Source organism: Bidens hawaiensis, unplaced genomic scaffold, assembly GCF_021521415.1.
Source record: "Bidens hawaiensis isolate Kalapana, Puna unplaced genomic scaffold, B.hawaiensis_p1.1 tig00022027_1, whole genome shotgun sequence".
Classification (NCBI taxonomy): domain Eukaryota; kingdom Viridiplantae; phylum Streptophyta; class Magnoliopsida; order Asterales; family Asteraceae; genus Bidens; species Bidens hawaiensis.
In genome coordinates, this window is record NW_027493418.1 from 166,034 (window position 1) to 454,391 (window position 288,358).

The following is a 288,358-nucleotide window of genomic DNA, read 5'->3' on the forward strand; positions in this document are numbered from 1 at the left end:
TATTGAAGCATGTATTCGTATAAGCGGATCTTGATGCAATTATTGGGTTTTAACAAGATTAACAAAGTCATATAAAGCCATTTATAAGAAAAATGCAGCGGATAAATACGTTTTAAATATTGTTAATTAGATGAATATAAAACCAATTTTATATGCAAAGCCCAAGCCCCGGATCCTTATATAAATTCACATGCTTACCAATATAAAAAACCATAAGGTGTTCTTAGCATACTACCTTCAAGAGCTCAAGAGAAATGAAGGAGATGATGATATGAAAGGCGAGTCTTCAAGATAAAAGGACCTCAAGCATGTATACCCTTCAAGCTTCCAACAAACAACTTGATTTGCTAGGATTTACACTTGAAAACTCCTTATTGTTGTTCCTTCCCTTAGCCGAAGTTAGAGAGAGGAAGAAGAGAGTTTACTTGCAACTTGTGTGTGTGTGTGTGTGTGAGAGAGAGAGAGAGAGAGAGAGAGAGAGAGAGAGAGTTGTGAGTTACCAATGCACCACACAAATCTACCAACCAACTCTTGTGCATGTCTTGGAATAAATAAAACAATTAAGTGAGGAGAGAAAGGGTGGGGGGGTGGGGGGGGGGGGGAGGGACGCCTCACATGGTTCCCACCCGTTTTCAACTCAAGTATTCTATTTTTATTATTATTATTTACTAATGTTATAACATAACATAACATAACATGCAAAATCCAGCATGCATTGCATATTGTTATTTAACTAACTTAAATAACATGGTATATGCAAAATGCAAAATCTCTCATAACATAAATTATCCATATAATTTATCTATTACACAAGTGCAAATATTTAGAAACCCAATTTCCAAATATTCTAAGTGTTGATATTTATTTGTTAGATAATATCTTAAATAAATATCGTGGTGTTTTCTAGCTTGTTATTGGGTATGACCTGACTTTGATCATAACGTACTAGCCACATCAACTCTAATGTTTGTCTTGGGAAGACCGATTCCAACATTACAATGTTGTACCCCCTCCTGAGAACGAGAATTACACTAGTCATCCTCTTACCAAAGAGCCGGAATAAAGGGTAAAAACCATGCAATATGGTAAAATAAATGAAAATGGCAAAAATGCTCTTGGTTCAGTAAAAGCTACTAAATCAACCTCATAGGTGAATGATACAAATGAGTTTATTTCAAGTGCAGATGAAGTAATTGTCGAGGATTGGATTGATGAGGATGATGATTTGCTTCTTTCGAATAATAAAGACATTAATTCTCATATTACTTTAAATTTACCTGCTTTGAATTCTATGACTTCAAATGTTTGTGTGGGCTCTATTTTTAAGAGCAAAGACAAGTGTGTGGTTGATTCCTCTAAAACTTTGAAATCTGGTGGTGTGTCTTTGAATAAATTTGATAAATATCAGAATCCTCATAAATACACTTCACCTAAGTTTGTCAAAGAAGGAAGTTTAAATGGTCAAATTGTGATAAACCAAGAAATAAGTTAGGTGTTAAACGCCAAATAAAGAAAACTAGCTCACACAACAGGTCCAGACTTGGAGTAGACCACATGAATTCCACATAAAACGTCAAACATGTTTTAATTGTGGCATTCCTGGTCATATTGGTAGAAACCGTCCACATCGTCCGTATGTCCCATATTATGGTTATTTTCAGAGGTATATGCCTCAAAATCCCCCTCAAAGAGAATCAAAGTATTATAAGGAAAATCCTTTGACGGTGACCGGAAAAGAAACAAAGTTGTTAGGTTTAGTCCTCATCCGACCAATCCTAACACGTTTCGAAAATGTGATAGAAACTGTGCTTCGGTCTCAAGAACCAACTCAGTTTCTAGACCGAAAAAAGTTTGGAAGGCAATGTCATCTGTGTCTCCCACTTACAAACTGGAGACTAAGTTTTCCATTCATACAAAGAACAATAAATCTTCTAAAACAAGATATGAATGGTTGCCTAAATCTTCGATAATCAAGCTATCAAATTCTATCTTAGATAATCGGGAATACATGTCATATCAACCCGTGACAAGTTTAGATAAATTAGGTTCACCCAGTGTTACTATGGAATGGGTACCAAAAACTAACTGACCTCGCACATCGTGTAGGAACAACTATGGAAGAATATCTTCAGACCTTGGTATGTTGATAGTGGCTGTTCCAGGAACATGACACGAGACATCTCCCAATTACACGACATTCAAATCTTTAACAATGGGTATGTTTCCTTTGTGGGAGGAGAGAAAAGGAAGATTACCCAGAAGGGTACTGTAAGTAATGGTGTGCTCAAATTTGAAAATGTTAATTTCGTTCCGGAGTTGAAACACAATATGCTCAGCGTCTCGCAGATTTGTGATAAGGGTTTTTCAACTCATTTTACTAAAAAAGAATGCTTTATTTTAAAACCTGGTATCATCATACCAGAAGATTGGGTTCTTGTTTGATCACAGAGAAAATATAATGCCTATGTGATCGATATGAGCAAAAAGGTTTTCCTAATGAAATCACCTGTTTGTTTTCAAAAGTGTCAGAACATAATGCCATGCTTTGGCATGGTCGCCTTGGTCATGCAAACATTAAAAATGTGTGGCTTGTGTCTAAAACTGACTTGGTGCGTGTATTACCTATCAAAGATTTTATCACTATTGAAAAATGTGTGGCTGGTGCCTTGGGTAAACACAATCCTAAATTCCACAAGCCAAAACTTGTTAGTACCATTTCACCAGTATTTCAATTGCTGCATATGAATCTATTCTGTCCTGTTCACGTTTTGAGTCTTTCTCGCAGCTCTTATTGTCTTGTTATTAAGGATGATTACTCACATTTCACTTTGGTGTTTTTCTTGTCAAATAAGAGTGAGACTGCAGAATTGATAAAAGGCTTCGTGGTGCTTATAGAGAATCAATTCAACTTAAAGCTGAATGGTATTCATTATGACAAAGGCACAGGATTCAAGAACTCCGCACTGAATTATTTTTGTGCCGAAAAGGGGGTGCTTCGATAGTACATTTCATCTTAGACACCACAACAAAATGGAGTTGCTGAAAGAAGTAACATGACTCTTATCAAGGAGGCAAGAACTATGTTGTTTGATTCAGAGTTTCCTTTGTTCTTCTGGGCAGAGGCTGTTAACACATCATGTTATGTCCAAAATCGATGCTGATCAACAAATCTCAGATGAAGACTCTATATGAGATTGTTTACAGTCACAAGGCCATGGTTGCACATGTACTCTGCTGAACCTTGAAACGACTCCAAAGTTTGGTGCCAAGGCTTATTATTGTTACTTTGTTGGATATGCTGGTCGTACTGCCTACAGAATTTACAATAGACAACTAAGCAGATAGTGGAATCGTATGAAGTGCGCTGGCTAGAAGAGAATTAGACTGATGCTCGTTTTGTTGACTCAAAGCATCCAAATCATGTTTATAAGTTAGACAAAGCCCTTTACGGTCTTCACCAAGTGCCTCTGCTTGTTATGAAACTTTGAAGGCTCACCTTCTATGGCATGGTTACAAGAGATGAACAATCAATCAGACTCTGTTCCTTAAAACTGTTGGGAAAGATCTCATCTTGGTTCAGATATATGTGGATGACATCATCTTCAAGTCTACCAGTACTGCACTATGTTCTAAATTTGAAGAAGTCATGAAGAAGAGATTTGAAATGAGCTTGTTGGGAGAGATGACAACTTTTATGGGATTGCAAGTTTGTTAGAGTTCCACGGGAATTTTGCTGCATCAAGGAAAATATGTCAACGATTTATTGCAAAGTTCGAATTTCAAGATTCTAAGAGCACAACAACTCCTATGGCGGAAAGACCTCTTCTTTCTTTCGATCCTGAAGGGAATCACGTAGATCAAACTTACTATCGGTCAATGATCGGATCCCCGATGTATCTCCCCGCCAGTTGCCCTAACATCATGTTTGTTGTCTGTCAATGCGCCCGGTTCCAGGATAATCCTAAACTCTCTCATTTAGTTGCTGTTAAATGTATTTTTAGATATCTGAAAGGGCAACCGAAGCTAGGTCTTAGGTATCCCCAAAACTTATATTTTGACTTTGATGCTTTTGCTGATAGCAATCACGGTGGAGATGATATTGACAGGAAATCTACATCTCCTGGATGTCAATTCTTGGGTGATCGACTCATTTCATGGCAGTGCAAGAAACAGCAAACGATGTCTACGTCCACTACCGGGCTGGGTATGTTGCCGCGTCAGCTTGCTTTTCACAGGTTATCTGGATGTGACATCAATTGCTGGATTATGGTTTGAAATTTCTTAACACCCCAATCATTTGTGATAATGATGCTGCTATTGCTATTGTTAAAAATCCTGTTTAACATTCAAAAACCAAGCACATTGACAATGAAATTCATATTATTCGTGGCTGTTACGACCGGGAAATAGATTCATCTCGAGAAAGTTCACACTGATAATAATGTGGCGGACTTATTTACAAAGAGGGTCGGAACAGCCAGATTTAATGTGCTTGTGGAGTTTCTTAAAATGCTTTGTTTCGTTGATTGAGTCCTTTTGAGTTTAAATTTATACTATAAATGTTTTATTTTCTTTAAAAATTTTGCACAGATGTGGGGGGGGGGGGGGGAATTAAAAATATTCAAAAAGAGTGTGTGTGTTTTATTTTTAGGGGGGGGGGGGGGAGAAACTTAAAAAAAATTTAAAAAACAGTGTGTGTGTTTTAAAAAAATATTTTTACACTTTCGCTTAAAATTATGTCGGTTGCTAAATTTTAAAGACATATACCTGTATATGTTTGGTCCTGTTATCTACTTGTAGACATACGTGATAGCCATTCACCTAAAGACTGAAAGTAACTGGGGCGATTGTTGTGTGTTTTTGTTTTAAATCTTTCGCTGCAAATTAGTATTGGTGCAATGTGCCAGTAGTTCATTAGTCTTTAGTTTATCATGTCTGTAATCAGTATATTGTTTGTTACATTTTGGTGAACTTGATGTTTAGTGTTTGGTAATAGGCGATTTTAAGCCAGCGGCAAAGTTAGGGACAACTTCGCCAAGCATGTTTGGCGAAGTTGTCGTAGGGTATATAAACCTAACTTCAGCCGTATGTTTTGCAAGGGTTTTTAGTCATAACTTCTAGACGCGGTCTTGATTATTGGTTACGAGCACTGCGTTGCTAATAACAATTAAGTATTTGGTTTACGCGTTTGTTCTTGTTACGTGTTCGATTTGTTCTTTCATATAAACACTCGTAATCGTATACATAGAGGATTCCGCACCCTTTGTGTATGAGATACTCCTGTGTAGATCCGGCTATGAACCTACAATTGGTATTAGAGCTTTTGCTCTTGATTGTGTGGTTCTAGATTATCACACGAGTGTTAAAACTCTTTCGCAAGAAATTTTGCGGATTGTTTCACGTAAAAAACGGCCATTCAGTCCACCCTTATACCCTACACTCAATTTCGTCCACCCTACCACCTTCTAACCAAACCATAATCGAATGAACTGTGCTCGAAATCAGATCCAAAATTCCAGATTCACTTGGCGAAGTTGCCCTCTGTGTTGTTAGGGTTTACGTAAAGATATAAACATCGAAATTGAGAGAGACTTTAATCTTAACTAACTTCACCATTAGCGAGGTTAACTTTTAGGCGGAGTTAATACTAACTTCGCCCTTCAAAGTTCACAGAACAAAAGTTGAAAGAGTTTCAGTTCTATTTTCGGTTGAACATGACTTCGATAAACATCTTTTATCAGGTAAATATGGAGGTCGGGGCTGGTTCAGCGACTAAGACTCCCAAGTTACTTAAAGGCACTGACTTTGTAGCTTGGAAAGGCAGATTTGAGCAATACGTGAAGTACCAGGATGCAAAGATGTGGGTATGTATTCAGGATGGTTATATTCTTCCGACAACATAACTTGAAGGACGTGAACAACTAAATAAGTATAATAAGATGGAGGATGATGAGAAGAAGATGTATGAAGTAGAAAGTAAAGCCTTAGCAGATATAACTATAGCATTGCCTCAAGAGATCTTACATACATTCAGAAAGTATAAGTCTGCTCAAGAGTTATGGGATGCATTAGAAAATCTTTTTGAAGGAAATGTGGGCATTCGAAACTCAAAGACAAAGTTGCTGAAAACTCAATTCTCTGTATTCAAGCACTTTCAAAACGAATCGCTTGATGAAATTATCACAAGGTACTACCATTTGATGACCGAGTTGACTGACTACTCCATAAAGTATATTGAGATTGAAATTGTAGAAAAGCTTCTAGATGCTCTTCAAACCAAATGGGAGATGTGTACTGTGTTGATGAAAAAAGACAAAGAGTATGAAAGCTTTGACCTAGAAACGGTAGTCAGCAAGTTACGTATCAATGAACTGAATATGAGAAGAAAGGAGACATTTACTGATCAGGTTCAGGATCCGAGAATGTATGGTGCAAAGAGTTCTCCAAGTTCAGGTTCTAAAGTAGGCTCCAATGCCTACTACTCTAGTGGAGAAACTAACTCAACTCAAGATGGTCAAGTGATAATGAACATGGATGGATACTTATGATTTGTTGCTAGTGGTAGCACTTCTTCAAAACCTCAATTTGCAGCTGGCAGCTCTACTGCAAATTCTCCAGGTATGAATTATTCAATGATGCCTATGAGTGTGAAGTCTTCTTAACAACAATTTTCCCTCTATGCGTCGTTCATTGCCTCATATTAGAACTACATAAAAGGGAAGATAGTATACCTGACCACTTTAGATGAGGACTACGATCAAATTGATGCTGATGATATGGAAGAGACGGATCTTCAGCGGCAAATGGCCATGATCGTGAGAAGGGTGAAAAGGTTCATGACGAAGACAGGAAGAAAGTTCATGGGGGAGATATCAGAATTTGACAAGTCCAAAGTCTGATGTTACAATTGCCAACAAAATGGACACTTTGCAAGAGAATGTACTAATGAAAGGGTTGAAAGGAATCAGAACATATTGACTTCTCAGAATGGAAATAGAGCTGAGACTTGGTGAACATGAAGGTGGATATAATTGCAACATTCAGGTAGAAGAGGTCAGTGAACAAGCTAACTTGGTGAACATTATGTCAGGAAGATATGAAAAAGACGCAGTGGAGTCTGATCAAGCCATAAGGGGGGTTCCACCAATAAAGAGGGAATTGGATTCTCTGAGGTTCCACCACCTTATAATAATAACTATACATATAATCCTAGTAATCAGCCACCTGTCTGTGTTCAGTCTGATCAAGCCATACCAGGTACTATAAAAATGGACATAGCACCGAATAAGGTTTAGTTAAGCAAAACCTCCATTTATCATGTCAACCTTGAAGAGGTAGACAAGACTGTTAACGAACCGGTTCAGACAAATTTCTTAGTTACCGATCAAGAGTCCCTGTCTTGTAAGTCTGTCAACACTGATAAAGTGAATGATGAAGTTGTATTACTGAAAAGGGGATCGAATGTCACCTTTGGTGAAAAGAAATCATCTTTAAACCCATTCGTTCCCCTTATGTGAAACTAAATTTCAGTAAACCAACCTCATCCTTTGAAGTTACTCCTGAAAAGGGTGTTCATATGAACAAAGGTATATTGAATAAGAGTTGCTTTAGATGTCATAACAAGGGACACGTTGCCAGTACCTGTCCATTGAGAAGAGAGAAAACTAAGATTATGAGACCAAACAAGACTAAGAATAAAACGAAACCTAAAACTGGTATTAGAACTAGAGCTAATTCTACTAACACCAAACCTTGGATAAATCCAAGATTTCAAAGAAATAAACCTCGTTTTTTTTCAGTTAACCATAAAATCCGTAACTTTGAGTCATCCAAAACTTTTAATACTAGAAACTCAGGGCTTTTTTGGTTGGTCTCATAATCGTTTCTCTAGAACTCTTCCTTTTAGACCAAATGGCAGTTTTCCCTAACAGAACGTTAGACAACCAGCTAGTTGGATGTCGTTTAACATGTTTGAACAACCGAAGAAAGTAATGTCTTGGGTCCTTTGCTTTTAATTGTTTTATTTAAATGTGCAGGAACAATTGAAAGGACTGTAAACAACATGTGGGTTGTCGACAGTGGCTGTTCCCGTCAAATGATAGGTAACAAGAAATTGTTACTTTACTAGAAGGTTGTACAATGAAGAAGAGTAAGTTTTGCAGGAGAAAGTGGAGGAAGAATTTCAGGCATTGGTACGGTTATTAACGGAAGGATCAGATTGGAAAAGTAAATTTTATGGAAGAAATGATGCAAAATTTTCTAAGTGTTTCTCAGATTTGTGACAAAGAATACACCGTGCACTTTGCAAATGATGAAGCCTTAGTGCTTTATCCTAGTTTCAAGATCCCAGAAAGTCAGATTGTCATGAAAGCTCCAAGAGAGAAGGATACCTATGTGATGGACATGAGGTTCACCATGATAGCAACATAAGAATTATGTCTTTTTTCCGAGGTTTCAAAAGTCGTTAGGCGGACCCTAGGCGGCCGACTGGGGACTTGGGTGTACTCGGAGTACTCGGACACGGTAAATATAAAGAAAATTAGTTTTTGGATATTATATATATGTCTAATATCACAAATAAACTAATATTTATAACAAAATAGGTAAAGATCAATATAAATAGGAGAAATACACTTTTAAATAATAAATTATTCTAAAAATTGTTAGTCATTAAGTAAAAAAAATGATATCTATTCTTTAATTTTAAAGAAATACGAGTTATGTTTTATTTTTTTAAGCCAAAATCGGCTCAAGTTCATCGACTAGTTGCGATTCTGACTAAGGTTGACCACCTTTAGTCAATTCTTAGTAACTAGGCGGAATTAAAAAAACTCGCCTCGGCAACATACCTTGTAGCAAGTACTTGGGGAGTACTCGGTCTTGGAAACCTACTTTTACAACTTTGTTTTTTTCCAAAGCAACGGAATCTGAATCTGAATTGTGGCACCGAAGAATGGGACACATCCATCAACGTAAAATGAATTACATTGTCAAGAATGGGTTGGTACTGGGGGTTCCATTGACAAATTTCAACTTTGAAGATAAATGTCTGTCATGCAAGAAAGAAAAACAGTACAAGAAGCCACATCGCTCCAAGCTGATTAATTCGATTGTCACTATTATTACGCCAACTGATGTTGCTGATGATGTGATGGAGGTTGCAGTTGTTAAGTCAACTGATGATGATGGTTTGACTTGTTTGTTAAATGCATATGAAAGTGATGATGAGGACAGTGGTCCAAGATCAATGCAGGAGGATGAATATGAAGCTGATATGTCTGAGATAGAGGATCAAAATTGTGATGTCAATAATGAAGTGATGAATGTTGTAAACGGAGATAGTAAAGATGATGAAGTGAGAAGAGAAGAAGGGACATAGAATGAAGTTGAAAAGATAAACCCTCGATGAACCATTTCTTCGGACAGAAGAAGATTATGGAAACACTTACTCGAAATCTCACTTATCAGATTCCATTGTGGAAGACGTAATTTTTTCTGAAGAATTCGCCATGATATATCTGATCCATGCATAATATCATGAAAAATGGATACAAATTTTTGGCTGCTACTTAGTATCGGCAATAGGTCTGAAAAAGTATCTAAAAATAAAAACTTTAGATATCTGTACCCTGTCGAAGTAAGGAACTATGGCATATATGTTTGGAATAGATTCCATTTTAATAGAGTTGAATAAGTACTATATCGTACCACTGATGTTGCCACTGATATACAAACTGATGTGATAGGTGAAGATGCTGCAGGCGAGGAACCAGCGGTTACTGAAACTATTGAAGAAGGTTCCAAGAATGCTGAGCATGATGCTGAGATGGAACAACTGGATAAAGAAATTGATAATTTTGAATATGAAACTGAATGTGATAAGAAAAGAAGGCTAGCCAAGGCAAAGCCATCGCTGAAAAAGAAAATGAGCCTGTTAGGGCAGATGCTGAGTCAAAGGGAGAAATGGGAGCTTACCCAACATGAAAGAACCAGAAGAATAACCCGAATGAAGAAGATAAGGGATGCAGAACATGCTTATTTCTCAAAACTCAGACAAGCCAATCCCTTGTCTACCTTGAATACCTGTATCAGCATGAGAAGAAGGATGGTCAGACCCAACTATGAGGTCCAAAAGAATAGTCGAATAGCTATGATTGAATACAAGGAAAATGAAGGCCATTACCTGTTACGAAACTCAGATGGACTCATCTTGGGCATCATCAAAGCTGACAATGATCTGACCTTTCAGCATGAAGAATATTTGAGGGATATTGTTGAACTGACAATTCCAGAAAACCACCCTCATTATCGAATTTTGTCAATTTTAGCAAAGAGCAGGAACGGTCTGAGTGGAGAGAAGACAAGCTGCCTATGATGCAAGAAGAATATAATCTTTAGAATAGGCTTTACTTTGTAATGTCTACAAAAAAAATTTTGAATATGTAATATTTTAACTTTTGATATGTAAAAGTTTGACTTTGATTTGAATATGTATTTTTAACTAAGTGTATGTAATCTTAAAGATGTTTTGGGACAACTCAGGTGTTCCAATCTAGGGGGAGATTGTTGAGTCAAGATTTGACCTATGAGAAGTATAAGGAACATTGGAATCTTCTCAACCTCCTCAGTAATCGCTAAGTATGGAATCCGAGAACACTTGGATCCCCGGTCAAGGTTTTCTTATCCTAGCAAGGTATTTTGTCCATCGGGCAAGTTTATCTTCTAGAAGTCTTCTTTAGTGTATACTAGAGAAAGGTTCACTATGTCTAGCAAGATTGTTCTTCATAGCCTAGCAGGGTTTGCATCCGAGTAAGCTCTTGGCTATCCAAGCTCTTGAAGCCAAGTGATTGGAAGATCGAGCAAGATATTCATCAATAAAATAGTGGTCCGAGGAAGCTTGATGTGTGTAATGAAATATCTTAAGTAACATCGGGCAGGGTTCAACTCAAGCAGGCTACAGTGTTACCAAACACACTTTGCTTTGCTAATAAGCTATTCCCTAGCAATGAGTTGAAAGGATCATTGAAGAACAAGGTTGCTCGTAAGATCATGCCGGGCAAAGTCTGATATGATCAAGAAGATTGAAGTCTGCTAGGTGAGTATTTTCTCAGGAAAATATTCCAAGTAAAGTCTACCCGGAGAACTGTTACCGAGCACATTTCAGGGTCACCAGGTCTACCCGTGGAAGACAAAAGGCACAAAGCCTACTCGGTGAAGACAACTTATGCAAAGTCTACCCGGAAGACCTGTTTATACACTTAGTATAGTTTTGAATATGTAATTTGAATACATATTATTTATTTAGGGTTTCTAGAAGGAATGACAGCTGTCCGGAGGTGTCATGCCTATAAAAGGAATATTTTAGGGCACACCTCCTGACGGACAAGCCAATTAATTCAGAGAGAATATTCGTGAGTGTGACGGTTGACATAGACTAGTACGGATATAACTTTCCAACCAAAAACCCTAAATCGGTTAAAATTTGTATGATTCGTTTATATAAATGGAAATATTTTGAGTGATTCTTGTGTGTTAGTTACTTTTAATTAATCCTTTAGCAACTACACTGTTTGTTTCTGATTCCGCCTTTAACAAACGGTTTTCTTTCCCAAAATAGCAAATGTCATTAACTCTCTTGTCGACACATTTATTGTGTGAGTTATGACTTGATTGTGATTGTGATTGATTATTCGGGACTGACAAGTGGTATCAGAGCTTGTTCGTTGCTGATTTGGGTAAAGAATTTGTTGCTAATTGAAGATCTGAAGAAGAACAATGACGTAAGAAGAACACTATTTCATTGAAGAGTGATGTCAGCTGCTATGTTCTTCATTTCCGTCCAGATCTACATATTACCAGTGTCTTATTTTACTTATTTTGTTTAAATTTCTCATCTTTATTACTTAATCTTGCTCTAATCAACCAGATACATCAGAGCTGAAGATACGGTTCTCAGATCTGATTATTTTCAAAATATGTGTTTATCGATTAACTGATTCTGCTTTTCAAAAAAAAAAATGTCTGGTTATGAAGAACAAGAGGTTTTTTCTAATAAGATTCACAGACTTAATGGACAGGAAAATTTCACGAAATGGAAGGTCTTATTTGAAGCAGCAGTTTGCTATAACGATGTGGATATGTGGAATTCGATTAAAAATGGTCCACAAGATACTACTAATGGTGCAAATGCTACTGAAGCTGTGCGTGAAAGAATGAGAAAAGTGGATGACAGGGCCTTAGCTATGATCAAGCTAGGACTGTCTTGTGAGATTTTAACCAAGGTTGCTCATCACACAACTGCTACGTCAATGTATGATGCAATCCTTGAGATGTTTGAGGGTAACACTGAACTGAAGAACATAAAGAAACAAAGGCTCAAGCAACAGCTAGAAAGATTCAAGTACAAGGATGGAGAAAGACTAAAGTCAATTCTAGAGAGATTTCTAGCAATTGTGAATGATTTTGAGAACAACTGAATATGTGATGACCGATTTTGATTTAAACATCAAGTTGCTAAATTCAATGCCGAAGGAATGATATACTGCCTACAAGTTCATCCTTCAAAACCCCAACTTTGAACAATTAAAGGTGGATGATGTAGTCTACTTCCTTCTGGCATCTGAAATTGAGATGATTGAGAACGAAATGATCAAAGAAGAGAAGCCATGTTTCCAGGTGACCAGTGCTCTCATTGCACCTATGGGAAACTTGTCAACCAAAAACCAACAACAGATTCCCATCATAGAGGAACCAATTGAACATGGTGTTGATACACCTAAAGCTTTTGTTGGTGGTAGCTCAAGCAACCTAGGAAACCAATAAAGGTTCAATGTCCAAATTTTAGAAGACAGTGATGTTAGTGCACGGTTTTGCGTCTCGAGTCTTTGTATTTGTCGTTAATGTATTTGTCGTTTAATTTATGTAATAAACAATTAATTTATCTTTGTAATTCGTTAATGTATTGTCTAGTTCGCTAAGGATGTTTAGCGAACTAGATCTAAGTTAATATCTCTCCTGATTCGTTAATGATGTTTAACGAATCAGGAGGTGATTCGTTAAGTTTATTTCATTAAAATGTATGTAACGAAGTGAACTCTAGTGCGTTATGGAATGTTAACGAACTAGATACATCTTCTATATATAGTGGCCTTGGCCCACTGTTAATTTAAGTTTTGAGTGTTAATTATTGAACCCCTGCCCATTTCCTCTCTCTCAAGCTTCATTCTAATATTATTACATATATACAATTAATATATCCATACATATAACGTATTAACTGACGATCAATGGCAATTACGAGCTAGATCTGAGTTAGGTTAATTAAACACAGATCAGATCTGTGTTATAGGTTAACGAGTTCAAACAAGTGGTATCAGAGCTTTCGGTGCTCTTTTGCTCTTTATTTTAATAGTTAATTTGTTTATTATGAGTTTATTAATTGTTATTTTGGTTTCAATCGATAATCGGTTTAAGTTTGATCTAATTGAGTTTGATTTACACTTGTTTTGGATTGATTGGATTAGATTTGAGTACATTTAGGTATTGGGAATTGTTGAGTCAAGATTTGACCCAAAACTGATCAGATTGAAGATTGGAATCTTCTCAACCTCCTCAGAAATGACTAAGTATGGAACCGGGCACACCTTAGACTTCCGAGCAAGCTTTTTCTTAGTCGGGCATGATATCATGCCTTCCGGGCAAGGTTATCTTCTAGAAGTCTTCTTTAGTGGATATCTGGGCAGAGTTCACTCTTTTGTGTAAAGCTGAGCAAGGTTCACTATATCAAGTAGGTTTGTTCTTTATAGCCGAGTAAGATTTACTTCAGAGTAAACTCTTGGCTAACCAAGCTCATGAAGCCAAGTGATTGGAAGACCGGGCAAGGTATTCATTAATAATACAGTGGTCCAAGTATGCTTTGATGTATAATGAATTATCTTAAGTATCATCGGGAAAGGTTCAACTCAAGCAGGGTACAATGCTACCAAGCGCACTTTGCTAATAAGCTATTTCCAAGCAAAGAGTTGAAGGGATCATTGAAGAACAAGGTTGCTAGTAAGGTTGTGTCGGGCAAAATCTGATACAATCAGGAAGACTGAAGTCTACCCGGTGAGTATTTTCTCTTGGAAAATACTCTAAGTAAAGCATACCCGAAAAACTGTTCCCGGGCACACTTCATGGTTACCAAGTCGAACAAGGCAGGCAGAGCACAAAGTGTACTCGGAAAAGTTTACTTCAACAAAGCCTACCCGGAAGACTTGTTTTACACTTAGGATTATTTTGAATATGTAATTTGGATATGTATGATATATTTAGGGTTTCTAGAGGGAATGACAACTGTCCTTGGGTGTCATGCCTATAAAAGGAATATTTAGGGGTCACTTAAGGAGAGCGGCTGAATACGATAATAGAAAGAATATTTGTTAAGTGACAGCCGTTCTTAAGATTGTACGGACAAAACTTTCCCATCAAGAAACCCTAGATTGATTATCATTTGTATGATTGATATTATATAAATGGAAATCTTTTGAGTGAATCTTGTGTGTTAGTTAACTTTGTTTAAATCCTCAGCAACAAAATCGTTTGTTATTGATTCTGCCTTTATCAACCGATTTCTTTCTAAGTAGAGCAACCCGTTATTAACTCTCTTGTCAACACGTAATTGTATGAGTTATGACTTGATTTGTGTAAGATCTACCTAGAATCGGGGACTTGACAAGTGGTATCAGAGCTCAGTCACTGCTATTTTAGTAAGAAATTGTTGCTGATTGAAGATTTGAAGAACAATGACGTAAGCAAAGCACTATTACATTGAAGAGTGACGTCAGCTACTTTGTTCTTCAATTTTAGTCCGGATCTGCATATTAACGGTGTTTTCTTTCACTTATTTTAGTTAAAGTTTACACCTTTATTACTTAATCTTGCTCTATTCTAACCAGATTCATCAGATCTGAAGATCCGGTCTCAGATTTGATTATTTTCAAAAACATTTTTTTTACTAATTAACTCTTTTTGAACTTCAAAACTGTCTGGTTACGAAGAACAATAAGTGTCTACTAATAAGATTCCTAGACTCTATGGACAGGAAAATTTCACAAAATGGAAGGTCTTATTTAAGGCAGCAGTCTGCTATAATGATGTGGATATGTGGAATTCAATCAAGAATGGACCACAAGACAACAATGAAGGTGCAAATGCAAAAGCAACTATTGCTGTGCGTGAAAGATTGAGAAAGATAGATGACAGGGCCTTAGCTATGATTAAGCTAGGGCTGTCTTGGGATATTTTAACCAAGGTGGCACATCATACAACTGCCAAGACAATGTATGATGCCATCCTTGAGATGTATGAAGGGAATACTGAGTTGAAGAACATGAAGAAACAAAAATTGAAGCAACAGTTGGAGAGGTTCAAATACAAGGATGGAGATAGATTGACGTCAATCCGTGAAATATTCTTAGCTATTATGAACGAGCTAAGAACAACTGATTATGTCATGACTGAGTTTGACCTGAATACCAAGCTGCTCAACTTAATGCCTAAGGAATGGTACACTGCCTGCAAATTCATCCTTCAAAAGCCCAATTTCAATTATTTGAAGGTGGATGACGTGGTATGATTCCTTCAGGCTGCAGAAATAGAAATGATTGAAAATGAAATGATCAAAGAAGAGAAGCCATGTTTTCAAGTAAACAATGCTCTCATTGCACCTATGGGGAACTTGTCAACCAAAAACCAACTACAGATTCCTATCATTGAAGAACCAAATGAGCATGGTGTTGATACACCGAAGGCTTTTGTTGGTGGAAGTTCAAGCAACTCACAAAGCAAAACAAGGTTCAATGTCCAACTTTTAGAAGACAATGATTCAACCTCAATGGCTAGTGGACATACACCTTTTGTTGGTGGCAATGGAAGTCATGGATCTGATTATCATGGATTGCTCTCAATGTTCAACGAGACTTATAATGCTTTTGTTGCAAAGAACATGGTTCATACAAGCATTGTTCAAGATGATTTGGAGCAAATTGATGCAGATGATTTGGAAGACATGGATTTGAAATGGCAAGCTGCCATGTTAGCTTTGAGAAGTAAAAGGTTGTATAACAGAACTAGTAGGTCTCTGGTTTCGGGTCCTGATGACAGGATTGGTTTTGACAAGTCAAAAGCAATTTGCTACAATTGTCAACAGCCTGGAGATTTTGCAAGAGAATGCAATCAGCCAAGGAACTTTCAGATGAATTAGTTCCAGAATCAACAGCCAAGAAGTCAGCAGCAATACCAACAAAATCAGCAAAGATTCAATAACAACTTCAATAACTACAATCCCAACTTCACAACTTTCAGCCTTAAATGAACAATCAACATCAAGGTATGCAACATAATCAATGCTTTCAAAGGAACAACAATCAAAACATTCAAACTGTTCAAAACAACTCTGTCCCAGCCAACCACAATCAACCCAGAAATCAAGGAAATGTGGCTGTGACTACACAACATAAAGGGAATTTTAATTGAAGCAATCATGAAGAAGATATTGCTGATGATATCAAGAGGGAAAATGTGGCATTCATGGCCTTGATTGAAAAGGAAGTTGGATCATCATCTCAGGAACAGTCCACGTCACTGAATGACATTTGGTATATGGATAGTGGATGTTCTAGGCACATGACTTGTGACAGGAGGTCACTTGTTAATTATGAAGAAAAGTTTGAAGGTCCTGTAGCATTTGGAAGTGATGAAAATGGTGGAAAGATTGTTGGGAAAGGAATTTTGACAAATGGAAAGGTTTCATTTGACAATGTGTTTCATGTTGAAGGACTGCAGTACAATTTGCTCAGCATATCACAAATGTGTGATAAAGGTTACAAAGTTGGTTTTGATGACTCACGCCATTTCATCCTGAAACCTGAATTTGTAATCCCACCTGAAATGATTATGATGATGGCACCTAGAAATGGCAACCTATATGAGCTCAACATGAAGGAAGCTGTTTCAAGAGGTGGTGCATGCTTTGTTTCCAAAGCCACTGAAAATGAGTCAAAATTGTGGCACAGGAAACTATGTTATGTGAATCTGAAGAATATGAACAGACTTGTTAAAGGTGAGCATGTCATTGGCTTACCTACAAGAGATTTCAAGTTGGAAGATCATTGCAATTCATGCCAAAAGGGCAAGCAACACAAATCTGCTCATAAGACAAAACTCATCAACTCAATTGATCAAGTACTTGAATTACTTCACATGGATCTCTTTGGTCCTGTGAGTGTGCCAAATATAGGGAAGAAAAGATATTGTCTTGTGATCATTAATGATTATTAAAGATATACTTGGGTTTATTTCCTAAGTACAAAGGATGAGACTCCGGAGTTGATTAAGGGCTGTGTGACAATGATTGAAAAAAAAACTGAATAAGAAAGTTAAAATGATGAGAAGTGATAATGGCACTGAGTTCAAGAATGGAGCCATGGAAGAATTTTGCACATAATAGGGAATATTCCAGCAATTCTCAACTCCAAGAACTCCTGAACAAAATGGTGTTGCAGAAAGAAGATACAGAACACTTATTGAAGCTGCAAGAACAATGTTAGCATATGCAAATCTACCAGTTACAATTTGGGCTAAAGCCATCAATACAGCCTGCTATATTCGGAACATGGTACTTGTTAACAAAAGGCATAACAAGACACCATATGAAATTTTCAACAATAGAAAGCCCTATATCAAGTTTTTCAAGCCCTTTGGATGCAAATGTTTTCTTTTGAACACCAGGGATTACTTGAACAAGTTTCAAACTAAATCCGTGGATTGCTTCTTTGTTGGACATTCAACACACTCAAAAGCCTACAGAGTATATGTGAAAGACCATTTGAGTGTTATTGAATCATCTGACATCTTCTTTAGTGAGAATCAGTTCAACACAGTTGATGGTGCAACATGGCTGTTTGATCATGAAAAATTGATAAGGTCTTTCAAGATTTATCCTGAAGACTTTGATCACTCATTCTACAAGCCCAATTTATTTGAAGAGAAAAAGGAGAAAAGATTGGACTTAGAAGGGTTATGGAAGAAGGTTGCTATCAAAGAAAAGGAGTATACATTTGTTAAGGGTATCTCAAGTGACATTGTTGACCAAGAACAAGATAGTGAGAACAACCACAGTCGAGAACAAGATCATACAGATATCAATTTAGACAATCAAGAAGTGAATAATGATCAAGTTCAGAATGAGGAGAACCCAAGCAACCAAACCATTGAAGAAGAAGCTGTATCAACAGCAAGATTTCAACATTTGTTTGAAAGAATGAATATAGGAAACAATAGTTCATCTACCTCAAGACAGTACAATGAAGAAGCACCAGAGTTTCATGATGCTGAAACATAATTGATCATTGAAGAACTAGATTGCAATGAATCAAATCTTAATACAACTGTGTTTGTTGATACGATAGTTCAAACTCCGTATGTAGAAAAGAATCATCCATCTGAAAACATCATTGGAGATATAAATGAAAGAGTTACAAGAAGCCACTCTGAAATTGCAAACATCTGTTTATACTCCTGCTTTCTATCCCAAATAGAACAAAAGAACAATGTTCAAGCACTAAAGGACAACAGTTGAGTGGAGGCAATGCAGGAGGAACTGGCACAGTTCAGAGATCTACATGTTTGGGATCTTGTTGATAGGCCAAGAAACAGGGGCACAAAATGGGTTTTCAGAAACAAAAGGGATGAGAGGGGTTTGGTGATTAAGAACAAAGCTAGACTTGTGGCACTAGGATGCCTTCAATAAGAAGGAATAGACTTTGAGGAAGTCTTTGCACCTGTTGCAAGACTTGAGGCTATGAAGATTTTTCTTGCATATGTTGCCTCAAAGAACATTAAGGTGTTCCAGCTTGATGTAAAGTCTGCATTCCTAAATGGAAAGATTGATGAAGAGGTGTATGTTGCTCAACCTCCAGGTTTTGAGGATCCAATGTATCCAAACAGGGTGTATAAGTTAAATAAAGCCCTTTATGGATTGCATCAGGCTCTTAGAGCATGGTATGATGAGCTGTCAAGTCATCTTCTTGAAAATGGTTTCCATATGGGAGCCATTGACAAGACTCTATCCTACAAAAGAAAGGGATCAAATTTGCTGCTATTGCAAGTCTATGTGGATGATATCATCTTTGGTTCAACAAATGAACAAATGTGTATGGAGTTTGAAGGGGTAATTAAGTCCAAATACAGCATGAGTTCAATGGGAGAAATGAACATCTTCTTAGGACTGCAAGTTCAACAGAAAGCTGAGGGAATCTTCATTCACCAAACTAAATATATGTAGGGCATTTTGAACAAGTTCAAATGTCATGAATACAAGACAGCTTCAACTCCAATGGACACCAAAGAAAAGATGATTACTGATGAAAAGGGGGAGCCTGTGGATGAACATGAATATAGAGCCAAAATTGGATCCCTGATTTACCTAACTGCTACAAGACCTGACATTATGTATGCTGTGTGTGTCTGTGCAAGATTCCAAGCAAGTCCAAAAGTCTCCCACATGAATGCTGTCAAAAGAATGTTTAGATATTTGAATGGAAGACCAGACTTAGGAATCTGGTATCCAAAGAATCAATCTTTTGACTTGATTGCCTACATAGAGAGTGATTATGATGGCTGCAACATGAGCAGGAAGTCAACTTCAGGTGGATGTTAATTTTTGGGAGAAAGGCTAGTGTTATGGCAATGCAAGAAGCAAACAACTGTTTCAATATCAACTGCAGAAGCTGAATATGTTGCTGCATCTGCTTGCTGTGCCCAAGTTCTTTGGATTCAAAACTAAATGTTGGATTATGGTTTGAATTTTCTGAACACTCCTATTTTCATTGATAATACTGCTGCATATTTTACTTCTAAATCTAGTGCAACATTCTAAGACTAAGCACATTGAAATCAGACATCACTTCATAAGAGATTGTAGTGAAAAAGGTTTGATTGAAATGCAAAGATTTGATACAAGTGACAACTTGGCTGACCTATTCACCAAACAAAACAGAAGCAAAACAGTCGTTCACCACATACGGATCGCTGCGGGACTGGCCCGACCCAATGACGAAAGCTCTACCTTTACCACTGCTTCCGCCACCGCTGCTGCCCCCATTGTTCTCATTCTGCTTTAGTTTGGGGCAAGCCTTCTTGAAATGACCCTCTTGACCACACTCGAAACACCCTTTAGTCGTCATAGGTGGTTTAGGAGCACCCTTTGCCGCTAGGTCTCCCCTACATTCTTTAGCCTGATGACCCATTTTTCCGCATCTCAGACATTTGATACGGTCGCATGGCCCAGCATGGTGATAGTTGCACTTGTTGCATTTCGGGTGTTTCCCAGCATAGCCGCTCGAACCCTGCCCGCCACCGTTGTTGTTATTGTTGGGACCCTAATTATTGAAGCTCCGAGTGAGTTCGGGCTTACGGTATTGTTGTTGCTGTGGGAGGTTCGAGGATGAGGACCTGGTGTTGTCAAATTTTCTCTTTCCATTGCTCGGGTTGTTGTTGTTGTTAGTGCTCGAGTTATCACGGGTTTTAGAGGCTGAACCTCTAGGTGGTAATGCACCTTGGGTCACTGCCTGATCCGTCAGTTTGTGAGCTAACCGGATTTCTTGTTGAATTGTAGCCGGTTTAGAAGACGTCACCATACCCTGAATTTGTGGTACCAACCCATCGATATACATCTCGATCCTCTAACTCGGCGGGTCTACCATCCGTGGACACATTACTGCTAGCTCGTGAGAACGGGTGGTGTAGGCTTCAATCTCGGAACCCACCATTTTCAACGACCAAAACTCAGATTCCAACTTCGCGATTTCCTCTCTAGGATAATACTCTTCCCGCATCATATTCTTGAACTCTTCCCAGTTCATAGCGTTAGCCAATTCCAATCCAAGAATTTGCACATTGGAGTTCCACCAAGTGAGAGCAGAATCTTCCAGTGTTCCAGCAGCAAATTTGACCCTACTGGCGGGTGGACAGTTACACATCTCAATAGCTGACTCTGCCTTCTCAGCCCAACGCCGGAAACCTATGGCTCCCTTAGTTCCCTTAAACGAATTGGGCTTGCAATCCACATAGTTCTTGAAAGTACACGTTCTAGTTGGACCTCCGGCTTGATTCTGAACATGTGCGGCTAGAGCTGCCGCCACATGGTCATTCAACAGGGTTTGGAGTTCTGCTGCGGTTAAGTTGATGTTACCGCGACCGTGCCCGGCATTTCTTCCAGCCATTTCCTAGAATCACAGCATAGGATGTTAGACATGAATTCTCGGTTTCATATGCAACACACCATACATGTAATAAAAAGATAGGTAAGAAAGAAAATAAAGAAGCAACATCACATCACAACCATATAATAATCCAAATAATAATTCATGATTAAAACCATTGTATTCGCTACAAAGTATTTAAAACCAATCCTTAAAATCATAGAAAATAATAGTTTGGATGGAGACAACCCCTCCATCTAGGTGTTATCATCCTTAGATGTCATCGTCTGAGGACACTTCTGAGTGTGCCTCCGGCTCAGCCGGTTCTTCCTCCGGTTCCTCTTCGGGTTCCTCCTCGGGATCTTCCTCGGGTTCTTCCTCAGGTTCTGCAGCGTTCTGAGCAATTTGCGTCTGTAAGACATCGCAACGCTCCAGAGCTATCTCTGTCCGGGATTTCGCCACAAGGAGTTGTTCTTGCAAGTCTATCATCTCTGCTTGCATTTTTCTCATAATCTTCGTCTGCTGATCATTAGCATCTTGCATTTCCTTCATAGCCGCTGTCAGGCGGGAAATTTCCTCCCTAGCCTCGGTTCCATCTCTTATCAATCCGAAAACGTTCGCCCTCGCCGAGCGCATAAAACCCACGTCACACTCTAAACAAGAAACAACAGCTGCGAGAACACGCTCCATAGGTTCGGTTATGGGTGGTAGGGTGTTGGGGTAAGCAGGACGACTCGGGTGAGGTAGTGGGGTAACTTGTTCGCGATAAACCATACGTCTGATCTGACTCGGGTACCAATCCCAGCTAACGTCGTCGTCGTACATGCCTCCAGACAGGCGATACCTCTTCAGTGCAGGGGCTTCTTGTTCCGGGACTACTCGGGGTGGCGATGAGGTAGGTAGCTGCGGTTCCTTTCCATGAGCATGAGTCATGTGGTCAGATGATGATGATGGTGGCGTCGACATCCCTACAAATAATTCGTGTATGCGCGCGTATGAGTGAATGAGGTAAAGAGATAAGATAACCAGAGACTAAGCAAAATATATATGCAGTGCGTATAATTATAACTAATGGGTTGTTGCGGTTATAGTCTAGTATGCATGCAATTTCTAGTTTGTTATAACCAATGGCCCTGATACCAATCTGTCACACCCTCAAAATCCACTAACGGAGTTTTACCGTCAGAGGGTGTGAACTAACAGGATCAGAATCATTAGTTATAATCAAACCATATATAAAGTTTTCAAAACATGAAAACAATTTAAGTGTAAATAAGTGCGGAAGCGTAAAACCATAAACCAAGTGTTGCGTCACGCTGGACGACTTAAAAACCCAATTAATAACAGTTTAAAAACAAGTTTGCATAAACAATAGCGTTCAAAGTAATGCATGATCCTATACCGCGCACCCGCCTCGGCTACCTGAGAATAACATACTAAAAGTGTCAACACGGGGTTGGTGAGTTCACAAGTTTACATAAAATAAAGTGTTTGCGTTTACGTTTTGCGTTTTGCGTTTTACGTTTGCGTTACCAGATAGTGTTAAATCAATTATATATCTATAGGTAGCTAGGCTATAAAGCAAGTATTACTAAGTGTTCGACACCGAAGCTGACTGTTTATCATTTGCCTTGCCACCAGGTCTATCCCGACCACGGTAATGTGTTAGCTGAAATGATTGGTCACAACGACTGCTGTGTAATGAAAATCAAGCAAATTTGGCTATGTTTGGGCTAACTAAAGACTTTCAAGATGCAAATGGAAGTGAGCTGTCCTTTGACAATGATTCTTATGACAAGTCTCCAACTGTTTTTGCTTGTATGGCCAAGATCAATGAGGTTAGTCATTCTATCTCTGCTACTTCATCTGTTAAAGTAACATGTGTTGAATGTGAAACTAACAAACCTAAGTTAGAGTCTTTAAAGAATCATAATGATAATTTAGTGAGAGAAATTGCTTCACTAAAAGATACTTATCGACAATCTCTTGAATCTCAAATGAGATCTCGTAAGAAAATTGTTGGAACCCGGTGTATCAATCCAATAACAATAACAATAACAATAACAGATCTCAAATATTTATGTAATAGATTAATACTTTAAGATAGATCTAGCTCATAATTACATATGATTAAGTGTTATATGTGTATTATATATTATCAGTTTATATATTAGTAGTTGTATATAATAGGATGAAGATCGAGAGAGAGTTTGGACAGAGTTTCGTTAAATATCTCCCAAAACTTAAATTAAACGTGAATTGAGGTTCACTATAAATAGAAGACGAACCTAAACGAAATAATCAAAGTGTCTGGAAAGCAAAAAGATTTAAAGAAAGGTATAGGTTTTGTTGAAATTCCACCACCTTTTAACAACGATTATAAAGTAAATCCTTTTGCTAAAAGAGAAGAAGAGGTGATTGTGAAAGAACCTGTGATTTCAGAAAATGCTAAACCTGTTAAAATTGAAACTGTTAAAACTCAATTTGCACCTCAAAAACCTCACGTGGAAAGCAACAAAGTCTTTGTTGAAAATGTTGACAAAGTAATTATTGAGGATGTGTTTGAACCAGAGGTAATACACAAAAACAAGAACATTCCAAGTTCTAATCATATTCTCTGGGAACCTCATGAATTTGAGGAAGCCGTGTATGGTTCAAACAAGTCTCATGTGAAAAAGGAAGAAAAAGTGAAAGTCAAACCTGTGAAGGCAAAGAAGTCAGAAAAACCGAAAATTTCTGATGAGGACTTGATACGTTTCATTATTCCTCCAAGTTCTAAGTCATCATCTGCTAGAGTTTTTAAGTTAAAAGAAATGAACACAATGTTCACTAAAAAATTATCCCGGTTAGTATCATTAAACCTGAACTAATTGAGAGCGTCTTTTACAATGAAACTGACAAGTTGAAAGAGTTGGAACGTCAATATGTTTGTGCCAAAACATTGAACTCATCACACCCGTTAACTAAAGCAAGACAATTGTTAAAACATGCTAAAGAGGTTCAATTTGTAAAATCTACTAGAACAGATACATTGAAAAGTTTTTCCAATTGTTCTAACCTTGACTTTTATATGAAAAAGAAGTCTGTAAGTTCTGATGATTTGGCCAAACGTTTCACTGAAAATGTAAGTTATCAACCCTCTGTTGCATATGTTTCTGCCAAATCTCAACATGGTCATGTTGACATGCGAAGTTGCTTTTTGTGTGGTCAACAAGGTCATGTGGTGAGAAATTGTGGTCAACAGAAATCTCAGAATCTCCATCCTTTTGTCAAGGAACATTCAAAACCGGTTCCTATGATAAAGGAGATTTTAAAACGACCTGTGTCGTGTGAGGATGATACACACATTATGTTTTCAAATGTGAATCCTCGAAAGGTAATTCATGTGAATGAAACCCATGGCCAAGTGAAGCCAAAATTTGTTCCAACTGCGCCCATATGTAAGAACACAAATTCAAATATTGTTCAAGCTGCTTATTTAAGACGAAAGTATAAGAAGCCAGTAACTTATACTCAAGTGGCTGAACAACAGTTGAAATCTGTTCAAATTTGTAGGTTTCCAGCCGGATCTACACGAGATATCACGTACTACGCAGGTGCAGAATCCCTACGTAAGACGTTACGAGTATAGAAAACAATACGATTAAAACACGATAATCAAACACGTTGTATACCAACCTTAAACACGTGATACGAAGATCACTTGTTTACAGACTCTCTCTGACTCGAATACACGAAAACTGTAAAACTGAATTAATGATTAATAAGCCGTAACAGATGGCTTATATAATCACGACAACTTCGCCTGGCTTGTTCAGGCGAAGTTGTCACTAACTTCGCTTGTCTAACAAGTTCGCCCATATCAGCGAACTTGTTAGCAACTTCGCTTATACAAAACATAAAATATTACAAACGCAATTACAGATACTAGACACTGAACTACTGACATTATGCACCAACAGACTCCCCCTCGGCAGTAGCTTCGTCTCTTTAGCTTCAATCACGTGTCTTGTAATCTTCAACCTTGTATCTTCACGCATGCACTCCTTCTCGAACACAAACCGACACAACTCTTTGATATTTCCTCGCTTCGTCTTTCCAAGCAGGAATATAAAAGATTTTCTTCTCATTGAGCACCTGCAGATCAGCTTGCGATAAGTTTACCAAATGCATCGGATCGTAAACTCTTAGCACCTCTTGTTCATCCTCGTCTTCCATCACCGCCTCAGCTGTCTCACAATCTACAAACCACCACTTTAGGTCTTTAAGCACATCCTTGGGCATAAGCTTCATCGGAACTTTTTTCAAACACCGGATCGGTTTATACTTCATAATCATCCAAGGCTTTCCATCAGCTCTCAAACCTCTATCCTTGTCTTCAACAAGTTTTCCCTTTTGTGGTTTTAACAGCTCAAATTTCTTCTCTTTTATACTTTCTTTCCATACAATTTTCCCAATAACTCTAGCCATATTATCATCACTTCGATTGATTAACCCCAATCTGGCTAAGTCTTTCACTTCACATTCCGGCAGTGTATTCAACGATCTTAACATTCTTTTAAAATACTAAACACCGTCATACCTTTTAATCACGAAGAGCCTCAACTGCTCATCATAGATCCAGCATATAATCCCTTTCTTCGCTTCAGCATAGCCTTTAATGTTGTAACTCTTCTTAAACATTGTGGGGACCGCCGGTTTCTTCGTTTTGACGAACCACTGAGCATAGCCTTCCTTCCACCTAGGCTGCTCTTCCCATTCAGACTCATCGCTTCCAATCTGTTCACTCATATCGGCTTTCTCAACATCTGGAATGTCATGCTCCACATTCTCTTCTACTATCTCTCCCTCTTCAATCTCTGTATCCATCACAATCTCTTCACCAATTTTCTCTATCACATCACTTGGTAGTACATCATCATCCCCAACCAAAACATCATCCATCTCCTCTACGTCCACTACCACCACATCATCACCAGCTGCAGATGTCGACTCCCTCTGAGTTGTGGAAGTTCCAAGAGCTTGAGTAGTTCTTGGTAGCTCACCACCTACATCTTTCGACGCATTGGGATCATCGTCTCTATCATTTCTTCTCTTCGTCCTCAACTCGTCGCCTTTACAGCTCGTCTCCCCCTGAGATGCCAAGAACTCCTTGAAAGCATCTATGATTTTTCCATGTTGTACCAGGAGGGACGACTGCATCTGATTCTCTGTAACTAGGCGCTGAATAGCCTGGGTCTGGATAAGATTAATCTTTGACTGCTCTGCCACGACCCGTTCCAGTGCTGCTATTCGTTCTGAGTCTGATAGGGTTGCATCAAAATCGAACCTCATATGCGATAAATCGTGAGTGTACTGAGGAGGGATTTCCGATGTCACCGGGACCTCAGAAGTAGAAATAGATGTCACCGCAGGCGGTATCCTCACCAATAGCCCTGCAGTGGCCACAACAGTCGACTCAATAAAGCGTGCCACGACCTCCGATGGAGTAACAGTCGGAGGCGGCAACGAAACGAACACGGGAGCCGAAAGTTGGAAAGTAGTGGGTGGAAGGCCAAATGTAGATGAGGTAGCCACCACGGGAACACCCGTAGCGCTTGGCCTTGTAACCTGTAGTGACGAGGGAACCATTGTCATACCGGATAGTGCTGGTGGAGTGAAACGTACCACCCTAGAGCTCTCACCGGCTCCTGATCCTGCACCTATCCGTTCTCTTCTTGACCTTCTTATCAGTTGTTGTACCTCTTCCTCATAATCAGACTCGTCATCATCATCTGTTCTCTTTCTTTTCCCATGTAGTCTTTCTCGAGTCACCATAATCCTTCTGGCCTCTGCCACTTCATCATCAGAATCTGAGCCAGCCACCGTTGTAGCTGCCCTAGTAACATGCACAGTCGAAGCACGTTCAACCTGGACCTGAAAGTTCTCCTCTGGATCCACCCGATCCATATCAAAGAAGCCTTGACCACCAAATTCTGCATCAAGGTCCACGTTCTCCTCCGGTGACACAACAGGAGCAGCAGGTATAGCTTGAGGTGCTCCTGCCTGTTGTGGTGCCGGGTCCCTAAACTCATCCCCACGAGCAGGCACATACTCCGGGTTGATTAAGTACCCAATGAGTGGAGTATGGCGAGGACGAAGCTCAGGTTTGCTCCTCGCACTGGAGGATCGACACTGGGCGAAGATCCGTTTGTTCACACTCTCTACATGTCGGATCGGACGACGCTGAGGAAGTGTTGGAGCAACATGATTCAAGAACATTTGTAGGAATCTTGGATACATGATGAATCGCTCACGCGCCATCGCTCTTCGTTGACGATCAATCTCATAAAAGACCATCTGACTAAAGCTGAGTCGCTTGTTGTATGTCAGAGCAGTCATCGCTGACTGCATGGTCGCGCCCATGCCATCAGTGCCCGCCTTTCTCCCTGACGTGCATACTATCATAACATGCATGAGAAAGTGCCACTGGTCAAGTAGAAAACCCTTCCTTCTCTGCGAATCCCCCAAGGGACCTGAATAACCCATCCTCAAAAATGCTCCATCGCGAAAAGGAGCTACAAACTCTGTCGGGTCATCCCTTGTCTCGTTTCCAAACCGCAGAGCCTCCCGGATATGTTCAGAAGAGAACTAAACTATCTGACCGTTGACTGTTGCGCGCATCACCGGGGGTTCGACTCTACAGTCGTATTCCACGGTCTGCCAGAAATCCTCAATGTTGGGTAAGGATATCGGCAGAGTTGTTGTAATGGCGTGGAATATCCTCGAGCGTAAAAGGAATGTGATGATTTCGCGGAAATCATCAACTCCGCTCGCTTCCGGGTCTAATGTTATGTACATGTTGTGACCCGGGAAGAACTGTCTTTGTTGATCATCTCCGTCATCACCGCCTGCACCACCTGCTCCAGCAACAGCAGCCATATCTGCAACAAACAGGTTAAGTTAGATAAACGTCAAAGCGAATCACAAGTTCGCCTGTTACCATGAGCGAAGTTGTGATCAATTCTGTATAGGCGAAGTTAAAGGTGAGGCGAAGTTGGAAAACAACTTCGCTTCAACTTGAACTTCGTCTAAAAATAGTTAAGTAAAATGGTCCAGGCGAAGTTACGGATAACTTCGCCTAATCACAACATCGCCTCATAAACTGTTTCAAAATCAATAATCAGGCGAAGTTAATCCTCAAGCGAAGTTACGGATAACTTCGCCTAAACTGTAACTTCGCCGAATTTGAATCGGCAACAGTTAGGATTTTGAAAGACGTGTAGATGATGATTTCGGAGATCAAGGACTCCGAAATATATGATTTTATGAAGTTTAATACGTTCAAGTGGTTTACTATCACGTAAAAACAAGTTTGAAAATCGGGTTTTTAGGTTTCAAATAATCGAGGTCACGAAACGGGTCGTATCGACCTGTGATAATCATTAACGACAATGATTATACGAATATGGAACCCTACACACCTTTAATCGACAATGAAATCGAGAAAGAAACACATAATGATTGATGATAATAGAATCGATAAGTTCGCCGAGGTTTCTGTGAGTATAAGTTCGCTGGGTTTTGAAATAAATGAACAGTTTGACCTTTAAAGTCATTTATATAGGGTCACAGATGTATGATCAAAGAGAAACTCAAAAGGTGCCCAAGACTGAGGCATGGGCTACCTTTTTGAACTAATCACTTTTATTTTGTGTGTAGGGTACATCCAAGACCATTTCTGGTGAAAACTAGATAATGGATAGCGGATGTTCTCGTCATATCACTGGAAATCTCAACCTATTAACCAATGTGAGAAATATTCAAGGGGGTTTTGTAGCGTTTGCTGGAAATTCTGGGGGCATGATCACACAGGAAGGTGAAGTTTTGAATGGTCAAATTACTTTTGAAAAGGTCAATTACTGTGACAAGGTGGATCATAATTTGTTGAGTGTGTCGCAAATCTGCGATAAGAAGTACACCACGATATTTACTAATAAAGAGTGTCTTATCTTGAAACAGGGATACGTTATTCCCGAGGACATTCTTGTTATGCGATCACCACAATCAAGTGATATTTATGTCTTAAATATGAGTTCTTAAGTATCAACGTCTATCGAAACATGTTTTGTCTCCAAAGCAACCTAGAAGGAATCTATTCTATGGCATCGTAGAATGGATCACCTACATGTTCGTATGATGAATTATTTAATGGCTAATGACTTAGTTGAGGGTGTCTCACTGAAGAACTTTAAATTATCTGATCACTGCGTTGCATGCAAGAAAGGCAAGCAAAAGAAAAAGTCTCATCCTTCTAAATTATTGAATTCCATTGATACTCCTCTTGAACGACTTCATATGTATTTGTTTGGTCCTGTGAATTGTGAGAGTATCTCTGGGGATTGGTAATGTCTTGTTTTCACTGATGATTATTCAAGATACTTATGGGTGTTATTTATGAGTTCGAAAGATCAAACGCCTGTTTTGGTACAAAACCTTATCACTAAGATCGAATCACTATACAAACACAAGGTGAGGAGAATTCGAAGTGATAATGGTACTGAATTCAAGAACATTGTGTTGGATTTCTTTTGCATTCAAAAAGGAATTCACCGAGAATACAGTGCACCCTATGTACCACAACAAAACGGTGTTGCTGAATGAAAGAATAGAACTTTGATTGAAGCTCCAAGAACTATGCTTGCTGATTCTAAGCTCCCCATTCAATTCTAGAATGAGGCGTTGAATACAGCTTGCTATACGCTTAATCGGGTTTTAGCTGTTAAATGACTCAAGAAGACAAGTTACGAGCTTTTAAACAATCGAAAGCCTAACTTAAAGTATTTGGAGCCTTTTGGGTGTCCTTGTACAACGCTGAAAAAGGATGCAAGTAAATTTGAAGAAAAAGCCATTGAAGTTCTTCGGATATGCATCTCCAAAGAAACAAGTATTTAATTTCACTTCTGGTTGTGTTGAGGAATGGTATCACGTGGACTGTCAAAAGTACACCACTCCTCCTCAAGGGAAAGGTCCCGACTAGATGTTTGACTATGATGGCTTATTTAATTCATTTACTCCATCAACTGAGAACATAGATGAAGATCTGGTTCGAGCATACTTTGAAGATCATTTGGCTATTCCAAGATTTTTAGGTTCTAATGATGTTCAAGCTCCAACTTCTGCTAAAACTGAAGATCCATGTGATGCTACTCAGGCTGATAATGTATCTATGTCTTCATCAGATGACAATCAAGCTAATGAACCGGTTATTGAACTTGACAGTGATAATGTTTCATCTCTTGAACTTGGTGAATATTACACTAACTTATTTGATAATGTTGTTGTTCCTGAGAATCCCACTCTTCGGATTCATGGATATCATCCACAGGAAAACATCATTGGAGAATTTGATGTGGGCATACAAACACGTCATCAAGTTGCTTCGTCAAGTGAGAATAACGTATTGTGTGCATATGCTGATTTACATTCATCGGGAATTGTAAATCTTGCAAAATTCACTTGCTTTCTATCTGAAGTAGAACCGATAACAGCTCATAAGGCACTTGAAGATCCTTCTTGGGTAGAAGCTATGCAAGAAGAATTACAGCAATTTGCACGTTTGGGTGTTTGGGATTTAATCGACAAACCTGCTAGAGTTAAGAAAGCTATTCCGACTTCGTGGGTATTTAAGTGTGAGAATAACGATCGAGGGGTGATAGTCAGAAAAAAAGCACGTTTAGTTGTGCAAGGTTTTCATCAGCAAGAGGGTATTGATTACACAGAAGTATATGCTCCAGTTGCAAGATTAGAGTCGATTCGAATCTTTCTGGCATATGCTGCTTATAAAAATATCAAAGTCTATCAAATGGAGGTTAAAAGTGCTTTTCTCAATGGTGAACTACATGAGGAGGTGTTTGTTTTACAGCCTCCTGGTTTTGAAGATCCTGATTATCCGGACCTCGTTTACCGATTAAACAAGGCCCTGTATGGTCTCCATCAAGCACCGAGAGCTTGGTATGGCACGCTCGCCGACCATCTAACTGATAACGGCTTCAAACGAGGGACTGTCGACTGCACTTTATTTCTTAAGACTGTTGGTAATGATCTTCTTCTAGTCCAGATTTATCTCGATGACATTATCTTTGGGTCTACAAACGACACGTTGTGTAAGGAGTTCGAGAAGTCCATGTAAACGAAGTTCGAGATGAGCTCGATGGGAGAGATGAATTTCTTTTTAGGGTTGCAAGTTCACCAGTCTGCAAAAAGAATCTTTATTAACCAGACCAAGTATGTGAACGATGTCTTGAGCCGATTCAAGATATATGCCGTAAAAATCCCTTCAACTCCTCTTCCCGTGGGTCATAATTTATCACCGGATGAATTGGAGGATACCGTTGATCCTACCCTCTATCGTGCCATGATCTGATCTTTAATGTATATAACGGCTTCTCGCCCCGACATTATGTTTGCTGTTTGTCTTTGTGCTAGGTTTCAAGCAAGTCCCCGGGTGACTCACCTAGCTGCGGTTAAGCGAATTCTTCAGTATCTGAGGGGAAATCCAGACATCGGGTTGTGGTACCCCAAGGACGATAACTTTGAGCTTATTGCCTTTTCATACTCGAACTATGGAGGTTGCAAGATCAACTTCAAATCAATGACGGAAGGGTGTCAGTTTTTAGGAATCCGGCTTGTTTCCTAGTAGTGTAAGAAGTAGACAACGGTCTCCACTTCAACCGCTGAAGCTGAGTATGTTGCAGCCTCGAGTTGCTGTTCCCAGGTTTTGTGGATACAACAACATCTTCCCGACTACGGTTTGAAGTTTCTTACTACTCCTATTTTGATTGATAATTTTGCTGCTATATCTATCACAAAGAATCCCGTACAACATTCAAAGACAAAACATATCGAAATTCGATATCATTTTATACGGGATTGCTCTGAGAAAAAATTAATTGACCTTGAGAAAGTACATACTGACTTTCAAAAAGCTGATCTATTTACCAAAGCTTTTGACAAAACGCGTTTTAAATTTTTGCTTGGTTAAAATGATTTGAAGACCCTCGCTGATATCCTGAAACAAGGATGACTATCTTTATTTTCTGTTACATTTTGTTTTAAAATTTATTTTGGTTTTAGGTTTTAGGGGGTGAAAATTTAGAAAATAAAAAAATAATGTGTTTTTTGTTTGTATAGATAAAACCCAAAAACATTAAAAATTTTAAATCCAAAAGCATTAGAAAATTCAGAAAAATCAAAAATATTGTGATTTCTTTTCTTTACTGTTTTATCTTAAAATATTTTGAAACCCAAAAATATAAAAAAAATTTTAAATCCAAAAACATTAGAAAATTCAGAAAAATCAAAAATATTGTGATTTCTTTTCTTTAATGTTTTATCTTAAAATATTTTGAAAATCCAAAAACATTTGAAAACTTTGAAAAGTCAAAAGATTGTGTTTTTCAGATTGTACAGAAAAATCCGAAAATCCAAAAAGATTGTAAAATTTATTTTGTTTATAAGAAAAGTAAAAAAGACAAAAAAGATTGTGTTTTAATGTATGTATAGAAAAACCAAAAAGATTTTTGCATATGTTCGCTGAAAAGTATGTCAATTACCCAAATTTGAAGGTTATGTAGTTGTATATGTTTGGTCCTGATATTTACTTGTAATTGTTCGGGTTAGCCATTCACCTGATAATGGAAAGTAGTTGGGGTGTTCGTTATGCATTTTAGATTATTTTCTCGCTGAAAATTATGTCGGTTAATTAAGTTTGTGAATCATGCTTGCATGTCTTGGTCCTATTATTCACTTGTTGAGTTAATAGGTTAGCCATTTATTTATAGACTTAAGTTAACTGGGGCGATTAAATTTATCTTTATTTTGTTTTTTTAATGCTCCTCATAATTTTGAGATTTTGAAGCAAAAAGATAAAAAGATAGTACATTGATTATCTTGACCCCAAATCCAGCAACAAATAAGCTTAAAGACTGTGTACTTAATTGCATTGGTAGGTCTTAAAACAAACAAGTAGAGTAAAGTATGTGATATAAACATAAAGAGATGCCAAATTAAAAGAGCTGTGAGTCTCTAGCAAAAGTCTCGGTGAGGATGGCAGAAATGTAATAACCTGTCATACTCAAGCCTTATAATTGTTTGATCAACCAAAAATAAAATAAAGCAAATAACATGTTTTGAGGTTCTGGATACTGTGAGTCTTTATGCGGCTTAATCATCTGGGTATTCATATGCAAGGATATTTCACTCACTTTTAGAGCAAACCCAAAGTTATTAAACTTGTTCACTGCTGTACTTCGTACAAATCCAAACTACTGACTTGACAAAATCCGCTGTTAGTCATACTTTGTTCCTCTTTTGCGTGCGTCTCAATACCATTAAGAAACGGACCCCAGGGGATACAATGCATGTAAGCCGATAGATGGACTTGTGCATATTCACTCGTAGTAACAGAAACTCAATGCATTGCTCATAAATCTTTATAAAATTCAAATTTTGATCTGCAATATAACTATTTAAGTCAAGTTGGGGTGATATGGCAAAAATCAAATTAAGCTTGAACCGAGATTAGAGGCTGATAGTTTCTGAAATTCTGTGCTTTAGTTGAACCGTTAACCATATCACAAAAACGCTTGAAAGGTTGTTATTAGATTTAAGTGTACAACAATACCAATGACTATTGGGCCTAGTTTTATGGTTTGAGCTTAGTTAGTATGTAGTTTGGATTATTTTGGGCTTGGGCTTGGTATGTATGTTAATCGAGAACACCTTTGTGTTCTCGGTGGGCTTTTGTTGGTTTTGGCAGGCCAATTGGTGATGTCCCTATATATAGATGTTGTCATGTGGAGAGTTTAGGTTGTTCATTCTTAGTCTTGTGATCAAGTATTGTAAGTGTTAAGCACCCGACGTATTCAATAATATACGTGTGTTTTGAAGCAATTCCGTGTTACTTTTCATTACTATATCGTGTTCTTGAATCACCGAGTATAGGTATTCCGCACCTATATTTGTATATTGATATCATAATTGTAGTGATCCAGATTCGGGACTTACAATTGGTATCAGAGCCTTGGACGAATTCAGGCTCGTTATTGTGTTATCAACAGATTCAAGATTTCAGTTTGTTTGGTGGCTGGGTGATTTTTCCGGCGAATTGTTCATCGGAGGAGAAGAGACTCACTTCTGGTTATAGATTTGATTGATTTGGAAAATATTTGAATTCCATAATTCACGGAAGGTAGTTGGTTGCAAATCTGAATCAGTCAACTTTATTTTCGGGCAATCTTGTTTGATTTTGGGGATTTCGGTCAAAGATTTCAATTAGCTGATCAAACAGTCATCATTTTCGGCCAATCAGGACAGAAAACCCATTGTTCTCGGCGATTTTTAAGGGTTCTCAGTTTTGATTCCATATTTCTCGGTCAACCTTAGTGGTTTTCGGTCAACGTTTGAGTTCTCGGCTGATTTTTTGAGTTCTCAGTCAAAGTTTTGTTCTCGGTCAACTAAGTTCTCGGTTAGAGGTTCTCGGTCAAAGGTTCTCAGTTGATTTTTGAGGTTCTCGGTCAAGAGAAAGAGTATTTTTGCGGGAAAAATTTTCTTGAACAAAATTTTTCCAGAATACTCCTAATAAGTAAAAACTCATTTTTGAAAAGTTTGGCGAAAACAATTTTTTTCCGAGTGATTTTCGGTGAAATTTTGGCGGGAAATTCAAAAAATTTGTCTTCAACGAAATTTTTCCTAGACACTTCTCTTGACTGGGACATTCTTCTTGAGAATTTTAGCGATCATTTTTTTTTCTTTCGAAAAATTTGGCGGGAAAATGAGTTCATCTGAGATAAGGTTTCAACCATGCTCTTTCAATTGTGGTGAGAAAATAGAAATGTATAAGCTTCATAATAACAGTCTAAGTAGGGATATGTAGAGAATAAAATCAGAAAATTTTAAACTTAAGAAAAATGAAAAGGGCTTTCTAGAAAAAATAGAAGCTCAGGACAAGGACATTAAAAAGCTTAAGTCTGATTTTAGCATAAAAAGTTGTCACCATCTAGATGCCAAACAAGAAATTGCTGAGTTAACTGCTAAACTGAAAGCCTCCAAGTTAGAAATCTTGAATCTAACTAGCAAGTTTGAAAAGGCTGAACTTGATTTTAAAAAATTTGATGATTCCAGTAAAGTAGTTGACTCAATGATTGAAAACCAATTGTGGTGGAAGGAAAATGAAGGTGATGGAATAGGATACAGTCAAGTTCCCCCACCTTACAACCACAATTGTGTCCCTAACCTTGTTACCAAAGAGCAGGAAGAGAAAATAAAAGACATGAAGTATGGTAAACATGTTCAATATGAAACTGTTGGATCAGGATCCCTAGAAGAAATCAAGCCTGTTTTTAAATGTGTGAACAATTTTGATGCTTCTACTTCATGTGCAGATATAGTAAATGACGTTGCTTCTGATAATAAAGGGTTTCAGGCAAGTGAAAATGAATCTCACTCTAACATGTCATCAAACTCAGATGACACCACAACTCAAAATTGTACTAATAATAATACACAGAGTTGTGGCAACAAAGGGAAGACACGTAAGAAATCAGCACAACAAGGACAGTCTCGTCTTCATAGATCTTGCGTCACGCCATGCGTTGATAAATCTTTGGGTGCTTTTTATATCAAGAGGCAAACATGTAACCACTGTGGCACGCCAGGATATATAGCCAAAAATTGTGTTCATCGTCTATATGTTCGCTATTAAAAGCAAAATCAGAAGGTTGTGCCAAGGGGCAAGAAGAATGGAAAAACCTTTCTTAAGAAGGAATTCCAACATGACGCAAGTGCTTCCGTTGACAATAGAAGAAGGATGAAGGCGTGTTTCGTCTGCGGGAACGGCGGGCATTTGGCAAAGGAGTGCCACTACCGTGCTGTTAATAGACAAGCTCCTCAGGTGAAAGGTAATAGGTCTCAACCGATCCAGTGGTTAAACAAAATGCTTGTTTTTCAAAACCACGTGTATCTGTACAACGGGTCACAGATACTCAAGGATTCAAAGTTAATATGACATGTTTGCACTAAAATGATTTAGAAACTTTTAAAAGAAAATTAAATTTTCAGAAATCAAAGAGTGTTGAGAGTTCTATGAATTCCAATTCGAATTGCTCCACTCCAAAGTCTGTTCCTTCAAGTTTCACTAAACCAAGACAGACTTGGAAACTTAAAACTCCGCAAACAGAATCTGTATTAACAAATGATTCTGTTAAAGATGGGAAAGATATGAGTTGGCAAGAGGTAACATATGTTGATGCTCAAGGTAACCCCAAGACATTTATGACTTGGGTTCCTATGTCCAACTAATCCCACTATGCATGTAGGAACAACCATAAATTCATTGTTTATTAAATGGGTTGTTCCAGGCACATGACATGGCAAATATCCATTGTTTTTAAATCTTTAAACCATGAAATGGATTATTTGTTGCCTGGACGGGATGATTTTAGGGTGATAGAACGTTTTTAATCTGCTCTTTAAGTGTGTAGGAACAAATCAGGGAATACATTGCATATTAAAAAGATTGTTCCAGATATTAAACTCGCAAGGATGCAGAATCTCAAAACAAGCTTAATCCTAGTGGGAGATTCTCACAAATGAAAATGATGTCTTGAAGATAAAAGGTAACCGTATCACTTTGGTATGAAAGGTTGATCAGTCAAAAAGTTTTTAAAATTTTAAATTCTTATAAAAATACAAAAATATGTTCACGTATAGTTTTTCAAATACAGTTTTTCATTTTGTTTTATTTAAAAGACTTGAACGTGCATGAGAAATGATAGTACATCTGTTGGCTGACTATCACAATTTTTCATAAATTTTTTTATTAAATACCACGTTTCGACGATTGAGTTTTTTTGAGGTTAAATTTGTACATAAAAGTTTTCCTTTCTGTCAAAATTTTTGCACAAATTTAGGGGGAGAAAATTAAAAAAAATTCAAAAAGAGTGTATGTGAGTTTAATAAATAATTTTATCTATGTCTTTCAAACTTCACTATCGCTTAAAATTATGTCAGCTGCTCAAGTTTGAAGAACATATACTTGTATATGTTTGGTTCGGTGATCTACTCGTAGATTTACAGGATAGCCATTTATCTAAAGACTAAAAGCATCTGGGGCGATTGTGATGTGTTTTTGTGTTTTGAATTCTTTCACTTAAAATTATGTCGGTCATTCCAAGTTGGAGGGACACGTATTTTCATATGTGTTTTGGTCCTGATAGCCACTAGTGGTCATACGGGATAGCCATTTACCTGAAAACTGAAGAGTGACTGGGGTGAGTGAGTTCTTAACATGTGTGTCTTCTGTAACTTTCTGGGAAGTGATATATTTATTCAGTTAACAGCTTTTCAGAAGCTTCAAAACATTTTCAAGTGAAAATTGATCCAACCTTTGGAAAGTGATATATAAATTGTTCATGTGTGCCTAACGGGTGAAGTTATTAAGCTTAAAAGGCTTTAGACAGTCATTGATTTGGATGGTAGATTTCCATGATGCGTAAAAGTTGAAGTGATATAAACTAAATTTGCTAAACTTACTGTGGAGAGTCATTTTGAAGAAATGTGCATGTCTCTATATACATCTCTCCGAATGATAGGCAGAAAAGCAATTACCCAGTCATACACGAGCCCGTTAATGTTTTGATCACTAAAAATATTATGTTTCTAAGTTCTTGCAAAAACAAAGAGAGAGAAAAATATATAATATATAATAAAAAAGGATATTATTGTGAAGCAAAAAAAATTAGAAAATAAAAAATAAAAAAATTCGTATTTCAAAAGCTTAAAGGGTCAAACTAGAACTACAGAGATGGGGGCACAAAAGTAAGTCCTGTCATGTCTCGAATGAAAGGCCTGTAAGTCCGGATGGCTTGCAAGTCCAACGTTCAACCTTAAAGCTTAAAAATTATTGTTTGATTATCCATAAAAATCTTTTGATCAAGCACTAGGGGGTTGGAGTCAAATTGGGATGATCTGGGGAAAGCCAAATATGCTTTAAGAAGATATAGGAGGCATCACAAGTCCATGAGTGATGTCCATCTAAGCTTTATGCCGAACTGAACCTAATTCATATCACTGATGCAATGAAAATCATGCTAAGTTCGTTATACCTACTATCAACCTGTTTTTTTATCTCATAATAACGCTGAACATGAATCCTTGTGAGAGTACCTTAATCAATAAGATTCCATGTTCGGATCTTTTCATAAACGCGGCAGTATTATCAAAAACTGAAATTTGATCCCAAAGTTTTGCTAAATTACAAGAAGACCGGGTTATTAAATTTGTTTTATTTGTTGTTTTTGGTCTTATCTTATTTCATTTATTTATTTTTTTTCTTCTTGATTACTCTTGTCGAAACAAAATGGGTTAATAAATCGTTTTAAAATTTGTCTTCTACTAATGCAATCTGATGTAGGTTACTGTGTTATAGTTGGTTTAGCTGGTATGATCTCATTTCAAGTTTTTTATGAAATTAAAAAAAAAACAGTAAAATAAAAATTACAAAAATATGTTTGTCTTATTTTGTTTTATTTAATTATTTTCAAAATATTTTGGTTGATCTTTCTATCAAAGTTGATTGTTCTTTCAAGACTGATTTCTTGCAACGGAAGCACATGAAGTATCTGAGATTCAAATTGGATGATGTTGTCAACAAAGGGGAGATGGTAGAGTATTGGATGCAGATGCTGAAGTTGTTGATCATGTTCAAGTAAAGATTCTGAAGGTTTTAAAAGCATCAGTCTAAGGGGGAGATTGTTGGGCCATAATTTGGTTTGACGCATATCAAAAGGCCATGACATGATCAAGACTAAAGTGACATAAACAAAGACAAGTTGAAGAATTGCATTATGGTTGTGATTGTGTATTACCGAAATCCCTATGGATTTCGGTTTGTCTAGTAACACCAATAGACTTAGTTGGGCTTGGTCTTTGTATGTAAACCGAGAACACCTTTGTGTTCTCGGTGGGCTTTTGTTGGTTTGGGCCGGCCAGTTGGTGATGTCCCTATATATAGATGTTGTCATGTGTAGGGTTATGGTTGTTCATTCTTAGTCTTGTGATCAAGTATTGTAAGTGCTTAAGCACCCGACGTATTCAATAATATACGTGTGTTTTGAAACAATTATGTGTTACTTTTCATTGCTATATCGTGTTCTTGAATCACCGAGTATAGGTATTCCGCACCTATATTTGTATATTGGTATCATAATTGTAGTGATCCAGATTCGGGACTTTCAATGACCGACTTAACGCCAGCCACAATATCGCTGAAATATAAGATGGAAGGGCAATTTGGTCAATATGATTTTCTGCTCAAACTCGACAAAAAATCCAAAAATATGTACTGCTTTTGAAAAATAATACAAAAACACAAAAATATATTTCTTGTTTTTAAATTTTCGGATAATTTTCTGGTAAATATTTCTTTTTCTAATAAAATTTCAAAAATATCAAAAAGATTTTATGGTTTTATTCTTTTTACATATTATTTAAATATTTTATTTTACCTTAATCGAGGCATCGAGAGCAGCTCCTGCATTAAATTTTAAGTTATCGTTTTCAAAACGTGAAACGGTTTTAAAGTATTCAAATTATCGAGATATGGGATCTCGGTAATTCTTCTAATTTAATTGAGTTGTTTATTAAATAACCTATTTATTAATTTTTTATTCATTTAATTTCTTTATTTATTAAATAAAACATAAGTCGTTAATTATGAATGACGAATTAGGTTGTTTTAACGAACTACATCCTAGTTCGTTCCCCTAATTCGCTTCCGCACTCTGTAACGAAACACATCCAATTCGTTATGCATATTTAACGAACTAGCCACGACTTAAATCTACTTCGTTATGACACGTATTTAATGAATTTAACGAATCAGGTGATTCGTTAGTTCAAAATTTAAATGAATCATCTGATTCATTACCTTGGAAAGCGTGTTATGTCACACTATACAGAGAATTCTGAAGGTGATTCGTCACACTATTCACCTTCATCTTCCTTACCTTGGAAAGCGTGTTATGTCACACTATATAGGGAATTCTGGAATACAATTTTTTTTCAGAATCATTGATTTTCATTGTTCTGTGTTTTGATTATATCTCAGTGCTCGTAAGGTAATCCTGATTACAACGTAATCATTTTCGTCAAATCTTATAAGAGTTTGATGGGTTATTTATAGGGTTTTGTTATCGGATGTTTGAGTTATCTTTGAACTTTAATGTATAGGTTGTAATGGACCATGAATCTGTTACTATAATCATCGGAATTTATTTCCGAGATAAATGGTGTTTTAATCACATGTTTATTACTGATTGATGGGTTGATTGTGTATGGTTTTATCGGGTTTTTATACTTTGTTTAAACCCTAACTTAATAATTGTATTCCATGTTTTGAACCCTCAAATCGTTACCATTTGAATCGCTGTGGGTTTCCGACTCCTTTATGGTTGTTTGTTTGGATACTCATCATTAATTATGGAGTAATCGATTTCTAAATTGCTTGTTTGACTTCTGGTGTTCTTGGTGAATTTTGACCTTGACCACAAAAGTCAAAGATTAAGCCATTTTTGGCCATTCGTTATACTTAGCGAATTGGAACTCATTTGTGTCCAATTCGGTAAGTAAATCAGACGAACTAGAATAGCGAATCATTTTCTTAACGAATCAGATGTGTACTCGTTAAATTATAACGAATCAGATGTTTATTCGTTAAATTAGAACGAATTAGATGTTAAATTAGAACGAACTAGTTCTTGATTCGTCAACTTTAAATAGTAATTCACTATTTCTTCTTCGTTAATAATTTACTTGATAGAGAATTAGCTGATTCGTTATAAACTCTGTAACGAATCAGACTAATTCTTTAACGAATGACATTTTAAAATTTACTTTTAAATTTTCTTATTAACTTTTAAGTGATAAATTTAAAATTTTTACTTTTATGATTATTGAATTTTTACTGATTCTCGATGTTTTTATTTTAGACTTATGGCTGAGAACATGGAACAAGATCCACCAGTTGCTGACCAACAACAACAGCAACAACAGCAGAATCTACCAGTACTTCCTTATGATACTCGGCATAACGTATGTGCCTTTGTTGGTACAAATTTTGCAGACGAAAATCTTTTTGGAGGATTATTGGAGTTTCTTCGTCGTTCTTGCATTAACTACTCTATCACTGCTAATCCTGAAGTCCGTCTAATTATCATTCGTCAATTTCGAAATACGGCGAGATACATTGAAGTTGAGAACTACATTACAGCAACAATCAACCAAACGCCTATCACCGTTGATATTGATGTGATTCGACGTGTACTTCAATTTGGAGATAACATTGACAATCCTTGTGAATTTACAAGGATTTGATCAAGGGCTTGTTTCGTCGTGTAATCTACGGACGTGATCTTGGTGATTCTATGTACAACAAGAATGGGTTGTGTCCTACGTACAAGTATCTTCTACATGTATTGATCCATTGCTTGGGAGGTCGTAGAGGAGACTTTGATGAATATCGTGTCATGTTTCAGTCAGTTTTTGTAGCACTTGTTCTCAACAAGGAGTTTAACTTCTCAGAGATGACTTTCTATCATCTTAAAGAAAAGTGTCTGCAAACGGTCCAGAAGAAGAAATTCCTGATGTATCCAAGGTTCCTTCAGCTGATTATTCAAGACCTGATTCCAAATTTGGTCATCGATCAATCACTGGTAGACGATGTGTTGGATTTAGATCACATGTCGGCAGATACTATTCGAAGAATGAAGCTCTATCGAAAGGAGACACCTAGGACCAAGCGTTTGATTGGTCATTTGGTTAATCCATGTTAGTGCACGACATTGCGTCTCGAGTCTTTGTATTTATCTTTAACGTATTTGTCGTTTTTGATTAATGTAATAAACTATTATTGTTTAAGTTAGTTCGTTATGTGTAAGGTCTAGTTCGCTAAGGATGTTTAGCGAACTATAATTAAGTTAAGATCTCCCTGATTCGTTAAGGATGTTTAACGAATCAGGAGATGATTCATTAGTTTATTTATCTGTTTGTGTATGTAACGAAGTAGTGTATAGTTCTCTAGGGGATGTTAGCGAACTAGACCTATCTTCTATTTATAGGTGAACTCTGTTTACATTTAATCTAAGTTTTGAGAGTTAATTAACGAAAGGCTGTCCAATCTCTCTCTCGATCTTCATCTTAATATTATACATACATACATATATATATATATATATATAACAAATACTAAGAATAATAACATATAACATATAATCAAGAGTAATCATGAACTAGATCCGTGTTAGATTAATTAAATATCAGATATGTGATCTGTGTGAGATTAACGAGATCAAACAAGTTGTATCAGAGCTTTCGGTGCTCTTTTACTCTTGAATTTGATAGTTAATTTGTTATTATTGACGTTCAATTGTTATTGTGGTGTTTTCGGTTTGATTTAGAACAATTAAGTGTTAATTGGACTGGTTATGGATTGAATTGGATTCGATCTGGTTTCGGTAAGGTATTGGTGAGGTATTATGGATTGGAATTGTGTTTTGATTTGTGTTTGGATTGGTATTGGTGTGGATCTGGTGTTAGACAAAAAAGGGGATTAGTTTTGGTATAATTGGATTCACGAGATGTGTTAATTGGTTACGAGGATTGGCGATTTGGTATCGTGTGGTGATAACGAGTAATTTGATCGTTGATTTGTGTTATTTGGTTGAGAATTGAACGTGTATTACGAATCTGGATTTCTTGGTTTGTATTATTCATTTCCAGATTTCTGGAAATCTTCGTTGAAGATTTGAAGATTTGAATACGGGATTGATTCGTTACCATATTTTCATTGATTCGTTACCATATTTCACACAGTTCGCTATGAGTTCTAGTTGATTAATTATCCATTCGCTATGAACTGTAGTTGATTCTTGTATTCAGTTCGTTAATCTATTTGATTCGTGTTCACAAATTCGTGTGACAAGTGGTCATCTTGGAATTTGTGTTATAACAACCTTTGCCACGTGGCATTAGGTGTCTGAGTTTGTTACAAACGGTTGTAACTACCTGATTCGCTATAGGTTGATTCACTATCAACTGTAGCTGGTTCGTCATCTTATTCACTACGTTTGTCTTAGTGATTCGTTACATAATACTGTGACACCCGGTAATTTCCCAATCCCATAAACCAAGTAATCAACCTAATTATTAGGTAATTATGTTATATGCGCCCTGCGCGAGCGCGCCATGTTAGAATCAGCGCGTGCATATGTTATATGCGCCCTGCGCGAGCGCGCCATGTTAGAATCAGCGCGTGCATATGTTATATGCGCCCTGCGCGAGCGCGCCATGTTAGAATCAGCGCGGGCATATGTTATATGCGCCATGCGCGGATGTTTTGGCTTTATGTTTTCATATAACTTAGCTTTATGTCGTTTGTCTAATGGGTGGACGCCCCGCCTGATGCTAAGGCGGGTGCATCCCAAATCATTTACGCGCGTGCGGAAAGGGGGCTAACCTCCCCGCATGGCGGGGACATTGAGAGCTAGTTAGTCTGAAGCTCCAGGATGGAATTGACTTCAACATAACTGATCACTATGTTGAAATACCAAAACCTCATGGAAAATCTACAAATGAAACTCAACGTCCCTGACTGCGAGAAGATTACGCACCTACCCGCAGCAAAGAAACAGCTTACACGCAGAAAGCTATACGCGCAAGGCTACACGCACAAAACACTTAAGTCTATTTCTCAAATGTAAGGGGATTTCCCCCGCCCAGAAGGGACCAGTAGCGTGTTTCAGATATTTTTTTACCTTTTGACTACACACTGACAACAGTACCAGGAAAAGTATACTGTAACACGAAATGTCAGCTGTCAGCCGTACCTACTTCCACCAACCACAGTCCTGCATGTCCTGTCAAAATCAATCAGAATCTTTTTAACCACTCCCTAGGACTATCACCCCCATCCCTGAATAAATAATAATAAATTCCATACTTTGTCATCATTACACCTAGATATGATAAGATTTTAATCCCCTAAATCAAGGGATTGTGTTCCCTTGAATCTGCCTATAAATATGTATCAATCCTTGAATAAAACATCACACAAACACACCCCAAACTCTCTTAAATCTGTAATTCTCTCCCAAGCATCCATTTCCGTTTCCATCACTAGGTAAGCCGAAACCTTAGTCTTGAGATTACTTTTCTAACCAGCCCTTATATTCTTCGATTTCTTGATCTTAATATACATATTTCTTGTTATTTAATCATATTTTAGACTTCCAATTTCGAGGCTAAACACCAAGGAACCCGAATCTCGTTTAATCTAAACCACTACTTAACAAGAATCACAGGTGAGTCTCACAGCCCCTATTTTCACTATTTTCACTGTTTTAAACTGTTTTCGGGGCGAGGGACACGTACTTAAATTATGCTTTATCATGGTACTCTTACAAGTAATGCAAGCGATTATGTGTTTAAATTATGTTTCTTTATGGAATATTTTCGAGCAATGCAAACGGTTATCTATGGTTTTCAATGTGAGTGCGCAAGATACGAGTAAGTGATCACTTTACCATTGGAACTCTAAGGGTAGGGACTACTGTGTTTGATCAACCCACTCGTAGGGGTCGCACCCCTTGCATAGACGAGTGCCTAGTATGTCACGGGGTAGTACTATGGGATTGAGCCCGCTCGTAGAGGTCGCACCTCTTACAAAGACGAGCGCCTTGTTTTCCGGCACAACGTCCGCGCGTAACCCGCGGGACGGTATAACTAAATTGTTGTAGTGGCAGCGCCACGGTTTTCAGAAATGTCTGCGCGTGACCCGCGGGACGATTTTATCAAGCATATGTTTAAACAATGTTATCAGAAATATGTTTCAATATGGCTTTATCAAGATTATGTTGCAATACGATTTATCAAGTCACCAAAACTTGTGAACTCACTCAGTTTATACTGATTCAAATATTTTTACGTGTCTTTCAGGTGATAGGTAAGTAGCGCAAGGAGTCACACATAGAGCACTTCACGCAGAACATCTATAAAATTAGCGTTTTGGAAGATTTTAGTTCTATCCCTTCCACACGCGCGGTTGTTCCCGCCGTGTGAAGGGATATGGCGCGGAAATCTTCAATGATTTTCATACTTGGATGTTTTTTTTATGTAATTCTAAACAATGTAATGTATTTTGTACTAGACATTTCATGCGCAATGGAAATTTTATTTTTCTTGAATGTTGGCAATGACCCGTGCTTGACTATCAATCCCCACTCGCGCGCGCACGGCTGTTTCCGCCGTTTAGGGCCGGGTGTGACAGATTGGTATCAAAGCTCTGGTTATAGCGAACTAGGAAAGAAGTTTTAACCTAGACTATAACCGTAGGGGAATCGCATGAAATATTTTTCAAAGAATATTTTCGAAAGAAAAACTACACGCACACCTAGGAACACGGGTCACACAGTGTCTAGTGAATAAGGATAAGAACATTATGTGCTCAGGGTACATGCGCTAAGTTTGATATATTTTCACTCTTTTAAAGCGAGAATGCCTCCAACCAGAGCCAAGGGAATTACCATGACACCCGAGGAACTCGCAGAAATAATCGCGCAGGCGATCGCGACACATGAGGCCAGCAAGGCCGAATCAAGTCAGGGTCGTCAGGAGACCGAAACCCCAGAACCCGAATCAGGAGCTTTGGACAAAGGATGCTCCTATAAGACATTCATGGCCTGTAAGCCTTGGCCATTCAAGGGCACCGAAGGGGCCATTGGGCTCTACAACTGGATCGACAAGATGGAGACATTTCTCTCCATTAGCGGATGTAGTGAAAATCAAAAGGTCCTCTACGCGACCTGCATGTTTCAAGAAGCAGCCTCGTCTTGGTGGAAGCTTCAAACGAAAACATTGGGGCGAGAAGTTGCTCTCCACAAGACCTGGGAGGAGCTTAAGGACATGATGATGAGAAAGTTCTGCTCTCGCGCCGAAATTCAGAGTCTGCAGCAGGAGTTTTGGAACCACACCATGGTAGGAACCGATATCGACGCCTATAACAACCGGTTCAACGAACTTTGCCAGATGGTGCCAGATATGGCGAACACGGAGGAGAAGAAGATCGAGAGGTATATCTTTGGGTTACCTCATGTCATTAGAGTTCCGCTCAATGCCGCAGCGCCTCCGACCTTTGATGAGGCAGTAGCGCGGGCCATCACTCTTACAAGAGATACGGTCCGTGCGGGCACGTTAACTGCGCGCGGGAACGAGCAGCGAACCTCTGACCCCAAGAGAAAATGGAATTCTCACCACCGAGGGTCCGACTCCAAGCAACCACCATTCAAGAGACAGGAGAGCGTAAGGGCTTACGCGATACAAGCCGCGGAGCCATCACGAAAAGTGTACAACGGGCCTCACCCATGGTGCAGCAGATGCAAGTACCACCACGAGGGTGAATGCGCAAGCCTTGTATGCGCCAAATGTAACAAGCCAGGGCACAAGACGATGAATTGCCGTACCCAAGAAACTGGGGGAAGCGACAACTGCTATGCATGCGGGAAGCCAGGTCATTTCAGTCGGGATTGCCCGCAGAAGAGAAACCAAGCTCGAGGGAGAGCCTTTGTGATCGGCGCGGGCGAAGCCAAAGAAGAACCGAATGTAGTAACCGGTACGTTTCTACTTAACGACCATTTTGCATCTGTCTTATTTGATACTGGCGCTGACCTAAGTTTCATATCCACTGAGTTTAAAAACTCCCTAGGCCTAGCAGCCAGTAGGCTAGACACGCCTTATACTATAGAACTAGCCAATGGTAGACAGATACGCGCGAACGAGAGGACTGAGCAATGTGTATTGGTCATGGGAGGTCACGGATTCACTATTAACTTATTGCCAATAGACTTGGGAAGTTTTGACATTGTGGTAGGCATGGATTGGTTAGTCGAGAACCACGCGGAAGTTATTTGCCATGAGAAGCAGGTTCGGATCCCACTGATGAGCGGAGAAACCTTGGTAATTCAAGGGGAAAGAAGAGGAGTTGCGACAAAACTCATTTCGTGTCTAAAGGCGCGCAAGTGCCTGAGGAAAGGATGCTACGCCTTCCTGGCGCACGTAGTAGAAAAGAAAGGAGATGAGCGAAAGATTGAAAACTTACCAGTGGTGCGCGAATTTCCAGAAGTTTTCCCTGAAGATCTGCCCGGGTTACCGCCGCCGCGACAAGTCGAGTTTCGAATCGACTTGGTCCTAGGAGCTGCGCCAGTAGCTCGAGCACCCTATCGACTAGCTCCATCTGAGATGCAAGAGCTATCCAATCAGTTGCAGGAACTATTGGATAAGGGTTTCATACGCCCAAGCTTTTCACCTTGGGGAGCTCCGGTGCTTTTTGTGAAGAAGAAGGATGGTTCGTTCAGAATGTGTATTGACTACAGGGAACTGAACAAACTGACGGTCAAGAATCGGTACCCCTTACCGAGGATTGATGACTTATTTGATCAGTTGCAGGGATTCAGTTATTATTCGAAGATAGATCTACGGTCAGGATACCACCAACTTAGGGTCCATGAGGAAGACGTGCCGAAGACAACCTTCCAAACTAGATACGGCCATTATGAGTTCTTAGTGATGCCCTTCGGGCTAACTAATGCGTCGGCCGTATTCATGGATCTGATGAACCGTGTGTGCAAACCATACTTGGATAAGTTTGTGATTGTGTTTATAGATGATATTCTGATTTACTCCCGAACCAAAGCTGAGCATGAACAACACCTGAGATTAATTTTGGAGTTACTGAAGAAAGAAAAGTTGTATGCCAAGTTTTCTAAGTGTGAGTTTTGGCTTAGAGAAGTTCACTTTCTCGGTCACATTGTAAACGAGAAAGGAATACACGTCGATCCTTCCAAGGTCAAAGCCATCGAGAATTGGGAGGCGCCAAAAACCCCAATTGAGGTGAGGCAATTCCTAGGACTAGCTGGCTACTATCGACGTTTCATTGAGAACTTCTCCAAGATAGCTTTACCCCTGACCGCGCTAACCCAGAAAGATAGGAAGTTTGTTTGGGGCGAAAACCAGGAAGCAGCGTTTCAAATGTTAAAGCAGAAGCTATGTAGTGCGCCAATTTTGTCTCTGCCCGAGGGGACGGATGATATCGTCGTCTACTGCGACGCTTCACATCAAGGACTCGGATGTGTCCTTATGCAGAGAAACAAAGTCATAGCGTATGCCTCGCGTCAACTCAAGGTCAATGAAAGGAACTACACAACGCATGATCTGGAACTTGGAGCAGTTGTTTTCGCGCTAAAGATTTGGCGCCATTATCTTTATGGTACAAAGTGTTTGATTTTTACGGATCACAAGAGCCTTCAACACATATTTGATCAGAAGGATTTAAACATGAGGCAACGAAGATGGGTTGAATTATTGAATGATTATGATTGTGAAATCAAGTATCATCCTGGAAAGGCGAATGTGGTAGCAGACGCTCTAAGTAGGAAAGGGCGAGCAAGGACGCTACGAGTTAAGGCTCTAAGATTGACCATTCGCGCAGATCTCACTACCCGCATCCGAGAAGCTCAACAAGAAGCCTTGAAATCAGAGTTTGTCAAAAACGAATCCCTTGGGGGTATGGTTAAGGATTTGGAACCCAAAGAGAATGACACTCGATATTTTGCTAACCGCTTATGGGTCCCTCTCAAGGGAGGATTGCGCGAGCAAGTGTTAAACGAAGCTCACAAAACGCGGTATTCAGTACATCCTGGCGCAGACAAGATGTATCAAGATGTTAAAGCACTGTACTGGTGGCCCAATCTTAAGGGCGCCATCGCGACGTATGTCAGTAAGTGCCTTACGTGTTCAAAGGTGAAGGCTGAGTACCAGAAACCGTCGGGGTTGCTTCAACAGCCAGAAATTCCCATGTGGAAGTGGGAACAAATCTCTATGGACTTCATTACCAAACTGCCAAGGACACCTGGGGGTTACAACACGATTTGGGTTATAGTAGACCGGCTAACTAAGTCAGCACACTTCCTGCCGATCAAGGAAACCGATAAGATGGAAAAGTTAGCCCGATTGTATATTCGAGAAGTAGTTTCAAAACATGGAGTCCCGGTGTCCATCATTTCTGATAGAGATAGTCGGTTCACCTCAAGATTTTGGAGATCGTTACAAGGGGCTTTAGGTACTCGTCTTGACATGAGTACGGCTTATCATCCCCAAACGGATGGACAAAGCGAGCGAACGATTCAGACATTAGAAGATATGTTGCGCGCGTGCGCAATCGATTTCGGAGGTAGCTGGGATACTCATCTCCCATTGGTTGAATTTTTGTACAATAACAGTTATCACACAAGCCTCAAGGCTGCGCCGTTTGAAGCCCTGTATGGGCGCAAGTGTAGGTCCCCGCTGTGTTGGGCTGAAGTAGGTGACAAGCAAATGACTGGTCCAGAATTGATCAAAGAAACAACGGACAAAATTTTCCAGATACGAGATCGCCTTAAGGCAGCGCGCGACAGACAGAAAAGCTATGCTGATGTGAGAAGAAAACCATTGGAATTTCAAGTAGGGGATAAAGTGCTTTTGAAAGTCTCTCCATGGAAAGGAGTCCCCCGTTTCGGCAAGCGAGGAAAGTTGAATCCGTGATACATCGGACCATTTGAGATCCTGGAAAGGATCGGTCCAGTTGCTTATAAGCTCCGATTACCCGCCGAACTTAGTGGAGTTCATGACACGTTTCATGTATCCAACCTCAAGAAGTGCTTATCTGATGAAACGTTAATTCTACCATTGGACGAGATTCATATCGACAAACAACTACACTTCGTAGAAGAGCCTATAGCAGTAACCGATTGGAAAGAACAAAAGTTGCGAAGAAGCCGAATCAAGTTAGTAAAGGTTCAATGGAACTCAAAGCGTGGGCCTGAATTCACTTGGGAAAGAGAAGACCAAATGCGCAAGAAATACCCACACCTCTTTCAAAGCATAGCTCCCGCTAGCAACGCCTCCTAAATTTCGGGACGAAATTCTCTTAATAGGGGGAGAATGTGACACCCGGTAATTTCCCAATCCCATAAACCAAGTAATCAACCTAATTATTAGGTAATTATGTTATATGCGCCCTGAGCGAGCGCGCCATGTTAGAATCAGCGCGTGCATATGTTATATGCGCCCTGCGCGAGCGCGCCATGTTAGAATCAGCGCGTGCATATGTTATATGCGCCCTGCGCGAGCGCGCCATGTTAGAATCAGCGCGGGCATATGTTATATGCGCCATGCGCGGATGTTTTGGCTTTATGTTTTCATATAACTTAGCTTTATGTCGTTTGTCTAATGGGTGGACGCCCCGCCTGATGCTAAGGCGGGTGCATCCTAAATCATTTACGCGCGTGCGGAAAGGGGGCTAATCTCCCCGCATGGCGGGGACATTGAGAGCTAGTTTGTCTGAAGCTCCAGGATGGAATTGACTTCAACATAACTGATCACTATGTTGAAATACCAAGACCTCATGGAAAATCTACAAATGAAACTCAACGTCCCTGACTGCGAGAAGATTACGCACCTACCCGCAGCAAAGAAACAGCTTACACGCAGAAAGCTATACGCGCAAGGCTACATGCACAAAACACTTAAGTCTATTTCTCAAATGTAAGGGGATTTCCCCCGCCCAGAAGGGACCAGTAGCGTGTTTCAGATATTTTTTTTACCTTTTGACTACACACTGACAACAGTACCAGGAAAAGTATACTGTAACACGAAATGTCAGCTGTCAGCCGTACCTACTTCCACCAACCACAGTCCTGCATGTCCTGTCAAAATCAATCAGAATCTTTTTAACCACTCCCTAGGACTATCACCCCCATCCCTGAATAAATAATAATAAATTCCATACTTTGTCATCATTACACCTAGATATGATAAGATTTTAATCCCCTAAATCAAGGGATTGTGTTCCCTTGAATCTGCCTATAAATATGTATCAATCCTTGAATAAAACATCACACAAACACACCCCAAACTCTCTTAAATCTGTAATTCTCTCCCAAGCATCCATTTCCGTTTCCATCACTAGGTAAGCCGAAACCTTAGTCTTGAGATTACTTTTCTAACCAGCCCTTATATTCTTCGATTTCTTGATCTTAATATACATATTTCTTGTTATTTAATCATATTTTAGACTTCCAATTTCGAGGCTAAACACCAAGGATCCCGAATCTCGTTTAATCTAAACCACTACTTAACAAGAATCACAGGTGAGTCTCACAGCCCCTATTTTCATTATTTTCACTGTTTTAAACTGTTTTCGGGGCGAGGGACACGTACTTAAATTATGCTTTATCATGGTACTCTTACAACTAATGCAAGCGATTATGTGTTTAAATTATGTTTCTTTATGGAATATTTTCGAGCAATGCAAACGGTTATCTATGGTTTTCAATGTGAGTGCGCAAGATACGAGTAAGTGATCACTTTACCATTGGAACTCTAAGGGTAGGGACTACTGTGTTTGTTCAACCCACTCGTAGGGGTCGCACCCCTTGCATAGACGAGTGCCTAGTATGTCACGGGGTAGTACTATGGGATTGAGCCCGCTCGTAGAGGTCGCACCTCTTACAAAGACGAGCGCCTTGTTTTCCGGCACAACGTCCACGCGTAACCCGCGGGACGGTATAACTAAATTGTTGTAGTGGCAGCGCCACGGTTTTCAGGAATGTCTGCGCGTGACCAGCGAGACGATTTTATCAAGCATATGTTTAAACAATGTTATCAGAAATATGTTTCAATATGGCTTTATCAAGATTATGTTGCAATACGATTTATCAAGTCACCAAAACTTGTGAACTCACTCAGTTTATACTGATTCAAATGCTTTTACGTGTCTTTCAGGTGATAGGTAAGTAGCGCAAGGAGTCACACATAGAGCACTTCACGCAGAACATCTATAAAATTAGCTTTTTGGAAGATTTTAGTTCTATCCCTTCCACACGCGCGGTTGTTCCCGCCGTGTGAAGGGATATGGCGCGGAAATCTTCAATGATTTTCATACTTGGATGTTTTTTTTATGTAATTCTAAACAATGTAATGTATTTTGTACTAGACATTTCATGCGCAATGGAAATTTTATTTTTCTTGAATGTTGGCAATGACCCGTGCTTGACTATCAATCCCCACTCGCGCGCGCCCGGCTGTTTTCGCCGTTTAGGGCCGGGTGTGACAAATACTCTTTAATTCGCTAAGCTTGTACTTCGTACTTTGCTTAGTCAATTCATTAGTTTGACTGATTCCTTAACTGATTCGTTGATTAATTCGTTGGCAGATTCGTTGACTGATTCGTTGACTCATTCGTTGACCATCTGATTGGTTAACCATCATATTCGTTATATTAATTCGTTAAATTTTAATTCTGATTCGTTACCTGATAAACCTGAACTTCGTTAAGGTTAATTCGTTACAACTGTTCACAGTTCATTATGATGTTTACAATTCGTTAAAATCTTTTAATTTTAATCCTTAAAGTTTCAAATTTTACAAAAATGGCTGGTATGTATGCACTAGCTTCACAAAACATGTTGTTGCAACTTGATACCGAGATAGGTTCACATTCGAAATGTCCTAGGTTGATGAAATTTAGCGATTTTTCTAAATGGGAACCTCGTTTTCGTGCTCATTTGGGTTCCGTTCACCCTGACTATTCGTATTGCCTAGATGAGGTATATATGGCACCAATGATTGGTGATGACACTACTGGTTTTACTCCCAAAGCTATTTCTCAATATTCACAAGAAGAGAAGAAAGCATTAGAGATCGAGATAAAGGCTTATTCTACTCTTACTATGGCTTTACCCGAATATATCTTTCATCAAGTGGGTAGCATAAAGAGATGTGCTTTTTTATTTCAACATCTTCGTATGAGAAGTATGGGAAATACAGCTGAAAGTAAGAAAGTGATGCTTAAGTTTCAATTTCGGAACTTTAATTTGTTGAAAGGAGAAACAGTTGAAGAAATGACTGCAAGGTTCAATCACTTAATTGCTGAGATGGACAAAATGAAACTGGAAATTTCTGAGACTGATAAAATTGACACTATTAAAAGTGTGCTACCAAGTTCTTACTCAATATTTTTAATGGTTTTGAAAGAGAATGGTTATTTCTTAAATGAAGACTTGACTGCTATGGAATTCTTACAAAAGATTGAGGCAAGAGAATACGATCTTAAATTTCAAAAATCTTCCAAGGAATGTCAAGATCCTGCTTTCTATGCTGGTAGTATGCCTCTAAGTTCAATAACTGCATTTCTTACCCAATCTGCAAGTGAAAAAGAATCAACTATCTTTAATGATCCAAAAGCATGTTTTTATACTGGTGGTAATTCTGGATCATCTGGTGGTTCTGGAATTTCTACTAATACTAATCCATTTGCTTCATCACCTAGTGTCAATATGAAGGAAGCAGAACAAAATTTTGCTTTTCTAACAGCCTTTATGTCTTCATATGAAAACTTGGTTAGTAGTAAGATTGCCAAAAGTGATCTAACTGATGAGGATTATGATCATATTGATCCAGATGATTTGGAAATCAGGGATTTAAAGTGGAACATGGCTATGATCGTTCGTAAAGTTAAAAGGTTTATGAAGAGGATTGGAAAAGATCTTCCAGCCTTAAACAAGAAATTGGGATTTGACAAGTTGAAAGTGAAGTGCTACAATTGTCAAGAATTTGGACATTTTGTAAAGGAGTGTGACAAACCAAAGAAAGAGTATACTGGTCCTCGTGGTCAACATCAAAATTCTTCTACACCATGAGGTAGTGATGCTGAAAAGAAACCATCTACTTCTGGGTCACAGGCGATGTTAGTTGATGGAAATGATTGGTCACAACGACCGTTGTGTAATGATACTCAAGCTAATTTGGCTATGTTTGGGCTAACAAAAGATTTTAAAGATGCAAGTGGTGGTGAGATGTCTTCTGACAACGATTCTGGATCTGATTCTGACGACTCTTGTGACAAGCCTCCAATGGTGTTTGCTTGCATGGCTAAGATCAATGAGGTTTGTCATTCTATCTCTGCTACTTCATCTGTTAAATATCATGTGTTGACTGTAATTTTAACAAACCTAAGTTAGAAGCTTTGAAAATTCATAATGAAAATCTAGTAAGAGAAATTGCTTCTCTGAAGAATACTTATCGACAATCTCTTGAATCTCAAATGCGATCTCGAGAAAAGATTGAAGCATTGTCGACAAGTAACCACGATCTCAAGGCTGAGTTATCTGTGAAAATGACAATCAATGACCAAAAGTTTCAAGAAATTTTGAAACATAGATAAAAATAACCGAGCTTTAGAGTGAGGTTCTTGAGTTGAAGAACAAATTGGGTAAATTCAGAAATTCTTCTTTTCTGTTGAATGAAATTATTGAAGTGTCTGGAAAACAAAAGGATTCAAAGAAAGTCATCGGTTTTGTTGAAATTCCGCCACCTTTTCACAATGATTATAAAATTAATCCTTTTGCTAGAAAAGAAGAGGATTTGATTGAAAAAGAATCTTTTTATTTCTAGAAAATCCAAACCGGTTAAAACATAAATTGTTAAAACCCAAGTTGCTCCTCAAAAACCTCATGTTCAAAGCAACAAAGTTTTTGTTGAGAATGTTGACAAAGTGATTATCGAGGACGTGTTTGAACCTGAGGTAATACACAAGAATAAGAATATCCCAAGTTCTAATCATATTCTTTGCGAGTCTCAAGAATTTGAGGAAGCTGTGTATTGTTCATTCAAGTATAAAGTGAAAAAGGAAGAAACTGTGAAACCTAAACCAATGAAGGCAAAGAAGTCAAATAAACCTAAGATTTCTGATGCGGATTTAATGTGTTTTATTAATCTTCCTAGTTCTAAGCCATCATCTGTTAGAATTTTCAAGTTGAAAGGAATTGACATAATGTTTACTGAGAAAGATATTCCAATTAGTATCATTAAACCAGAACTGATTGAGAGTGTATTTCACAATGAAACATCACAGGTTCAAGAACTTGAACGTCTTTATGCTCAAGCAAAAACATCAGTTTCTTCTGATCCATTGACTAAAGCCAAGCAAGTGTTAACACATGCTAAAAGGATTAACTTTGTAAAGTCAACTGGAACAGATACTCTGAAAAGTTTTTCAAATAGCTCTAATTTAGATTTTTACTTGAAAAAGAAATGTGAGTTATCTAATGAGTTTGCTAAGAGCATGACCAAAATTGTGAGCCATCATCACTCTTCTGCATCATTTGCTCCAACTAATTCTCAACATCATCGTGTGGACATGCGAAGTTGTTTTCTTTGTGGTCAGCATGGTCATGTTGTGAGAAATTATAGTCAGAAGAGCTATCAGAATATTCATCATTTTATCAAAGACCATTCCAAACCGGTTCCTTTGGTAAAAGAGATTCTGAAATGACCTGTGTCGTATGCTGATGATACTCATATTATGTTCTCTAATGTGAATCCTCGAAAGGTGATTCATGTTAATGAGACTCATGGTCAAGTGAAACCAAAGTTCATTCCAACTGCACCGTTATGCAAGAATGAAAATTCAAATGTGGTTTAAGCAGCTTACTTAAGACGAAAGTATAAGAAGCCGGTAACTTATTCCCAAGTGGCTGAACAACAGGTGAAGTCTGTTAAATTTAATGATCAAAGAGAAAACCAAAAGGTGCCCAAGACTGAGGCCTGTGCTGCCTTTTTGAACTAATCATCTTTACTTTGTGTGTAGGGTTGTAGGTTCCCAGCCGGATCTACACGAGATATCGCGTTCTACGTAGGTGCGGAATCCCTACGTAAGACGTTACGAGTATAGAAAACGATACGAGCTAACACACGATACGATAATCAAACACACGTTGTATTCCAACCGTAAACACGTGATGCTATGATCACTGAATACAAACTCTCTGACTCGAATACACGAATAACAAAACTGAATTCACTTCCTCAGCCGTAACCTAGCTAAATATATAGGCGACAACTTAGCCTGGTAAGTTCAGGCGAAGTTGTTCCTAACTTCGCTTGTTCCACAAGTTCGCCTATAACTAGCGAACTTGTGATAAATTCGCTTACATACAAAACTCAAATCTAACTAACACGATTACAGACACTCGACACTGAACTACTGACATCATGCACCAACAGACTCCCCCTTGGCAGTAGCTTCATCTCTTTAGCTTCAAACACGTGTCTTGTAATCTTCAACAATCCTGCATCTTCATCTTCAAGCATGAACTCCTTCGCGTACACAAACTGATACAATTCTTTGATATTTCTTCGCTTCGTCTTTCCAAGCAGGAATATAAAATATTTTCTTCTCATGCAACACCTGCAAATCAGCTTGTGACAAGTTCACTAGATGCATCGGATCATAAACTCTTAGCAGCTCTTGTTCATCTTCGTCTTCCATCACTGCTTCAGCTGTTTCACAATCAACATACCACCACTTTAGATCTTTGAGCACATCCTTGGGCATCTGTTTCATCGGCACTTCTTTAAGGCATCGGATCGGCTTATACTTCATAATCATCCAAGGCTTTCCATCTGCTCTCAAACCTCTATCCTTGTCTTCAACAAGTTTTCCCTTTTGTGGTTTCAACAGCTCAAATTTCTTCTCTTTTATACTCTCTTTCCACACAATTTTCCCAATAACTCTAGCCATATTATCATCACTTCGGTTAATCAACCCCAATCTGGCTAAGTCTTTCACTTCACATTCTGGCAGTGTATTCAACGATCTTAACAGTCTTTTGAAATACTGAACACCGTCATATCTCTTAATCACGAAGAGCCTCAACTGCTCATCATATATCCAGCAAATAATCCCTTTCTTCGCTTCAGCATAACCTTTAATGTTGTTACTCTTCTTAAACATTGTAGGAACCGCTGGTTTCTTCGTTTTGACGAACCACTGAGCATAGCCTTCTTTCCATCTAGGCGGCTCTTCCCATTCAGATTCATCACTTGCCATCTATTTACTCATATCTGCTTTCTCAACATCTGGAATGTCATGCTCAATATTTTCCTCAACTATCTCTCCCTCTTCTATCTCTGTATCAATCACAATCTCTTCACCAATCTTCTCTATCTCTTCACTCGGTAATACATCATCATCACCAACCAACTCATCATCCATCTCCTCAACTTCCACTACCACCACATCATCACCACCAGCTGCAGTTGTCGACTCCCCCTGAGTTGTGGAAGTTCCAAGAGCTTGATCAGTTCTTGGCAACTCACCACCTGCACCTTTCGATGCATCGGGATCATCGTCTCTATCATTTCGTCTCTTGGTCCTCAACTCATCGCCTTTACAGCTCGTCTCCCCCTGAGATGCCAAGAACTCCTTGAAAGCATCTATGATTTTTCCATGTTCTACCAGCAGGGACGACTGCATCTGATTCTCTGCAACTAGGCATTGAATAGCCTGGGTCTGGATAAGATTAATCCTTGACTGCTCTGCCACGACCCGTTCAAGTGCTGCTATTCGTTCAGAGTCTGATAGGGTTGCATCGAAATCGAACCTCATATGTGATATATCTTGAGTGTACTGAGGAGGGATTTCCGATGTCACCGGGACCTCAGAAGTAGAAATAGACGTAACCGCAGGTGGTATCGTCACCGATAACCCTGCAGTGGCCACAACAGTCGACTCGATAAATTGTGCCATGACCTCCGTTGGAGTAACAGTCGGAGGCGGCAACGAAACGATCTCAGGAGTCGAAAGTTGGAAAGTAGTGGGTTCGAGGCCAAATGTAGATGAGGTAGCCACCACGGGAACAACCGTAGCGCTTGGCCTTGTAACCTGTAATGATGAGGGAACCATTGTCATACCGGATAGTGCTGGTGGAGTGAAACGTACCACCCTAGAGCTCTCACCGGCTCCCGATCCTGCACCTATCCGTTCCCTTCTTGACCTCCGGATCAACTGTTGTACCTCTTCCTCATAGTCTGACTCGCTGTCATCATCAGTTCTCTTTCTCTTCCCATGAGTCCGTTCATGTGTAACCAAAATCCTTATTGCCTCATTAGAACCAGCCACCGTAGCAGCTGTCCTAGTAACATTCACAGTCGAAGCACGTTCAACCGGGACCTATACATTCTCCTCTGGATCAACCCTTTCCATGTCAAAAAATCCTTGACCGCCAAACGCTGCGTCAAGGTCAACGGTCTCCTCCGGTGACACAACAGGAGCAGCAGGTATAGCTTGAGGTGCTCCTGCCTGTTGTGGTGCCGGGTCCCTAAACTCGTCCCCACGAGCAGGCACATACCCCGGGTTGATCAAGTACCCAAAAAGTGGAGTATGGCGAGGACGGAGCTCAGGTTTGCTCCTCGCACTCGAAGATCTGCATTGGGCGAAGATTCTTTTGTTCACATTCTCTACATATCTGATTGGACGGCGCTGAGGTAGCGTAGGAGCAACATGATTCAAGATCATTTGTAGGAATCTTGGATACATGATGAATCTCTCACGTGCCATCGCCCTTCTCTGACGATCAATCTCATAGAAGACCATCTGACTAAAGCTGTATCGCTTGTTGTAAGTCAGAGCAGTCATCGCCGACTGCATGGTCGCACCCATGCCATCAGTGCCCTCCTTTCTCCCTGACATGCATACAATCATGACATGCATGAGAAAGCGCCACTGGTCAAGCAAAAACCCTTTCCTTCTCTGCGTATCCCCCAAGGGACCAGAGTATCCCATCCTCAAAAACGCTCCATCACGGAAAGGAGCCACAAACTCTGTCGGGTCATCCCTTGTCTCATTTCCAAACCGTAAAGCCGCCCGGATTTGTTCAGAAGAGAACTGAACAATCTGATTGTTTACTGTTGCGCGCATCACCGGGGGTTCGACTCTACAGTCATATTCCACGGTCTGCCAAAAATCCTCAATGTTGGGCAAGGATATCGGCAGAGTTGTTGTAATCGCGTGGAATATCCGCGAGCGTAAAAGAAATGTGATGATTTCGCGGAAATCATCAACTCCGCTCGCCTCCGGGTCTAATGTTATGTACATGTTATGACCCGGGAAGAACTGTCTCTGGTTATCACCTCCGTCATCACCGCCTGCACCACCTGCTCCAGCAACAGCAGCCATATCTGTAAAAAACAGGTTAAGTTAGATAAACGTCAAAGCAAATCACAAGTTCGCCTGTTACCATGTGCGAAGTTGTGATCTATTCTGTATAGGCGAAGTTAAAGGTGGGCGAAGTTGGGAACAACTTCGCCTCAACTTGAACTTCGTATGATAACTGTTAAGTAAAAAGGTCCAGGCGAAGTTAATGATAACTTCGCCTAACCACAACATCGCCTCATAAACTGTTTCAAAAACTATTATCAGGCGAAGTTAAACCTCAGGCGAAGTTACGGATAACTTCGCCTAAACTGTAACTTCGCCGAATTCGAATCGGCAACAGTTAGGATAATCGAACGACGTGTAGATGATGAAATTGGAGATCGAGGACTCCGTAACACATGATTTTATGAAGTTTTAGACGTTCAGGTAAATTACTATCACGTAATAACAAGTTTGAAATCGGGTGTTTAATGTTCGAAAGAACGAGGTCGAGAATCGAGTTGAAACAACCGATGATTAACCTCAAAAGACATTGATTATACGATGAAAGAACCCTACACACCTTGAAATCGGATTGAATCGAAAGAAAGTTAACACAGATTGAAGAACGATAAGTTCGCTTAGGTTATACGGAGATAAGTTCGCTGAGATTTGGAAAATAATAAATCGTCTGACCTTAAAACTTCTTTATATAGGGTCAAAGTTAGTACATGCGAAGTTATCGATAACTTCGCCTATTCCAGGCGAAGTTATGAACAAGTTCGCCGGTATTTACAAAACAAACCCCTATACTTTGAACAATTTTCAATAAAGTTTTAAAACTTCCTTTAAAGCGTTAAATGATACGATCAAGACCAAGTAACCACGTATAAAATAATACAACTACATAAGTAGAAAAACTTTTAAAATAAAAGTACACGGGATCAAATTTCAGTCTCGACAGGGACTACCATGTTTTAGAAAAGATCTAAACAGGAATCATACTTTTTACGTGACTGTCACACAGATCCGTGTTCAGCTGTATTATGACATAAAGAAACAGGTTGTAAGCAGGTAATATACTTAAAATGGTTTTCATCGTTTCTGTGATACGAGTTAGGTTCAATTAAGCTCAAAACTTAAGTGGGCAACAACTCAGAGATTATGATGTCTCCTATCTATTCTCAAAGCGTATTCGACTTTCCCCAAGTCACCCCGAATTGACCTCGACCCGTAGTGTCTGATTAAGTAGTAATTACTCTTCGATTTTAGACTCTGCTTCCCGTTCACCTTCTTGCGTCTTGATTGAGAATCATTAACATTATGAACTCTAGAATACACATTTTTTTTTTAACATTTATATACACAACTTCAAGTAGAAAACAACTGCAAGTCCCGAATCTGGATCACTGCAGTGTCTTGACACGTTATCTTCACGAGAATCAGAACACTCACGGGCTCGTGTATCACTGGGTAATCGCTTTTCTGCCTATCATTCGGAAATATATGTATGAAGACATGCACAACTCTAAAGGAGTTTCCACATAAAATCGAGTAGATTTAGTTAGTATCACTTCTACTTTTACGCACCATAAAAAGCTACCATGACATAATATGACTGTTCTAAAGTCTTTTAGGCCTAATAACTTCACTAGTTAAGCACACAGAATCAGTATATCTATCACTTTCCATGGTTGGATCAATTTTCTATTAAACATAGTAAATGAACTTCTTACGAAGTAGTGGACTTGAAAAATAATTTCGTCTCCCGCAAAGAAAATTTTAACTTCAATCGCCCCGATCAAATTGAAGTTTTCAGGTAAACGTCTATCCCGAAGATCCAATGGATCAGCTGGACCGACCACATACAAGTATGTGTCCTTCTAACTAAGTATGATCGATTAATTTTCAGCGAAAGAATAAAAACACATCATAAACCGCCCCGATCAGTTTCAGTCATCTGGTTAATGGCTATCCTTATATTCTACAAATAGAAATGAGGACCAAACATATCCGAAGACATGTCCTTCAAACTGAGGCAACCGACATAATTCTAAGCGATAGTGACGTTTTTTTTTTTCTTTTCTTTTTTTTTAAACAAAAACACACGACATGGTTACTCGGGATTGATCATCCCATTCAGCTCAACAAGGTCTTGAAATCTAGTTTTGTCAAACGCTTTCGTGAACAAGTCAGCGAAATTATCTAACGTGTCAACCTTTTCGAGCACAATCAGTTTCTTCTCAGCACAATCCCGTATAAAATGATGACGAATGTCAATATGTTTAGTTTTACTGTGCTTTACGGGATTGTTAGTTACTGAGATAGCAGCAGTGTTATCAATGCAAATAGGAGTAAGTGAGAAATTCAGACCATAATCGCGCAACTGTTGTTGAATCCAAAGAACCTGGGAGCAGCAGTTGGATGCTGCCATGTATTCTGCTTCACAGGTTGAAATGGCGACTGAGGTCTGCTTCTTGCATTGCCATGACACTAATCTGCCACCAAGAAACTGACATCCACCTGTCGTTGACTTCCGACTCTGATTGCACCCTCCATAATCAGAATCTGTGTACGCGACTAGCTCCAAGTCTCCTCCTCTCGAGTACCACAACCCCAGCTTCGGCTTGCCTTTGAGATACCACAGTATCCTCTTCGCACCCATCAAATGAGATTCTTTGGGGTTTGCCTGAAAGAGTGCACAAAGACAAACAGCAAACATTATATCAGGCCTAGAAACAGTTAAGTACATTAAAGAACCTATAATTGCCCGATATTGGGTTGGGTCCACGTCTGCATCATTGTCTGAATCAGCACCCAATTTGTGATTGACGCAGACTGGAGTATCATATGGAGTGCTGTCCTCCATCTTGAAACTTTGAGAACATCATGGACATACTTCGTCTGATGAATGAACATCCCATCTTTCTTCTGATCAACCTGCAATCCTAAAAAGAAGGTTAGTTCACCCATAGCACTCATTTCAAATCTCTTCTTCATGACGGCCTCAAACTCCTGACACATGGCGACCTTTGATGCAGCAAAGATAATGTCGTCCACGTAGACTTGCACCAGTAGAAAGTCGCTCCCTTTTCTCTTGAAGAACAATGTGCTGTCAATCTTACCTCTTTCAAACTCATTCTCAAGAAAGTAATCGGATATCGTTGAGTACCAGGCACGAGGTGCCTGATGTAGTCCATACAGCGCTTTACTTAGCTTGTACACGTGATCGGGAAAGTCAGGGTCAGGAAAACCCGGAGGTTGCTCAACATACACAACCTCATCGACTTTACCATTTAGGAATGCACTCTTCACATCCAACTGAAAGACCTTCATCTCCTTATGAGCAGCAAATGCCAAAAACAGTCGAATTGCTTCCAATCTTGCCACAGGAGCAAACATCTCATTGTAATCAATCCCCTCTTGCTGATTAAAGCCTTTAACAACCAGCCTCGCCTTGTTCCTGATAACAATCCCTTTCTCATCTCTCTTGCATTTGAAGACCCATTTTGTGCCAATCGCATGCACATTCCTTGGTTTTGCAACCAAGTTCCATACCTCCATCTTCTTAAACTGGGCTAATTCTTCTTGCATGGCTTCGACCCACGAGGTGTCCTTGAGAGCCATTTGATAGTTCTTTGGTTCAATCTGGCTGATAAAGTAGGTGTACATGCATTCATTGATTATGCCTGATTCTTTAATGCTTGTGTAAACACAGGTGTGCTCATTCAAGCTTTGTCTTGTTTGTACACCATCGGACAGATCACCTATCACATTTTCCAAAGAATGATCTTTGTGAATTCTCGTAGTCGGAACCGAACTGACATTCAGATTATCTTCCAAGTTCGAAGATAGCTCATCAATGTGTGATTGATGTTGAGAGTGAAACGGATTAATGAATTCCTCTTCAGTAGAGGCAGCAGGGGTATTGACAGCATTTGACGAGGAAGGCTGACATTCATCATACTGTGGTCGTTGCACCAAAGTGTCTTCCTCATCGCATATCATCTTCGTAGCAATTCTTTCCTCAACTTCTGCAAAATCCAGATAAGGTATGTTAAAAGATTTAAAAAGTCTATCATAGTCGAAAACCCCAGCGGGTCCCGTGCTTGGTTTTGGTGATTTGTAACTTGTGATATCAGTGTTACACACCACCTCAACCTTGCTGGTCGATGTATTAAAGACCCGTCTGTTGGGAGTCCCAACAACGTATCCGACTAAGATTCCTTCGTCGGCTACTTTAGCAAATTTAGAATTGGTCTTTAATATCGAACACGGGGACCCGAATGGTTCAAGACCACTCAAGTTGGGCTTTCTCCCATGCATAAGTTCATAACAGGTTATATTTAATCTTTTAACAGTTAACACTCTATTAAGGATATAACAGGCTGTTGCAACAGCTTCAGCCCAGAACACCACTGGAAGTTTCGAATCAGCCAGCATGGTTCTGGCTCCTTCAATTAAGGTTCTGTTCTTCCTCTCAGCCACTCCATTTTGTTGCGGTGTATACGGTGCGCTGTATTGGTGTTCTATCCCCTTCTGTAAGCAGAAGATCTCCATCTCATAGTTCTTGAACTCAGTTCCATTGTCACTCCTGATGAATTTAACCCGTTTCCCCATGATATTTGCAATCTTGGTAATCAAATTCTTTACCATCTGCACTGTTTCATCCTTTGACTTCAGGAAATATACCCAGGAATATCGAGAGAAATCATCAGTGATCACCAAGCAGTAAGATGTTCCTCCTAGACTTTTTACATTCACGGGACCGAAGAGATCCATGTGAAGTAATTCTAGGGTACTGACAATTGAATTGACCTTCTTGGTGAGATGGGATTTCTTGTGTTGCTTTCCCTTTTTGCATGATAAGCATTTGTCTTCAAAGTTGAAATTCTTCAAGGGAACACCCAGCACAAGCCCATTCTTGACAATGTAGTTAATCTTCCGAAGATGAATATGCCCCATTCTCCTGTGCCATAATTCGGACTCCGATTTAGTCGCTTTCGACAAAAGACACGATTCTTCTGTGGCCATCTCAGTCGACCTCATATCCATGATATACGTATTCTTCACTCTTGGAGCCTTCATAACAATCCAATTCTCTGGTATCTTGAAACCAGGATATAGCACGATCGCCTCATTCTTTGTAAAGTGTACGGTGTACTCTTTGTCACAGATCTGCGAAACACTCAGCAGATTGTGCTTCAGTTCTTCAACAAAATTTACTTTCTCCAAAGTCATCTTTCCATTCGACACCGTCCCTATTCCTGTAATCCTTCCACCGCTCTCTTCTGCGAAACTCACTCTTCCTCCTTGAACAGGTTTCCAGTCGTGTAACACTTTCTTGTTACCTGTCATGTGCCGGGAACAGCCGCTATCCACAACCCATTGATTGTTGGCAGCCCTTTTCAACTGTTCCTGCACGATTAAAGCAGTTGATTAAAATCTGGGGACCCAAGACCGATTGGTCTTGGGTCGATACATCCCGTACCTTGGCTGTCCAAAGTGAGTATCATAATAATTTCTGTGAGTCCTAACAGGATACCTTCGTGTGGATTGTCTATGAAGCCATTCAAACCTTCGTGAATTAAAAGAATTATTACTTATGGTTTGGTTGTTAGCAGTGAAAAACTGAGATCTTTTTCTTTGAAAACCTGAATTAGACCAATTTCTGAATTTTGATGGGTTTTCAGTTTTAACATTTCCGTTAGTTCTATTCCCAGTTCTCGAAGGCCTCACATCTCTGAATCTTTGCTTCAGAGGGCAATCAGCAACAAGGTGTCCTAATTGATTACATCTGAAACAACTCCTGTGTTCAACTTTCTTTTCCATAGTTGTTTTAGATGTTGAGGCTGTATTACCGCCCGTTTGTCTCACATAAGGTGGGACATACGGGTTTAGTGGAGACTTCTTTTCAGGTGTTTTCTTTTTCTCTCCACTTTTTGGTAACACTTCCTCTTGTTTTGTCTCACTCGACTCAGATGACTTGTTCGATTTTGATGAGATAGGACTCGGAGCAGAAATCTTAACACAAGTAACAGGCTTACTTGTTTCGCCTTTACTAACTTCTGGTTCTCTAATCGTTACCTTAACCGGAAATGTCTGACCATAGTCAACATCGACAGATTTCTGATTACTAGGTTCATAAGTGTAATTATGATTGAAAGGTGGTGGAACTTCATGATAACCAATTCCTCCCCTTTTTGGGGAACCTTGATCACTAACTAGGTGATCAAGTATAGCGGAGGAATTTCTGAATTGCTCAAGTTTCCTGTTAAGTTCCACCACTTTCACCTGGTGATCAGCTATCTGTTTATCCCTTTCAGCTATTAGTTTGGTTTTCTCTTCTAGTACTTCATAGCTAAGATCAATCACTTGAATTTTTTCAGCAAGCTTTGCCTTAAGACTTTTAATATCTTTCTCACTAGCTTTAATTTTTACTTTGTAACTATTTTCTCTAGCTTTAGTGAAATGATGATCTTCTTTTAAAGTTTTAAATTGCGCATCCAAACTAACAAACTGATCAGTTATAGTTGTCAGTTGTTCAGACAGATGTTCACACTTAGTACAAAGGAGTTCGTTACTTACCTCGGAGAGCTGGTCTGCCACATCTACCATGTAAGCTTCATTTTTGCCAGTTCCCTTCTCACTATCTGCAGTTTCGATGTTTGCTAAATTGGCCTATTCAAATACTTCTTCAACATGCAGATTCCAGTTGTACTCCTCATTCTGTCTGGAAATCATGGCTCTATAGTCATTACCACTACCACTCTACTGTGTAGATCTGTTTTGACTGCGTTCTACACGTTCATTTTTGCACTTTTTGCAAAGTGGCCATTCTGCTGACAGTTGTAACAGCAAACATTCGACTTATCAAACCCTGGCCTTTCACCGACAAACTTCCTGCCAGTCTTCTTCATGAACCTTTTAACCCTTCTCACAATCATAGCCATCTGCCACTGCAGATCCATCTCCTCCAGATCATCAGCATCGATCTGATCATAGTCTTCATCCAAAATTGCAGGATCAACAATCTTACCCTCAATGTAATTCTCATACGAAGCAATAAAAGATGCATAGAGAGCAAACTGCTGTTCAGCAGATTTAACACTCATGGGCATCTTCGAGTAGTTGTTGTTTGAAACACTTGGTGAAAAACTACTCTTGGTCGCTTGAGGTTGAGAAGCATTTGATCCTCCAGCTACAAAGCACACATCACCGTTCATGTTGAGAGATACATGTCCTTCATGTGTTGAGCTAGCGCCTGACTCTCCCTTAGAGTAATAAGCAGATGATTCAGTTTTCGAACTTGATCCTGAGTTAACCTTTGCACCATACATACCCGGATCTTGAACCTGATCGGTAGGTGTCTCCTTTCGTACCGTGTTCAGTTCAAACGTTCTTAGCATGTTAACTGCTGTCTCCAGGTCATAGTCAGCAAAGTCTTTGTCTTCTCTCATCAACACAGTATACATCTCCCATTTCGGTAGGAGAGCATCAAGAAGCTTTTCAACAATCTCATCTTCTTTGTAAACAATTGAATAGTTGCTGAGTTCAGTCATCAGATGATAATATCTAGTGATGATATCATCAAGTGATTCATTCTTCAGATACTTGAAGACCGAGAATTGGGTTTTTAGAAGTTTAATCTTCGATGCACGAATGCCCACATTGCCCTCAAACCGGTTTTCAAGCGCTTCCCAAAGCTCTCTGGCAGTTTTATACTTTCTGAAAGTGTGCAGAATCTCTTGTGGAAGAGCCATTGTAATTGCTGCATGAGCTTTGCTTTCGGCCTCATACATTTTCTTCTCTTCTTCTTCCATCTCTTTGTATTTCTTGATCTGATCACGACCCTCATACTCAGCAGTAGGTGGAATGTAACCATCTTGTATGCACACCCACATCTTAGCATCTTGGTACTTGACATATTGTTCAAAACGATCTTTCTACGCTACATAATCGGTTTTCTTAAGCATCTTCGGTGCCTTTGTAGCCGAACCCGCTTCCACTTCCATCTTAACTAGTTCCGTAATGTTTATTGAAGACATCTTTCACAAAACCCAAAGAAACTCGAAAAATAAAAAATTTTTATTTTAAACAGTACTGTAGGCGAAGTTGTGGATAACTTCGCTTAAGTCTGAACTTCGCTGATTCTGAACTTCGCTTCCTTTTTAAATTCGCCTGATTCGGCGAAGTTGTGAATAACTTCTCTTGAGGTAAGAGAACTTGAGAGGTAGGCGAAGTTATGGGTAACTTCGCTTTAGATAAGCGAACTTGAGAAGGTAGGCGAAGTTGTGGATAACTTCGCTTAACCTTAAATCTTCGCTGAAACCCTACGAACAGTGACGGCAACTTCGCCTGATGAACACGATGAATATGCAGGTTTGATTTCTGGATTTTACGAGGTTTGTGAAGGTGTTATGGGTTGTTTATGATTGTAGGAGATGAGTATGACACAAAAACTCAGAAAACTCGTCCCGCGAATAGTCGAACGGAACGATTTCTACACCCGCGTGATAATCCCGAACCACACAATCGAGCAAAAGCTACCAATTGTAGGTTCCCAGCCGGATCTACACGAGATATCGCGTTCTACGTAGGTGCGGAATCCCTACGTAAGACGTTACGAGTATAGAAAACGATACGAGCTAACACACGATACAATAATCAAACACACATTGTATTCCAACCGTAAACACGTGATACTATGATCACTGAATACAAACTCTCTGACTCGAATACACGAATAACAAAACTGAATTCACTTCCTCAGCCGTAACCTAGCTAAAATCATAGGCGACAACTTCGCCTGGTAAGTTCAGGCGAAGTTGTTCCTAACTTCGCTTGTTCCACAAGTTCGCCTATAACTAGCGAACTTGTGATAACTTCGCTTACATACAAAACTCAAATCTAACTAACACGATTACAGACACTCGACACTGAACTACTGACATCATGCACCAACAAGGGTTCATCCAAGACTGTGTCCGGGGAAAACAGGATAATGGATAGTGGATGTTCTCGTGGGAATCTGACCTATTAACTAACTTGAGAAATATTCAAGGGGGTTATGTAGCGTTTGCTGGGAATTATAGGGGCATGATCACACAAGAAGGTGAAGTTTCAAATGGTCTCATTACTTTTGAAAAAGTAAATTATTGTGACAAGGTGGATCATAACTTATTAAGTGTATCAAAAATTTGTGATAAGAAGTACACCACGATATTTACTGACAAAGAATGTCTGATCTTGAAACCGAGTTATGTGATTCCCGAGGACATGGTTGTCATGCGATCACCACGATCAAATGATATTTATGTCTTAAACATGAGTTCTAAAGTATCCACATCGATCGAAACATGTTTTGTCTCGAAAGAAACGAGAAAGATTCGATTCTATGGCATCGTAGAATGGGTCACATACATGTTAGAAAGATGAAGTATTTAATGGCTAATTATTTAGTGGAAGGTGTCTCATTGAAGAATTTTAAATTATTTGATCACTGCATTGCATGCAAAAAGGGCAAGCAGAAGAAGAAGACACATCCCTCTAAGTTATTAAACTCCATTAATACTCCTCTTGAACGACTTCATATGGATTTGTTTGGTCCTGTGAATCGTGCGAGTATTTCTGGGGATTGGTATTGTCTTGTGGTGACTGATGATTATTCAAGATACTCATGGGTGTTATTTATGAGTTCGAAAGATCAAACACCGGTTTTGGTACAAAACCTTAACACCAAGATCGAATCACTATACAAACAAAAGGTGAGGAGAATCCGAAGTGATAATGGTACTGAATTCAAAAACACTGTGTTAGATTTCTTTTGTGTTCAAAAAGGAATTCATCGAGAATACAGTGCACCTTATGTACCTCAACAAAATGGTGTTGCTTTCCAAGTTCGAAGTACCAATTGTACAAATAAGAATCCACTTCATTACATGATTTCTTTTTCATATAGATAGATATAGGATCTATGGAACAATTACTTAAAAGTACATTTTGTGCTACAGCCCTTCCTATCTGATAGAAAAGGATCCCATGGTCCTGGACCAATCTTACCTGGGATCGCAAATCCCAAATTTGTCTATGAAGTGCGGATCTAATTGTATTAATATCTATAATTGATTTCTTCTGTGTAATACTAATCGATAGGGCCTCATTGGTAAGTGCTACAAGATCTCGTGCATTGGAACCCATGGTTATGGACCCGAATCCAAGAATCGAACCTTGATTGAAGCTGCACGAACTATGCTCGCTGATTCTAAGCTTCCCGTCCAATTCTGGAATGAGGCAGTGAATACGGCTTGCTATACGTTTAATCAGGTTCTAACTGTTAAACGACTCAAGAAGACAAGTTATAAGTTGTTGAATAATCAAAAACCTAACTTAAAGTACCTGGAACCGTTTGGGTGTCCATATACAATGTTGAAGAAGGATGCGGGTAAATTTGAAGAAAAAGCTATCGAAGGGTATTTCTTGGGATATGCATCTCCAAAGAAAAGGGTATTTAACTTCACATTTGGTTGTGTTGAGGAATGGTACCATGTGGACTGTCAAAAGTACACAACTCCTCCTCAAGGAAAAGGTCCCGACTGGATGTTTGACTATGATAGTTTATTTAATTCATTTACTCCATCGACTAAACACATAGACGAAGATCTGGTTCGAGCATACTTTGATGATCAATTGGCCATTCCAAGATTTTCAAGTTCTAATGATGTTGAAGCTCCAACTGAGGAACCTCATGTTGCTTCTCCAGCTGCCTTTGATAATGTATCTACTTCTTCTGATGATGAGCTAGTTAATGATCAAGTTATTGAACTTGATAGTGATAATGTTTCATCTCCCGAGCTTGGTGAACATTATACTAATTTATTTAATAATGTTGTTGTTCCTGAGAATCCTACACTTCAGATTCATGGTTATCATCCACAGGAAAACATCATTGGAGAACTTGATGTGGGAGTTCGTACACGTCATCAAGTTGCTTCGTCAAGTGATAATAATGTATTGTTTGCATATGCTGATTTACATTCATCGGGAATTGTAAATCTTGCAAAATTCACTTGTTTTCTGTCTCAAGTTGAGCCAAAGACGGCTCGTAAAGCACTTGAAGATTCTTCTTGGGTAGAAGCTATGCAAGAAGAATTACAACAATTTGCACGTTTGGGTGTTTGGGACTTAATCGACAAACCAGCTAGAGTCATGAAAGCTATTCCGACTAAATGGGTATTTAAGTGTAAGAAAGACAATCAAGGGGTGATTGTCAGAAACAAAGCATGTTTGGTTGTGCAATGTTTTCATCAGCAAGAGGGTGTTGATTACATAGAAGTATATGCTCTAGTTGCAAGATTAGTGTCGATTCGAATCTTCCTAGCATATGCTGCTTACAAGAATATCAAGGTCTATCAAATGGATGTTAAAAGTGCTTTTCTCAATGGTGAACTACACGAGGAAGTGTTTGTTTTACAACCTGCTGGTTTTGAAGATCCTGATTATCCTACCGATTTACCGATTAAACAAGGACCTCTATGGTCTACATCAAGCCCCGAGAGCTTGGTATGGCATGCTTGCCGACCATCTGACTGATAACGGCTTAAAACGAGGGACTGTCGACTGCACTTTATTTCATAAAACTGTTGGTGATGATCTTCTCCTAGTTCAGATTTCGACGATATTATTTTTGTGTCTTCAAACGACATGTTGTGTAAGGAGTTCGAGAAGTCCATGCAAACAAAGTTCGAGATGAGTTCGAAGGAGAGATGAATTTCTTCTTAGGGTTGCAAGTTCACCAGTCTGCTGACGGAATCTTTATTCATCAGACAAAGTATGTGAACGATGTCTTGAGCCGATTCATGATATCTGCTGGAAAAATCCCTTCTACTCCTCTCCCCGTGGGTCAAAATTTATCACCAGATTAATTGGAGGATACCATTGATCCTACCCTCTATCGTGCCATGAACGGTTCTTTAATGTATCTAACGGCTTCTCGCCCTGACATTATGTTTGCTGTTTGTCTTTGTGCTAGGTTTCAAGCAAGTCCACGAGTGACTCACCTAGCTGCGGTTAAGAGAATACTTCAGTATTTGAGGGGAAATCCAGACATCGGGTTGTGGTACCCCAAGGATGATACTTTTGTTCTTACTGCTTATTCAGACTCGGACTATGGAGATTGCAAGATCAACTTCAAATCAATGACTGCAGGATGTCAATTTTTAGGAAACCGGCTTGTTTCCAGGCAGTGTAAGAAGCAGACAACGGTCTCCACTTCAACCGCCGAAGCTTAGTATGTTGCAACCTCGAGTTGTTGTTCCCAGGTTTTGTGGATAAAACAACATCTTCGCGACTACGATTTGAAGTTTCTTACTACTCCTATTTTGATTGATAATTATGTTGCAATTTATATAACAAAGAATCCAGTACAACATTCGAAAACAAAACTTAACGAAATTCGATATCACTTTATACGGGATTGCTTTGTGAAAAAGTTGATTGACCTTGAGAAAGTACATACTGACTTTCAGAAAGCCGATCTGTTTACCAAAGCTTTTGACAAAACGCGTTTTCAATTTTCTCTTGGTTTAAATGGATTGAAGACCATCGCTGATATCCTTAAACAAGGATGACTATCTTTATTTTCTGTTATTTTCTATTATTTTTTATTAAAATTTATTTTGGTTTTATGGGGTGAAAATCTAGAAAATACAAAAAGATTGTGTTTTTCGTTTTGTATAGATAAAATTCAAAAACATTAAAAAATCTTAAAATCCAAAAATATTGTGATTTCTTTTCTTTAATGTTTTTCCTTTAAAATATTTTTTTTTAATAAAAAACAAAAAACATTTTAAAAAATTTGAAAATCCAAAAAGATTGTACTTTATGTTTATACAAGAAAATTTTAAAAATCCAAAAATATTGTAATTTCAAGTTGTACAGAAAAATCCGAAAATCCAAAAAGACTGTGAAGTTTATTTTGTTTATAAGAAAATTGAAAAAGAAAAAAATATTGTGTTTTTATAGTATGTATAGAGAAAAACCAAAAAGATTTTTGCATACGTTCGCTGAAATTATGTCAATTATCTACATTTTAAGGGCATGTATGTGTATATGTTTGGTCCTGACATTTACTTGTAAATGATTGGGTTAGCCATTCACCTGATAATGGAAAATAGTTGGGGCGTTCGTTATGTGTTTTTAAATTGTTTTCTCGCTGAAAATTATGTCGGTTATTTAAGTTTGTAAAGCATGCTTGCATGTCTTGGTCCTATTATTCATTTGCTAAATTGATAGAACAACCATTTATTTATAGACTTAGGTTAACTGGGGCGATAAAATTTATCTTTATTTTATTTTATGCTCCTCAAAATTTTGAGTTTTTGAAGTAAAAAGAGAAAATGATAGTACATTGACTATTTTGACTCAAAATCCAGCAATAAGTAAGCTTAAAGGACTGTGTGCTTAATTGCATTGGTGCACTGGTAGGTCTTAAAACAAATAAGTAGAGTAAAGTATGTGATATAAACATAAAGAAACGCCAAATTGAAAGGGGTGTTAGTCTCTAGAAAAAATCTCGGTGAGGATGGCAGAAATGTAATAACCTGTCATACTCAAGCCTTATACTTGTTTGATCAACCAAAATTAAAATAAAGCAAATAACAAGCTATGAGTTTCTTGACACTGTGAGTCTTTATGCGGCTTAAACGTCTGGGTATTCATATGCATGAATATTTCATTCACTTTTAGAGAAAACCCAAAGTCATTAAACTTGATCAATGCTGTACTTCGTACAAATTTCCAAATTACTGACTTGATCAAAATCCGCTGTTAGTCATACATTGTTCCTCCTTTGCGCGCGTCTTAATACCATTAAGAAACGGACCCCAGGGGATACAATGTATGTAAGCCGACAGATGGACTCGTGCATATTCACTCATTGTAACAGAAAATCAATGCATTGCTCATAAATTTCTATAAAAACAATTTTTGATCAACAATATAATGGTTTAATTCAAGTTAGGATGATATGGCAAAAATCAAATTAAGCTTGAACCGTGATTAGAGGCTGATAGTTTCTGATATTCTGTGCTCTAATTGAACCAATTAATCATATCACAGAAACACTTGAAAGTTTGTTGTTAGATTTAAGTGGATAACAATAACAATGACCGACTTAACGTCAGTCATAATATCGCTGAAATATAAAACTGTGATGGAATGACAATTTAGTCAATATGATTTTCTGCTTAAACTCAACAAAATACCAAAAATATGTTTTGATTTTGAAATACATATAAAACACAAAAAGATTTTATACTTTTTATTTCGGATTCTTTTCATGAAAATACATTCTTTATATATTACAAAATCTCAAAAATATTTTTCATTGTTTTTTCCATCATATTTAGATGTTTTATTTATCGCTTTCAAAAGGTGAAACGTTTTTTATTAAAGTATGATTTATAGGGATAAAAGTCCTCGGTAAATCCTTATTAAGGTATTTAATTTATTTTATTTATTTATTCTTTTAAAATTAAATAATCTTTTATTCTTTATTTATGGATAACGAATTAGGGTATCTTTTAACGAACTACAGCCTAGTTCGTGCCTCTAATTCACTTCCGCACTCTGTAACGAAATACATCTAATTCGTTATGCATATCTAATGAATCAAGACACGATTTGAATTTTAATTTGTTATACATGTTTAACGAATCAAGACACGATTTGAATTTTGATTCGATTTGAATATTGATTCGTTATGCCACGTATTCAAATAAGGTTAACGAATCAGATGATTCGTTTATTTAAATCTCTAACGAATCTTTTCGATTCGTACATAAGGTACATTGGGAAGCGTGTAATAGTACAAAAGACAGCTTACACGAACCGTCCTTCACTATTCATTTTCTTCCTTATACCTAAAGAAACCCTTTTCAAAGTTTTCTCTGATTTTTCAACCTTTGAATTTTGAACATTTGACATCAGTGTGTTACTAAGGTATAGATGATCACTTCTATGTGATTTTCGTCAAAAATGACACTGTCTTGAGAGGCTAATTATGCAAGTTTTGTTATAACGGTTTTATGAGTTTTAAAACTCTGATTTATATATGCTATACTGTGTTGATATGGTTTATGTATAGTTTATTGTAATCGGAATGCAATTCTGAGACCCTTGGTAGACTTTAATCAATGTTTTGATTCTTGTTTGCTGGGTCGATTGAATGTTTATGTTTTCGGGGGTTTATGCTCTGTTAAAACTCCGAGTACACTTAATTTATTTCGTGGTGTTGAGCCTCAATTTCAACATCGTGTGCTTCGTAATGTATTTACGAGATCGCTACGCCTGTTGATTCGGTTATCCAACGAGGATTATGGATTAATTGATACTGGGTTCATGGTGTAGACGTTCAGTGTTCTTAATCTAATTTTTGACTTTGACTTTGAAGAGTCAAAGATTAAGTCTAATCAGTGACCATTCGTTCTACTTAGCGCATTGGAACTTCTTCGTGTCCAATTCATTAAGGATTTACATGAACAAGTTTAGTGAATGAATTATTTAACGAATCAGAGTTTGATTCGTTTACTTTTGACGACCTAAAGGTTAGGTCGCTATTTTGAATAGTAAATCGCTAAGTCTATCTCGTTAACATATTTACCTAATAGCGAATCAATTGATTCGTTAGATATTTGTAACGAATCAGATTGATAATCAAACAAATGACATTTCCATTTAATTATTTAATTAAATTTACTAATCATAGTAATTAATAAATTATTCCAACGGTTTAAACGTGTTGATACATCGATTACACACAAAATTAAATACACCATCTATAATATGATACATCAACACAAAATTGAAATGGCTGATCAAATGGATACTACACAAGGACGTTGCTCCTCAAGGAAAAGAACAACCCCAAGGACAAGAACAACCTCAAGAACAAGCACAACCCGAAGATCAAGAACAACCTCAGGAACAAGAAGAAGTCCAATTGCTGTCCTTTGACAAGAAGCACAACATCTGTGCCTATGTTGATTCAGACGTTGCTGATGAAGCTTTGTTTGAAGCTATGTTAGCATTTCTACGTCGTTCGGTGATACATTATACTATAACTGCCAAACTTATGGTTTATCTGAGTATTATTAGGCAGTTTTGGGATATTGCTGAGTTCGTTGACACTGAGAATCATATTCGAGGAACAATCAATCAAACTCCTATAACTGTGGATGTTGATGTGATTAGGAAGGTGCTTCGGTTTGGGGATAATGATGATAACCCAAGTGAGTTTGATAAGAGGTTAATCAAGGGCCTATTTACAAGGTTATATTTATGGATGATAAGGGGCTGATTAGGAGCATGGTGAATGCTGATGAGATAGCAGTGGGTCAGTTTGTTGACAAGTCGCTGACACGAGAGCAGATTGCGATCTTGCTTGGTCTGAATGAAGAAGAGATGACCGTGTTAGAGACTGAGCCTGATGCTGAGGTAATAAATGATGATGAAATCTTGAATGATCCTATGGTGGAGTTTAGGACAGATTTTATTTTTGACGATGAGGAAATTTAGGTGGAAGATGTGACAACTGAGGAATATCCTGACTTGTTTCAACACACAAATGTTAATCAAGGTGCTCCTATATTTAATGAATAGATTGTAAAAGAAGCAGAAGATCATCTCTAGAAGACATCTAAGGGTAAACAAGTTGCTAACTTTGTTGACAGAAGATTCGACCCGAAAATTGATCCATCCTGGGCTGACATTCATAGCTGGTTTGCTCATCAAGACAACAGGATTGGTAAGATTATCAATGCACACAGGTACGTTGATAAAGAATCACGAGAAGCCATAGCACGCGCCAAAGCCAATCAAAAGACTACTTTTAAGGCCAAGTACAAGGTGACATCGTTTCTTGGCTTTATGATTCTGAATTAAAGGTAAGCATTGTGAAATGGGAGAAGGGTGTCCAGTATTATGAAAGGATGTCTGACCTTCTCTCAATACCGAGATGGGATGTGTGCACTTTGGCGTATCGTCCTTTCATTAATCGGGGCAGGAATATACAGGCAAGTTGGTTCCACCAACACCTGCTGTTTGAAGTAAATCACGGGTTCAAATTTTTCCAACCACAGATTCAATTCCGCAAGCGTCTAAATGAGATTGACCCAAAGACAGGTTGGAAGAAGTTGGTGCTTAAGGTATAACCGCCGCAGACATTGAAGCGTGTGCCGGTGAAGATGATGAACCAACACATGTGGTTATCTTTCAACCGCTGGTACTATGACAACAAAACCGGAGAGGCCTTTATTGTGTTGGAAAATGTTTTGAAGACTGAGCTGATAAATATCATTGACCCGATGTGGTTGGTGAATTTAACCGAGACCGACAATGATGTGCTACACAAGAACAGGATTCTGTTTGAGCATAATGAAGACTTTGACCTAGCTATGCAATTCCAATGCATTGTGCGTGTTTGTTATGAAAACGGAATTCATAGTTGCAGAGACTGGCAATCCAAGCGCTTCAAGTAATTTAAAGACAAAGAGCTCAAGACGAGGGGGTGTCTGTTAGTGCACGGTTTTGCGTCTCGAGTCTTTGTATTTATCTTTAACGTATTTGTCGTTTTTGATTAATGTAATAAACTATTATTGTTTAAGTTAGTTCATTATATGTAAGGTCTAGTTCGCTAAGGATGTTTAGCGAACTAGAATTAAGTTAAGATCTCCCTGATTCGTTAAGGATGTTTAACTAATCAGGAGATGATTCGTTAGTTTATTTATCTGTTTGTGTATGTAACGAAGTAGTGTCTAGTTCTCTAGGGGATGTTAGCGAACTAGACCTATCTTCTATTTATAGGTGAACTCTGTTCACATTTAATCTAAGTTTTGAGAGTTAATTAACGAAAGGCTGTCCAATCTCTCTCTCAATCTTCATCTTAATATTATACATACACATATATATATAACTAATACTAATAATAATAACATATAACATATAATCAAGAGTAATCATGAACTAGATCCGTGTTAGATTAATTACATATCAGATCTGTGATCTGTGTGAGATTAACGAGATCAAACAATCCAGAATATGTATGTCCTGACGATGATCGCTGGATCCATGATGATTCGGATTCTGAGTGTGAGAAGGGACCAGGTGGGAACGAGGGTAATGATGGTGATGATGATGCAGGTGGCAATGATGGTGGTAATGGTGGTGCTGGTAATGTTATGGGTGTTGCTCCTGCTTTACAACCTGCTGAGGTTGATGCGGCTTTAGCTGGTGCTAAGCTGCTCATCATAAAAGGGAAGGAAAGGGGTTGGTGAAAGAAGGTTCATCAAAGCGTCGAGTAATCAAAAAAATATCAAAAATATGTACTGTGATAGTTTCAGCTTGGTATGATTCCTCACTCAGTATTATATACTATACCAAGGCCGACAACTGCTACTTTTGTGATTCCTTTTACACCAACGATGATGCCTCCACCGATATTTCATTTCTGAGGCTTAGTCGTCCTATGGGTCCAGTTCAACAAGTTCCTCCTTCTTTTGCTGCATCACCTCACGATCTGCTGATGAGCATGGTATTGAGTCTCCTACATTTGTATGAAAATCAAATGTCTGCTGATCGTATGAATCAAGAACGTATGATGGAGAATCAGAAGAAGCTGCTCAGCTATGTTTCTTACTACCAAAAAGAAACAAAGGCCCTTCGTGAGATTGCTGAGTCTCAGGGGGTGAAAATCAAAGAACAAGAGGAGCTTATTTTGAAACTTACGTGCAAAGATGACACGTTGAAAAAGCTCAAGAATGATGATGAGGATCCGGACGAGTCTAATGCTGGTGGTGAGACTAAACAAACTTAAGACCCAGCCTCTGGTGCAGGTACGAGTTCTGTTGATGATTCAGGCAAGCGGGTTATTGTTTATCATGATTATTCGGTTGCAAAACCGATTGTGATGATCGAGGCCGATACAGTTATTTTGATGGTGAGGCGTGATTAGAAGCATGGTTAATGCTGATGAGATAGCTGTTGGGCAGTTTGTTGAAAAGTCGCTGACACAAGAGCAGATTGCTATCTTGCTTGGTCTAAATTAAGATGAATTGACCGTGTTAGAAGCTGAGCCCGATATTGAGGTAATTAATGTTGATGAGATCTTAAATGATACAAATGTTGAGATGAGTACGGGTTTTATTTATGAGAATGAGGAGGTTGAGGTTGAGGATGTGACTGCTGAGGAATACCATGATCTGTTTCAACATACCAATGTTGATCAGGGTGCTCCTGTATTTAATGAAGAAATTGTCAATGAAGTAGAAGATCATCTTGAGAAGACATCCAAAGGAAAGAAGTTCGTTGATACAAGATTTGACTCACTTGCAAACCCAACTGATGATGACATTCTTCGATGGTTCAAACACAAGAAAGTCGGTAAGATCATCGAGGCATTTCGGTATGTGGATCAGGAACAGAAAGAAAAAGTTGTTGCATGTGCCAAAGCCAACCAGAAGACTACATTCAAGGCCGTGTCGAAAGTACAAGGTGATATTGTTTCTTGGTTTTTTGATTCTGATCTAAAAGTGTGTATTATCAAATGGGAGAAGGGCGTCCTGTAATACAAAAGGATGTTTGATGTTCTCTCATTACCGAGATGGGACGTACGTACTCTGGCATATCGTCCATTTATTAATCATGGCGGGAATCATCATCCAAGTTGGTTTCACGAACATTTATTGTTTGAGGTAAACCACGGTTTTAAATTTTATAAGCCACAGATTCTAATCCGTAAGCGTCTCGATGAGATAGACCCAAGGACAGGTTGGAGGAAGCTGATCCTTACAGTAAAGCCGCCAAAGACGATGAAGCGTGTGCCGGTGAAGCCGATGAATCAACATATTTATTTATCTTTCAACCGTTGGTTTTAAGACAATCGTACTGGAGAGGCCGTCATTATCCTTGGTAAAGGTTTAAAGACTGAGCTAATCATGATCATCGATCCGATGTGGTTAGTTAATTTAACTGAGACCGACAACGACGTGCTACACAAGAATAAGATATTGATCGAGCGCAATGAAGACTATGATCTGGCTATGCAGTTCCAACGTGTGGTGCATGTATGTTATGAGAACGGGATTCATAGTTGCAGAGATTGGCAGTCCAAACGCTTCAAGTAAAGTAAAGACAAAGAGCTCAAGATGAGGGGGTGTCTGTTAGTGCACGGTTTTGCGTCTCGAGTCTTTGTATTTATCGTTAGCGTATTTGTCGTTTAATTTACGTAATAAACAATTAATTTATCTTTGTAATTCGGTAATGTATTGTCTAGTTCGCTAAGGATGTTTAGCGAACTAGATCTAAGTTAATATCTCTCCTAATTCATTAAGGATGTTTAACGAATCAGGAGGTGATTCGTTAAGTTTATTTCATTAAAATGTATGTAACGAACTGAACTCTAGTTCGTTATGGAATGTTAACGAACTAGTATCATCTTCTATATATAGTGGCCTTTTTCCATTGTCAATTTAAGTTTTGAGTGTTAATTATCGAACCTCTGCCCATTTCCTCTCTCTCAAGCTTCATACTAATATTAATACATATATACAATTAATATATACATACATATAACGTATTAACTGACGATCAATGGCAATTACTAGCTAGATTCGAGTTAGGTTAATTAGACACAGATCAGATCTGTGTTATAGGTTAATGAGTTCAAACAAGTGATTCAGCCTCAATGAAAAATGGACATACACCTTTTGTTGGTGGAAATGGAAGTCATGGATCTGATTACCAAGCATTGCTCTCAATGTTCACTGAATCATATAATGCTTTTGTAGCAAAGAATATGATTCATACCAGCATTGTTCAAGATGATTTAGAGCAGATAGATGCTGATGATCTTGAGGATATGGACTTAAAATGGCAAGCGGCCATGTTGGCTCTTAGAAGCAAGAGGTTATACAACAGGACTGGTAGATCACTTCTATCAGGGCCAAATGAGAGAATTGGTTTTGACAAGTCTGGTCATTTTGCTAACAGCCTGGTCATAATTGCCAACAGCCTGGTCATTTTGCCAGAGAATACAACATGCCAAGAAACTTTCAAATGAATCACTTCCAGAACCAGTCAAGAAATCAACGACAACAGTATCAACAGAACCAGCAGAGAACCAACAATCCCAATAATTTCACAACTATAATCCCAACTTCATCAACATTCAACAGCCTCAAATGAACAATCAACAAGTTGTACCTCAGAATAAAAGTTTTCAAAGAAACAACAACCAAAACCTTCAAACTGCTCCAGCCAACTCAAATAGAATCAACCAAAATCAACCAAGGAATCAGGGAAATGTAGCTTTAGCTGCAAAGCAAGATGGTGATTTTGATTGGAGTAATTATGAATAGGACATCTCAAGAGAAAATGTTGCTTTGATGGCTATTACTGAAAAGCAGGCTGGAACATCATCTCAGGTACACTCTACTCCTGTAGTTGATTTACATGAAATTATCAATCAATTAACTATAAAAGTAGGCAAGCTAGAGGGTGAGTGTTTTAGGAAACAAAGTATCATCAATGGGGTATGAGGCAAGTGATTTGATTAATGAAGAGAAAATAAAGTGTTTGGAAGATGATTGTATGATTAGTTATAGATCTGAAAAGTGGTATATCACTAAGATAGATGGACTGAAGAAGATGATTGTTGAGGAGAAAGTTTAGAACACAAAACTACAAATTGAGATTGATTTTCTGAAGAATTTGGTTTCCACAAGAAACATATGTGGTATCTTAAACCAAGTGAAAGAATAAGACAAGTACAAAGCAGTTCCACCACCTTTCAACAACTTTGTACCTAAAGTTGATAAAGAAAAGATAGATGCATATCTACAACAATTCAGAGATGTCTTTCAAGACAAAAAGGAATTTGTTGATCTCTATAAAAATGTTGAGGTGAGTGAAAAAGGAGAGTTTGTGGTCAAAGAAGAAGTTAGAGACGACAAGTCAATTGGAGTATGAGTCTCTGAAGATGATTTTGATTCTAATGATCTGAATGTAGATGATTTAATTGCCTCAAGTGATCAGATCACAGATGAAGAAATTAGAGCTGCTGAAAGGGGAAGAAGATTGAAGAAACCATAATCAATTGACAAACTTCCATTGTACCCACCTGTAACACCAAGAATGAAGAAACAAAATGAAAGAATGAAGAGAGAGCATGTGTCTTTTGACATATGTGAGAAGAAGAAGGTGAGCTACAATGCAGTTAGGCCACCAAGCAAGGCTGTATTGGAAAGGATAAAAAGTAACAACAAGAAAAGGGTGACTGAAACAGTTGAGGTTGAAAACTTTATCCTAGTTTACCCAGTGTTCTCTAGTCATGAGGTGTTTGATATTGGGGAAGTAGAAACTATGGAAGAATATGAGAAGAGGCAGTCAAGGCACAAGGAAAGCCTAGATGAAGAACCTTTGGTGATGAAGAAAATTGTTTTTGTTAAAAGCAAGATTGAAAGACAAGACATCAAGATTGAGGAATTTGTTTCTTTCTCAATTGATTTTGATGGTCTAGGGAATCATAAGACACTTGGAGTCAAAGCACCTAGACCTAGTGAAAGGTTCAAGAAAGGAAGTGATCATGAAAAATACAAAGGAAAAGTTTGGTGCAAGAAATGTGATGAGTATGATCACCACACTGATTCTTGTAATGAGAGATTCAACTTCAAGCCTTTTCATGTCCCAGATGAGACAAAGTATGGATAAGACTTTGTTCTGTATAAGCAAAACTATGATGCATACCTGGGAAAAGGAAAGGTGTGTGGAAAAGAGACCATGAGTGAAGAGAGTTTGAAAGTAGCAGTAGAGACTAAGAAAGAAAAGAAAGTTGAAGAGAAGACAAAGAAACATGTGACTGAATCAGATAGAAGAAGCAAGTCTCCTAAGAAGTTTGAGAAAGCTGTCAAAAATAATTTTCAACCCTTGAGAATTGTCTCTAAACATGACACAAAATCAGTCAAGTCTGATGACTCTCAAGGTTCACCAAGTTGTAAAAAGGAAAGAATCAAAGGTGTCTTTACAATAAAGAAACCAACTTAACTAACTGGTGATGAAAAGTTTCTGTTAAAGCATGGTTATGAACCTCAAGGATTCCTTTGGAAACCTAAGGTTTAAGTTAAGGAGGAGAAGAACTCTGAGTGAAAGTTTATTCAAGACCAATTGATTATGCTGTACAAGATTGTGTTACTGTATTGGATGATTGCCCATGTCCAACATCATTTGTGAAAACTCCAAGAGAATGTGGTTATGAAATTGACAATTCAGACAATCTTGAGTTAACACATGAAGATCCTGAACCCATAACACTCACACCCAATGCTGCTATTAAAAATGAATCTGATGATTTACAAGTTGAGATAGCTTGCAAATCATCACTTAACTAATCAACTTCTTTGATTTGTGCAGGAACATTCCACTCCACTAAATGAAGTGTACTATATGGACAGTGGATTTTCTAGGCACATGACTTGTGACAAGAGGTCACTTGTTAACTATGAAGAGAAGTTTGAAGGCCCAGTGGCATTTGGCAGTGATGAGAATGGAGGAAAGATAGTTGGAAAGGGAATTTTAACAAATGGAAAAGTCTCATTTGACAATGTGTTCTATGTTGAAGTACTACAATATAACCTTATGAGCATATCCCAGATGTGTGATAAGGGGTATAAAGTTGGTTTTGATGACTCATATTGTTTCATTTTAAGACCTTAATTTGTGATCCCACCTGACATGATTATGATGATGGCACCAATAAATGGCAACTTATATGAGCTCAACATTAAAGAAGCTGTTTCAAGAGGTGGTACATGTTTTGTTTCCAAAGCCACTGAAAATGAATCAAAATTGTGGCATAGGAAATTGTGTCATGTGAATCTGAAGAACAAGAACAAGCTTGTGAAGGGTAAGCATGTATTTGAGTTACCTACAAGGGAGTTCAGATTGGATGACACGTGTATTTCATGTCAAAAAGGTAAGCAACACAAGTCTTCTCATAAGACAAAACTCATCAAATCATTTGATCAAGTGCTTGAATTACTTCACATGGATCTTTTTGGTTCTGTGAGTGTCCCAAGCATAGGAAAGAAAAGATATTGTTTAGTGATTATTGATGATTATTCTAGGTATACATGGATTTATTTCCTGAGTACAAAATATGAAACTGCTGAGTTGATTAAGGGTTGTGTGACAAGGATTGAGAACTAACTAGATAAGAGGGTTAAAGTGATGAGAAGTGAAAATGGTACTGAGTTAAAAAATGGAGTGATTGAAGAATTTTATGCAGAAAAGGGTATACTACAGCAATTCTCAACTCCTAGAACATCTGAACAGAATGGTGTTGCAGAGAGAAGAAACAGGACACTTATTAAGGCTGCAAGAACCATGTTGGCTGATGCTTTTTTGCCTGTCACTTTCTGGGCAGAAGCTGTTAACACAGGATGCTATGTTCAGAACAGAGTACTTCTCAACAAAAGACACAACAAGACTCCATATGAAATTTTCTTTAATAGAAAACCCTATATCAAGGTTCTCAAGCCTTTTGGATGCAAATGTTCACTCTTGAACACCAAGGACTGTTTAAACAAGTTTCAAGCTAAACCCTTGGATTGTTTCTTTGTTGGATATTCTACTCACTCAAAAGCCTATAGGGTATATGTGAAATACCATTTGACTGTCATTGAATCATCTGACATAATCTTTAATGGGAATCAGTTCAACACCGTTGATGGTGCAGCATGGCTGTTTGATCTTGAAAAATTGATAAAGTCATTCAAGATTTATCCTGAAGACTTTGATGACTCATTCTACAAGACCAGTGTAACAGAAGAGAAGAGTAAGAAAACACTAGACTTGGAGAAGTTGTGGAAGAAGGTTTCAAGTAAAGAAACTGAATATTCTTTTACAAAAGATCCCTCAAGTGCAAATGTTGAGCAAATTCAAGACAATAATCAAGAAAACAATCAAAGTCCAGAACAAGATCATGCAGATAACAATCAAGACAATCAAGAGGTGCATAATGATCAAGTTCAAAATGAGGGAAACCCAAGCAACCAAACAAGTGAAGAGGAAACAATCTCAACAACAAGGTTTCAAGATCTGTTTGAAAGATTGAATATGAAAAAACAATGGTGCATCCACTTCAAGATAGAATAATGAAGAAGCACCAGAGTTTCATGATGCTGAAACTGAATTGATCATTGAGGAACCATATCTCAATGAATGAAATCTTTACACTAATGTGTCTGCTGATGTGATAGTTCAAACCCCTTATGTTGAAAAGAATCGTCCTTCTGAAAACATCATTGGAGATATATATGAAAGGGTTACAAGAAGTTATTCTGAATCTAAAAACATCTGTTTGTATTCCTGTTTTTTATCCCAGATATAACCTAAGAACATTGTTCAAGCACTAAAGGACAACAACTGGGTAGAAGCAATGCAAGAGGAGTTGGCTCAGTTCAGCGATCTACATGTTTGGGAGCTTGTGGACAGGCCAAGAAACAGATCTGCAATTGGAACAAATTGGGTTTTCAGAAATAAAATGGATGAGAGGGGTATTGTGATTTAGAATAAAGCCAGACTTGTTGCACTTGGATGCCTACAAGAAGAAGGGATTGACTTTGAGGAAGTCGTTGCACCTATTGCAAGACTAGAAGCCATAAGAATTTTTCTTGCTTATGTTGCCTCAAAGAATATCAAGGTATTCCAACTTGATGTCAAATCTGCACTCCTAAATGAAGAGATTGATGAAGAAGTGTATGTATCTCAACCAACAGGTTTTGAGGGTCATGTGTATCTTAACAGGGTGTATACGTTAAACAAAGCCTTGTATGGATTGCATCAAGCTCCTAGAGCATGGTATGATGAGTTGTCAAACCATCTGCTTGAAAATGGTTTCCAAATGGGAGCTATTGACAAGACACTCTTCTACAAAAAGAGAGGATCAGATTTTCTATTGTTACAAATCTATGTGGATGATATCATCTTTGGATCAACGAATGAACAAATGTGTATGGAGTTTGAAGTGGTGATGAAATCCAAATATAGTATGAGCTCTATGGGAGAAATGAACTTCTTTCTGGGACTGCAAGTTCAACAGAAAACTGATGGGATTTTCATTTACCAAACTAAATATGTGCAGGACATTTTGAATAAGTTCAAATGACATGAATTCAAAACTGCTTCAACTCCAATGGACACAAAAGAAAAGATGATAGCTGATGAAAAGGGGGAGCCTGTGGATGAGCTTGAATATAGAGTCAAAATTGGATCCCTGATGTACGTAACTACTACAAGACCTGACATTATGTATGTTGTGTTTGTTTGTGCAAGATTCCAGTCAAGTACAAAAGTTTCTCACATGAATGCAGTCAAGAGAATTTTTAGATATTTGAAGGGAAGACCAGACTCGGCGATTTAGTATCTAATGAACCAGTCTTTTGATTTGATTGCCTACACAGATAGTGATTATGATGGCTGCAACATGAGCAGGAAGTCAACCTCAGGTGGCTGTCAATTCTTGGGAGACAGGCTAGTGTCATGGCAATGCAAGAAGCAGACCACTGTGTCAATATCAACAGCAGAAGTTGAATACATTGCTGCATCTGCTTGCTGTGCACAAGTTCTCTGGATTCAGAACCAAATTCTGGACTATGGTTTGAATTTTCTGAACACCCCTATTTTTATTGAGAATACTGATGCATACTCTATTGTTAAGAATCTAGTACAACATTCTAAGACTTAGCACATTGAGATCAAAAATCACTCAATAAGAGATGGTAGTGAAAAAAGTTTGATTGAAATGAAAAGAGTTGATACAAGTGACAACTTGGCTGACCTATTCACCAAACCACTTGATAGAACCAGGTTCAACTTTCTCCTGAAAGCCCTGGGGATGATCAACTCTTATGAAGTCTTATTGAGGAAGTGTGCTTGTCTATGTAAACTGACTATTTTATAATGCTATTTTAAATGTTGTGTGAATATGTTTGATTATGATACTTTTTAATGTTGACTGATATGTGCTTAAGTGATTATCTGTGCAAATTAGGTATCATTGATGCTTGTGATTGTTTGTCAGTTAACTATTTTGATGTCAAGATAAGTAGTTTTTGAATTGTCAAAATTGAATTTGCTTGTCTGATGTCATAATTAAATGTTTAATTATGTGTGTAATCTGATCTGATGATGTTGTTAGGATAAATTAGACTATGCATAATGTGAAGTCTACTTGTTTTAATGATATCATTAATGATCATGATTTGATTATGTTATGCTTGTATTTGTGTCAAAATGTGTTTTCATGTCAAAGTGTTATGCTAAATTGAAACTGCAAAGAAAAACGTTTGATCTAAACTATTTTTGTTAGCACAGAGCAAGTTGTTAATGGTGTTGAAAGCTTTGAAGAAGCTTGAAAGAAAATTTTCAATGAAAAGTCTCAGAGAGTTACTTTTACTGAAAATTATGTCATTTGCTCAAGTTGGAAAGGCATATACTTGTATATTTTTGTGTCACACCCCGACTAGGTAGTTGCGGAAGCGTAACACGGTAATGTAACAGATAACACTGGTATCAACCACATTGCTTATAAAGAAATTCAACAAATTAATTTACATCATATTATATTGGTAGGTACTAAGTTTACAAACTAGATGAAAATCACATAACCAGATCACGAGCTTCTTATACATTACTATGTATTTGCATCTATTCACAGCTATTCAACTTTGCTTCTAACACCAAGCACGTAAGCAATTCATTCCAACTTCGGCTTACCTGAAAAGCATGTTAAAACGAGTCAACTATGTCTAGTTGGTGAGTTTCAAATTTCACGAGTTCGCAAAGTTCATAGTACGTATGTATATAAGTATGTGTATGATGTATTATACTAAGCCACTAGTGAAACCGAAACAAGCTAAAACGCATGGCCACCCTTGTTCATGTACTCCCGTTGGCATTTAACAGCCACTTTGCCCCAAGTATGTACTATGTCTAACACGACATAGCAGAGTGTAATAAGAATAAATGACAATATGCAACTGGGTTAACATGTTCTGGCATACCCCTTCGGCCCTGTCAGTTGGGTTTGTCAAACCGATAGTACTATCCACTCGTAAACGGCACGAAGTTAATCACTCGTATTTGTGGGGACTTTCAAGTGTTAGTACTTAGATAATTCACATTATCACAGGTTTTCAAGTATAAACGTATATGTAAACATGCTTTCCACCCCAAAAGTTCGTAAAACAGTTTAGAAAGTGGGGTCATGAAACTCACCTTATCGTAGTTTGAGCGGGTAATACGTGTCAGTAAGTAATATGTGTCGATTATAGCTTGAATCCTATTATCGGTATCGTACTGTTAATACTAGTACAATGTTTGAGCTAAATCGGGTTGTATAACTAGTCTGGGTCTAACTGTTAAGCCCAGAACATGACGATAGTCTTAGATTGTGACGTTGTACACTATGAAATGTTCAAAATCAGACTTGGCTTATTTTCACCGTTTTCCGACCCTAGCCAAGGTGATAGTTTATGCGTTTCAGGATTAGGTAAGTTCACACAAAGTTAAGTAAATATATTGATTGAATAAACGATTTGATTTACGAAAGAATTTTGAAGTTTCGGTATCTGGTTTGATCGCAGGGTTCGTTTTCATTTTCAGACAGGTTTGATTATACAAAACACGTACAATCCACCCGTTCTTATCAAATTCATCCAAAAATACGATATTTGACCACTTTTGACATTTTGATATACTAGTCAGTCCGTTAAACACAAAACTGCCGGTTTCTTTAAAAAAATTATAGTTTAAATCTTTGATTAATCATAACTAATTATTTACTTATATATAAATTATAGAAACTTTTGTAAAAATAAATTAAAATATGGAGAATTTAAAAAAAAATATTTTTAGAAATTGTAAGATTAATTATCTATTTATAAAAATTCGTTTAATGTGTTATAATTAAGTAATAAATAGTTCGTTTATACCAAACGGCATCCGAAAAATCCAATAATTTTTAAAAGTGGTCTAAATATCATCACATTGCACCTGCAAAATCTCCAGAATCTAACTTTTTGGCCAAAATGTCTTTTTGCGCGTTTTTCTGCTATTAAAACTCTATTAAAACACAATTGCACAAAAAATACTTAGACGTCTTTAAATTTTCTCAACTTTTTCCACTGTTCAGCATTTCAGGGTTCCAAACCAAATTTCATAATTTTTCATGTATTTGACCTGTTTTTCCCGAATAAACGCCAATAAAAGGTAATAAATTTGCCAAATATTCTCCGTTTATCGAAAAATTACCAAATTTTAACAGGGACTCACTTATGTGATCTCTAATGTCCCTGAAAATTTTCATAACCTAAACACAAGTACGTCACAATCGAAGAACAAACAGCCCCTAAACGAGTAATACGGTATTACCTTGTCGGTTTTCGGTGATTTTTGATAGTTTAAACGACTCTCTGGGTCTTGGGTTGCAAACTCAGTGTATCTACATATCATATAACATCAAACCAAGCATAAATCATCCATTGAACAACCTTGATAAGTAGGGTTTCGATTTGGTTTCAAACCGAACTTTCAAACCATAAAAACGTTGTATTCATGTTTTAATCCGTGTTTTTGACCAAAAATCTATATGATACTGCTTTTTAGACATGTTTAACATCAAAACATGATTTTACTTGATATTTATGGTTTTTGAATGGTTAAACATGATTAAAACTAATCAAGACTTAATTTTTCAAGCTTAATTCATGTAAATCAAGTATAAAATCAATGAGAAATTAAGAATTACCTCTAAGGTTTTGCTAAAGAATGAAGGACAGCAGAGGATAAATTTTCTCGATTTTTTTTCAAAATATCTATTTTAATTTACTATATACAAGGTGCTAGAAAAGGGTGGGGTATCCCACCCCTTGCGGCCGCAACATATAAAGGCCCATTTGGCCTACTTTTTGGCCCAATAGTGCCTTGGTATTCGTGCCACGCGTAAGTGTCGGTCAAAAATTTAATTTGGGTTAGGTTTTTCGCAAGAAATCTAGTTCGAGTGCGAAAAATAGCGCGAAAACGAGTGTTTTTCTGCTCATTTTTGTAAAATAAGAAAAACGTACGGACTCGTTGTAAAAATCAAAAATATTTTCACGGATTGCTTATAACATGTCATATAAGTTTTTTATAAATCGTTTTCGGCTTAACGGATGCTACAATGCTCGTTTTGATGTTAATGATTGCGTTTAAACTTATAGCGGAACAATAAACGAGAACTTTTTCGTTTAAATGGTTTTAAACGTACTGGGGCCCAAATATCAAAATTTTAACCACTATAATATATATATAACTCGTGTATGACCCATCAGTATTGGTTATAAAGAAATAGGATGTCTTTAAAAAGATACCTAAAATATAACCAGTAGCTCAAGTATTATAAGATCTGAATATCAACTAATAATTTATAGTGACGAGATCTGGATGAACTTGGATGGACAAGTGAGTTATTATGGTCTGAAACATAATAACAGACTTGTCTGCACGAGGGAATTCAGGGGAAGTCACGGGGGACTTTAATAGGTAAAATTGGTAACATATGTGTAAATATATGATAATATTGTTATGTGGTAAAGTTGTATAAGTAAGTGTATATTAATTTGATTATGGTTTACACTATGGAAAGAACTATATGTTTGATTAACTTGTGTGCAGGTAAGAATGTCGAGAACTCATAGTTTATCGGTGGAGGAGGACCCGGAGGAAGTCAGCTCCGGGAACTCTGGGAGTCTACGTATATCATCCAGCTTTGAGCCTAGCGAGGCTAGTCGTAGGAGCTCTAGCCAGTCCTCCCCAGTCAGGATTGTCAGATCCCCCACCCCACCCGCACCACAGGCCACCCCTATCCCTCCCGGATTCGGACCCCGCCTCACGGCGCGGATCAGTGTCCTGCATGTCCCACCTACCTCTCCCCCACCCAGACCTGCTACCCGCAGGGGCGAGTCCTCCCGCTCCCAGCCCGAGCCTGTGACTCCACCTGTGTGGGGTCTCCCTAGGCAGGAAAGGGACGCGGCGGCATGGCTTCGAGTGCTCACCGAGCAGGTGAATGAGCACTCCGCCGCCTTGACAGTGGGAGTGCAGAGGCGGATGTATCTGGGGGACTGCATACTGGACCACCTGTATGCGATTACGCAGCTAAGGAGGGAGTGCTCACACTCCCAATTGATGATTGATCGGTTAGAGGCGCGGGTCCGGGGTGTGTTGGCAGTGATGGTGGTGTTGGTGGCAGTGATGGTGTGGTGGGTATACCACCGTGTTTAGTGATGATAGGATGGTAGAAGTCATGGACCGCTTTTTGATACTCTGTGTAAGCAGTTAGTGGTGATGCTAACATAGAGTGAATCTTGGGTAGTTATAATACAACCACTGGCCCTTACGGGGGTCTCTTTTGGGGTATATCATTATAGATACTTTTGGGTATCATTCAAGCACTGACCCATTGCGGGTTATGTTGAGATGATGCCGACATAGGCCCTATGTATGAAAACTTAACCTATGTAATGATGACAGGAAAGTATGTGAACTGACGTTGATGTAATATGTACTGATGTTTATTAATGAATGGAATGTGGGTTGTGTGTTATGATTGGAACTTGTATTAATTATATCTATTTTCTTAATGTTGTGTAGAATGGCACCAAAACGATCAGCTCAAATGTCAGAAGTAACTGTGAGCCGTTTGATTGCTCAACAGCTAGAGGCGGCGATACCGGATATAGTATCGCGCATCGCCGCCAGTATTAACAATTCGACCAATCCAACCCCTCCGAGCAATCAAACGACCACCAATAATGACGGGGAACAAAATGCTAATCCTTCACAGAATGATAACCCGATTCCGGGAAATGACGCACCACCTAGGGTGGTCGTTACAGACAGTAATGGCCCTATACCTACTGTAGAGACGAATCGTACTGAACCGATTCCTGCATCCAGGGGATGTTCGATCAAAGACTTTATGTTGTGCAAACCCTTAGAGTTTAGCGGGTCTGAAGGACCAAATGGGTTGGTTAAGTGGATCGAGAAAATAGAATCCGTTGTGAATATCAGCAACTGCCCCGAGGATTGTGTTGTTAAGTAAGCTACCAGCACATTCACGGACCATGCCTTGACATGGTGGAACACGATAGTGCAGACTCACGGTCAGGCGGCGACAAACCGCATGACCTGGACAGAGCTCAAGGCTCTTGTACTGGGACATTTCTGCCCGAAAAATTAATTGCATAAATTAGAAAACGAATTGTGGAACCTGGAGATGCGGGGGGCAGACCACTTGGGTTATACAAACCGGTTTAATGAGTTGTCGCGATTGGTACCATGGTTGGTCACCACAGAGTCGAAGAGGGTTGAGCGTTATATTTGGGGACTAACTCCAGTAGTGAGGAGTATAGTCAACGCTGGGGGACACCAGACGATTGAGGGTGTGGTGACGCAAGCTGGTATCGTCACCTACGATTTCGTGAGGAGTGGGTCACTGAAGGTGGCAGGAGAGTCTGCTGGGGGAAAACGGGGTACGTATGACCATAGGATCCAGGAGAAGCAGCAAGGTAAACGTGCTAGGCCCGCTGCCCAGAACTACGCCATGACTAGTTCAGACGGAAGGCAGGGACCGCAGACAAGGACGTTTCCTAGGTGTGGGAAATGCGGTAACCAGCATGGTGGCGAATGCATGGGGGTAGTGTGCCATCGGTGTGGCAGGGAAGGGCACTACGCACCGAGATGTAGGACAGACCTGAACAATCTGAACCGAGAACCTCAACCTATCCGTGCGCAACCAGTTAGGACCCAACCAGCCCGACAACAAAACCCACAAGGAAATCAAGTGATGACCACCAGCCGTGCTTGCTTTGAATGCGGCAGCACAGATCACTTCAAGAGAAACTGTCCGAAACTAAACCAGGGAGGAAATGGGAGGCAAACCGCGGGTCAGGCATCGTCGTCCAACCCGGCAAGAGGCCGAGCATTCGTGATGGGGGCGAGCGAGGCACGCCAAGACCCCAGCGTAGTGACAGGTACCTTCCTCGTCTCTAATCATTACGCTTCTGTATTATTTGATACGGGCGCCGATAGAAGTTTTGTCTCCGTTAAGTTCCTATCGATAGCAAACCTTCCAATTGGTGAAACCATAGAACCTTATACCGTAGAAGTCGCTAACGGTAAAACAATGATAGTTAATCGAATAGTTCGGAATTGCCCTTTTATTCTGAACGATCAATCCCTTCCGATTGACTTGTTACCGGTAGAATTGGGTAGTTTTGACGTGATAGTGGGAATGGATTGGTTAGCACGTAACAAAGTAGAAATAAACTGTGAAAAGAAAATCGTCAAGATCCGGGTGTCGGATGACGAAGAGGTATTAGTGCAAGGAGAAAAGTCAGGCACCATGATACCATTTATATCCCACCTCAAGGTGTTAAAATATATACGCCAGGGATGTGTGGCGTATCTAGCGAGCTTGACTGCCACAGATTCTGAGGAGAAACGAGTGGATGATATTCCAGTGGTGCGCGAATTTCCACAAGTTTACCAGAAGAACTTCCTGGATTACCGCCAACCCGACAGGTCGAATTCAGAATCGACTTATTACCTCAAGCTGGCCCTGTTGCTAAGGTGCCCTACCGACTTGCACCATCCGAGATGCAAGAATTATCCAACCAGTTGCAAGAATTGTTGGATAAAGGATTTATACGTCCCAGTTATTCCCCGTGGGGTGCACCTGTACTATTCGTGAAAAAGAAGGACGGGAGCCTTAGAATGTGCATTGATTACAGGGAATTGAACAAGTTAACAATCAAAAATAGGTACCCTCTTCCCCGAATTGATGACTTGTTCGACCAACTACAAGGTGCGAGCTACTTCTCAAAAATAGATCTTAGATCGGGATACCATCAGGTTAGAATTCAGGAGGAGGATTCCCAAAAACCGCATTCCGGACTCGTTACGGCCATTATGAGTTCTTAGTTATGCCTTTTGGGCTAACAAATGCACCAGCAGTGTTCATGGATCTCATGAATCGAGTCTGTAAACCCTACCTCGATAAATTTGTCATCGTGTTTATTGACGATATTTTGATATACTCGAAGAGTAAAGAAGGGCACGAGCAACACTTAAGATTAATTTTAGAGCTTCTAAATCAGGAGAAGTTGTATGCAAAATTCTCTAAGTGTAACTTCTGGTTACAGGAAGTGCAATTCCTTAGTCACGTTATAAACCATCAAGGAATACACGTTGATCCAAGTAAGGTTGAAGCAGTTAAGAATTGGCAAGCGCCTAAATCGCCAAAGGAAATCCGCCAATTCTTAGGCTTAGCTGGATACTATCGTCGATTTATAGAGAACTTTTCCAGCATCGCCCAACCTTTAACCCTTCTGACTCAAAAGGATCGAAAGTATGAATGGGGTGAAGAGCAGGAAACGGCGTTTCAAACGCTAAAACAAAGATTGTGCCAAGCGCCGATCTTAAGTCTCCCTGACGGAGACGATGGTTTTGTCGTGTATTGTGACGCATCCCGTAGAGGGTTAGGGTGCGTGTTGATGCAGAATAATAAGGTTATAGCCTATGCTTCTCGACAGTTAAAAGTACACGAGAAAAATTACACTACTCATGACTTAGAACTGGGAGCAGTTATCTTCGCACTTAAAATCTGGAGACATTATCTCTACGGTACAAAGTGCACCATCTTCACCGATCATAAAAGTTTGCAACACATATTCGATCAGAAAGAACTGAATATGAGGCAACGAAGATGGGTCGAGTTATTAAGCGACTATGACTGTGACATCCGTTATCACCCCGGCAAGGCTAACGTCGTAGCCGATGCCTTGAGTAGGAAGGATCGGGTTATGCCATTGCGAGTGCGAGCGCTGGGGATGATAGTCCAGTCGAACCTTTCGGACCTGGTTCGAGTCGCTCAACGCGAGGCGTTGAAAGAGGAGCAATTGGAAAAAGAGGGACTTTACGGTAACGAGAAGAATTTCGAACAGCGCGTGGACGAAATTCTCTATTTCAAAAATCGGATTTGGATCCCGACCCTCCATGAGCTTCGTGAATTAATCATGGACGAAGCGCATAAATCGAAATATTCCATACATCCGGGATCGGATAAGATGTACAAGGATGTGAAAGAGTTCTACTGGTGGCCGGGCATGAAAAAGGACATAGCCACATACGTCGGCAAGTGTACGACGTGTGCGAGGGTTAAGGCGGAGCACCAGAAACCCTCGGGGATGTTACAACAACCGGAAATTCCCGAATGGAAATGGGAGCAAATCACGATGGATTTTGTGACACATCTCCCTAAGACGTCCCGTGGACACGATACAATTTGGGTAATCGTGGATCGATTAACCAAGTCAGCACATTTTATTCCGATTAGAAATAATTATAACACCGAGAGACTTGCGCAGATTTATATAAATGAAATTGTGTCTCGTCATGGGATACCCATCTCAATCATCTCCTATCGAGATAGCCATTTCACCTCCAATCTTTGGCAAGCTGTACAAGAAGCGCTGGGAACGCGTATTGATCTAAGCACAGCTTACCACCCTCAGACCGAAGGTCAGTCTGAGAGGACCATCCAAACACTAGAGGATTTGCTTCGTGCATGCGTACTGGATTTTAAGGGAAATTGGGATCAACATCTCCCACTCGTTGAATTTTCCTATAATAACAGTTACCATAGCAGTATAAAGGCGGCACCTTACGAAGCATTGTATGGACGGAAGTGCCGATCACCACTCTGCTGGACTGAAGTGGGCGACACACAGGTTATTAGATCAGATCTGGTCCAGGAAACGACCAGCAAAATCCTTGAAATTAAGAACAATCTGAAGGCCGCACGGGATCGGCAGAAGAGTTATGCCGATACCCGTAGAAAACTGTTATCATTTGAGAAAGGTGATAAAGTGTATTTGAAAGTATCACCTTGGAAAGGAGTAGTCAGATTTGGAAAGGCGGGGAAGTTAGCCCCTAGATACAATGGACCATTCGACATTACTGCAAAAATCGGTCCTGTAGCATACCGATTAGAACTGCCTGATGAACTGAATGCAGTTCACAATGTGTTTCACGTGTCGAACTTGAAAAGGTGTCTGTCGGATGAGACATCGGTGTTACCCTTAGAGGGTGTCCAAATAAGTGATAAGCTTAATTTCGTAGAGGAACCCATAGAAATAGTGGACGGGAAAATCAAACAACTTAGACACAATAAGATCTCATTGGTCAAAGTTAGATGGAACTCGCAACGAGGCCCAGAATATACATGGGAACGAAAGGACGAATTTCGGAAGAAATACCCCCACATATTTCCTCAAAAGGAAGTAGTTGACGCGTAAAATTTCGAGGAAGAAATTTTTGTAACGGGGGGAGAATGTAACGATTCCGGCAAATTCAGGTATACCCTAGCCGGTATATACTATTTACGTGTCATTTAATACTGAATATATGAATTTATACGAGTATGTATGATTCACGGTACGAATTATACTCGATTATACAGTTAATCGTATTGGAAGTACGATTAACCGATTGACGGTTATTGAAACCCGAATGAATCGGGGATTACATTATAGACGAAATATATAATGTTTAGTGATGTTTACGAAGTATTAAAGCTTCGGGATAAGTGAAATAAAGCACAGAAAAGAATTTCGATTTAATGGTACGTTGGTACGTTAAACGAAATCTTTTATACCAAACGAAGCAAGAGGTGATCGATCAAGCCGAAAATGATGCACAATTATTAATAATATGATGTTTCAAGTAAATAAATGTCATGGTTTAAGTTTTTAAAGTTTTAAATCGGTTTTATATAAATTTTATTTTTAAGCCGAAAAACGACAGTTTTGGCCTCGTTTTGAGCGGAATTAAACGTTTAACCGAAAAACGAACTGAACCAGATTATCCACAACATTATTCAGATTGCGTAAGCTGAGCTTGTGGCCAAGATTAGAGGTGTGGGCCCCACCCCACCCTCCTTATGGAGACCGATCGGATGAGGGGAACACCCTCATCCCTTTCATTTTCTTTTTTCTAACATCCCAACTCCACAATTCTCTCAACCCTTCAAACATTCATCCAACTTCCCTTTGATTTATACCAAGAAACCGAGGTAAAGATCGTATTATAGTCGTGTTCATCTTCTTTTCTCGAGTCATTTACAAGAAAATGAGGTTTCAAATGAAAAATGGGTGAGAACCTGAGATGAAACCGATTCTTGCATGATCAAGTGATGTATACAAGTTATAGAAGGGATCTTGGTCCAAGAAAGGAGTTAAAAGAGTCAAAAACGAATTTTTACGGTTAAAATCTTTGTTTTGATGTCTTAACCGAAACCATGAAAGAAATGGCTTGATTTTGGGTGTAACTTGCTTGGTGTGGTGTTATTGTGCTTGTAGGTGTTATATCTAGTTGCTAGCAAAGGCTAGAAAGCAAGATCTTTGCGATCTAAAGCTAGAAACACAAGGTAGTTCAGTTTTTCGTATGATTTGTATGATTTGGACAGATTGTGATAGACTTAGATTTGGGTCATGAAATTTCACAGAGTTGATCTACACATGAAAGTAAGAGATCTGTGAAAATTTGGTAATTTTTGGACAAAGGATGAATATTTGGTGAATTTAATGCTCGGTTTTGGCTAAAAATGATGAAAAATAGTTAAACATCATGAAAAATTCTGGAAAATTCCAGATAAGCTTTTTATAACATATAAAAGTCACACACAAATTTCAGATCCGTTGGAGAAGTCTAAGTAGACTTTTCGGTAAAACGAGTTCTAGGATTTTCTAGCTCGGTTTTGGTGAAAATGGCATGAAAAATGAGCTTTTGGTTCTAGAAAAATTACAGGGAACTATGTGGATGGCAGGGGTCATCCCAGAAAAATTTGGGATTTTTCTAAGGTCGTTTGGTATTTTCGACATATTTGGTGTTTAAATGACGTTTAAAAATAGATAAATAAATGTTAAATATAAAAAATTAATTCTGGAAATATTTTTATAAAATTCCTTACTGTCAAAAAGTGATTTGTGCAAAATTTCAAGATCCGAGACTAAACGGATAATTGTTTGTGCTAAAAAGAACATAAGAACAAACTTTTTAAGCTTAAAACGCGTAAACCGGCAAAGTTCGCCTAAGCGAGCTGACTGGTGTATAAAAACCCTAAAAATGGACTATTTTCATGAAACTAAGTTAATCAAGTAAAAATTAATCATCCGAAAATAATTCGGATGATTTGGGTAATTTTACCCGATTTAGCAGTTTCCGGCGTATTAAAGATGGAAACGGACCCCGCGGCCAAACGGGGTGTCTAAACCGAGCTCTAATTTCACCACTTTAATTAAAATATCAGTAACAACTATTTTCGGGTCGTGTGTGACAAAACTCATTTTTTTGAAAACATAAAAAAAGACGGATAACCGTGCTAGGCACGCAAAACGGGAAAACAAACTAAAGGTAGTTTTGACTAAAGAACTCTAAGTGATATCACAATCTAAGTCCTGAGAAGTGTTTCGGGGTTAACATTGTCCCCGGATCGTGTACGGTACTGGGTTAACAGTGTCCCCAGACGTACCGGTTAACACGAATTTATGTTATATTAATAGAAATTGTATAGTAACGACTTAGGGATCGTATTACAGATCCGGACCGGTAGTCGTGCATAGTGTTACATATTTTCTCACGAAAAGGTGAGTTTCACGAGCCCCTTTTTACTGAACTGTTTCAAATATTTTCCCGGGCGGAAAGCATGTTATTATTTAAATGTTTAAGTACATGCTGATCGCATGGAAATGAATGTATTTATATAATGTTTATTGCACGGGAATCGTACGGTAATGTATTAAGATGGTAATTGTCTGAGTTGCTAACATTGTAAGGCCCGAAACAGTGTTCTGGGTTAACAGTGTCCCCAGAGATTATTAAATGTGTTTCTGGGTTAACAGTGTCCCCGGAGGTTATTGGATGTGTTTCTGGGTTAACATTGTCCCCGGAGTGAGTACAGTACTGGGTTAACAGTGTCCCCAGATAATATTATATTTTGATATTGATATATCATGGTTTACTCGAATTAGTGAAACTCACCAACTATTCGTAGTTGACCCGTTTTCTTTACATGCTTTCTAGGTACCCCCAAATTGGAATGAGTGATACGTGCTTGATGATGTGTGCTATTTTGTGGAAGCTTAAGGATCTTTATTTTGTATTAAATATGTTAATGTACTATCGGTAAAACTTATGTGTTAACGCCTAGACGGTAACGAAACTCGGAACAATGTAATACGTTGTAAATTAATGTAGTGGTGTTTTCTTTATAAGCAATGCTGTTGATATCAGACGTGTCTGTTGCATCCCGTTTACGTTTCCGCTGCGGTTACGGGGTGTTACAATATATACGGGCCATAATCAGTATTAGTCGGTTTCTCGTTTAAGCACTACGGATTAACCGATTTATCGTTTACTCGCTACGTAGTGTATACAGTATACGTCGTTTTGTCACGGGCCATAATCAGTATTGATTGGTTACTCATTTAAGCATTACGAATTAACATGTATGGTTTCTTTCTCATGATGTGTAAAATTTAAGGTGATATAAATATAAAGAAACTGCTATATCTTATGTGGAGTTACATTGTTGTCTATGTATGTGTCTAGATAAATCTTTCCAAATGATAGCCAAAAAAGTGATTATCCAGTCTTACACAAGCCTGTTGGTATTTGGTCACTAAAAAGAATTATCTGATTTAAGAATGACAAAGAACAATTATTAACTACATGATTTCAAATATTTTATCAACCACAAGTTGATCTACGTTCACAAATTTTATTTTTAAAGAAAATGAAAACATGAGGGTTAATTCAAAAACTACGGGGGTGGAGGCAATCATATAAGTCCTTTAAATATTCCAAGTGAAAGGCCTGTATGTCTGACTTGCCTGACAGGTAAGTCCAACATTCAACCTCACATATGTATGTAAATTTTGAAAAGAAAAATCCAACAATTTTTAAAATATGTCATGTCATTAAAAATTTTGATCAAATCCAGGGGGTCAAAGTCAAATTGGGGTGATATGGAGAAAGTCAAATAAGCCTTGAGAATAGATATGAAGCATCAGAAACACAACATGTGTTATCCATTGAGCAATAAGCATAGTAATTGAAACTTAATAATATCACCAAAGAGATGAAATTCATGCTAAGTCTAGACCTACTGTTGACCTGTCTATGTTGTCATAATATGCTGAGAATGAAATATTGAGAAAGCTACTTAGTCAATATGATCCCATTTTTGAGATCTTTTAGCAAATGAATGATATTGTTTTGAAATGAAGCATAACTGAAATTTGATCTCTAAATGCACCATTTGCTCTTAAACAATGAGTTTTCAATGATAAATATAACTGATACTGTGCTTAAGTCAAAAAGTGTTGCATTTTACCTACAAAAGGTTGATTATGTAATTTCGGGTAAGGTTTGATGATTTATAACCTTTCGGGGCATACTTAGATGGTTTTATCTATGTTTATTAATTTCGGGCATGCTTTGAAGTACTTAACACGTTTCTGGTTGAGTACACTATTCTACTTACTTTCCTAGCAAGCTTGATATTTGTGTATGTTTGAATATGATGCTTTCTAGCAGGCTTTTATATAGTTAGGACTTTCGAGCATACTCTAGTGATATGTTTGAAAGTACATCTATTTCTAGCAAACTAGTTGATATGATTAATTGCACTGTTCCCCCGCTAGCTTTGATTGATTCTAAACCTTCTAGTAGACTTAACTGTTCTATAGGATGTTTTAAGTTAATATAGCAAGCTTTGTGATTTGGTGTAATAATCTAGCAAGCTTTTTTATTTAGTATGATACTCTAGAAAGCTTTAGTGATTTTGAACTTTCTAGCACACTTAGGTGTTTGTTTCACTGTTTAAATTCATTTCTAGCAAGCTTTGTGTTTTAGTGATTATGATTCTTTGAAATTATGAGTGTTTTCGGGAAGACCTAGTTTCTCGGGCACACTTTATATTTCGGGCACACATTGAATTTTCGAATGTTCCCTTAATATACTTGGTAATTTTCAAATTGACCTTCCGAGTACACTTTGTGTTAGGACTCCACTCCTAGCACACTTTGTATTTCTTGAAAGGTTTGACTTTCCGAGTACACTTTGTGTTAGGAATCGACTCCTAGCACACTTTGTATTTCTTAAGGTTTTCCGAGTACACTTTGTGTTAGGAATCCACTCCTAGCACACTTTGTATTTCTTGAAAGTTTTCGGGCATACTTTGCATCAAAGTATACGTGACTGAATATTGTGAACTATTTTCGGGTAAGGTATGTCCTAGACTAAGTTATTCGGGTAAGGTTAGCAATTGAAAGTATGTTTAATCTATTCAGGCATCTTAACTGATTCCTAGCAAGGTTGCCTACTTGATATTTTTTACTTGATTATTCGTCTTGTGATTTAGTTCTCAAGGAATCCTGTATTTCAAGTAATCTTTCTTTATTTAACTTAAATTTAATTTTAATAATTCTTAATTGATAAAATCGAGCAAGCTTTGAGAAAGTGGAACATCTCTAGCAAACCTTTATTACATTGAACCTCTCCAAGCAAGTTTTGTTAGATGAACTTTTCCGAGTAAGGTATCATAAATGGCCTTAAATGAATGTCGTTTTAAATGAAAATTTGTAAAAGAATAAGGTTATTGTATGACAGCTATTAACTCACTAAATGACAAAAAGAATTTAAAACCAATTTTCAAAAGGTATATACGAGGGAAAGAGAGATTTTTCAACATTATTTTCCCTCTCTCTCTCTCCTTCCACTGATTGCTCTCGAAAGAAACCTAACCGACTTATCGCATTCATCATAATCCTAACCCTAATTTATCAGCCCTCACAATCCGACTCGGTTATAAACTTGTCGAAGATCAGGTTCTTAATGACATTTCTCTCTTTATTATTCAAATTTATAACTTGTAATTAGTTTAAGTTGTGAACTTTAGGACTAATTTCTACTTTGAATGAGTTTGATTATGTTTTTCAGATATGGCGGTTAATAACCCACCAAGATATGTCTTTTAGTAGAAGCACAACATGTGTGCCTTGTTGCAAGTCATTCCGACTAACGAGGAAGTTGTAGTGATTATACGATGGCTTCAACGGTCCAACATCAATTTTGCTTTGATAGAATGCCCTACAATCTACAGAAATCATTCACTTTATTTTGGCATTCATGGAGACTATTTGATGATGTTAACAAAAGGAGAATAGAAGCCACTGTTGCAAACCAAGAAATTCAAATAGATGAAAGGGTGATTAGAAGGTGTTTGCAGTTGAATGACGGTAACCAAGAATCGCTTCACTTAACAACTGCCCAACTTTTCAGAATATTCAGTCAGATGATGGGTTATCAGGGGACAGTACATGAAGGACAATTCCAGAAGGGAATGTCCCCAACTTATATCGATTCTTAATTCATCACATCATTCAGGGTTTTGGCCCTCGAAAAGGCTCATGGACCTTTATGAATAGGGATCTGGCAAATGCCACAGTTGCTGTACTATTCAGATATCCTTTCAATTTTTTAAAGATGATCTTTGAAGGACTTGTGAGCAACTTAAAGAAGGAACACAAAGATAGATTCTTGGCATATCCCAGATTTTTTCAAATCATTTTCAATCATGAGTTAGGGGATTTACCTGTTAATGGGATCACTCATTCATTACAAAATCCAAATACATACAAAAGGATTGCAACATTGAGTAGTACAAGCAGATTCGATCAGGATGTAGTGTATGAAGATTTAACATGGCTGATGGTTGATGATATTCAAATTCCTCATGTAAATGAGATTTTTTCAGAGGAGGTACAAGAAGAGGAGAATGAGGATGATGAAGAGGATGAGGAGACTAATGATAATGAAAATGATGGTGATGATGGAGATAATGATGGAGATGATGGAGATGATGGTAATAATAATGAAAGAAATGATGGGAATGATGATGGGAGAGATGATTTTGATGCTGAAAATGATGATGGTATGGCAGAATGGGGAGATGCAAATTTTGATGATTGTGTACAACATCAGGGGGGGTTTCAAATTACACCAACACTACCAACCACACCCTTTGACACCACCCTATCCACCATCACCAATTGATTAAACCACCCAATCACCACCTCACTCACCACCACCAACCCTAACCCAATCTCCACCAACAGTCCTAATCCAAGACTCACAGATAAACTTAAACCAAACTCCACCACAAACACCACATTCCTCTCCACCATTAAATGACCAAATTACTCAATCTCCACCCACTCACATACCCATCCTAACCCAGACACAAACGCAACCGAGACATAAACCCAACCCTAGACACAAACCTCAAATCCATTACCAGAACCATTTAACATCTCACATTCCACTACATCTCCCAACATTACCAACATTTACAAAAGAAATTTTGATCTAATAATTGAAGCAGTAAGACTGAGAGGTGAAAATGCATAATTGAAGAATGAGAATGAAGAGCTGAAAGCTCAGTTGGCCCTCGCCAAATCAAGAATTCAAACCCTAGATCAAGAGGTTGAGAAGACCTCAGCTGCCCCAAAACAGGGGGAGAATATTATTACGCCAACTATTGCTGCTGATGATGTGATGGAGGTTGCAGTTGTTAAGTCAACTGATGATTATTGTTTGACTTGTTTGTTAAATGCATATGAAAGTGAAGACGAGGACAGTGGCCCAAGATCAATGTTGGGGGATGAGTAAGAAGCTGATGTGTCTAAGATAGAAGAACAAAATTATGATGTCAATAATGAAGTGATGAATGTTGTAAACAGAGATAGTAATAATGATGAAGTGAGAAGAGAAGAAGGGATAGAGAATGAAGTTGAAAAAGATAAACCTTGATGAAAATGTGGCTACCAATGATGTTGCCACTGATATACAAACAGAGGTGATAGGTGAAGATGTTGCAGCTGAGGAACCAGTGGTTACTGAAACTATTGAAGAAGGTTCCAAGAATGCTAAGCATGATGCTGAGATGGAACAACTGGATAAAGAAATTGATGATTTTGAATCTTAAACTGAAAGTGATAAGCAAAGAAGGCTAGCCAAGGGCAACACCATCGCTGAAACACCACAAACACCACCCTATCCACCATCACCAATTGATCAAACCACCCAATCACCACCTCACTCGCCACCACCAACCCTAACCCAATCTCCACCAACAGTCCTAATCCAAGACTCACAGATAAACTTAAACCAAACTCCACCACATTCCTCCCCTCCATTAAATGACCAAATTACTCAATCTCCATCCACTCACATACCCATCCTAACCCAGACTCAAACCCAACGCCAGACACAAACTCAACCCAGACACAAACCCAACCCTAGACACAAACCTCAAATACTTTACCAGAACCATTTAACATCTCACATTCCACTACATCTCCCAACATTACCAACATTTACAAAAGAAATTTTGATCTAATAATTGAAGTCGTAAGACTGAGAGGTGAAAATGCATAATTGAAGAATGAGAATGAGGAGCTGAAAGCTCAGTTGGCCCTAGCCAAATCAAGAATTCAAACCCTAGATCAGGAGGTTGAGAAGACCTCAGCTGCCTCAAAAATGGGGGAGAATATTATTACGCCAACTGATGCTACTGATGATATGATGGAGGTTGTAGTTGTTAAGTCAACTGATGATGATTGTTTGACTTGTTTGTTAAATGCATATGAAAGTGATGATGAGGACAGTGGTCCAAGATGAATGTTGGAGGATGAATACGAAGCTGATGTGTCTAAGATAGAAGAACAAAATTATGATATCAATAATGAAGTGATGAATGTTGTAAACAGAGATAGTAATGATGATGAAGTGAGAAGAGAAGAAGGGACAGAGAATGAAGTTGAAAAGATAAACCTTGATGAAAATGTGGCTACCAATGATGTTGCCACTGATATACAAACTGAGGTGATAGGTGAAGATGTTGCAGCCGAGGAACCAGTGGTTACTGAAACTATTGAACAGGTTCCAAGAATGCTAAGCATGATGCGAGATGGAACAACTGGATAAAGAAATTGATGATGTTGAATCTGAAACTGAAAGTGATAAGAAAAGAAGGCTAGCCAAGGGCAAAGCCATCGCTGAAAAAGAAAATGAGCCTATTAGGGTAGATACTAAGTCAAAGGAAGAAAAGGGAGCTTACCTAGCATGAAAGAACCAGAAGAATAACCTGAATGAGGAAGATAAGGGATGCAGAACATGCTTATTTCTCAAAATTCAGACAAGCCAATCCCTTGTCTAACTTGAATACCTGTATCAGCATGAGAAGAAAGATGGTCAGACCCAACTAAGAGGTCCAAAAGAATGGTCGAATAGCTATGATAGAATACAAGGAAAATAAAGGCCATTACATGTTACGAAAATCAGATAGACTCATCTTGGGCACCATCAAAACTGACAATGATCTGACCTTTCTGCATGAAGAAGATTTGAGGGATATTGTTGAACTGACAATTCCAGAAAACCATCCTCATTATCAAATTTTGTCAGTATTTCAGTAAAGAGCGGGAACGGCAGAGTGGAGAGAAGACAAGCTTCCTATGATGCAAGAAGAAGATGATCTTTGGAATAGGCTTTACTTTGTAATGTCTACGGATAAAATTCTGAATATGAAATATTTTAACTTTTGATATGTAAAAGTTTGACTTTGATTTGAATATGTATTCTTAACTAAGTGTATGTAATCTTAGAGATGTTTTGGGACCGCTGAGGTGTTACAATATAGGGGGACCCCGGTGCGGAAGCGTGAATAACAAGTATTAACAGTTGAGCTCGGTTCCGGGGCTTAGGATCGAATCTGTACTCGATATTCACTCTTGAACGATAATAATGGACGGATGAGGTGTATTGGGAGAGAGCCTGAATTGATTAACAATCAATAATAGGAAGAACAATTATAATCAAAACACAAACAAGATAAAAATGGTAGTATGATAATATTAGTCGAATGATTCTCATAAAGATGAATCACTCAAACATACATTCGATTAAGAAATATCAGCCGCCACCAGGAGAGCTCATCCTGGAGGCGGAGACTCTCTCAACGGGATTAAACCCTAGATCTCACTCAATACACAATACACTCACTCATACTAGACAAATGAATAAAAACATCTATTTATGCTAGTCTAGCATGACTTGGTCTTCAAGCCATCCACCCTTGGTTGAGACCAAACAATATATTTTTCGCCCACCAAATAATTCGATGCGTCGGTCTAAAACGTAAGTTCCAACAATAAATGTGTTGACAAGATTGTTAATGACGGTTTCGATTTTGGGAAAGAAAACCGTTTGTTAAAGGCTGAATCAGAAACAAACAGTGTAGTTGCTAAAGGATTAATGAAAAGTAACTAACACACAATAATCACTCTAAAGATTTCCATTTATATAAACGAATCATACAAATGTTAATCGATTTAGGGTTTCTTGGTAGGAAAGTTATATCCGTACTATTCTATGACAGACGTCACACTCACGAATATTCTCTCTGAATTAATTGGCTTGTCCGTCAGGAGGCGTGCCCTAAAATATTTCTTTTATAGGCCTGACACCTTTAGACAGCTGTCATTCCTTCTAGAAAGCCTAAATAAATAATACATATTCAAATTACATATTCAAAACTATACTAAGTGTAAAATAGGTCTTCCGGGTAGACTTTGCATAAGTTGTCTTCACCGAGTAGGCTTTGTGCTCGGGAACAGTTCTCCGGGTAGACTTTACTTGGAGTATTTTTCTAATACTCACCTAGCAGACTTCAATCTTCTTGATCTTATCAGACTTTACCAGACATGATCTTACGAGCAACCTTGTTCTTCAATGATCCTTTCAACTCCTTGCTAGGGAATAGCTTATTAGCAAAGCCATGTGTGCTTGGTAACACTGTAGCCTGCTTGAGTTGAACCCTGCCTGATGTTACTTGAGATATTTCATTACTCTCATCAAGCTTGCTCAGACCACTGTTTTATTGATGAATATCACTTGGCTTCAAGAGCTTGGATTGCCAAGAGCTTACTCGGAGGCAAACCCTACAAGGCTATGAAGAACAATCTTGCTGGACATAGTGAACCCTGCTCGAGTATACACTAAAGATGACTTCTAGAAGATAACCTTGCCCGATGGACAAAATACCTTGCTAGGATAAGAAAACCTTGCCCGGGGATCCAAGTGTGCTCGGATTCCATACATAGTGATTTCTGAGGAGGTTGAGAAGGTTCCAATATTCCTTATACTTCTCTTAGGTCAAATCTTGACTCAACAGTCACACCTCTAGACCTGCTCCACATGGATATCTTTAGTCCCATAAATGTTAGAAGTTTAGGTGGGACATCTTATTGCTTATTAGTGATTGATGACTACTCACAATACTCGTGGGTGTATTTTCTGAAGGCTAAGGATGAGACAGTGCATTTGGTGATTAACTTGATTACCAAAGTGGAGAACATCATTGGAGGAAAAGTCACATTCATCAAAAGCGATAATGGCACAGAGTTCAAGAATTAACAAATGGAGATGTTTTGTCTGCAAAAAGGGATGGAGCATCAGTTCAGTTCACCATACACCCCACAACAGAATGGAGTAGCTGAGAGAAAGAATAGGACGCTAATCGAAGGAGCCATGACTATGCTGGCAGATGCTAAGCTTCCAGTGGTGTTTTGGGCTGAGGCTGTCACTAAATCCTGCTAAATCCTTAATCGTGTTTTGATTGTTAAAAGATTAAACAAAACTTGTTATGAATTAATGCATGGTCGAAATCCTAATCTGTCTGGTCTCGAACCTTTTGGGTCCCCTTGTTCGATATTAAAGACTAATTCTAAATTTGGTGAGAAAGCTGACGAAGGTGTTCTCGTTGGTTATGTTGTTGGTTCTCCCAATAGAAGAGTCTTTAATATATCCAGCAACAAGGTTGAGGTGGTCTGTAACACTGACATTACCAGTTACAAGTCTCCAAAGCCTAGCATGGGACCAGATGAGGTTTTTTATTATGACAAACTAATCTGTCTGGTCTCGAACCTTTTGGGTCCCCTTGTTCGATATTAAAGACTAATTCTAAATTTGGTGAGAAAGCTGACGAAGGTGTTCTCGTTGGTTATGTGGTTGGTTCTCCCAATAGAAGAGTCTTTAATATATCGAGTAACAAGGTTGAGGTGGTCTGTAACACTGACATTACCAGTTACAATTCTCCAAAGCCTAGCATGGGACCAGATGAGGTATTTATTATGACAAACAACTTAAGTCTTTTAATTTGACTTTTTATGAATCTACAGATATGGAAGAAAGTATGACCAGTCAGATGTTAATTGATGAAGAAGAGAGTTTCATGCATAACTCACAGGTTGAAGATAAAAGACAAACCGTGAACAGTGTTGAAGAAAGACCCACTGTCTCAGATGAAGAAGACTTCATAAATTCGTTTCATAATCATCATAATACCGATGAACTCACTCCTAATCTGGGTGAAGACTTGGTAGTTGCTCCTATCCAAACCACAAGAATCCACAAGGATCTCCCTTTGGAGAATGTGATTGGTAATCCTTTTGATGGAGTGCGAACCAGAAGCATCCACGAAGAAAACACATGTGTGTATGTGAGCATCAAAGATACTGGTATTATGAACGAATGGCAGTATGCATGCTATATCAGTCAAATAGAACCGAAAAACTATCAGATTGCGTTTTAAGGATAGCTCATGGGTTGAAGCCATACAGGAAGAATTGGCTCAGTTTAATAAAATGAAGGTATGGCGTTTGGTTGAGAAGCCACATGATGTGCATAAAATCGGTACTAAGTGGGTATTTAAGTGCAAAAGAGATGAGAAAGGAGTAATCTTCCGAAACAAGGCTTAACTGGTAGTTAAGGGATTTAATCAACAAGAAGGAATCGACTACAATAACGTGTTTGCTCCTGTGACAAGACATGAGGCAATTCGACTTTTCTTGGCATTTGCCGCTCATAAAGAAATGAAAGTGTTTCAATTAGATGTAAAGAGTGCATTTCCAAATGGAAAGGTAGACGAAGTGGTATATGTCGAGCAACCTCCAGGTTTTCCAGATCCAGACTTTCCAGATCATGAGTACAGACTCAGCAAAGCATTATATGGTCTGCATAAAGTTCCATGGGCTTGGTATGGAACCTTATCTGATTATTTACTAGAAAATGGTTTGGGAGAGGGAAGATAGACAGCACGCTGTTTGTGAAGTGGAGTGGAAAGGATTTTCTTCTTGTCCATGTCTATGTGGATGATATTATCTTCGGGGCCTCTAAGATTTCTATGTGTTAGGAATTTGAAGCGGTCATAAAGAAAATATTTGAGATGAGTGCCATGGGTGAACTAACCTTTTGTTTGCTTTACAGGTAGATCAGAAGAAGGACGAGATATTTATTCATCAAACTAAATATGTTCACAACTTACTCAAACGATTCAAGATGGAAGAAAGTACTCCGTATGATACTTTAATATGTGTCAACAACAAACTGGGTGCTGACTCTGACAATGATGAAGATGTGGATCCCACTCAATATCGCGCAATAATAGGTTCTTTAATGTATCTAACTACTTCTAGACCTCACACTATGTTTGAAGTTTGTGTTTGTGCGCGTTTTCAGGCTAATCCATTGGAGTCACGCATGAAAGGCGTAAAGAGGATACTGCGATATCTCAAAGGAAAACCTAAGTTGGGTCTCTGGTATCCAAAGGGAGGTGAACTGGATTTAGTGGCATACACTGATTCTGACTATGGAGGTTGTAACCAGAATAAGAAGTCGACTACCAGTGGCTATCAGTTTCTTGGTGGGAGATTGGTGTCTTGGCAATGCAAGAAGCAGACCTCGGTTGCAATATCCACATGTGAAGAAGAGTATATGGCAGCATCAAATTGTTGTTCCTAGGTTTTATGGATACAACAACAATGCGAGATTATGGTCAGAATTTCACTCATACTCCTATTTGCATTGATAATACTGCTCCTATCTCAGTTACTAACAATCTCGTAAAGCATAGTAAAACTAAACATACAGACATTCGTCATCTTTTTATACAAGATTGTGTTGAGAAGAAATTAATCATGATTGAAAAGGTTGATTCTTTGGATAATTTTGCCGATCTTTCTATAAAAGCTTTTGACCGATCTCGTTTTCAAAACCTTATTGAGTTAAATGGGATGATCAATCCCGAGTAACCTTGTCTTGTATTTGGTTAAAAAAAAACTTCACTCTCGCTTAAATTATGTCGGTTGCTCAAATTTGAAGGACATATACTTGTATATGTTTAGTCCTCTTATCTACTTATAGATTCAAAGGATAGCCATTCACCTAAAAACTGAAAGCATCTGGGGTGATTGTGATGTGTTTAGTTTTAATTCCTTCGCTGGAAAGTATGTTAGTAGCTCTAAGTTTGGGGGCACATATTTATATGTGTTTGGTCACATTAACCAACTGCACATACAGGATGACCATTTACCTAAGAACTAAGAAGTGACTGGGGCGATTATTTTAAACTGTTTTTCTGTTTTCTCTGGGAAGTGATATAATCATTCAGTCTATAGTTTTTTAGAAGCATCAGTGTGTTTTTTAAAATGAAAATTGATTCAACCTTTGGAAAATGATAGGTAAATTGATTTTGTGTGCCTAAGGGGTGAAGTTATTAAGCTTAAAAGGCCCTAGAATAGTCATTATTGGCATGATAGCTTTCCATGATGCATTAAAGATGAAGTGATACAAACTAAATATGATAGATTTACTGTGGAGAGTCATTTTCAAGAAATGTGCATGTCTCCACATATATCTCTCTGAATGTTAGGCAGAAAAGTGATTACCCAGTCATATACGAGCCCATTTAAAAAAAATACGCTTTGAGAAGATCTAGGAGGCATCACAGGTCCATAAGTGATGTCCATCTAAATTCTATGCCTAATTGAACCTAACTCGTATCACGGACGCAATGATAATCATGCCAAGTTTCATATACATGCTTTCAACCTGTTTCTCTATATCATAATAAAGCTGAACATAAATCTTTGTGACAACATCTTAATCAATATGATTCCATGTTCGGATCTTTTCATAAATGCGAAGGTTTTTCTCAAAGACTGAAATTTGATCCAGCATTCTTTTTAAATACTTCTTTTTAATCAGTTTTCCTTTAAATCATGGGTTACTCGTTATAGGTTATGTTCTAAATTTCTAATCCTTAACTTACTTTAACTTCTTCGTGGCGAAGTTGTTTTTTGGGCGAAGTTACCAACATTGCCTCTAGGGTTTCCTAAAGGTATATAAACGTGTACTTGGTAAAAATAGGTCAAACCTTATTCCTTAAACCCTCGGCGAACTTATCCTAAGAATCAACCTAGTGCAACTCAGTTTTTGTTCACTTATTAAGGTTCACTATCTCATAATGATTCATAATTTATTACTAGTTATTTTTAATTCTTCCTATACAGTTTGTTTTTAATGATTTTCTCGGATAGTAACTAAAGGTCATTAATACTCCTTCATCGTTAATGTTTGTGTGTATCGAGTATTTGCTGACCTTAATCGGACCTTATATGACATGCGATGGCCTTTTGATTGTTTTTTTTTTTTTTTGCAACGGAAAAAGAGTTGTAATTCTGATATGTTCTTGGAGTGAAGTTACCATAATGGCGAAGTTATTCTCAACTTCACCTGGACACTAACTTTGCAGGCTACCCTGTTTTAAGTTTAACTTTGCTAGAACTCTAACTTCACCGTTAACATGTTAGGCGAAGTTAGAAGCTTAGTATGCATTTTCTAACTTAGCTCGTTTACACTGCAGATATGGCTGAGGTTGTGGGTGCTGGTGGCACAGGTGGTGATGTAGGTGACAGAGAGAAAAGGCAATTTTTCTCGTCTCACAATGTCGCAAAGGGTTCCTACTTGATCAATGGCGTTTCTTTATGCATGTGTTGATTGTTTGCATGTCTGGTCGTAAAGCTGGTTCTGATGGTATGGGTGCAACTATGCAATCTGCAATGACCACGTTGACATACAATAAACCATTCAGCTTTGGTTAGATGGTATTTTATGAGATTTATCGTCAACGAATGGTGGTGGCTAGGGAACGGTTCTTGATGTGTCCCAGATTTCTAAAGATGATCCTTAATCATGTGGCTCCGAATCTTCCACAACGTCATCCTATTTCGTTTGTGGACAATGTGAACAAGAGAATTTTTGCTCAGTGTCGGACATCGAGCGCATGAAGCAATGTTGAGCGTCGCCCAAGACACACTGCTTTATTTGGTTATCCTGTGAATCTAGCTTATGTTGCTCCACCAGATGATGGGTTTGTTGATCCGGTTGTGGCACCAGCTGATATTCCACAATCACCTCCTGTGGCTCAAGACGCTTCAGTTAATGATGCTCTAGTAGATGCTCCTATAATGTCTACTGCTGAAGAGGTAGATCTTGATGCTGCTTTTGGAGTACAAGGGATATTTAGTATGTCCTCGGTTGATGCTTTTAAGGTTCATGTTTCATTTGTTGACGTGACTGAGGTTCATGGTTCCTCGGTTGCTACTACGGTAGGTCCATCAATTCCTTTGGTTGATGATTATGAGGAGACTTTATCTGATTCATCCTTAGATGAGGTTGATGAGACTCGGAGAGTTCTGGTACTTCAAGAAAATATACAGGGTAAACGTAAGAAGAATTCCGATGATGACATTGAATCGGATTTCTAGGGTGAGTTGTTTGAGTTGGTTCGTAGATACAAGAAAGCTAGGGGTGGTGAAAGCTCGAGAGTAGTTCACTTTGCTCCCTTACAGCTATTTGGTACGTCCACTCTTGTACCGTCCGCTACTACCTCTATGCCAGTGACCTCTAGCTTGTCTACGGTGGCTTTGTCAGCACCGTACATTGTGCCTCCTACAGTGGTATTATCAGACCCAGATATTGTTTCCATACCGCCTCAATCTGTTACTCCATCTGAGGTGGTTGCTGTGTTTGTTGAGTGTACTTTGGTGGTTACTGTTGGATCCTCAGTTACAGTTCCACCTCCTGAGATTCCTGTAACTTTGGGTATTCAACCACCATATGCTCAGGATATTTCTCATATGTCGTTTGCATATGATAGTTTTCTGACGGATTCCGAGCGGATTGTGGCTCTGGAACGTGTTGTTGCAGAGCAATCAAGGATCAATGTTGTTTTGACATAGGCCATCCAATGCATGGTGGGCAAATCAACTACAGTCGGCTCTCCTAATTGAACATGGTAAACATTTTGATGCTTTAAAGAAGTTCTTAGCATCTCCGGGGGAGAGCAGTTGCAAGGGAGATGAGTTGAGAATAAAGAGAAGGGAGGACAGAGATGATGATCCCAATGCATCGAAAGATGCAGGTGGTGAGCCGCCAAGAACTTCACAATGTCTTGGCGCTTCCACATCTTAGGGGGAGTCGGCTGCTTTGTCAGCCAGTGCAGGTGGTGAGACTATAGTTGTGGATGATGAGGTTGATATTGTTGAAGATGTGTTATCGTATAGTGAGATCGAAAAGCTTGTGAACAGATTGATAAAGATAGTGGTTTGGAGGAAGGGGAGATACCGGAAGATGGGGTTGAACATGATATTCCTGGTAGTGTTCAAGAACATGTGATTCAAGATGGTAGTGTAAGTGGTAATTCTTAATGAGGAGAAAAACCTAGGTGTAAGGAGGAATGTGTTCATTGGTTTGTTAAAACAAAGAAACCAGAGGTGCCACCGATGGTCAAAAGGATATATAACATCAAAGGATATAATGAATCAAAGAAAGGTATCATATGTTAGCTATATGATGATAAGCTCAAGGTGTTTGTGATTAAAAGATATGATGGGATTCAGTATTTTGCAAAGAAGTTGAGATCGTTCAACACATTGCCCGAGTGTGTGGTAAAATATTTAGCTCGTTTGAAGTTGATTAACAGGAGTGGTGATATGTATGCTTGTTGGATTGAAAGATAGTGTGGAATGAATTGGTCAAGGAGAAGAAGTTTGAGTTGTTAAAACCTTAGAAGGGTATGTTGATTGAGGATGCTGAAAGAGGGATGCGAGCTGATGGTAAACCGAGGATGATTATGAAGTACAAGCCCATTCTATGTCTGACAGAGATTCCAATGAAGATTATGCCTCAAGATGTGATGAAAGAGTTGAAATGGTGGTATGTTGATTTTGAGACTGCTGAAGCTGTGATGGAAGATCAAGATGAACAAGAGATCTTGAGGGTGTATGATCCTATGAACCTGGTTAACTTGTCCCGAGCTCATTTGCGGGTACTGAATGAAAAGAAGATCTTTTATATTCCAGCGTGGAAAGATGAAGGGAAGAAGTATTATAGAGTGGTCTCGGTGTGTGTGAGACAAGGTGCACGTGCATGAAGATTGTTGGTACAACTTTTTGGATTACGAGACCAGACGAAGCTATAAGAGAAATGAAGCTACTGCCAAGGGGGAGTCTGTTGGTCCAGTGTGCTAGTATTTCATTAGTCTTTAGTTTATCATGTATGTAATTAGTATATTGTTAGTTACGTTTTGGTGAACTTGATGTTTAGTTTCTGGTAATAGGCGATGTTAAGCTAGCGGCGAAGTTAGGGAAAACTTGCCAAGCATGTTTGGCGAATTTGTCGTAGGTTATATAAACATAACTTCAGCCGTATGTTTTTTGCAATGGTTTTCAGTCATAACTTCGAGACGTGGTCTTGCTTATTGGTTACGAGCATTGAGTTGCTAATAACAATTAAGTATTTGGTTTACGAGTTTGTTCTTGTTACGTGTTCGATTTGTTCTTTAATATAAACACTCGTAATTGTATACATAGGGGATTCCACACCCTCTGTGTATGAGATACTTCGGTGTAGATCCGGCTAGGAACCTACAATTATGCCGGTTACTCAAAGATTGAGGGACATGTATTTCTATATATGTTTGGTCCTGTTATCTACATGTAGACATATGGGATTGCCATTTACCTAAAAACTAAAAGTGTCTAGGGCGACTGAGTTTCAAATTGTTTTCTGTAACAAAAATTGTCACACCCCGAAAATCTTAATTTAATCAGCGGAAGACTTTGACTAAGTCATTCAGGTGGTGGTAGACGCCGTTTTCAGCCAATCACATTTAATAATATATTTCAAATGAAAGTTGAACTTTATTTAACCATCAGAGTCAGTACACGATTGATATTCAAATTACAAGTTCAACATAAAGTCAACATTTTTTGTTCAAACACACGTCATTACTTTTCCTGCGCTCTTCATGAAGCTTCATACTTCATTCAATTACCTGAAAAGAATATTAAAAATCGTTTGTCAACACATTGTGTTGGTGAATTTCCCTTTTTAATCAAAATCGTCTATATGTATGTACATATATATATATATATATATATATATATATATATATATATATATATATATATATATATATATGTATATGTATATATATATATATAAATCAATATCCATATAATGATCTCTCGTCATTATATAATAGTATCATTCCCGTGTGTAATGATCTATCGTCATTACATCACACCAAAATCATATAAAAACCCGTGTATAATGATCTATCACCATTTTATCACTAACCCATGTATAATAATCTATCGCCATTATATGACAAAACAATTGCATTTTACCTTTTAAACAAATTGTGCTGTTGTAGACGAGCAAAGAATACAACTTGCGTATGACTATCATAGTTGATAACTCGATACGTACCAGACTCAAAATATACCTACTTTTAACCCAACGTTATTGGAAGTGGGGGGGGCGTCATCCCAATAGATCTACCAATATTTTTGTGCCGCTTTCAAGGTTAACAGTTACTTAGCCAAATAGACTTATCCCGTATTTGACACGGTTTGTAAAATAAAATACCTTAAAAAGAAATCTAGATGAAAAGAATATGTCCCCCCCCCCCCCCACAAAAAAAAAATAAATAAATAAATACATTTACAAGAACAATTAAACAATTCCATTTAAAATGAGGGGGATTTCTTAGAGAAAATCACCATCGGTAGGTACAACATCATATATATCCAAAACTCTGTGTCTTGTTATTATAGTACATGTGTTTAATTATATATATATATATATATATATATATGTATATATATATATATATGTATATATATATATGTATCTTAAGTTGTTTGCTCAACTTAGAATATTTCACACAAACTTTTAGTTTTCTTTCAACGTTTATTGTTATCTTTTTATTAGTTCAAGTTCGAACGATCCGTTGGCGACTTTTAATTTGTTTAAGTCCAAGTTACGTTTTTAAACAAACACGCAAGACCCTAACTTATATAAACTTATCTTAATTAGCAACTAGCAAATATATATGTATACAAGTAAACACCAAATATTAACAAATATCATACTTTATATTATTTTAGAAAACTATTAAATTCTTTAAAAATATATACAGATTTATATAAATATGTTTTAGTTGCTGGAATATTATGAAATTATAAGTTCTATTCTTCTTATGATTATGGTGTTGTTTTTTCGGTTTTGCTGGTTTCGCGTTTTAAGAACGAACATGTTATCTTTTCGTAAAAACATGGAGTTTTGAATCATTAAAAACACTTTTGATATGATTTTAACTAAGTTTTACTAGTTTTCCAATAAGAATGTTACGATTTTAGTTTAGTTATATTTTTCTTAAAAACGCCAATTTTAACGTTTTCATGTCGATTTTCGCGACACGAACCGTGTAGGTTCCAGCTTTGCTATCTTGAACTTTTTCTATACTTTAAATTATGTTAAATATAAGAATTTTATGACTTTAGGAGATGTTATAAATAGTTCCGAAAACTAATGTCGGTTCGCGTTAAAATTCGAACTTTTCGACTGTTAATGTTACAGACAAGCTATTAAATCATAATATCAAAACTAAATCATTTTATACAGAAAATATACACATAATATCAAATAATTCACCATCAATTGCAAGTTTGATCATATATCACCAAATATGTGCACTAAACCAATTTTCAACTAAACACGCTCAAGTCTTAACTTCTAATTTATAACAACACATGAGCGGGTTATTTCTATAATGTCAATATAGTGTTTATGCATCAATTTTTCCAGATCATAACAACTTTTAACATGGTTCTATTTTATCCTATCATCATCATCTACCATAGGATTCTTAACACTTCAAACAACAAAGTTTCTATAATTAGCAAACTACACTTAAGTTAATCATATATCTAATAACAATTCAAATTAAAGGTAAGGTATCATTTCTATTTATCTCATTAAATCACTTTGACAATAAATTTATAATATTTCCTTATGCATAATGTAACTAATCATTCATTCAACTAACAAAAAGTTTCCACTTTTAGTAAGTGTGAAATTATCTATAATTCATCAATTACTAGCATTGTGTCTTCTAACAAAAATCTAACCAATTTTCAACAATTTATCATGTATAAGAATGCTATATATCAAAGTCAAAACAAGAGTCAACTATGATAAAGTCACAAAGTTTCCATTATTAGAATGAATCAACAATTCTCAACAAGTTAGAACTAACAAGTTATGAAATTTCTAACATGTATCCTATCATCAATATCAATTTCAAGTTTCATTAACCATTAATAATCATCAATTCATCCAAGTTCAATTAAGTCCATAAATTGCAAATTCAACCTATGAACAATCTCTTATCAATCTTCATCTAATTCCATTTTAACATCAAAACCCACTTTATCTAAATAATCTATGAACTTCTAAGTCTTCAATTCAAGTAACATTATTATCAATCCAAGTGTTATAATCCATTTCAACGTTACAAAAAGCTTATTGATATGGGCTAAATTATATATAAATATTATAACTTTTCCTTAAACTTTTGAGTAGCCTTGGGGGAGTTTTTATTAAATTATATTCCGTGATGGCTCATATTTATATATTATAAGTTGCAATGGACAACGAGTTAATATGGAGCATTTATACTACCTAAATGACAATTAACAAATAAATAGACTCTATATATTAATATTGCCTTTATTAATATTACTGTTTGTTTATAATCTGAACCATATTTAATAATAATTAATTTTTATTGGTATGTTATATATTTTATGTTAAACTGATAGAAAATTATAATAATATAAGAAATGCGAATTTGTTTGTGCACTAGAATCATACGAAAATTAAATTGATGGCTAAAGTTATGCGGGCCATCATCATTATGTGGAGCCCGTCAATTATAAACTTGTTAACCTAGTGTCACAAGATAAAAGAATAATCAAGCATTAGCCAGAAAAGAGGGAGCCATCAGGAGGAGAACAAAACGATAGAGGGGAGCCGCCTCTGTGGAGCTATGTTTGAAAACAAGAAATAGAATTAAAGAAGTTGGCACATAGGTCAATAAATTTAAGCTAGCAGGCTAGTAGCTCAACTATATTTATTTCTTTTACGATGAACCGCAATATATATTATCTTTGTTTCAATTGTAGATATGATCGGCTAAATTGTTATACTGTCTGGGTTTGGGTGAATACTTTTTAGACTCGTTTTATTTTTGGTTTTGGATTATTATTGATTGGTTCATGCTTTGGTAAAGTTTTTATTGTTCTTTGGTTGTGATGCATATTCGTATTTGGTATTAATTTATAATCAATTTTTGTTCCATATGCGTCTTTGTGAACTTCTGTCATGTATGGATGCATATTAGGTTGTTTATTGTGTGTTTACAACTAGTTTATGGTTTATTGTTAACGTATTCCAAAGGAATGGTAATTGAGAGTTTAGAGATACCTAGTATTCTACCACTTGAGAAACCGAGAGGTAATTAAATGTCGTTTGCTTTGGTCTTTTGTGGGTGTGGGTAGTGATTGCACGGAAATGAGTTACCCTAGACTTCTTTATAATCGAATTCAATAGAATACCCCTTTATGCCATAGGGTGTTTTGTGATTAGAGAGACCGGGAGGTAATTTAGTCTTTGGGTAGCTTAGCATAGTTAGGTATGGTGAGACCGGGAGGTGATCCAAACCATTAAACTGTTGAGCTTACATGACATTTAGGGTTCTTAGGTATTGTTGGTGAGACCGGGAGGTGATCTAACATACTTTAGTTATTCCTTATGTTTCATATTTTTAGAATACGGTAACAATCATAAACCCAATTCCGAGAGTTCACAAGTTGACTAGTAGGATTCCTTGCCTAGGTAGTTTGTTTCCCCTATATAAGGTAAAACCCGATCTGTTTGTGTCTAGTTTTTGTGTCAGTTTTAGTTTATATTTAGTAATTAAAAATCACAAAAATCAATTAAATCAATTTATTTAAGTTATTAGTGAATGTTTAGTTTTGGTGTCGCTAGTGTCCTTTGGGTTCGATATCGGACTTCATTATGCTTTACGACAGTCGATAGGTACACTTGCCTGTCTAGTGGTCTAGCATTAGGAGAGTCTAGGTTTTTAAATTTTAAACTAGAGTGTCTAGGCTAGGTTAAGTTTTAAATAGACTGTTTCGCACATCACATATTAACATGAGTGTATGCATGTATGTGAGTGTTCGACACTCCTCACACACACACACAAGCATTCATTATTTTTTGTTTATAAGGTTGATTCTAACCCATTTTTATGAAACATTACATAGTCAAACTAGATTAATAAAAAATCAATTATGCATATTACCTTGGATTTTGAAGAAACAAGTAATTTGATGAAAGAAAGATCTTGTGTGTGGGTGCTTTCCTAACTTCTTAGCTAGATTCTTGCTTCCTATAATGCTTAATCTTCCATTGTAGTGCGTGTTTCTGATCAAGTATGATTGTGATTGAGTTGATGATGATGTAAGGGAGTGGTGGCGGTGGTGCCGTGAATATGTGGAGAGGGAGAGGGAGAGGGAGAGGGAGAGTAGATTAGTGAGTTGTATACTAGGATGATTATGGTAGGTGTTACGACACACCATATTTATAGGCTTATGAAGACATAGTTTTACAAGTAAATAAATGGGGTGGAGGCCATTGGATTTAAGATAAACTATAGGATAAATCAATGGGTGGTGGCAAATGGGTTTGGGTTGAGATCTTGTAGATAATTTAATCAATGTTTTAAACTTCCTAGTATACGTATTATGATATTTAGCTAATCAGTCGAACTCCGTTTCAAATGATATTTAGCAGGTTTGATATGATATTGAATTCCTATTAATACGAGCGAAAGAAACTTAATTTGGTGGTAGTTGTTTTCGAGTTCATACGGTATCCTACACTGGCTTTTGTTTTCTTATTTTCTAAATTTCGCAATTCAAATCTTCTAAAAATAAATTTATATACTATCTCTAATATTCGAATATAACTTTTAATTTTTCGAGGCCATTTAGACCGTTTAGGATTTTAGCCGTTTATAAGTTGTCACCCAAGGTCATTTGCGCAGTGTTCGCTATGTGACAAAATTGGACTTTTTCAAACTTAATTAAATATATCTTAAATATTTTTGGAGTTTTTGGACTAAAATAATATCACTTATTTATTATATTATTTTATATGCATAAGTACGGTTATATTTGTCACGGAATTAGGCTAATTTTAAATCGGGTGTCACATTCTCCCATCCTTTAAGAATTTTCGTCCTGAAAATTAAGGAAATGACACTGGTTTCGGACAATACAAGGGTATTTATGTTTCATCTGGTCTTAATATTCCCAGATGAACTCGGATTCCAAGTCTTGAATTCCACCTGACTTTGACTAACTTGATTCAGTTTCGCCTAAGCTTATGAATGTTCTTATTCATAACGTATCCAGGTTATTTTATGAATAGAAAAACAGATTCTTGTTAATAGGAATGATTAGCAAATTGTTAGATAGGAATTTCCTTAGATTAAATACATGGAACGTGTCATTTATTCTACTAACTTTCGGAGGTAATTCGAGCCTACACACAATTGGACTAGCTCGATTGGCGATTTCGAAAGAGTCCAATGTAATGAAGACTCAATTTCCCTCTAGCATAGATTAATAATGTGATGATTGACGAATTTTATTTTCGTATAAGACTCCCAATGGTGGGATTGTAACATTGGAAGATAATTTCTTAAAGAAGATAAGCCAATGGTAGGCGGGTATTTCATAGATTCATGGAGAGTTAACCCAATCCTTGACATAGAAAACCATATTAGAGTTCAAATGCTCCTATAAATTCACAATTATGTTCTAGAACCATAACTGTCAATTTACCTTAAAAGATTTCTCTAGCATTCTTTCCGTCAGGATTCAATTATTTTTTCCATCTTATCTTTTTCCAAATGGGTAGAGAATGAACGACTTGATTTACAATTACCCAGAGAGTGTCGTGCTTACTTAGGTGTTTGTGGGAATTCATTTGTGAAATCTATGAGGAATTGAGCATTTAGACTTATGCGTTCGTCTAACACAAATTCACCTAAATTTTTCATATCGAGGCATCTAAACTATATTCCATCATCTTAGATATCTTTCTTCAATGCCTTGAACATTTTCTAAACCAAGTTCTAAGGCATGTTTGTAATGTTAATCCCAACGTACATATATGTGAAGGCTTTTCTTTTCTACTCAATCATCAGATACAATATTCATTTTACCAACATGGTAACAAATATCGCAATTGTAATTATTGAGTAGTTCTACTTAAATGGGTTGCCCCATTTTGAGTTCCATTTGATCTACAATACATAGAAAACCCTTATAGTTGGTGTAGTTCGTATACTTTGTTCTATAAAGGGGGTTTCTTCAAGTCTTAAGAGTAAAAACGATAACTCCGAGTTCTAAAATATGAGTTGTATAGTTCTTGTGCACATTGAGTTATCAAGATGCATAGACTATCATCTTTTGTCTTTCTGCATAAGCATGCATACAAGACCTAAGTGTCAACATCACAATCACTACAAATCTATGTTCTCCTTCTGGGAGGGGAAATATAGATGCACTACACAATCCTTTCTAAGTGGTTGAGAAGCTTCCTCTTATCTTATTTTTTCAGGCATATTTCTTATCCTTTTGGGTTAATGTTGTCAAAGGTTAAGAAAATATTAACTATGCATCTTCAATAATTCCCAGTAAGGCCTAAAAATTGTCACACTTTGGTAGGAGACCTTGGTGTTTCCCAATCCTCAATTGCTTCATCATTAATACACTTACATGTATACCTTTCTTACTAATTATGTGTCCATGACATTGAATTTCCCAAATAAAAATCATATTTAGAGAATTTCTACATTTAACTATTCTCAGTTCTGTTTAAAGTGTTGTTCATGAATTTTATTGGTTCATGAATAAATATGCTTATATCATCTAGGTAGGATTTGCATATCCTTCAAGAACATTGTGACTCATATGTCTATTCGACCGGCATGACTTATAAACTTATGATAGCCCTATCGTGTTTCTAAAATGTTTATAGAAAGTATTCTTCTATCGATATTCATTTGATAAATCGATCCTTGGGTATAGATCAAGTCCTTGTAATTGATCATATAAATCATCAATTCACTATATTGGACACTGAATTTTAATGGCCACTTTGTTCAGTTCCAGTTTATGGAGTTGTTTGAATAGATTTTGTTTTTCTAATGACTCCAATTTGTACGGATATCTAGATATCGGTGCGTCATCTTGTACAAGATATAGTCTAAACTTAATATGTCTTGACGGGAATTATCTAGGAAAATCTATGGGGAAAACTTCTACATAATCTAGAGTTGTAGGCTAATCTCAAGGTATAAGGTATTCTTCATTCAATAGAGCGCGTGTCTTGGTATCACACTGATCACCACGGATTGCTAGAGTTTCACCACTAGCGAGTGGTAGACGTAGTAGCCTTTCCGAACCCACGATCTCAGCGTGATTTATAGATAATTAGCCTATGTCTATATCAGGGTTGTCTAATTCGATGAATATAGCTCATTACCAAGGTTATGGGTTTCTATCGAATGATTACAGTCACATATTACTATAGCGGTTTTCCATAAATAAACTAAATTAATACCTTCTATCTAAATTTATTTTTCTTTTGGCAAGGTATAACCCTAATCGTTTAGAAACTTAACTCGGCTCTAGTATAGATAAATACAAGAACATAATGGTTATTTACTGGTAACTAAGTGAATCCTTACGAGTTTCCATGGATCTTCCTCTAGCATTCTAATTTTTTAATCAAAACAACACTGGGTTTGCTAGCTACCGAATTTCTTGTTCAGCATTGGTTTTGCTTAACACTATCTACCGAATTTCTTGTTTATATAATGTTCAACTCAATGTACACTATCGGGTTATAATAATTCTTGGAATCATCACATACACTTTCAATCTTATTCTTCCGATTGAATTTCAAATAGTAGCTCCATTGCTAGTCTCTTTATTGCACTACGTCCTTGATTGTTGCTTCAATGTAGCGTTAATGTTTTGTGTGACTTATTGAACTAATTTTTTTAAAGAAAGTTGATAACTTAGATCTTCTAATGGAAGGTGTTTGTCTTAATTTGGGAGGTTTATTCTCATTTCTATTATTTTTGAATAGCAGAAATTGATAGAGGTCATTATTAATTATTGAAGGCGTGTGAATAAATACAGGAAATATTCACAATAGCACAATAATCAATAAATCAACCCAAAAGATCACTGATAATGGAAAATTATCGTACTTGTTTAGAGCTACTAAATATCTACTAAATAGGTGTGAATACGTATCAGCACCAATCACAAGTTTTCAAGTTTAACTTACCAATATATTTAAGCTATAGGATATCTAACTAGAGTAATAAGATGGGGTTACTACAAGTCCAAGTATTCCACAAATAGCTTCTAACAATTAAAACAACAACAATATCAATAACGGAGTTACACATCATGAGAATCTGGAGAGATAGGTTCGCATCCTCATCCTCTATTTGGCAACGATTCAAACGGATCTAGCGTATGAAGAGAAATATGGCTTAAGTTTAGTGGGAACTAGGCTCTACGATTGTGTGTGAATAAAAAAAAAGAATATTAAGATTCACAGAAAAGGCACTGCGTGGTGCACGTTTAATGGTACAACAGAGGTCGTTGGGGGCAGTCCTTCGAACTATTGTTGATGTTGCGAATCTTGATAATAGTGTGTGAGCTAAGCTTTTGTGACATGTAACATAATATGTACTAAGTAATCGCTAGTAAATATATATTGCTAAACCTTAAACTTTAAACTTTGCAATTATATTTATTTTCTTATTATTTATTTATTTATTTATTTATTTTATTTTTTATTTATTTAAAAAAATAATCATTTAATTGCTTATACCTTTGCTTCGCAAGGAGGGAAAATCGTGTGTTTGAATATACAGGTTATAGTTTAATCAGCGGAAGACTTTGACTAAGCCATTCGGGTGGTGACAGACGTCGTTTTCAGCCAATCACATTTAAGAATATATTTCAAACGAAAGTTGAACTTTAATTAACCATAAGAGTCATTACATATGTCATATTACACGATTGATATTCAAATTACAAGTTCAACATAAAGTGAACATTTTTCATTCATACACACGTCACTATTTTCCCGTGCTCTTCACGAAGCTTCATTACTTCATTCAAATAACTGAAAAGAATATTAGAAATCGTTTGTAAACATATTGCGTTGGTGAGTTTCCCTTTTTAATCAAAATAGTCTGTATGTATATACATATATATATATATATAAATGAAAATCCATATAATGATCTCTCCTCATTATATAATAGTATCAATCTCGTATGTAATGATCTATCGTTATTACATCACACCAAAATCATATAAAAACCCGTGTATAATGATCGATCGCGATTATATCACAAAAAATAGCATTTTATCTTTTAGCCAACTAGACTCATCCCGTATTTGACACGGTTTGTAAATAAAATACCTTAAAAAGAAATCTCTATATAAAGAACATGCTTTTCCCCCAAAAACATTTATAAAAACAATTAAACAATTCCATTCAAAAGCGAGGGGGGGGGGGGGTCTTCGAGAAACTCACCTTCGGTAGGTATAACATCAGATATATCCAAAACTCCGTGTACTATTATTAGAGTACATGTGCTTAATTATATATATATTGTTGTAAAACAACAACCCATGAACTCCATCAAATATGTATGTAATCATAGGATAGAAACAAAATGAGAAGTAGAGAAAGGGAAAAAATTCTTATTAATTGAGATGTGTCAAACAACAAATACAAGAATAGGGCTAGACCATTAATAAAACATAATTAAGGATGTAAGTTATGTATGTGAAAAGTCACCACATTATGGATAATTCATAACACTCCCCTTTGACTATCCACATAATGCTATACGCTTATTGATGTTGCCTCATTGAAAACCTTGTTAGGAAAACCCAATTTTGGACAAAACCATAACTATGGGAAAACGAGTGCAACACGTATAATACTCCCCCTCATTTATACATCCACAAGTCATGGGTTTCGATTTTCTTGGAAAGTTTTTTTGAGACTTTTATAGGTAACAATCTGCCGCTTGATCTTGTAGCGTACACTTCATTATTTGGAGAAATTACGTATTATCTTCGTGTATGAGTAATAGTACATCATCTTGTAAATTAGTGACTTGTAAGGCGTCTTCTTGTAATTAAGTACAAAAACATCCATAACTTTATTATATTACATTCCCTGCATTAATACGACTAACCAAATATTTTGACGGGTTAGCAAAACATAAATTATATATTACATACCTTACATGTATCAAAATCTTTGTTCGGATCATTTCGGTGTCTCTTCACTTGAAATAAGTTATATCTTATCAATAAATATAAACAAATAATATATCTAGTTGTGTATAACTAGCAAGAAGTATTGCACCAATTGCAATAAACTATAGTACTTCTTGACCAAGAGATTGGATTTAGAATTAGAGTAATTTCTTTTATATGAGATGAACTTCATTCATATTAAAATGCTCCAACCTTTTATATATGAAGTTTGATTGGTAAATATATCATTATAGAAATGCTCTACATGCATAACATCATTTTATAAGATACAATGCAATCATCAACATGAAATTATTGATTTAAAATTAAAATATTTCGTATGTGGATCAAATATATCATATTCATTCTCTTTTCCAAGAGATAATCACCGAGTTGATTATATCATTTCTGACTCGGCTTTTATAGTTTACCTACATAACTTGTTAATTTCATATAATAATTATTGAGCATTTAGCTTAAATGCTTCATGCACGTTTAATTTGTCACGACTCAAAAGATTTTGCAATCATGCACGCTTTTATAGTTTACGTACATAACTTGATTATATCATTTCTGACCAATCATGTATACAATATACGACTCAAAAGGTTTTGCAATCCTTCATGGATTTCCTTCCATGTTAACCAATCATGTATACAATTTTACTCTTCAAGAGTTTGGCACATAAACTTCATCTGGTTAGCACTTTCTTTTCTATGTCATATTTAAAGATGTCAACAAGAATTATTTTAATTTCATTCCATATTGTACCATTCTTGTACATAGTTTATTCAATATCACCATATGTATATTAATGAATAGGAATTACATTCTTAAAATGTTTACTTTTAACCAATAAATCGTTTTACGAAACTCACCATGAGTTTCATATATATTCCATTCATCAAAGTATACAATAATAATAGGTACTCGGATCCAAAGTTATATAATAAAATCATATCATTCTCAAGAACTTATTATATACGATTTTGGCAATTTAAATCCTTCAAGGATAAATTTCATTATCATAATAATTATTAGATGCATATCATTTCTCTCTTGTATTACCAGATTAAATTTTGTTGCATCCACCACTAGAGAATATATCTCCTCATCGTTGTGCCATTAATTATGCATTACCTTGCATAATTTTATTTTTCTTATCACACTTTCACAGAAAAGACTCTTTTATATCTAATATATATTACAACAATTAGTTGCGTGTACAACTTGTCCAAAAACTAGCAGATTCATGAGAGAATTTAGTTACGCATCATTTGCATCTGCTCATTTTGGACTATAGTTTAAATATCTCATTTATAGGTAGAATTTAGTTCTTGATCCTTAACGTTTTCATTATTTCAAGCGCTATACAAATTATCAACGATGTCTATTTTTTTTCGATTCCATAGATATCTAGACATGATATAGTTTTGTTGAGATATTTTTTATTTTCTGGTACCTGAGGTTCTTTAGGAACCATCATGTCTATCGTCTCTTAAAGAGAATATTTCATTATACCTCGACTTGACCATTTTCATTACTTGCTCCATTTTCGAGGATTTTTATTCTTTGAACCAAATAATCTATCACGCTTCAGGCGTGCCATAGACTCATCACCAATGTATGGTTGTCCTTTCAATAACATTAATTAGAGCATTAGCAGTTGTTATATGTGACTTAGCTTGTCGCTCTATTTAGGTCAGTGAATGTATCTGGTAGTTAATTCGCTAATTCTTGTAAATGAATTATCTTTTAAGCTTCGTGTTTGCACTTTACAACTTGAGGATCAACATAATGATAATTCATTACAACCTTTTAATTTTCCAACTGCTTCTTATTTCCCCCTCTTGTTGGAAATATTATTTTGTTTAAGTAAAAATCAATATTGAGTCGTAAACGAATCCCACGTTGATGTCTCTAGATACATAATTATAATACTTTTCCATATCCAACATATATTCCCAACCTTCCTTGAAGTCTCATACTTGTGCACTGTGGTGGAGTAATTGCAATGTGTTATGCACTTTCAAAACCTATAAATGGAAAATATTTGGTTCCAGATCGAAAACCAATAGAATTGGGGATGAAGTATTATAACGTATTGGCCTTATGTGATTTAATATTACCTTGTGTAAAAACAAATGTTCCAACACAAACAAATATGAACTTTTGTTCTCATGATTATTGGATTTGTGATTAATCATAGAGGTTTGTTTATCGTCTTCGACAAAAACAATTTTTTGTAACATTCATCACATGTTGTTTAACACTTATTCCAATAATCATTAGTAATATGGGAATTACAATCAACTCATTATTCGAAATAGTCTAAAATAATGTGCTTGCTATTAGCTAAGTCACAAGTCACTCAAACTTCAGGTTGCGAATTTGATTACCATTTAGACGATGCATCGATTTAAAACCACTAAATGGTTTCATGTCGGGATATACATATCCTTTATTCATTTTCATAGTATATTAGAAATTTACACCCAACTTAGTTGGTTAATAATTAACTTCACATTGAGAGCACACATTGTATGATTAATTACCATGAAAAATTTTCTGGTTCTTCAATATTTTCACATCATCAATGACTCGGAATGGTTTAACAGGTCAAGCCAATATAATAAACAATCATAATCCATAATTTTCCAGCTTGTGATCATATTGTTTTAGTTTAACTCGTGTTTGTTTAATACACAACAGAAAATTGAGAGAATACTTTATCATCATTTTAAACATTCATGTTAAAAACACATTTCTCGTGTTTTATTCTCGTATAATCACTCACTAGTGTGCCACGTCTTGTGGTCAATAGTAACATGGTTCATCTCCTTATCAACGCGAGGGTCATTATAATTTCCTCATTTACTATGATCATGACTTTAACACCAATTGTCATATTAACCTCAAGAATGTATTATTAACCACACAACTTTCGTGATGACATAAATACAATTTCCTTAATTATATATATGATCGCAGCCTTTACACTGATCATTCTATTATCACATTCACTTCACGGAATGGATTAGCTCCACACAACTTTCATGGTGGTCGTTTCATACGTTGTATATTCTTTAAAAATCCTTCTACTTAAAGAGCATATTTATGGTTTGACAATGGAAATTGTTATGTTAAACTTGTATTAATAATCTTCTTATCAGATAACATGTAATTGTGATGGAGTAATGCTCATTTATCTTTTCAAGTTCTTACAAAAATCCAAGTAATTTGATAATGAGCTTTAGGGAGTCATGCCTTTACCTTTATTGTTATTTATTTCCAAATAAGTGGGCATTTTAAGCATGCGCACTTATAAGATTTCATGATAACTAACACATTCAATAAAATCAAGGCGCCGATTTAAAATTAGTTGCCATATCACAATGTCTCGAAAACATGAACCACTAAGCATAACAAGTATGGATTGAAATTAAAGTGTGTCACATATGTATGTTACTCACTAAACTCTTTCGTCATTTATGGTTCCCACAAAACGAACAAGAAATTGTCATAATTGAAAACCATCAAATTCATATCCATTTTTCACATTCTAAGTGTAATAAAATCACAAAATTCCCTTTACATAAAACCAAGTTCGATAAATCTAAATTTCTCATGTGACAAATTCTCTTTAAAAGAACACTTACCATGAACTTTCCTTAAATTGTACATAGCTCCATATTATATTGACAAAATTGATGGAATAAGATTTTTTATCAGTTACATGCATGAGTAAATAATTATAATTTCTTAGAATAACATGATCATCATAATCTTTAAAGCAAAAAAGTAAGGGTTTTATTAACAATTTATGATGATCATAATAAGAGTATATGAACAACTATGATGATTTATAGAAAACTCAAGAACATAAGAACAAACAAGAAGAAACTCATAATAGAAAGAAAAAATGTATAATGAACAACAACGAAAACAAAATAATTATAAAAACTTACTTGTTTATACATAGAGGAAAAAGAGTGAATGAGATTTGGTGTGAAAAATAATAAGAATGAGAGACTCTATTTATAGTGGAGAGTAGGAGATTTAAATACAATAGACATAGAAATAAATGTTGTTTAAAGATTAAATTATAAAGCTTAATGATATAAAAAAAATAAAGAAATAAAACATGCATGCACACATGAATGTGAACGGAAATTTTTTTCAAACTTTATTTTTTTCTTTTTTTTTTCAAATTAAATGATTTAGATAAACTTACTTGTGGAATAAGGTTAAGATAGAAAGTTCTAGAATTTTCTATTTTTTTAATCACATTGTTTATTTAAATACTTAGGATAAAATACTATTAGTAATAATAACAAAATATTTTGTTACATGTTATAAAATATTAATCTAGGCATTGCGGTTCAACGTGTCATACTAACGATTAAGCACGTTTATGATGAAATGCGTATAGGATCATTAATTTTTTTTTAAATTAAATGGTTTATATAAATACTTAGGATAAAAATACTATTAGTACTAATAACAAAATATCTTGTTACATGTTATAAAATATTAATCTAGGCATTTCAGTTCAACGTGTCATATAAATGATTAAGCATGCTTACAATGAAATGAGTATATGATCATATAATTACGCATACTAAGTTAACGTTATTCAATAAATAACATATAATTCAATACTAATAAATGTAGACAATGAAATGAATACGAGAACTTTATTAAATGAGTAAAAAAGACTGGCATTTATAAGCAAGAAAAATCCATAGATGTTACACTATCTATAGCGGTTCAGTCTCACTTTTAGCACCGAGCACATAAGCAAATTATTCCAACTTTGGTGCACCTGAAACGCATCTTAAAACGGGTCAAATAAAAAGAGTTTGTGAGTTTCATAAGTTTTACAAGTTCAATATCTATAATCATAGTACTCAGTATGTATGTATGAGTGTAAGTATGTATACGATGTAATTATACTAAGCCATAAGTGAGTCATTGACACCTTATCCTACGTGGCCTCCACCGCCCATGTGTCTTCCTGTGGCCTCAATTGCCATATGCCCCAGTGGTATTATACCTAACACTACATAGCATGTTACAAAGGTTCGTATGGTCATGTCCAATTGTAAAACATGTTATGTCATACCCCACCGGGCAGGCCAGTTGGGTTTGTCAAACCAATTGTACTTTTCAAACGCCATGGGCTCGAAATTAATCACTTGTTTGTGTGTGTGTGGGGGGGGGGGGAGGGGGCTTTCAAGTGTTTGCACTTACATAATTTCACATCTTAAAATGTTTCCAAGTAAATAAGTATATATAAACATGCTTTCCACTCCAAAGTTCGTAAAACAATTTAAAAAGTGGGGTCGTGAACCTCACCTTATTGTAGTATCGATCAATTACACATGTAGTATGTATAATGCCTCGATTATAGTATGAATCCTATAATCGGTATAGTACTATTAACACTAGTACAATCATTAAACTAAATCGGGCTATATATCTAGTCTGGGTATGGCTGTTATGCCCAAAACATGTCAGTAGTCGTAGATTGTGAAGTTGTACCTTAGGAAATGTTCAAAACCAGACTTGGCTCAGTTTCACTGTTTTTCGTGCCTGGCAAAGTTTGTCGTTTACGCGTTTCGAAAATACTTAAGATCACACAAAGTTAAGTAAACATACTTCATACTTCTTGATAAAATGATTTGATTTATATAAGAAATTTAAGGTTTCGGTATCTGGATTGGTTGTTGGGTTCATTTCCGTTTTCATACGGGCTTGATTATACAAAACGCATACAATCAACCCGAACTGTCTGGATATCTCGTAAAAAGTTTGTTTTTATCAGATTCATTCAAAACTATGATATTTGACAACTTTTGACGTTTTGACATTCCAGTCAATTCGTTAAACATAATGCTGCCGGTTTTGTCAAAACATATATAATTTAAATCTTTAAATTCTCATAACTATTTATAGAATTATATATAAATTTTGAGAATTTTTTAACAAATAAATAAATATCTTTATAATTTTGTAAAAATATTTTCAGAAGTTTTACACTTATCTATTTATTTATAAAAATTCCTTTTATGTGTTATAACTAACCGAAAAATAACCCGTTTATACCAAACGATTTCAAAAAAATCCGATAATTTTTCTGAGTGATCAAAATACCATAATATACCCCTTGTAAAATTTCCAGAACCTAATTGTTTTGCTAATATACCTTTTTTGTGCATTTTTAGCTGTTAAAACTTGATTAAACGCAAACGCACAAACTATATTTAGACATCTCCAAATGATTACAATTTTTACCTATGATACTACCATAACATTTCTGAGTTATAAACAAAATTTCATAATTGTTCAAGAAGTTTAACTATTTAACATAAATAAACGCCAATAAATAGTAATTAATTCGCCAAATATTCTCCGTTTATCGAAAATTTACCAGATTTGAACAGGGATTTACTTATATGATCCCCAATGTTTGTTTAAACACACAGACGAGCTTCAACAGATTGCATTATAACTATTGAACCGGTGATCTAGTTATCTGAAATATGTTTATGATTAATAGAACTTAATAATATTAGTAGAAGTGTTGGGAGAATAATTGGGCATAGTAACAACACACCAAAAATAACTTTAAAACACTTAAATTATCATTTGGCTTAACAACCTATATATAGATGACGAATGTCATTCGTTACGCAATCTGTAACGAATGGCCTTCATTCGTCTTCACTACATAAGTAAACAAAATGGTATAGAAAATGACTCATTCGATATACCCCATACGTCAATATTCCATGACGAATGAATACATTAAATAATGACTAAGGTCCATTCGTTAAACATCCTTAACGAATGGACATATAATAATAACGATAAAGGTTCATTCGTTAAACATCCTTAATGAATGAACCATAATAAACAATGAATGACCTCATTCGTTAAACATCTTTAATGAATGAACCATATTATAACATATGGGACTTAATTACATAAATTCCCCTTTACATTAAAATAATAATCAATTACGAATACGATTACAGAGACTTGAGACGACAAAACCATGCACTAACAAACACCCCCTCGTCTTGAGCTCTTTGTCTTTACTTTACTTGAATATTTTAGTGTTCCAATCTCGACAAATATGAATCCCGAACGCATGACGCACACGCACAACACGTTGGAATTGCATAGCTCGATCGTAATAGTCATGTCTTTCAAACAAAATCTTGTTCTCGAATAACACATCGGTGTCGGTTTCTAATAAATTAACGAGCCACATAGGGTCTATGACTTGTATAAAATTAGTCTTCAACCCTTTCCCAACACGATGATCACCTCGCTAGTTCAATTGTCGTAGTACCATTGATTGAACGATAGATGAAGATTTTGCGGAAAAGTCTTCACTGGTACCCGTTTCATAGTCTTTGGCAGCTTAACCTTTAGAAAAAGTTTCCTCCAAGCCATACGAGGATCAATTTCATCAACATACTTACGGGTTGGAATCTGCAGTTTAAAGAATTTAAACCCATGGTTAACTTCAAAGAGCAGATGTTGATGGAACCATCCTGCTAATCGATTTTCACCACGATTAATAAACGGCCGATTGGCGAGCGTCCGCCGGTCTCACCTCGGTAATGAGAGAACGTCAGTAATGTATTGAAAATACTGGACGCTGTTCTCCGACTTAATAATACAAACTCTTAACTCAAAATCATAAAGTCGAGAGACAATGTCACCTTTAATTGTTTGCACGACCTTGAATGTAGTTTTCTGGTTGGCTTTGGCTCGTGCAGCGACATCCGATTGGTGTTCTCGATCAACATACCTATATGCTTCATTTATCTTTGAAGCTCTAGTATTTTTGTCGCGGTTCTTGAACCAGCTTTTAATATCATAATCAGATGAGCTTGACTCTTTCTCCGATATCTTCTCTTTCTTCTTCTTTGTTTTCTCAAGATGATCTTCAGCAGCTTTGAAATAATCTTCAGTGAATGTTGGAACACCCTGATCAATGTTTGAACGATGATAAAGATTGGGGTATTCCTCTGCTGTGGCATCTTCCATCTCAATCTTCTCATCTTCATAAATAAACGATGTATTCCCATGTGGAATACTCGTATCAAACAATACCTCATCATCATTAACAACTTCCACGTCCTCGTCAGTCTCCAACACATCTAATTCTTCATCGTTCAGCCCTAATAATAATGAAATTTGACCGCGAGTCAGTGCGTGGTCGACAAATTCACCTTCTGCAATCTTATCCACATTTTCAGTACTCATCACCACCCTTTTCTCAAAATCCACAAATAACACGGTGTTGGCTTTGATCGACTTGATAGGCTGAACATTTATCGAGTCTTGAAAAACGACTATCTGTCGATCATCGCCCTCACCACCACCACCACTCGTACCTGCAACAGAGGAGCCGTGAGCTTGTTTTGTTTCATTTCCACTGGCACCAAGAGCATCAGGATCCTTATCTTGTTCATCATTCTTCAATTTCTTTAACGTGTCCTCTTTACAAGTTAATTGAAGAATAAGGTCCTCCTACTCCTTCATCTTCACCCACTGAGCCACTACAATCTTACGCAGCTCCTTGGTTTCCTTCTGGCAATACGATACATACCCCATCTGTCACTCCCCGACTTGGTAGTTGCGGAAGCATAATACAGGAATGTAACAGAGAGCTCTGGTATCAACCACATTCCTTATAAAAAAATTCAACAAACTAATTTACATCATACTACGTTGGTTGGTACTAAGTTTACCAACTAGGTGAAAAGCACAAAACCATTTCTCGGCTTGTTATTAATTACTATGTACTTGCATTTATTTATAGCGACTCAACTTTAGATTCTAACACCAAGCATGTAGAAATCATTCCAACCTTGGCTCACCAAAAAAGCATGTTAAAACGGGTCAACTACATCTAGTTGGTGAGTTTCAAGTTTCATGAGTACGAACGAAAATCAGTATACGAGTTCATAAAGTTCACAGTATGTATGTATGTATGTATGTATGTATGTATGTATGTATGTATGTATGTATGTATGTATGTGTATGTTGTTTTAATACTAAGCCACAAGTGAAACTGAAACGACCTAAAACACATGACCACCCTTGCCCATGTACTCCCGTTGGCATTCAACAACCACTTTGCCCCAAGTATGTACTATGTCTAACACCACATAGCAGAATGTAATAAGATTAAATGACAATGTACAACCGGGTTAACATGTTCCAGCATATCCTTCCAACCCTGTCAGTTGGGTGTGCCAAACCAATAGTACTATCCATATGTCACCGGTGGGAATTTAATCACTTGTGTTTGTGGGGACTTTTAAGTGTTAGTAGTTAGATAATTCACATCATCACAAGTTTTCAAGTGTATGCGTATATGTAAACACGCTTTCACTACAAAAGTTCATAAAACAGTTTAATAGTGGGGTCATGAAACTCACCTTATCGTAGTAGTGATCAATTACACGCGTACTAGGTATAATGCCTCGACTATAGCCCGTATCCTATAATCGGTATAGTATGCTTAACACTAGTACAGTCTTTAAACTAAATCGGGCTGTATAAGTAGTATGGGTATAGCCGTTACGCCTAGAACATGCTAGTAGTCTTAGATTGTGAGGTTGTACGTTATGAAATGTTTATAACTAGATTTGGCTCAGTTCATCATTTTTCGTGCCTATCCAAGTTGTTCGTTATACGTTTCGGAAATAGGTATGATCACACAAACTTAAGTAAACATACTGTTTGATAAAATTATTTAATTTATTGAAGAATTATAAAGTTTCGATATCTGGATTGATCGCAGGGTTCGTTTCCGTTTACATTCGGGTTTGATTGTACAAAACACGTACAATTCACTCGAAATGTCCGGAAATCTCGTAAAAAGTTTGTTTTTATCAAACACATCCAAAAAAATGATATTTGACCACTTCTGATGTTTTGACATACCAATCTGTTCATTAAACACAAACTTGGCGGTTTCATTAAAACATATATAATTTAAATCTTCAAATAATCATAACTAATTATGTAATTACCTATATATTATGAGAAATTTTTTAAAAGTAAAGTAACATATGTAGAATTTTATAAAAATGTTTTCAGAATTTTTATACTTAACTATTTATTTATAAAAATTCATTTTATATGTTATAATTAACCTATAAATACCCCATTTATTCCAAAAAATTCCCAAAAAATATGATAATTTTTCTAAGTGGTTATAATATCATAACACAACTCCTGTAAAATTTCCAGAACCAAATTTTTTGGACAAAATACCCTTTTGTGCATATTTTGGCTGTTAAAACTTGGTAAAGACGCAAATGCACAAACTACACTTAGACAACTCCAAATAATCCCAAAGTTTTCTAGTGATCTTAACATAACATTTCCATGTCTCAAACAAAGTTTCATAATTTCTCATGAAGATTAACTACTTTTTCCAAATAAACGCTAATAAATGGTAATAAATTCGCTAAATATTCTCCATCTAACGTGTAAGGCCCCGTCAATGGTGCCCTACTTTGGACGTTAGATTTACCCATAAACACAGTTCTAATCATCATAGTTAATTAAAACATTCACAGAATATTAAACTTCAACCAGAATATATTACATAGCTTTCAAATCTTATAATAATAAACATTCAAAGTAGTTTAAACATAAAACATTGTCTTTAAAATAACGTAACACTTCCTTGAGATGCCAGTATCTTCAATTCCATGCCATGTGTTCCCCTCAAGCGAGGTGCCTCATCCTACTCACTTGCGTACATACTAAAAGTCAGCTACGCTGAGTGAGTTCTAGTTAATCATACGACATGCAACACATTCATGATTCCATACTTTCATACATACTTCTTACTTTCGTACTTTCGGTTATAACATACTTACTTACCTTTATACTTTCTTCCTTTCCTATTCATGCATTACGTTTTAAAGAGCATTACGCCCTATAACCTTCACATATATTATTAGGGTATGCAACCCTTTAACCTTCGTATATATTATTAGGGTATGCAACCCTTTAACCTTCACAGAGTTTGGAAGAGTCTACAACCCTTTAACCTTCGTAGAGTTTGGAAGAGTCTACAACCCTTTAACCTTCGTAGAGTTTGGAAGAGTCTGCAATCCTTTAACCTTCTCAGAGTTTGGAAGAGTCTGCAACCCTTTAACCTTCGCAGAGTTTCGAAGAGTCTGCAACCCTTTAACCTTCGCAGAGTTTAGAAGAGTCTGCAACCCTTTAACCTTCGCAGAGTTTGGAAGAGTCTGCAACCCTTTAACCTTCGCAGAGTTTAGAAGAGTCTGCAACCCTTTAACCTTCACAGAGTTTTGAAGGGTCTGCAACCCTTTAACCTTCGCATATATTATTAGGGTATGCAACCCTTTAACCTTCGCATATATTATTAGGGTATGCAACCCTTTAACCTTTCCTTACCTTTCATTATCATCTCTATTATCACATACATACATTTAATATCATACATATCATTGTCGTACATACTTCCTTATACACATACACATATCATACATACTACATTATACTTTCCTTAACAATACGTGCAATGCCCGAAGGTCGTTCACGTACTGTCAAGCATTCGTTCATAACTATCAATATCATGCATACTACATTATACGTTTCTTAACTATACGTGCAATACCCGAAGGTCATTCACGTATTGTCAAGCATACATTCATAACTATCACATTCGTCGTTAAGGCATACACTTACCATTTAAGGTAATTAACATTCACATTGAGTATGCACACAACCCCGAAAACATAACAAGGAAATGGGGCTAGAAACTCACCTGGATCCTATTGCGTTCATCGTTAATCGTTATCCCCTTCTTTAACTGAGCTCGGCTAACTGTATATAACTTATTCGTATAAAAACTCATCCTATCACATCAGATTACTTTAACTTAGTGTTAAGCGAACTTAGTGTTAAGCGAACATAGTATTAAACGAACTTAGTGTTAAGCGAACTTAACATTAAACGAACTTAACATTAAGCGAACATATTATCTAAGCGAACTTATCATTTAATCGAACCTATCTTTTAAGCGAACTTATCTACAGTAGCAAACTTATACGGCGAAGTTGATTTGTAGGCGAACTTGCTTGCAGGCGAAGTTGTACAGTAGCAGTTTCGGGTTTGGTTTTGAACCCATAAACATCTCAGTTTTTAACGTGAAATCCTTTGATACGATGATAATAATTCCTGTGAACATTCCCATGGTCATTTTCGGATAAGACTCGGCCCGAAAACGCATAAAGTTTGGATCTTTAAGCTTAAAACGTTTAAAACTAGATCTAGGGTCTATTTTAAACGAGCTGTTCATAACCATGAGTTTGTTAAGTGCATTTTAATCTTCAAGTTTGCAACTTTACGATTTATCTAGACCCGATCTATCATCGTACCAATTTTCATATAAATCCGTTCATGAAAAGTAAGTCTTTTTAACAAAAACGTACCTTTGAAGTTTTTGTATGAAATCACTCGAGATGCTCAAAACCATAACAAACGAACTCCGATTTGAGTGATTCAAGCGGCCACGGAACCGTCTTGTCCCGATCTACAAACCCGTTAGCTCATCTTCGCCAGAAACTGTGACATTCGTGACAAAACGAGGTATATTATTTTCACTATGTAGCAAGTAAACGATAAATCGGTTAATTCGTAGTGCTTAAACGAGTAACCGACCGATACTAATTATGACCCGTATACATACTGAGGGGTCATATACGAGTTATAGATATATTATTGAGGTTAACATATTGATATTTAGGCCCTAGTACGTTTAAAACTCTTTAAACGAAAAAGGTTTCGTTTATTGATACGCTATAAGTTTAAACACAATCGTTAACATCAAAACGAGCATTGTAGCATCCGTTAAGCCGAAAAAGATTTATAAAACACTTATATGACATATTCTAGGCAATCCGTGAAAATATTTTGGATTTTTACAACGAGTCAGTACGTTTTTCTTATTTTACAAAAAGAAGCTGAAAAACACTCGTTTTCGCGCTGGTTTTCGCACTCGAACTAGTTTTCTTGCGAAAAACCAAACCCGAACTAAATTTTGGACCGAAGTTTGTGTATGGCACGAATACCGAGGAACCATTGGGCCAAATAGGAGGCCCAATGGGACCTTAATGTTTCCAGTCGCAACTTGGGAGGGTGACCCCTTTTTATTAGTTTGTTAAATAAGCTAAGGAAAAAGATATTTTCTCATTCCAAACACCAACCAACTCAATATCCAGCTGATCATCTTCATTTCTTGTCCAAAACCCTAAAGGTAAACATTAAATTCATGAAGATTTCAAGCTTGTTTAGTAAGATTTAAACATAGAAAATTAGTTCTTGATTAGTATTAAACATGTTTAACAATCCAAAAACCATAAAAATCAAGTAAAATCATGTTTTGATGTTAAACATGTTTAAAAACTAGGAACATATGCTTTTTTGATCAAAAACGCGGATTAGAACATGAATACAACGTTTTTACGGTTTGAAAGTTTGGTTTGAACCCAAAACCGAAACCCTAATTATCAAGGCTGTTACATGTATGATTTATGCTTGGTTTGATGTTATATGATATGTAGATACACTGAGTTTACAACCCGAGACCCGGAAAGTCGTTTAAGCTAGCAAAACTCATCGAAAACCGACAAGGTAAACCCGTAACACTCGTTTAAGGGCTATTTAGTATTAGGTTGTGACGTGCTTGTTTTTAGCTTGTGAAGATTTGCAGGGACATTAGGGATCATATAAATGAGTCCCTGTTCAAATTTGGTAATTTTTCGATAAACGGAGAATATTTGGTGAATTATTTCCGTTTATGAGCGTTTATTTGGGAAAAATAGCTAAAAATATTGAAAATTATGACATTTTGGTTTGGAGATTAATATGTGATGGTAAGATCACTGGTAATTTTTGGGGATAATTGGAAATGCCTAACTATGGTTTATGAAATTATGATTTAATCGAATTTTAACAACCGAAAAACGCACAAAAAGGCATTTTGTCAAAAGATTTAGGTTCTGGAGATTTTGCAGGGGCTATGTAATAACATTTAGGCCATTTTTAAAAATTATCGGATTTTTCAGAGGTCGTTTGATATAAACGGGCCATTTATTACATGATTATAACCTATTAAATGAATTTTTATAAATAAATAATTAATCATAAAATTTCTAAAAATATTTTTATTAAATTCTCCATATTTTAATGTATTTCTAAAAAAATTAAAATAATTTATATATAAGTACATATTTAGTTATGATTAATCAAAGATTTAAATTATTATTGTTTTAACGAAACTGGCAGTTTGATGTTAACGGACTGACTGGTACGTCAAAATATCAAAAGTGGTCAAATATTGTACTTTTGGATGAAATTGATAAAAACAAACTTTTTACGAGAATTCCGGACAATTCGGGTGGATTGTACGCGTCTTGTATAATCAAACCCGTGTGAAAACGGAAACGAACCCTGCGATTAATCCAAGTACCGAAACCTTAAAATTCTTTTATAAATTAAATCATTTTATCAATCAATATGTTTACTTAAGTTTTTATGATCTTACCTATTCCCGAAACGCGTAAACGATCAACTTGGCTAGTCTCGGAAAACGGTGAAACTGAGCCAAATCTGATTTTAAGTATTTCACAGTATACAACGTCACAATCTAAGACTATGGTCATGTTTTGGGCCTAACAGCTATAACCAGACTAGTTATACAGCCCAATTTGGTTTAAACACTGTACTAGTATTAACAGTACGATACCGATTATAGGATACGAGTTATAATCGAGGCATAACACTTATTGACGTATATTACCTGCTCGAACTACAATAAGGTGAGTTTCACGACCCCACTTTCTAAACTGTTTTACGAAATTTTGGGTGGAAAGCATGTTTACATATACTTATATACTTGAAAACGTGTGATGATGTGAATTATCTAAGTACTAACACTTGAAAGTCCCCACAAACACAAGTGATTAACTTCGTGTCGGTGACTTGTGGATAGTACTATCGGTTTGACAAACCCAAGTGACAGAGCCGGTGGGGTATGCCGGAACATGTTAACCCAGTTGCACATTGTCATTTAAACTTATTACATAATGCTATGTGGTGTTAGACATAGTACGTACTTGGGGCAAAGTGGCTGTTAAATGCCAACGGGAGTGCATGGGCAGGGGTGGCCATGTGTTTTAGCTCGTTTCGGTTTCACTTGTGGGTTAGTATAATACGTCATACACATACATGTATACATACACATTGTAAACTTTACGAACTCGTATACTGATTTCGTTGATACTCGTGAAACATGAAACTCACCAACTAGACGTAGTTGACCCGTTTTAACATGCTTTTCAGGTAAAGCAAAGGTGGAATGATTTGCTTACGTTCTTGGTGTTAGGAATGAAGTTGAATAGCTGTGAATAGACGCAGATATATAATATTGAATAAGAAGCTCGTAAACCGGTTATGTGATTCTCATCTAGTTTGTAAACATAGTACCAACCCATGTAATATGATGTAAATTAGTTTGTGAATTTCTTTATAAACAATGTTGTTGATACCAGTATTATCTGTAATCAAAACCTAACTTTCTATGTTTAAAGCATGTTAATCAAGTTAAAATCTCAAGAAAGTAGTTGTTACATTTAGGGTTTTTGGGCAGCAAGCTGAAGAACCCAGCAGAATTTTGATCTAGTTTGATATTGATATTAAAATATCTAAGGGGAGAAAGCTTGTTTAACAAGCTTATACAAAGGGGTCCCACCCCTAAATTGTGGCCGGCCCAAAGGAGGGCCCATTGAGCCTCTAATTTGGCTTATTGATGCCTCAGTTTTCGTGCCACATGTTAATCTCAGTTAAAAATTTAATTCAGTTCGGTTTTTTGCAAGAAAACTACTTCGGATGCGAAAAACAGTGCGAAAACGAGTGTTTTTCAACCTATTTTTGAAAAATAAGAAAAACGTACTGACACGTTGTAAAAATCCAAAATATTTTCGTGGATTGCTTAAAACATATTATATAAGTGTTCCATAAGTCTTTTTCGGCTTGACGTACGCTACAATGCTCGTTTTGATTAACGATTGCGTTTAAAGTCCTAATGTATTGTTAAACGAAACCTTTTTCGTTTAAATGATTTTAAACATACTAGGGCCTAATTTTCAATATGTTAGCCACTATAATATATATACAAATCATATATGACCCCTCAGTTTATATGCGGGTCATAAGCAGTATCGGTCGGTTACTCGTTTAATCGCTACGAATTAACTGATGTCTTGTCCGATTCGGATCGGATCTTAATCAAACATGTCATAACTCACACAAAATTAATCGTGTTGACAAGAGAATTAATGACGGGTTACTATGTTTAGAAAGATGACCGTTTGTTAGAGGCGGAATCAATAACAAACATACGGTTGCAATGAATATTCAAAATACGAAGACACACACGGAGGTTTCACTCAAAAGATTTCCATTTATATAACGTTAATCATACAAAAGGATAATCGATTAGGGTTTAGGAGGAATCCTTGGACAGCCGTCACACACATAATATTCTCTTAATTAATGTGTCGGTCTTATCCGTATTGTCTCGTATTTTTCGTGTGTGTGTGTATTTGGCGGCGTGCCCTAATTATTCTATTTATAGGCCTGCCAACCTAGGACAGGCTGTCATTCCTTCTAGAAACCCTATCCGATAGTACATATTCAATTTACATATTCAAAAATTATACTAAGTGTAAAACAAGTCTTCCGGGTAGGCTTTTCATTAAACTTCAGTCTCCGAGTACGCAGCGTACTCGGCCTTCCTTCAGACTTGGTAAACATAGAAGTGTACTCGGAATCAGTTTCCGGGTAGACTTTACTTAACAAATATTTTACTAAGTAAAATATTCACCGAGTAGACTTCAATCTTCTTGAATTTATCAAACTTTGCTCGACAAATCCTTACGAGCAACCTTGTTCTTCTATGATCCTGTTCGGCTCATTGTTAGTTAAACAACTTGTTGATAAGGCGTACTCGGGAGTACATACCTTACTCGAGCCGAACCTTACTCGATATAACTTAGAGATATTCCATCAACTCATCAAGTATACTTGGACCATAATTATTAAAGAATACCTTGCCCGGTCATCCAATTACTTGGCTTCTTGGACTTGGTTGACCAAACCTTACTCGGAAGAGTAAAATACTTGGTCTTGAAGAACAATCCTGCTTGACAAAGTGAACCTTACTCGGATATGCCAAATAGATGAACCTTACTCGGAAATCACCAAAAAGCATACCTTGCTCGGATATCCACTTAAGAAGATTATTTGAAGTAAACCGTGCCCGGAAGGCAAATCTCGTACTCGGCTAAGTAAAAGCTTGCTCGAAGGTCCAAGGTATACCCGGGTTCAATACTTAGCAGTTTCTGAGGAGGTTGAGAAGATTCCGATCTTCAATATTCTTCATTTAGGTCAAATCTCTTCATTTGGGTCAAACTCTTGACCCAACAATCTCCCCCTAGATTGGAACACCTCAGCTGACCCAAAACATTCTATGGTTACTTACACTTAGCAAAATACACATCAAATTTCATAATTGAATTACATATGTAAAATTTACATAACTAAAAGTTTGTCCGAAGACATTACAAAGCAAGGCCTATTTTCATCTATTCTATCTCTTCCTTTCATTGTAGGCTGCTTGTCTTCTCATTTGTATCACAGATGCAGCTCTTTCTCTGAAGATATTGAGAACTTGGTAGTGAGTGTGTCCTTCTGGTATCACCAAGTCTCTGATATCAGCTAAATCTTCATTGTGCAAACAAGTAAGATCTGCATCTCTCTTGATCACAGCCAGCACCTTTCCATCAGAATTCATCAATGCATACTGTCCATTTTCTGTGTATTCTACTTTAGCAATGATGCCATTCTTTTGTACAGTGTAGTTCGGCCTCCTCATTCTTCTTCCCATACTCACACAAGTATTCATGTTGGACAGTGGGTTTTCATCTCGGACATACCTCTGATAGTCTCTTTCTGCAATGTCCATCTTCTTCACTTTAGCTGATCTTCTAGCTTTGTGCATTTTTGCCACACCCCAGCTTATGTGATCTCTTAAGAATCTAAACCCATTTCCAGCTTGTTCATAGAGGTATTTAGATAGGTCATTCATTTGTCTCCCTGCAGATCTGCTTCTGTCCCTGAAATCATATAAGTGAAGTGACTCCATTCTTCTTAGTTGTTCTTCGTTGTATTCTCTGAAGTCACTTCTTACAACAATCTCCCGTAACTGCCTACTTTCCATTATGACTTTCAAAGAATCAATAACTGAGTCATAGTAAAGCTCTCTTGGTAGATCCACACCAGACTGTGGTCTATATGATCTTTGTTGTGCAGAGCTGCTTGACTCACCTCTTCCACCATGACCTCTTCCTCTAGGGAATCTCTGATGAAATGGAGGTCTAATAGGAATGGACTTTCTTGGCTTTTCAGAACCCAAATTAAAGAATTTTCTGTATGTGGCCTCCACCATTTCAGTTGGTAAATTTTCAAGCTCTCTCACATTCACCCCATGCTTGTGATGCTCATTCAACATCTTTGCCATTCCCACTGTATTTGCTGATCTTGCTGGTACAAACCTGCCATCTGCATAATACCTAGGGTTTTCACCCTCCCTTAAGGCCTTTTCCCATTCTGCCTTCTGGATATAAAATAAGTCTTTCAGATCAACCTTTTCCAGGGAATTGAAATCAGCTTCAGTCATGCCTCTTTGATGTATCATTATGTTCCTGAGGATGTTTATCATTTCCTCATTCTCCCATAGCAAGAACTTCTCTTCATCAGACTCAGGCTCAAGCTGTTCTGGCTGAGGGATAGGAGTTTCATCAATTTTCTCTATTTCCTTCTCTTTCTCCCTCGCAGTCCTGATTCTTCTTCTTTTCACAGGTGGCTCACCATCAGTTTCTTTCATAATTGAGCTCTCAGTTTGGACCCTTTTCATCTCTTTCTTTTTCATTTTGGAATATTGGTCAAATACTGCCTCTTTGCTCAAGTTTCTCACAACCTCAAACTTTATCCCTTTCTCAATCAGATAACCACACATTCCATCATACTTTTTCTTTAATTCTTCTAATTCAATCTTATCATCTTGTTTCACAAACTTTTCTGCAACTATCTCTTTCTCACTGTCATAAAGATCTTGAATTTGTTCAGCAGTGTATTTTTCTAAAGCAGCTTCAGGATAGCCTCTAACCTTCAAAAAAATTTATAGTGCTCAGTATTTTTCTTTCTTTTCTCAACCTTCTTTAGGACTTCCTCTACATTTATTTCAATTATGCCCCTTTGAATATAAGTCATTTCAGCTTGAGGGGTCTCAGCAGTAGAGCTTGTGTCAACTTTCTCACCTCCTTGATCAGGGTGATCATCACCCTTTCCATCAGACTCCTCAGAGTCATCCTCCCCATCATCTGATAGATCATTCATGGCATCTATTTTTGGTTCATCAGAGGCAGGATGCTCTGGTTCAGTAACATTCACATCAGGAACCTCAACTTCAGGGACATCAACATCAGGTACCCCTGGTAATTTTTCTCCTGGTTTCAGTGTTTTCAAGGGGATTGCCCTGATTGGTTCATCATCAGTCTGTTCAGTAGATTTCCTTCTTCTTTGATAACTCTTTTCAAATCTTCTTTCTCCCCAGTTACTAGTAGGGTTCTTTTTCATGTCTTCTTTTACTTGTTCAACCCATTTCTTAGTAGCTTCAGATGCCATTGACTCCCCAATCTCTTCAGGTATAATCATGTCAGTGTTAAGATTGGTTGATGGTTCAACAGTCTCCTCTTGTTGCTCCTGAAACTTGTTAACCACCTTTCTCAAAGAGTCATCAAACTCTTGAGTTTTGTTCATATTCACCAGAATTTCAATAACCTCTTGATCTGCCACATCTTGAAATATTTCTTTTGCTACATTGGCTTCATTGATCAATAGGTTCAGCTGTGCCAACTCTTCTTCAGTCAAGGAATGGGCAATTGCTTCCCTTTCCATTGATTCTTTAATAAGTCTTTCTCTCTCAGCAAGAGCAGCAGCAGCAGTATCAACAAAGGATACATCCTTCTCAACATATACAACAGGTTCTTCATCTGTGGCTATCTCTTTACCCTTTTCTTTTCTTCTCATCACCTGTTCTTCATCCTCTTGTTCATCACTTTCAAACTCATCAATCTCTCTAAATAAGTCTTGCAATTCAGAGTCATGCTCTACCCTCTTGGAACTAGCTTCTTGATCATCAATTGGCTCAGTATGTTCTAGTTCCTCAGTAGTAGCATTCACATTCACATTCTTCACACTCATTTCTTCATTTACAATCTCAGTCAACTCTTCTGTCAGCACATTCTCAACATCATCATTCACATTCATTACAGATTCATCACTTTCATCATATTCATTCATGATCCTCATCAAACCATCAATATTTTCTGCACTTTCAGCATCAGTCACATCATTTTGATCCATATTCTCCCCCTGTTTTGGGGCAGCTGAGGTCTTCTCAACCTCCTGCACCAGGGTTCGAATTAACAATTCAGCATCAGCTAACTTTTTCAATAACAGTTCATTTTCATTTGTTAGCTCTTCATTCTTTCTACATAACTCAACATTTTCATCCCTAACCTCCTCGACTCTCCTCTTCAACTCATCATTCTCCAACATTAGTTCAATATTTCTTTGAAGTGTATTATTTTGTTGGCTTGAGGGTGGGGTTGTAGGGAATGGTTCATAAGTAGGTTGTTCTGTGATGGATGGGGATTGTGTGTGTTGTGTGGTGGTTTCTGGTTGGTCTAAGTTGAAAGATTGAGGTGGTGTTTGATGTGGTGAGGTTTGTGGTGGTGATTGTGGTAGTGTAGGGATAGGTTGTTCAAGTTCTTCATGTTGCTACCCCTGTACTGGTGGCATAATCTCCATATCCAGACCATCTCCCCCATCATTGCCATCTACATCATCATCAGAGTTTCCTTCAGCACTCTCATCATCACTCCCTTCTTCCTCCTCTGAGCTCAGCTCAGGCACAGGCATAACAGCCAAATCATGGTTTAATAACCATGGCAGAATTTCAAAATTGTTAGAGACACTAGGATTCTTTATTCTCTTGTAGGCATCGGGATCTTGCAGTTTATGGGTGGTTCCAATTGTTGGTAAATCTTGTAGTGTGCTATTGAATATGATCTGCAGGAATCTCGGGTACTGTAAAAATCTCTTTCTTTCCGGTTTCTTTAGATTCCCCACTAGCCCATCAAATATCATCTTGGAAAAATTAAATGGCAGATCATAGATTATTCCAACGGTGGCATTTGCTAGATCAAGACTCATCAGAGTCCACGATCCCTTTCTAGGAGCAAATCCATGTATGATGTGATGAATCAGAAATCTGTACAACATTGGAAATAAGCCCTTCTGAAACTGTCCCTCATGGACATTTCCTTGATACCCCATAGTTTCTCTGAAAATCTTCAACAGATGCTTTGTATCGAAGATGATGTGATTGTGATCATCGTCATTTAGTCTTAAACATCTTCTGATCAATCTTTCAGTGATCTGTATTTCCTGTCTGGCCACGATCGCCTCGATTCGTCTTTCATTACCGTCTTCAATAAGCTCTGTTGATCTCCAGAAATCCAAAGAGTGATTTCTTTAGATAATCGGGCATTCAGTGAGTGCAAAGCTAATGTTTGACCGTGCCATCCATACGATCATCCGAGCCATCGGTTCATTTTCTGGTGTTACTTGTAGTAGTGCGCACATATTGTGCGTTGGCTCAAACACATACTTCGGCTCGTTGTCTGCCATATCTGTTCTTCGACAAATTAATAACCGAGTCGGAAATTAGTGGCTGATAAAAATTAGGGTTTGGATTGATCTTGAATTCGATAAGTCGGTTATTTTTCTTAGTAAGAGAGAGTTACAGTGGAAGGAGAGTGATAGAGGGAAATAATGTAGAAGAAATTTGCCTAAGTCCCTCTTTTATACATTTTGAAAGTGGGTTTTAAATGCTTTTTGTCTTCTTGTGAATTACTAGCTGTCAACCAGTAACGTTATCAACTTGATATATTAAAAACATTTAACCTCATTTAAAATCATAAGACCTTAATCGAAAAATTAATTAATCCAAAGTCTACTCGATCTTCTTCCACTGACAAACCTTATTCGGTCAAACTTTACTCGAAAAGATTTTCATTTTGAATATAAAGTTTGCTCGAATACTTCTCTTTTCAAACCTTGCTCGATCAAGTAAATTAATTTAAAGTTAAGATATAATGAAGAAAGCTTATCCGAAATACTTGATTTCTTGAGAAATAAATCACAAGACAAATAATCAAATATAGTTATCAAATAAACATTCTTACTAAGAATCAATTAAGATCCTCCAAAAATTTCTCAAATTCAAATTAAAACTTATCTAGCATGAACCCTAAAAATCATAATCACTAACATATTCAAACAACGTATTCATTCAAGTATGAATCACTTAAACAATTTCATTATACCAACTTACATAATCAATCAACGCATTCATTCAAGTATGCTTGTATGAAGATTGTGCTCGAGCACTCTGTCAAATGTAAAGTGTGCTCGGACAACAATCTTGTGCCAAGTATACTCGAATAACTTTCATATAATACACAGTGTGCTCGAAACCAAATTCTAGCAGACAGTGTACTCGGAAAGTTGGGTTTTGAAAATTACCAAGTATATTAAAGGAACACAAGTGTACCCGAAATATAAAGTGTACTCGGAAAACAAAGTTTGCCCGAAAACACTTGTAATTTCAAAGAAATCATAAACATATATATCACAGAGCATGCTCGGAATGAAATTAAACACATAAACATTTAAGTGTGCAACAGTCTAAAATTTCATAGAGCTTGCTCGAAAATCCTAAGTTAGCTTAATGCTTGCTAGGATAAACACATTCAAACATCAGGTATGCCCTTGTTCGAGGGAACTTATCATATCAAACCATACCCGAAAAATGACAAACTTAAATAGTAACATCTAAGCGTGCCCGGAAAGATTAACAAACCTTTCCTAACAACATATTCACTCTAAGCTTACTCGGTACACTCATTTTAAGTGCACAAAGTTTGCATGAAAACACAATCAGCATATTACATGTATAGCTTGTTCGAAGCTAACATAAAATATGCATAGCTTACTCGAAACAAGATTTTCTTGTTAACAGTTAGCTATTTCAACACATAATCATCTCAAGACTTCAAGCTTGCTCGGAAAATGAGTGCAACAGTGTAAACACTTCAAAGCATGCTCGAAAATCATAAAGTTAGTCAAAAATGACTAAGCTTACTCAGAAAGGTTGAAAGTTGTCAAACCTTACCCGAAACAACATATTCACACATAATCAACTGTTCTGTACTCGGAAAGGTTGTAGTTCAATAACCTTACCCGAAAATACATATTCAAACAGTTTGTGCTCGAGAAGGTTAGAAATCATCCAACCTTACTCGAACTTACATATTCAGACATAATCAACTGTTTTGTAGTCGGAAAGGTTATAATTCAATAACCTTACCCGAAAATACATATTCAAACAGTTTGTGCTCGAGAGGATTAGAAATCATCAAACCTTACTCGAACTTACATATTCAGCCTATTTTAGGGAAAATGCAACACTTTTTGACTTAAACCATTTTTCAAAGACATTTCTAAGTTATGTATCATTTCAGAACATAGTTTAAGAGCAAATGGTGCATTAAGAGATCAAATTTCAGTTATACTTCACTTCAAAACAATTTCTTTTATAAACTGAAAAGATCTCAGGAATGTGATCATATTGACTAAGTAGCTATCTCATTACTTCACTCTCAGCATTATTATGACAACTTAGATAGGTTAACAGCAGGTATAAACTTAGCATGATTTTCATCTCTTTGGTGATATGATTAAGATTCAATTTGAGCATAATGCAATAATGGTCAACACTGTGCTATGATGCCTCATATCTCTTCTCAAAGCTTATTTGGCTTTCCCTAGATCACCCCAATTTGACTCCAACCTCCTGTATTTGGTCAAAAATAGTTTTTGTATGACAGAACTTATTGTATTTTTGCAATTTTGATATTCAAACATGTATAGAGGTTGAACGTTGGACTTACAGTTAGCAACATGCCTTTCATTCAATATGAGATAGTTTTTGTCAACATCTTTGTAGTTCTTGTTGTAACCCTCTTGTTTGATAAAATATCTAAAACATTTATCAACTTTTGGTTAATTTATTCATTCTTCCCCTTGTTTTTGAAATTTTCTCAAATTTTCTTAAAGCATGTTCTTTGTCATATATAAAAAAATGTTTCATTTTGGTTGACCAAATAACAACAGGCTTGTATATGACTGGGTAATCACTTTTCTGCCATATCATTCGGAGAGATCTATCTTGAGACATGCAAAACAACTATGCATCTCCACATAAAGATTAGCATTTTCATTATGTTTATATCACCTTAGATTTTACATCATCATGGGAAAGCAACCATACATGTTAATGACTATACTAAGTCCTTTTTAGCCTATTAATTCCATACGATCAGCTAAGTAGTCAATGTACTATCATTTCCCATCAATACAGTTTAATATTCAATCACTCCAATACCTCTTCATTGTTAGGTTAATGGTTATCTTGTTTTGACCAAAAGTGGTCAACAGGACCAAACATACATGTGAGTATATGTCCTTTTAAAGTCAGAGTTATTGACATAGTTTTAAGTGAATGAATAAGAAACAAGTCATAACTGCCCCAAATGCATTCAGTTTTCAGGTCAATGGCTATCCTTTGAATCTATAGAGATTTAAGGACAAAACATACACAAGTGCATATCCTTCCAACTGGGCAAATGACATAATTTTCAGCAAAAACAACTGTTTGAGATATTTCCCTTTAAAATCCTTCTTTTAAGCTTCTAAAAAGCTTGAACTGAATAATATTATCATATCTCAACACCATTAATCAACTTGCTCATGTTTTGACCAAAATATAGTATTTATGCAAAATTCATTATAAATTTCATTGAATCACATAATTTTGACATAAAACACATTTTGACACAAACAGTTGCATCACATACTCAAATCTTAATCATTCTATCATCATCAAGAAAAACAGCCTGTAATCTCATTCAATGTCTATTCTACCTTAACAACTTTAGTAGATCAGATTAAGAGCATACTCAAGTAACCATAAACATGTGATTACTCATGACATTATATAAGCAATTAATCTCACCTAAACAGATCAAATTACTTATCATAACATCAGATCAGTTAACAAGATAGTCAAGTATTATCATCAAATTCAACCAAATTGCACAAATATTAACTCAAGCACCTATCAGTTAACATCAAAACAGTGACATAATCAAAACATATTGAACAACATATTCAGCAGCATATTCAGCAACATATTCAACTTGTGTAACCTCTTCTAAAATATTCAAGTAGCACATAGAGGTACACAACTAAGCACACATCCTTAATAAGATTTCATCAGAGTTGATCATCCCCAGGGCTTTCAAAAGAAAGTTGAACCTGGTTCTATCAAGTGGTTTGGTGAATAGGTCAGCCAAATTATCACTTGTATCAACTCTTTGCATGTCAATCAAACCCTTTTCACTACAATCTCTGATGAAGTGATGTCTGATTTCAATATGCGTAGTCTTAGAATGTTGCACAGGATTCTTAACAGTAAAATATGCAGCAGTATTATCAATCAGAATAGGGGTGTTTAGAAAGTTCAAACCATAGTCCAGCATCTGATTCTGAATCCAGAGGACTTGTGCACAGCAGGCAGATGCAGCAACATATTCAGCTTCTGCAGTGGAGATTGACACTGTGGTCTGTTTCTTGCATTGCCATGACACTAGCCTTTCACCCAAAAACTGGCATCCTCCTGATGTTGACTTTCTACTCATATTACATCCATCATAATCACTGTCTGTATATGCAATCAGATCAAAGGATTGGTTCTTTGGATACCAAATCCCTAAGTCTGGTCTTCCCTTCAAATATCTGAATATTCTTTTCACAGCATTCATGTGGGAGACTTTTGGATTTGACTGGAACCTAGCACATACACACACAGCAAACATGATATCTGGTCTTGTTGCAGTCAGATACATCAGAGATCCAATCTTTGCTCTGTATTCATGTTCATCAACTGACTCCCCCTTTTCATCAGCTATCATCTTTTCTTTGGTGTCCATTGGAGTTGAGGCAGCCTTGTAATCATGACAGTTGAACTTATTCAGAATGTCCTGCACATACTTAGCTTGGTGAATGAAGATTCCTTCATCCTTTGGTTGAACTTGTAGTCCCAGAAAGAAATTCATTACACCCATGGAACTCACGCTGTACTTGGACTTCATCACCTCTTCAAACTCCAAACACATATTTTCATTTGTAGATCCAAATATGATATCATCAACATAGACTTGTACAAGCAGCAAATCTGACCCTTTTCTTTTGTAGAAGAGTGTCTTGTCAATGGCTCCCCTTATGAAGCCATTTTCAAGTAAATGAGTAGATAACTCACCATACCATGCTCTAGGAGCTTGATGTAAACCATAAAGGGCTTTGTTTAGCTTATACACCCTGTTTGGATACATGGGATCCTCAAAACCTGGTGGTTGAGTCACATACACTTCTTCATCAATCTTTCCAGTAAGGAATGCAGATTTGACATCAAGATGGAATACCTTAATGTTCTTTGAGGCAGCATATGCAAGAAAAATCCTTATGGCTTCCAGTCTTGCAACTGGTGCAAACACTTCCTCAAAGTCTATCCCTTCCTTTTGAAGACATCCCAGTGCTACAAGTCTAGCTTTGTTCTTAATCACCAAACCCCTTTCATCCCTTTTGTTTCTGAACACCCATTTGGTTCCTATTGCATATCTGTCATGTGGCTTGTCTACAAGATCCCATACATGTAAATCTCTAAACTGAGCCAATGCCTCTTGCATTGCCTCTACCCAACTATTGTCTATTAAAGCTTGAGCAATATTCTTTGGTTCTAATTGAGATAGAAAGCAAGAGTACAGACAGATGTTAGCTATCTCAGAATTACTTCTTGTTACTCTTTCATGCAGGTCACCAATGATATTTTCAGCAGGATGATTCTTTTCAACAGTAGGAGTTTGTATTATCATATTTGTAGACAAATTTGTGTCAAGATTTGTTTCATTGATTTCAGGTTCTTCAATGATCAAATCAGCTTCTGCATCATGAAACTCTGGTGCTTCATCATTAGTTTGTCTTGAAGTAGATGCACCATTGTTTCCTTATTCAAACTTTGAAATAAGTCTTGAAATCTTGCTGTTGTTGCAGCTTCTTCATCATTTGTTTTGTTGCCTGTGTCACTCCCATTATGAAAATGATCATTTTGTACATCAGTAGTATCTTGACTTGTCATTTCCTGATCTTGTTCAATGTCATTGTTTGAGGAGCTATTCACAAAAGTGTATTCTTTTTCTGTTCTAGCAACTTTCTTCCACAATTCTTCCAAGTCCAGTTCTTTCTTCTTATTTTCTTCAAGTACACTGGTCTTGTAGAATGTATCATCAAAGTCTTCAGAATAAATCTTGAATGACTTTTATCAATTTTTCATGATCAAACAGCCATGTTGCACCACTGACTGTGTTGAAATGATTCTCATTAAAAATAATGTCAGATGACTCTATCACACTCATGTGATCTTTCACATAAACTCTGTAAGCCTTTGAGTGAGTAGAATATCCAACAAAGAAACAGTCTAGTGACTTAGTTTGAAACTTGTTCAAATAGTCTCTAGTGTTTAATAAGAAACATTTGCAGCCAAAGCGCTTGAAGAACTTGATGTAAGGCTTTCTTTTGTTGAAAATCTCATATGGAGTTTTAACATGCCTTTTGTTCACAAGCACTCTGTTCTGAACATAACAAGCAGTGTTGATTGCTTCAGCCCAGAATGTGACAGGTAAGTTAGCATCAGCCAACATGGTTCTTGCAGCTTCTATTAGTGTTCTGTTTCTCCTTTCTGCAACACCATTTTGTTCAGGAGTTCTTGGAGCTGAAAATTGTTGAAGTATTCCTTTCATAGCACAAAATTCTTCCATAACTCCATTCTTGAACTCAATACCATTGTCACTTCTCAGCATCTTCACTTTCTTATTCAGCTTGTTTTCAATCATTGTGACACAACCTTTAATCAACTCAGCAGTCTCATCTTTAGTGCTTAGGAAATAAACCCAAGTATATCTTGAATAGTCATCAATGATCACCAAAAAGTATCTTTTCTTTCCAATACTTGGTACACTCACAGGACCAAAAAGATCCACGTGAAGTAACTCAAGTGGTTGATCAATTGAGTTGATGAGCTTTGTCTTGTGAGTAGACTTGTGTTGTTTTCCCTTCTGACATGAGTCACAATGATCATCTGACTTAAATTCTCTTGTAGGTAAACCAATCACATGTTCACCCTTGACCAGTCTATTCATATTCTTTAAGTTCACATGACACAACTTCCTATGCCACAATTTAGATTCATTTTCAGTGGCTTTGGACACAAAACATGCACCACCTCTTGAAATAGCATCTTTCATATTCAACTCATACAAGTTGCCATTTCTTGGTGCCATCATCATAATCATTTCAGGTGGGATCACAAACTCAGGTTTTAAGATGAAACAATGAGAATCATCAAAACTGACTTTGTAACCCTTATCACACATTTGAGATATACTCAACAAATTGTATTGTAGTCCCTCAACATGAAAGACATTGTCAAAAGACACCTTCCCATTTCTCAATATCCCTTTACCCACAATCTTTCCTCCATTTTCATCACTCCCAAAGGCAACTGGACCCTCATACTTCTCTACATAATTCACAAGTGACCTCTTGTCACAAGTCATGTGCCTAGAACAACCACTATCCATATACCATATATCATTCAATGGAGTGGCCTGTTCCTGCACAAAGAGAAATTTGATTAGTTCAGTGATGAGATGCAAGCTTCTTTAACTTGCAACTTATCAGTGTCAATTTTAGTGGCAGCTTGGGAAGTGAGTGTAGTAGGTTCAGGATCTTCATGAGTGATCTCCAAGTTGTCTGAATGGTCAGTTTCATACCCACACTCTCTTGGTGTCTTGACAAGTGAAGCTGAATTGTCAAGCTCAACTGAGGCAGTTCTCTTTTCTTGTAAGACATAGTCCTTTGATTCTGAGAAGTCTCTTACATCAGTCACAGCTTCAACTTTAGCTTCATTTCTAGGTTTCCATGTGAAACCTTGTGGTTCATACCCATGTTTTAACAAGAGCTTTTCATCACCAGTTAGTACAGCTTGTTTCTTTCTTTGATATACGGTTTTTCTTTTTGATTTCTCACTGCCTGATGATTCTTGTGACTCATCAGACTTGACTGAATGAGTATTTTTGGTAAATTTCAATGACTGATTTTCCCTTATCACCTGCTTTTGCTTCTGAGGTGATTTACTTCTTCTCACATTTTCAGTCATATGCATCTTCTTCTTTGTCTCACCCTTCACTTCAACTCTTGCCTCTATTCTATTCACATTTCCCTTTCCCAAATACATTGCATACTTCTCTTTGTACAAAACAAAGTCTTGACCAAACTTTGTTCCATTTGGGACATGGAATGGCTGAAACTTGAGTCTCTCATTACATGAATCAGTATGGTGTCCATATTCATCACACTTTCTACACCACACCTTTCTTTTGAACATCTCATGTTCTTGTGGTTTCCTGAATCTTTCACTTGGTTTGGGCTCTCTTACACCAATTGTCTTTTTGTTTTTCAGATTGTCAAAATCAATTGAGAATGGAACAAACTCAGCCATTCTGATGTCATTTCTTTCCACATTCCCTTTAACAAAGACAACCTTTTTCAAGTTCAGTGGTTGATCATCTTCATTCTCTCTATATCTTGACTTCCTTCTTTCATATTCCTCAACAGTTTCTACCTCTCCCACATCAAAGTCTTCAACACTTGAAAAGATAGGATAAATAGGAGTAAAATATTCTATATCCATTTCTTTCTTATTTACCTTCTTTTTCTTGTTCTTTTCTAATTTTTCCAAAATCTTTTTGCTTGGAGGTCTGACAGCATTGTAACACACATTCTTCTTTTCACTAATGTCAAAAGAAACATGTTCTCTTTTCATTTGTTCATTCATTCTTTTCATTTTATGTGTAACTGGAGGATACTTTGGAAGTTGATCAACAGATTCAGGCTTCCTATATTTTCTTCCTTTTTCAGCAGCTTGAATTTCTTTTTCAGTAATTTGATCACTCAAATCACTCAGATCATCTTGATCTAATTCATCTGAATCAAAGTCATCTTTAGAGACTTGAACTCCAATTGACTTTTCCTCTTTCATTTCTTTCTTCATAACAAATTCACCATCTTCACTCACCTCAACATTCTTGTACAGATCTGCAACATCTTCTTTGTCTTGAAACACATCTTTGAATTGTTGTAGATAAGCACTTCTCTTCTCTTTGTCAACTTTAGGCATAAAGTTGTTGTTGAATGGTGGTGGAACAGCCTTGTACTTTTCATCATCTTTTACTTTATTCAGAATTCCACAAATTTTTCCAGTTGAAACTAAGTTCTATAGGAATTCATTTTCAGTTTGCAGCTTTGTATTCAGCACCTTTTCATCAATCACCATCTTCTTCAACCCACTAATTTCTGTTGTGAATCTTGTCTGAGCTCTATAGCTATTCATACAATCCTCTTCCAAACATTTCATTCTTTCCTCACTAACAATCTCACTTGCCTCATAAGCATTGATAATGCTTTGCTTCTTAAAACACTCACTTTCCAACTTACCCATCTTTTCTTTTAATTCATTGACAAGTTTAGGTAAATCAGCATTAGGATCAGAATGTACCATAGATGAAGATGCAGAGTCTATGGCCATGAATGCCACATTAGCTCTTCTGATATCATCTGCTATATCTTCCTCATGGTTACTCCAGTCAAAGCTTCCCTCATGCTGAGTAGTTACTGCCACATTGCCTTGATTTCTTGGTTAATTTTGGTTTGCTGGAATGTTTTGAGTTGCAGGGATTTGAATAGCTTGATTTTGATTGTTGTTCATTTGATATACTTGATTCTGATTCATGCCCTGCTGGTTGTTCATCTGAGGCTGATAGTGGTTATTAAAATTGGGATTGAAGTTGTTGTTTGGATGGAAGTTGTTGTTGTTGGGATTGAATCCTTGGTTATTGTTGAGGTTCTGCTGGTTGTTGTTTCTATGCACATTCTGCTGGTATTGTTGTTGGTTTCTAGGCTGTTGGAACTGATTGACTTGAAAGTTCTTTGGCAAATTGCACTCTCTTGCAAAGTGTCCAGGCTGTTGACAGTTGTAGCAGATAGCCTTGGACTTATCAAATCCTATTCTTTCATTTGGACCAGAAACTAGTGATCTACCAGTTCTGTTGTACAGTCTCTTGCTTCTTAATGCCAACATTGCAGCTTGCCATTTGAGATCCATGTCTTCAAGGTCATCAGCATCTATTTGTTCCAAATCATCCAGCACTACACTTGTGTGAATCATGTTTTTGGCCACAAATGCATTGTAGGACTCAGTGAACATAGACATTCGGGCTTGTGCATCATTCCCTTGAACATGCCCTGCACCAGCACTTTGAACATTTCCATTTCCCACAGAGGCTGAATCATCATCAATTAATTGAACATTAAACCTCTGCTGACCACATTGACTGCTTGAACCACCTCCAATGAATGACCTAGCAGTCTCATTGTTGTGATCACTTGGTTCTTCAAAGATGGGAATTTGTTGTTGATTCTTTGTTGTAAGATTCCCCATTGGAACAATTAAAGCATTTGACACATTGAAACTTGGTTTATCTTCCTTGATCATTTCATTCTCAATCATTTCAAGTTCAGCAGCTTGAAGAAAACATACTACATCATCCAATTTCAATTCATTGAAATTTTGCTTTTGAAGGATGAATTTGCAAGCAGTATACCATTCTTTTGGCATTGAGTTGAGCAACTTTGTATTTAAATCAAAGTCAGTCATTACATAGTCAGTTGTTCTCAACTCATTCACAATACTCAGAAAACGTTCTAGTATTGACTTCAACCTTTCACCATCTCTATACTTGAATCTTTCTAACTGTTGCTTCAGTCTTTGCTTCTTAATGTTCTTCAATTCAGTGTTCCCTTCATACATCTCAAGGATTGCATCATACATTGCCTTAGCACTTTGATGATGTGCAACCTTTGTGAGGATTTCCCAAGACAGACCAAGTTTGAGCATAGCCAAAGCCCTGTCATCAACCTTTCTCATTCTCTCTCTAACAGCAGCAATAGCATTTGCATTAGCACCTTCTTCAACAGTAGCTTGTGGTCCATTCTTGATAGAATTCCACATATCCACATCATTATAACAAACAGCAGCCTCAAAAAGCACTTTCCACTTGGTAAAGTTCTCCTGACCATACAATCTAGGTATCTTATTAGTAGACACCTCTTGTTCCTCATATCCAGACATTTTCTTAAAACAAAAGTTAAGCTTTTATCGAAAATAGAGTAAAATAATCAGATCTGAGAATAAATTCTTAGATCTGAGGTGTCTGATATGAATAGAACAAGATTTAACAATAAAAATCAAAGCTTTAAGTGAAATAAGGAAAAGAAAACACCTAAAACTTGTAGATCTGGAAGAAAAATGAAGAACAGAGCCTCTGACGTCACAAATCAATCGAACAGTGCTCTGCTTACGTCATTCTTCTTCAAAACTTAATCAGCAACTTTCTTTCTAAAAATAGCAACAACCGGCTCTGATACCACTTGACTTGTCCAATTCGGATCGGATTTTAATCAATCATGTCATAACTCATACAAAATTAATCGTGTTGACAAGAGAGTTAATGACGGGTTACTATGTTTAGAAAGATGACCGTTTGTTAGAGGCGGAATCAATAACAAACATACGGTTGCAATGAATATTCAAAATACGAAGACACACATGGAGGATTCACTCAAAAGATTTCCTTTTATATAACGTTAATCATACAAAAGGATAATCGATTAGGGTTTAGGAGGAATCCTCGGACAGCCGTCACACACACAATATTCTCTTAATTAATGTGTCGGTCTTATCCGTATTGTCTCGTATTTTTCGTGTGTGTGTGTATTTGGCGGCGTGCCCTAATTATTCTATTTATAGGCCTGCCAACCTAGGACAGGCTGTCATTCCTTCTAGAAACCATATCCGATAGTACATATTCAATTTACATATTCAAAAATTATACTAAGTGTAAAACAAGTCTTCCGGGTAGGCTTTTCATTAAACTTCAGTCTCCGAGTACGTAGCGTACTCGGCCTTCCTTCAGACTTGGTAAACATAGAAGTGTACTCGGAATCAGTTTTCGGGTAGACTTTACTTAACAAATATTTTACTAAGTAAAATATTCACCGAGTAGACTTCAATCTTCTTGAATTTATCAAACTTTGCTCGACAAATCCTTACGAGCAACCTTGTTCTTCTGTGATCCTGTTCGGCTCATTGTTAGTTAAACAACTTATTGATAAGGCGTATTCGGGAGTACATACCTTACTCGAGCCGAACCTTACTCGATATAACTTAGAGATATTCCATCAACTCATCTAGTATACTCGGACCATAATTATTAAAGAATACCTTGCCCGGTCTTCCAATAACTTGGCTTCTTGGACTTGGTTGACCAAACCTTACTCGGAAGAGTAAAATACTTGGTCTTGAAGAACAATCCTGTTTGACAAAGTGAACCTTACTCGGATATGCCAAATAGATGAACCTTACTAGGAAATCACCAAAAAGCATACCTTGCTCGGATATCCACTTAAGAAGATTATTTGAAGTAAACCGTGCCCGGAAGGCAAAATCTCATACTCGGCTAAGTAAAAGCTTGCTCGAAGGTCCAAGGTGTACCCGGGTTCAATACTTAGCAGTTTCTGAGGAGGTTGAGAAGATTCCGATCTTCAATATTCTTCATTTAGGTCAAATCTCCTCATTTGGGTCAAACTCTTGACCCAACAACTGATTTATCGTTTACTCGCTACGTAAGGAATAGGGTATACCTCATTGTGTCCCGAATGTCATGTCACACCCCAAAATCGTTAACTTGGAAACGGAAGACTTAATTTTGTTAATTTGGGCGGTGACTGACGCTGTTCAGCCAATCATATTCAAAAGAATGAACCATTAGTTGGACTTTATTAAATATCAGAGTTATACACGTGTCAAACATGCACGGTTCTATTTTAAATTACATGTCCAACTATCATTCATTCAAACGCACAACACCATTTTCCCAAATCCTTCACGAAGCATCCATTTTCTTCAATTACCTGAAAAGTATGTTAAAATCGTTTTTGTCAACACGAATATTGGTGAGTTTCTCAATTAATAAAAGAAAACCGGGATGTAACAGTTCTTGACTTTACTCCCATTTATTCATCATTCTTATTAATGATAAAAAAAATAATTTTCATTATTCACCTTTCTTTTCAATGGTAATATTCATTATTCACCATTCTTTTCAATGGGAATTTAATTTCCACTTTTCCAAACATAGTTATATATTTCTTAAACAAAACGAGTTAGTTGTAAACGAGCAAAGAGTACAACACATGTATGACTATCAATATGTTAAACCTGATACATACCAAAATCAAAATATTCTCACCTTTTCAACCAGAGCGACTGGAAGAGTGGGGGGCGTCGCCCCGATAGATCTACCAATATTTTTAGGCCCTTTCTCTCTAGGTTAACGATTTTTCCTTTCATAATGACTTATCCCATTTAACACAATTTGTAAAATATATAGCCCTTTCTTTACATACTTTTCCCCCAAAAATATTTATAAATCATTAAATAATTTAAAAGTGGTGATTCACGAGAAAACTCACATTTGCCTTAGCTCAATTAACATTCAAGTGTGATAATATGCCAATCAACGTCAAGATCTTATTAATAGTCATCCAGATGATAACCGGATTCCAATTTTTAATACCAAGTATACTAACACATAAACATATATACAAATGGAATCCTATCATAACTTTATTTATTTATCCTCACGTGGCGTATTTATTATAATTTTAATAACTAAATTACCAGCTTTTATTGTATAAGAAAAATAATAACTGAATCGAATGTTTTAAAACATCTATGAATATATTGGAACACCGTAGTTTCAAATAATCGTTGTAAATCTAATATATGATTTCGAAACTACAGTTGGACATTATTTAAAAAATGGATATATATTTATTTTAAAATACAATATTCTTTTATTAATAGACGGGTGTTTGAATTCTGACAAATATATTATACACCACTTTCTTAACAAAACATAATATAATTGTTATTATTATTTATACCGAAACGTGTTATATTAATATTCTTAATATAAAAACTTTGTTTTCATATTTTATATAAAATTTTAAATTTTCTGAAAGTATATATTTATTTGTAATATCAATTGTGGTCACTATTCGGATTAACTATTTCAGTCCAAATATCGTGTGTGTATTCTTATATCATATTTACACAAAATCGTCCAAGTCTCGATAGTACCGTTTTTATCACTCGATATTAACTAACGGTTTTCTAATAATTATTAACAAGATTTTCAATGTCCAAGTTATTTCCGATAACAATTTTTATATCAATCTCTCGTTAGCTATCTTTTCCAACACTTAAATATATAAAAGATATACCTCCTCGTGTACGATTCGTGTCTAGAAATCTACTCAAAACCCGCATGCAATACGATCCGAATATATCAACGAGTTCGTTTCTGCGTTACGAACGTTTCTCTGGTCTCGGATCGTCAATACGACACCTCAAAACCTACATGCAACTCGTTTTAAGAAACTATTTTCGTTCTATAATCTGACTAGTAACTTACGAAGCTTATAAATCATCATCTGATCATCGATCCCTTCGATGGAATCAAAGATCTATATGTTAGGAAGGTTCCCCAAATACTTCAGCTCGATCCGATGGTAAGATCTCCGGGAATCTACATTTCTTTATATCTGCGTTTTCAAAATTTGCCCAGCGAGCTGAACACTAAAAGGTGTTTAGAAACCTAGCTTAAGCAACTCCGATCCTCATCTCCACCATTCAAAATTGATTATCTATGGGCTATGAACCCTCTGTAAAAATATCAAGATGATCGGACCATTAGATATTTAGTTATAGACCGATCTTTGCGGACATGCAAAACTATTACAATCTGTCCAGATTTTAAAACGAGTTTTTAACGAACTTATGCTCAGATTTAGGACAAACGGAGCTTACCATCGCGTTCGGGAAGTCGAAAAATGGTTCCGGGTAGAAGATGGGCTTCGGGCGCCACGGACCACCGCGTCGGACCACCATCGGCCACCGTGAACCACCACCGCCGGTCACCTTGCCGGAATCCTCTAACCTCTCTCTACTCTCTCTATCTCTCTAATAATTCAGAATTTTTTGTTAATAATGAGTGGATATTGGGTAACCCTCCTTATATAGGTGCCGGTTTTAAACGAGTTTTTCGATCGCGTTTCGATTTCTCGCTCCAACGATCCTGCTACTTCGAGTGACGTTGTATTTTCCAAATACATTTCGTCAAAATACTTATTCTTATTTCATTCTCGACTTAAATTTGTCTTGTTAACTTATTATTTTCGTTAATAAGTTGTTGACGATTGTTACCCAATGTCGGTTCCGTGTTATTCCGAACTTAACTAGTGTTGTTTTTCCCAAAAACAACTCATCCAAACTTATGGTGTCTATTTGATTTAATTTATCTAAATGCTAAAACCTCAAATACGAAGACAATATCAACTTTTATAAGCTCATCGGTACATGTGCTTTAACGATCGTTTTCGAAAATATTAATTTGCATTTTCCCGCTTCGTTATAACTCAGAATTGAGCCACATTTTTGCATGCGTTCTCGTTTTTCCATCCTATAAAATATTCAAATGGATTCACCCCTCGACACTTTCTCGAATGTCGGGTTGGATTTTCACACGTTTAACCGAATACGTTCGTTTTTCCGTCATTTATCACCGGAATATCTTTATCCCGTCTCACTTCTCACATGTTTTACAATGTATATATTCCCTTCATTCTTAGATTAAATACTATATTTAAGTTATGGGTCTTAGTATTCACTTAATCCAGCCTAAACATGTCTTAATCTCGTTTATGGAATATAATAATACCTTTAATTTTACCGGGTATCACATTCTCCCCATCTTATTTCAATCTCGTCCTCTAGATTTTATTGTTCATAGAGGATATAACATTCTAATGCTTTGCTTCAACTTTCTACCTTGTAAGTAACTTACCGTTATAAAAAATTTCAAATTCTTTATCGTCACCAGGTACACGTTTCTGATTTTAATAAAATCCTTAGTCACTATTAACGACAATATCTTTTCCTGATCGTATGGTTATCTTCCCTGAGACGACAATGTTAGCTACTTATCATGGTGTCGGTTTTTCTATCAAGATCATTAATTAACTCCAGATCATAAGTCAAGCAGTTATCTTTATGAGTGCAACTGTGTTGTGCATAAGCACATACTGTACTTCATTATGTAAGCACACACCCAAACTTTGATAAGTCTATCAAAGTAAAGTACCATATCTTGCCTCTAGTTTAAGCACTGGTTCTTTGAGGTTAGTATTGTCTTTGACATGAGGAGGAATTTATCATATCGATATCCGCATCCATATTTACCATTCTTCTAAGTTAGTCTTTTCCGAAACGATAATAGCCGCTCTTTAGACGGACTACTACAATTCTGTGCATTTCGCATCTTGAAAATATATTTATGCCAATACCTTCTCTTTATATTGCATCTCTTTATGACGAGTCGTAAAGAATTCTGTCCTACGATTATATCTTAGAGTCTAAGGAATCTATTACACTTTAAGCACTAACATTCATTCAGTATTACATAAATGCTAAATGTCATTATACAGAAGAACCTAAACATTTAATATTTCTCTACCATGAAAGTTTGGTAAATTTTGTATGTTGGAGTCAAATAGATTATGAACAAAATAATGTCACAATAGGGTCAAAGAATTTGTAGACGTAGCTACAATGATACTTAAAGATCTTAGAATATTCCGGTTGCAAACGTTGCACGGTATTCGAAGAATATGAAGTTGATGAATATAAAAAGGATAACACCTTAACACTAACTTTTTTGACAAGGAGTTGTTACTCGTTAACGTTTTCAAGAATGCAATCGGGATCAATTATGGAAGGTAAGTTTTTCACATAGTTCAACATAACTATATACAATTCAGTTTGACCATATATAGTTTTTCGTGACTGTGTTTATGAACATGGTTCGTATATATACTTTACCAGGGAATGGTATACGTGATCAACTGATTACATGGAGTTGTGTGTGAACTACTATCACACTTTGTTATAGCATAAGTACTAGGTATATCTTAATATGACTTCACAATACAAGCATCCGATTAAGATTTAATCTCTAGTGTCAAAGGTAATGTATAATATCCTTAACATATTATTGGGTGTGCTTAAATATATATATATATATATATATATATATATACACATATATATATATATTATTTCTATCTAAGCACACCAAGAACACACTTTCATTAGAGTGCTCAAATTTTCACATTGACGATTTGTTAGTACAAAATACTTCGGAGTATGATTCTTCGATCACATAACTTCCTAATAAGTAGAAGTCACACTATAACTTTGAAAATTGTACAGATAACACATTTCTTTCATATTACTTAACGTTTCTCTAGCTAAGGAATAGACCGACATAGCATAGAACTTTATTAAATCACACTTAATTTTTGTGTTCGAGTCTAAGTCTTACGAGACTATACTCATCTTTAATGAAAGTAAGTGTAGCCAAATTAAGACATTGATCCGCTATTGTCAACAACAACCATCATTATTTGTTGAAGTGACAACAATATGATGTTATATGAGGGAATGACAAAATATGTGTATATACGCAATACAATTGAAAAAGTAGATTCAACGGGGTCTAATAGTAACAAGGATGGGTCCCTTTACATTAGACCAACTTATTCAATGAAAGATACCAGATTAATGAGTGTTCAGTTCTTTAAACATCACAAAATTAGTGTATCATACGAATAAGACTGAGCATTAGTATGGATATGCATGACGCGTTTCATGTAACTAAGATCTAAATATAGGTTGGAATGTAATCGAGATAACTATATAAGAACAAATAAATCAATCTTACTGAGAAGCTCGAGTGCTGCGAGCACCGGCGAGGTTCAGTTAAATTTAACGAAAGGAAGGGTTAATTATAATCCTATGTTGCGGAATTTTGCTACCAAATAATGATATTAGTTCCATTTGCGTGTTAGTTATCATTACTAAAGAGGAAAATAATGAAATCATAGGTGACGAATTCTAGACAAAAGATTGTGCATTTATTGCTCGGGGCAATTGATAATTCGAGTGAAATTTCAGTTTGTGGGTAAGCTCTAAAAGTACAGAGTGAACAAAAATAAATTTTGAAATGTATTACATCCAAGGGTTATTAAAATTACCACGTGTCATTTCAAATCCAGCAGTATGAAACACAACAAGGTAATGATCCTACAAAGTTGTTATCGTTTGCATTTAGAATAAACAATTATTCCGATAACTAGGTTCTCTAATCCCAACAATTTTTATTTGAAATTATATATGTCAAGGGTATCGAAATTTCCTTTTAAAGAAAATTGAGGATGGATACATTTTTGCTTGAAGGCTTAATATCATGAAATATTTACTTTACGTCGAATTAGGGTCGACGTTTCCACTATGAGAACTGAGTTGTAAGTTTTTACTAGATGATGATCCTAAGGCAAGGGCCAAGGCAATCACGGGGCACCTAGGGCTCCCTGGTCATCACATTTTGCAAGTTACAAGGACCAGTTCATTTAATATATAAAGGGTTATAACCTAGCCGATTGGGAGACGGATTGCAGCCGATTTTGAGAGGTTTTTCAAGGTTTTGAAGGTGATTTTAAGCTAGGAACTAAGGAGGATCAAGAGAGCTTTCATCCGAGTGTTCAAGGATCAATTGCAAAGGGTTTTATCGCTCTAACTTTTGTTCCTTGTTCATTATTTGTTATGTCTTGCCTCTTTGTTTTTAAGACTTGTTTAGTATTGTTTTTAATAATGATTCTAGGCTAGACTTCATGTCTACCTAGGTTTGATGAACATGTTTTTGACTTGATTCTTGCTTTGGACAATTGTTTGATTATGGTTTCGTTTTATTAATAGTAAAAGACTTGGTTTTGTTTTCAAGATGCATATGAATGTTTATTATCTTGATTGATTGTTAATTATAGCTTCACATAGAAATTTTAATCTTTTGATTGTGTTCTTTAGATTTAGGGTTTATGTTTAATCATTACTTGGTGTTCTGATTATTGTGATTGAATGGGCCCATTAGATCATAGAAGCTTGTTGATAGTTCGTTAGGATTTTGAATGTTCTACTAAATTCCAATAGCTGTAACGTGAGGAGTTGTTCAAGTGTCTTGGTCAATCGCATGCTAGGATAGATAGTGACATTATTCTTGCTTAGTGTGTTGATCCTTGTTCATGATGTCGTGATAAGATTATCAAGTTATCTAGGGTTTAGTGTTTCATAAGATTGCTTGCTTTAGATACTATTAATTAACCATATTTGATAACCGTGAGGAAATCAATATAACTGATTGCTTAATAATCTAATAATCATTCTTTGGGATGTCGTTTAATTCAGTCAAGGGTCCTTTAGGGTTTATTAGATGAATACGTTTAGAAATTAGTTTCCATATCATATTATTCGTCCATTGCTTGATGATTGTTGATGCATGGGATCCTTACCTAGGTAGATTCCTTCTCTGATTGGTTTCAATCTTGTTTTTTATTGTTTGTTTTCTATTTTACTTGTTTATTTGCTTTCATAGTTTAATCTTAGTTTAAAAACCCCCTTTTAACATCAATAATAAATAGTCGTGTCGTATGTCGAGTCTAATTAGTTAATTAACGTAATTTAAAGAGTCCTGTGGGTTCGATATTCCGGACTTACTTAGCTTTAGTACAATTGACCGGTTCACTTGCCAGTGTTTTGTGTAGTTCAGTCTTAAGTCTTGTTTTTATTACTTGTTTAGATTAGTTAATATTTAATTGAATGTTTTGACCACATCAAGTTTTTGGCGCCGTTGCCGGGGACTCTTGGCAATTGCGTTATCATTAATTGGACTTATTTGCTACATTTGTGCTATTTGTTTATTTTTGTTTGAGTCGTAGGAGTCTAATTTAAGTTTTAGTTTATTTTATTTTTTATTTTTAAGTATTCGATTCTACTCACTTAGCCCGTTGCGTCCTTAAGGTTTATGCCACATCTTCGTTCGCAAGGACCACTGTCGGAAGCTACTTCTACACCTAAATCATCACCATCCTGTTCACCGCCTGAAAGTCCGAGAAATCAAGATCAAATGGCCGACGATAGGACAATTGCTACTCAAGCCTTCGATGGCTTAACCGGAAACCAGTCATGCATCGTCGTTCTCGCAATCAACAATCCCAACTAGTGGAAGATTCCGTCATACGTCATGAACAACATCGTTCAAACTAATCAGTTCACAGGGCGTGATGACGAGGATGCACCGAATCACATTAACCGGCTTTATCGCGTTCTTAAAACTTTTAATTTACAAGGTGCTACCGAAGATGCTATTTTCTTACATCTGTTTCCGTTTTCACTTGCAGGGAAAGCAACTACTTGGCTTGACAAGCAACCACCTGGCACGTTCACCACTTGGGAAGCGCTACGTTCTGCGTTTATCAAGAGATATTTCCCACCGGCTAAAGTGGCTATTCTTCGCGATCAGATTCACTAGTTTCACATGGAACCGGGGGAGCAATATTGTCATGCTTGGGAGCGTTTGCAGAGCTTGCTGTCTCGATGATCACAGAATGGTTTCACACCATGGCCTCTCGTGGAAAAATTTTACAATGGGTTGAACTACGAAACCCAAGTTCGGTTCGACATGGCCGCGGGAGGAAGTCTACTGGCTAGGAAGAATGTCGCTGAATGTAATGAGATGTTTGAGAGCTTCGCTCAATCAGACCTTGCCAAAGAGCCACATCACGGGAATTCCACTCCCGTCAGCAGTACATCCTCATCTGCTCGAGGTGTACACCAGGTTAATCTGGATACTAGTGTGGCTACTGCTTTGGAATCACTGACTAGAGAGGTTAAGGAACTGAAGGCCAAGGTGGACATGTGTGAGTTTTTTAGGGGTGGACATGGTACATTGGAGTGCCCGGTGATGAATCAACAGTTCGATTTTGTTGCTGGTCAGACTAGGTTTCCCAACAATTACAACAATAATAATCAGAGTTGGAACACCTACAAGAAACCGAATCTGAATAATGCTAACTAATGTCCGTCGGGTGCACCACCCAGATTTCAAAATTCTTATGCTCTAGGACAAGGTCAGTATTTTAATAATAATAACACCGATGGTACTAATGTTCAAATAATGTGCAGGATTCGAACGGTGGAATGGGGCATTTGGAAGAGATGATTAAGCTAATCTTGGAGAGAGATCAAGTTACACAGAAAAAGCTAGCCGAACACGATTTGCTCTTCAAGAATCAACAATCTTCCATTTTCGATATTCAAAGGAATGTTGGTGATATTTCTCTTCATTTAGAAGAAAGGTCCCCAAGCCAGTTTTCATGTATCCCTCAAACTAATCCGGCTGCTCAATTGAAAGCCATCTCCACTCGTAGTGGTAGGGTTTTAGGTCCGGAGGTAGTTAGTAGAGAAATTAGGGAAGATGGGGACGACGAGTTGATAGATGAGGAGATAGAGGTAGAGGCTCCAGGTAAGTCACATAGTACAACACCAATCATAGAGCCGCAAGTTAAGAAAAACACCGATAAGAAGCCGGTTGGATCCCGGCTACCACCACACACCATTGACCTAGCCTATGTCCCGTATCCCGCTCGTCTAAAGAATCAAAAGTATACGAAAGATTATGGGTATTTTCTTAATATATTTAGCCAATTGAATGTTAACCTTCCATTCGTAGAAGTCCTTCAGCATACGCCTAAGTGCGCCAAATTTTTGAAAGACCTTCTTAAAAGAAAGGATAAGTTGGAGGAGCTGTCGACTGTGCTCCTAAATGGAGAGTGTTCCGTAGTAGTGCTCAATAAAGTTCCGGAGAAATTACCCGACCCCGGTGTTTTTGCCATTCCATGCCTTTTTGGAAGTGATACGACATGTCAAGCATTAGACGATCTATGAGCTAGTATAAACCTTATGCCATATTCTTCATATGAAAATCTAGACCTAGGAGAGCTCACCCCTACACGTATGGCGTTATCTTTAGCTGATCGTTCCGTTATCCGAGGGGTGTTGTGAAGAATTTGCTCGTTAAGGTAGATAATTTGGTTTTCCCCGTAGATTTTATTGTTTTAGATATGGAGTCCGACGAGAGAGTTCCTATTATTTGAGGTCGTCCATTCCTATGTACTGCTAGAGCGGTCATTAACGTGTTTGCAAGTAAGGATTACTCTTAGAGCCGGTGATGATAGTGCCATCTATTTGGCTAAGTCCATGAGACATCTGAGTGGTCAAGACGGTCTTATTGATCCATGTCACCCAGTTTACTCGATAGAATCATTTATTTCAGGCATAGGCCCTAGTCTTGACGATTCCCGTTCTGTAAGTTTAAGTGTGGGGAAGGAGCGAGCGGTTTCTAGTTCTCGGGAAATGGTGAAGCATGTTGGAGTAAAAGGTGGTGGTAAGCGAAAGATTGAGAAGGTTCGTGGTGTTAGAAAGAAGAAGACCATGATTGACGACTGGACGGATCGTGATTCGGTATCCTTGAGGGCATAGAGTTCTACCGAGGTGGAGGAAGCTCCACTCGGTCCGCCACGTGATTCGCATAAACATAGGTTCTTGAGTGAAAACTCAAGTGTAGAGTTTGTAGATTTTCCTTTATTTTAGTTTTTATTTTCTTTGTTTTGTTGAGTCATCGAGTCGCTAACGTAGTTTTGTTTAGTTCGACTTTGTTTTATGTTTTGCGAGTTTGAAGATTGAATGAGCTAGAGACACGATCCCCAATGACGAATTTAATGAAAAAGACAAGTGTGGGAAGGAGTAGCAGTGGAGCCGTATACTTCATGCTTATTTATTTGCTCCTGATTATTATATTTTATATATTTATTGGTGAAATACTTTAATTGCTTAATATCTATGATAAGATACATTATTTTAGACATGTTTGTTTTGTTTTGCCGCTTGCGTTCTTGAGAAAAGGAGTTACCAATTGCTGAGCACGTTCGTAGTTGAAGGGCATTCATGGAAGAAGACTTTGGCATCATGTTTCATGCGCATATTACCAGCTAAGTCTTTTCCATTATCTAGCATATTAACTTTTTATTTTGTTTTTATATTTTTTAGGTAGTCCGACTTTATTTTAATTTTGTTTTAAGTCGTCCTTATCCTTTCATTGAGGACAATGCAAAATTTAAGTGTGGGGATAGGATATTTGAGTCATAGTTCAAATTTAACTTTTAAAATAAAAAAATTAAAAAATTTTAAAAAATTTGAAAAAAAAAATGAAAAATGTTTTAAAAATGTCCCTTGAATATAGTTTTTTGCGTTAAAGTAGGAGCTGATGATATTTATCAGGAAATCGGTTTTTCAAACTACTAATAATATGAGATAAATAAAAGAAAACGCACTTAACTTGGAATGTGTTTGTAGGCTCAACCTTGAAAATGAAAGGGCAATTTGATAAAATGGTTAAAACGTAAATCTTTTGTGGGTAAAACGTTTTGTCCGTGGAAGATAAGTAATGAAAGGTCGGGCCATACTCAAGCCTCAAATTTTGGTATGAAAAAGTGAGAATATTATGAGTTTTAAAATCTGAATACGTTATCATATGATGCTTGGGTAGGTTTAACGTTAGAGTATTTCGTGTAGCCTGTGATATAAATCTTAAACTGCTAGTTTAGTGTTTTACACCTCATTGGCGTATGGTTTTATAACCTTAGATCTTGTATTGATGGGATGCTTCGGGTCCGGAGACCATGGGTCTGTATGTAATCTATTCATCTAGGTATTCACAATTCCTAAGTGGGGTTGTGGATGTTTAAAATTAAATCAAAAAGAGCAAACCCTTTTAAGTCTTTAAACATGATCATAAGAGTACAAAAGTACAAATTTACTACAGACTTGATCATCCACGATGTTAGCCATGTGGGGTCCCCTTGCTCGCGTCTCATTACCATTAAGAAACGGACCACAAGGGACACGCTACATGTAAGCTCTATATATGAAAGTTTGCATGCTCACCTATGGTGATGGATTTGGGGTATTGCTTGATAACGGGGGTATGTCATATTATGTGGAGCACTAGCTATTAATTAATTGAACCTTAATCGTATCTAATGGCTGCTTGGTAGACTTTGATGCTTAAGCTTATGTTGATAAACAATACTCTTGATCGTCTTAACTATTCATGAAAAAAAATAGAGCAACAAAAGTTTTAATTCTGCTAATTTTGAGGTTTAAGTCAAGTTGGGGTGATCTGGTCCGGTAAAAGCTGAAAATAAGCGGGTCTTAATTGCGTAAACCAATGAGTACTAATTTTCGGATCTTATTTGTCCCGGTAAAGATTAAGGCATGGGTTTAAGTGGACAACAATATCGATGATCGCGGTTTTTGCGTTCTTCTAAGCTTTAAAAAATTTACCTATATGTTTTTAATACTGTATTTTCCGATTCTGATCAAACAGCATCAGACTTTTTCAGGGACGAAAAAAGAGTAAGTGTGGGGATATTTGATAAATATCTATTTATACATCTCGAATCCCTTGTAAAGATTTGTTTATTTAATGTTTTGAGTTCGTTTTTGTTCGATTTTTGTTTATCTTTTATTATTTAAGGTTTTAAGTCAAGTATTAAATATGTATCATGTTTTAACTCTTTTGGTGTCTTGCATGTTAAAGCTTTAAATTATTTCTCTCTTTTCATGCAAAGTTTATGCTCGTTTTGCTCGTCAACGGTTACATGATTATTCCACTTAGTGTTTTCATTTGTTTGCATGTAGATGGTGGCTTAAAAGTTAAGGGAAAGAAGGTCTAGAAGCTTCTCATCGTTACTTGGAGTTCAAGGAAGAAATCTATCAAAATCTAATATGAATAATCAAGAAATAATAAAAAAACCCGGAAATTCTTTCCTGGAGGGCGCCGGCCCGCGCTAAGGCAAGGGCCAAGGCGGTCGCGGGGCGCCTAGGGCTCCCTGGTCAGCATGTTTTGCAAGTTACAAGGCCCAGTTCGTTTAATATATAAAGGGTTATAACCTAGCCGATAGGGAGACAGATTGCAGCCGATTTTGAGAGGTTTTCCAAGGTTTTGAAGGTGAATTGAAGCTAGGAACTAAGGAGGATCAAGAGAGCTTTCATCCGGGTGTTCGAGGATCAATTGCAAAGGGTTTTCTCGCTCTAACTTTCGTTCCTTGTTCATTATTTGTCATGTCTTGCCTCTTTGTTTTTAAGAATTGTTTAGTATTGTTTTTAATAATGATTCTAGGCTACACTTTATGTCTACCTTGGTTTGATGAACATGTTTTTGACTTGATTCTTGCTTTGGACAATTGTTTGATTATGGTTTCGTTTTATTAATAGTAAAAGACTTGGTTTTGTTTTCATGGTGCATAAGAATGTTTATTATCTTGACTGATTGTTAATTATAGCTTCACATAGATCTTTTAATCTTTTGATTGTGTTATTTAGATTTAGGGATTATGTTTAATTATTACTTGGTGTTTTGATTATTGTGATTGAATGGGCCCATTAGATCATAGAAGCTTGTTGATAATTGGTTAGGATTTTGAATGTTCTGCTAATTTCCAATAGCTGTAAGGTGAGGAGTTGTTCATGTGTCTTGGTCAATCGCATGCTAAGATAGATAGTGACAATATTCTTGCTTAGTGTGTTGATCCTTGTTCATGATGTCGTGAGAAGATTATCAAGTTATCTAGCGTTTAGTGTTTCATAAGATTTCTTGCTTTAGATACTATTAATTAACCCTATTTGATAACCGTGAGGAAATCAATATAACTGATATCTTAATAATCTAATAATCATTCTTTGGGATGTCGTTTGATTCAGTCATGGGTCCTTTAGGGTTTGATAGATGAATACGTTTAGAAATCAGTTTCCATATCATATTATTCGTCCAGTGCTTGATGATTGATGATGCATGGGATTCTTACCTAGGTAGATTCCTTCTCTGATTTGTTTCAATCTTGTTTTTTATTGCTTGTTTTCTAGTTTACTTTTTTATTTTCTTTCTTAGTTTAATCTTATTTTAAAAACTTAAACATTAATAATAAATAGTCGTGTCGTAAGTCGAGTCTAATTAGTTAATTAACGTAATTTAAAGAGTCATGTGGGTTCGATATTCAGGACTTACTTAGGTTTAGTACAATTGACCGGTTCACTTGCCGGTGTTTTGTGTAGTTGAGTCTTAAGTCTAGTTTTTATTACTTGTTTAGTTTAGTTAATATTTAATTGACTTTCTAGCACATCATATAGAATATTAAACATGGAGGTTAACAAAATTTCGCGTGTACGTGTAATTTTTGGAGCTTAGTGGGCAACTGCGAGTATGCCATACATGATAGCACACTCAAAATCTCCAAAGTGCCTCGAATCATAAAAGTGGTTTAGTGATTGCTGAGGTAGTAGCGCAGTTAGTCCTTTACCTGTAGATTTGAGGTCGTGTGTTTATAATTGGTCTATTAGAAACGATGCCGACTTGTTTTTGGTTTAGTCTTTACACCACATTTAGGTATCACACGTATATAAAGACAACGTTGCTTATTATACAAGAGGCGCATAAGAGAAGTGTCAGATTGAGATATTAAGCGAAGAAGTCATTATGATATCGCATGGACTAACTCATTCAAGTGTAGTCTCAATATTGGGTATAAAAAATAGGAATGTCCTACTCATGCCTAATTTCCAATGGTGACGGTTTTTCTAACAAAGATATGGTATTGTACTTTATGTTCAAAACCCTTTGATGCATCTACCAGAGTCAACTGTACTATCCCAAATCCGCAAAAGAATTTGTACAAAATTTATCCTAATAACATGATCATCAAGATTTTAGATACAGAGCATAAGTTGTTTTCGGAAGAAGAACCAACACGTGTAACATCAAGAAATCAATATAGTCAAGACGTGTAAATGCAATCATGGTGCAAGTCCCATCACAAAATACAAATGACTATGCCCAGGGATGATGGAATGATCAATGGGGATCAATATAGAAGGCTTCACCAAAGTCTTAAACTAGATTATTGTCTCAATAAACACCTGATTAGAGAATCCACTTTTGTTTTAGCACGACATTATACGAATGGATGAATGACTTGATGATTAAAATCGCTACGTCAATAGTAATTACAATCATATTATACTCATAGGTCATCACAATAGAATGTCCTAGAATTCTCTCGTACCTATAAATTCACAATTACGTGATATCAAGTGTAATTGTCAATTTACCTTACATGATCATTCTAGTATTCTCCTATTCTGGATCATAATTATAGGTATCAAAAGTTCACACAGAGATGCATGTATTAGGTACTAATATCATAATCCACCATTTCATTTTATTATTTATTTATTTTTTTGTATCCATACAAGGACATTAGTTTTTGTAACCCGCATACACCAAAATTGACCAAGTCTTCACGCCACAGTTGGAATACTTATACTGAAATATTATGCATTGGCTTTTTCACTATTCTAAAACAGTGTTAACGTGTCGAGAGATTACTTGGTATAATCCTTCAGACTAGGTCGGAAATCCATATCCTCTACTAGCACAATTGTGTCTTGTTTTTTTTTTGTTTTTTTGTGGCATATTGTCGTTTATGATATTTTCGGATAACATATATAAACAACATTCATTATTAATTATTATATGCGGGTGACTAAATATAGGAAAAAATCAGTTCGCACAATAAACAATAAATCAGACAAAGGATCATTGTGACATTTTAACTTGGAAAATTATAATACTTGTTTAAAAGTTAATAAAATAACTATTAAAATAGATGTGAATACGCATCATCACCAATCACAAGTTTTTAAGTTTTCCATACCAAAATATCCAAGGCATGAGATGCCTATCAAGATCTATAAGAGAAAATTACTAGAGGTCCAAGCACTCCATAATGGTTTTAACACCTAAATCGAAATAGATGTAGCACCCACAACCGAGTTACACAACCTCAAGAATCGGTAGAGGTAGAGTAACATTGTCATTTTCAGCTACTTATTACTTGAGTTAGCCATAGGATAGGCAACAATAACAAACGCAAACTGACCTGTGTAGAAAGATCACATGTAGCCTAAAGCTAGTAGGGGAGTAGGTTATAGAAGTATGTGCACAGTTTCCAGCATAACAGAGGTAGGTGGAAGCGGTCCCCCGACTCACTATTAATGTTATATATTCCGTTTATAGCATGTGAATAAGAAGTTTTTGGCATAATCCGTACAAAGTAATCCTAATAACATTAATATTTAAACAACATTTAGAAATTTATCAATTAAATTTCACATTATACATAAACAGATTAAATGCAACTTCGCTTTTGCATTTCTTATGAAAATTTGTTTACAAAATATTTCAGCTTCGTGAAGTGGGAAAACGTTTATTCTAAAAACTGGGTTATAGTCTAGAAATTTCTTCAAAAATTTCTAGTTCGCTATAACCATTGGCTCTGATACCAACTTCTGTCACACCCCAAAATCGGTAACTTGGCAACAGAAGACTTAATTTTGTTAATTTGGGCAGTGACAGACGCTGTTCAGCCAATCATATTCAAAATAATGAACCATTAGTTGGACTTATTAAATATCAGAGTTTTACATGTGTCAAACATGCACAGTTCTATTTTAAATTACAAGTCCAACTATCGTTCATTCAAACGCACAACACCATTTTCCCAAATCCTTCACGAAGCATCCATTTTCTTCAATTACCTGAAAAGTATGTTAAAATTGTTTTTGTCAACACGAATGTTAGTGAGTTTCTCAATTAATAAAAGAAAACTGGGATGTAACAGTTCTCGACATTACTCCCATTTATTCATCATTCTTATCAATGATAAAAAAAATAATTTTCATTATTCACCATTCTTTTCAATGTTAATATTCATTATTCACCACTCTTTTCAATGTGAATTTAATTTCCACTTTTCCAAACATAGTTATATATTTCTTAAACAAAATGTGTTAGTTGTGAACGAGCAAAGAGTACAACATGTATGACTAACAATATGATAAACCTGATACATACCAAAATCAAAATATTCCAACCTTTTCAACCAGAGCGACTGGAAGAGTGGGGGGCGTCGCCCCGATAGATCTACCAATATTTTTAGGCCCTTTCTCTCTAGGTTAATGGTTTTTCCTTTCATAATGACTCATCCCATTTAACACAATTTGTAAAATATATAGCCCTTTCTTTACATACTTTTCCCCAAAAAACATTTATAAATCATCAAAACATTTAAAAGTTGGGATTCACGAGAAAACTCGCATTTGCCTCAGCTCAATTAACATGCAAGTGTGATAATATGCCAATCAACGTCAAGATCTTATTAATAGTCATCCAAATGATAAGCGGATTCCTATGTTTAATACCAAGTATATTAACACATAAACATATATACAAATGGAATCCTATCATAACTTAATTTATTTATCCTCACGTGTCGTATTTATTATAATTTTAATAACTAAATTACAACTTTTATTGTTTAGGAAAAATAATAACTGAATCGAATGTTTTAAAATATCTTATGAATATATTGGAACACCGTAGTTTCAAATAATCGTTGTAAAACTAATATATGATTTCGAAACTACAGTTGGACATTACTTAAAAAAAGTATATATATTTATTTTAAAATACAATATTCTTTTATTAATAGACGCGTGCTTGAATTCTGATAAATATATTATATACCACTTTCTTAATACAACATAATATAATCGTTATTATTATTTATACCGAAACATGTTATATTAATATTCTTAATATAAAAACTTTGTTTTCATATTTTATATAAAATTTTACATTTTCTAAAAGTATATATTTATTTGTAATATTAATTATGATCACTATCCGGATAAACTATTTTAGTGCAAATATCGTGTATATATTCTTATATCATAAATTTATACGAAATCGTCCAAGTCTCGATTGTACCGTTTTTAACACTCGATATTAACTAATGGTTTTCTAATAATTATTAACAAGATTTTCAATGTCCAAGTTATTTCCGATAACAATTTTTATATCAATCTCTCGTTAGCTATCTTTTCCAACACTTAAATATATAAAAGATATACCTCCTCGTGTACGGTTCGAGTCTAGAAATCTACTCAAAACCCGCATGAAATGCGATCCCAATATATCAACGCGTATGTTTTTGCGTCACGAACGTTTCTCTAGTCTAGGATCGTCCATACGTCAACTCAAAACCTACATGCAACTCGTTTTAAGAAACTATTTTTGTTCTATAATCTGACCAGTAACTTACGAAGCTTATAACTCATCATCTAACTATCTGATCATCGATCCCTTCGGTGGAAACAAAGATCTATATGTTAGGAAGGTTCCGCAAATACATCAGCTCGATCCGATGGTCAGATCTCCGGGAATCTACATTTCTTTAGACCCGCGTTTTCAAAATCCACCCAGCGAGCTGAACACTAAAATGGGTTTAGAAACCCAGCTTAAGCAACTCCAATCGTCATCTCTATCGTTCAAAATGATTATCTATGGGTTATGAACACTCTGTAAAAATATCAAGATGATCGGACCATTAGATATTTAGTTATAGACCAATCTTTGCGTACATGCAAAACTATTACAATCTATCCTGATTTTAAAACGAGTTTTTAACGAACTTAAGCTTAGATTTAGGACAAACAGAGCTTACCATCGCGTTCGGGACGTCGAAAAATGGTTCAAGGTAGAAGACAGGCTTCGGCCGCCACCGGACCACCACGTCGGACCACCACTGGCCATCGCGAACCACCACCGCCGGCCGCCGGCCACCTTGCCAGAATCCTCTAGCCTCTCTCTTCTCTCTCTATCTCTCTAATAATTCAAAAGTTTTTGTTAATAATGAGTGTATGTTGGGTAACCCTCCTTATATAGGTGCCGGTTTGAAACGAGTTTTTCGATCGCGTTTCGGTTTCTCGCTCCAACGATCCTGCTACTTCGAGTGACGTTGTATTTTCCAAATACATTTAGTCAAAATACTTATTCTTATTTCGTTCTCGACTTAAATTTGTCTCGTTAACTTTTTATTTCCGTTAATAAGTTATTGACGATTGTTACCCAAGTCGGTTCCGTGTTATTCCGAACTCAATAAAACTAGTGCTAAAACCTTAAATACGGAGACAATATCAACTTTTATAAGCTCATCGGTACATGTGCTTTAACGATCGTGTTCGAAAATATTAATTTGCATTTTCCCGCTTCGTTATAACTCAGAATTCAGCCACGTTTTCGCATGCGTTCTCGTTTTTCGATCCTATAAAATATTCAAATGGATTCACAAATGTCAGGTTGGATTTTCACGTGTTTAACCGAATACGTTCGTTTCTCCGTCATTTAACACCGGAATATCTTTATTCCATCTCACTTCTCACATGTTTTACAATGTATATATTCCCTTCATTCTTTGCTTAAAATACTATATTTAACTTATGGGTCTTAGTTTTCACTTAATCCAGCCTAAACATGTCTTAATCTCTTTTATGGAATATAATAATACTTTTTATTTTACCGTGTATCACATGTCACACCATCAGACGATGTTGATTTGTCATCATCTGTTCTTGAACTTGATGGGTAGGGGTAAAGCATCAAATGAGGCTGGAACAGGTTGCACCAGGCCTTGTGGACGGCGATTCTCATAAATGAGACGTCTGAGGCTAGTGTTGACATCATGGTGGGTGTAGGAGGAACCACCGTTGAAGAAGGCCTTGGCAATGGAGTTAACACATATTGAGGGATTAAGCCAAGCCTTGGATCTGAAGTAATGGTCGTCGTCAATGTAAGTGTCAGGGTGCTAGTGGTAAGGGACACCTCATGCCGTTGTGGTGCGAACGAACTAGGCACCTTTGGACCAATTTCCACACCTGATCCGCGCCTAACACGACGTTTTGGCGGTTGATATTGCACTATCGCCTTGCCCTTTCATTTCCGTTGAGTAGCATGTGAACTTGCTGCCTCAACTTTAACACGTCGTTCATCACCCCATGGCTACCATCACCACCATCTCCGCCATCATCATTACCACCACCATTCCCACCTGGTGCTTCTTCACATTCAGATTCCGAGACGTCGTGAATCCAAAGATCATCAAAAGGACATTCATATGCTGGATTAGCCAAGTGACCAATCAAACGTTTGGTTCTTGGATGATTTTCTAGCTTTTTACTACGATAGGTCTTCATCCTCTTCATAGTATCAACATTCATGTGTTGCAACATTAACATATCATCCTTCAACGTCTGATCAATCACCAAATGAGGTATCAAGTCCAGAATAATTAACTGTATGAAACGTGGATACATGAGAAATTTGCTGTGACGATTCATGATCAAGCAGTTCTACTTTATGTGATAAAATATAAGCTCAGATAAATTGAACGGCTTGTTCAATATAAGAGCTATGAATGCGGATTGTAACATAATCCCAACTTGTCATATCCACCCCCTCTTCCCCCAAGGCAATGAATTAGGACATGTAATAAGACTTGTATGGAGCACACAAGTACGCCTTGTTGTACTAGGAACGATCAAGGTCTCCAGAAAATAATAATCTCTTAAATAAGCCTTGTATCAACGTCTTGTCGAACTCATATGGAATTTCCATGTAATCCACAAACCGAAGTATACACCTGATAACACCAGGAGAGATAATGATCGGCTTGTTGTTGATCTCAGCAACAATGTGACTCTCTGACTCCACATATCTTGTCGATATCTAGAATGGATGGATGACACTGAAGTGGACAGGTATATCGACAGTAATGGCATAATGGATCCTGCATCGGTGTAGGAATGAAATGACATCTCCAAATACGTCCTGGTCAGCAAAATTGTCTTGCACAAAAGCACAAATATTGTGCTTTTTGTCAAATGACAATAGAGGAACATCAGGAGCCCGTTGTTGCTGTACAGGCTGTTGTTCCCGAACAGCTTGTTGTGGATCTTCAACGGGAACATCTTCTACAATTTCATCAACCCTTTCTGAAAATACATAAACCCGAGGATTAGTAAAAACAAACATTACAATTAAACTATTTAAATTTTTAAAAATTTAAATTTTGAAAATTAAATTACAAGTGTCAATTGTTAGTTCATATGTTATGACGAATGGTGTCATTCGTTATATTCATCTTATTCATCTTAGCGAATGAATGATTAACGAATAAATAATAACGAATTAAACCAAATGAAGGTTCATTTGTTACAAAATCATGTGAATGGATTGATTGGTTATATTAACTCAATGAATGAATCAACGAATGGATGTTAGACATGAATGAGTGTCCATTCGTTGTCCATTTACATAGATTATCAACTTTGACCTCAATTGTCAAAGTCAAAATTAAGGAAGAACACCAACAGTCAACATGCAATCGGAAATCCAATTAAACCATGTATGACGATAAATCAGTGTAAAAATTAACATCAATGAACTCGGATTATCATCGACACACAAACCAAAACAACTATAAAGGTTAAAAAACCTTATTACCGTGATTTATGTTCATGATTCAAAAACGATTAAAGATATGACTAATTAACCCCTTAAACATTGAAGAAAATCAACGAAAATCATCACGTTTTGATCGTTTATACCTTAGGATTATTACTCGATCAACGAAACACGATTTAATGAAGGTTGAGAAATATGCAAAAAATTTGCTAGAGGTTTGCTAGGGAATATGATAATTGATGTGAATGAATGGGTCGATTCATTCACCCACCGTTTAAAATATAAGACGACTTTGCACGCAAACCTAGAGAAAATAATGGACTCATTCGTTAATAAAAAATTAACGAATGGTTCTTATTCGTTGGTTCATTTGTTAACTCCGTTAACGAATGAATGATATATTAAATTCCATAATGAATCAATTCAGATTCATTCTTCATTCATTATTAACAATGATGACGAATGGGGTCATACGTTCTCAGTGTAGCGGAAGCGATTGGTGATAACGAATAAGCTTATTCACTATCCAAATAAAGAACGAATGACCCACATTCGTTATCAGCATAGAAAATGTAACACCCCGTAACCGCAGCGGAAACGTAAACGGGATGCAACAGACACCTCTGATATTAACCACATTGTTTATAAAGAACACTGAATACATTAATATACTTCAAATTACATTATCTCATATTTCATTACCGTCTAGGTGATGCACACATCATACAATACGATACATAATTCTATTTAATCTAACGTAACCTAACATCCCGCTCGCAAATCTTACACACATCAAGCACTTAGCACGTAAGCAATCACTTCATCTTAATTGTACCTGAAAAGCATGTGAGAAAACGGGTCAACTACGAATAGTTGGTGAGTTTCACAATTTGAATAAACCATGATAAATCCATATCATAATATAATATTATCGATGTAATTATGCTGAGCCCACAAGTAAAACCTCTGACTATCCACACACAACCCCGTGGCATACTCCGCCCACGGACCTGCCCCCAAACCGCTATGCTTAACATTACATAGCAAAATATATAGAACAACAAAATAGACATGTGCAACTGGCTGGGAAACATCAGCAAATCCATGCCGGACCAGTTGGGTTTGTCAGACCAATAGTACTATCCACACTCTACCGGCTTTCAGTTAATCACTCGTGTTCCGGGGCCTTAGAATGTTAGCAACTTAGACAATTACCATCTTAGTACATTTCCGTACGATTCCCGTACAATAAAAATATATGTAAATACACGAAAATCCATGCGTTCAGTATGTACTTAAACATTTCAGTAGTAACATGCTTACGCCCCGGGAAAATATTTAAAAACAACTCAGAAAAGGGGGCTCGTGAAACTCACCTTAGCACATGCAAGCAGGTAACAACAGTCATTATCAGATAACATGTCCATTCTGTAATATGATCCTTACGATCGTTACTATACAATCACTATTAATATAACTTTAACCGTGTTAACCGGTACATCTGGGGACACTGTTAACCCAGTACTGTACCCATTCCGGGAGCAATGTTAACCCAGAAACACTTCTCGAGACTATGATTGTGATATCGTTTAGAGTTCAATAGTCAAAATTACTACTAGTTTGTTTTCCCCGTTTTGCGTGCCTAGCACGGATATCCGATTTTACGTTTCAAAATGAGTTTGGTCACACACCACCAGAAAATAATAGTTGACTGATAATTTAATTAAAGTTGTGAAATTAGAACTCGGTTTAGACGCCCCGATTGGCCGCGGGACCCGTTTCCGTCTTTAGTGCACCGGAAACTGTTTTATCGGATAAAATTACCCAAATCATCCGAATTATTTCGGATGATTCATTTTTACTTGTTTAACTCAATTATATGAAAATAGTTCATTTTTAGGGTTTTTATACACCAGTCAGTTCGTTTAGGCGAACTTTACCGGTTTACGCGTTTTAAACCTTAAAAGTTTGTTTTTGCACAAATAATTATCCGTTTAATCTCGGATTTTGAAATTTTACACAAATCACTTTTTGCCAGTGGGGAATTTAATAAAAATATTTTCAGAATTAATTTTTATATTTAATATTTATTTATCTATTTTTTAACACCATTTAAACACTAAATATGTCGTAAATACCAAACGACCTTAGAAAATTCCCAAATTTTTTCTGGATGTCCCCTGCCATCCACATAGTCCCCTGTAATTTTTCCAGAACCAAAATCTCTTTTTACATGCCATTTTCACCAAAACCGAGCCAGAAAACCCTAGAACTCGTTTAACCGAAAAGCCTACTTAGACTTCTCCAACTGACCTAAATTTTGTGTGTGACTTATACATGTTATAAAAAGCTTATCTGGAATTTTCCAGAATTTTTCATGATATTTTACTATTTTTCACCATTTTTAGCCAAAACCGAGCATTAAATTCGCCAAATATTCATCATTTGTCCAAAAATTACCAAAATTTCACAGAACTCTTATTTTCATGTGTAGAACATCCCTGTAAAATTTCATGACCCAACTCTAAACCATCCACAATCTGTCCAGAATTCCAAAACCGAACATAAACCGAATATACCTTTTGTTTTCCGCCACTACAAGCTACAAACTCGTTTTTCCGCCTTATCTACCACTAAATACAGAATCTACAACCAACATACCACAATACCAAGCAAGTTACACTCACGATCAAGCCTCTTACACTATAGTTTCGGTTATTGTTTCAAAACTAAAGTTTAAACCGTAAAAATTCGTTTTTGGTTCGTTTAACTTTTTTCTTGGACCAAGATCCCTTGTATAACCCGTATACATCACTTGATCATGCAAGAATCGGTTTTCATCTTTGAAACCTCATTTTCTTGCAAATAAACTCAAGAAACGAAGATGGAAACGTAAATAACTCAACCTTTATCTTGTTTTTCTTGCTACAATCTCGGGTTTTTAGTTCATGATTTGGAGAGAGTTGAAGATTGTTGGAGTGTTTGTGTAAAAACAATAAATAAGGGCTAGGGGATAACATCCCCAATCCGATCGGAATTGATAAGGGGGGTGGGGTGGGGCCCACCTCTCCATTCTTAGCCACATGTTTGGATATTCGCAATCCGGATAATGTTTTGGATAATCTGGTTCATTTCGTTTTTCGGTTAAATGTTTAATTCGGCTTAAAACGAGGCTAAAACGGTCGTTTTCGGCTTAAAAATGAAATTTATATAAAACCGATTTAAAAACTTTAAAAACTTAAACCATGACTTTTATTAACTTAAAACATCATATTATTAATTATTGAGTATCTTTTTCGGCTTGATCGATCATCTCTTGCTCGGTTTGGTATTAATGGTTTCGTTTAACGTACCGTCGTACCATTAAATCGAAATTCTTTTTCTGTGCCGTACTTTACTTATCCCGAAGCATTAATGCTCCGTAAAATCACTAAATATTATAGATATCGTCTATAATTGAACCCTCGATTCGTTCGGGTTTCAATAACTATCGATCGATTAATCGCATATTCAATACGATGAAATATATATTCACGTACAATCAATACAGTGAACCATCTATTCTCGTAAAATTACCATGGTAATTCATGTACCCGACATTAAATATAACGTAACTATTGTCTACCGGTTAGGGTATCCCTGGTTTCGTCGGAATCTTTACATTCTCCCTCCGTTAAGAAATTTCGTCCTCGAAATTTTACACGCCCACTATCCCCTTCCGAGAGAAAGGTGGGGGTTTTTCCTTCAGAATTCACCCTCGCGTTACCAGGTATAATCTGGTCCTCGCTGTGAATTCCACTTAATCTTAATCAATAAAGCTTGGTGTGTCCAAACTGTTTAGTTTTCCCGTCTACTAACTCTACGGAATTATTTATGATAACAAGTATGTCTTCTATGAGTACCTCCATTACTAGTACTTTCGTTGCCTCATCGCTTAGGTACTTTTCAATCCGTATACATGGCAAAACATCATGTATAGTACTTAGCCCCTGGAGTACTTTAATCGATAAACTAAATGACCAACCATGGAGATAGTCTCATAAGGTCCAATATATTAAGGAGCTATTTTCGATTTTGCCAAACCTCATATCACCTCTCTAAGGTGATGTCTTAAAAATGCCTCGTCACCTCTTTCCAGTGACAATGGTTTCCTATGAATGTTGGCATAAATTCTTTGCCAATCTCGCGCTGCTTTCAACTTATCTTAAATATTATATATCCGATTGGTTGTTTCTCGAACCGATTCAAATCTTATGGCTTGAGTGACGCCCATTTTCAATTTAACAAATTGGTGTTAATTACTTCACCCATAGAAAGCTTCAAGCTCTCGATGCTTCCTTCCCCGCCTTCCAATAATGGAAGTAGGATGACTATTTCGATCTGAGATAATTGAAAATGGTACTCCACGACGAGATACCGTTTCACCATCATGAACTTTGGCGAGAAATCATTGTGGTAATCGTCATGGATTGGGATGAAATGCGAGGATTGGTTAATCGATCCGCGATTACCCAATTTACCTCATGCCTTGGATATATCTTGGGAATTTGCGTCCCGAAATCCATTGTAATTTATTCCCACTATCATTGGCAAATTTTCTGTCGTTGTGGCGTTCCCTAGGGTTTTCGGTGTGCAGCCTTATCTCTTGCATAACTTAAATATTCACCAACATACGTAACCATATCTTTTTTCCAAACTCGGCCATTAATAAAATCCTTTCAGATATTCGAATCATCAATAGTCCAATCCGATCCCGGATGCATGGAATATTTCGATCTATGCGCTTCGTCCATGAATAAATCGCGAAGGTCATGCAGGGTCGGGATCTAAACCCGATTTTTGAAATAGAGAATTTCGTCCACGCGCTGTTCGAAATTCTTCTCATTGCCGAAAAGTCCCTCCTTTTCCAATTGTTCCTCTTTCAACGCCTCACGTTAAGCGACTCGAATCAGGTCCGAAAAGTTCGACTGGACTATCATCCCCAGCGCCCGCACTCGCAATGGCTTAACCCGATCTTTCCTACTCAGGCATCGGTTACGACGTTAGCCTTGCTGGGGTGATAACGGATGTCGCAGTCATAATCTCTTAACAACTCGACCCATCTTTGTTGAATATGAGACTGCGGCCTCTTATCATCTATAAAATTTGTACGTTAGCGTCGTACAAAGGATTATGAGTTGGGTAATGCTAAAAATTCTTCAATAAACCGCTGATAGTCTCCGGCTAATCCTAAAAATTGGCGCATTTCCTTTGGCGCCTTGGGGGTCTGCCAATTATAATGGTTTCTATCTCATTTGGATCTATGTGAAATCCTTGTTGCTTTACAACATGACCAAGGGATTATGCTTTCTGTATTCAAAGTCACATTTTGAAAACTTCGCGTATAACTCCTCTTGCTTTAACACTTCCACCATTTTCCTTAAACGTCGTTCGTGCTCTTCTTTACGTTGCAAATATATCAAAATATCATCAATGAATGCTTTGACAAATTTGTCAGAATAAAGTTTACAGACTCGGTTCATGAGTTCCATGAACACTGCCGGCGCATTTGTTAGCCCGAACGGCATAAATAAGAATTCATAATGGCCGTAACGAGTCCGAAACGCTGTTGTTGCAACGTCCTCCTCTTGGATTTTTCATTTGGTGATAACTATATCTAAGATCAATTTTCTAAAAATAAATCGCCCCTTGCAGTTGGTTAAACAGATCATTTACTTCAAAGAAGTGAATACCTATTCTTGATCGTCACTTTATTCAATTCTCCCTAATCAATACATATCCCAACACTTCTGTCCTTCATTTACCAAATAACACTGGTGCACTCCATGGTGACTAACTAGGTCGTATAAAACCTTATCCAATAATTCTTGAATTTCAGTTGGTGCAAGTCGGTAGGGTGCTTTAGCAACAGGGCCAGCTTGAGGCATTGAATCGATTCTGAATTGGACCCGTCGGGTTGGCGGTAATCCAGGAAGCTCTTCTGGGAAAACTTGTGGAAATTCGCGTACCACCGGGATATCTTCTATATGTTTTCTTTTAAATCGTACACTTTTCTCTGTGTCTAATCGCTTCATCGTCCGAAAGAGAGCTTCTAATCAACTTCTTTTCATTTTTGATTTCAGCTTCATGTCGAGTTAGCCAATCCATGTTAACTATTGCGTCAAAATTTCTTAACTTTACTGGTCGTAGGTCAATAAGGAAAGGTTAATCGTTCAGAATAATAGGACATTTCCAAACAATTTAGTTAACCATTAGGGGTTTACCGTTAGCGATTCTACAGTATAGGGTTCTATAGTTTCACTAATCGGTATCTTTCCAAATGATAGGAGGTTAACAGGAACTAACTTCTATCGGCGACCGTAAAAATGTCACTGAAGTCTATTGATTTAAAACTACAACATACTTAATACCACCTTTGGATCATGACGTGCTCTATTCGAATTATTCACAAAAGCACGGCTCCTTGCTTGATCAGAGGTTGATACTTGTCATGAGGTTCGTCTTCCAACGACCCCTTGGTTCAACTTTGGGCAATTTCTCTTGAAACCTTCTGTATTGCCACATTCATAGCAAGTACAACTGTTTGGCATGATTTGGTTTCTTTGGATGTATTGTTATTGAAGCTGTTGGGTTCGGAGTTATTGTACACGAATGGGTTGGGGTTGCCGGTTCACATGGCTTCAAATGGGTTCTACAATTGGGGCATTACGTCTATCTTTACCACACCTGTGGCCTACTATCACTCGACATTCTTCTTCTTGCCGATAACCATATTTTCCACACTTAGGGAAGGACCCTTCATGCGGTTCATGTTTTCACACCAGAACTAGTCTTAGTATAATTCTGGGTTGTAGGACATACCTACTTATTCAGAAGCCTATCATGCACTATACCTTTATCATTTCTCTTCTTTAACACTCGACGTCTCACCTAACGTCATTCCAGTCCGCTTCCCATAGAGTCAAATATATCAATGCTGGCTTGTGACACAACCCTTCCAAAGGTTGTATATTTTACAGGATTGCCTATACTCCTTATCGATGGAGTTAGTCCCCTATATAGCGCTCACTTCGCTTAGTTTCAGGAGTAATTAGCCATGTTACCAGACATGACAATTCCTTCAACGATTAGCGTGTTCTAAGTGATCAGCACACAACATTTCTATCTGCCATAGCTCAGTTTCCAATCTCTGAACTTAATTACTTGAATAAAAGTGCTCTAGCACAAGAATTTTAAATTCTGACCATACCGTCTGAGTAATAATTTTCTAACTATAATTTTGTACCATCGTGTTCCAACACGATACAACATAATCTACCAACATATCTGTAGCATATTTCACTACCCAATGTTCTAGACTCTTACCAATATCCTTAACCATTTCGATCTTTTCTATCCACCCGCTAATCTATTCCTCCATTTACCATCAGTAAACTATTAATAATTTCCTTAACACAACCAACAAACATATCCTTTATACCGGGTCTAATTCATTAAGACTACTATTCATGTTTAGTTTATAACTAATACTTGTAGTCATAATAGTATTCGGTGGGACATTATCACTCTTAGTAATACCACTAAGAATTGAAATATTCATATTCATGTGATTGCTCGATCTATAATTCTGCGATCACAATTGCATCAACACTAGTAGTGATCTGTGATACGTCATCCGGTATCATCATCTGCTATCTTTGAGCAATCAACTGAATCATATCAATCTCCATCATTGGAGTTACTCTTTTTATGTCATTCTGCTGTACTCATCCCGTACGCAGTAATCAATATTAATCTCACCGTATAACTCGTTACCAGCTCAATCATAACAACAGGTACACATACACACCAAATATTATCATACATATTACACATACCAGTATCTAGTATATATGTCCCACAAATATAATAGCATATGGACTTAACCTAACGTCGGTTAACGTTTAAGTATGTTTCATAATTCTTGTCACCAACTGACATATAGATCTTTCTCAACAAAGATTAATGTTTAATATACTTGATTTCAATATCCTTCTGCATGACAGCATAACCGATACATGCTCACCGTGAGCACCAAACGATTACGTACCACGGAGTTATAATATCCGTGTCTACTTGTATATCCGGCATACACGGTATACCACCTACGAACGAACAACCAACTATGTCATAATGATTCCAACACCTCTTTGTGTTTGGGTAATCATTCTATTCAAGTATTCATGGGTATAGGCATCTAACGGATGTAAGGATAACATAGGGAGTTGCAAGGTGCAAGGTAATCGCGCAACCCATGTTGCCTTCAAATATTATCAATTACTATTATGGGAAACTCTATCACTTGCTCAGTCAATGTCCTCAGGCGTTCTAGGTTCACTAAAACCGGTAATTCTCGATCTGGAGGTGGTATGTCTCATATGTTTGAGAGTGAGAATTACACATATATATTTCTATATATTATTTTTATCTTCTCATTTATTATCAAATTTATTATCATTATTATTATTTTTATTTTATCTTATTTTATTTTATTTATTTATTTACCTTAATGGAATAAGAATGGGTTCAGGTACAGGTCCGTCCGTACGTGAGGGTCGGCGGTTCAGGTGAACATAGGAGGTTATTAGGATATACGGTACCGGTGTTGGTAGGGTAAGGGATTTATTAATTTAGGTTGGGAGTGACGGTTACTCGATATTTCTGGTTCATGTCAAACGGGAGATCTAACTTGGTACTATCATAACTATAGCCCGATAAGTCAGACTTATCATCAACCGATGCTCTAGAAATTTCAGCATCCTCGGTACTTTTTATTATTTCATCCCCCGGTTCCTTATCCGGGTCCTATTTCTCAGTACATGTAACCACAAGATATGTACATATATATATATATATACACACATTAGCACGTATAAATAATATTATATACTTTACACATATGTTGCCATTTTTACCTATTAATGTACCCAGCGACTTCCCCTGAATTCCCTCGTGCAGACAAGTCTGTTATTATGTTCCGGACCATAATAACTCACTTGTCCGACCGAGTTCATCCGGATACTCGTCACCATATATTATTAGTTGATATTCAGATCCTATAATACTTGAGCTACTGGTTATATTTTAGGTATCTTTTAAAGACATCCTAATTCTTTATAACCAATGGCTCTGATACCAAGTTCTGTAACACCCCGTAACCGCAGCGGAAACGTAAACGGGATGCAACAGACACCTCTGATATCAACCACATTGTTTATAAAGAAAACTGAATAAATTAATATACTTCAAATTACATTATCTCGTATTTCATTACCGTCTAGGTGATGCACACATCATACAATACGATACATAATTCTATTTAATCTAACGTAACCTAACATCCCGCACGCAAATCTTACACACATCAAGCACTTAGCACGTAAGCAATCACTTCATCTTAATTGTACCTAAAAATCATGTGAGAAAACGGGTCAACTACGAATAGTTGGTGAGTTTCACAATTTGAATAAACCATGATAAATCCATATCATAATATAATATTATCGATGTAATTATGCTGAGCCCACAAGTGAAACCTCTGACTATCCACACACAACCCCGTGGCATACTCCGCCCACGGACCTGCCCCCAAACCGCTATGCCTAACATTACATAGCAAAATATATAGAACAACAAAATAGACATGTGCAACTGGCTGGGAAACATCAGCAAATCCATGCCGGACCAATTGGGTTTGTCAGACCAATAGTACTATCCACACTCTACCGGCTTTCAATTAATCACTCGTGTTCCGGGGCCTTAGAATTTTAGCAACTCAGACAATTACCATCTTAGTACATTTCCGTACGATTCCCGTACAATAAAAATATATGTAAATACACGAAAATCCATGCGTTCAGTATGTACTTAAACATTTCAGTAGTAACATGCTTCTGCCCCGGGAAAATATTTAAAAACAATTCAGAAAAAGGGGCTCGTGAAACTCACCTTAGCACATGCAAGCAGATAACAACAGTCATTATCAGATAACATGTCCAATCTGTAATATGATCCTTACGATCGTTACTATACAATCACTATTAATATAACTTTAACCGTGTTAACCGGTACATCTGGGGACACTGTTAACCCAGTACTGTACCCATTCCGGGGGCAATGTTAACCCAGAAACACTTCTCCGAACTCAGATTGTGATATCGTTTAGATTTCAATAGTCAAAATTACTACTAGTTTGTTTTCCCCGTTTTGCTTGCCTAGCACGGATATCCGATTTTACGTTTCAAAATGAGTTTGGTCACACATGACCCGAAAATAGTAGTTGACTGATAATTTAATTAAAGTTGTGAAATTAGAACTCGGTTTAGACGCCCCGATTGGCCGCGGGACCCGTTTCCGTCTTTAGTGCACCGGAAACTGTTTTATCGGATAAAATTACCCAAATCATCCGAATTATTTTCGGATGATTCATTTTTACTTGTTTAACTCAATTATATGAAAATAGTTCATTTTTATGGTTTTTATACACCAGTCAGTTCGTTTAGGCGAACTTTACCGGTTTACGCGTTTTAAACCTTAAAAGTTTGTTTTTGCACAAATAAGTATCCGTTTAATCTCGGATCTTGAAATTTTACACAAATCACTTTTTGCCAGTGGGGAATTTTATAAAAATATTTCCAGAATTAATTTTTATATTTAATATTTATTTATCTATTTTTTAACACCATTTAAACACTAAATATGTCATAAATACCAAACCACCTTAGAAAAATCCCAAATTTTTCCTGGATGTTCCCTGCCATCCAAATAGTCCCCTGTAATTTTTCCAGAACCAAAATCTTAATTTACATGCCATTTTCACCAAAATCAAGCCAGAAAACCCTAGAACTCGTTTAACCAAAAAGCCTACTTAGACTTCTCCAACTGACCTAAAATTTTGTGTGTGACTTATACATGTTATAAAAAGCTTATCTGGAATTTTCCGGAATTTTTCATGATATTTAATTATTTTTCACCATTTTTAGCCAAAACCGAGCATTAAATTCGCCAAATATTCATGCTTTGTCCAAAAATTACCAAAATTTCACAGAACTCTTATTTTCATGTGTAGAACATCCCTGTAAAATTTCATGACCTAACTCTAAACCATCCACAATCTGTCTAAAATTTCATAACCGAACATAAACCGAATATACATTTTGTTTTCCGCCACTACAAGCTACAAACTCGTTTTTCCGCCTTATCTACCACTAAATACAGAACCTACAACCAACATACCACAATACCAAGCAAGTTACACTCACGATCAAGCCTCTTACACTATAGTTTCGGTTATTGTTTCAAAACTAAAGTTTAAACCGTAAAAATTCGTTTTTGGTTCGTTTAACTCCTTTCTTGGACCAAGATCCCTTGTATAACCCGTATACATCACTTGATCATGCAAGAATCGGTTTTCATCTTTGAAACCTCATTTTCTTGCAAATAAACTCAAGAAACGAAGATGGAAACGTAAATAACTCAACCTTTACCTTGTTTTTCTTGCTACAATCTCGGGTTTTTAGTTCATGATTTGAAGAGAGTTGAAGATTGTTTTTAGTGTTTGTGTAAAAAAAAGAAATAAGGGCTAGGGGATAACATCCCCAATCCGATCGGAATTGATAAGGGGGGTGGGGTGGGGCCCACCTCTCCATTCTTAGCCACATGTTTGGATATTCGCAATCCGGATAATGTTTTGGATAATCTGGTTCATTTCGTTTTCCGGTTAAATGTTTAATTCGGCTTAAAACGAGGCTAAAACGGTCGTTTTCGGCTTAAAAATGAAATTTATATAAAACCGATTTAAAAACTTTAAAAACCTAAACCATGACATTTATTAACTTAAAACATCATATTATTAATTATTGCGCATCTTTTTCGGCTTGATCGATCATCCCTTGCTCGGCTTGGTATTAAAGGTTTCGTTTAACGTACCGTCGTACCATTAAATCGAAATTCTTTTTCTGTGCCGTACTGTACTAATCCCGAAGCATTAATTCTCTGTAAAATCACTAAATATTATAGATATCGTCTATAATTGAACCCTCGATTTGTTCGGGTTTCAATAACTATCGATCGATTAATCGCATATTCAATACGATGAATTATATATTCACGTACAATCAATATAGTGAACCATGTATTCTCGTATAATTACCATGGTAATTCATGTACCCGACATTAAATATAACGTAACTATTGTCTACCGGTTAGGGTATCCCTGGTTTCGTCGGAATCGTTACAGAAAATGAAAGGGTTCTATTCGTTATGAATCCACATAGCGAATAGCAATTAGATAATCAATTTAAAATGTATATTTTCTTTTTAAATTTCAAGGATTAAATAACGCATCGAAACCCATGTCCCGATGAACTTTACCTTAAGATTATTGGTAATCAAACTTTTAACTTTCCTTTTAGTCCCTCTTGGCGGAAATCTATGACTCAGACACACACAAAACACTTTCGCAAAAACTCTCTCATATTATCCTCATACACAAGTATTGTTTCGGTGATTCTTGGAAGCAAGATGATTGAATCTTTGGATTAAGCAACTAGGTAATCATATTTAACATATATTTGCTTTTTGTTTTCTTTATTTTTTTATATTAGAAGTGTGATATTTGTATCCAAATGATTTGGATTATAGAGATAAATAAAGAATGATCAAAGTTTGATTTTATTGATTGTTTAAGTGTTTATCATGTTTTGGTATAAAAGTTTGAGTGCTCTTTATATATTTGTTATTTGATGAATCTGGGATAATAATGGAAAAACATAAGTTTTGATATTGTGAAGTGATCTATTAGTGATTTAGGAGCATATTGATATGATAATCATGATTTTGGTGAACATTGATTTGAATCTGTTACTGACAGATTCTATAACCTAGGTTGTTATTTGTATATCTTATTGGTATGTTAGGTTTTTTGATTGATTCTTGATGCTACAGTCAAGTACTTTGAGTCTAGTTTTTAAAAAGTCAAAAATCATAATTTTTGGACTTTGTTTAACTAGTTTTTATTTATTAACAAAATTGGGTTGCAATACTGATTAAAAAAGTAATTTTCTAATCCGTTTTGTAAATTGTGTAACATGTAACAGAAAATAGATAATTGTGTGATTCCACTTCTGGTATGTCATAAATTGAATTATGAATCCAATTTAATTGGTCTTGCATCAGTTGGACATATGAATTTTTTGGCAAATATTTACATTCTGTTGTGCTGATAAAGTAGCTGAAAATAGGTTGTTGTAGTGTATGAATTGAAAAACTACAAGAATATTTTATGTTGTACCTAATACTTGAAAGTATCCGTGGGAATTATTTGGTAATTTATTTGCATGTTTTGTTTGGTTAGAAAAATAGGTTTTGGTGACTTAAAACATGTCCAGATTTGACCAGCATGCTGTTTGGTAAAGATAGTTGTAGTTTGTACTAGAATTGTTATGGTAAATTGGAATTTGAATTTATTGGTCAACTTGAAATTTATTTGATTAACTGTTTGGTCTTACTTGTGCAAAATGAAATTGGTAAATGTGTGACTTAGTCATAGGGTTGCATGAAAAATGGTTAAGTGCAAATTACATGATCAATTGTAAGTTTGTGACCATAAACATCTTATGACTATTTTAAGCATAACTAATTGGTCAAAGTCACCAACGAGTCTTCGGTCAACATTTAGGGTCAACGGTCAATATTTTGGTCAATGGTCAATATTTTGGTCAACGGTCAACATTTTTAGTCAAAGATCAACAACTTGGACCTTTTGGTCAAAAGTCAACAAAAAGTCAAACTTTGGTCAAATTTACTGAATGTCAAACTTTAATCAAACTTTTAATAATCCGTGGGATTGTTTGGATACTAAGGATTCTTGGAATCGCTTAGCAAATACTTATGGTGCTTGTATGATTTAGGCACTAGAACATTTTGTGGCGTAAAGCGGTGACTTCTATTTTAAACCGCATTCGAGGTGAGTTTCACTGCCCCTTTGTTTACTTACTCCTTTTGGGGGAGAAAGCACGCACACAAAACTTTTTGGATATTGTACAATTTGTTAATACCTCATGTTCACATAGTGAACTCAAACTGAAGTTCCCCATACACATTGGACCGTTAAGAATTGTACATTGCCTGGGTAATGAAAGGTAGTACTACTGGGTTGGACGAACCCCCTTGGGGCTCTCAGGAGAGGGAGTCGCCGGGTGTCTTCATTTAATAGAAACGCAATATGCACTAGTCTTGTATTAGACTACGCGGGTGGCAAAAAACTAACAAGTCAGCTTCGGTCACAATGGAACTTACACTAATGTAGCATGATTACTAGCCTAATTAACTAGTGGTATTACAGAGGCATACATTATCCGCGTTTGTATTCTCTACAATGTTTTTACTTATTTACCTAATGGTTTGTTTGGTAAACTTGTTTTAAACTCAAACCTGTGAAGTCACCAAACGTTGTGTTGACTCGATTAGCATGCCTTTCTCAGGTGTTTAAGGTGCACGTGCAAAGTTGAAATGAGTCTAGGATGCATGGATCCCACTAAGAATCGAATTATGCTGGGAGTCTTAATGAAATGTTATTTCTGGTCTTATTGACACGCACTATGGGTTTTTAAGTGTTTTCGTAAATTATACGCTTCCGCAAATGTAAAAACTTTATTTTAAATGTACTTACCTCATTTTTGATGAGCAATCATATTAAAATATTTTCTATTATAAATTGGTTGTTCGTTAAGACACATGGCTAGATCATATTATGTCACGCGCCTCACGGTAAAACCCTGTTAGTCAAAAATTGAGGGTGTGACATATTGGTATTAGAGCCATATTGGTTATAGTGAACTATGTTTGTTTTCGAAAAACTAGTCTATAACTGTTTTCAAAACTTTGTGTCAGTTTTATTACTAACAAACCCAGACTTACATTTCATTCATGCATGCACTACATATGTGTACGCGTTGTATTCACACTGCATTGGTTTTGCACTTATTGCCTACACTCATTCATGACAAGCATATTAATCATGTATTTGCATACACATTTATTTTGTACTTGGGGTACGTTGTACATATGTACATAACCACTTAACACTATAATGCTATACGAGTATGTCGACATCATCCACAACATTTTCCTCAAATGAGAAACACACCACTCTTGTTGTCACATCGGAAGATTCACCCCTTCTCACATCATTGGAGCCGAGGAAATACCGGCTTGAATATAGCAACGATATCTTCGGGAATGATGAGTCATCTCAGGCTCTCGCTCAGGAAACATCAAAAGAATGAACATGTGTATTTTCAAACCTTCATACCAATTTCCAGATCTAAAAAATTTCCAGATTCAAACACCAATCCAAACGTATCCAAACTTATGGATAAATCACTCAAATCTTAAACAAATTACACAAATTATAGCTTAAACGATTTGTCCTGATCACGCGGACAAACCCAAACCATTCCGAAGATCCATAAACATACCAAACTTAGTCCGGAATCAATAATGCAACAAACAGAATGCTATATTCCATACAACACCCAAAATCACCACGAAACCATACCCAACTCAATCAATTATCCAATACAATACCAATAACCCTTTTAATACCAAATCGGAATCCAAACACACTCAATTCAACATTAAATCATCATTCAAACCTTCCGATTCAAAGAAAATTGAAGAATAGAGAATCGGATATTAATTGAACAATTAAACAACAAATAAACCTTTAATTCATATCGAATACCTTAATCAGAAACGTAATCTAACCCTGGATTATGCTCTGATACCACTTGTTTAAACACATAGACGAGCTTCAATCGATTAATTTCATTATAACGATTGAACCAGTGATCTAGTTATGTGATATACGTTTATGATTAACAGAACTTAATAATATTAGTAGAAGTGTTGAGAGAATAACTGGGCAGAGTAACAACACACCAAAATAACTTTAAAACATTTAAATTATCATTTGGCTTAACAACACCTATATATAGCAGACGAATGCCATTCGTTACACAATCCGTAACGAATGTCCTTCATTCTTCTTCATTACATAAGTAAACAAAATGATATAACGAATGACTCATTGTGATACCCCATTCGTCAACATTCCATGATGAATGGATACATTAAATAACGACTAAGGCCCATTCGTTAAAAATCCTTAACGAATGGACATATAATAATAACGATTAAGGTTCATTCGTTAAACATCCTTAGCGAATGAAACATAATAAAAAATGAATGGCCTCATTCATAAAACATCCTTAACGAATGAGCCATAATATAACTCATGGGGCTTAATTACAGTAATGCCCTTTTACACTAAAATAATAAATTACAAATACGATTACAAAGACTCGAGATGACAAAACCATGCACTTACAATGTTTCTAAAACGTTTCACAAGTTAACAACAAGCACATCACAACCTAATACCAGATAGCACCTAAACAAGAAAATCGATAATACCTTGTCAGTTTTTCGATCGGTCGAGCTTTTTGTTCAAGTTTTCGGGTCCTTGGTTAGCTATAACAATTATCTACAAATTAAATACAACAAAGCCAAGCATAAATCATCCATCGTCAAGCCTTATTACTTAGGGTTTCGTTTAGGTCCTCAAATCAAACTTTTATACCGTAAAAACATTATATCAACGTTCTAATCCGTGTTTTTGGTCAAAAATCCATATGTTTCTAGTTTGTAATCATGTTCAAGATCAAAACATGATTTTAGGTGATTCTAAAAGGTTTTAGATGGTTAAACATGATGATCTTTCCTCAAAGTATGATTATCTAAGTTTAAGTATGATTAATATTGCATAGACTTGTCAAACATTTGATGTTTACCTTGAAGTTTCTTGCAGAAATTTGATACTCAAGGTCTGGCAAGAGGTATGTGTAACCCTTGGTGTGAAATGACTTAAGAATTTTCAAAAAACAACAAGATATACTAGGGGTGGAACCCCCAGTAAGATTATATATATATATATATATATTTATATATGGAAATTATAATCATTTATATTATAATATATCAAAAATACTAATTATACCTTATTATATATTAGTTTGGTAATTGTTGATGGGCCATATTACCCTTACTAGCTAATAAAGGGTTTCCCCTTGGGTGTATATAAAGAGAGATAAATATTAACATTATAACCTAATCATATACACATAACAATTTTGTGTGCCTCCTCTCTTCTAAAACTGGGTTCCTCTCAAGAACCCTAACACCATCTTTCCTTAACTATACATCTTAAAGGGGAACTCTATCAAGATGACAAACATGTCGACTACATCATACCCTATTGCGGTTACTACTCTCTCTGCTGTAACTGGTTCATAGGTTTACTATTTATCATGTTTTCTATTACTTACATGAAGAACTAATCAACATGTGGCATCAAAGCGATGTTGATTAATCAGTTCTTAATTTTTTCCATAAATCTGGAATTAAAATCGAAAAACATGAATTTTGATTAAAACCCTAATTTTTTCGGTTTTCTAGTTTTGTTAAGAAAACTGGTTATAATTGCTAAAATTCACATTTAAAACTTTAATATATTCAAAATCTGTTAAAAATATGTTTAAGATTTCGATTCAAGAGAAAATTAACTAAAGATTCGTCGAAGATGTTCTTCATGTTCATCATAAAAATCGAAGAATCGTCCTTATTTTGGGTGAATCGTAGGAATAAAATATGTTGTTTCCAAATTTAATTGATTTTTATCTATTTAAAAATTTGAAACATTATATAGTTTTATAAATAAAAGATTTTACAATCTTGGATAATCTATATTACATTATAATAGATATAGGCAACCTTTAACTTCTTTTCTTCTCTCTCTTAAGACGCCAGAATTTTAAATGCTCTCATTAAGTGTGCGGCAGTTCTTCGGCAAGTATCCCATCTCTGGCACATTCAAATCACTTCCGTAACAAGCATTAACAACGTCCGTTAACAATAGCTTTTAACCATTACCAATATCTATAACAATCAATTCAACTGAGGTCATGACCTCTCATAATCGTCTGTTACCAATTACTTCCTTCAATTGATTTGTTTACCCTCATATGTTCTGGTAACGACCTCTCACCATCGTCGGCGATTGAGGTAATGCTCTTCGTTCAGTTTATTAACATCGTTGCTTCATTAATTCGTTTATTTGTTTCGGTATCGGTTAAATCTTCAAACTTTGTGATTCTATAGATTGAAGATTGAGTTAACGTAGATTATCATCTAGATTATTGTATGAATATGCAGTTGCATAGGGAGGGGACCGTTTTGCTTGATTCTTACAAGCTTTTGCTCCCTCTTCAGTACAAAATCATTGTTCGGTAAGTATTTTTGGGTTTTTTGGGCATTTGATGCCCTTTATATAACTTTTTGTTGATTGCTGCTTGGAGTATTAAGTTTGAAATATGATTTAATGGCTAAAAGCATAACCGATTCTTTTTTATTGAATCTTTTTTATTTAATTCAATCAACTTAACCAACTAAATTGTGTGCAACGTGACCCTTTTGTCCATAATTGAATATTTGACTATTATTTTGAGAATCTGAATGCAGGCGTGCTTACTTGAATGAAGCTATATAACCAAAGGTTGTGCATAGAGACATAAACTCTAGAAATATTTTATTTGCACACGATTTAAATAACAAGATTTATATCTTTGGTATGACCAAGATTTTAGATTATGAGAAAGTCACACAAATATAAGAGTTACCGGGATATCTGGGTAAGGTTTCAACTTCTTGTTAAAACATATTTAACATTCTTTATAATGAGTTAAAAATATAGTTGGTTGAATATTGTATAAACTTCTTTATGTTGTAATAGTTATATGGCTCAAAATATGCAAATACTAGCATGTGACACGAAAAACGTAATATTTATAGTTTCAGTATGCTCTTTCTAGAAGCAGTATTTGGAAGGGATCCGGTGGATTTCAGTCAATCTGCTAATTAGGTACAATAACTAGCATCATATTATTAAAAAAGGTATATTATTTCTATAAGAATATACTTTTTATAAGCATTATGTTATCCGGTGGTTTGACCCGTTATAGATAAAACAAATCATAAACTGACTCATGTGTTGGTAAATGGGTAAAAATTGCCATTTCCATGTAAAAGAGTGGTACAATTTTTAGTTCTTTTAAAAATTCTAGCATGTCAATCTTGTTGAGTGGCTGAAAATGATGGTGGGAAATAGAAGAGCAGAGGAAGTTGTTAACCCGAAGTGCTCCACACATGCTATAGAACGCACACTTCCAGTGGCTTTTAGATGTGTTGATCCTGACTCCAGAAAATGGCCTAAAAGAGTCAAGTTGCGAGATTAATGCTTGATTCAGATTTTCCATATCATGAGGTAATACTTTGTTTTTTGTATTTAACGCGCATTTGTTAGAGTTAGTAAAATGGGTGGGAACATGTATTTTTTTAGTGCGCGCCTAAATGGGTTAGCATGCTAAGAACCTATTTTTGTTCTAAATTTATACTTATTTATTTATGTGAATAATTAGTGTGCCAAGTATGTTTAAGAAAGTTTTATAATATTTTTTTATTAAAATGATCATGCACTAATGTACACTTTGAATGCTTTTAATCTATTTCATTTTTTTCTATTAGTTACTTGCCTATGGGGTTGTATCCTTAAAAAAAGAAATTGTCTCCTCTTAGAAGGGAAGGTACTGCAATATATGCATGTGTCTCTTATGCATTGAATATAAGGGTTAAAAAATTACTAAAACTAATCTCTTCATCAAGGTAATTTCATGTCTGAGTATTTTTTTTATGTCATTTATATCAGGAGTTTCTTTAGCAAGTATAGGAAAATTTGTAGACGCTTTCATTTAATCTCCTGTTAATTTTTGTAAGTTTTATTTCTTTAAGATAATGCCAGGAGTTCTATCCAAATCAAGTTACATTTAGTTTTCAGCCCTTACTTCACCATAACAGTTTAAGATGACAAACAACAAATTAAGTTGTACTCAACTCAACTTAAATACTTGAGATAATGGTGATGGTGCCCACAAGCTCCACAATTATGTTTGTAGGTTCCCAGCCGGATCTACATGAGATATCTCGTTCTACGTAGGTGCGGAATCCCTACGTAAGACGTTACGAGCGTAGAAGTTGATACGATTAAACACACGTTACAATAAACACAAACACGTTGTATTGCAACCGGAAACACGTGATATCAATCACTGATTACAGAAACTCTCTGACTCGTTACACGTAAACTGAAACTCGTTGAATAATAAAAACTTAAGCCGTAACATAAGTTTATATAATCACGACAACTTCGCCTGGCATGTTCAGGCGAAGTTGTCACTAACTTGGCTTAGTTCACAAGTTCGCCTGTATCAGCGAACTTGTGAGCTAACTTCGCTTACATACAAAAACACAAATCTAACAAACTCGATTACAGACACTTGACACTGAACTACTGACATCATGTACCAACAGACTCCCCCTTGACAGTAGCTTCATATCTTTATCTTCAAACACGTGCCTTGTAATCTTCAAGAATCTTTAATCTTCATCTTTAAGCATGAACTCCTTCACGTACACAAACTAATACAATTCTTTGATATTTCTTCGCTTCGTCTTTCCACGCAGGAATATAAAATATTTTATTCTCATTCAGCACCTGAAGATCAGCTTGCGACAAGTTCACTAGATGCATCGGATCATAGACTCTCAGCAGCTCTTGTTCATCTTCGTCTTCCATCACTGCTTCAGCTGTCTCACAATCTACATACCACCACTTCAACTCTTTGAGCACATCCTTGGGCATTTGTTTCATCGGCACTTCTTTCAAGCACTGGATCGGCTTATACTTCATAATCATCCAAGGCTTACCATCTGCTCTCAATCCTCTATCTTTGTCTTCGATAAGTTTTCCCTTCTGTGGTTTCAACAGCTCAAACTTCTTCTCTTTTATACTTTCCTTCCAAACAATCTTCCCAATGACTCTAGCCATGTTGTCATCACTTCTGTTTATCAATCCCAATCTGGCTAAGTCTTTCACCTCACATTCTGGCAATGTATTCAATGATCTCAACAATCTTTTGAAGTACTGAACGCCATCATATCACTTAATCACAAAGAGCCTCAACTGCTCATCATATTTCCATCAAATAATCCCCTTTCTTGCTTCAGCATAGCCTCTAATGTTGTAACTCTTCTTGAACATTGTAGGGACCGCCTGTTTCTTCGTTTTTACAAACCATTGAGCATAGCCTTCTTTCCATCTAGGCTGCTCTTCCCATTCAGTCTCATCATTCCCAATCTCTTGACTCCTATCTACGTTCTCGACTTGCGGTATCTCATGCTCCACATTCTCCTCTACTATCTCTCCCTCGTCAATATCATTATCAATCACTATCTCTGCACCAATCTTCTCTATCTCATCCACCGGTAATACATCATCATCACCTATATAGTCATCATCCATCTCCTCAACCTCCACAACCACCACATCATCACCACCAGCTGCACTTGTCGACTCCCCCTGAGTTGTGGAAGTCCCAAGAGCTTGTACAGTTCTTGGCAACTCACCACCTGCACCTTTCGATGCATTGGGATCATCGTCTCTATCATTGCGCTTCTTCGTCCTCAACTCATCGCCTTTACAGCTCGTCTCCCCCTGAGATGCCAAGAACTCCTTCAAAGCATCTATGATTTTGCCATGTTCTACCAGCAGGGACGACTGCATCTGATTTTCTGCAACTAGGCGTTGAATAGCCTGGGTCTGGATAAGATTTATCCTTGATGGTTTTGCCACGACCCGTTCAAGTGCTGCTATTCGTTCTGAGTCTGATAAGGTTGCATCGAAATCAAACCTCAGATGTGATATATCTTGAGTGTACTGAGGAGGGATTTCCGATGTAACCGGGACCTCAGAAGTAAGCAAAGACGTAACCGAAGGTGGTATCGTCACCGATAACCCTGCAGTGGCCACAACCGTCGACTCAATAAAATGTGCCACGACCTCCGTTGGAGTAAGAGTTGGAGGTGGCAACGATACAATTTCCGGAGCCGAAAGTTGGAAAGTAGTTGCTGGGAGGCCAAAAGATGATGAGGTAGCCACCACGGGAACGTCCGTGGCGCTTGGCCTTGTAACCTGTAATGATGAGGGAACAATAGTCATACCGGACAGTGCGGGTGGGGTGAAACGTACCACCCTCGAGCTCTCACCAGCTCCCGATCCTGCACCTGCCCGTTCCCTTATTGATCTCCGAATCAACTGATGTACCTCTTCTTCATAGTCTGACTCGCTGTCATCATCAGTTCTCTTTCTTTTCCCTTGAACCCGTTCTTGGTTAACTAGAATTCGTCTCGCTACAGCCACATCATCTTCTGAATCAGAGTCAGCCACCGTTGTAGCTGCCCTTGTGACATTCACACTAGAAACCCTCTCAACCGAGACTTGCACATTCTCTTCAGGGTCCACCCTCTCCATGTCAAAGAATCCTTGACCGCCAAACTCTGCGTCAAGATCTACGTTCTCCTCCGGTGACACAATAGGAGCAGCAGGTATAGCTTGAGGTGCTCCTACCTGTTGTGGTGCCGGGTCCCGAAACCCGTCCCCTCGAGCAGGCACATACTCCGGGTTGATCAAGTACCCAAATAGTGGAGTATGCCGAGGACGGAGCTCAGGTTAGCTCCTCGCACTGGAGGATCTGCATTGGGCGAAGATCCTTTTGCTCACACTTTCAACGTATCTGATCGGGCGGCGCTGAGGTAGCGTTGGAGCAACATGATTCAAGATCATTTGGAGGAATCTTGGATACATGATAAATCTCTCATGCGCCACCGCTCTTCTTTGTCGATCAATCTCGTAGAAGACCATCTGACTAAAGCTGTAACGCTTATTATATAGTCAGAGCAGTCATCGCCGACTGCATGGTCGCGCCCATGCCATCAGTGCCCGCCTTTCTCCCTGACATGCATACAATCATGACATGCATGAGAAAGCGCCACTGGTCAAGTAAAAACCCTTTCCTTCTCTGAGTATCTCCCAGGGGACCAGAGTATCCCATCCTCAGAAACGCTCCATCACGGAAAGGAGCCACAAAATCTGTCGGGTCATCCCTCGTCTCATCTCCAAATCGTAAAGCCGCCCGGATCTGTTCAGATGAGAACTGAACAATATGATTGTTGACTGTTGCTCGCATCACCGGGGGCTCGACCCTACAGTCATATTCCACGGTCTGCCAAAAATCCTCAATGTTTGGCAAGGATATTGGCAGTGTTGTCGTAATCGCGTGGAATATACGCGAGCATAGTAAGAATGTGATGATTTCGCGGAAATCATCAACTCCGCTCGCCTCCGGGTCTAATGTTATGTACATGTTATGACCCGGGAAGAACTGTCTCTGGTTATCACCTCCATCATCACCGCCTGCTCCAGCTACAGCAGCCATATCTGCAACAAACAGGCTAAGTTAGATAAACTTCAAAGCAAATCACAAGTTCGCCTGTTACCAAGAGCGAAGTTGTGATCTATTCTGTATAGGCGAAGTTAAAGGTGAGGCGAAGTAGGGAAACAACTTCGCGTCAACTTGAACTTCGTCTGTTAACTGTTAAGTAAAAAGGTCCAGGCGAAGTTACTGATAACTTCGCCTAACCACAACATCGCCTCATAAACTGTTTCAAAATTAATTATAAGGCGAAGTTAAACCTCAGGCGAAGTTACGAATAACTTCGCCTAAACTGTAACTTTTCCGAATACGAATCGGCAACAGTTAAGGTTTCAATTCGACGTGTAGACGATGAATTTGGAGATTGAGGACTCCGTAATACATGATTTTATGAAGTTTTAGTCGTTCAAATTGATTACGACCACGTAATAACAAGTTTGAAATCGGGTGTTTAATGTTTCGAAAGACGAGGTCGAGAATCGGGTCAATACGACCTATGAATAACACCCTATGACAAAGATTATACGATATATAGAACCCTACACACCTTTAATCGGATTAGAATCGAAGAAAGAAAACTCAGATGAATCGAGATCGATAAGCTCGCTTAGGGATTCGAAGATAAGTTCGCTGGTTTTGAAATAATGAACATGTCTAACCTTAAAACTTCTTTATATAGGGTCAAAATTTGACAGGCGAAGTTATGGATAACTTCGCCTATTGCAGGCGAAGTTATGGATAAGTTCGCCTATATATGAAAATTTTCAAAACAAACCCCTATAATTTGAACAATTTGCAATTAAGTTTTAAAACAACCTTTAAAGAATTAAATGATACGATCAAGACCAAGTAACCAGGTATAAAATCAAACAACTACATAAGCAGAAAAATTTTAAAAATAAAATACACGGGATCAAATTTCAGTCTCGATAGGGACTACCATGTTTTAGAAAAGATCCGAACAGGAATCATACTAACTACGTGACTGTCACACAGATCCGTGTTTAGCTGTATTATGACATAAAGAAACAGGTTGTAAGCAGGTAAATAACTTAGAATGGTTTTCATTGTTTCTGTGATACGGGTTAGGTTCAATTAAGCTCAAAATTTAAATGGGCAACAACTCAGAGATTATGGTACCTCCTATCTATTCTAAAAGCGTATTTGGCTTTCCCCAAGTCACCCCGAGTTGACCTCGACCCGTAGTGTCTGATTAAATAGTAAGTACTCTTCGATCTTTAGATTTTGCTTCTCGTTCTCTTTCTTACACCTTGATTGAGAAGTATAAATATTATGAACTCTAGAATGTCCCAAATTTTTCTTTTTTTTTTTTTTTTTTTAAGTATTTACACAACTTCAGATAAACTACTGCAAGTCCCGAATCTGGATCACTGCAGTTTCTTGACACGCTATCTTCACGGGAATCAGAACACTCACGGGCTCGTGTATGACTGGGTAATCGCTTTTCTGCCTATCATTCGGAAAGATATATATGGAGACATGCACAATTCATAAGAAGTTTCCACATAAAATCGAGTAGATTTAGTTAGTATCACTTCTACTTTTACGCACCATAAAAAGCTACCATGACATACAACAACTGTTCTAAAGTCTTTTAGGCCTTATAACTTCACTAGTTAAGCACACAGAATCAGTATATCTTTCACTTTCCAAGGTTGGATCAATTTTCTGTTAAACATAGTAAAGGAACTTCTTACGAAGTAGTAGACTTGAAAAATAATTTCATCTCCCTCTAAAAAATTTTAACTTCAATCTCCACGATCAAGTTAAAGTCTTCAGGTAAACGGCTATCCTGAAGATCCCATGGATCAACTGGACCGACCACATAAAAGTATGTGTCCTTCTAACTAAGTATGATCGACTAATTTTCAGCGAAAGAATAAAAACACATCATAAACCGCCCCGGTCACTTTCAGTCATCTGGTTAATGATTATCCTCATATTCTACAAGAAGAAAATGAGGACCAAACATATCCGAAGACATGTCCTTCAAACTGAGGCAACCGACATAATTCTAAGCAATAATGACGTTTTTTTTTTTTTTTTTTTTTTTTTTTTTTTTTTTAATACTAAGACAAAAAGCAGGGTTACTCGAGATTGATCATCCCATTCAGCTCAACAAGGTTTTGAAATCTAGTTTTGTCAAACGCTTTCGTAAACATGTCAGCGAAATTATCTAGCGTATCAACCTTTTCGAGCACAATCAGTTTCTTCTCAGCACAATCCAGTATAAAATGATGACGGATGTCAATATGTTTAGTTTTACTGTGTTTTACGGGATTGTTAGTTATTGAGATAGTAGCAGTGTTATCAATGCAAATAGGAGTATGAGTGAAATTCAGACCGTAATCGCGCAACTGTTGTCGAATCCAAAGAACCTGGGAGCAGCAGTTAGATGCTGCCATGTATTCTGCTTCACAGGTTGAAATGGCGATTGAGGTCTGCTTCTTGCATTGCCATGACACTAATCTGCTACCAAGAAACTGACATCCACCTGTTGCTGACTTCCGACTCTGATTGCACCCTCCATAATCAGAATCTTTGTAGGCGACCAACTCCAAGTCTTCTCCTCTCGTGTACCACAACCCCAGCTTAGGCTTGCCTTTGAGATACCGTAGAATCCTCTTCGCACCCTTCAAGTGAGATTCCTTTGGGTTTGGTTGAAAGCGAGCACAAAGACAAACTGCAAACATTATATCAGGCCTAGAAGCAGTTAAGTACATTAAAGAACCTATTATTGCCTGATATTGGGTTGGGTCCACGTCTGCATCGTTGTCTGAATCAGCACCCAATTTGTGGTTGACGCAGACTGGAGTATCGAATGGAGTGCTGTCCTCCATCTTGAAGCGTTTGAGAACATTATGGACATACTTAGTCTGATGAATGAACATCCCATCTTTCTTTTGATCAACCTGCAGTCCTAAAAAAAAAGTTAGTTAACCCATAGCACTCATTTCGAATCTCTTCTTCATGACGGCCTCAAACTCCTGACACATGGCGACTTTTGATGCAGCAAAGATGATGTCGTCCACGTAAACTTGCACCAGTAGAAAGTCGCTCCCTTTTCTCTTGAAGAACAAAGTGCTATCAATCTTTCCCCGTTCAAACTCATTCTCAAGCAAGTAGTCGGATAGTGTGGAATACCAGGCACGAGAGGCCTGATGTAGCCCATACAGTGCTTTACTTTGCTTGTATACGTGATCAGGAAAGTCTGGGTCAGGAAAACCCGGAGGTTGCTCAACGTACACAACCTCATCGACTTTACCGTTAAGGAAAGCACTCTTCACATCCAACTGAAAAACCTTCATCTCCTTATGTGCAGCAAATGCCAAAAACAAACGAATGGCTTCCAATCTTTCCACAGGAGCAAACACCTCATTGTAATCAATCCCTCTCTTGCTGATTAAAACCTTTTACAACCAGCCTCGCCTTGTTCCTGATAATAATCCCTTTCTCATCTCTCTTGCATTTGAAGACCCATTTTGTGCCAATCGCATGCACATTCTTTGGTTTTACAACCAAGTTCCATACCTCCATCTTCTTAAACTGGGCTAATTCTTCTTGCATGGCTTCGACCCACGAGTTATCCTTGAGAGCCATTTGATAGTTCTTTGGTTCAATCTGGCTAATGAAGCAGGTGTACCAGCATTCGTTGATTATGCCTGAATCTTTAATGCTTGTATAAACACAGGTGTGCTCATTCAAGCTTTGTCTTGTTTGTACACCGTCGGACAGATCACCTATCACATTCTCCAATGGGTGATTTTTGTGAACTCTCGTAGTCGGAACCGCACTGACTTGCAGATTGTCTTCCAGATTCGAAGATAGCTCATCAATGGGTGATTGTTGTTGAGAGTGAAACGGATTGAAAAATTCCTCTTCAGTAGAGGCAGCAGGGGTATCGACATCGTCGATTGATTCGTCTATCTGTTGCCATTTCAGTCGACCTCATGTCCATTATATACGTATTCTTTTCTCTTGGAGCCTTCATAACAATCCAATCCTCTGGTATCTTGAAACCAGGATATAGCACGATTGCTTCATTCTTGGTAAAACGTATGGTGTAATCTTTGTCACAGATCTGCGAAACACTCAGCAGATTGTGCTTCAGTTCTTCAACAAAATTTACTTTCTCTAACGTCATCTTTCCGTTAGTCACAGTCCCAATTCCTGTGATCCTTCGACTGCTCTCTCCAGCGAAACTCACTCTTCCTCCTTGAACAGGTTTCCATTCGTGTAACAAGTTCTTGTTACCCGTCATGTGCTGGGAACAGCCGCTATCCACAACCCATAGATTGTTTGCAGCCCTGTTCAACTGTTCCTGCATGATTAAAGCAGATGATTAAAATCTGGGGACCCAAGACCTATTGGTCTTGGGTCGATACATCCCGTACCTTGGCTGTCCAAAGTTAGTATCAGAATAACTTCTGTAAGTCCTAAAAGGATACCTTCTTGGAGATTGTCTATGAGGCCATCCAAACCTTCGTGAATTAAATGAATTATTACTTATGGTTTGGTTGTTAGCAGTGAAAAACTGAGATCTTTTTCTTTGAAAACCTGAATTAGTCCAATTTCTGAACTTTGATGAGTTTTCAGTTTTACCACTATTATAGTTACTGTTAGTTCTGTTTTCAGTTTTTGAAGGCCTCACACCTCTGAATCTCTGCTTCAGAGGGCAATCAGCAATTAGGTGTCCTAATTGATTACATCTGAAACAACTCCTGTGTTCAAATTTCTTTTCAATAGTTGTTTTAGATGATGAGGTTGCATTACTGCCCGTTTGTCTCACATATGGTGGAACATACGGGTTTAGTGGAGATTTCCTTTCAGTTGCTTTATATTTCTCTCCACTTTTTGGTAACACTGCCTTTTCTCTTGTTTCACTCGACTCGGACGACTTGTCCGAGTTTGATGAGACAGGACTAGGAGCAGAAATCTTAACACTCGAAACAGGCTTACTTGTTTCGCCTTTACTAACTTCTGGATCTTTAATAGTTACCTTAACCGGAACTGTCTAACTATAATCAACATCAACAGATTTCGGATTACTAGGATCATAAGTGTAATTATGATTGTAAGGTGGTGGAACTTCATGATATCCAATTCCTCCCCTTTTAACTGGGGAACCTTGATCACTAACGAGGTGATCAAGTATAGCGGTGGAATTTCTGAATTTCTCAAGTTTCCTGTTCAGTTCCACCACTTTCACCTGGTGATCAGCTATCTGTTTATCCCTTTCAGCTATTAGTTTGGTTTTCTCTTCTAACACTTCATAGCTAAGATCAATTACTTGAATTTTCTCAGCTAGATTTGCTTTAAGACTTCTAATATCTTTTTCACTAGCTTTTATTTTTACCTTGTAACTATTTTCTCTAGCTTTAGTAAAATGATGATCTTCTTTTAAGGTTTTTAATTGAGCATCCAAACTAACAAACTGATCAGTTATAGTTGTCAATTGTTCAGACAGATTTTCACACTTAGTACAATGGAGTTTGGTACTTACCTCAGAGAGCTGGTCTTTCACATCTGCCATGTAAGCTTCACTTTCGCCAGTCACTTTCTAAGTATCTGCAGTTTCAATGTTCGCCAAATTGGCCTGTTCGAACACTTCTTCAACATGCAGATTCCACTTATACTCCCCGTCTTGTCTGGAAATCATGGCTCTATTCTCATTACCACCCCCACTCTGTTGTGTAGACCTGTTTTGACTGCGTTCTACACGTTCATTTGTGCACTCCTTCGCAAAGTGGCCATTCTGTTGACAGTTGTAACACCTGACCTTCGACTTATCGAACCCTGGTCTTTCACCAACAAACTTTCTACCTGTCTTTTTCATAAACCTCTTAACCCTTCTCACAATCATCGCCATCTGCTATTGCAGATCCATCTCTTCCAGATCATCAGCATCGATCTGATCATAATCTTCATCCAAAGCAGCAGGATCAACAATCTTACCCTGAATGTAATTTTCATACGAGGCAATGAAAGATGCATAGAGAGCAAACTGCTGTTCAGCAGATTTAACACTCATGGGCATCTTCGTGTAGTTGTTGTTTGAAACACCTGGGGAAAAACTTCCCTTGGTCGCTTGAGGTTTAGAAGCATTTGATCCTCCAACTACAAAGCACACATCACCATTCATGTTGAGAGATACATGACCTTCATGTGTTGAGTTAGCGCCCGACTCTCCCTTTGAGTAGTAAGCAGACGAATCAGTCTTCGAACTTGAACTTGTATTAACCTTTGCACCATACATTCCTGGATCTTGAACCTGATCAGTAGTTGTCTCTTTTCGAACCATGTTTAGTTCAAAAGTTCGTAGCTTGTTAACTGCTGTTTCCAGGTCATAGTCGGCAAAGTCTTTGTCTTCTCTCATCAACACAGTGTACATCTCCCATTTCGGTGGGAGAGCATCAAGAAGCTTTTCAACGATCTCATCTTCTTTGTAAGTAATGGAATAGTTATTGAGTTCGGTCATCAGATGATAATATCTAGTGATGATATCATCAAGTGATTCATTCTTCAAGTACTTGAAGACCGAGAACTGGGTTTTAAGTAGTTTAATCTTTGAAGCACGAATTCCCACATTACCCTCAAAACGATTATCAAGCGATTCCCAAAGTTCTCTAGCAGTTTTATACTTTCTGAAGGTGTGTAGAATCTCTTGTGGAAGAGCCATCGTTATCGCTGCATGAGCTTTGCTTTCAGCCTCATACATTTTCTTTTCTTCTTCTTCCATCTCTTTGTATTTCTTAATCTGATCACAACCCTCATACTCAGCAGTTGGTGGAATGTAACCATCTTGAATGCACACCCACATTTTAGCATCTTGGTACTTGACATATTGTTCAAACCGATCTTTCCACGCTACACAATCGGTTTTCTTAAGCATCTTTGGTGCCTTTGTAGCTGAACCCGCTTCCACTTCCATCTTTACCAGTTCCGTAATATTGATTGAAGACATCTTTCACGAAACACAAAGAAACCCAAAAAAAATAAAAATTTTATTTTTAACAGTACTGTAGGCGAAGTTGTGGATAACTTCGCTTAAGTCAGAACTTCGCTGATTCTGAACTTCGCTTCCTTTTTAAGTTCGCCTGATTCGGCGAAGTTGTAGATAACTTCGCTTGAGATAAGCGAACTTGTGAAGTAGGCGAAGTTATGGGTAACTTTGCTTGAGATAAGCGAACTTGAGAAGGTAGGCGAAGTTGTGGATAACTTCGCTTAACCTTATATCTTCGCCGAAACCCTACGAACAGTGACGGCAACTTCGGCTGATGAACACGAAGTTTTTGCAGGTTTGATTTCTGGATTTTACGAGGTTTGTGAAGGTGTAATGGGTTGTTTATGATGGTAGGAGGTGAGTATAACACAAAAACTCGATAAACACGTCCCGCGAATAGTCGAACGGAACGATTTCTACACCCGCGTGATAATCCCGAACCACACAATCACGAGCAAAAGCTCTGATACCAATTGTAGGTTCCCAGCCGGATCAACACGAGATATCTCGTTCTACGTAGGTGCGGAATCCCTACGTAAGACGTTACGAGCGTAGAAGATGATACGATTAAACACACGTTACAATAAACACAAACACGTTGTATTGCAACCGGAAACACGTGATACAATCACTGATTACAGAAACTCTCTGACTCGTTACACGTAAACTGAAACTCGTTGAATAATAAAAACTTAAGCCGTAACCTAAGTTTATATAATCACGACAACTTCACTTGTGAGCTAACTTCGCTTACATACAAAAACACAAATCTAACAAACTCGATTACAGACACTTGACACTGAACTACTGACATCATGTACCAACAATGTTAAAGCTCTTTTGGTGTTTTTCTTGGCAATAAATAACGTTGGTTGTATCTATACTAAAGGCAACATCCAATTTTTGTTAGTTTATTTTAAGTGTGCATTCCAAATTGTCTGATTCATGATCATTTATGTATAAATTATAAATTAGTTGAAATCAATCCTAACTTCTTATGTTGTTGCTTCTGATATTAATGTTGTTGGTTTGATTAAAGATGACCCACCTTGACACATTTCCATGCCTAACCTGACCTGCCCGTTACTGCATATTCTAATATGTCGGTATCTTTTCACTTTTGGTTTTTGTGACTTTTTCTTTGTTTAGCTCCTTGCATATATCTGTTGTAGTTGAATTGTTAGGAGGAATAACTTTAATTATGCTTATTTTGAATAATTTTGCTCATCTTGGGACTAACATGTCAAACCCTTGGTTTTAAATGGAATTTTTTTGATTTGGGCGTAATACTTCCTTTGATGTTTTCATACATATAGCTTTTGACAGATGTTCCATTGTTAGTTTTAGCTGCCACAATGAGATCAAACTTGAAACCTTGATACACATATTAGATAAACATTTAAGGATAATAATATTACTTCTTTTGGTGCTTAAAGTTTCTTTTCCATTTAGTTATATGGTGCTCAGTGATAATGAATGAATGATAATACTATTACTGATAATTATAGCTAATGGTGGTAAAATAAGGTTCAGGCGTCTTGGGCATACTCAAGATCAGAATTGAGGTGGGAGAGCTCTTTTTTATTTTCCGCTTTTGTCGTGGCCATTTGTCATTCTATATATTTGATGCTGTTCGTGAATAGAAGTAGATGAGTCTGTAGTTTGGACTATTAGTCTGTTTTGACAGGAGAGGATATTATGATAATTGTATTTCCACATGGTATGATTAAATACATTAGGAATACTATCGTCTTTTGATCCACAATTTACATAACTCTTCTTCTGTTGTACAACTTTGCAGGTAGGTAATTAGATATTAATGTCAACAAAGTTTTTACACCACTCACACCCACCGTCATTACCTCTAGCTCCATCCTGTATAGCTCCAAAACATCAACATGACCTCTCGTAATGACTTGTATGAAAACATGCCGTGGCCGGTCAAACAGGTTGGGATGTCGGGTCAAATTTGGTAGGGTCGGATTGTTCTTGAGGATGCATAGTTTTATAAACAATTTGTTTCTTTCTTAAATTTATTTAGATAGTTAGACCCGTTTCATGCATAGCTTTGACCCGTGACTGATTATGTGGTACTCATTGTACATGTTGGATTTGGTGCATCAGGTATCTCTTACGCACACACTATGAATTAGAAAGTCAAAGAAAACATATGCTATTTTTTATTTCTCTTTAAGTTAACTTAGCATTTTGTTTTGACAGATATAGGCTTACAAGATGGAAGGAATGTTGTAGTTGGAGGGAGGACTAACCGAGCCAATATCCGAAAACGAGTCAAAATTGGCAAATTTTTATGTGGGTCATAGTCGGGTTGATTCATGCAAAAAATTTATGTAAATTACTTGTGTTTACTTATAAAAAAAATACTTAAACTCCTAATTGTGTTTAGTTTGTGAATTTTTGCTAATGTTATATAATTTTCTTACATTTCATATCATAAAGTAAACAAATGCCAATTTTCCTATTGCAAATGTCGGTCCCTTAACGAACTGAATCTCCGTTATGTACCCGCCGCAACGCGCCGGCTCTTCTACTAGTTATAATTAAATCTTTTAAATTTGAAAACAAGATAATCCATTAAAATTTGAATTTCATCTTTATCATAAATTAGTTTATGATTTTTAAAAATAATTGATGGGATAAAATAATTTATGGGTTAAAAATAGTTTATGGGTTATTGATTTTTTTATTAAATTTTTGTTTTTTTTTCTTTTATAATGGTTTTGGTTTACCAAAATCTCGAAAACCTTATAAAACCCGAAAACTCTCATAATCCCGAAAACCCACTAAAAGTCGGGCTCACTAAAATTCCCAAGAACTCAAAAGTCTCGAATAACTAATTTCCCGAGTACTCTAATTTTTCTATAAACTATTCCTAATTAAATGTTTTATAAGCAATTAAATCTTATAAAATTTACAAGACATAAAAAGCTTAACTTGAGTGAATTTTGATGTATCACTTCTGCCCAAAGGTGATGTGTTACATTTACCATATCATTCAAGTCTAATTGAAAGCTTTTGTTAGTTTTTGCATAACATGATACAAATGTCTCACTTCTGCATAAAGGTGATGTGTTAAATTTTTACTAGCAAAACTAGCACGTGCATAATTAAAATAGTTGTCTTACTTCTGCCCAAAGGTGATCTGTTACGATTGTTTTGCACACATACTTAAATAAATTTTAATTCTGCCCAAAGGCGATTTATTTTTTGTTTAATTAGAACTTTTGATTATAGTCTATTAGTTTGATGTTAATAATAGACATATCACATCTTCAATTAAATATAATGATCCCCACATTAATGATCCTTCATTTATCTAATGATCATAAATTTTAATCTGTATTATTTTAATATCCCATAATATTATACTCACTATAACATTCTTCTATAATAACAATCTCATCCAAATCATGCACTCTGATCTCATAACATAACTGAATTTGGTCTCATAAAGAGTTTTAATAACATTTAGCTATTCTCAGTTTTAATTATACATTAAGACATGATATGACTATCCTACTGCTCTTTCTAATAACAATCATTCTATTAAAAACTAGAGCATAAAAAATGGGATGAATCAATCATAATGTCTTTTATGATAATGATAATCAAGAACTTATTTAAATAAATGTTATCACTAGAGTTATTCTTGATTTAGTTTTTCCTAAGACTAATCAAAATAACTTATAAGATGCATGCATTCCTTCTAAATACTCACTATAAGGTTAAATGGTGTCTCTGAATACATCATAATGTACAATACCGTGACCCATAAAATTAAGGGTTCACACAAGAAAATAAGTACAATATTATAGTACATTACAGACTAAAATTTCCAATAGTACAATTTGGTGTCTTAAGAATCAACTATAACACTAAGAAGTGCAAAAGAAAAATGAGTGTGTTGATCAACAACATATGTACAAGAAAAGAAATGCCGGGTACTGGAAATATGATGTTATTTAACTCACACCACTAAAACTTAAAAGAGGATAATTCTAAGGTTCATAGACAAAATACAAGTATTACTTCTAGCTTTAAGTTCTCTAAGGGAAAGTCTCAATGCAAATATATGTAATTAGATTAGTCATAAGCATTACAAGACTATCCATAATTCAAAAGAACAACTGGCTAAAACTGATAGTTGTATAACTGATATTTAAGTCTGCTAATCCTAATATTCTCGTCAACACATGATTGGTTGAGTCTAGTTCTGTATATGTTTACCCGAAATCAACAAATAACTAACATGAGTGTTAGTGACAAATTTACATGTTAAGGTTATTAGAACCATGATAAACTGTCTTGTAATTACACTTTATGATACCTTAAATATTCTGGAGATTAATCAGAATTTAGTATCAATACGTAAGCTACATTATGACAGTTATGTGGTTTGCATAGCCAGCATTAATCAGAATTTAGTATCAATACTTAAGCTACATTATGACATGTTATTTGTTATCAATATTTGGATTGAAAAATTTTTAAAATAGAACTAGATGATGCAATATACTTTCACATTTTTTCTTACTATGCAAATAAAAATTTAACAAAAGAGAAACGAGACCTATAAAATTCACTCATTAAAACCAAATTTCATGAGAAATCATGACATGGTTGATGAGGGTGACATTTCATATAATATCATGTGTTAGATGCCCTAAACTTTGCTTGGCTTAAGAAATAAGTATAGGTCCACCAGAAGTTATATTTCACTTAATTTCGTGAAACTTATTCAAACGGAATATTCTGACATAATTCTTTTATCATTTAAAAGACTATTTACTTGAATCTGATATGTCTTCCATGAACCACGGTCTTAAAGAAATCCATTCATATATATCTTAATTTGATTTCTTCTACTTATGTTCCTATATCTTTTATGACATCTGAATGTTAATGTAATCAAATCAAGTCTAACATTTATATGACATATTCCCACGTCAGGTACATCATTGAAAATTTTCTTGTATTTTTCCTAGAGATATCAAAGATCAGTGGGAGCCTTAAGTGTCTCAATTATAACTTAGTAGATTTGCAAGAGGTGGGGGGAGTGAAAACTTGATACTATCTCAATTACACATCTTTTACAAGACACTGCTCCATCACAACACTATTCCATCAAAACTTATCTCTTTAGAATTTATTACTACTCTTACAAAAGTTTCATTATTTCTTAAATGTGGGCATACTCCGATTTCTTACTAAAATAATCCTCACAAGAGAAACTACGATGACTTACATCATTAACTTGTTTCTCTATTATAATCTATTGTTATTTAAATATTAACCCTAAGCATGCTAATTTCCTTAGTGTTTCTACGGTCAGTGGGAGCAGTAAAAGTCTTTACTTGACAAAAGTACAAGAGGCGGTGGGAAGAGAGTCATTAAATTTTATTACGAAGTTAACTCCGATTACACCTCTTATACACCATATTGTACCAACTCTTAAACACTTAGAATCCTGAAAATGATAGCAACCTAACCAAGAGCTAATTCATTAAATTGAAACTTCAAATAAACTCAATAATCAACTCAGGAGGTTATCTTGGTTTTAAAACATACTAACTTTGATGATTATGTAACCTCCCTAACTAAATATGAAATGGATGTTGGAAAGTTTAATGATCAAACCCCTTCTAATTTAACCATTAAATCAATCAATCTTCTGAATGGAATAAACCTATTTTTAGCAGAATTGACTCCATAAGTCAGAATAACATTTGAGATTTGGTTGAATCACCTAAGAGTGTTCATAACTAGACTAAATCCGAATAAAAAAAAGTTAAGACATTAAGAAGCACGATTGGTTGTTAAAGGTTATATTCAAGGAGAAACCAATTGTCAAAGAATCTTCTTACCTATATTACAAAAGATTTCTTTAAGTATCATTATTGTTCTAGTAGCTTATAATAGTTAAGAGCTACATTAGATGAACATTAAAACAACTTTCCCTAAAAATCGGCATACATATTTATATGTTTATAAAGCAATCTAAAAGTTATAAACTGAAGGTCAAAGAACATTTAGTCTATAAGTTAATAAAATCCTCATATGGGTTAATGCAAACATAAAAATGTGATGAAATCTTTATTCAATTATTTACATCAAAAATCAAGTGGATTAATGTACCTACCTTACAATGTGTGGGAGAAACCAAAAACAAACCTTTCCTTATATAGATGACAAACTTCTGACAAGTATATGTTATATAAGTCAAAGCATTGTTCACACACTTTGTTATTATAGATCTTAGAGATATTCCTTACACATGTAACAAACAATACCGCTCTACTTTAGTGGATAACAGGAACACATAGATTATGTCCTTATGCTTCATTAAGTAGAAGCCTTATATAAGTTCAAGTCTATACTCTTTTAGATATTACTCAAAATTGCAACACACTAGATATTTCTAGATTAATGTGAATCATCTAAAAGAGTACTAAGATATCTTTAAAGAAAACGAAAGACTATCAATTTAAAGAAGAAGTGAGAATTCAAACCGTTAGATTACTCTAAACTTTGTCATATTCAAATATAAGAAAAGGTAATTTTCGGGATATATTGTTATGTTAGCAGATAAATCTATCTCATGCAGCAGTCATAATAAACTTATAACAACAATCTAAGTTACAATGACATAATGTGTTAATCACAACACAATTAGCAATAAATGTCGTTGAAAATTTATCAGTTGACTCATAAGTTTATAAACTCCATATAAATTATATATGGAAGAGTTACTGTGATAAAGTCAGTAACCATGTTTTCTCAAACAGTAACAGTTCAAGAAGTGCAGCATTAAAATTTCGATAAGAAATTAATTATTCGTTTATGAACGAATTGAGGAATCTAAATTTTCATATTGAATACATTCATGATATGCTGAAGGATCAGATAATTAAAATTCTCACCCATAAATATTATGAAAGTGCTTATAATTATAACGGGTTATTGATGACTATGTGAAACTGCATATCATACTATGAATGATTAACTATTAAATTTCCTCATCAATTTTGATTTTGTACGTCTCTAAATATCATCTGCATGCATAATGACATATAACCGAATTAACATTCAAATTAAACGTTTTGAAGGGTGTACTTGAAACTACTTAGGTTTTAAATAAGGACTATAGTATGATTAATGGGCGTCTTGAGCTTATGTTCAATTTAATGACTGTATGTTTCTGCTCCATTAAGTTTAAAGTTTAAATGAGTGTTAACTTCAGATAATGCTTATCTAATGCTCATAATAAATGATTACTCGACCAAGTGGGAGAATATAAGATTAAATATATAATGATATATATTTATATATAGCCATTATAATCATTTATATTGTAATATATCAAAATATTAATTATACCTTATTATTTATTAGTTTGGTAATTGTTGACGGGCCATATTACCCTTACAAGCTAATAAAGGGTTTCCCCATGGGTGTACATAAAGAGAGATAAATATTAACATCATAACCTAATCACACGTCCGTAGCAATTTTGTGTGCCTCCTCTTATCTAAAATCGGGTTCTTCTCAAGAACCCTAACACCACCCTTAACTATACATCCTAAAGGGGAACTCGATCAAGATGACAAACATGTCTACTACATCATACCCTGCTACGGTTACTACTCTCTCTGCTGTAACAGGTTCATATGTTTAATATTTATCATGTTTTCTATTACTTACATGAAGAACTGATCAACACCCACTAGTTTGCGGCCGCCACTAAGAGAGGCCCCATTGGGCCTCTCTTGTGGCCAACTTTCCTCATTTTGCATGCCCGAAATCCGATCTCGGTACCAAGTTTAGTTCGGGTTCAATTTTTCGCGAGAAAAATAGTTCGGATGCGACAAACGGCGTGAAAACGAATGTTTTTCAGCCAGATTTTGTAACATAAGAAACATCTACTGACTCATTGTTAAAATATAAATATTTTCATGGATTGCTTAAAACATCTTATAAGTGTTCCATAAGTCTTTTTTCGGCTTAACTGATGATGCAAATGCTTGTTTTGGTATTACAGATCACGTTTATGTTCATAGCATATAGTTAAACGAAACAATTGTCGTTTAAATGGTTTTATACGTACTGGGGTCTTAATATCAATATGTTAGACACTATAATTTATATAACACTCATATATGACCCCTTAGTATATCTATGTGTAACATTTGTCTTTTACGGATTAACTTGTATTTGTATTGTATCAAAAACCCGACCCGTTTTAATCTTTCGGACCGTCGTAATAATAAAATATTTGGTTTTATGTTAGTTTATGTTACACAAGTGTGGAATTAAGAAAACATATTTATCGGTGCGTTAAAACACATCTTCGTGACTTTAAACGACTTAAAACGAACTTCGGGGGCCTAAATCATCAATTATCAAAAGATGGAACACCCCCCCCCCTAGGGGCACCGTGCGACGTGACCACCTTCATCCTTTGAGGCCGTGCAGTGCCTATCCACTCATGCAAAAAAGTTCGTTAATTTTGTTACTTTATGCATTTTTTGACCATTTAAACATACCCATTTGCATGCAAACCTTAAAAGAAACTTTATGCCTAACCCAACATTCTTTTCCTATTTAAGAAAAGCCAACACTCCCATTTTGATTGTTCTTTCTTCTCCAAACTCTCTCTCAATCTAAGCTTCAAGTTTTCATCTTCAACCGTATGTTAGTTTGATTACTTAAGGTCAAACTAAAGCTAACCTTGTTCTAACTAATTCTTGTTACTTAAAGCTTGATGTTGCATCATATATGTAATATACACCCCTTGTTTTCTTCGGCTTTCACTTCTATTGTAAGGCCCCGTTACCGGTGCCTCACTTTTGACGTTGGATTTACTCATAAACGCAGTTCCAAATATCAGAGTTAAAAACTTCGCGGAATAATATAAAACATCAACCATTCGTTACAAATATCCATAATTTGTCTTTTAAAACATAATATAAAATATAACATTCAAAACATCATGACAACCTTCAGATGCCAGCCTCTTCAATCCTGCCATGTGTCCACCTCAAACCAGCTGCCTCAATCTGTTAACTTGCGTGCATACTAAAAGTCAGCTACGCTGGGTGAGTTCTAGTTAATCACATAACTTACTTTACATGCACATATACGCGCCCGAAGGTACGCATTGCATACATAACCTGTACTTCATTCTTCTATACACATTTATAGCTAACCTTACGTTTTGAAGGGCATTCCACCTTACCTACCTCAGATATTATTAGGGTCCGGTCTCCCTTCATGCTCGGGTATTATTAGGGTCCGGTCTCCCTTCATGCTCGGGTATTATTAGGGTCCGGTCTCCCTTCATCCTCGGATATTATTAGGGTCCGGTCTCCCTTCATCCTCGGATATTATTAGGGTCCGGTATTCTCCATACTCGGATATTATTAGGGTCCGGTCACCTTTTCTTCCATACTTTCATACCTTACTTTTCTACATACATAATTGTAAGTTTCATACATACATACATACATCATTCATTCTTCATATACAACAATTTTATCAACAAACCCTTACCTGACAGTATATGCAATACCCGAAGATCGTTCTTGTACCGACAAGAAGTCAATCATACCTTTCACATATAACATATATGGCATACACTTATCACTTTGGATAAGTGTATTAACTAATAACATTGAGAAAGCACACAGCCCCAAAAACATAATAGGGAATGGGGCTAGAGACTCACCTGAACGCGATTACGTTCACCGTTTATGTTTATTCCTTTCTTGGGCTGTCCACGACTAACTTTATAACCATTATACGTATCAATTAACTATCACTACCCATATCACGTTTCTAGTCTAATTATAACCCTCAACGAACGGGGGTCCGGGGGAAGCGCCCCTGGCAGTAGGGTCTAGGGGCGGCAACCCCAAGCAGGGTCCAAGGGGAAGAGCCCCTGGCTGGGGTCGAGCTGCCAGGTCAGCTTGGAAAAATTTTATTTCCATTAACTGCCTTATCACATTTTCCATTAGAATTTTGAATCATTAATTAATTTACTAAGTTAAAAGCTCAAGGGCTTATTTGTAATTAAATCATTCTTTACTAAGTCTAGGGACTATTGTTGTCATCCCGTTAAACTTCTAATTCTTTACGGGTTCATAACGAATTGGCTTATCTTAGCGAACTAGTTCCTATAATGAATTGAACCCTTTAACGAACTGGACTTCTTAACGAATCCGTCCATAGCGGACTAGTACATATAACGAATTAGTCCATCTAATTCGTTATCTCTTCTAACGAACTGGCTATAACGAATCAAGGGTGATTCATTAACGTTTTACCCTTAACGAATTGAAGACGAACTAAAGCTAGTTTGTTATGTTTTTCATTAACGAATCAACTAGCGAATCACCCCTAGTTCGTTAACTTCCAGTTCCAGTTAACGAATTAGGGTTAGGTCAGAGAATGTCAGAAACATTCTCTGACATTACATTACCTCGTATACTTTTCCGTCGTTGTCGCCAGAAAAACGCGGTTTCGCCGAAAAAACGAGTTTTGACTTGTTTTTCACCGTTTTTCGCCCCGTTCGATCCAGATCTAAGATAGGGTGACCCCTAAGCTCATCTTAGGCTCAGTTTATACCCGATTCCACCTGGATCTCGTGACTTAAACGGTTTAACGGTGTTGGCTCGTCGTTTCGCACTAGATCTAACGGGTTTGGATATCTATGACATGATACTATCATTACCTCGGGTTGATGCTCGGTTTCTTGGTGATTTCGACTAGAGAGAGAAACTAGAGAGAGAGAGCTTAAGTGTGTGTTTTGGTGGTATATGGAATATGTGTGAAATGAAATTAAATGGGTGATTAAAGGTATATATATTTATTGATCATGGGCTTAAGCCCATGGTCTTTCCTTCTTTCTTTCATAACCCATATCCATTTACCCAACACTATCCCGAGTCATAATAACTCGTATTTTCAATTATTAACCGAAACTAGAAAAACGGGATGTTACATCTCCGGTCACGGTCGGTTGAAGTGTTGTTCTACAAGGCAAGGCTACATGGAGGACTATTATAGTCCTTGATAAATTCCTTAACTTAAGCTCTAACTTATGCTTTAATTTATTCAAGTTTACTATTGTTGTTTAGTTTCTAATTACTTTTAGTTTCCAAATCATTTTTTAATAGTTCAATGGTATTTGGTATGTGGCCACCATTTTTGGTTTCATTCCGAGTCAAGAGCCGAACCAAAACCAAACTTTTGCTTAATACTTTATTGTTAACATATTGTATGAAAGATTTGTGTATTATTATTATTTTTAAGTTTATTTTAATGAGTTCTATGGTATTGGATACGTGGCCACCATTTTCGGTTTCATTCCGAGTCAAAAGCCGAACCAAAACCGAACTTTTGCTTAATACTTTATTGCTAACATATTGTATGAAAGATTTGTGTATTATTATTATTTTTAAGTTAATTTTAATGAGTTCTATGGTATTGGATATGCGGCCACCATTTTCGGTTTCATTACGAGTCAAGAGCCGAACCAAAACCAAACTCTTGTTTAAATACTTTATATTAAAAATGATTTACATGTTACAAGTATGAATTGTGTATTATAATTTCAAAGTTCATTTTAATAAGTTCTATGGTATTGGGTATATGGAAACCATCCTCAGTTTTATTCCGAGTCAAGGACCGAACCAAGACCGAACTAAACCGAGTTCATTCGCTTAAGACACACTAGTGTGTTTTGAGCCACCGACTCTCATATTTTCTCTAAAACTATTTTATAAACTATTTTTAAATTGTTTTTTTCTCGAAACACTTGGTACGCTGGATCTAACTTGATCTTATAACAAATATGGACCGACAAAATCAAACACTCGCTTAACTAACATCGAGGTTCTTCTTAATAGAACTACACACTTGGTTAAGCTTCTTTTGATTTCATTGAGTTATCTCATAACATTTAGGAACCTCGGCTTCGAGCTTGACCTATCAAGACTCGAACCGAAAAATTCGAGCACTCGTAAAGTCTCGTTTTGATATCTATTTAACTTTGCAATATTGCAATTGTACCCAAATACTTACTTAACAAAGGTTAAGTAAATACTAATAAATAGAATACCGAGAACCGACTTCGAGTAAACTTACTTTTCAAAAATCAATACTTTAATTCCTTATGTTTTTACATTTTAGCCTTCAAACTTTACTTGTCAAGTTATTTTACTTCAAAGCTTTCAAAACCATCTACTAACTCAAGACCCTTTTTAATCTAGGTTTTGCTCGTTGAACTTACCCATCCCCCGTTTTATCGCAAACTATCCTTCAAGTTACTTATTTCATGTGAGTACATTTCATCCCCTGTTTTCCTTTTTATACTTTGGGGGTAACATGCATACTTATCCAAAACAAAAACGATTTATAATACTCTATCTTCAAATCACAAACCTTAGGGTGTATGATGCTTATAATACTTGCTTTATTGTATTTTATATGTTTCATATGCTTTACGTGCACGAGTTACTATTTTTATGTTGTTTTGGAACGCAATAAGTATTATCATATGCGCCCCTAACTATTTAGCCTTGTGCAAGTAGCATAGGGCATCATTATCCGAGTATGTCGGTTGCTACCGATTAGAAAGGATCCTCATTTACATATGTTTTATATACCACGATTGATCCTTTTTTTTATGATGTCATATACGTTTGTGGATTTCGCTCATATTATATATACTCAAAACCATGAGATTGCTCACCAACATATGGGTTGACAAATATTATTTTATGCATTGTTACATGTTTGATTATTACTTGATTTGGAGTTTGAAGACGCCATTCTATTTTATACCGCTAGGTTATTAGTAGAAAGAACAATATTTATTTTTTATGTTTGACGTTATTTTGTATGAACAAGTTGTGTTATTTGGTTGATTGAATGAAATGAATGAGTTGTTTAAATATTGTCACTTGAATAGTGTTTTGTGTTCCTGGGCAATCCGTTGCACCTCGGCATGTTCCGCCACCTTTGGTCGGGGTGTGACAATATGGGTCATAATCAGTATCATTCGGTTACTCGTTTAATCGCTAGAATTAACCGATTTATCGTTTACACGCTACATAGTGAATAAGGTGTACCTCGTTTTGTCACGAATGTCCCATTATCTTAGCTATTTTTGACATTTATTATTGTAATTTTGGGATTTTATTTATTTTACTAAACATCTAACATAAATTGAATGTAACAAATTATAATGATGTATCTCCAACACGAGGAGAAGTGCATATAAATTTTTGTTGGCATTGAAGCTAAGGTATCATGTTGGTTTTTTGTCTAATTGTTAGGTGTTTGGGCCAGTTATAAATAGCCAAAAGTTATATGTTAGTTTATTTTGTCACATGCCAAATTATTAGGTGTCCAAGAAATTTTCTTATACATGTTTTTCTTTTGAATCGAGAACAATTACTTTTATAAATAAAGAAATTTTAGATATTTTATTTAATAATTACTAATACTTTTTTATATGGTTGATGATGCAAGGTATCTAAGAAGATTCGGAGCTAAGTTTTATGCAAATGATGTTCTCATCCAAAAGAACGTACACTAAACGTGTAAACATTTGCAATTTGGAACGTCTTATTACACAATTATTGTTTAACATTTACAATATGTGTCCGATTAAACTTATTGGTGAAGTTATAATATTATAAATTTCACATTGACAACTTTATACAACTTTTATTTTATATTTGACAAAATAGCAAAACTCATCCTTTATGTTTATTTGATTTTTCAGTGGACGTCCTTTAGCGAAACAAATGCCAGAAAACATCATTTATGATTAGAAAACTTATCACTTTTAGTCCTTTAGTCTTAAGGGGTGTTTAGGATTCCTTATTTTACTTCCTTATAACTTTTCATTAAGTTAATAGTTACCAAAGTGTAACTTATGGAACTTTTTCTCTCACAATATAAGCAATCCCAAACACCTTATTACTTCTCAAAATGTTTATAAGTTATAAGTTGGTGAAAATAAGCAATCCCAAACACCCCCTTAATCTAGTTATTTTGTTTTCGTTAAATGCAATGCACATAAGGGTAGTTTCATAAATTCACCCCTTTTTATTTATTAATAATAAAAAACTATCTTCCTTCTCAAAACAAAACCTTATGTATCTTCATTCTCTCCACAACCACCACCACCACCAACCACCAGTTTCCGACCACTGCCGCACCTTTAGACCACCACCGCCGCACCTCTTGACCACCACTATCACACCATCGCCAGCATACAATTCCATCTACTTGGTCGTTATTCTGTACAAGAACAAATTCTTTAAACCATAGAGTTAATCATACATATGCATAATTTGAATAAATCTACTTTTAAATCTCAGATGAACCCTTTCTCTACAATCCTCCACCACCAACACCAACCCACCACCATCAGCCGTGACCATCCAACCTCGTTTTCAACAATGATAATGACAGAGAGGAACAACACTAACCACTTAGTGGAAAATCACCAATCGATTAATGGCCGATTTCAAACTCGAAAACCCTGGATTCTTTAAGTCAACCTTATCAGCATCATTCCATCTATTTTGGTATTCGTGTCATCAATGTCGAACAGATCTAAGCTCGAATCATTCAGATTAAACATGAATCACAGGCGTAATGTGCATATTCCTTTGACAAGTTCGTTTCCCTAGAGTTCATTGGGGGTAACGTTTCTGGCAACCATGATTATGGTTTGTTTACGCCAGACGATAGTGTTTTTGGCGGTGGTGGAGGTGGAAGACCCTAGCTGTAGCGAGTTAAAGGGTTTAAGAGAGAATTTTTAAAGGGCTTTTATCTGTCGTTTAGTTGGAGACAGTGGTTGTGATGGAGGTTGAGATAATAGCGCCGGTGGTTGTTGGAGATGGTGGTTGCATAGAGGCTAGAGGACACGACGGGTTGGGGTTGTGTTGAATATTATTTGATTTAATATATCGTATATTGTATCTATAAATGTTTTCATAGTTATTAAAAAATTTATTTTTATAAATAAAGGATATTTTGATTTAAATCTATTTATTAAATCTACATTTAAATATTAAGTTGTTCTTTTAAATAAATGCGTAAATAGACCAATTTGCCCTTATGTATAAGACACATGACTAGACTTAATGAGAAAAACTAACTTGGTTATGGTCAAAGGATATAACGTGATAGGATTTCTAAGCATAATGGATGTTGTTTGTCATTAAGTTTGTTAAAGGAAAACCACTAGAAAACATACAAACATAAAGGACTAGTTTTTCTATTTTTTTTTTATATTTTTTACTTGTAAATCATTTAGTTTATATGACAAAATTAAGTACCACTAAAAATAATATCTCTCTCTCTCTCTCTCTCTATATACATATATATAATTAAAACAATTGTTACTGACACAAAATTTTTGTCACAAGAGTTTGTTTATATTGTGGCAGAAAAAAGTGCCACTAAAACATCTAAAGAAACGTAACTAAGATTACCCTTTAAAGGCACAAAAATTGTGCCACTAAAACCAAAACGCATTATGCGAAAGATCGAAAAAGTGCCACTAAAAAGCGTCACCACTTCTAGTGACACTTTTTTCGTGTGTCAGCACATTCTTAAAAAGGCCTTTAGTGGCACTTTGTTGTAACATCCTACTTTTGGTTATAATAATAAAATAAATTTCGTCTATTTATAGTGGGTCGTTATCGGTTTAGATAAATAGAATACGAGTTGGGCTAGTGTTGGGTTAAATGGATATGGGTTATGGACTTGGGCTATGAAAGAAAAAAGGAAAGACCATGGGCTTAAGCCCATGATCTAATAATTATATAAACCATTAATACCCATTAATCATTCATTTCACAGATACTCCATACACCACCAAAACACACACTTAGCTCTCTCTCATCTTTCTCTCTCTTTAAGTCGAAATCACCAAGGAAACTGATCCCGATCCAAGGTAATGATAGTATGATATTGTATGATGTTAAACCCGTTAGATCTAGTTGCGAAATGACGAGCCGACACCGTTAAACCGTTTAAGTCATGAGATCCGGGTGGAATCGGGTACAAAACGAACCTAAGGTGAGCTTAGGGGTCACCCTAGCTCAGATCTGGATCGAACGGGACAAAAAACGGTGAAAATGGTGGAGAAACGAAGAGATCTCGTTTTTCCGGCGAGATTTCCGGTTTTCCGGTGACGACGGCGCCGGAAAGGCGTCGCCGCCGGTGAAGGGAATGTTTGAAAGGAAATCTGACATTCTGTCAGATTCACTAAATCCTAGGCACGTGTAACGAACTGGGCATGCCCATTCGTTAAGGAAAACTAACGAATTAGCCTAATTCGTTAAGAATTCGTTACGCAATTCGTCAGACAGTTCGTTATGGGAAATGACGAATGAACCCTCATTAGTTAGAAGGGTCATTCGTTATTAAGGGGGGTCATTCGTTACCAGGTTAAATTCGTTATAAGATCCAATTCGTTAAGTTCCAATTCGCTATAAAGACCAGTTCGTTATAAGGTCTGATTCGTTACAAAGGCAGATTCGTTATAATAGTTAAATCGTTATGAACTCCCATTCGTTATGGACTTATTAACAAATTAGACTATAAAAGAATTACAAAAACAGTCCCTGGATTTTTAAAAGAATGATTTAATTACAAAGAAGCCCTTGGACTTTAAGTAGCAAATTATTTAATGATTCAAAATCCTAATGGAAAATGTGTTAAGATAGCTTAACCCCAGCAAGGGGCTCTGCCCCTTGGACCACGCTAGGGGCTGCCGCCCCTAGAACCCAGCTGCTAGAGGCGCTGCCCCCGGACCCACGTTCGTTGAAGGTACTAATTAAACTAGAAACGTGATATGGGTAGTGATAGATAATTGATATGTGTAATTGTCATACAGTTAGTCATGCACAGCTCAAGAAAGGAATAACTATAAACGGTGAACGTAACCGACTTCAGGTGAGTTTCTAGCCCCACTTCTTTGTTATGTTTTCGAGGTTGTGTGCATACTTGATGTGATACTTAATACACTTACCTTACGTGATAATTGTATGCCTTGTATGATTTATGTATGATGATTGCTTGACAGTGTGTGAACGATCTTCGGGTATTGCACGTGCCGTCAAGTGGTAGTTAAAGGTATGATTGATATGTGTGATGTATGAATGATGTACTTATGAGTATATAAATGATGTATGAACAATGTATGTATGATATGTTGATGGTCGTGAACGCTCTTCGGAGATTGCACATATTGTCAAGGAAGGTATGTAAATAACAGGTATGTTATAGTAGTACGAATGTAGGGAACCGACCCTAATAGTATCGGCGAATGAAGGGAACGTACCCTAATAGTATCGGCGAATGAAGGGAACCGACCCTAATCGTATCGGAAAACGCAGGGAACCGACCCTAATAATATTGGTGAACGTAGGAAACCAACCCTAATAATATCGGCGAAGGTTATAGGGCGAAAATCTCTTTAAAACGTATATGTATGAATGAAAGTATGTAAGTAAGTATGAAAGAGAGAATGAAAGTACGTATGTAAGTAAGTGTGTAAAATGATATGAAGGTATGTACCTCCGGGTGCATATGCTAGTATGTGAATGTATTGTATGTCGTCTGATTAACTAGAACTCACTCAGCGTAGCTGACTTTTAGTATGCACGCAGGTGAGTAGATTGAGGCAACTTGCTTGAGGGGAAGCACATGGCATGGATTTGAAGACACTGGCATCTCAATGAAGTGTTATGTTATAATGTTTTAAAAGACAATGTTTTAAGTTTAAATAATTTGAATGTTCGTTAAACACAAGAATGATGGATATGTAATATATTGGGTGATGTTTATTATTTCCGCAAAAGTTTTAATTATCTCTGATATTTAGAACTGTGTTTTATGAGTAAATCCAACGTTAAAGTGAGGCACCGGTAACGGGGCCTTACATTTGTTTTCTAATGGCACTTTTTGTATGTCACTATATGACATTTTTTTTTGTAGTGAAGGTAAGGCCAATGTTGTGGTTGACGCATTAAGTCATAAAGAACATGAGAACCCCAAGAGAGTTCGAGCTTTAAGATTATAACTTCATATAGATCTTATCGAATTAATCAAGAAGGCTCAAAAGCAAGACATCGAAGAAAACCAAATCTCTGTGTAGGTTCCCAGCCGGATCTACACGGAATATCCCGTTCTACGTAGGTGCGGAATCCCTACGTAAGAAATTACGAGCGTAGAAGACGATACGAGTTAACACTATCGAACACACGTTACAATAAGCAAAGACACTTTGTATTGCAACCGGAAACACGTGATATCAATCACTGATTACAGAACTCGTATACACGTAAACAAAACTTGTTACAAAATAAGCCGTAACCTAATGAATATATATCACGACAACTTCGCCTGGCATGTTTAGGCGAAGTTGTCACTAACTTCGCTTATCTAACAAGTTCGCCTGTATCAGCGAACTTGTTAGCTAACTTCGCTTACATACAAACAAAAATCCAAACGACTCGATTACAGACACTATATACTGAACTACTGACATCATGCACCAACAGACTCCCCCTTGGCAGTAGCTTCATATCTTTATGTTCAAACACGTGTCTTGTAATCTTCAACAATCTTGCATCTTCATCTTTAAGCATGCACTCCTTCTCGTACACATACCGAAACAACTCTTTGATATTTCTTCGCTTCGTCTTTCCAAGAAGGAATATAGAATATCTTCTTCTCATTCAGCACCTGCAGATCAGCTTGAGACAAGTTCACTAGATGCATCGGATCATAGACTCTCAGCAGCTCTTGTTCATCTTCATCCTCCGTTACTGCTTCAGCTGTTTCACAATCTACATACCACCACTTTAGATCTTTGAGAACATCCTTGGGCATTTGTTTCATCGGCACTTCTTTCAAACACCGGATCGGTTTATACTTCATAATCATCCAAGGCTTGCCATCTGCTCTCAATCCTCTATCTTTGTCTTCGATAAGTTTTCCCTTTTGTGGTTTCAACAGCTCGAACTTCTTTTCCTTTATACTCTCCTTCCATACTATCTTCCCGATGACTCTAGCCATATTATCATCACTTCTGTTTATCAATCCCAATCTGGCTAAGTCTTTCACTTCACATTCAGGCAATGTATTCAACGATCTCAACAGCCTTTTGAAGTACTGAACACCATCATACCTTTTAATCACAAAGAGCCTCAACTGCTCATCATATATCCAGCAAATGATCCCCTTTCTCGATTCAGCATAGCCTCTAATGTTGTAACTCTTCTTAAACATAGTAGGGACCGCCGGTTTCTTCGTTTTTACAAACCACTGAGCATAGCCTTCTTTCCATCTTGGCTGCTCTTCCCATTCCGTCTCATCATTTCCCATATCTTTACCCATATCTGTCTTATCAACATCTGGAATTTCATGCTCCACATTCTCCTCTACTATCTCTCCTTCTTCTATCTCATTATCAATAACTATCTCTGCACCAATCTTTTCTATCTCTTCAACTGGTAATACGTCATCATCACCTATAAAATCATCATCCACGACCACCACATCATCACCTGTACCGCCCGCTGCACTTGTTGACTCCCCCTGAGATGTGGAAGTCCCAAGAGCTTGTTCAGTTATTGGCAACTCTCCACCTGCACCTTTCGATACATTGGGATCATCGTCTCGATCATTTCGCTTCTTAGTCCTCAGCTCATTGCCCTTACAGCTCGTCTCCCCCTGAGATGCCAAGAACTGCTTCAAAGCAGATTAGACGATACGACCTTTGATTTACATCAATGACATAGATTAGACGATACTACAACCCTACACACCTTTAATCGGAATAGTAGTCGAGAAAATCAACACAGATTTGATTCGAAAGAGAAGTTCGCTTAGGGTTACGGAAATAAGTTCGCTGGTTTATGAAAAACAATACTGAACTTTGACCAAAACCTTCTTTATATAGGGTCAGAGTTATACAGGCGAAGTTATGGATAACTTCGCCTATTGCAGACGAAGTTATGCACAAGTTCGCCGATATTATACTTTACAAAACTAACCCCTATAATTTGAAAACTTTGCAATTAAGTTTGAAAACATCCTTTAAAGAGTTAAATGATACGATCAAGACCAAGTAACCAGGTATAAAATCATACAGCTACATAAGTAGAAAAATTTTAAAAATAAAGTACACGGGATCAAATTTCAGTCTCGATAGGGACTACCATGTTTTAGAAAAGATCCGAACAGGAAACATACTAATTACGTGACTGTCACACAGATCCGTGTGCAGCTGTATTATGACATAAAGAAACAAGTTGTAAGCAGGTAAATGACTTAGAATGGTTTTCATCGTTTCTGTGATACGGGTTAGGTTCAATTAAGCTCAAAACTTAAGTGGGCAACAACTCAGAGATTATGATGCCTCCTATCTATTCTCAAAGCGTATTTGGCTTTCCCCAAGTCACCCCGATTTGACCTCGACCCGTAGTGTCTGATTAAATAGTAAGTACTATTCGATCTTTAGACTCTTCTTCCCGTTCTCTTTCTTACACCTTGATTGAGAAGTATTAATATTATGAACTCTAGAATGTCTCAATAACTCACACATTTATTATTATTATTATTATTATTATTATTATTATTATTATTATTATTATTATTATTATTATTTTTTTTTTTTATTTTTTTTAAGTATTTACACAAATATCAGAGTAGTAAATAACTGCAAGTCCCGAAACTGGATCACTGCAGTTTCTTGACACGCTATCTTCACGGGAATCAGAACACTCACGGGTTCGTGTATGACTGGGTAATCGCTTTTCTGCCTATCATTCGGAAAGATATATATGGAGACATGCACAACTCTTAAGAAGTTTCCACTTAAAATCGAGTAGATTTAGTTAGTATCACTTCTACTTTTACGCACCATAAAAAGCTACCATGACATACAATGACTGTTCTAAAGTCTTTTAGGCCTAATAACTTCACTAGTTAAGCACACAGAATCAGTATATCTATCACTTTCCAAGGTTGGATCAATTTTCTATTAAACATAGTAAATGAACTTCTTACGAAGTAGTAGACTTGAAAAATAATTTCGTCTCCCGCAAAGAAAATTTTAACTTCAATCGCCCCGATCAAATTGAAGTTTTCAGGTAAACGGCTATCCTGAAGATCCAATGGATCAGCTGGACCGACCACATACAAGTATGTGTTCTTCTAACAAAGTATGATCGACTAATTTTCAGCGAAAGAATAAAAATCCATCATAAATCGCCCCGGTCACTTTCAGTCATCTGGTTAATGGCTATCCTCATATTCTACAAGTAGAAATGAGGACCAAACATATCCGAAGATATGTCCTTCAAACTGAGGCAACCGACAAAATTCAAAGCGATAGTGACGTTTTTTTTTTTTTTTTTTTTTAATCAAAGTCACAAAACACGGTTACTCGGGATTGATCATCCCATTCAGCTCAACAAGGTTTTGAAAACGATTTTTGTCAAACGCTTTAGTGAACAAGTCAGCGAAATTATCTAACGTATCAACCTTTTCTAGCACAATCAGTTTCTTCTCAGCACAATCCCGTATAAAATGATGACGGATGTCAATATGTTTAGTTTTGCTATGCTTTACGGGATTGTTAGTTACTGAGATAGCAGCAGTATTATCAATGCAAATAGGAGTATGAGTGAAATTCAGACCATAATTGCGCAACTGTTGTTGAATCCAAAGAACCTGGGAGCAGCAGTTGGATGCTGCCATGTATTCTGCTTCACAGGTTGAAATGGCGACTGAGGTCTGCTTCTTGCATTGCCATGACACTAATCTGCCTCCAAGAAACTGACATCCACCTGTTGTTGACTTCCGACTCTGATTGCACCCTCCATAATCAGAATCAGTGTAGGCGACCAACTCCAAGTCTCCTCCTTTCGTGTACCACAATCCCAGCTTAGGTTTGCCCTTGAGATACCGTATTATCCTTTTCGCACCCTTCAAGTGAGATTCCTTTGGGTTTGCCTGAAAGCGAGCACAAAGACAAACTGCAAACATAATATCAGGTCTAGAAGCAGTTAAGTACATTAAAGAACCTATTATTGCCCGATATTGGGTTGGGTCCACGTCTGCATCGTTGTCTGAATCAGCACCCAATTTATGGTTGACGCAGACTGGAGTATCAAATGGAGTGCTGTCCTCCATGTTGAAGCGTTTGAGAACATCATGGACATACTTAGTCTGATGAATGAACATCCCATCTTTCTTCTGATCAACCTGCAGTCCTAAAAAGAAAGTTAGTTCACCCATAGCACTCATTTCAAATCTCTTATTCATGACTGCCTCAAACTCCTGACACATGGCGACTTTTGATGCAGCAAAGATGATGTCGTCCACTTAGACTTGCACCAGAAGAAAGTCGCTCCCTTTTCTCTTGAAGAACAGTGTGCTGTCAATCTTTCCCCTTTCAAAACCATTGTCAAGCAAGTAGTCGGATAGTGTTGAGTACTAGGCACGAGGGGCCTGATGTAGCCCATACAGTGCTTTACTTAGCTTGTATACGTGATCAGGAAAGTCTGGGTCAGGAAAACCCGGAGGTTTCTCAACGTACACAACCTCATCGACTTTGCCGTTAAGGAACACACTCTTCCCGTCTAACTGAAATACCTTCATCTCCTTATGTGCAGCAAATGCCAAAAACAAATGAATGGCTTCCAATCTTGCTACAGGAGCAAACACCTCATTGTAATCGATCCCCTCTTGCTGATTAAAACCTTTTACAGCCAGCCTCACCTTGTTCCTGATAATAATCCCTTTCTCATCTCTCTTGCATTTGAAAACCCATTTGGTTCCAATCGCATACACATTCTTCGGTTTTGCAACCAAGTTCCATACCTCCATCTTTTTGAACTGGGCTAACTCTTCTTGCATGGCTTCGACCCACGAGCTGTCATTGAGAGCCATTTGATAGTTCTTTGGTTCAATCTGGCTGATGAAGCAGGTGTACAAGCATTCGTTTATGATTCCAGTGTCTTTAATGCTTGTGTAAACACAGGTGTGCTCATTCAAGCTTTGTCTTGTTTGTACACCGTCGGACAGATCACCTATCACTTTCTCCAAAGGGTGATTTTCGTGAACTCTCATAGTCGGAAGCGCACTGACTTGCAGATTGTCTCCCAGGTTCGAAGGTAGCTCATCAATGGGTGATTGCTGTTGAGAGTGAAAAGGATTGAAGAATTCCTCTTCAGTAGAGGCAGCAGGGGTATCGACAGCATTTGACGAGGAAGGCTGACATTCATCGTACAACGGTCTTTGCACAACATTGTCTTCCTCATCGTAAATCATCTTCGAAGCTATTCTTTCATCTACTTCTGCACAATCCAAGTAAGGCATGTTAAAAGATCTAAAAATCTATCATAGTCGAAAACCCCAGCGGGTCCCGTGCTTGGTTTTGGTGATTTGTAACTTGTGATATCAGTGTTACAGACCACCTCAACCTTGCTGGTCGATGTATTAAAGACTCGTCTGTTGGGAGTCCCAACAACGTATCCGACCAAAATTCCTTCGTCGGCGACTTCACCTTAATTTAGAATTTGTCTTTAATATCGAACACGGGGACCCGAATGGTTCGAGACCACTCAAGTTGGGCTTTCTCCCATGCATAAGTTCATAACATGTTTTATTTAGTCTTTTAACGGTTAACACTCTATTAAGGATATAACAGGCTGTTGCAACAGCTTCAGCCCAGAACACCACAGGAAGTTTCGAATCAGCCAGCATGGTTCTGGCTCCTTCAATTAACGTTCTGTTCTTCCTCTCAGCCACTCCATTTTGTTGCGGAGTATACGGAGCGCTGTACTGGTGTTCTATTCCTTTCTGTAAGCAGAAGAGCTCCATTTGATAGTTCTTGAACTCTGTCCCATTGTCACTCCTGATGTATTTAACTCTTTTTCCCATAATATTCTCAACCTTGGTAATCAAATTTATTACCATCTGTACAGTTTCATCCTTTGACTTCAGGAAATATACCCAAGAGTATCGAGAGAAATCATCAGTGATCACCAAGCAGTAAGATGTTCCACCTAGGCTTTTTGCATTCACGGGACCAAAGAGATCCATGTGAAGTAAGTCTAGGGTACTGACTATTGAATTAACCTTCTTGGTGTGATGGGATTTCTTGTGTTGCTTTCCCTTTTTGCACGATAAGCATTGGTCTTCAAAGTTGAAGTTCTTCAAGGGAACACCCAGCACAAGCCCATTCTTGACAATGTAGTTCATTTTCCGAAGATGAATATGCCCCATTCTTCTATGCCATAATTCGGACTCCGATATAGTTGCTTTCGACAGAAGACACGATTCTTCTGTGGCCATCTCAGTCGACCTCATGTCCATAATATACGTATTATTTTCTCTTGGAGCCTTCATAACTATCCAATCCTCTGGTATCTTGAAACCATGATATAGCACAATCGCCTCATTCTTGGTAAAGTGTACGGTGTAATCTTTGTCACAGATCTACGATACACTCAGCAGATTATGCTTCAGTTCTTCAACGAAATTTACTTTCTCTAACGTCATCTTTCCGTTAGTCACCGTCCCAATTCCTGTGATCCTTCCACCTCTCTCTCCAGCAAAACTCACTCTTCCTCCCTGAACAGGTTTCCATTCGTGTAACAAACTCTCGTTACCCGTCATGTGCCGGGAACAGCCGCTATCCACAACCCATAGATTGTTTGCAGCCCTGTTCAACTGTTCCTGCACGATTAAAGCAAATGATTAAAATCTGGGGACCCAAGACCAATTGGTCCTGGGTCGATACATCCCGTACTTTGGCTGTCCAAAGTTAGTATCGGAATAATTTCTGTAAGTCCTAAAAGGATACCTTCTTGTAAATTGACTATGAGGCCAGCCAAACCTTCGTGAATTATATGAAATATTATTTATGGTTTGGTTGTTAGCAGTGAAAAACTGAGATCGATTTCTTTGAAAACCAAGATTAGTCCAATGTCTGAACTTTGATGAGTTTTCATTTTTACCATTATAGTGATTAGTTCTATTCTCAGTTTTTGAAGGCCTCATACCTCTGAATCTTTGCTTCAGAGGGCAATCAGCAATTAGGTGTCCTAATTGATTACATCTGAAACAACTCATGTGTTCAACTTTCTTTTCAATAGTTGTTTTAGATGTTGAGGCTGCATTACTGCCCGTTTGTCTCACACATGGTGGGACATATGGGTTTAGTGGAGATTTCTTTTCAGTTGTTTTATGTTTCTCTCCACTTTTTGGTAACACTGCCTTTTCCTTTGTCTCACTCGACTCAGATGACTTGTCCGAGTTTGATGAGACAGGACTAGGAACAGAAATCTTAACACTCGAAACAGACTTACTTGTTTCGCAATTACTAACTTCTTGTTCTCTAATAGTAACCTTAACCGGAACTGTCTGACCAAAATCAATATCAACAGATTTCTGATTACTAGGATCATAAGTGTAATTATGATTGTAAGGTGGTGGAACTTCATGATATCCAATTCCTCCCCTTTTAACTGGGGAACCTTGATCACTAACTAGGTGATCAAGTATAGCGGAGGAATTTCTAAATTTCTCATGTTTCCTGTTAAGTTCCACCACTTTCACCTGGTGATCAGCTATCTGTTTATCCCTTTCAGCTATTAGTTTGGTTTTTTCTTCTAACACTTCATAGCTCAGATCAATTACTTGAATTTTTTCAGCTAGACTTGCTTTAAGACTTCTAATATCTTTCTCACTAGCTTTTATTTTTACCTTATAACTATTTTCTCTAGCTTTAGTGAAATGATGATCTTCTTTTAAGGTTTTAAATTGAGCATCCAAACTAACAAACTGATCAGTTATAGTTGTCAATTGTTCAGACAGATTTGCACATTTAGTACAAGGGAGTTTAGTACTTACCTCGGTAAGCTGGTCTGTCACTTCTGCCATGTAAGCTTCACTTTCGCCAGTCACTTTCTCACTATCTTCAGTTTCGATGTTCGCCAAATTGGCCTGTTCGAACACTTCTTCAACATGCAGATTCCAGTTGTATTCTCCATTCTGTCTGGAAATCATGGCTCTATTCTCATTACCACCCCCACTCTATTGTGTAGACCTGTTTTGACTGCGTTCTACACGTTCATTTGTGCACTCCTTAGCAAAGTGGCCATTCTGCTGACAGTTATAACATCGCACTTTTGACTTGTCAAAACCCGGTCTCTCACCAACAAACTTTCTACCTGTCTTTTTCATAAATCTCTTAACCCTTCTCACAATCATCGCCATCTGCCACTGCATATCCATCTCTTCCAGATCATCAGCATCGATCTGATCATAGTCTTCATCCAATGTTGCAGGATCAACAATCTTACCCTGAATGCAATTTTCATACGAAGCAATGAAAGATGCATAGAGAGCAAACTGCTGTTCAGCAGATTTAACACTCATGGGCATCTTTGAGTAGTTGTTGTTCGAAACACTTGGGGAAAAACTACTCTTGGTTGCTTGAGGTTTAGAAGCATTAGTTCCACCAGCTACAAAGCACACATCACCATTCATGTTGAGAGATACATGACCTTCATGTGTTGAGTTAGCGCCCGAGTCTCCTTTTGAGTAGTAAGCAGACGATTCAGACTTCGAACTTGAACTTGAGTTTACTTTTGCACCATACATTCCTGGATCCTGAACCTGATCAGTTGGTGTCTCTTTACGAACCATGTTAAGTTCAAAAGTTCTTAGTTTGTTGACTGCTGTTTCCAAGTCATAGTCGGCAAACTCTTTGTCTTCTCTCATCAAGACAGTGTACATCTCCCATTTCGGTGGGAGAGCATCAAGAAGCTTTTCAACAATCTCATCTTCTTTGTAAGTAATGGAATAGTTGCTGAGTTCGGTCATCAGATGATAATATCTCGTGATGATATCATCAAGTGATTCATTCTTCAGATACTTGAACACCGAGAATTGAGTTTTTAGAAGTTTAATCGTTGATGCACGAATCCCCACATTACCCTCAAATCGGTTTTCATGTGCTTCCCAAAGCTCTCTAGCAGTTTTATACTTTCTGAAGGTATGTAGAATCTCTTGTGGAAGAGCCATTGTTATCGCTGCATGAGCTTTGCTTTCAGCCTCATACATTTTCTTTTCTTCTTCTTCTTCCATCTCTTTGTATTTCTTAATCTGATCACGACCCTCATACTCAGCAGTTGGTGGAATGTTACCATCTTGTATGCACACCCACATTTTAGCATCTTGGTACTTGACATATTGCTCAAACCGATCTTTCCACGCTACAAAATCGGTTCCTTTATGCATTTCGGTGCCTTTGTAGCTGAACCCGCTTCCACTTCCATCTTCACTAGTTCCGTAATGTTTATTGAAGACATCTTTCACGAAACACAAAGAAACCCGAAAAATAAAAAATTTTTTTTTAACAATACTGTAGGCGAAGTTGTGGATAACTTCGCTTAAGTCTGAACTTCGCTGATTCTGAACTTCGCTCCCCTTGTTAAATTGGCCTGATTCGGCGAATTTGAGGATAACTTCGCTTAAGTTAAGCGAACTTGGGAGGTAGGCGAAGTTGTGGGTAACTTCGCTTGAGATAAGCGAACTTGAGAAGGTAGGCGAAGTTGTGGATAACTTCGCTTAACCTTATATCATCGCCGAAACCCTACGAACAGTGACGGGAACTTCGCCTGATGAACACGATGGTTTTGCAGGTTTTTTTCCTGGATTTTTCGAGGTTTGTGAAGGTGTAATGGGTTGTTTATGATGGTGGGAGGTGAGTAAGACACAAAAACTCGGTAAACTCGTCCCGCGAATAGTCGAACGGAACGATTTCTACACCCGCGTGATAATCCCGAACCACACAATCACGAGCAAAAGCTCTTATACCAATTGTAGGTTCCCAGCCGGATCTACACGGAATATCCCGTTCTACGTAGGTGCGGAATCCCTACGTAAGACGTTACGAGCGTAGAAGACGATACGAGTTAACACTATCGAACACACGTCACAATAAGCAAAGACACTTTGTATTGCAACCGGAAACACGTGATATCAATCACTGATTACAGAACTCGTAAACACGTAAACTAAACTTGTTACAAAATAAGCCGTAACCTAATGAATATATATCACGACAACTTCGCCTGGCATGTTTAGGCGAAGTTGTCACTAACTTCGCTTATCTAACAAGTTCGCCTATATCAGCGAACTTGTTAGCTAACTTCGCTTACATACAAACACAAATCCAAACGACTCGATTACAGACACTATATACTGAACTACTGACATCATGCACCAACACTCTGTAGAAAAGCGTAGTGGTACAATTGACTCCCTAGTCAAAAGAGATGATGATATACTCAGACTTGGTAATCGAATATGGGTACCGATTGTTGGATAGCTCCGTGAAAAGATAATGAAGCTCACAAATAAAAGTATATGATGCACCCCGGTAGTGATAAGATGTATCAAAATCTTTTGTATAACTACTGGTGGAATGAAATGAAACTAGACATTGCTTTATATGTGACTGAGCATCAGAAACCTTCGGGTTTCGGGTTCGCTTCAAAAACCGGAACTTCCAGTTTGGAAGTGGGAAATGATTACCATGGATTTCATTACAAAACTCCCTTGGACTACACGACAGCATAATGCAATATGGGTTATCATTGATAGGTTAACAAAATATGCTTATTTTCTACATATCAAAGATACTTATTCTATGGATAGATTGGCATGAATATAAGTAAAAAACATCGTATCGTTACACAGTGTGCCACTACCTTAAGATCGATGGAGACATTATATTTACATCTCATTTCTGGAATAGTTTCCAACTAGCGTTAGGAACTCAATTGAATCTTAGCACTGCTTATCATCCTCAAACTGATGGGTTAACTAAACGCAATATGGGTTATCATCGATTGGTTAACTAAATCCGCTTATTTTCTACTTATCAAAGATACTTATTCTATGGATAGGTTGACACGAATATAAGTAAACAACATCGTATCGTTACATAGTGTGCCACTATCTTAAGATAGATCGAGACATTATATTTACGTCTCATTTCTGGAATAGTTTCCAACTAACGTTAAGAAACAATTGAATCTTAGCACTGCTTATCATCCTGAAACTGATGTGCAGAGCGAAGGAACAACTCAAAACGCTAGAGGATATGCTCCGAGCCTGTGTGATTCGGGTTGAGCAAGAAACAGTTCGGAACTAAGGAACCGTAACCGAACCAGTGTATTAGAACCACTAATGTATGTTACCTTACGGTTCGCGGTTCTCAGTGTATGCATTAAACGGTTATTTGTTTAGGTTAGAATTGGTGCTTCACATTGTAGAACCGAAGAACTGGATTATTAAATCCATAATTTTTTTAACCCTATTTCTTAATTCGGCTTTTTATACTCAATTTAGAAAACATGTGATAACAAAGAAACGCGTAGTTGGTTAAAATAACCCTAAGCTAAAACGATCAAACTTCTTTCAACCTCTTGTAGCTGTTTGATCTCTAATTCTCTATCTCTTGCATAGGTGATTACTTCTAGTTCCCCTTGTTGATTCTACATGAAAAGATGATTATAACCTTAATAAATTGAAATTTTATTAATATTCATTTATTGATAATTATAATATTATGCATGGATTGTAAAATAACTTAATCAGTAGCCGTACTAATCTGCTACTAATCATTATGATAGATTCTAGTGATGACAATTTCATTTACCATTCATAACGGAAGCCTAACGAAACAACATTAGCAGTATAGTTGTTTTATAAGCCCTTTAAGTGTTAATTACAATCTCAACACTCTGAATTTTAAAGCTTGATATTTATTTGCTGTATGGAAGCTTGTTTCTATTTAAAGAACTAAATATCCATGTTCAGATTTATGGAGGCATTTTTGCTAGATTAAATATAAAACGATTTATGTTCAGATGTAATTTAGATTGATATTTAATTATTGAACACAAATTGCATGAATATTAATTGCATGTTTTGTGTACGTGTTCTGAATGGATATTAATCAATCACTATTGAATTTGTATAGAATGAATCAACCAGAAGACATTTTTAGTGACGAGAAGGAAACCGTCGGTGAAACACAAGCCGGAAATCAAAGAGTGTCGGACAAACAAAGGAAGCTCAAAGCAGAATGCTGGAAACATATGGATGCTATATATTATGAGGTGGGCAATCGATGGTTAAACACAAATACTATGAAAAGAAATTGGCGGGGTCTGGGTCTGGTAAAAGTGGAATATCATCACTAAACAAGTACATTAAAAATTGTGCGATGAATCCAACAAACGAAAAAGACGATAAGCCGGTTTCCAAAAAAACTGATGGTGGCCAAGGTACGCTAAGGATATGGAAGTCTGACCCAATTAAGGTTAGAAACTAATTAGTTAGGATGATTATTATAGATGAGCTTCCGTTCATGTTTATAGAACGGCCAGGTCTTAGGGATTTATGGAAGCCTTGTGCCCCAATTTTAAAGTCTCTTCATGTTTTACTGTGGCATGTGATATACTTGACTTATATTAGGAAGAGAAATTTAAATTAATAAACTCTTTTGTAAAAAATAAGCAAATGGTTCCCTTTACAACTTAGACATGGACATCGGTCCAACATATCAATTACAACTGGCAGTATCATAAGTGAATTATAAACTTTAAACCGATCCTTGGTCATTAAAGGTGTAACAACTCGGATTTATTATTAACTTAATACCCGACCCATTTTGATGTTTGGAAAATTTTATTCCATTTATGGAGTTAATTTATTTATTATAATACTAATGTTTAATTATTTATATAAAATAAACTTTCAACTAATGACAAGAAGTACCCTAAACTAAAATTATTACATTATTATGTTTCCACCCTTAATCTATAGGGACTAAAGTGCAATTTCATATCATAACCCATCAAAATCTGGTAACCCTGATCAAAACCCGTTAACCCAGACCCTATTCGCGAACCCGTTTGCAATTGAGATGTCTTGGACCCCATTTTCATACGAATTATGGTAATTGGATCTAAGTATTGTATTATACTTGCTTATTCCGGCCTAATCAACGTTTTAATAATGTTAATTACATCAAACTGATTCGCCTTTCTTGATGTAACTTGGCCGACACCACCTCGTCTTATTATACATGTAATATGAGCAAAACAGTTCAATTAAACCCAGTTACACAATCCTTATAACCTCGCCGATCAAACCCTATAACGAATTACATTACCATCAATCGTGCTGTTGTTCTTGATTGTTTTTGGCCGGACACTGTCTCAATCAATTAACCTTCGTATAATCGTTCTTACAGGTAATCAGTTCGTCTTGATCCTATGTTGATTGAGCGTATGGTTAACCGGCCAAACGTTACATGGATTAGCTGATTGATGTTTTTTGGTTCTTAGTTTGATTTGGGTATTTAACTTTCCTGCTTATTTATTTTCGTTTTCGTGTTTAATACCAACTGGTATACCACCTCACATGGCATTTGGTGTTTGTGGTTTATTTGATTCGCTGAGCTGGAGGTCGCGGGTTCAAACCCCCTCCAGGCCCATTTTTTTTTTGTGATATTAACCATTTGTTTTATATTATAAATATTATAAGTACAATACTAAATCAGTATTTTACTGAAACCGACATGTTAACCGATTATTTTGACGAACGTATGATAAATCCATATATGTCTTCATATATATATGTGTGTGTGTATGTGTGTGATTATTTATTTAGTATTTAAAAATTGTTAAAGGTTTTAATTTATAAAAAGGTTTTTTCTAATATATATATATATATATATATATATATATATATATATATAGAATATTTCGTTAATTAATATATTAAAATATAGTATAAGATTTTATTTTAAATAAATTATTTATTTATTATCTAATATTTACAATGTTAAATTTTAAAAGAAATCTTTATTAATAATAAAAAATGTATATAACTATTTAAATGCATTTTTTAATTTAAAAGAAAACAAATCTCATTATGTAAACTATAAAATCTTTATAAATAATTATTTAAGTATTTTTATGTATTTTATATAACTAAATCATATTATTTACGATAAAACTTTGATAATAAAATTTATAATAAATTTAAAGAAATTAAATAAGAAAATTTATAATAAATCATATTATTAACTTTCGCTAGTACTCACTCGATAATCGGATTATAGTTATTTATTTATTAAGCAATTATAGTTATTTATTCTCTTAGTTTTAGATTCATCATTTAAATTATAGTAATTTATTCAGCAATTATTGTTATTTAGGATTTATCGTCGGTAATTGTCACACCCGGCCCTAAACGGCGGAAACAGCCGGGCGCGTGCGAGTGGGGATTGATAGTCAAGCACGGGTTATTGCAACATTTAAGAAAAATAAAATTTCCATTGCGCATGAAATGTCTAGTACAAAACACATTACATTGTTTAGAATTACATAAAACATCTAAGTATGAAAATCATTGAAGATTTCCGCGCCATATCCCCTCACACGGCGGGAACAACCGTGCGTGTGGAAGGGATAGAACTAAAATCTTCCAAAACGCAAATTTTATAGATGTTCTGCGTGAAGTGCTCTATGTGTGACTCCTTGCGCTACTTACCTGTCACCTGAAAGACACGTAAAAATATTTGAATCAGTATAAACTGAGTGAGTTCACAAGTTTTAGTAACTTAATAAATCGTATTGCATCATAATCTTGATACAACCATACTGAAACATATTTCTGATAACATCATAAAACACATGCTTTGTGAAACATAGTTCTGATAACATATTCCTGATAAAACCGTTCCGCGGGTTACGCGCGAACATTTCTGGAAAACGTGCTCGTCTATGCAAAGTGGCGCTGCCACTACGAGCAAAATAAAGTAATACCGTCCCGCGGGTTACGCGCGGACATCTCTGAAAACCGTGCTCGTCTATGCAAAGTGGCGCTGCCACAACGAGCGAATTAGTAATACCGTCCCGCGGGTTACGCGCGGACGTTGTGCCGGAAAACAAGGCGCTCGTCCATGCAAAGAGGTGCGACCCCTACGAGCGGGCTCAATCCCATAGTACTGCCCCATGACCATACTAGGCACTCGTCCATGCAAAGAGGTGCGACCCCTACGAGTGGGTTGATCAAACCAGCAGTCCCTACCCTTAGAGTTCCAATGGTAAAGTGATCACTTACTCGAATCTTGCGCACTTACATCGAAAACCATAGATAACCGTTTGCATTGCTCGTAAATATACCATAAGGAAACATAGTTTAAACGCATAATTGCTTGCATTACTTGTAAAAGTACCATGATATAGCATAGTTTAAGTACGTGTCCCTCGCCCCGAAAACAGTTTAAAAACAGTGAAAATAGTGAAAATAGGGGATGTGAGACTCACCTGTGGTTCTTGTTAAGAGACTAATCGAGATTCGGGTTTCTTGGTGTTAGGCTCGAAATTGAAAGTCTAGAATATGATTAAATAACAAGAAAAACATATATTAAGATCAAGAAATCGGAGAATATAAGGGTTGGAAAGTAGATCTCACGGTTATAATTCTCGGCTTACCTAGTACAGGAACGGAAATGAAACGAATGCTGATTTGCAGTTTTAAGTGTTTGAAGTGTGTTTGGTTGATAATTTAGGTTACATATTTATAGGCAAACTCAAGGGAACACAATCCCTTGCTTTAGGGGATTGTAATCTTTTCATATCTAGGTGTAATGATGATAAAGTATGGGATTTATTATTATTTATTTTGGGATGGGGGGTGATGATCCTAGGGAGTGGTTAAGAAAAGATTCTGATTGATTTTGACAGGACATGCAGAACTGTGGTTGGTGGGAGTAGGTACGGCTGATAGCTGACTTTTCGTGTTACAGTATACTTTTCCTGGTACTATTGTCAGTGTGCAGTCAAAAGGTAAAAATCTCTGAAACACGCTACTGGTCCCTTCTGGGCGGGGGAAATCCCCTTACATTTGAGAAATAGACTTAAGTGTTTTGTGCGTGTAGCCTTGAGGGTATAGCTTTCTGCGTGTAGGCTGTTTTTTGCTGCGGGTACGTGCGTAACCTTCTCGCAGTCAGGGACGTTGAGTTTCATTTGTAGATTCTCCATGAGGTCTTGGTATTTCAACATAGTGATCAGTTATGTTGAAGTCAATTCCATCTTGGAGCTTCAGACAAACTAGCTCTTAATGTTCCCGCCATGCGGGGAGGTTAGCCCCCTTTCCGCACGCGCATAAATGATTTGGGATGCACCCGCCTTAGCATCAGGCGGGCCGTCCACCCATTAGACATGTCAAAAAGTTAAGTTATATGAAAACATAAAGCCAAAACATCCGCGCATGGCGCATATAACTTATGCACGCACTGATTCTAACATGGCGCGCTCGCGCAGGGCGCATATAACATATGCACGCGCTGATTCTAACATGGCGCCCTCGCGCAGGGCGCATATAACATATTTGCCTAATAATTAGGTTGATTACTTGGTTTATGGGATTGCGAAATTACCGGGTGTCACATTCTCCCCATGTTAAGAGAATTTCGTCCCGAAATTTAGGAGGCGTTGCTGGCGGGAGCTATGCTTTGAAAGAGGTGTGGGTATTTCTTGCGCATTTGGTCTTCTCTTTCCCATGTGAATTCTTGCCCACGCCTCGTGTTCCATTGAACCTTTACTAACTTGATTCGACTTCTTCGCAACTTTTGTTCTTTCCAATCGGTTACTGCTATAGGCTCTTCTACGAAGTGTAGTTGTTTGTCGATATGAATCTCGTCCAACGGTAGAATTAACGTTTCATCAGATAAGCACTTCTTGAGGTTGGATACATGAAACGTGTCATGAACTCCACTAAGTTCGGCGGGTAATTGGAGCTTATAAGCAACTGGACCGATCCTTTCCAGGATCTCAAATGGTCCGATGTATCGCGGATTCAACTTTCCTCGCTTGCCGAAACGGGGGACTCCTTTCCATGGAGAGACTTTCAAAAGCACTTTATCCCCTACTTGAAATTCCAATGGTTTTCTTCTCATATCAGCATAGCTTTTCTGTCTGTCGCGCGCTGCCTTAAGGCGATCCCGTATCTGAAAAATCTTATCCGTCGTTTCTTGGATCAATTCTGGACCAGTCATTTGTTTGTCACCCACTTCAGCCCAACACAGCGGGGACCTACACTTGCGCCCATACAGGGCTTCAAACGGCGCAGTCTTGAGGCTTGTATGGTAACTGTTATTGTATGAAAATTCAACCAATGGGAGATGAGTATCCCAGCTATCTCCGAAATCGATTGCGCATGCGCACAACATATCCTCTAATGTCTGAATTGTTCGCTCGCTTTGTCCATCCGTTTGGGGATGATAAGCCGTACTCATGTCAAGACGAGTACCTAAAGCCCCTTGTAACGATCTCCAAAATCTTGAGGTGAACCGACTATCTCTATCAGAAATGATGGACACCGGGACTCCATGTTTTGAAACTACTTCTCGAATATACAATCGGGCTAACTTTTCCATCTTATCGGTTTCCTTGATCGGCAGGAAGTGTACTGACTTAGTTAGCAGGTCTACTATAACCCAAATCGTGTTGTAACCCCCGGGTGTCCTTGGCAGTTTGGTAATGAAGTCCATAGAGATTTGTTCCCACTTCCACATGGGAATTTCTGGCTGTTGAAGCAACCCCGACGGTTTCTGATATTCAGCCTTCACCTTTGAACACGTCAGGCACTTACTGACATACGTCGCGATGTCGCCCTTCAGATTGGGCCACCAATACAGCGCTTTAACATCTTGATACATCTTGTCTGCGCTAGGATGTACTGAATACCGCGTCTTGTGAGCTTCGTTTAACACTTGCTCGCGCAATCCTCCCTTGAGAGGGACCCATATGCGGTTAGCAAAATATCGAGTGTCGTTCTCTTTGAGTTCCAAATTCTTATTCATACCCCCAAGGGATTCGTTCTTGACAAACTCTGGTTTCAGGGCTTCTTGTTGAGCTTCTCGGATGCGGGTAGTGAGATCTGCGCGAATGGTCAATCTTAGAGCCTTAACTCGTAGCGTCCTTGCGCGCTCTTTCCTACTTAGAGCGTCTGCCACCACATTCGCCTTTCCAGGATGATACTTTATTTCACAATCATAATCATTCAATAACTCAACCCATCTTCGTTGCCTCATGTTAAAATCCTTTTGATCAAATATATGTTGAAGGCTCTTGTGATCCGTAAAAATCAAACACTTTGTACCATAAAGATAATGGCGCCAAATCTTTAGCGCGAAGACAACTGCTCCAAGTTCCAGATCATGCGTTGTGTAGTTCCTTTCATTGACCTTGAGTTGACGAGAGGCATACGCTATGACTTTGTTTCTCTGCATAAGGACACATCCGAGTCCTTGATGTGAAGCGTCGCAGTAGACGACGATATCATCCGTCCCCTCGGGCAGAGATAAAATTGGCGCACTACATAACTTTTGCTTTAACATTTGAAACGCTGCTTCCTGGTTTTCGCCCCAATCAAACTTCTTATCTTTCTGGGTTAGCGCGGTCAGAGGTAAAGCTATCTTGGAGAAGTTCTCAATGAAACGTCGATAGTAGCCAGCTAGTCCTAGGAATTGCCTCACCTCAGTTGGTGTTTTTGGCGCTTTCCAATTCTCGATGGCTTTGACCTTGGAGGGATCGACGTGTATTCCTTTCTCGTTTACAACGTGACCGAGAAAGTGAACTTCTCTAAGCCAAAACTCACATTTAGAAAACTTTGCATACAGCTTTTCTTTCTTCAGTAACTCCAAAATCAATCTCAGGTGTTGCTTATGCTCGGCCTTGGTCCGAGAGTAAATCAGAATATCATCTATAAATACAATCGCAAACTTATCCAAGTATGGTTTGCACACACGGTTCATCAGATCCATGAATACGTCCGGTGCATTAGTTAGCCCGAAAGGCATCACTAAGAACTCATAATGGCCGTATCTAGTTCGGAAGGCTGTCTTCGGCACGTCTTCCTCATGGACCCTAAGTTGGTGGTATCCTGACCGTAGATCTATCTTCGAATAATAACTGGATCCCTGCAATTGGTCAAATAAGTCGTCAATCCTCGGTAAGGGGTACCGATTCTTGACTGTCAGCTTGTTCAGCTCCCTGTAGTCAATACACATTCTGAATGAACCATCCTTCTTCTTTACAAACAGTACTGGAGCTCCCCAAGGTGAAAAGCTTGGGCGTATGAAACCCTTATCCAATAGTTCCTGCAACTGATTGGATAGCTCTTGCATCTCAGATGGAGCTAATCGATAAGGCGCTCGAGCCACTGGCGCAGCCCCTGGGACCAAATCAATTCGAAACTCGACTTGTCGCGGCGGCGGTAATCAGGGCAAATCTTCAGGAAAAACTTCTGGAAATTCGCGCACTACTGGTAAGTCTCCAATCCTTCGCTCATCTCCTTTCTTCTCTACTACGTGCGCCAGGAAGGCGTAGCATCCTTTCCTCAGGCACTTGCGCGCCTTTAGACACGAAATGAGTTTCGTTGCCACTCCACTTCTTTCCCCTTGAATTACCAAGGTTTCTCCGTTCAACAGTGGGATCCGAACCTGCTTCTCATGGCAAATAACCTCTGCGTGGTTCTCGACTAACCAATCCATGCCTACCACAATGTCAAAACTTCCCAAGTCTATTGGCAACAAGTTAATATTGAACCCGTGACCTCCCATGACTAATACACATTGCTCAGTCCTTTCGTTCGCGCACAACTGTCTACCATTGGCTAGTTCTATAGTATAAGGTATGTCTAGCCTACTGGTCGCTAGGCCTAGGGAGTTTTTAAACTCAGTGGATATGAAACTTAGGTCAGTGCCAGTATCAAATAAGACAGATGCAAAATGGTCGTTAAGTAGAAACGTACCAGTTACTACATTCGGCTCTTCTTTTGCTTCGCCCGCGCCGATCACAAAAGCTCTCCCGCGAGCTTGGTTTCCCTTTTGCGGGCAATCCCGACTAAAATGCCCTGGCTTTCCGCATGCGTAGCAGTTTTCGCTCGCTCCAGCTTCTCTGATACGGCAATTCATCGTTTTGTGCCCTGGTCTGCCACATTTGGCGCATTCGATTCTTGCGCATTCACCCTCGTGGTGATACTTGCATCTGCTGCACCATGGGCGAAGCCCGCTGTACCCTTTTCGCGGTGGCTCCGCGGCTTGAATCGCGTAAGCCCTTACGCTCTCTTGCTTCTTGAACGGTGACTGCTTGGAGTCGGACCCTCGGTGGTGAGAGTTTCACTTCCTCTTGGGATCAGAGGTTCGCTGCTCGTTTCCGCGCGCAGTCAATATGCCCGCACGGACCGTGTCCCTTGTAAGGGTGATGGCCCGCGCTACCCGCCTCATCAAAGGCTGGAGGTGCTGCGGTGTTGAGCGGAACCCTAACAACAGGAGGTAACCCAAAGATATGCCTCTCGATCTTCTTTTCCTCCGTGTTTGCCATGTCTGGCACCAACTGGCAGAGCTCGTTGAACCGGTTGTTGTAGGCGTCGATATCAGTTCCTACCATGGTGTGGTTCCAAAATTCCTGCTGTAGACTCTGAATCTCGGCGCGAGAGCAGAACTTTTTCATCATCATCTCCTTCAGCTCCTCCCAGGTCCTGTGGAGAGCAACTTCTCGCCCCAATGTTTTCGTTTGAAGCTTCCACCAAGACGAGGCCGCTTCTTGAAACATGCAGGTCGCGTAAAGGACCTTTTGGTTCTCACTACATCCGCTAATGGAGAGAACTGTCTCCATCTTGTCAATCCAGTTGTAGAGCCCAATGGCCCCTTCTGTGCCCTTGAATGGCCAAGGCTTACAGGCCATAAATGTCTTATAGGAGCATCCTTTGTCCAAAGCTCCTGATTCGGGTTCTGGGGTCTCGTTCTGACGACCCTGGCTTGATTCGGCCTTGCTGGCCTCATGTGTCGCGATCGCCTGCGCGATTATTTCCGCGAGTTCCTCGGGTGTCATGGTAATTCCCTTGGCTCTGATTGGAGGCATTCTCGTTCTTAAAAAGAGAAAATATAACAAACTTAGCGCATGTACCCTGAGCACATAGTGTTTTTATCCTTAATGTTCACTAGACATTGTGTGACCCGTGTTCCTAAGTGTGTGTGTGGTTTTTCTTTTGAAAATATTCTTTGAAGAAATACTTCACGCGATTCCCCGACGGTTATAGTCTAGGCTAAAACTTCTTTTCCTAGTTCGCTATAACCAGTGCTCTGATACCAATCTGTCACACCCGGCCCTAAACAGCGGAAACAGCCGGGCGCGCGCGAGTGGGGATTGATAGTCAAGCACGGGTCATTGCAACATTTAAGAAAAATAAAATTTCCATTGCGCATGAAATGTCTAGTACAAAACACATTACATTGTTTAGAATTACATAAAACATCCAAGTATGAAAATCATTGAAGATTTCCGCGCCATATCCCCTCACACGGCGGGAACAACCGTGCGTGTGGAAGGGATAGAACTAAAATCTTCCAAAACTCAAATTTTATAGATGTTCTGCGTGAAGTGCTCTATGTGTGACTCCTTGCGCTACTTACCTGTCACCTGAAAGACACGTAAAAATATTTGAATCAGTATAAACTGAGTGAGTTCACAAGTTTTAGTAACTTAATAAATCGTATTGCATCATAATCTTGATACAACCATACTGAAACATATTTCTGATAACATCATAAAACACATGCTTTGTGAAACATAGTTCTGATAACATATTCCTGATAAAACCGTTCCGCGGGTTACGCGCGAACATTTCTGGAAAACGTGCTCGTCTATGCAAAGTGGCGCTGCCACTACGAGCAAAATAAAGTAATACCGTCCCGCGGGTTACGCGCGGACATCTCTGAAAACCGTGCGTGTAGCCTTGCGCGTATAGCTTTCTGCGTGTAGGCTATTTCTTTGCTGCGGGTAGGTGCGTAACCTTCTCGCAGTCAGGGACGTTGAGTTTCATTTGTAGATTCTCCATGAGGTCTTGGTATTTCAACATAGTGATCAGTTATGTTGAAGTCAATTCCATCTTGGAGCTTCAGACAAACTAGCTCTCAATGTTCCCGCCATGCGGGGAGGTTAGCCCCCTTTCCGCATGCACATAAATGATTTGGGATGCACCCGCCTTAGCATCAGGCGGGGCGTCCACCCATTAGACATGTCAAAAAGTTAAGTTATATGAAAACATAAAGCCAAAACATCCGCGCATGGCGCATATAACTTATGCACGCGCTGATTCTAACATGGCGCGCTCGCGCAGGGCGCATATAACATATGCACGCGCTGATTCTAACATGGCGCGCTCGCGCAGGGCGCATATAACATATTTGCCTAATAATTAGGTTGATTACTTGGTTTATGGGATTGGGAAATTACCGGGTGTCACAGTAATTCCCAAAGAACATGATTTTTCGTTTTCTTATTTAATCTTTCCCGATTTGCTAAATTGCTAAGGTGAGTATATCACTCCCCATTTTAACTCATTTTTACTGTTTTGGGGACATATGTGTTTCTAATTATTTTATTACTATTTAATTCTCAAGTGCAACTATTAATAAATGTGTGTATACAATTTATGTCTAACGTGTTATATTCTTATATGCTTTACTTGAATACATCTCGAAGAGGCCCAACATATTCTCAGTCTAGTATGATCATACGCCCGTCGTGTTAGCATCGTTCAGTTTATCTGACATTGAGCTTACCGACAACATTATTTACTTACTCATTGGTTAAATTGTTTATTTCACTTGACACAGTTTGCTTTCTTATTTATTATTATATAATCATGAAAATCTGGTGTTGTAACACCCCGTAACCGCAGCGGAAACGTACACGGGATGCAACAGACACATTAGATATCAACAGCATTGCTTATAAAGAAAACACCACTACATTAATTTAAACGAATTACATTGTTCCGAGTTTCGTTACCATCTAGGTGTTATCACATAAGTTTTACCGATAGTACATTAACATATTTAATGCAAAATATAGATCCTTAATCTTCCACAAAATAACACACATCATCAAGCACGTATCACTCATTCCAATTTGGGTGTACCTAGAAAGCATGTAAAGAAAACGGGTCAACTACGAATAGTTGGTGAGTTTTACTAATTTAAATAAACCATAACAAATCATTATAATAATCATAAATAAGCGATGTAATTATGCTGAGCCCACAAGTGAAAACTCTGTTAACCCCGAAACCTATCAAATAACCCCTGGGGACACTGTTAACCCAGAACATTCCCAATAACCTCTGGGGACACTGTTAACCCAGAAACACATTTAAGAACCTCTGGGGACACTGTTAACCCAGAGCACTGTTTCGGGCCTTACATTATTAGTAACTCAGACAATTTCCATCTTAACACATTACCGTACGATTCCCGTACAATAAACATTATATAAATACATTCATTTCCAGGCGATCAGCATGTACTTAAACGTTTTGATAGAAACATGCTTTCCGCCCCGGGAAAATATTTAAAACAGTTCAGTAAAAAGGGGCTCGTGAAAACTCACCTTTTTGGTGAGCAGAGATGTAATACTGTGCACGGCTACCTGTCCGGATCTGTAATACGATCCCTAAGTCGTTACTACACAATTTCTATTAATATAACTTAAATTCGTGTTAACCGGTACGTCCGGGGACACGGTTAACCCAGTACCGTACACGATCCGGGGACAATGTTAACCCTGATACACTTCTCAGGACTTAGATTGTGATATCACTTAGAGTTCTTTAGTCAAAACTACCATTAGTTTGTTTTTCTCGTTTTACGTACCTAGCACGGTTATTAGTCTTTATGTTTTCAAAAATGAGTTTGGCCACATACGACCCGAAAATAGTTGTTATTGATATTTTAATTAAAGTGGTGAAATTAGAGCTCGGTTTAGACACCCCGTTTGGCCGCGGGGCCGTTTCCGTCTTTAATATACCGGAAACGACTAAATCGGGTAAAATTACCCTAATCATCCGAATTATTTTCGGATGATTTATTTTTACTTGATTAACTCAGTTTCATGAAAATAGTCCATTTTTAAGGTTTTTTTACACCAGTCAGCTCGCTTAGGCGAACTTTGCCGGTTTACACGTTTTAAGCTTTAAAAGTTTGTTTTTAAGTTCCATTTAGCACAAATAAATATCCGCTTAGTCTCAGATCTTGAAATTTTGTACAACTCAGTTTTTGACAGTAAGGAATTTTATAAAATATTTCCAGATTTAATTTCTATATTTAACATTTATTTATCTATTTTTAAACGTCATTTAAACACCAAATATGTCGAAAATACCAAACCACCTTAGAAAAATCCCAAATTTTTCTGGGATGACTCCTGCCATCCACATAGTTCCCAGTAATTTTTACAGAACCAAAAACTCATTTTTCATGCCATTTTCACCAAAGCCGAGCTAGAAAACCCTAGAACTCGTTTTTACCGAAAAGCCTACTTAGACTTCTCCAATGGACCTGAAATTTTGAGTGTGACTTTTATATGTTATTAAAAGCTTATCTGAATATTTCCAGAATTTTTCATGATGTTTAGCTATTTTTCACCATTTTTAGCCAAAACCGAGCATTAAATTCACCAAATATTCATCCTTTATCCAAAAATTACCAAAATTTCACAGATCTCATATTTTCATGTGTAGATCATCTCTGTAAAATTTCATGACCCAAATCTAAGTCTACCATAATCTGTCCAAATCACACAAATCATACGAAAAACCGAACTACCTTGTGTTTCTAGCTTTAGATCGCAAAGATCTTGCTTTCTAGCCTTTGCTAGCAACTAGATACAACACCTACAAGCACAACAACACCACACCAAGCAAGTTATACCCACAATCAAGCCATTTCTTTCATGGTTTCGGTTAAGACATCAAAACAAAGATTTTAACCGTAAAAATTCGTTTTTGACTCTTTTAACTCCTTTCTTGGATCAAGATCCCTTGTATAACTTGTATACATCACTTGATCATGCAAGAATCGGTTTCATCTCGGGTTTTCACCCATTTTTCACTTGAAACCTCATTTTCTCATGATTTTGGAATTAAAAAGCAAGATCAAACCATAATAACATGTTTATACCATGTGGATCTTCTTAAAAATCAAAGGTTTTGGTTGAATGTGTAAAGGGTTGAGAGGATTTGGAGAGTTGGAATGTTAAAAAAAGAAAATGAAGTGTGTGTGTGTGTACCAATGGACCGATCGGTCCATGTATGGTGTGGGGTGGGGCCCACATCTCAAACCTTGGCCACACATTCGGATTGTGTAATCCGGATAATGTTGTGGATAATCTGGTTCAGTTCGTTTTTCGGTTAAACTTTTAATTCCGCTCAAAACGAGGCCAATACGGTCGTTTTTCGGCCTAAAAATTAAATTTATATAAAACCGATTTAAAAACTTTAAAAACTTAAACCATGACATTTATTGACTTAACATATCATATTGTCGGTAATTGTGCATCTTTTTCGGCTTGATTGATCGTCTCTTGCTTGGTTTGATATTAAAGGTTTCGTTTAACGTACCGACGTACCATTAAATCAAAAACTCTTTTCTGTGCTTTAATTCACTTATCCCGAAGCTTTAATACTTCGTAAACATCACTAAACATTATATATTTCGTCTATAATGTAATTCCCGATTCGTTCGGGTTTCAATAACCGTTCATCGATTAATCGTAATTTCAATACGACTAGCTGTACATTCGAGTATAATTCGTACTGTGAATCTTATATACTCGTATAAACACATTATAATTCATATATTCAGTATTAAATAACACGTAAATAGTATATTCCGGCTAGGGTATACCTGAACTTGTCGGAATCGTTACATTCTCCCCCCGTTATAAAAATTTCGTCCTCGAAATTTTACGCGTCAACTACTTCCTTTTGCGGAAATAGGTGGGGGTATTTCTTCCGAAATTCGTCCTTTCGTTCCCATGTATATTCTGGGCCTCGTTGCGAGTTCCATCTTACTTTGACCAACGAGATCTTATTGTGTCTAAGTTGCTTGATTTTCCTGTCTACTATTTCTATAGGCTCCTCTACAATGTTGAGCTTACCATTTATTTGGACACCCTCCAAAGGTAACACCGATGTCTCATCCGACAGACACCTTTTCAAGTTCGACACGTGAAACACGTTGTGAACTGCACTCAGTTCATCAGGCAGTTCTAATCGGTATGCTACAGGACCGATTTTTGCAGTAATGTCGAATGGTCCAATGTATCTAGGGGCTAACTTCCCCGCCTTTCCAAATCTGACTACTCCTTTCCAAGGTGATACTTTCAAATACACTTTATCACCTTTCTCAAATGATAACGGTTTTCTACGGGTATCGGCATAACTTTTCTGCCGATCCCGTGCGGCCTTTAGATTGTTCTTAATTTCAAGAATTTTGCTGGTCGTTTCCTGGACCAGATCTGATCTAATAACCTGTGTGTCGCCCACTTCAGTCCAACAGAGTGGTGATCGGCACTTCCGACCATACAATGCTTCGTAAGGCGCTGCCTTTATACTGCTATGGTAACTGTTATTATAGGAAAATTCAACGAGTGGGAGATGTTGATCCCAATTTCCCTTAAAATCCAGTTCGCATGCACGAAGCAAATCCTCCAGTGTTTGGATGGTCCTCTCAGACTGACCGTCGGTCTGAGGGTGGTAGGCTGTGCTTAGATTAATACGCGTTCCCAGCGCTTCTTGTACAGCTTGCCAAAGATTGGAGGTGAAATGGCTATCTCGGTCGGAGATGATTGAGATGGGTATCCCATGACGAGACACAATTTCATTTATATAAATCTGCGCAAGTCTCTCGGTGTTATAGTTATTTCTAATCGGAATAAAATGTGCCGATTTGGTTAAGCGATCCACGACTACCCAAATTGCATCATGTCCTCGGGACGTCTTGGGGAGATGTGTCACAAAATCCATCGTGATCTGCTCCCACTTCCATTCAGGAATTTCCGGTTGTTGTAACATTCCCGAGGGTTTCTGGTGCTCCGCCTTAACCCTCGCACACGTCGTACACTTGCCGACGTATGTGGCTATATCCTTTTTCATACCCGGCCACCAGTAGAACTCCTTCACATCCTTGTACATCTTATCCGATCCCGGATGTATGGAATATTTTGATTTATGCGCTTCGTCCATGATTAATTCACGAAGGTCATGGAGGGTCGGGATCCAAATCCGATTTTTGAAATAGAGAATTTCGTCCACGCGCTGTTCGAAATTCTTCTCGTTACCGTAAAGTCCTTCTTTTTCCATTTGTTCCTCTTTCAACGCCTCGCGTTGAGCGACTCGAATCAAATCCGAAAGGTTCGACTGGACTATCATCCCCAACGCTCGCACTCGCAATGGTTTAACCCGATCCTTCCTACTCAAGGCATCGGCTACGACGTTAGCTTTGCCGGGGTGATAACGGATGTCACAGTCATAGTCGCTTAATAACTCGACCCATCTTCGTTGCCTCATATTTAGTTCTTTCTGATCGAATATGTGTTGCAAACATTTATGATCGGTGAAGATGGTGCACTTTGTACCGTAGAGATAATGTCTCCAGATTTTAAGTGCGAAAATAACTGCTCCCAGTTCTAAGTCATGAGTAGTGTAATTTTTCTCGTGTATTTTTAACTGTCGAGAAGCATAGGCTATAACTTTATAATTTTGCATCAACACGCATCCTAACCCTCTCCGGGATGCGTCACAATACACGACAAAACCATCGTCTCCGTCAGGGAGACTTAAGATTGGCGCTTGGCACAATCTTTGTTTTAGCGTTTGAAACGCCGTTTCCTTCTCTTCACCCCATTCATACTTTCGATCCTTTTGGGTCAGAAGGGTTAAAGGTTGGGCAATGCTGGAAAAGTTCTTTATAAATCGACGATAATATCCAGCTAAGCCTAAGAATTGGCGGATTTCATTTGGCGATTTAGGCGCTTGCCAATTCTTAACTGCTTCAACCTTACTTGGATCAACGTGTATTCCTTGATGGTTTATAACGTGACCAAGGAATTGCACTTCTTGTAACCAGAAGTTACACTTGGAGAATTTTGCATACAAATTCTCCTGATTCAGAAGCTCTAAAATTGATCTTAAGTGTTGCTCGTGCTCTTCTTTACTCTTCGAGTATATCAAAATATCGTCAATAAACACGATGACGAATTTATCGAGGTAGGGCTTACAGACTCGATTCATGAGATCCATGAACACTGCTGGCGCATTTGTTAGTCCAAAAGGCATAACTAAGAATTCGTAATGGCCGTAGCGAGTCCGGAATGCGGTTTTTGGGATATCCTCCTCCTGAATTCTAACCTGATGGTATCCTGATCTAAGATCTATTTTTGAGAAGTAGCTCGCACCTTGTAGTTGGTCGAACAGATCATCGATTCGGGTGTGAGGATACCTATTTTTGATTGTCAACTTGTTCAATTCCCTGTAATCAATGCACATTCTAAGGCTCCCGTCCTTCTTTTTCACGAATAGTACAGGTGCACCCCACGGGGAATAACTGGGACGTATAAATCCTTTATCCAACAATTCCTGCAATTGGTTGGATAATTCTTGCATCTCGGATGGTGCAAGTCGGTAGGGCGCCTTAGCAATAGGGCCAGCTTGAGGTAATAAGTCGATTCTGAATTCGACCTGTCGGGTTGGCGGTAATCCAGGAAGTTCCTCTGGGAAAACTTGTGGAAATTCGCGTACCACTGGGATATCGTCCACCCGTTTTTCCTCAGGATACGTGGCCGTCAAGCTCGCTAGATACGCCACGCATCCCTGGCGTATATATTTTAACACCTTGAGGTGGGATATAAACGGTATCATATTGCCCGACTTCTCACCCTGCACTAATACCTCTTCGTCATCCGACACCCGGATCTTGACGATTTTCTTTTTACAGTTTATTTCTACTTTGTTACGTGCTAACCAATCCATTCCCACTATCACGTCAAAACTACCCAATTCTACCGGTAACAAGTCAATCAGAAAGGATTGTTTATTCAGAATAAAAGGGCAATTTCGAACTATCAGATTAACTATCATGGTTTTACCGTTAGCGACTTCTACGGTGTAAGGTTCTATGGTTTCACCAATTGGAAGGTTTGCTATCGACATGAATTTAACGGAAACAAAACTTCTATCGGCGCCTGTATCAAATAATACAGAAGCGTAATGATCAGAGACGAGGAAGGTACCTGTCACTACGCTGGGGTCTTGGCGTGCCTCATTCGCCCCCATCACGAATGCTCGGCCTCTTGCCGGGTTGGACGACGATGCCTGACCCGCGGTTTGCCGCCCATTTCCTCCCTGGTTCAGTTTCGGACAGTTTCTCTTGAAGTGATCTGTGCTGCCACACTCAAAGCAAGCACGACTGGTGGTCATCACTTGATTTCCTTGTGGGTTTTGTTGTCGGGCTGGTTGGGTCTTAACTGGTTGCGCACGGATAGGTTGAGGTTGTCGGTTCAGATTGTTCAGGTCTGTCCTACATCTCGGTGCGTAGTGTCCTTCCCTGCCACACCGATGGCACACTACCCCCCTGCACTCGCCACCATGCAGGTTGCCGCATTTCCCACACCTAGGAAACGTCCTTGTCTGCGGTCCCTGCCTTCCGCCTGAACTAGTCATGGCGTAGTTCTGGGCAGCGTGCCTAGCACGTTTACCTTGCTGCTTCTCCTAGATCCTATGGTCATACGTACCCCGTTTTCCCCCAGCAGACTCTCCTGCCACCTTCAGTGACCCACTCCTCACGAAATCGAAGGTGACGATACCAGCTTGCGTCACCACAACCTCAAACGTCTGGTGTCCCCCAGCGTTGACTATACTCCTCCCTACTGGAGTTAGTCCCCAAATATAACGCTCAACCCTCTTCGACTCCGGGGTGACCAACCATGGTACCAATCGCGACAACTCATTAAACCGGTTTGTATAACCCAAGTGGTCTGCCCCTGCATCTCCAGGTTCCACAATTCGTTTTCTAATTTCTGCAATTCATTTTTCGGGCAGAAATGTCCCAGTACAAGAGCCTTGAGCTCCGTCCAGGTCATGCGGTTTGTCGCCGCCTGACCGCGAGTCTGCACTATCGTGTTCCACCATGTCAAGGCATGTGTAACACCCCGTAACCGCAGCGGAAACGTACACGGGATGCAACAGACACATCTGATATCAACAGCATTGTTTATAAAGAAAATACCACTACATTAATTTATAACATATTACATTGTTGCGAGTTTCGTTACTGTCTAGGTGTTACACACATATTTTACCGATAAGACATTAATAAATTCATTACAAAACATAGAGCAGCAAGCTTCCGACAGGTAGCACAGATTGTTAAGCACATATCAATCATTCCAACTTGGGCATACCTAGAAAGCATGTAAAGAAAACGGGTCAACTACGAATAGTTGGTGAGTTTCACTAATTTAAATAAACCATAGATCAGTATAAAAATCATATGTTAATGATGAAATTATGCTAAGCCCGTTAATGAAAACTCTATTAACCCAAAAACACATTAAATGACCCCTGGGGACACTGTTAACCCAGAACATATCCAATAACCCCTGGGGACACTGTTAACCCAGTACATATCAAATAACCCCTGGGGACACTGTTAACCCAGCGCATATCAAATACCCTCTGGGGACACTGTTAACCCAGAACCATATCCAATAACCTCTGGGGACACTGTTAACCCAGAACCATATCCAGTAACCTCTGGGGACACTGTTAACCGAGAAACATATCCAATACCCTCTGGGAACACTGTTAACCCAGAAATATATCCAATAACCCTCTGGGAACTAAGTTACCCCAGAACAATTCCACCCGATAAACAAATTATCTATTCTATGCATCATACCATATATATATATAAAAATATACAAGTGTTTCCATACGATCGGTATGTACTTAGATAATTTAACACAATCATGCTTTCCGCCCCGGGAAAATATTTAAAACAGTTCATTAAAAGGGGCTCGTGAAAACTCACCTTTTTGTGAGTCTGTGGGTAATACAATGAACAGCTACGTGCCTGGATCTGTAATATAATATCTAGTCGTTACTATATAATTCCCATAAACTAAATCCGTATTAATCGGTACATCTGGGGACATTGTTAACCCAGTACTGTACTCGATCCGGGGACAATGTTAACCCCGTGACACTCCTAAGGACTCAGATTGTGCCATTACTTAGAGTCGGACGGTCAAAATTATCATTTTTATGTTTTCCTTGATTTGCGTGTCTAGCACGGTCATCCGTTTTTAGTTTCAAAAATGAGTTTATTCACACTTAACCCAAAAATGGTGTTTGACTGTTATTTTAGTTAAAGTGATGAAATTAAAGCTCGGTTTGACACCCCGTTTGGCCGCGGGGCCCGTTTCCGTCATTTAGGTGCCGGAAACAGTAAAATCGGGTAAAATTACCCAAATCATCCGAATTATTTTCGGATGATTTATTTTTACTTAATTTACTTAGATTTATGAAAATAGTCCATTTTTAAAGTTTTCGTGTACCAGTCAGCTCGCTTATGCGAACTTTGCCGGTTTACACGTTTTAAGCTTTAAATATTTGTTTTTACGTTCTTTTTAGCACAAATAATTACCTTTTAGTCTCGGGTCTTGAAATTTTGCACAAAACTTATTTTGACAGAAAGAAAATTTTACAAAATTTTTCCAGATTTATTTTCTTATATTTACATTTATTTATCTATTTTTAAATCTTATTAAAACACTAAATATGTCAAAAATACCAAAACACTTTAGAAAAATCCCAAATTTTTCTGGGATGATCTATATCATCCTCATAACTTCCTGGAATTTTTCCAGAATTTAAAACTTAATTTTCAAGCCATTTTCACCCAAAACCGAGCTAGAAAGCCCTAGAACTCGTTTCACCGAAAAGCCTACTTATACTTTTCCAACTGAGCTCAAATTTTGTGGGTGACTTTTATATGTTATAAAAAGCTTATCTTAAATTTTCCAGAATTTTTCATCATGTTTAGCTATTTTTCACTATTTTTGGCCAAAACCGAGCATTAAATTCACCAAATATTCATCTTTTATCCAAAAATTACCAAAAATTCACAGATCTCTTATTTTTATGTGTAGATCATCTCTGTGAAATTTCGTGACCCGACTCTAAGCACACGAAAATCTGTCCAAATTTCATATACACACGAAAACCGAACTATCTTGTGTTTTCTAGCTTTAGATCGCAAGGATCTAGGTTTCTAGCCTTTGCTAGCCGCTAGATACAACACTTACAAGCATAATAACACTATACCAAGCAAACTATACCAACAATCAAACCATTTCTTTCAAAGTGTCGGTTTTTATGCAAAAACAAAGGTTTTAACCGTAAAAATCCGTTCTCGACTCTTTTTACTCATTTCTTGGACCAAGATCTTTTATATAACATGTATACATCTCTTGATCATGCAAGAGTCGGTTTCATCTCGGGTTTTCACCCATCTTTCACTTGGAAATCCATTTTAACAAGATTTTAACCGTAAAATTTTATTCTAAACACTTTTAACTCATTACTTGGATCAAGATCCTTTGTATAACTTGTATACATCCCTTGATCATACGAGAACCGGTTCCATCTCGGGTTTTCACCCATATTTCACTTGGAACCTTTTGTTCTTGCAAAAACAACTCAAAACTAAGTAATTAACACCAAAGATTATGTATTGTAACATGCTTATACCTTCAAAATCTTGGTTAAAATATGATGATCTTGGAAGAAAACTTGAAAGAGTTAGAGATTTGAGAGAGTTTGAGAGAGTTTTGTTGTTAGAAAAAAGAAAAATGGAATGATAATAATAATAATATGGACCGATCGGTCCTAATAGGGTGGGGGGGGTGGGGCCCTCTCATCAATTCTAGGCCACATATCCAGATTACGCAATCTGGATAATGTTGTGGATAGTCTGGTTCAGTTCGTCTCTCGTTTAAACGCGTACTTCGGCTTAAAACGAGTCTAAAATGGTCGTTTTTCGGGTTAAAATAAAATTTACATAAAACTGATTTAAAAACTTTAAAAACTCAAACCATAACATTAAAACATCATATTGTCGGTATTTGTACATCTTTTTCGGTTTGATTGATCGTCTCTTGCTTGGTTTGGTGTTAAAGGTTTCGTTTAGCGTACCGATGTACCATTAAATCGAAATCCTTTTTCTGTGCTATAATTCACCTATCCCGAAGCATTAATACTTCGTAAACATCACTTAAACATTATATACTTCGTCTATAATGTAATTCCCGATTCGTTCGGGTTTCAATAATCGTTCATTGGTTAATTGTAATTCCAATACGATTCACTATATAATCGAGTATGACTCGTACTATGAATCATATATACTCGTATAAACGTACTATAACTCATATAATCAGTATTAAATAACACGTAAATAGTATATTCCGGCTAGGGTATACCTGGATTTGCCGGAATCGTTACAGCATGGTCCGTGAATGTGCAGGTAGCATACTTAACAACACAATCCTCGGGGCAGTTGCTGATGTTCACAACGGATTCTATTTTCTCGATCCACTTAACTAACCCATTTGGTCCTTCAGACCCGCTAAAGTCTAGGGGCTTGCACAACATAAAGTCTTTGATTGAACATCCCCTGGATACAGGAATTGGTTCAGTGCGGTTCGTTTCTACAGTTGGTATAGGGCCATTACTGTCCGTAACGACCACCCTAGGCGGTGGGTCATTACTCGGAATCGTGTTATCGTTCTGTGGAGGATTAGCATTTTGTTCCCCGTCATTATTGGTGGTCGTTTGATTGCTCGGAGGGGTTGGATTGGTCGAATTGTTAATACTGGCGGCGATGCGCGATACTATATCCGGTATCGCCGACTCTAACTGTTGAGCAATCAAACGACTCACGTCCACTTCCGACAATTGGGCTGAACGTTTTGGTGCCATTCTACACAACATCAAGAAAATATATATAATTAATACAAGTTCCAATCATAAAACACAACAAACATTCCATTCATTAATAAACATTAGTACATATTACTTCCATGTCATTTCACATACTTTCCTGTCATCATTACATAAGTTAAGTTTTCATACATAGGGCCTATGTCGGCATCATCTCGACATAACCCGCAATGGGTCAGTGCTTGAATGATACCCAAAAGTATCTATAATGATATACCCTAAAAGAGACCCCCCCTAAGGGCCAGTGGTTGTATATAACTACCCAAGATTCACTCTATGTTAGCATCACCACTAACTGCTTACACAGAGTATCAAAAAGCGGTCCCTGTCTACTCCCGTCCTAACACAACTAAACACGGTGGTATACCAAACCCACCAACACCGCCACCAACACCACCATCATAGCCAGCATAACCCGGATCAGCGTCTCTATCCGGCCGATCATTCACTGGGAGTATGAGCACTCCCTCTTCAGCTGCGAAATCGCATACTGGTGGTCCAGTATGCAGTCTCCTAGGTACATCCGCTTCTGTACCCCCACCGTCAAGGCGGCGGAGTGCTCATTCACCTGTTCGGTGAGCACTCGTAGCCACGCCGCCGCGTCCCTCTCCTGCCTAGGGAGACCCCACACAGGTGGAGTCACAGGCTCGGGCTGGGAGCGGGAGGACTCGCCCCTGCGGGTAGCAGGTCTGGGTGGGGGCGAGGTAGGTGGGACCTGCGGAACACTGATCCGCGCCGTGAGGCGGGGTCCGAATCAGGGAGGGATAGGGACGGCCTGTGGTGCGGGTGGGGTAGGAGATCTAGCAATCCTGGCAGGGGAGGACTAGCTAGAGCTCCTAACACTAGCCTCGCTAGGCTCAGAGCTGGATGATACGGGGAGGCTCCCAGAGTTCCCGGAGCTGACTTCCTCCGGGTCCTCCTCCATCGATACACTAGGTGTTCTTGACATTCTAACCTGCACACAAGTTAACAAACATATAGTTCTTTCCATAGTGTAAATCGTAATCAAATTAATATACACTTACTTATACCACTTGACCACACAATATTATCATATATTTGCACATATGTTGCCAATTTTACCTATTAAAGTCCCCCGTGACTTCCCCTGAATTTCCTCGTGCGGACATGTCTGTTATTATGTTCCGGACCATAATAACTCACTTGTCCATCCAAGTTCATCCAGACCTCGTCACAATAAATTATTAGTTGATATTCAGATCCTATAACACTTGAGCTACTGGTTATATTTTAGGTATCTTTTAAAGACATCCTAATTCTTTATAACCAATGGCTCTGATACCAAGTTCTGTAACACCCCGTAACCGCAGCGGAAACGTACACGGGATGCAACAGACACATCTGATATCAACAGCATTGCTTATAAAAAAAACACCACTACATTAATTTAAACGAATTACATTGTTCCGAGTTTCGTTACCTTCTAGGTGTTATCACATAAGTTTTACCGATAGTACATTAACATATTTAATGCAAAATATAGATCCATAATCTTCCACAAAATAGCACACATCATCAAGCACGTATCACTAATTCCAATTTGGGTGTACCTAGAAAGCATGTAAAGAAAACGGGTCAACTACGAATAGTTGGTGAGTTTCACTAATTTAAATAAACCATAACAAATCATTATAATAATCATAAATAAGCGATGTAATTATGCTGAGCCCACAAGTGAAAACTCTGTTAACCCCGAAACCTATCAAATAACCCCTGGGGACACTGTTAACCCAGAACATTTCCAATAACCTCTGGGGACACTGTTAACCCAGAAACACATTTAAGAACCTCTGGGGACACTGTTAACCCAGAGCACTGTTTCGAGCCTTACATTATTAGTAACTCAGACAATTTCCATCTTAACACATTACCGTACGATTCCCGTACAATAAACATTATATAAATACATTCATTTCCATGCGATCAACATGTACTTAAACATTTTGATAGAAACATGCTTTCCGCCTCGGGAAAATATTTAAAACAGTTCAGTAAAAAGGGGCTCGTGAAAACTCACCTTTTTGGTGAGCAGAGATGTAATACTGTGCACGGCTACCTGTCCGGATCTGTAATACGATCCCTAAGTCGTTACTACACAATTTCTATTAATATAACTTAAATTCGTGTTAACCGGTACGTCCGGAGACACTGTTAACCCAGTACCGTACATGATCCGGGGACAATGTTAACCCCGATACACTTCTCAGGACTTAGATTGTGATATCACTTAGAGTTCTTTAGTCAAAACTACCATTAGTTTGTTTTTCTCGTTTTGCGTACCTAGCACGGTTATTAGTCTTTATGTTTTCAAAAATGAGTTTGGCCACATACGACCCGAAAATAGTTGTTATTGATATTTTAATTAAAGTGGTGAAATTAGAGCTCGGTTTAGACACCCCGTTTGGCCGCGGGGCCCGTTTCCGTCTTTAGTATACCGGAAACGACTAAATCGGGTAAAATTACCCAAATCATCCGAATTATTTTCGGATGATTTATTTTTACTTGATTAACTCAGTTTCATAAAAATAGTCAATTTTTAAGGTTTTTATACATCAGTCAACTCGCTTAGGCGAACTTTGCCGGTTTACACGTTTTAAGCTTTAAAAGTTTGTTTTTAAGTTCCATTTAGCACAAATAAATATCCGCTTAGTCTCGGATCTTGAAATTTTGTACAATTCAGTTTTTGACAGTAAGGAATTTTATATAATATTTCCAGATTTATTTTCTATATTTAACATTTATTTATCTATTTTTAAACATCATTTAAACAACAAATATGTCGAAAATACCAAACGACCTTAGAAATATCCCAAATTTTTTCTGGGATGACTCCTGCCATACACATAGTTCCCAGTAATTTTTACAGAACCAAAAACTCATTTTTCATGCCATTTTCACCAAAGCCGAGCTAGAAAACCCTAGAACTCGTTTTACCGAAAAGCCTACTTAGACTTCTCCAATGGACCTGAAATTTTGTGTGTGACTTTTATATGTTATAAAAAGCTTATCTGAATATTTCCAGAATCTTTCATGATGTTTAGCTATGTTTCACCATTTTTAGCCAAAACCGAGCATTAAATTCACAAAATATTCATCCTTTATCCAAAAATTACCAAAATTTCACAGATCTCATATTTTCGTGTGTAGATCATCTCTGTGAAATTTCATGACCCAAATCTAAGTCTACCACAATCTGTCCAAATCACACAAATCATACGAAAAACAGAACTACCTTGTGTTTCTAGCTTTAGATCGCAAAGATCTTGCTTTCTAGCCTTTGCTAGCAACTAGATACAACACCTACAAGCACAACAACACCACACCAAGCAAGTTATACCCACAATCAAGCCATTTCTTTCATGGTTTCGGTTAAGACATCAAAACAAAGATTTTAACCGTAAAAATTCGTTTTTGACTCTTTTAACTCCTTTCTTGGACCAAGATCCCTTGTATAACTTGTATACATCACTTGATCATGCAAGAATCGGTTTCATCTCGGGTTTTCACCCATTTTTCACTTGAAACCTCATTTTCTCATGATTTTGGAATTAAAAAGCAAGATCAAACCATAATAACATGTTTATACCTTGTGGATCTTCTTAAAAATCAAAGGTTTTGGTTGAATGTGTAAAGGGTTGAGAGGATTTGGAGAGTTGGAATGTTAAAAATAGAAAATGAAGTGTGTGTGTGTGTACCAATGGACCGATCGGTCCATGTATGGTGTGGGGTGGGGCCCACATCTCAAACCTTGGCCACACATTTGGATTGTGTAATCCGGATAATGTTGTGGATAATCTGGTTCAGTTCGTTTTTCGGTTAAACGTTTAATTCCGCTCAAAACGAGGCCAAAATGGTCGTTTTTCGGCCTAAAAATTAAATTTATATAAAACCGATTTAAAAACTTTAAAAACTTAAACCGTGACATTTATTGACTTAACATATCATATTGTCGGTAATTGTACATCTTTTTCGGCTTGATTGATCGTCTCTTGCTTGGTTTGATATTAAAGGTTTCGTTTAACGTACCGACGTACCATTAAATCAAAAACTCTTTTCTGTGCTTTAATTCACTTATCCCGAAGCTTTAATACTTCGTAAACATCACTAAACATTATATATTTCGTCTATAATGTAATCCCCGATTCGTTCGGGTTTCAATAACCGTTCATCGATTAATCGTAATTTCAATAGCTGTACATTCGAGTATAATTCGTACTGTGAATCTTATATACTCGTATAAACACATTATAATTCATATATTCAGTATTAAATAACACGTAAATAGTATATTCCGGCTAGGGTATACCTGAACTTGCCGGAATCGTTACAGGTGTTTTACTCACTCAACCTAGTGTTGACAAAACCTATTGTATTTTTAACGCGTATTGAAGTCATCATGTGATGTGATTTTTCAAGCTGGTTTAGAAGAAAAACTTAGGATTGCATGCTAGAGAGAATACACAATATTATGGACTTTGGTATATTTGTTTTGTCTCACGTGTTTGAATTATGGATTAGGTATTTGATGTTTTTGATTATTTAATTAAATTGAATAGATATTGACACATTTAATATTGCATGATAGTACCCTAATAGCTGTGAGCAATCAGCTCACGCCCCGGCATTGCCGCCTTAGGTTGGGGTGTGACAAGAGGGATGACATAGCAAGGGCTATTCAGGAATGTCAAGAAGAATGGAGGATTGAGTGGGTGATGGTATTCACTCTAGATAATGCATCATCTAAAAATGTTGTTGTTTCCATATTGAAAGATAAGTTGGTTAGAAATTTGTTTATTCAAGGTCACTATCTACATGTTAGGTGTGTAGCATAGATAATTAACCTTATATTTCAAGATGGTTTAAAAGAGAATAATGAAATTATTGAATGCATTCATAATGTTGTTAAACACATAAGAGCCTCACCAGCTAGCCTAGCTGCATTCAAAGCCTGTGTTATTGAGAAAAAAATAGAGATAAAAAGGTTGTTGTGTTTGGATGTTTCAACATGACGGAATAGATCTTTTGATATGTTGGAGAGAGCTCTTGAACTTGAATAGGCGTTCGATCTGTATGCTCGTAGGAATAGAATTATTAGCAATAGTTAGATGTTATTCCAGATAATAATGATTGTAATTTTGCAAGAAAATAACAAATTTACTTGAACTTTTTAAGAGAAAAACAGTAGATTTGTCTTGTTTTAACTATGTGATTGCACGTGAAGTCTTTGTTGAGATTATGTATACAACCGAGAACCTAAACAAAAAGTTACATGAAAAGGGACAACATACCGACGTTAAGAAAATGCTAGGTTGATGAAAATATGTTTGAAAATTTTTTTGATGATAAGGGTAAAAGTAATAAGTTGTTTGAGATTGCATCTATCTTAGATCCACGGGTGAAGCTTTCTATGGTAGAGTATGGGATTACACATTGTGAGATGATAAAAGAAGTCGGGTTGCTTAAGATACATGTAGAGTTTAAAGATAGGTTATGCGATTTGGTTGATGAGATTAAATCCGAAATGCAGTTACTTGTACGTGTGTATGATGATTTTGATGAACTCGTTTCAAGCGCCACCCATCATTGTGAGTTGATAAAAGAAGTCGGGTTGCTTAAGATACATGTAGAGTTTAAATATAGGTTATGCGATTTGGTTGATGAGATTAAATCCGAAGTGCAGTTACTTGTACGTGTGTATGATGATTTTGATGAACTCGTTTCAAGCGCCCCCATCATTGTTGAGGCATTAATTTGCACGCGGGATTGGATTCGAACCTGTAGAAAACCAATAAACGCAGAAGAGGCATCTAAGCAATTCGATGAGTTCACAAAAGGTATATATTATTATTTTGTAAATCATATTCGTGTCTTTTTTTTGAATTACTAACACTTGGTGTTATTAAGATATTTATGGAAGATCAAGAAGTTGAAGATCGAATGATGATTGAAGATTGGTTATTTGAAAAATTCATATGATAATTGTTTGAATGGTTACTTTTATTTAGATTTATTTTTATGAATTGAACCCTTTAATTGTTGATGCTACATTTCTAATTAAATTTGGATGGTTTGAATGTTGTTACTTTTGTTGGTTTGCTTTAATTTTAATTTTAGTTTTTGATTGTTGCGATTTGTAAAGTTTGCACAACCATTGATAACAATACCGACAGAAGCGGTTCTTGCCTAGAACCAATTTTAGCGGTTCTGAAAACGAACCGGTTCACTATAACCAGTTCCGGTTTTATATTTCAGTCTTATTCGGTTCTGGTTCTGGTTCCAGTTCGTTTCTCATGGTTCTGAACCGTTGCATAGCCCTATGCGTGATTGACCTAGGAGGAAGTTGGGATGATCATCTTCCTCTGATGGAATCCTCGTATAAAAACAGTTATCACACGAGTATTAAAACCGCGCCGTTTGAGGCATTATATGGACGAAAATGTAGAATGCCATTATGTTGCTCTGAACCTGTATATAATCAATTGTCTAGACCATAAATAGTCCAAGAGACAATGGATAAAGTACTGCAAATCCGTGAACGACTTAAGACTACAAGAGATCAACATAAAAGTTATGCAGATGTTCGTTGTAAGTCGTTGGCATTTCAAGTAGGCGATAAATTCTTATTAAAAGTATCGTCGTGGAAAGGTGTTATACGATTCGGAAAGAAAGGAAAGTTAAGTCCTCATTTTGTTGGACTATCTGAAATACTAGAACGAATCGGTACAGTAAGTTATTGCTTACGTTACCCCGAAGAGATAAAAAGAATACACGATGTCTTTCATGTTTCTAACTTGCGTAAATGTCTGGCTGGAGAAACTTTAACTATGCCTTGAAGTGATTGTACGGCCCCATCCCCGTTGCCCTACTTTGGATATCGTGTTTACTCATAATCACTGTTCTAAAATAAAACTTCACTTACTCAATACAAAACATTCAAATCTCATCATAATACAAAACATAAAACATCGTATTAAAACGTCATAACAATTTTTCTTCGGATGCCAGTCTCTTCAGATCATGCCATGTGTCTCCCTCAAGCAAGCTCCTTTAACATATTTACCCGCGTGCATACTAAAAGTCAGCTATGCAGAATGAGTTCTAGTTAATCAGGCAACATACATTACATTAAAATACATACTTACTCGTATTCGAAGATACGTATTAGTACCTTAACAATTTTATTAATATCCATAAAAGGAACGTTGCATAATATCCATTAAAATAACATTTACTATTGTCTCCGTATAAGGATCACTACATACCATCCATAGAAGGAACACTATATACTATCCATAGAAGGATCGACGTGTACTATCCATGGAAGGAACAAATTATACTATCCATAGAAGGAACGACGTGTACTATCCATAGAAGGAACACTATATACTATCCATAGAAGGAACAACGTGTACAATTCGTAGAAGGAACACTATATACTATCCATAGAAGAAACAACGTTTACTATCCATAGAAGAAACACTATATACTATCCATAGAGGGAACAACGTCTATCCATAATAGGATCAACGTTCATTATCCATTTAAGGAACATATACTTTATCATTTAAAATCCATTTAAAATCCATTTAAGGAACATTAATCAAGTCCATAGTCCTTATCCACACAATCACTTCCTACGTCTATGCCCAATAGAAGTTAGTGGGATTTTCCATCCTAACTTACTATATCAGACGTAGAGCCCACATACGTTCATTAACTTTCTTCCACATACCATACATACAACTATAATCACCTTCCTTGGCGATACGTGCAATATCCGAAGATCGTTCACGCACCGACAAGCATTCATCCATAACCATAATATAATATCTATCACAAAAATCATCTATGACATACACTTACTACTTAAGGTAAGTGTATTAACATTTCAAATTGAGTATGCACAAAGCCCCGAAAACATACCAAGAAAATGGGGCTAGAAACTCACCTGGGTCCTGCTTCTTTCGGAATTGATTGTAACACATTTCTTCAGTTGGGGGCACGACTAACTGTGTAATAATAAAAACTATCAGTTCACAACATTTAACTATATCATCTAATCGAATCACCATTCTAAATGAATGATAGATAGATTCTAATTGAATAACAGACAGATTCTAATCGAATGACAGTTCTAATCGAATGAGAGGTTCTAATCAAATGGCATATACTAATCGAATTGCAGATTCTAATCGAATGAGCATTCTATTCTATTACTTTTCTCATTCGACTCGATTACTTTTCTTATTCAATTTATTACTTTTCTTATTCGATTCAATTACTTTTTCCATTCGATTCAATTACTTTTTTGTATGAATAATCGACTTGTTTTGCCCGTCTTGCATAAGAAAAGAGCCTTGATCTATAACCACATCGTTTCCTTGCATTGACTCGGTCCAAACATTACCCGTTTCTCCCGTTTAATTCCAAACATCTCGTTTTTTTACATAATAAGACCCGATTTACTATCCTACCAAGTTTCATATGAAACCGACTTCGTTTACCCGTCCTTTTCACGAACCGAACACTACTCGTTTTACCCGAAATGAACAAATCAACCCGTTTACTATCAAGTTCATCACTTTATCAATAATCATGACCTGATCTATCATCCTACCAAGTTTCATGCAAATCCGCGAACGAAAATTAAGCTTTTCTAACAAAAACGTACATTTGAGGTTTATGTCTGAAATCACTCGAGAAGACAAAAACCATATCAAAAAAACTCGGAATTGTGTGATTCAAGCGTCCATGGGACCGTCTCGCCCTGATCTACAAACCCATCAGCTCTTCGTCGCCGGAAACCGCCACTACAGTTTTGGTAAAAACCAAAACAGTTGTCAGAATCTTCTATTTTAGCTGTTACACTTTTGCTGTTAAAAACTGGACTTCCCGACCTCTGATCGAAGATCTAATCAGTGTAAATCTTCATTTATATGCCATGAACACTCAGCTAAAACTTGAGACCGATCCAACTGTTAGATCTTCGGGAATCGTCATGTCTTTGTGAGCTATTTTCTCCAAAACGGGAATTGGAGATGCGTGTGTTTTTTATGGTGTAGGATATGGTGTAGAGATGGATGAAAATGGAATTTATTAGGGTTTAAGGGGTATTTATACTCCCTTAAGCCCATAGAACTTAGGCTCATCTTTTCTTTTTGTTTCATAATTATTTCCATCTAATTAGCCTACCTATCTTTCCATCTTTATTATTTTATTATTTCTCTACTAACTCAAGTAACTTTTCCACCATAAATAAATAATATATTAAATATTATCCTTAGAAATTTCAGGATGTTACAAGTCTACCCACCTTATAAGAGGTTTCGTTCTCGAAACCTTCTTACTCCTTGTAAAAGGAATACATCCTGTATTCACATCGTTTCTTTAGCTTCCTGAATTACCGGTTTATTCTTTGTCTTAGAATCAACGAATGATGTTAATTAGTTTTAGCTTTCTTAGGTATCTTGTTCATGAATTCCTCGATGATACGCTTTCATATCCTGACTTTGCAAGTGCGTATCACTTCCACAAGAATGCTCTTTTTTTCTTGTCCTTTAAATAGAAACATTGCACTTACTATCACTTCAATTAGCACTGAATGACCTTTACATCCAATTACAACCTTTAGCAAATATACTGCTTGCAATACGTTCAAAACATATTTATTCCAGAAGGAAACCTTTCCAATTTCTCCTTAAGGATTACTTCTTAAAATCCCTTTGTCTATTCCTTGAGATAGAACACTTCTTGCAACATTTGAAAACATCCATTGCCTAACTTGTCGGAGAACTCCTTAAGTCACCAATTAAACCTCATTTCATTCTCATCTCTGCATCAACATGTAGGATTCATGAGTTATAGCTGTCTAAGGTAGCTTGATCATGAAGTCCATGCTGATACATCTTTCTTCTCTTAACTAATCAAATCTCCTCTTGTCCTCTGAATATTGTTGTCTATTGTTGCATATTAGATTGGTCGATATATCATAACTATTTATCCAAATAAACATTCCTTCAAGGCATGTTTTGACCTTCATATGAACATTTATAACACCATTATGTCTTTATCGTTCTAGAGGACTCCCCGTCCATGATCATATGATTATCAGTTACACACAAATCATTCATGTCATGACTAAATTCAAGTAGACATAAGTCTAAACCATCTCTACACCTTCATTGCATGTCTTTCCAGCTTTTTTCCTTGGTTTCTTGCATCCTCTTGTTGTGTTACTGTCGGTTTAACCATTTTAACACTTGTGGTTGTTCTTGTCCGTGTAGGCAAAGTATCATGTCCTTCCACGGCTGTCACTTTAACAAAAGTATCGATAGTGGTCTCTTCCATAAAGTCTCAGATATACAACAGCATTCTTCTTAGCTTCATCCTTTCATATTCGCTACACGACGTAGCCTCATCGTTTCATGCCTTTTCAATTAGTATATCTTGACAATCACTCGTCTCTCTTGATCATCTATGCTTTCTCATCATTCACTTTGTTACTCACGATCCTTTATGGAGTTAACTATTTTAGGTATACTACATGTCTTGACTCATTCCAACTGACTTATCTTCGTTTCTTCCGTGATGCTTCCACTTGGATTCCAAGTTTGGGCAACCTTTAATGCTTTAACGATCATTGTTGGCATTGTAGTGCGAAGAAGTGAGCAACTCCCTTAGTGTATTTTACTACAACCTCCAAGCGTGATCCTTCCTCATTACTTCCTTTAGCTGAAGTCCTCCTGCTTCCGTATATCGTTCTGTCACACATTCTTCAAAAGGGTGTATGGTTGGCACCAGTCCTACCACAGCGTCCAGTAGGACCTCCTCGCTCTCGACCATTTTCCTCAGTCATCCTATCTTATCTCTAAGGAAAGACAAAAGTTATCACTCTAGAAATTATTAAGCACATGATTCGTAAGGTAAGTAGTTAATGACAGTGGCCAATTTTAGTTAACTCATTACATTACTCCTCAGGTTCTACATACGTCCCTTTGTGATTTCACTTGTGCTAGTTTCTACTTCTCACACAATCATAACATATATATAACCTACATTCTTATCCCTAGCAATTAAGCTAGCATACACACATTCTATCCTTAGGAATTAAGCTAGTATACAAACATTCTTTCTTTAGAAATGATGCTAACATAATATACTCTTCCACTTTCATTTAAAATGCATATAAGTATTTTTCTAACTGATTACATGAACTTAATCATGCAACTTACCGTTACCGAGCTTTCTTGAGCGACATATGGCTTTCTTGAACTGGCATATTCTTTCTTTTCTTACTTATGTCCCATTCTCTGTTGTAGTCTAAGCATGTAGGATGCTTATTTCTCTAGAACTTATGCTCTGATACCAACTTGTACGGCCCCATCCCTAGTGCCCTACTTTGGACGGAGGATTTACTCATAAACACGGTTCTTCAAATCAGAGTTAATTAAAACCTTTCGCGGAAAATATAACTTCACTTATTCGATACAAAACATTGAAATCTCATCTTTAAACATATCATAAAACATCGTATTAAAATGTCATAACAATTCTTCTTTGGATGCCAGTCTCTTTAGATCATGTCATGTGTCTCGCTCAATCCAGCTACTTTAACATATTTACCTGCGTGCATACCAAAAGTCAGCTACACTGAGTGAGTTGTAGTTAATCAGGAAACACACATTACATTCACATACATACTTATTCGTATCCGAAGATACGAATTAGTACCATAAGCTTTTATAAATATACATAAAAGGAACGTTACATAATTTCCATTAAAATAACATTTACTATTGTCCATATAAGGATTAGTACATACTATCCATAGAAGGAACGGCATGTACTATCCATGAAGGGAATAATATATACTATCCATAGAAGGAACGACGTGTACTATCCATAAAAGGAACACTATATACTATCCATAGAAGGAACGACGTGTACTATCCATAGAAGGAACACTATATACTATCCATAGAAGGAACAACGTTTACTATCCATAGAAGAAGCACTATATACTATCCATAGAAAGAACAATGTCTATTATCCCTATTATATTATCCATAGTAGGATCAACGTTCATTATCCATTTAAGGAACATATACCTTTTCATTTAATATCCATTTAAGGAACACTAATCAGAACACTATCACTTCCCATGTCTATGCTCAGTAGAAGTTAGAGGTTTTTGCCATCCTAACTTTCTATATCAGACGTAGAGCCCGCATACCGTTCATACTTGCTTCCACATACCATACATACAACTATAATCACCTTCTTTGTCAATACATGCAATATCTGAAAATCGTTCACGCACTGACATGCATTCATCCATAACCTCAATATAATGTCTATCACAAAAATCATCAATTGCATACACTTACCACTTACGGTAAGTGTATTAATATTTCACATTGAGTATGCACAAAGCCCCGAAAACATAACAAGAAAGTGGGGCTAGAAACTCACCTGGGTCCTGCTTCTTTCGGAATTGATTGTAACACATTTCTTTAGTTGGGCACGGCTAACTGTGTAATAATTAAAAGTATCAATTAACTACTTTTAATTATATCATCTAATTGAATCACCATTCTAATTGAATGATAGATAGATTCTAATTGAATGGTAGACATATTCTAATCGAATGACAGTTCTAATCGAATGGCAGATTCTAATCGAATGGCAGATTCTAATCGAACGACCATTCGATTCGATTACTTTGTTCATTCGATTCGATTACTTTTCTCATTCGACTCGATTAATTTTCTTATTCGATTTTGATTACATTTCTTATTTGATTCGATTACTTTCCCATTCAATTTAATTACTTTTTTGTATAAATATGTTTCTATTCCCTTCACTTTCCAGCCATGCTTTTCGACTTATTTTGCCGTTCTTTCGTAAAAAACGAGCCTTGGTCTATAACCACATAGTTTCCTTGAATTAACTCGGTCACGTTACCCATTTGCCCCATTTTATTCTAAACATCTCGCCCTGATCTACAAACCCATCAGCTTGCCATCGCCGGAAACCGCCGCTACAGTTTTTGTAAATACCAAAATAGTTGTCAGAATCTTCTATTTTAGCTGTTACACTTTTGCTGTTAAAAACCAGACTTTACGACGACCTATGATCGAAGATCTAATTGGTGTAAATCTTCATTTATATACCATGAAAACTCAACTAATACTTGAGACCGATCCGACGGTCAGATCTTCAGGAATCGTCGTGTTTTTGTGGTGTGTTTTCTCAAAAACGGGAATTGGAGAAGTGTGTGTTTTATATGGTGTAGAGATGGATGATAATGGAAAGGATTAGGGTTTAAGCGGTATTTATACTCCCTTAAGCACAAGGACCATAGGCCCATCCTTTCTTATTGGCACATAATTAATTCCATCTAATGCCTACTTATCCTTCCATATTTAATATTTTATTATTTCTCTACTAACTCAAGTAAACTTTTCCACCATAAATAAATAATATATTAAATATTATTCTTAGAAATTTCGGGATGTTACAGGGATGGTGATATGAGCGAAAATTTGAAATTTGTAGAACAATCGTTACAAGTTGAAGATTATAAAGTTAAAAACTTAAAAGGCGGAAACTAAAGCTAGTCAAAATAAGATGGAACTCCCGAAAAGAACCAGAATTTACTTGGGAACTGGAATCCGAAATGAGATAGAAGTACCCACACCTATTTTAATAAATCTCAAGGACGAGACTCATTCCAAGGTGGGGAGGATGTAACATTTTCAAATTAACGAGCCAAAGATGTAAATTTCATAAGTCAAAGGACCAAAATGAAAATTTTGATTTTCAAGACCCATCATAATACATGATGGATCATAAAACAACCCATCGAGATACGTGATGGATATCTCACAAAGCCCCAGAAACAGCGGTGTCACGCTACGCGATCGCCTAAACTATTGGGTCATCGCGATAAGCGATGACCAGGTTAAGTAATCGTGACACGTGTCCAACCATGTGGCGATACGTGGCAAGCCTACGTGTTGAATCATCAATGCTATAGGCGGAATCGTACTACGCTATGTCCTACTCAATCTACTACCGCGTTATGCGACGGAATATAATATTCAGAGGCGATGTAGTTAAGTCCATCGCGATGCACGATGGATTGTTTTATGCTCCATCGCGATAAATAGGGAGGTCTTGTTTTCATGGATATAGCCCATACCTTGATCGGTTAATAAGTAAAATATTGTTTTCATAAGACAAGGGTACAGATAAAATATTATTTCTTTGTTATTATTATTAATATATGAATATATAGTTTTTATATTGTTTCTTAAGAAATAAAAAACTTAGTATATATGTTTCTTCATGAAGAAGAAACATAGCTTATAAATGATAAACATCTTGGACTAAAGGTTAATTTGACAGAACAAGGCCGACGCAGAATAGGTTATGACGAGCAAGTAATTGACCAAACTAATCTAATTATATAAGGGGGGTAGTGTCGGCCAGTAAATAAGGGTCGTATATGTGTGTTTAATTGCCATATCATAAACAATTTTGTGATCAACAGGCTAATACGAGTGTCGGTTTGGTTAATATGGAAAACAGATCACAATTTGATATTATTAAATTGTACAGAGTGTCGGTTAAGGCCGAAATTGATATATATAAATGATACACAAGATCAATTTTATCAATTAAACAAGAATTGTTGTCCCTGTTAAAGATATTTGAATTCGGGTTCAAGAAAACCCAAGTTAATACGGGTATGGGTTTCAGGATATCCATAAAAAGAAATGGGTTATGACACAAAGTTACAATCTGGACCGTAGAGTTTGAGTATGGACACAATTGAGATAAAAATATATACTTTGGGCTAAAAGTGTGATAACAATAAATATTTAAATATAAATAATTAAATATTAATAAAATAATCAAACTAACTCGATAAACGCAATATTTTTAATAAAAATAAATTTGAAAACTCGACTTTTTACAGTCTCCCCTACATTAGGGAATTTCGTCCCGAAATTAAGGAAATACTATAACAACATCATTACAATACATAATACATAACTTTAGATAGCTGAAGTAACGCTCCAAATGAAAATCTGATAAGGGCACTTATATATAGGATGTACCGGCGGCGTATACACCATGTACTTATCATTTTTACATTTGTGCCGTTATCTCAGCTACTTACGGTTCTGTATTTTGACACAATTATTTTTATTATGATTTCCATGCGAGGACTTTGGTAATTACATATGCATTGTACGGATTACAAAACATTTGAGTAAGACATGATTTTGAGAAAATTTTAAGGAGTTTTAGTCAGAAAATAAATGTATAAAACGATTCCAAAAGTTGCAATGGAATTTTACTAAATCAAGAAAATTTTCAAGACATCGCAAAAATATAAGTATTTGAAGAAGACATCACTTATTAACAGTTAAGGTTAATGAAGGTAAAAATAAATAAGATAAAAGTAAACTTTAATAAACAGTCTATTTAAACAAAACAGAACTTTATTCATAAGATAGAAGATATATAGTCGAAATATGGAAATAATCCAAGGCCACAAAGAGATGTTACTATTAGTACACGGTTTTGCGTCTCGAGTTTTTGTATTTATCGTTTCTTATTTACCGTTTATTTAATGTAAAAGTAATTTATATTTAAGCTAGTTCGTTAAGGGACATATCTAGTTCGTTAAGGATGTTTAACAAACTAGACCTTAAGTTAAGCCCCTCCTGATTCGTTGTCACACCCCGACTAGGTAGTTGCGGAAGCGTAATACGGGAATGTAACAGATAACACTGGTATCAACCACATTGTTTATAAAGAAAATTCAACCACTAAATTACATCATATTACATTGGTAGGTACTATGTTTACAAACTGGGTGAAAAACACATAACCGGTTTACGAGCTTCTTATACAGTATTATATCAGCGTCTATTCACAGCTATTCAACTTTCTTCCTAACACCAAGCACGTAAGCAAATCATTCCACTTTTGCTTTACCTGAAAAGCATGTTAAAACGGGTCAACTACGTCTAGTTGGTGAGTTTCAAGTTTCACGAGTATCAATGAAATCAGTACACGAGTTCGTAAAGTTTACAGTGTGTATGTATATATGTCTGTGTATGATGTATTATACTAAGCCACAAGTGAAACCGAAACGAGCTAAAACACATGGCCTCCACTGCCCATGCACTCCCGTTGGCATTTAACAGCCAATTTGCCCCATGTATGTACTATGTCTAACACCACATAGCAGTATGTAAATATAATGACAATGTGCAACTGGTTTTACATATGTTCCGGCTTACCCCACCGGCTCTGTCACAGTTGGGTTTGTCAAACCGATAGTACTATCCACACGCCACCGGCACGAAGTTAATCACTTGTGTTTGTGGGGACTTGTCAAGTGTTAGTACTTAGATAATCCACATCATCACACGTTTTCAAGTATAACAGTTTATGTAAACATGCTTTTCACCCCAAAAGTTCGTAACACAGTTTAGAAAGTGGGGGTCGTGAAACTCACCTTATTGTAGTTCGCACAGAAATCACGTATCAAATAGTCAGATGTCTCGTTTATAGCCTGATTCCTATAAACGGTATCGTATTGTTAATACTAGTACAGTGTTCAAGCTAAGTCGGGCTGTATAGATAATCTGGGTATAGCTGTTAGGCCCAGAGCATGACCATAGTCTTAGATTGTGACGTTGTATACTATGAAATGTTTAAAACTGGATTTGGCTCAGTTTCACCGTTTTCCGAGACTAGCTCAGTTGATCGTTTATACGTTTCGGGATTAGGTAAGATCATATAAAACTTAAGTAAATATATTGGTTGATAAAATGATTTGATTTATAAAAGAATTTTAAGGTTTCGGTGTCTGGTTTGACCGCAGGGTTCGTTTCTGTTTTCACACGGGTTTGTTTATACAAAACGCGTACAATCCACCCGAATTGTCCGGAATTCTCGTAAAAAGTTCGTTTTTATCAATATCATTCAAAAATATGATATTTGACCACTTTTGACATTTTGACATACCAGTCAGTCCGTTAAACACAAAACTGCCGGTTTCGTTAAAACAATTATAATTTAAATCTTTAATAAATCATAACTAAATATGTAACTACATATAAATTATGTAAATTTTTGTAAAAATACATTAAGACATGGAGAATTTTATAAAAATATTTCCAGAAATTTTATGATTATTTATTTATTTATAAAAATTCATTTAATAGGTTATAATCATGTAATAAATGGCCCGTTTATATCAAACGACCTCCGAAAAATCCCATAATTTTTACCAATGGTCTCAATATGACTACATAGCCCCTGCAAAATTTCCAGAACCTAACTCTTTTGACAAAATGCCTTTTTGTGCGTTTTTCGGCTGTTAAAACTCGGTTCCACCATGGCTGCACAAACCATACTTAGACATTTCCAATAATTCCCAAACTTTACCAGTGATCTTACCATCCCATATCAAACTCCAAAACCAAGTTTCATAATTTTTCAATATGTTTTGCTATTTTTCCCAAATAAACGCCCATAAACGGGAATAAATTCGCCAAATATTCTCCGTTTATCGAAAAATTACCAAATTTGAACAGAGACTCATTTATATGATCCCTAATGTCCCTGCAAATTTTCACAAGCTAACAACAAGCACGTCACAACCTAATACTAAACAGCCCCTAAACGAGTATTACGGGTTTACCTTGTCGGTTTTTAGTGAATTTTGCAAGCTTAAACGTCTTTCCGGGTCTCGGGTTGCAAACTCAGTATATCTACATATCATATAACATCAAACCAAGCATAAATCATCCATGTAACAGCCTTGATAATTAGGGTTTCGGTTTTGGGTTCAAACCGAACTTTCTAACCGTAAAAACGTTGTATTCATGTTCTAATCCGCGTTTTTGACCAAAAAAGTATATGTTCCAGGTTTGTAAACATGTTTAACATCAAAACATAATTTTACTTGATTTTTAGGGTTTTTGGATGGTTAAACATGTTTAACACTAATCAAAACATGTTTATATGATAATCATATGGATCAAACTTTGCTAAAACTTGTTAAAATTGAACCTTACCTTAGGGTTTTTGAAAGGAGCTTGAGAAAGAACAGGTTGGAGCTGGTCTGGACTTGAAAATATGTGATGTGTTGAAATGAATAAAGAAACTTGTGATGTAAGCTTTATAAAAGAAAATACATGTGGGGGGGTAAAAAAAATGCCGATCGGAACTTCATATGGAGCTTTAATGGGCTGTTTTGGCCCATTAATTTATATATACCAGCCCAAACATGAAAAGCCCATTTTAAGTTTAGTTCGGGTTCGGTTTTTCGCAAGAAAATTAATTCGGGTGTGAGAAATAGCGTGAAAACGAGTGTTTTTCAGCTTATTTTTGTAAAATAAGAAAAACGTACTGACTCGTTGTAAAATTCCAAAATATTTTCACGGATGGCTTAGAACATGTCATATAAGTGTTTTATAAATCTTTTTCGGCTTAACGGATGCTACAATGCTTGTTTTGATATTAACGATTGCGTTTAAGCTTATAGCGTATCAATAAACGAAACCTTTTTCGTTTAAAGAGTTTTAAACGTACCGAGGCCTAAATATCAATATATTAGCCTCTATAATATATATATAACTCGTATATGACCCCTCAGTATGTATACGGGTCATAATTAGTATCGGTCGGTTACTCGTTTAAGCACTACGAATTAACCGGTTTATCGTTTACTTGTTACGTAAAGAATATAGTGTACCCCGTTTTGTCATGAATGTCACATTCGTTAAGGATGTTTAACGAATCATGGGGTGTTTCGTTAAAGTTTATTCGTTAATTGTAATGTAACGAAGTGGGTGGCTAGTTCGTTACAGAATGTGTAACGAACTAGACCCATCTTCTATATATTGGGGGTTCATCCACTTCATAATTTAAGTTTTGAGATTAACGTAACAAACTTCTGTCCAGATTTCCTCTCTCTCAAGCTTCTTCATAATTATTCAATCTAACATTATACATACAACTAATATACAATAAATACTAAAACATAACATATAATCATATAAGAGCATCATGAACTAGATCCGTAATCGATATTAAGACCTTAGATCCGAGATCGATTTGAGTGTTTCACAAGTGGTACCAGAGCTTTCGGTGTTTGATTTCTCGTGATTCGTATGTTAATTGTTAATTAAAGACTGTTTAATTGGTATTTTGGTATAAGTTTGTTTCCGGTTTGATTTTGATTGAATTCAGTGTGAATTTGATTGGAATATGGATTGATTGGAGGAGATCTGTGTTTGTTAAGGTATTGTGAAGGTATTGTGAGTTGGAATTGAAAATTGGATTGGTTGTGTTATTGTTTGTTTTGGATCGGGATTTTGGCCGAAGCAGAGTTTTTGTTTTGGTTGAATTGGTTATGGGTTAAAGGTTAATTAGTTACGGGATGGATGAGTTGGTTTCGCGTTGTGATTCCGATTATTTCGACAGGTAATATGATCGATTTGGTGTAGTATTGGAAGAGTATTACAAATCTGGGTTTTCGTTTGGTGCTCATATGTTTTCTAGAATTCCGGAAATGTTTGATGTAGGTTTGAAGATTTGAAGATTTGTTAAACCTCAAGCCAATTTGTTATTGTTATTTTCCATTTCTTGTGTGTTTCGTTATTCAGTTCGTTACTTGTTCTGATTTGTGTCATTCAATTTGTGTGACACGTTTCCACCTCGTTAACGTTAATCCTAATAACCTTTTTGCCACGTGGCAGGAGGTGTCAGAGTTTGTTATAACCATTTAACAAACTAATTCGCTATAGTTGATTCGTTATCAACTGTAGCTCATTCGTCACCAGATTCATCACCTGATTCGTTAATCTTGCCTTAGAGATTCGTTAAGGAAACTCAACAATTCATTATCTTAATTTGTTAAGATTTAACTTGTTGATTCGTTACTTGGTTCGTTAAGGGTACCATCTGTTTTGTTAACCTATTTCGTCAAACTAAATCATTATTTTAACTTAATTCGTTGACCAGTTAGTTATAATCTATTTCATGTCACTGTTCCAGATTCGTTAAACTTCCAGTTTCATTAAACTTATTCCTGATTCGTTACTATTCACATTTCGTCAAAGTTACTGTTCACAGTTCGTTAAGAAATTTTCAAATTTAATCCTTGAAATTTGATTGTCTGGTCATTTTTCAAATGGCTGGTATGTATGCTTTAGCATCCCAAAATATGTTAATGCAACAAATGTTGCAACTAGACACCGAGATCAGTTCACATTCAAAACGTTCACGTTTAACGAAAGTTAGCGATTTTGCTAAGTGGGAACCTCGTTTCCGTGCTCATCTAGGATCGGTTCACCCTGATTGTACGTAATACCTGGATGAGGTATATACCATTCATATGACTAGAGATGAAACTATCGGCTTCACACCTAAAGCCATCTCTAAATACTCTCAAGAACAAAAGAAAGTGTTGGAAATTGAGACAAAAGCCTATTCTACTCTTACAATGGCTTTACCGGAAAACATCTTTCACCAAGTTGGTAGCATAAAGATTTGTGCTTCGTTATTCCAACACATTCATATGAGGAGTATGGGTAACACCGCTGAAATCAAGAAAGTCATGCTAAAGTTTAAATTTAAAAATTTTAATTTACTTAAGGGTGAGATTGTCGAGGAGATGACAACAAGGTTTAAACATTTGATAGCCGAGATTGATAAAATGAAGTAGGAAACTTCTGAAGTTGATAAGATTGATACCATCAAGAGTGCTTTACCAAGTTCTTATTCTACGTTGTTAATGGTTTTGAAAGAGAACAATTACTTGAACAATGAAGACTTGACAGCATCCGAATTCATGCAAAAGATTGAAGCAAGAGAATACTATCTAAAATGTCAAAAGTCTTCAAAGGATAATCAAGATCCTACTTTTTATGTTGGGAGTATGCTCTTGAGTTCAACCATTTCTCCAATCACTGCATTTCTTACACAAAATGCAAGTGAGAATGCGACAACTATCTATAATGATCCAAGAGCATGTTTCTACACTGATGGAAATTCTGGATCACTTGGTGCTTCTGGAGGATCTGGAAATTCATCCGCTACAAATCAATTCTCACAACCACCGACTGTCAACATGAAGGAAGCTGAACAAAACTTTGCTTCATTATCAACTTTCTTGTCTTCTTATGAGAATTTGGTGAGTAGTAAGATAGCTACGAGTGATTTGACTGATGAAAACTACGATCAAATTGATCCGGATGACTTAGAGATTATGGACTTGAAATGGAACATAGCGATGATTGTCCGTAAAGTTAAAAGGTTTATGGAAAGGACCGGCAAAGATCTTCCCGCTTTAAAAAAGAAGTTGGGGTTTGATAAACTGAAAGTCAAATGTTATAATTGCCAAGAATTTGGGCTTTTTTCAAAGGAATGTGATAAGCCGAAAAAGGAGTATACTAGTCTTCGTGGTTAAAATCAAAATTCTTCTACACCACGAGGTAATGACGTTGAAAAGAAATCGTCTACTACTGGGTCACAAGCAATGTTAGCTGATGGAACCGATTGGTCACAACGACTGCTGTGTAATGACAATCGAGCCAATTTGGTTATGTTCAAGACAAATGATGTTTTTCAAGATGCAAGCGAAAGTGAGTTATCATCTAATAATGACACTGAATCAGATTCTGATGATTCATGTGACAAATTTGCAACTACTTTTGCTTGCATGGCTAAGATCAATGAGGGTATATCCAAGACCGTGTATGGTGAAACTTGGATAATGGATAGTGGATGTTCTCGTCATATCACTGGAAATCTCAACCTCTTAACAAATGTGAGAAATATTCAAGGGGGTTATGTTGCAGCTGGGAATTCTAGGGGGCATGATAACACAAGAAGGTGAAGTTTCAAATGGTCACATTATGTTTGAAAATGTAAATTACTGTGACAAGGTGGACCATAATTTATTGAGTGTGTCGCAAATATGAAACATGAAGTACACCATGGTATTTACCGATATAGAGTGTCTCATTTTGAAACCGGGATATGTGATTCCCAAAGATATGGTTGTCATGAGATCACCTAGATCAAATAATATTTATGTCTTAAATATGAGTTCTAAAGTTTCATCATCTATCGAAACATGTTTCGTCTCAAAAGCAACCGAGAAGGACTCTATTCTACGGCATCATAGAATGGGTCACATTTATGTTCGAAAGATGAATTACTTAATGGTGAATGACTTAGTTGAAGGTGTTTCTTTGAAAAATTTTAAATTATCTGATCACTGTGTTACTTGCAAGAAAGGCAAACAGAAGAAAAAGTCACATCCTTCAAAGTTATTAAATTCCATTGATTCTCCCCTTGAACGACTTCGTATGGATCTTTCTGGTCCTATGAATTGTGCTAGTATTCCTGGAGATTGGTATTGTCTTGTTGTTACTAATGATTATTCAAGATACTCATTGGTTTATTTATGAGTTAAAAAGATTAAACACCTGTTCTGGTACAAAACCTAATCACTAAGATCGAATCACTATACAAACAAAAAGTGAGGAGAATTCGAAGTGATAATGGTACTGAATTTAAGAACACTGTATTGGATTTCATTTGCATTCAAAAAGGAATTCATCGAGAATATAGTGCACCTTATGTACCACAACAGAACGGTGTTGCTAAAAGGAAGAATAGAACTTTGATTGAAGCTGCAAAAACTATGCTTGCTGATTCTAAGCTTCCTGTCAAATTCTGGAATGAGGCGGTAAATACAGCTTGTTATACGCTTAATCGGGTTCTAAATGTTAAAAGACTCAAGAAGTCAAGTTATGAGCTTTTGAACAACCGAAAGCCTAACTTAAAGTACTTGGAACCGTTTGGGTGCCCTTGTACAATATTGAAGAAGGATGTGAGTAAGTTTGAAGAAAAAGCTATCGAGGGATATTTTTTGGGATATGCTTCTCCAAAGAAAAGGGTATTTAATTTCACTTCTGGTTGTGTTGAAGAATGGTATCATGTGGACTGTCAAAATTACACCACACCTCCTCAAGGGAAAGGTCCTGACTGGATGTTTGATTATGATGGATTATTTAATTCATTCACTCCTTCAACTGAGCAACCGGATGAAGACCTGGTTCGAGCATACTTTGAAGATTATTTATCCATTCCAAGATTTTCAAGTTCGAATGATGTTGAAGCTCCAACTGCTGCTCCAACGGAAGATCCATGTGATGCTTCTCCATCTACTCTTGATAATGCTTCTACTTTTTATAATGATAATCAAGTTGATGATCAAGTTATTGAACTTGACAACAGTGATGTTTCATCTCCTGAACTTTGAGTATATTACACTAACTTATTTAAAAATGTTGTTATTCCTGAGAATCCCACTCTTAGGATTCATAATTATCATCCACATGAAAACATCATTGGAGAACTTGATGTGGGCGTTCAAACACGTCATCAAGTTGCTTCGTCAAATGAGATTAACGTATTTTGTGCTTATGCAGATTTACATTCATCTGGAATTGTAAATATTGCCAAATTCACTTGCTTTCTATCCCATATTGAGCCGACGACGACTCGTAAAGCACTTGAAGATTCTTCTTGGGTAGAAGCCATGCAAGAAGAATTGTAGCAATTTGCACGTTTGGGTGTTTGGGAGCTTATTGATAAACCTGCTCGAGTCAAGAAGGCTATTCCGACTAAGTGGGTATTTAAATGTAAGAAAGATGATTGCAGTGTGATCGTGAGGAACAAGGCAAGATTAGTGGTGCAAGGTTTTCATCAGCAAGAGGGTATTGACTACACTGAAGTATATGCTCCGGTTGCAAGATTGGAGTCTATTCGAATCTTTCTGGCGTATGCTGCTTATAAGAATATCAAGGTCTATCAAATGGATGTTAAAAGTGCTTTTCTCAATGGTGAACTACACGAGAAAGTGTTTCTTTTACAGCCTCCTGGCTTTGAAGATCCTGATTATCCGAACCGAGTTTACCGATTAAACAAGGCCCTGTATGGTCTACATCAAGCCCCGAGAGCTTGATATGGATGGCACGCTTGCCGACCATCTGACTGATAACGGCTTCAAGCGAGGGACTGTTGACTGCACTTTATTTTATAACACTGTTGGTGATGATCTTCTCCTCGTTCAGATTTATGTCGACGATATTATTTATGTGTCTACGAACGACACGTTATGTAAGGAGTTCGAGAAGTCCATGCAAACAAAGTTCGAGATGAGCTCGATGGGAGAGATGAACTTCTTTCTAGGGTTGCATGTTCACTAGTCTGCAAAAGGAATCTTTATTCACCAGACGAAATATGTGAACGATGTCTTGAGCCGATTCAAGATATCTGCCGGAAAAACCCCGTCAAGTCCTCTCCTCGTGGGTCACAATATATCACCGGATGAATTGGAGGACACCATTGATCCTACCCTCTATCGTGCTATGATCAGATCTTTGATGTATCTAACGGCTTCTCGCCCCGACATTGTGTTTGCTGTTTGTCTTTGTGCTAGGTTTCAACAAGTCCACGAGTGACTCACCTAGCAGCGGTCAAGCGAATACATCAATATCTGAGGGGAAATCCAGACATCGGCTTATAGTACCCCAAGGACGATAACTTTGAGCTTACTGCCTTTTCAGACTCGGACTACGGAGGTTGCAATATTAACTTCAAATCAACTACGACAGGGTTTCAATTCTTAGGAAACCGGCTTGTTTCCTGGCAGTGTAAGAAGCAGACGACGGTCTCTACTTCAACCGCTGAGGCAGAATATGTTGCAGGCTCGAGTTGTTGTTCCAAGGTTTTATGGATTCAACAACATCTGCGCGACTACAGTTTGAAGTTTCTTACTACTCCTATTTTGATTGATAAGTCTGCTGCCATAAGTATCACCAAAAATCCCATACAACATTCTAAAACAAAACATATCGAAATTCGATATCATTCTATACGGGATTGTTTTGAAAAGAAATTAATCAACCTTGAGAAAGTACATACTGATTTTCCGACAGCCGATCTATTTACCAAAGCCTTTGACAAAACTCGATTTCAATTTTTGCTTGGTTTAAACGGATTGAAGACCCTTGCTGATATCCTAAAATATGGATCACTATCTTTCTTTTCTGTTTAATTTTTCTTTAATTTTATTTTGGTTTTGGGTTTTAGGGGGTGAAAAATATAAAATACAAAAATAGTGTGCTTTTAGTTTGTATAGATAAAACCCAAAAACATTTAAAAAAAATTAAAAACCAAAAACATTTGAAAAATTTATAAAAAACCAAAAACATTTGAAAATTTTGAAAATTACAAAAATATTGTGTTTTTCAGTTTGTATAGAATAATCCGAAAATCCAAAAAGATTGTGAAGTTTCATTGTTTATAAGAAAATTGAAAAAAATAAAACAAAACGATTGTGTTTATGTATGTAAAGAGAAAAACCAAAAAAAATTTTGCATACGTTCGCTGAAAAGTATGTCAATTACTCGTATTTTAAGG